Raw genomic sequence first — 288,358 nt, forward strand, 5'->3', positions numbered from 1 at the left:
ATGTGTCTCACCCATCGGTCTTTTACCTGTGGCAGCCAGGTGTCGCAGAAGAGGGAGAGCCTGCCACCGACCGAGGATGCGGTGTGAGGCTGCCGTATGTCATGAGGAAGCCGCCTTGGTAGCGGCACCTCCGGCGGTTCCCGTAGCCACAAGGCCCTGCGTAATGCCACCGAATTGTCGGCTGCAACCGCCGTACGGCTCGCAGAGTCCAGGATAGCATTAATAGCGTAGGACGCAAATGCCGACGTTTGAGAGGTTATGGAAGCCACTAACGGCGCAGACGTACGTGTGAGTGCGTCAATTTGGGCTTGACCCGCTGAGATAGCTTGGAGTGCCCATACTGCTGCGAATGCTGGAGCGAAAGACGCGCCGATAGCCTCATAGATGGATCTGAACCAGAGCTCCATCTGTCTGGCAGTGGCATCCTTGAGTGAGGCCCCATCTCCAACTGCAACTATGGATCTAGCCGCCAGTCTGGAGATTGGAGGATCCACCTTGGGACCCTGAGTCCGGCCCTTGACCACGTCAGGGGGGAAGGTATAACCTGTATCCTTAAGGCGCTTGGAAAAAAAAAAACGCTTATCTGGACAAACTCGGTGTTTCTGGACTGCCTCTCTGAAGTCGGAGTGATCCAGAAACATACTCGCTGTACGCTTGGGGAACCTGAAACGGAACTTCTCCTGCTGAGAAGGTGACTCCTCTGCTGGTGGAGCTGAGGGAGAAATATCAAGCATCATATTTATGGACGCAATAAGATCATTCACTATGGCGTCCCCATCAGGGGTATCAAGGTTGAGAGCGACCTCAGGATCAGAATCCTGATCAGCTACCTCCGCTTCATCATACAGAGAGTCATTTCTCTGAGACCGTGAACAATGTGATGAGGTCGAGGGGATTTCCAAGCGAGCTCGCTTAGGCGGTCTGGGACTGCGGTCCGTGTCAGAGACCTCACCCTGGGATCTATGAGACACCCCGGGGGAACATTGTTGTTCCAACTGAGGGGAACTAGGGGGCAGTGATTCCACAGTGCCCATGGTTTGAGATACCGGTCTGGACTGCAAAGCTTCTAGTATTTTAGCCAGTCTCAGAAAGTCTGTCAGTAAAAACTGCAAACTCCGTCCCTGTCACCTGGACAGTGTTAGCTGGTTGTTCCCCCTGGGCCCCCCTTAGCAGAGGCTCCGGCTGAGTAAGTGCCACAGGGGCCCACAATGAGGGTCAGTGGAACCTGCCGTAGCGAGGTTGTACATGCGGCACAGGCAGCATAGTAAGCCTGTGTTCTGGCACCCTTGTCCTTTGAGCAACACAACAGGGTATATAACCAGGAATCAACTGTGCACTATACAGTGTAAAGTATAGCCTGCAAACATATTAAACTATAATCACACTTCTACACAAGTGGGGTCAGCACCTCAGGTGCTGCTTACCGCCCGCTTAAAGCGGTTGTGTGGCCACCAGCATCCCTGCCTGGGTCCCCCAGAGTTTGTCTCCCCTCTGCAGCGTCCTAGGAGCTGACAGGAATGGCTGCCGGCGTCCTGAGGAGAGAAGGGAGCCGTGGGCGTGACCCAGAAAGTGCGGGAGCTGGTGCCTCACTGTGCACAGTGAGGGGGGTGGAGTATGCAAAGCATGCTCCAGCCCTCAGTGCTGCCGTGCTGTACAGCGTCCCGCCCTTCCCCTGACTGGCAGGGCTGGGGGCGGGAAGAGAAAGAGACTAGGCCCAAAAGCCGGGGACTCGAGTTATAAGCGCGGCCGCCGTATAAGCGCGGCCGACGCAGAGTCCCCGGCGCACTAACAGTCCCAGCCGCGCCTCAGTAAAAACAATGGCAGCGGCGGTTAGCGCGGTAGTCCCCATACACAAACACACTCAGCGACGCTGCAGTGTATAATGGCACAAACGCGGTCAGCGCCGCGGTCCCCGGTGCAGTAGCACACCCAGCAATGCTGGAGTGTTGCTGTGCGCGGTCCCCACGGGGACACAGAGTACCTTAAAGTAGCAGGGTCATGTCCCTGAACGATACCCGGCTCCTATCCAGCAGGCTCCTCAGGAGTTGTGGATGAAGCACGGTCTCAGTGCCTGGAGACCGATGGGATCCCACTTCACCCAGAGCCCTAAGGGGGATGGGGAAGGAAAACAGCATGTGGGCTCCAGCCTCCGTACCCGCAATGGATACCTCAACCTTAACAACACCGCCGACAAGAGTGGGGTGAGAAGGGAGCATATGCTGGGGGCCCTATATGGGCCCACTTTTCTTCCATCCGACATAGTCAGCAGCTGCTGCTGACTAATCTGTGGAGCTGTGCGTGCATGTCTGCCTCCTTCGCACAAAGCATAAAAACTGAGGAGCCGGTGGGAGCACGGGGGGTGTATAGGCAGAAGGGGAGGGGCTTTACACTTTTAGTGTAATACTTTGTGCGGCCTCCGGAGGCATAGCCTATACACCCAATTGTCTGGGTCTCCCAATGGAGCGACAAAGAAATATAATTTTCCCTGCAAAATTAATTTAATTATTTAGATATTAGTAGAATACTATTGATCATTTTAAGTAACATTTTGAATTCTAAGGATTAAATAAAATCCACTTTACCAGCCGGAAAAAGCACATATCAGTAAGGAATGAAGCACATGCAGTCCTGCAAATCTGTGCAGAAGGCATTTTTTCTACTTCGTCTTTTTTTTTCCTCTTTATAATTTGTGATAAGCATCAGGTTATAATGAGTACACTCTCCCACATATCTCTGCGGGCTTATGGCCCCCACCTGTCCTTCAGGGTGCGCAATGTTAGAATGGCTGGTGGGAAAAACAGATACAAGAGGGGCCATGGACAGAACTTTTATTACAATCACAGTAAATAACTTTCACTACAGACATTTATCCTGAAAGGCATCATTAGAACGGGTGGCTTGGGACTGGAAATCACTGCAGCAAAAGGGCAAGCAGTCTGGGGCTCCCCTATGTCATTAGGGAAGGTTGGGGCAGACTCGTGGGTGCAGCCCGGACTGTGGGCGGTATTTTAAAAAAAAAAAAAAAATCTCCTGGGGCTGATTTAAAGGGATACTGTGATACTCTGGTAAAAGGCACACCTGGCTTAAGGTAGATCATTACTGGATCAGCAGGGAACACCTTAAGGCTATGTGCGCACTAGACCGTTTTACCCGCGGATTTGCTGCGGAAATTTCTTGAAAAAGATTAGAAATCTTTCTGCAGACATTTCCCAGCAAAACCTATGGGAACAAAAAATAGCTGTGCGCACGCTGCAGATTTTTCTCAAGAAAATTTCTTGAGAAAATGAGCATGTCCATTCATTTCCGCAGGTACCTGCGGAATACCCCCGGAATTTCAATACTTGCATGTGTCAGGAACAACCTGCGGAAAATCCGCGGTGAAATCACGGTTAAATCGCGGCAAATCTGCGGTAAAAACACATGCGTTTTTTCCGCAGGTGCGGGACTCTTCAACTACCAGAATTTCTCTCAAGAAAGTTTCTTGAGAAAAAGGACATTTCTAGGGCGCACATAGCCTTATTGTGAATTTGTGTGCTGCAAGTTTTGGTTACGGTTTTGAGGGTACAAGGCCAAATACTGGGATTGGGGGGCACAACACTCTCTCTGGAGGTGACCAGGCTGGCCACAACGCCAACAGATCAGATATTGGCTTCGTTGGGTTTGTTGATAGTTGCCACAACGCTTATTGGATCTATTGTTGGATCGGTACAGATTCACAATAGGGTTTGGTTGCTGTTGGATACGCTGTGGCTGAAAAAACTGTGGCTGCTGCTGCATAGGGCAGTATTCTTGTTGCCACTGTTGATTGGGAGCTACGTATACGGGGTTTGGGCTTTGTTGGAGCATGGTCTGTGGTAAGGGCTGCACTGGTGTGTTAGTATACACCAATTGATCTTGAGCCCATCTTTTTAAAGCGGCACAATACTGTTGTCCACTTTGAAAAGTGGTGTCATCAGTGCCTGGGGGCATTGTGAGATGGGACTCCATTAAGGGCCAAAAACGGTCTCCTGCTTTTATCTTGGTGAGAGTAACCAGGTCCTTCTGAGCAGCTGAATACAACTGGTGGACCTTTAGCATCTCTGGTGGACCTTTAGCATCTTCCTATAAAATTGCATAGGGTTAATTTCGGGATCTGGCAGGCAGGGGATTAATGCCGCTGACTGGGTGGGGATGAAGGGGACATATTTAAATGAGGGCTGTTCCTCTAGAGGTTTGGGGTAAGGTTTACTGGAGCGTGGCGTCAGACTGGCCGGTGGGGGGAGAGACAGCATTGCAGGTACAGGAGGGGCCAGGGGAATGGGCGTGGATAACAGCTCCTGAGTCTGCTCGGTTGTTCTCTGGTGTACAGGAGGCACATAGTAACCTCCTCCGGGAGTTAAAACAGGGAGGATTGGGACAGGCTTATGGCCGTGACTCAGATGTGGGCGGTGATCTGAACAATTACAACAACCATCTCTGCAGTCTGTGTTTTGGTAGCCACACTGATAACGTGCAGCTGGCTGGGTCGTATGGGGGCGGTTTTCTCAATTGGTACTTCTGGATAGACAGAGGCAGGAGTGGACAGAGTCAATGTGGGGGATGCCTCTACTGTGAGGTGGATGCTGGCAGAGGGAACTAATGCCGGTGTGGGCAGTACAGGAAGAGTTAAAGAATTCTGGTCAGTGGGTGGGGCTGCAGCATCTGTGAATAACTCTGGAGCTTGTCCAGAATCAGGCTGCGAAAAAGCAACAAAACAACCTTCCTGAGTGCCCCTAAAGCCATCCTCAGACGTGGGTAACCTATAGGAAAACACGTCTCCTCGCTCATCCTCTTCTTTGACCTCAATATATCCGTCTGATAGCAATATCTGCATTATTCTTTTAAATAATTCAGCATCAATTAACAATCTCTTGTTACCTTCAGTCCTCTCAGCTTTCTGTCTGAACATTTTTGCTATCTTGGTGGTGTCCGGATTACACTAATTTATGACTAGGCGGTGTGCGTTAGAGTCTGGCCGGCACCTAAGGCTCCACCTCTATATTAGCCGCTTCCTCAGCTATATAGTAATAAGGGTATCCCGCGCTTGAAGGAGGGGAACAAAATGTATTCCCTCCGGACTTGATCAGCTGCACCAATATTTTTATTGTCCTAATCCCTATCTTCTTTCACTGAGGATCTGTCTCATGAAAGGAGGACGTACAAAAATGTACATGCATATACAAGAATGTCCCGACCTTCGGACTTGGTCAACTGTATCAAATTTAATGTCCCAATCCCTATCTTCAGTCACGGGAACCCCCGCGTCTTTAATTACAGACCGGGTCTGTCTAACTAGCTGTATCCGGCCACCACCGTCTTTCCTGCCCTAACAACCGTCCTCTGGATCCCGTGTGACACTCTCGATCCACACCTCAGGGCTAGGATAGTGCTCTGAGCCCCAGCGGGCATCACCCCCGAGTCACAATCAGATACCTTTTAACACCGATAAGGACACACAGCCTGTCACTCCCTCCTCTCCACAGCAACCACAACGGTAGTGAATACACAGTATGTAACACTCACCTGTGGGATGGAGATGATCAGTCTACTTTGGAGGAGAGGGAGATCTCAGTCCGCGACATCCAAAGCATCGGTATTTCCAGGTCGGCAATGCATCCGTGGGGCCCCACGCTGATGGGCGCCAAACTGTCAAGGGAGGAATTTGGGTGAAGACTGCTAATGGAGTCTTCGTTTGAGATGTCCAGAGACGGTGCCGTATTAGCTGTATGTCAGGGCCGATATATCAATGTATAAGACAAAGAACACAGACATGTTCTCTCTTTCAGCCAGCGTCATCCACTGAACTTGTGTATTTGAAGAAACCCAATTATACAGTTTGCATCATTAACCTTGAAAATACAACACAGAGTTTAAGGGAGTGTTTCACGCCTTATTTTCTCCCAGCATGCTGTAAAACACATCTTTGTTCCTTGTACATTCTTTGTGCGAACCTTACTGATAAGACTTTGCAGCTTCACATTCTGGCTTCATTATCTTTGGTTAACTCCTTCATGACTATACAGCTTAGAATTATATTATGGGTCTATGCGATGGCTACATAGACAGACCGATTATTATGCTACTACATCTATATTTTGATTATTTACATACACATAAATACTTATTACGTTTAAACAAACAAGCTATAGCTCAGACCACCTTCACAGAGCTATCTAGATTGGAGCTCCTGATAGGCACGCATGTGAAGCGCTGCTTGATAGGCTCACTGGCACACACCCTGCATGATCCCGGATGTGACGCACACACCGGATATGTATGCTTGTTTGGAACGCACGCTACATCCAGCTACCATGTGCTTGTATACAGCGCAGCTTATAACATCTATGGAGAGTAATAATGCTAACTGAATATGAACACGTGGGGATGAAACTGACCATTGGTAAGTTCTCTAATTGAGTGCATTCTATGATTGGTTCTACAATGCTTATTTACCCTCTGCTATGTGTGCCTCGGCTCCTTTGTGTATCTATGTGAGCTTGGGTATAGGACCTCTGACCTCTAATGTGTTACCGGAGTCCCCTGATGATGATTCTAAAGTGATAAAACGCGTCGGGACGAGGGCCAGGAACATTATAGGGGCACTAAGAGAGGGTTAGATGTAGTCTGCCCTTGTAAGGTCAGGAGCTATTGGGGCATCAGGCGTTATTAAGATTCCTTAGGGTCATTGTACGGCCAGCTGGATGCTGTGTGGACCCGTGCGGAGGAAACCCTGTATGCCCCAAGCTGCAAGGAATGGGTGAGATCGTTTCTAACTCATTCTAGAATCCTGAATCGAGTGATTTCCTCTTTGAGAATCACTGTGTACTATATGTTTGTTATATTGAGTTATTTTTGATAATTTTTTTTAGGTACTTATGTAATGGACCCACTGTCCCCCTTGGAGTAATAATTATCACACTCAATTTTTTGTTATGCATGTTGTGTTTTTTTTGTTAATTTTGTTATATATCATTGGCTCCCTGGATTTGGGTTTGTTGGCCGTCTTGTCAATAATCCAGAGAGCTTTGGGTTACTTTTGTGTCTTAATCTAAGCTTTTATTGTGAATAGGTTAAAAGTTATATTTTAGCCTCTTAACAATTGCTTTTTCACATAAAATAAAAAATACAGTACATCTGAAGGGCAATACCAGGAAAGCATAGCAAAAGATCAAAGCAATACAACTAAAGTTTAAAAGAGTGGGAATGTTGACAGACGCAAACAAGAAGTAACTGAGCCAGAACAGATCAAGGAAAGAATACACGGAGCAGCACAAGAATAACTCAGCGATGCAGGAAGACTGGAAATGATAGCGAAACTAGAAGCTTCGGTCAGAAAACAAAGCACCTGGATGTGACAAAATTCCAATAGAGCTAATAAGACATCTTAAGCAGTAGTTGATGTGTTCACAAGGCTGTGTCAACAGATATGAACAACTGGTAATTGACCAAAGGATTGTACAAGATCAGAGTTAATTCCTATTCCAAAAAAGGGAGATGCTACCGACTGTGGAAACTACCAGACTATTAGGGTGCTCATTGTTCAGAGTTCCCATCAGGGCTCCCTTGCGAACCCCCCTCCCCCCGCAAAACAGGATTCAGACGTATGCGCCGACTGGGCCACTGATATAATGGTGCAAACTGTGTAATTGTGTGCTCTGTCATACACCATTTTTGGGGGTATACACTCACTGGAGGCGGACACCTAGACACAGTCTACTACGTCTGGGTGTCCACCTTTGATAGGCGAATACACCCGAAAATGGTGCATGACAGGGCACACGATGGTACCGTTTGCATCATTATAGTCAGTGTACAGAAGCTCCGACGGGACCAGTGAACGTAGGTAATAATGCAATGTGAAAGCAGCCTTAGGCTATGTGCGCACGCTGCGGATTTACTGCAGAAAATGTGTCTAACATTTCTGCAGTCATTCCCCAGCAAAACCTATGGGTATAAAAAAAATGCTGTGCGCACACTGCGTTTTTTTTATACCTGTGGATTTACCTGTGGAATTTCCGCTGTGGAATTAATGTGCATGTCACTTCTTTTCTCCAGGTACCTGCGGTTTTTGCCGTAGATAATGGTAAAAAACCGCAGAGGCCAACCCGCGGCAAAAACGCGGGTGCGGTATTCTGCCAGAGGGTGCAGATTATTCTTAACCCTTTCACGACCGGCCGATTTTTCGCTTTCCGTTTTTTTTTTTCGCCATTCTTTTTCTGAGAGACGTAACTTTTTTATTTTTTAGTCAATATGGTCATGTGAGGGCTCATTTTTTGCGGAACGAGCTGTACTTTTAAATGAAACCATCAGTTTTACCATATTGTGTACTAGAAAATGGCAAAAAAATTCCAAATGCTGAAAAATTGCAAAAAAAGTGCGATAGCACTATGGTTTTTGAGATATTTTATTCACTGTGCTCACTATATGGTAAAACTGATGTGTGGGTGTGATGCCTCAGGTCAGTGCGAGTTCGTAGACACCAAACATGTATAGGTTTACTTTTATATAAGGGGTTAAAAAAAAATCGAAAGTTTGTCCGAAAAAAGTGGCGCACGTTTTACGCCATATTCCGTGACCCGTAGCGTTCTCATTTTTCGGGATCTTAGGCTCAATGACGGCTTATTTTTTGCGTCTCGAGCTGACGTTTTTAACGGTACCATTTTTGCGCAGATGCTACGTTTTGATCGCCTCTTATTGCATTTTGCGCAAAAGTTGTGGCGACAAAAAAACGTCGTTTTGGCGTTTGGAATTTTTTTGCCGCTACGCCGTTTACTGATCAGATTAATTGATTTTATATTTTGATAGATCGGGCGTTTCTGAACGCGGCGATACCAAATGTGTGTATATTTTTTATTTTTTAACCCTTTAATTTTCAATGGGGCGAATGGGGGGTGATTTGAACTTTTAGGTTTTTTTTTAATTTTTTAAAACTTATTTTTTTACTTTTTTTTTTATTTTACTAGTCCCCCTAGGGGGCTATTGCGATCAGCATTCCGATCGCTCTGCAGTATCTGCTGATCACAGCTGGAAGGCTGTAAACAGCAGATACACTGTCTTTCACTTTTGCTGTGCCACGGGCACAGCGAAAGTGAAACCAATTCATGTGTAGTACAGGAGTCATCACATGACCCTGTACTACCATGACAACTATCGGGAGTCACGTGATCGCGTCACGTGACTTCCGGTTTCGGCGGTAAGTAAAACTTTACCGCGATCGCGCTTATAATGGCGCTGTCATGTATTGACAGCGCCATATAAGGGGTTAATCGGCACGAGCAGATAACGATTCTGCTCGTGCCTAGCAGGCACACATCTCAGCTGTGAAAATCAGCTGAGATGTGTGCCGATCGCGGCATGCTGCCGCCGGAGGACCGCGGGCAGTAAGATTATGTCATTTAGGACGTAATTTTACGGCCCGCGGTCGTTAAGGGGTTAAGAAAAGTCTATTTTCTAGTGCACACAGCCTTAGATTGCACGGTTCTTGGGAGTGCCTCTCTAATCCACATTTTCTCTGTATAGATTTCTATACGTTGCAGCTGTAACCTGATCCCTGCAGCTGAATCTTCATCATGGCTTTACTGAATATAGATTCTACCAGGGAATTGAGAGTAAATTCAGTGTAGGAGGGAAAAAAGTGGCTTGTAAGAGAGAAAGTGGGTGTCAATAATAAGATATATTGTTTCTCATCTTGTATTTTTGAATTACTTTTAGGAATGAGAATCACAGCTTGCAGAGGGGATAAAGGTTTATTGCAGCAGCAGATCAACAATTTTATACCATTTCTCTTATACTGTTGTTCAATTTGTAAAGAGTAATAATTTGTTTAAAAAAAAAAAAAAAACAAAAACACACAAATGTAAATCATGAAGGCTGTGCATAGTGTGATCCAACAATGAAGACCGGTACAACTCTACTCAAACCTGTTTATTTAAAACTTCAAAAAAAGTCGGGGTACAAATTCACACTGCAAATGCAAAATCCATCCACCTCTCACCGAAGGAAGCAAGTTTGTTAAGCAGGGTCTAAAGTCTGCATGAATACAGGCTGTGAGCAGTGTATACTAGAGGTCTTAAAAGGGTTTCTAAACTTTAAGGTGTACAACGCACCCATATCTCAGCTTAAGAGATTCGGAGGGGTTCTTAATGACAGTTCAGACCAGCAGCTTAGTTGAGCTGCAAATCTAAACTGTGCGCTCCTCTGCATCACGAAGAAAGTGTTAGCTCTGCAGCATCAGAGAAGCGCAGGGGCACTGAAGGTGAAGAGATGTGGCAAGATGAAGAGAAGTGCATGAAAGCTGTAAAATCAAAGCGCTTGTAAGGCCCTGTGCCCATGGGAGAAGATACGTGCGGACTTTTCAGCAGGTATTTCCGCAGGTTAACGCAGCAGCTCCTCGGAATCTGCAGCTATCCATTATTGCGGATTTCAGGTGGAATTGTTGGGGAAAACGTGCGGTATTCGAGTGTTATTTCTGCAGATGTCCCCCCCTGTATCTACATAGTAGAAAAGCAGGAAATCCGCAGGATAATCCGCATAAATAAGTGACATGCAGTTCTTTGCGGCTGCGGGAGATCCGCAGCATTTTCCGCAGGTGCAAATTCCGCAGCATGGACACAGCACTCCCCAAATCCCCTAGGATAACATGGGGAGTGTCTGTACTTGCGCAAACCTGCAGATTTATTTGGAAAATCTAGAAAATCCGCAGGTTTTCCACTGCAAAATCCTCAGGTATTTTCTCCCGTGGGCACAGGGCCTAAAAAATTGCAGTGTAATTTAGACAACGAGCAATACACTAAACAATTAAAAATCCCTTCATTATTCAGAACACTTAGGATTTTTAATAAAAAAGCAAATTGCAAAGTTGCTTGTCATTATAGGCACTTTCATATTCTAACCACTGATGAAGATGTGATAACCCTTTAAAAGGGAACCGGTCACCGTTTTTTCGGCCTATAAGCTGCGGCAACCACCACTGGGTCTTATATACAGCATTCTAACATGCTGTATATAAGAGCCCAGGCCGCTGTGTACAACATAAAAAACACTTTATAATACTCACCTAAACCGGTCGCTGCGGTGGATGTGGCTCAGATGGGTGTCTTTGTCCTCTGGTGCCTCCTTTGGCCATCTTTGTCGCCGCCTCAGTCGTCCTTCTGAAGCCGCGGTGCATGACGTGTCCGACGTCATCCACACTCGCCGGCATTCAGGTCCTGAGAAGGCGCACTTGGATCTGCCCTGAGATCAAAGTATTGTAGTGCGCATGCGCGGGACCGGCGACTGTGTATGATGTAGACGCGTCATGCACACAGGCTTTAGAAGGAGGATGAAGATGGCCAAAGGAGGCCGCGCAGGCACCGGAGGACAATGACGCCCATCTGAGTCACATTTACCGCAGCGACTGGTTTAGGTGAGTATTATAAAGTGTTTTTTATGTTGTACACAGCGGCCTGGGCTCTTCTATACAGCATGTTAGAATGCTGTATATAAAGAGCCCACTGGTGGTTGCCGCAGTCTATAGGCCGAAAAACCAGTGACAGGTTCCCTTTAAAAAAGTGCCTTCTAAAAGAAGAGAACGCAGCTCTACATACCCTATTATGGCATAGAAATGTTACAGAGGGGTTCCCCCAGACCTTTTTTATGCGCCAGTACAGAGAACTGATCTTAACGACTGGCTAACATGCATTTCTTTGCCTGAAAAAAACATGACCGTCAATCAGCAAGTTATTGACAGGGGGACTCGGGCAGACTTATTGCCCCAGAGGCCTCATTCGTAAAGGAGTTGTCCCTGATAGTTCTTGCAGTTACGTTTTATCCTTAGACCTTTCCACCCCCATGTCAGATCTCCAGTCCAGCATATCAGTTTTCCCAAAGCCAGTCCACAAACCATGGGTTTATATTAATATACTGTAGACAACTGCATGGTGCCAAGAATCACGAGGGCACAAACTTTACATGTTGTTGGGCTCTCATTCACATATTTGAGAAAAACAAAAATAAACAAAATCTTTAGAACTTTAACCAAATGGATTTATGTGAATGTAGAAACCTCAGAACAAAAACATTGAAACCAGCAACAGTCATTAACCAAGGAAAACATGGTTTTATTTTGCGGCCGACCTTTGAAACATGTCCAGTATGGTCTGCTGTTTATTACTTGGCCTTAAGACTTCAGACGGTTGGGTTTTTGATGAGGCGTGCCTTCCTCTAGTTCGAGTTTGTTGTGTCTGTTTTTTGGGAACGGGTTGTTTATTTTCATCAGATGTGTCCCCACTTCCGGTGCTCTCAGACAGCAAATTTTTTTTCATGGAGGTAACCTCGGACGATTCTTGTGTAGTTGTCCTCTTCGGTCGCAGCTTGTATTCATCAGGGGATCCTTTCGATCTGTTCATGTTTTTCTCTTCTTTATCTAGAAGCTTCTGCAGCTTCAATGCCAGCAGCCGGTCCTGCTCTTCTTGAATTTTCCTTTCAGTGAGAGACTTTTCCAACTCCATTAATCTTTCCGTATGTAAGCCTTCAGCCAAACTGTCCTCTAGGCAAAAAACTTTCTGCCGCTTTTCTGTTGCATGGCAGTCTAGAGCGAGAGGGAATTCTAGGGTTCTTTTTGCCACTGTTTTTGCACTGGCAACATTACTGGATTCTGAATAGCTCCTCTGCCCACAGTCACCTTGATCAACGGAAGACGACGGCAGAGAAAAGTCTTTAGCAGCCATGTTTGATGGTATCTTCTGTGTAGCCTTGATTTCAGCATCTGAACTCCCCGAAGAGCTCACTGCCTTAAAGTCAGTACAGTCAACATCAATAGGTGAGCAAGCATCTAGACAAGGTATCCGCAGCTCTGTATCAAAAACACCCATTTCTCTGCCATTTACATGAAAATTGAACTGAGGAGAGAGAGATGGCATGGAGTCTTCATCAGAGTCTGACACACATGCAGGACTTCCCAAGCTGGTATTAATACTCTGAGAAAAGAAAAAGGAAAATATCACTAGGGAGCAAACACACTACAAACATGATCACATCAAACGAACATTCATGTGATTTGAAGACCCACAGAACACAAACATCAGGATTTTGACAAGCGCTACACCACCACAGGTCCTGCTGTCTCCTGAGCTCAGCATTGGAGAAGTGGTGGTGCAGGACCTGTGGTGGTGTCGTCATGTCCATGTAACTGAAATCGGCTGAGTTCAGCAAAGTAGTGATGGTGAAGGACCTGTGGTGTAATCAGTTACAATGTAAGGGGCGTGAGCAAGCAAGATAAAAAATAATCATACCTAAACTTAAGTGACCGTGACTGATCCCAGCAAATCTCCGAACCCATGACCGAAACCTAAGGTCTGTACTGCATTCACTTAAGCATTTAAAGCCTTTAAGATGGAGATATGTGTGGGTATGTGTAATTATATATATACACTAGAAGGTGGCCCGATTCTACGCATCGGGTATTCTAGAATTTACGTATTGTGTAGTTCATGTATGATTTTTGTTATATATATATATATATATATATATATATATATATATATATATATATATATATATATATATATATATATATATATATATATATATATATATTGTTGTGTGTAGTTACCAAGTGTTTGTGTAGGGCGCTGTACATGTTCTGGGTGTTGTCTGGGTGGGACGGGGGGTGAGAGCGGTGTTGTATGTGTGTTGCGTTGTTTGTGGAGCGCTGTGTGTCTGTAGCGTTTGTGTGTGTTGCGCGGTTTGTGTGTGTGTGGTGTGTTTTGGGGGGGAGGTATGTTTTGTGCAATGTGTGTGTTGTGCGGTATGTGCGTATATTTGTGTGTGCCGTGGTGTTTGTGTGTTGGGTGTTGTGTGTGTGCAGCGTTGTCTGTGTGTGTGGGTGTCTGTGTAGGGCAGTTGTTTGTGGTTCCCAGTGTGTGTGTGTGTGTGTGTGGTGTGTGTGTGTGTGGTGTGTTGTGCAGTGCGCGCACGCGTGCGTGCGTGTGTGTGTTGGGGGGAGGTGTGCACTTCCCATCGTGCTCCAACCCCCATGCTGCGCACTCCCAAACGTGCTCCATCCGCCATGCTGCGCACTCCCAAAGGTGCTCCATCCGCCCATGCTGCATCAGCCTCTCTCCTCCCAGCCTCAGCCTCTCTCCTCCCAGCCTCAGCCTCTCTCCTCCCAGCCTCAGCCTCTCTCCTCCCAGCCTCAGCCTCTCTCCTCCCAGCCTCAGCCTCTCTCCTCCCAGCCTCAGCCTCTCTCCTCCCAGCATCAGCCTCTCTCCTCCCAGCATCAGCCTCTCTCCTCCCAGCATCAGCCTCAGCCTCTCTCCTCCCAGCATCAGCCTCTCTTCTCTCTGCCTCCCCATCCCAGCCTTCCCCAGGATCAGCCTCTCTCCTCCCAGCCTCCTCCAGCACGCCGTGCTCCTCTGCCGACACTCACAGATCCGATCGCATACACTCACACACACACACACCCGATCGCATACACACACACACACACACACACACACACACACGATATTGCACATACGCGCTCACACTCACAACATCCGGAGATACCACATGCTTCTGGCCATGTGATCCTCCGGCAGGTCCTGGAAGCTCACAGCACAGTATCGCCGCCGAGAAGCAAGCGATATCTCTGGATGCTGTGTGTGGATGCGATGTGAGGTGTGTGTGAGTGAGTGTGATCTGATGTGTGTGTGTGCGCGTGTGTGTGTGTGCGTGCGTGTGTGTGTGTGCGTGCGTGTGTGTGTGTGCTGTTATGTGTGTGCATGTTCCGCCGCTGCAGGACCTTGATGCGCTGGTAACTATGCTACCATGGTTACCAGCGTATCTCGTCCCCCGCTCGCACGGGAGCCCACACCAGTATACGCCGGCCAGCCCCAGCAATGCGAGGGTATGTGTCGGCTGGTTTGGCGGCGTACTCTGATGTGGGCTCCCGGGGGTACAGTACTCACCTGTGAGTCGTGGCTCCATGACCGTGTCGGTTCGGGGAATGCGTGGGGGGCGGGGGGCGGGGCCAGAGCTAGCGTGCATTGCGTGAGGGGGGCGGGGCGTGGCCGAGTTGCCAATGCCTGCAGGGTGCCGGGGCGAGAGGCCAATCTGTGGGGGGGCGGAGCCTGGGCGAGCGGCCGGCCAATCCGTGTGGGGGCGCAGCCTGGGCGAGCGGCCAATCCGTGCGGGGGGGCGGGGCCATGGCGAGCCCAGCGGCCAATCAGCTTTGTGTCACCGTAAGGACACAATTTTGGAGCAAGACAGACAGACAGACAGAATAAGGCAAATATATATATATATTATATATATATATATATATATATATATATATATATATATATATATATATATATATATATATATATATTATTTAAAACACATTGCGGCAGTTTAATATATACTGTATTTTCTGGCGTATAAGACGACCCCTAACTTTTGCAGTTAAAATATAACGTTTGGGATATACTCACCATGTAAGACTACGATTATGTATGTGGTACCGAGTATACAACAACCAATCACGGCAAGCGATGTATGGTACTTTACCAGCGATTGGCTGGTTGTATATAAATCCTGCTTGATTGGTCAGCTCTCCCTTCCTGCCCAGCCCTCCCTGTCTTCAAGACTATCAGAGCAGTAGCGCATCCCTCTGTCCCACCATTGTATCCTATTACCTCCTCCTCTGCCTCTCAGATCTCGCACATAGACGCCTGCTCCGCGCTTCACTGCAGTCCTCAGGAGCAAGATCTGAGAGGCCGAGGAGGAGGTAATAGAATACAAGAGTGGGCAAGAGATGCGCTACTGCTCTCATAGTCAGAGACAGGGAGGGCTTATAACTTACCGTATTTTTCGTTTTATAAGAAGCACCCCAAATTTGGAGGAGAAAAAAAAAAAAAAAAAAAAAAAGAAGGAGGTCCATATAATCTGGAGGAGTCTTACCAGGAAAGGGGTCCGGCAGCGGAGCAGGGGGGTGGTCATAGGAGGCAGGGGCGGTACTGGAGTACGGCAATGCTGGGAGTGGTACAGAGGGTGGGCCGTTCTGAAGATGTCGGCAATGAGGGCTTCTTCAAATAATGGTGGCTGGAGTCAGCGCATGTGCAGATGAGAGCTTCAGCCGAGTGCGCCATCTGTGCCTTCACCGCCATCATCTTCAGAATAGTCTATAACTCATAGCACACTGCACAAACAGCACACAGAGCAGAGCCGCGGCACACAAAGCAGTCCTGCGCTGAGGCCCGCCACACCGTGCAGAGCCGCGAAGCACAGAGCAGCCCCGCGCAGAGCAGAGTGAGCCACACTGAGCAGAGCAGCACCGCCAGCACACCGTAAAGCATTGCCCATGCCTTCTTTGACCCCTCTTCACGACCCCCCGGTAAGCTACATTTGGATTTTAAGATGCACCCCCATTTGCCTTCCAAATTTTTGGGAGGACAAGCGCATCTTATAATCCGAAAAATACGGTACCCAATTATACGCCCTATAAGACAACCCCAGACTTTAGAGAAGATTTTCAGGGGTTAAAAAGTCATGCTATACGCCGGATAATATGGTGTATATATATATATATATATATATATATATATATATATATATATATATATATATATATATATATATATATAATATGGTATAGAAATATATGACATGACAGGTTCAGTTTAACTTTTTTTCTAGCAGTTATTTTAGTAATTTTTTTCTTAAGTGCTTTTAACATTTCAATCAGATTGTGTGATTAATAGATTCCAAAACCAGAAAAAATGCCAACAAGAAACACAGTCACATTAACACATGGGGAGACGAGCATCCGTGTAACAATTCAGCCACTTAACTTAAAAATGTTTGGGTTTTTTTTGCGATCGCACCCTTATAGCTGGAGCAGCATTAATAAATGTTACACTTTGGTACAGAACTTTTCCCTTTTGGAAGATGATCATAGGTATACAGGAGATGTATGCATTAGAAAGATACAGCCCCACTCTGTTTCTTTGTGATGTGAAACGTAACTGCCTCACTGTTTGTTTTTTTTAATGTCATATCTAGCATATAAGCTGCTATATCTAGAATACAAACACATGCGGTACCTCTTATTTTGCTACACAGCTAAGATAAGCACACGGCTGCAGCCTGTAGCTATAGGCTTTACCTGTGCTATGAATCAATATGAGGGACCCAACGCTATTTTTTTTTTTTTATACCACAGCGCTGGAGCCTTGCCAAGTACAGCGCGCCTGCTCCTATCCCTTCTACCACCATTTTTAATCGCTGGATTCTGTTCATCATAGACTTATATGAAGACAGTCGTCCGGCCAGGTATCTGGGATCAATTTCGGGGCCAGAACCAAATTTTTTTTAACCCCTTCACGACCATGGACAGATCTATCCGTCATGGATCGTGTGCTGTTAAGCCCCGCCCCCTGCCACGGGCAGGTTGCGGCGATCGGCGCACATATCAGCTGTTTTCAACAGCTGACGTGTGCCTGCATGTTACGAGTGGAATCGCAATCCACCCGTAACATTAACGCCTTACATCTAGCTGCCAAAGTCTGGCAGCGAGATGTATATATGCGCGGTGAAGATTTTCACTTACCGCCGCCCCCATCGGTGGTTGCCATGGTAGCACAGGGTCATGTGATGACGTCTGCAGCTATGACAATTCACTTTCGTTTTCACTCGGCCCGGAGGCCAGTGAAGTAGGAAGTGACCGTATCTGCTGTTTACAGCTGTGATCAGCAGATAGATCAGAGCGATCTCTATAGATCCCTATGGTCCCTAGGGGGACCAGTAAAATAAAAATAAAAAAAAGTTTTAAAAAATTAAAAAAAAACAAAAAACCCTAAAAGTTCAAATTACCCCCCTTTCACACCATTGAAAATGAAAGGGTTAAAAAAATAAACAACAAAATACACATTTGGTATCGCCGTGTTCAGAAATGTCCAATCTATCAAAATATAAAATCAATTAATCTGATCAGTAAACTGCGTAGTGGCAAAAAGATTCCAAACGCCAAAATTACATTTTTTGGTCGCCGCAAGTTTTACGCAAAATGCAATAACAGGCGATCAAAACGTAGCATCTGCGCAAAAATGGTACCATTAGAAACGTTAGCTCGAGACGCAAAAAATAATTCATCACTGAGCCATAGATCTCAAAAAATAAAAACGCTACGGGTTTCGGAAAATGGCGCAAAACGTACGCCACTTTTATTGGACAAGGTTGTGAATTTTTTTTTAACCCCTTAGATACAAGTAAACCTATACATGTTTGGTGTCTACAAACTCGCACCGACCTCAGGCATCACACGCACATATCAGTTTTACCATATAGTGAACACCGTGAATAAAACATCCCAAAAACTATTGTGCCATCACACTTTTTTTTTTTGCAGTTTTTCCACACTTGGAATTTTTTTGCTGTTTTCCAGTACACTATATGGTAAAACTTATGGTTTCATTTAAAAGTACAACTTGTCCCGCAAAAAACAAGCTCTCATGTGGCAAAGAGTGATGGAAAAATAAAAAAGGTAACGGCTCTCGGAAGAAGGGGAGCAAAAAACAAAAAACGGAAAGTGTTCTGGGGCTGAAGGGGTTAAATCAGTTTGAGTTCACTGGTCACGGTTATCTGCGAGTCAGGCCATGACTGTTATAGTCTCGGTGACTTTTCCCAATATACAAAAGGCTCCAGTACACATGTTCTGATACCATTACATACAGACTTTCTGGCCATCACTTTCTTCTTCAGGTTATATGCTTTCCTTACTGATATCAGAAGAATCATACCAAATAGAACCAGTCTGATCCTCTAAATCCAGCTTCTTTAGTCTCTGCATTGCCAGAAATCTAGCAGCATTTGATCTATTACACTGCAACATTAATAAAAATCACAATTACCTTTAAATGTTCGTTCTGGATTTCAGTAGAACTTGCAATGTGAAATCTTCCATTTGCTTTCGGGGACAGAAACCTGCATGACATGAAGGCAAAGCAACAAAGGTTATAGAGGTCAGTGCAGAATGCAAGCAAAGCAGATGCATTACCCTAAAGCCCAACAGTCAGGGCAGTCACAGGCCTAACGTGATTTGCTTATAGGGAATTTCTTCCTTTACAAATGGAGAAAAAATTAAAGTGTAACCTTCTTTTCAATTTTTGTTCCAAATTTAGTACAGCAGTAAGGGTATGTGCACACGTTGCTTTTTTTTCCGCGCGGAAAAAAATGCACCCTCTGGCAGAGGGGAGAATTGTAAACAATGCTTTTTGAGAAACAACGCATCGAAAACGCATGCGTTTTTCATGCGTTTTTTTAGGTGCGTTTTTTAAGACTTGTCAGTGTTAATAAAGTTGGTTGAACACAGACCTTTGGAAAAAAAAACCTGTGATGTCATTTCCTTCTCCACATTCTGTTTGGATAAATAGGAGGGCTTGGAATGGAAGGAGCACCATTTGAATTTTGGAAAAGTTGAAATAAACTTCGTGCACCAAGCCCCTTAGGTACCTATACGTCAGAAAACCCCCACAAGTGACCCCATTTTGGAATCTGCACCCATCAAGGATTTTATTCAGGAGTATATTAAGCATTTTGAATCCACAGCTGCTTCACCCAAAATGTTGCTGTAGCAACAATATTCTCACTTTTAGGCCCGTTTCACACGTCAGTGAAAAACACTGACGTTTTTCACTGGCGTGTAAAACACGCACATGTCCCTCCGTGTGCCGTGAATCACGGCACACGTGGGTTGTCTAAGTGCAATCCGGGCTCCGTTCTCCGTGGCCCGTGATTGCACTTAGAGATTAACTCACCTGCACCCACTCCCGCTCTCCATGGTGCTGATCGCTCCCGCGGTGCAGCATCCGGCCGGCGCTGACCCCCGCAGCAGCTGCTTCCGGGTCGGCTGTGTCGTGCATCATGAATATGCGCGACAATAATGAGCCGGCTCAGAAGCAGCAAGCTGCACGGGCTGCAGAGGACATCGCTGGACGTCGGGTGAGTTAAAATGATTTTTATTTTAAAAGCACGTTTTTTTCTGGCACGTGTTTCACGGACCACACCACTGCGTGGTCCGTGGGACATCAGTGATGCCAGAAAAAAATGGACATGTCTCCGTGCGGCAATCACGCACACGCGGGTACGCTGCACGGAGACACGTGCAGTGAAAAATCACTGACGTGTGAGCATACCCATTCATTATAATGGGTCTGCGTATGTCAGTGATCCTGGTACGTTTAAAAAAAAGCACAAACGTACCAGAATCACTGACGTGTGAAAGGGGCCTAAGGCTATGTGGCCATGATCCAGCGACATGGCGTATAGTACACAGTGCCAGCCTTCCTGCAGCTGCCCATGCCCACGATTTGGGTTCAGGCTGCTGTGGAGCTCTATGCTACCTGCAGAGAACACTCTCGTCTCCGCAGCATAAATTGACATGCTGAGGCTCGGGAAGCCACGCTACCGGTCAGTTTATGCTGCGGAGAAAAGAAGCACAGTGGGCATGGGATCTCCAAAAATCCTTCCACTGTGCTTCTACTGCACAACGCAGCGTTATGGACGCAGGGAAAACACTCAGCGCCCATAACGCTGCAAACCCTGATTGTGGACACACAGCCTAAAAAGCGTCAATGGATGAAGGGATGTCAAATATATAGAACGTCCCACCCCCGCCTGCATATTCTTTTTTTTTTTTAAATTCTTTATTTTAAAGACCGACTCGAGAACATACAAAATAACCACTGTTCCACAAAGAGCAGAAAAACAGATTTCAAATATTTAACATTGACATGTAGCCCACCCTTCCGCTCCCCTATACATATCTAGTAGCTGCAACTGCTCGAGTCAGGCCCATTTTAATCCTTTTATGAACCAACCCAACATGGGTAGAATACAGAACATAGAAAGAGAGAGCAAAGCCCGAAAAGAATTTAGAACAGGATAAGAGAAAGAGGTAGAAAGAGAATAAAGGGGAGGGGAGAGTAGGAGAAGATAGGGGGCGAAGAGGTGAGAGAAAGGGAAAGCGAGAGAAAAAAAAAAAAAAAAAAAAAAAAAAAAAAAAAGGGGGGGGGGGAGGGAATGCTCCACCAGAGCCTCACAGCAGACGTGGAGGAGCGAGTAATCTGGCGTAATCCGCCGAGTAAGTGAACTCCAACCATGGGAGCCAGGTCCTACGAAAACCTTCCTGACTGTCATTGAGAGAGGATGTCAGGTCCTCCATGTGCCTTAGGTCGTTAACCCTTGAAACCCACTGTGCCAGTGTGGGGGGGGTAGTAGACTTCCAGCCAAGCGGGATACAAGACCTGGCGGCCATTACCAGAAATCTAAGCAAAGAGCGCTTGTATCTATGAGCCGGGAGTTCCGAAAGCTGTAAGATATACAGTTCCGGACCCAATGTCTCAGCCGTGCCGGTCACCAGTCTAGTTACCTCCCTCACTCCTGACCAAAACCGTTGCAAAGAAGGGCAAGACCAAAAGATGTGCACGTAGTCACCCTCCCCCGAACCACATCTCCAGCAAACGGGATCGACTGAGGGGAATATCCTATGAAGTCTGGTCGGGACTCTATACCACCTGGTCAGTAGTTTGAAGTTGGCCTCCAACATTCTGGAACTGATCGAGGTTTTATGTGCCATCATTAGGACGTTGTTTCGCTGCGTGTCTGATAAGGCCGTCCCAAGGTCCCTTTCCCACTGCCGCAAATAAACCGGGGTGGGCAAATCTCCCGGGTCTGATAGCAGATTGTATGCCAGGGAAAGTGAGTGCCGCAGGGCCCCCTCTCCCAAGCACAATTTTTCGAATCTAGTGAGAGGTCCAGCATACCGGGCGAAGCAGGGAAGGGAGCTCAAGAAGTGTCTCAACTGCATGGCCCTCCATCTCCCCAAGGGGTCCGGCGGCAGGAGACCACAAATATCCGAAAGAGATAGCCAGTCACCCTCTCCTCCCATCTGGTAAGCTCTGAATCTGCCCCCCTGTACCCAGCTCCGAAAAACTGGGTCCGAGAGGCCGGGACGGAAATCCGGATCTCCTATAATTGGTGACATGGGAGAAGGCAACGGCAGGAGGAGGCGCCGAACCTCTCCCCTCGAACAGCATTCCAGAGTAGCGCCAATGGTGGGATGAGATCTCACAGAGGCCGGGAATAAGCTCCCGACCCAAGGCATGGCCGGTAAATGTACCTCCGAGAAGCTCTGTTCCAGGGCAACCCATGGTTTCATCCTAGAGTGACGGCACCAATCCAGAACCCTGACCATATGTGTGGCCCAGTAATATTTTTTCATATCAGGTATTCCCAGCCCCCCCCTACGCTTAGGTCTGCACAGTAGGGAACGGGAAAGCCTCGCCGGCTTATTTGCCCAGATAAATTTAGTATATAGTGAGGCCAATTCCTTGAAAAAAGAGCTCGGGATCTTAATTGGCAGGGCCTGGAAGAGATAAAGAAGCCGTGGTAATATGTTCATCTTCAATATTGCACACCTCCCAAACCATGTGAAAAGACCCCTCGCCCAGTTTGCGCAGTCTGTTCTAATGGACTGCAGGAGAGGGAGATAGTTCAGCTTATAAAGTTGGCTATTTTCCGCTGCCAGCTGGACCCCCAGATACCTCAGAGAGTGATTAGCCCACTTAAACCCGATCGCAGATTGAAGCGCAATAACAAGATCTTGGGGGAGAGATACATTCATAGCCTCTGATTTTGACATGTTAATTCTAAAATTAGAAAGAGAGGAGTATGTTTCCAGCTCTCTCAGTAAATTGGGCAGGGAGACCCGAGGGTTAGTAATAAAGAAAAGTAAATCATCCGCGTACGCCGCGATTTTGTAGGTGGAACCCGCAACTATAGGGCCGGAAATGTCAATGTTACCTCTAATTCGGCAAATCAGGGGTTCCAGGGTCAGGATAAAGATCAGGGGTGAGAGGGGACATCCCTGCCTTGTGCCGTTAAGAATGGAAAATCTATCTGAAAGGAGACCGTTCACCCTGACCACAGCAGAGGGATTGCTATACAGAGAGCAAATCCACCTGAGCATCATCCTCCCCAACCCCACCTCCCGCAGAACCTCCTCCATGAATATCCAATTGACTCTGTCGAATGCTTTTTCTGCGTCGGTCGACAAGAGCATCAGTGGCAACCCTTCCGAATTAGCCCTGTGGATTAAGTTCACCGCCTTAGTGGTGTTGTCCCTCGCTTCCCTTCCCATCATGAACCCAGCCTGGTCAGGGTGGACAATCTCCCCCAGCAATGGAGAGAGTCTCTCTGATAATATTCTGGTGAAGAGCTTCAAATCTGTGTTGAGGAGGGAGATGGGTCGGTAACTAGAACAAGAGGTAGGGTCTTTACCCTCTTTAGGGATGACTACTATATTAGCGGCCAGAGAGTCTCTCGGCAAGTGGACTTTTTCAGAGAGTGAGATATTGTTAAAGGCCGAGAGAAATGGGGGAAGCAGCATGGAGCCCATCTTTTTGTAGTAAAGCAGGGGGAAGCCATCCGGACCAGGGGCCTTACCAGTGGGGGAATTTTTAATTGCAGCCCAGTACTCCTCCTCTGAGATGGGTCTTTCCAGGGCGACCGCATCCTCCGGTTTAAGGTGTTTCAACCCGGAGTTAGAAATGTACTTCTGGATACGCTGCCATAGTTCCGTCCTGGCCCTCTCCGACCGCCCCCCATCTATTGAGTAGAGAGAGGCGTAAAAGTCTTTAAAGGCGGAGGCAATGTCTTTCGGAAGAGTGGCCCACCTGTCGCCAGACACGTGCACTCTAGGAACATAGCCCCTCGCCCTCTGGATCCGGAGGGCTCTAGCCAGGGTCCTGCCACTTTTATTGCCATATTCATAGAAATGCCGCCTGCATTTAGCTAGCACTCCCTTGGCCTTTTGATATAGCAAGGACCTGAGTTCCTCCCTCTTCCTGGCCAGATTGGCGCCCACGTTCCCTCCCAGAGACCCCTTATGTACTGCTTCCAACTCCCTTATGTCTGCTAGTAGAGATGTAACCTCAGCTTCCCGTTCCCTTTTCAGACGGGCCCCATGTTTAATGAATAATCCCCTCACGACACATTTGTGAGCTTCCCACACAATGTTGGGGGACATCCCCTCCCCCCCACTACAATCAAAGTATTCCTTCAGGGCCTCCCTTATTTCTTGCATTGTCACCGGCTCATTGAGTAGCGAGGTGTTCAATAGCCACTGACCCTGCCTCCCGATGGGACATTCAAGGGACAGAGTGACCGTGATCAGTGCGTGATCAGAAAAAGATATGCACTCAATTGACGCATCCACCAGAGAGTGTAGGTCCCCATGTTTAATAAAAAAGAGGTCCAACCTAGAATAGCAGTCGTGCGCTGCAGAATAAAATGAAAAGTCTTTGTCTGATGGGTACAGCAATCGCCAAGTGTCTATCAGTTGGTGGTCATGTAATCCCCGTCTCATCCGGCGCAGCGTCATGTGTGGCATACCGGACACCCCTTTTGAACTGTCTCTCAACGGTTCCAAAACTACGTTAAAGTCACCCCCGAGAACCAGAGTGCCCTCCGAGAATTCCTCTATCTTCTCAAGGTACCGCAACAAGGTGGGACATTGGCCCACATTAGGCAAGTATACTGCCACAAATGTGAATATCTGAGTAGCTATGCGTCCCTTGAGCATCATAAGTCTACCCAGGTCGTCTGTCTGAGAGTCTAACAATTCCCACGGGAGCGTGCTGGACATGAGGATGCTCGTTCCCCTAGATCTAGGATCAGGGGAGGGTGAGTGGTGCACAATGGGGTACCTTCTGTCCGAGAGTCTGTAAGGCTTAGCTTCACAGTAATGTGTCTCCTGGAGGAAGGCTACCTGGATTCGGTTTCTCCAAAGAAGGTTCCCGCCTGCATATTCTAAGCTGGCACCTTTAGTACCTTTCATGTGGCACTAAAGGGTGCCTAGCTTAGTATTTATCCAATAAAAAAAAAAAATAAAAAAATGAAAAAAATGGCGTGGGGTCCCCCCTATTTTTGATAGCCAGTCAGGGTAAAGCAGACAGCTGTAGCCTGCAAACCACAGCTGGCAGCTTCATCTTGGCTGGTGATCAATTTGGAGGGCTCCCCAGGCTTTTTTTTTTTATTTATAAATAAAGAATAAAAAAAAAAAAATAACATGGGGTCCCCCCAAATTAGATCACCAGCCAAGGTGAAGCTGACAGCTGGGGTTTGGTATTCTCAGGGTGGGAAGAGCCATGGTTATTGGACTCTTTCCAGCCTAAAAATAGCAGGCCGCAGCCGCCCCAGAAGTGGCGCATCCATTAGATGCGCCAATCCTGGCGCTTCGCCCCAACTCATCCCGCGCCCTGGTGCGTTGGCTAACGGGGTAATAAATGGGGTTGATACCAGATGTGTAATGTCACCTGGCATCAAGCCCAGCAATTAGTGATGTCACGGCGTCTATCAGACACCCGACATAACTAATTGACAGTAAACAAAAGCAAAAAAAGACAACAAAAAAATTTTTATTAGAAAAAACACTCCCCAAATCATTCCCTTGTTCTCCAATTTAATAAAAAAAAAATGGGTCAGCAGAAATCCATATGGATGTCCCACGTCGCCTCTGGACCTTCTAGAATATGGGGGGCACGTTCAGGGAACGTATCCCCCATTTTCTAGGAGGGCAGACCCTCCATTTGAGGAGAGTGGGTGCAAAAATCTGCACCCACTCTCCCCGGGTCACAGGTGCAGAGTGCCGAGCAGCAGCACAGCTCTCTGAACACAGTGCTGGCTGTCAGCTGCTCTGCTCATGTGACCGGCCGGCGTCTGCTGTGAAGGAGGAGGGGGCCGCGGGGGATCAGCGCTGCGACCGGACAGGTATGTATGACACCGGGGGAATAGGGGGTGACTGGGCAGGGCCTGGGGAACAGTTTTCTGTCGCATGTGTTATTACACATGCGACAGAAATCATAGGAGCAGGGCGGCCGGTGCGCTACTGTGCGCGCGGCCATGTTGGATTTTCGGGAGGGGGGGGGGGGGGTCGGGGGTCGGGGCGGGCACTTTGGTGACACCGGGGGCTTTGCCAGGAAGTGAGGTCAACAGGAAGCCTCTTGACCTCACTTCCAGGTAAATGCCTGCGTTCTGTATGCCGACAAAGGCCGCGGACCGCAACAAAAAAGCAGGTCCATGCGGTGTAGCTGCGTTCTGACCCCACATCATTGATTTCAATGGGGGAGAGAATGCAGCCACAACGCACAAAAGAAGTGACATGCTGCTTTTCTTTCCGCACCGATTTTTGGCATCCAAAACGCTGCGGAAAGAAACGCAGCATGTGCACTGATTTTTCAGCTTTCCCATACACTTTGCTGGGAAAGCTGAACGCATGCAATTTGCCACTGAAACGCTGCGGTTCAAAACGCAGCGTTTCCGCGGTAAAAAACGCAACGTGTGCACATAGCCTAACCCCCGCGCGTCTCATGACAATAGTCTAACAACAAGCAGACTTGTCTGCAAAAGGACACACGATGCAAATACGGAATGTAGATTTTGCAGACATCCTGCTGCAATTGGCATTATAAGTATCAGAGAATGGTAATCTCACCCAATAGATGCCATGATCATTAGTGACCATTGTATCTAAGAGGTGCTCACGAATTGCTATGCCAACAAGTGTCTTCGCAATGGCCACTATGTGACTTTATCCATTGTGCTTTGCTGAAGGCTGGGCGTCCAACGTTGTGCTCACAAGATGCATTTTTTTTTTTTTAACCGCGCTTTTACAAAACACAAGCAAGATCGTAATATTTTGACAGCACTTTTGAAACGTTGCAACAAAAACACGTCCGGAACGCATCAGGTCAGCACGGGCTAATAAGAGGTCACTAGGTAAAATCCTGGAACCCAAATAAATAGTTGTATAACAAAGTTAAAATGTCATCTACACGGCAAGAAAAATTCCTCAAAGATGTCTGAAATGCTATTTGCCTGACGACAAATTCCACTTATCTCATTTAATTTAGCTTTTATTCAGAATGTTTGTGTGTACACCAAAATAAACAACTCATTGCCGCCCCCCCCCCCAAAATATATATATATATATATATATATATATATATATATATATATATATATATATATATATATATATATATATATATATATATATATATATATATATATATATATATATATATATATATATATATATATATATATATATATATATATTGCAGCATTCTTGATACTGAGCAAGCGCAGTTATAAAAAAAAAAAACAACACACGCATCCGGCGGCCATAGGCTTGCATTGCAAATCGCGCCGCATCGCGCTGGATCCGGCACGATGCGGTTTTTTTCGCCGCAGACAAAAACGTTCACTTTAACGTTTCATCCGGCCGCCGCATCAGCTAAATATGCCGCCTCCGGCAAAAAACAGACGCAACGCAAGGCCATGTGGCACAATCCAGCGCTAATAAAAGTGTATGTGGAAAAACCGCACTCGGCGGCAAAAAAAACCAAACGATCCGGTTTTCCCGCAAAGCGCCGTATTGTGCCGCACAGCAAAAACCGGATGTGTGAAAGCAGTCTTAGTAAATACTTGTACTCTCCATAAAATATCAAGGCTGCAGTAATTTTCCGTATCATTCTGGGTTGTAGCTTTCCTCTGTTATTCATTTTACAAAAATGTGAATAAATTGACAACTGGGCAGCACGGGGGCTCGGTGGTTAGCACTGCTGCTTTGCAGGGCCGGGGTCCTGGGTTTCCTCCCACATCCCAAAGCCAAACTGATTGGGAATGGACCTTATGAGCTCCAATAGGGACAGTGATGAAGTCTGAAGAGTGCTATGAAATTTATGGCACAATAATACAGGGTGGATTGATTTAAATCACGCCGATTTAAATCATGATTTAAATCACGATTTAAATCAAAAGATTTTTTTCTATTTAAATCGGATCGATTTAAATCATGATTTTAATCATGATTTAAATCACTGATTTAAATCAAAAGGTTTTTTTTTAATATAAATCACGATTAAAATGAGAAGTGAGAGCAGTGTGCATGTGTGCCCATAGTTACACGGACGAAACTAGGGGCAACGATCTAACGCCAGGGTGAGGGGGAGACCCCAAAGTAAGTAAAAATCTTTTTTGTTTTACTATATGGCAATAGGTAGGTGTTTAAAAAATTATCTGAGGCGGAAATCAACTCTGCAATGGAGTGGCTCGCCAATACTAACCATGACATTGTGGCAACGGTGCTGAAATTGAAGTGTGAATCTGCACCATTTCAAAAATACATGTTTGCAGATAACGTCGTTAATGAACTAAAACCACTGGACTGGTGGAAGTCGCAATCACTTGTTCTTCCAGCAAAGATAATAAATCTAGCTACTCAGCTACTGACTGCATCGGCTTCATCCGCAGGAGTAGAGAGATTGTTTTCTTCATTTGGTTTTGTGCACACAACAGTCCGAAACCGCTTAGGAACTGCTAAAGCAGGACAACTGGTTTTCCTATTAAAAGTCCTAAATAAACAGTAGGCTTAAAGGACTGATGTATTCACTGAAGATGTTTGCTTACTTCAAACGTTAGAGATAGGCTATTGTTAAAAAGTACTTACTCTCTGTAGTTCAATTCTGAGTGTTTAATAGTGCAAATAAAAATTATTAGGTTTCATAATCAACTGTTTTAATATTTTTATTTGTGTAAAACAATTAGATTTGCAAAAAGACAAAGTTTTGCTTGTGTACAACTTGATTAAAAAATCTGATTTAAATCAAATAATTTAAATCAAAAAAATCTGATTTAAATCAAAAAAATCTGATTTTTTTGATTTTTTTAAAAAAATCAAGATTTTTATCCACCCTGCAATAATATAACAATGCGAATATTATAAATTAAAAAACTGAGTGTGAGGAAAGCCAAACTGAATATGAGCCAACCTCTTTGACAAAAGGAAATGAGAACACCCAATTATCAATTTATTCAAGGACAATAGAAGGGACATCACAAATAGTTATACGAGAAGATGTTCGATTTGTATTTCTATTTCATGGAGAAAACAATTATTAACGCCTTCACCCCCTGGTGATTTTTTTTTTTCTTTTTTTGCTCCCCTTCTTCAGAGAGTCGTAACTTTATTTTTTTATCAATCTTCCCATATGAGGTCTTTTGTTTATTGAATGGACTTTAATTTGGGCGACCACGCATCATATGGGTTTCGCTATATGGATGAAACCATTATATATGGATGCGACGAAGCCAGTATGTGTCACTGGCAAATTACATCCCTGACTCATGTCCACTATTCCAGGGCTAAAGGCGCAAAAGGCCCCTTAGTCTCAATGCTGTATGCCATTACAATTGGCAGCCCTTCTCTATTCTACCCCAGATTGCTGTTCCTAAGAGACCATGATTTTTACTATACACAGCAGTACTGTAGTTTTGCTGTGTGTAGTTCAAGTGATCAGATGATCACAGGATCAAGTCTCCTAACGGGACTAAAATACAAGTGAAAAAAACAAAACAATTCATGTTTTTAAAAAGGTCATAAAATAAAATGTAAAATATATTTCTACATCACCCCACTTTTCCAGCACATTAAAAATAGATAAAATTACACAATATCACACACACAGTATTTTTTTATTTATAAGACACACCGGATTATAAGACGCACTCCAAATTTAGAGCCAAGATAAAAAACGGATTTTTGGGTACTCACCGTAAAATCGTTTTCTCTTAGCCATCATTGGGGGACACGGGACCATGGGTGTTATGCTGCCTATCCATAGGAGGACACTAAGTAGATGCAAAAGCATAGCTCCTCCTCTGCAGTATACACCCCCTGGCCGGGCCAGGCAACCTCAGTTTTAGTGCACAAGCAGTAGGCGGAAAAAAAACAGTAAAAACTTCTCAACAGAGGAACATTAGAAAAGAAGAGTCATAACCAAATAAGGTACTAAGAGAACCAAGGCCCAACAGGGCAACAGGGTGGGTGCTGTGTCCCCCAATGATGGCTAAGAGAAAACGATTTTACGGCGAGTACACAAAAATCCGTTTTTCTCTGACGCCTCATTGGGGGACACAGGACCATGGGACGTCCTAAAGCAGTCCATGGGTGGGAAACATAAAAGAAGCAACACAACCCAAGGACTAGGAACCAGTTCCGGACAGCCTGGAGCACCTACTGAGAGAAGGTGCTCTACTGCCGTTTGCAGAATTTTCCTACCCAGATTTGCCTCAGTTGAAACCTGGGTATGGACTCTGTGATGCTTTGAAAAAGTATGTAGGCTAGACCAGGTCGCAGCCTTACACACCTGTTCCACTGAAGCCTGATGCCGAATGGCCCACGAAGCGCCAACTGCTGGCGTGGAATGAGCCCGCAGCCCACTAGGAATGGGCTTGAGTTGCAGGCGGTAGACTTCCTGGATCGCAAGGCAAATCCAGCGAGCCAGAGTCGCCTTTGAAGCTGCCTGTCCCTTCTTAGGCCCCTCAGGAATGACAAACAGAGTCCGTTTTCCTAAAAGGGGGCTGTCCTGGATATGTAATATCTGAGAGCTCTGACGAGGTCTAACTAATGCATAGACCTTTCCACCCTATGAACTGGGTGTGGACAAAATGAAGTCCTCGTTCAAATGAAACACGGTAAGAACCTTTGGAAGGAAATCCGGAAGGGGGCGCAGAACCACCTTGTCCTGGTGAAAGATCAGGAAAGGCTCGCAGCAAGAGAGTGCTGCTACCTCCAAAACCCATCTGATGGACGTAATTGCCACCAGGCATGTTCCCTTCCAGGACAGAAGAGCAAGGGAGGATTCCTTGAGGGGTTCAAAGGGAGACCTCTGGAGACAGTCCAGAATGAGGTTGAGGTCCCATGGGTCCAGCGGCCGTTTGTACAGGGGAACTAGATGGGAAACGCCCTGGAGGAAGGTCTTGACTTGCGGTTTTTGAGCCAGGCGGCATTGGTAGAAGATTGAGAGCACCGAGACCTGCCCTTTAAAGGGAACTGAGAGGCAACCCCGCTTGCAAGCCAGACTGTAGAAAGTCGAGAATTCTGGGGATGGCCAGAGGCATAGGCTGGACGTTAGTTTCCCTGCACCATGAAAGGAAGATTTTCCACGTACGGTGGCAAATGCGGGAAGAAGCAGGCTTTCGGGCGCTGATCATGGTGGAAATAACCGCGGGGGAGAATCCCGCTCTTGTTAATACCCAGGTCTCAATGGCCATGCCGTCAGCTTCAGGGCTCTGGAGTTCTGATGGGAAATGGGCCCTTGGGTCAGCAAGTCTGGAAGACGCCACGGTGCGTCTGTGAGCATTTGTACTAATTCGGCGTACCAGGCATGCCTAGGCCAGTCCGGTGCTATCAGTATCACCGGGACTCCCTCTGCCTTAATCTTCCTGATCACCCGCAGCAGCAGGGGTAGAGCTGGAAATATGTAAGGCAGGCAGAAGTGGTGCCAGGAGCAGACTAGAGCATCCGCGCCGATGGACTGCGGGTCGCGTGACCTGGCTATGAACGCGGGTACCTTTGCATTCAACCTTGAGGCCATTAGGTCCACGTCTGGTGTGCCCCAGTGAGTGCAGATGTGTAGAAACACATCTGGGTGGAGAGACCATTCTCCGGCGGCCAGGCCTTGGCGACTCAAAAAGTCTGCTGCCCAGTTCTCTACCCCCGGTATGTGTACCGCTGATATCACCGATCCCGTCAATTCAGCCCAGCTGAGGATCTTGTGGGCCTCGAGATAAGCCGCTTTCCTGCGGGTGCCCCCCTGCCGATCGATATAGGCTACAGCTGTTGCATTGTCCGATTGGACTCGAATCTGACGACCCGCTAGCAGAGGGCAAAACGCTGAGCGCGAGGAAGATCGCGCTGAGTTCCAGGGTGTTTATGGGTAGGGAAGACTCCTGGGGCATCCAACGTCCTTGAGCAGTGTGGTGCAGGTACACTGCTCCCCAGCCTAGGAGCCTAGGAGGCTGGCGTCCGTGGTCAGGACCAGCCAGTTCACTGGGAGAAAGGATCTCCCCTTCGATAGGGATGAGGACCGAAGCCACCAGCGGAGTGCGTACCTGACTGAAGGCGTCAGGTGAAGATGTCTGTCCAGGGAGAAGGGGCTCTTGTCCCAGGCCGCTCGAAGGGCTAGCTGCAGTGGGCGGAGGCGCAGTTGAGCAAAGGGTACTGCTTCCATAGCCGCCACCATCCTGCCGAGCACTTTCATGCTGAACCGAATGGAGCGAGACGGAGGACGTAGAAGGCAATGTACCGCTCGTTGAAGAGCGATCGCCTTGTCCTGAGGGAGAAGGATCAAGCCCCGACGGGAGTCCAGGGACATGCCCAGGAAGGTGATGGATTGTGATGGGACCGGGGATGATTTATCCAGATTCACTAGCCACCCTAAGCGGGATAGGGTGTCCACAGTGATCTGAACGCTGGTTGAGCAGTCGCGGAAGGAGGGGGCCTTGAGGAGGTCGTCCAAGTAAGGGAGAATGACCACTCCCCTGGCGTGAAGGACGCTCATGGCAGCCGCCATGACTTTCGTGAAGACCCTTGGTGCGGTGGCAAGGCCGAAGGGTAGAGCTACGAATGGAAAGTGGGAGTCCTGAATTGCAAAGCGGGATCTGGGGCGATGGGTATGTGCAGGTACGCATCCTTGATGTCTATGGAGGCGAGGAATTCCCCTTCGACCATGGATGCAATAATGGACCTTAGGGACTCCATTCTGAATCTCCGTACGTGCACATGTTTGTTTAGGTGTTTGAGGTCCAGGATGGGTCGAACTGACCCATCCTTTTTGGGGACCACAAAGAGGTTGGAATAAAAACCCCCGAACTTCTCGTCGTCTGGGACAGGCATCACTCCTGCTGTTAGAACCCACTCGGGGGTCAGGTCCGAAATTCTATGTGGTAACCGGAAGACACAAGGTCTCGCACCCATTTGTCGTCTGAGGCAGCAGCCCAGATGTGTTGAAAGAGCCGCAGTCGACCTCCTACAATGAGTGTGTCTTCCGGGGCGCCGACGGAGTCATGAGGGGGGAAAACGTCGTGGCAGAGTCTCCCTAGTCCTGGACTGTTTCGGTCTAGGCTGCCATGACGAAGTAGGTTTCGGGGAGAGCTGAGAAGGTCGGTCCCTGCGTAGTCCGCGGCTGGTGGCGTGGACAGCACGGGGTGTCGACCAACCAAATGAGTTCCGAAAGGAGAGGAACGAGGACTGTGGACGTCTGGTGAAGGACTTCTTGGACTTCAGCTGGGGGAGGGAGGTACTCTTTCCTCCCGTGGCGTGAGAAATGAGCTTGTCCAGACGTTCGCCAAACAATCGGTCTGGAAAAAAAGGAAGTCCCGTGAGAGACTTCTTGGAGGCAGAGTCCGCTCGCCATTGTCGGAGCCAGAGAGCTCTACGGATGGCTATGGTATTTGAGGCGGCAAACGCTGCGCAGGTAGCAGCGTCCATGGAGGCCTGCATGAGGTACTCCGCCGCAGCGGCAATTTGAGCTGTTACCTCTGAGTGAACTGGGATTCCTCAAGCGAAGTGTTAAGGGATTCTGCCCAGACCGAGATCGCCTTTGCGACCCACACAGAGGCAAAGGAGGGCGAGAGGGAGGAACCCGCAGCCTCAAAAGCAGAGCGGGCGAGGTGCTCCACCTGAAATCGACCGAGGGCGGATCGGATCGGCCCAGCCCTCAGGGGCAGGTGAGGCAAAGGGGTACTGGGACTCGTTAAGTTTTCGGTTACCGAAGCGCCTGTCAGGCTTCTCCCTTTGCTTTGTGAGGATATCCTGAAACTCAGGGTGATCAGCGAAAACCTTTTGGGGTTTCCTTGCCCTCTTAAAAGGAGACCGCATGTAGTGGTAGTGGATGGGGGATCCTCCACATGCAGAGTTTGGTTGATTGCTGCTATAAGGGAGTCTATTGCAGTTTGATCATCTGGGGAGGCTGAAACCAAGGAATCCTCCTGGTACAAACAGCATTCTCCCTCCTCCGGCTCATCAGAAGCCGTGGAGCGTGTGGGAGAGCCTGCCCTGTGTGCTCCCGAGGGAGAGCCCGCTGGAGACACCCGGCCGTGTGCTCTTTTCCTGATCCCTGCAACCAGTGAAGCATGTGCCCGGATTACCTCAGAAGGATCCTCCATAGGGGTATCCTCAGGCTGCGTTCCGTCCAGGGACCCAGAAGGGTGTGGAGGACGACATTGCATAGCCAGCACCAGGTTCTGTGACAGTTTTTCCATGGATTGGGACAGAAACTGTGCCCATTCCGGTGGGGTGGGAGCCCTAGGCTCTGGGCTGACGGTTGCGGCGGTGGTAGCAGGGGGGTCTTGGGGGGCTATAGGGGCACAGGACTCACAGAGAGAAGAGGTGTGTTTACGTGGTGGCTCAGCGTGGTAGGCAGTGCAGGCTGAATAATAAACTGTGAGCCTTAGCCCTCTTAGTGCCTTTTGAATTCTGCATGTTCCTGATAGGAGTATGCTAGGAGGGGGAGCAATGCTCAGCAGAGCCACAGTGAGCAACACCTTACCCGAATCAGCTGATGGCTGGAGATCTTCCCACGCTTTCCTGGGGGTGGGGGGGGGGGGGATTATCGCGTCTGCGGGGCTTAGCGCTACAAGAGCACGAAGAAGTAGTCCTCGGCCAGTCTGGAGCGACGAGGATGGCGCGGTGGCAGTCGGATCTGATCCTGCGTAACACTCTGGGCAGCAGTGCCAGAGGAGGAATACGTGAGGCAGTGGAAACTGCGACCAATCCTGAACTAATGCGTCTGCCGCCAGAGCTCTGTGATCTTGAGAACGTGCCATGAATGCCGGGACTTTGTTGTTGTGCCGGGACGCCAATAGGTCGACGTCCGGCTTCCCCCAGCGGCAACAAATCTCTTGAAACACGTCCGGTCGAAGAGACCATTCCCCTGCGTCCATGCCCTGGCGACTGAGAAAGTCTGCTTCCCAGTTTTCTACGCCCGGGATGTGAACTGCGGAGATGGTGGAGGCTGTGGCTTCCACCCACAGCAGAATCCGCCGGACTTGCTGGAAGGCTTGCCGACTGCTTGTGCCGCCTTGGTGGTTGATGTATGCCACCGCCGTGGCGTTGTCCGACTGAATTCGGATCTGCCTGCCTTCCAGCCATGGCTGGAACGCTTTTAGGGCTAGAACACTGCCCTTATCTCCAGAACATTGATCTGGAGGGAGGACTCTGCTGAGTCCATGTACCCTGAGCCCTGTGGCGGAGGAAGACTCCCTGACAGACTCGCGTCCGCCGTGACCACAGCCCAGGATGGGGGCAGGAATGATTTTTCCTTCGACAAGAGTGGGAAGAAGCCACCACTGAAGGGAGGCCATGGCTGCCCGAGAAGGAGCAACGTTCTTGTCGAGGGACGTCGATTTGCTGTCCCATTTGCGGAGAAAGTCCCATTAAAGTGGGCGCAGATGAATCTGCGCAAACGGAGCTGCCTCTATTGCTGCCACCAACTTCTCTAGGAAGTGCATGAGGCGCCTCAAAGGGTGTGACTGGGCTCGAAGGAACGAATGCACCCCTGTCTGTAGTGAACGCTGTTTGTCCAGCGGAAGCTTCACTATCGCTGAGAGAGTATGAAACTCCATTGTCAGTGATTGGGCCGGTGTCAATTTTGACTTTAGGAAAAACTGATGAACCACCCGAATCTCTGGAGAGTCTCTAGAGCAATGTTCAGGCTGTGTTGGCATGCCACCCGAGAGGGGGCCTTGACCAGCAGATTGCCTGAGAGAGTAGGACCGCTAGCACCGTTGTCATGACCTTGGTGAAGGCCCGTAGGGCTGTCACCAGGCCGAAAGTTAGTGCCACGAACTGAAGGTGTTCGCCTATGGCGAAGCGCAGGAAGCGCTGATATTCTGGTACAATCGGCACGTGGAGATAAGCATCCCTGATGTCGATTGATGCTAGGAAGCCTCCTTGGGCCATCAAAGGCGATGGCAAGCGGAGAGATTCCATCCGGAACCGTCAGGTTCTCTGTCCGTTGAGCCGTGTGAAGTCCAGAACGGGGCGGAGTGATCCGTCCTATCTGGTACCACGAACAAGCTGGAGTAAAAAGCCGCGACTACGTTCTTGAAGGGGAACGAGGATCGCAACTCCTCCTGCCTTCGGAGTGTTCACCGACTGGAAACGTGCATCGGCTCGCTCGGGGGACGGAGATGCTGTGAAGCAACGAGTCGGAGGACGAGAACTGAGCTCTATCCTGTGACCGTAAGACAGAATGTCTCCTACATCGGTCTTGGACATGTGGGGACCACTCCCCTGACCTGGACCGCCATGCAGAAAAGGTTCTCTGTGCACGGCGGAGGATGAAAATACCACCGCCTGAGACGTCAAAGATGCTAATTACGGAGCACAGGATGACCGCATTGATCTGAGACAGAGCAGCTGAGATAGCCTGGAGTGCCCACCCCTGCAAAGGCTGGGGCAACGGACGCGCCTATGGCTTCATAGATGGATCCCATTAGGAGTTCTATCTGTCTGTCCGTGGCATTCTTGAGCGTGGACCCGCCAGCCACTGCTACTACTGATCTAGCCGCCAGTCCGAGACTGGAGGGCACCTTATGACACTGAGCCGAAACCTTAACAACGTCAGAGGGGAAGGGACAACGTGTGTTATAAGGCGTTCAGTAAAACGCTTGTCCGGGAAGGTGTGCTTCTGGACAGAATCTGTGAAGCCTTGAGAGCCACGTCCGGACAGAGTCCTGGGTTGCGACCTCCGCCCCATCCTCTAGAGGGTCCTCAAGCTGAGACCCTTGAAGAAGTCGGGGAAGATTCCAAGCAAAGCTGCTTAGCCGGACTGGGACTGCGGTTCGTGCTGGAGTTTACCACGTAATAACTAGAGGCCACCCCAGGAACACGCTTCGCCGCAGACCGATAGAGGCCTGGGGCGATCCCGAAGTGCCCGGGGCCTGTGTAAGGGGCCGGTCTGGACTGCAAACTCCTAGTCTCTTAGCCGACCATTTGTCCATAGCCTGAGACATGGATAGTGAAAATGACCCAGAGAGTTTCTCAGCAAAGCTGTAACTCTGTCCCTGCCGCCTGGACAGGGAACGCCGGCGAAGCTCAACCAGTGCCCCCGTCACCGGCTGAGCGAGTATGTTCACAGTGATCACTGAGGATACATATGTACAGCCGAACTGTGAAACTGCATACAAACATTATATAGCCATATATACAGTGTATCACATATACAGTTCCTCACTCTAGGGGGCCCAGCATCGAGAAGAAGCCCCCTGGTGTACCGACCCTGAAGCAGTATGTGCTGCTGAAAACATGGCTGTCGGCGTGTACAGTGGAGGGGGGAGCCGTGGGCGTAACCCCAAAAGTGCGGGAATCTGGTGCCCTGAGTGAAACGTGAGGGAGGCGGAGGACAGCCAAGTGTGCTCCAGCCGTCACTGCTAGCCTCCGACTGACCGTCCCGCCCTTCCCCCTGACTGGCAGGGCCAGGGGCGGGAGTTTAAGGCGCTAGGCCGCAAAAGCCGGGAGCTAAAGTTACAGACCGCGGCCGGCAAGCAGGCGCGGTCGGCGCGGTAGTCGCCAAGTCTGAGGCGAAGCTGCTCTCTGCACCGTCCCCAAGGGGACACTGAGTACCTTGAGGGGATCAGTTCCGTAGCGTGATTAGTGAGGGGGGCGGAGGACAGCGAAGTGTGCTCCGGCCCTCACTGTCGGCGTCAGCCCGACTGTCCCGCCCTTCCCCCTGACTGGCAGGTCCGGGGGTGGTATAATGATTGAACAGTGCCCGGGGCTGGACTGTAAGGCTTCTCCAGGAGTAGCCAAAAATCAACAGTGCGACCATACAAACAAGTATATATTATATATATTATATATATTATATATAATATATATATATATATATATATATATATATATATATATATAATATATATATATAATATATATATATATATATATATATATATATATATATATATATATATATATATATATATATATATATATATATATATATATATATATATATACACTTCTGCACTCAGTGGGGCCAGCACCTCAGGTGCTGCTTACCGACCGCTCACAGCGGTTGTGTGATCACCAGAATCCGTGCCCGGGCCTCCCTGATGTTGTCTCTCCTCTCCAGCGTCAGAAGTGCTGACAGGAATGGCTGCCGGCGTTCTGTGGGGAGGAGGGGGCCGTGGGCGTGCCCTAGAAAGTGCGGGAATCTAGTGCCCCACTGTGCTGAGTGAGGGGGGAGGAGGATACAGAGTATGCTCCAGCCCTCAGTGCTGCCGTCCTGTGCAGCGTCCCGCCCTTCCCCTGACTGGCAGGCCTGTGGGCGGGAATAAGCGAAACTAGGCCGCAAAAGCCGGGGACTAAAGTTATAAGCACGGCCGGCAAATAAGCACGGCCGGCGCGGTAGTCCCCGGCGCACTAACACACCCAGCAGTGCTGCAGTGTGTATGGCACAAGCGCTCTATGCGCGGTCCCCACGGGGACACAGAGTACCTCACAGTAGCAGGGCCTTGTCCCTGACGATACTCGGCTCCTATCCGGCAGATTCCCCAGGGGCTGCGGAGGGAGCACGGTCCCAGTGCCTGGAGACCGATTAGGATCCCACTTCACCCAGAGCCCTAAAGGGATGGGGAAGGAAAACAGCATGTGGCTCCTGCCTATGTACCCGCAATGGGTACCTCAACCTTAACAACACCGCCGACCAGAGTGGGGTGAGAAGGGAGCATGCTGGGGGCCCTGATATGGGCCCTCTTTTCTTCCATGCGACCTAGTCAGCAGCTGCTGCTGACTAAGATGTGGAGCTATGCGTGGATGTCAGCCTCCTTCGCACAAAGCATGAAAACTGAGGAGCCCGTGATGCACGGGAGGGTGTATAGCAGAGGGGAGGGGTTTACACTTTTAAGTGTAATACTTTGTGTGGCCTCCGGAGGCAGTAGCTATACACCCAATTGTCTGGGTCTCCCAATGGAGCGACAAAGAAATTATCTGTGCAGGAGTTTGCAAACAGGAGGGACTCTTCCCTTCCCCCCCCATGTTCCCGCCCGTTGATGGTAGTGGGAGATCGGTCCCAAAAGGAAACAGTCGCCCTCAAAAAATAACAAACCTTGAAAGGAAGTGCCTCCTACAGACACTAAGCTAAAACTGAGACTGCCTGGCCCGGCCAGGGGGTGTATACTGCAGAGGAGGAGCTATGCTTTTGCATCTATTTAGTGTCCTCCTATGGATAGGCAGCATAACACCCATGGTCCTGTGTCCCCCAATGAGGCGTCAGAGAAATGGGGTCCGTCTTATAATAATTCGGTGTTGTCTTACTGGAGGGGGGCAGCAGTGGTGGTGAAGTGGGGGTCACAGGAGGCAGAGGTGGTGCTGGCAGCCGTGGCGGGTCAGTAGCGTCAGCCGCATCGGGCCCGTGACGTCAGCAGTCAGTGGCGGCAGGCGCGGTGGCGTCCGTGGTGGGAGACGCAGCGGTTGACATGTGAAGCAGGCCCGCTTCAAATGATGGCGTCTGGAGTGGCGCATGCACAGATGGAGCGCTCATCCGAGGGCTCCATTTGCGCACGCGCTGACTCCTGGAGCGGCGCGTGCACAGATGGAGCTCTCATCCAAGAGCTACATCTGCGTACGCGCTGACTTCCGTTGCCATCATTTGAAACTGGGACCGCGGGCACACTGGGACACCTGCCGCAGAGCCGCCCGCTCGAAGTACACACGCACAGAGTGACAGCGAGCAGGCCTCCCGCCCGCACAAAGAGGCAGGCGGCACCAACAGGCACCCGCCTGTCCGCCGCACACACGCACGCACAGAGGCACCCGGCTGCCCGCCAGCACGCACACAGAGGCAGCCGGCACCCGACTGCCCGCCCACACAGAGAGGCAGTCGACACCGACAGCCACCCGGCCGCCAGAACACACCCGGTCGCCGCACAAACAGCACCCCGGTAAGCTGTATTCGTATTTTAAGACGCACCACTCATTTTCCTCCCAAATTTTTGGGAGGAAAAGTGCGTCTTATAATCCGAAAAATACGGTATATATAGAATTGAAAAGAACCCACCAGAATTAGTTATTCGTCTGCTGCAACACTGCAATAAAATGCAGTAAGAGGCGAGCGAAACATCTTAGGCTGGTTTCACACTACGTCTTTTTAACATCCGCTGAAAACGTTTTTTTTAGCGGAAGTACGGATCCTGCTTTTACAGCAAATAACGTATGCAAACGCATCTGTTATTTTGCAGGATCCTGCACTGGATGTTTAGGGGCGGGCATTGGAGTCATGTGATCGGGAGTGAGGGGAACTAGACTGGGAGCCGGCTTCTGACAGCTGCAGACGCTGGTAACCAAGGTAAACATCGGCCTTGGATACCCGATATTTATCTTGGTTACGAGTGTCTGCAGCTGCTAGGAGCAGGGCTGCCTGCACGGGTAACCGACGTAAACATCGGGTAACTAAGAGAAGTGGTTACCCGATATTTACCTTGGTTACGAGTGTCCGCAGCTCTCAGGTGGGAGAGAGAGGAAGGGGAGGAAGGGGGAAAGAGAGATAGAGAGAGAGAGGGTGAGGGAGGGAGTAGAGAGAAAGACAGATCACGCGAGACTGGTTCTGGGCATGCTCAGTACTTTCTGGGCATGCTCAGTACAAAAGCAGGATCCTGTCTATCAGCACGCCAGCGTTCACCTGCGTTCGCGTGCTGTTTAGTCAGGATCCGGTGACTTGCAGTATTTTGACGCAGCTCAAAAACGCTACAAGTAGCGTTTTTGAAACATGTTAAAAAACTGCAAGTCACCGGATCCGCACTATAACGCACGCAAACGCAGGTGAACGGATGTTAACGCGAGTCCATTGCAAATGCATTAAAATGAAAACGCATTTGCACTGGATCCGTACTTCCGCTAAAATAACGTTTTCAACGGATGTTAAAAAGACGTAGTGTGAAACCAGCCTTATGTGTCTCTCAATGGTATCAATAAAACGAGCAGCTCAAGGGGCAAGAACAAGCACTCACACAACCCCATCAAAAAACTAACAGTTAACTGTCTCAGGAAATTGCAACAAGTGACTTTTTTTAAAAGAAAATTAATTATATATTTTATACACACACCATTTTTGATTTGCTTTTCACCACCAAAATCAAACAAAAAAAAAAAAACTATGCATGTTTGGTATCTGTGTAATCAGATTGACCTGGAGAATTATATATCTACGGAATTGCGTAATTCAAAAGTACAGCAAGAACGATAAGCCCTTCTGACAAGCGGCAGGTGTCTATTGCAAAGCCCCTGAGATACAAGAAAAGCAGAAAATCCCCCCAAAGTAACCCCATTTTGGAAACTAAACCCTTAAGGAATTTACGGGTAATTATAGTGTATATTAAATATTATATAAAGATATTTCTATCACTGATTTTTCAATAATTTCTTTCCCATTGGGTTGCGTGAAGAGCGGCGCCGAAAAGGGGAAAAAAGCGCAAAAATCAAATGGCTGAGGGGGGCTGAGACGGCCCACATCAGCCTCCTACGACACTAAGCTAAAACTGAATTGAGCCCGCCTCCGGCTCGGGGTGTATACTGCTGGGGAGGAGCTAACGTTTTCTGTCTACTTAGTGTCAGCCTCCTAGTGACAGCAGCATAACCCATGGTCCTGTGTCCCCCAATGAAACGATAGAGAAATTACCTTTATTACAATAAAAAAACATTTTGAGCTAAACAAAAAAAAAAAAAACCTTTCCATGGCTGACATTAAAAAATTATTGCGCTACTTCTCAAGTACAGCAAAACCCTACATATTGTCATATATGACTTTATGGGCACATGGCAGTAAACAGAAGAGAAGGAGCACAATTTGACTTTTGAGGTGCAGTTTCCTGGAGCACTTTTCAAGCGAAGAAAAAAAAAAAAAAAAAAAACAAAACAGAAATTCACCAAAAATGTGCCCCATTTTACAAATTACACTAACAGAAATCTATAAGTTTACGGATTATTGTGATCCCAGTGTCGTTTTCCAGACGTTACTGCGCAGTGGATGCTGCAGAGTGAAAGAAGGGAATTTTGTTTACTTACCGTAAATTCCTTTTCTTCTAGCTCCTATTGGGAGACCCAGACAATTGGGTGTATAGCTTCTGCCTCCGGAGGCCACACAAAGTATTACACTTTAAAAAGTGTAACCCCTCCCCTCTGCCTATACACCCTCCCGTGCATCACGGGCTCCTCAGTTTTGGTGCAAAAGCAGGAAGGAGGAAACTTATAAATTGGTCTAAGGTAAATTCAATCCGAAGGATGTTCGGAGAACTGAAACTATGAACCAAAGGAACAATTCAACATGAACAACATGTGTACACAAAAGAACAACAGCCCGAAGGGAACAGGGGCGGGTGCTGGGTCTCCCAATAGGAGCTAGAAGAAAAGGAATTTACGGTAAGTAAACAAAATTCCCTTCTTCTTTGTCGCTCCATTGGGAGACCCAGACAATTGGGACGTCCAAAAGCAGTCCCTGGGCGGGTAAAAGAATACCTCGATAAAAAGAGCCGAAAACGGCCTCCTCTTACAGGTGGGCAACCGCCGCCTGAAGGACTCGCCTACCTAGGCTGGCATCTGCCGAAGCATAGGTATGCACCTGATAGTGTTTCGTGAAAGTGTGCAGACTAGACCAGGTAGCCACCTGACACACCTGCTGAGCCGTAGCCTGGTGCCGCAATGCCCAGGACGCACCCACGGCTCTGGTAGAATGGGCTTTCAGCCCTGAAGGAACCGGAAGCCCAGAAGAACGGTAGGCTTCAAGAATCGGTTCCTTGATCCACCGAGCCAAGGTTGACTTGGACGCCTGCGACCCTTTACGCTGGCCAGCGACAAGGACAAAGAGCGCATCTGAACGGCGCAGGGGCGCCGTGCGAGACACGTAGAGCCGGAGTGCTCTCACTAGATCTAACAAGTGCAAATCCTTTTCACATTGGTGAACTGGATGAGGGCAAAATGAAGGTAAGGAGATATCCTGATTGAGATGAAAAGGGGATACCACCTTAGGGAGGAATTCCGGGACCGGACGCAGAACCACCTTATCCTGGTGAAAAACCAGGAAGGGGGCTTTGCATGACAACGCTGCTAGCTCCGACACTCTACGGAGCGATGTAACTGCCACTAGAAAAGCCACCTTCTGCGAAAGACGTGATAGAGAGACATCCCGCAGCGGCTCGAAAGGTGGTTTCTGAAGAGCCCTTAGCACTCTGTTAAGATCCCAAGGTTCCAGCGGCCGCTTGTAAGGTGGGACTATGTGGCAAACTCCCTGCAGGAACGTGCGGACCTGCGGAAGTCTGGCTAGACGCTTTTGAAAAAACACGGAAAGCGCCGAAACTTGTCCCTTGAGAGAGCCGAGAGACAAACCCTTGTCTATTCCGGATTGAAGGAAGGAAAGAAAAGTGGGTAAGGCAAAGGGCCAGGGGGTAAAACCCTTATCAGAGCACCAGGATAAGAAGATCCTCCAAGCCCTGTGATAGATCTTGGCGGACGTTTGTTTCCTGGCCTGTCTCATAGTGGCAATGACATCTTGAGATAACCCTGAGGACGCTAGGAGCCAGGACTCAATGGCCACACAGTCAGGTTGAGGGCCGCAGAATTCAGATGGAAAAATGGCCCTTGAGACAGCAAGTCTGGTCGGTCTGGGAGTGCCCACGGTTGACCCACCGTGAGGTGCCACAGATCCGGGTACCACGACCTCCTCGGCCAGTCTGGAGCGACGAGGATGGCGCGGCGGCAGTCGGACCTGATCTTGCGTAACACTCTGGGCAGCATTGCCAGAGGAGGAAACACATAAGGTAGTCGAAACTGCGACCAATCCTGAACTAATGCGTCCGCCGCCAGAGCTCTGTGATCTTGAGACCGTGCCATGAATGCCGGGACTTTGTTGTTGTGCCGAGACGCCATGAGATCGACGTCCGGCGTTCCCCAGCGGCAACAGATCTCTTGAAACACGTCCGGGTGAAGAGACCATTCCCCTGCGTCCATGCCCTGGCGACTGAGAAAGTCTGCTTCCCAGTTTTCTACGCCCGGGATGTGAACCGCGGAGATGGTGGAGGCTGTGGCCTCCGCCCACAGCAGAATCCGCCGAACTTCTTGGAAGGCTTGACGGCTGCGCGTGCCGCCCTGGTGGTTGATGTATGCAACCGCCGTGGCGTTGTCCGACTGTATGCGGATCTGCCTTCCCTCCAGCCACCGATGAAACGCCTTCAGGGCTAGATACACTGCCCTTATCTCCAGAACATTGATCTGAAGGGAGGACTCTGTCGGAGTCCAGGTTCCCTGAGCCCTGTGGTGGAGAAAAAACGCTCCCCACCCTGACAGACTCGCATCAGTCGTGCCACAGCCCAGGATGGGGGCAGGAAGGATTTTCCCTTCGACAGAGAAGTGGGAAGAAGCCACCACTGAAGAGAGGTTTTGGCTGCCAGGGAAAGAGAGACGTTCCTGTCCAGGGACGTCGACCTCCTGTCCCATTTGCGGAGAATGTCCCATTGGAGTGGACGCAGATGAAACTGCGCAAAGGGGACTGCCTCCATTGCTGCCACCATCTTCCCCAGGAAGTGCATGTTGACATGCCACCCGGGAGGGTGCTTTGACTAGGAGATCGTCCAAGTAAGGGATCACCGAGTGGCCTTGAGAGTGTAGGACCGCCACAACGGATGCCATGACCTTGGTGAAGACCCGTGGGGCTGTCGCCAGGCCGAACGGCGGTGCCACAAATTGAAGATGTTCGTCCCCGATGGCGAAACGCAGGAAGCGTTGACGCTCTGATGCGATCGGCACATGGAGATAAGCATCCCTGATGTCGATTGATGCTAGGAAGTCTCCTTGGGACATCGAAGCGATGACAGAGCGGAGAGATTCCATGCGAAACCGTCTGGTTCTCACATGTCTGTTGAGCAGTTTGAGGTCCAGAACGGGACGGAATGATCCGTCCTTTTTTGGCACCACGAACAAGTTGGAGTAAAAACCGCGACCACGTTCCTGAAGGGGAACGGGGATCACAACTCCTTCTGTCTTCAGAGTGTTCACCGCCTGAAAAAGTGCATCGGCTCGCTCGGGGGGGTGAAGATGTTCTGAAGAAACGAGTCGGGGGACGAGAGCTGAACTCTATCCTGTAACCGTGAGACAGAATGTCTCACCCATCGGTCTTGGACCAGCGGGAGAGCCTGCCACCGACCGAGGATGCGGTTTGGGGAGGCCGAAAGTCATGAGGAGGCCGCCTTGGAGACGGTGCCTCCGGCGGCCTTTGGAGGACGTGACTTAGACCGCCATGAATAAGAGTTCCTCTGGCCCTTCTGTGGCCTGTTGGACGAGGAAGGTTGGGACCTGGCTGAGGGCCGAAAGGACCGAAACCTCGATTGAATTTTTCGTTGCTGAGGTCTGTTTGGCTTGGACTGGGGTAAGGACGAGTCCTTTCCCTTGGATTGCTTAATAATTTCATCCAATCGCTCGCCAAACAATCGGTCGCCGGAAAATGGCAAACCGGTTAAGAACTTCTTGGAAGCAGAGTCTGCCTTCCATTCGCGTAGCCACATGGCCCTGCGGCCTGCCACCGAATTGGTGGACGCTACAGCTGTACGGCTGGCAGAGTCCAGGATGGCATTCATGGCGTAGGATGAAAATACCGACGCCTGAGAAGTCAAAGACGCAACTTGCGGAGCAGAGGTACGTGTGACCGCATTAATCTCAGACAGACAAGCTGAGATAGCTTGGAGTGCCCACACGGCTGCGAAGGCCGGGGCAAAAGACGCGCCTGTGGCTTCATAGATGGATTTCATCAGGAGCTCTATCTGCCTGTCAGTGGCATCCTTGAGCGATGAACCATCTGCCACTGATACTACGGATCTAGCCGCCAGTCTAGAGACTGGAGGATCCACCATGGGACATTGAGCCCAACCCTTAACTACGTCAGAGGGGAAGGGGTAACGTGTGTCATTAAGGCGCTTAGTAAAGCGCTTGTCCGGAAATGCTCTGTGCTTCTGGACAGCCTCTCTGAAGTTAGAGTGATCGAAAAACGCACTCCGTGTACGTTTGGGAAACCTAAACTGGTGCTTTTCCTGCTGCGAATCAGACTCCTCTATAAGTGAAGTTGGGGGAGAGAGATCTAGCACCTGGTTGATGGACGCTATAAGGTCATTTACTATGGCGTCCCCTTTAGGTGTATCAAGATTGAGAGCAACGTCAGGTTCAGAGCCCTGAGCTGCGACATCCGCTTCATCCTCCAGAGAGTCATCAAGCTGAGACCCCGCATAGCGTGATGAAGTCGGAGAAGATTCCCAGCGAGCCCGCTTAGCCGGTCTGGGACTGCGGTCCGTGCTGGAGTCCTCCCCGTGAGACCTAGGTGGCACCCCAGGAGCACGCTGCGGCGCAGCCCAAGAGGGGCCTGGGGGCGATGATCCTACAGTGCCCGGGGCCTGTGTAAGGACCGGTCTGGACTGCAAGGCTTCTAGTATCTTAGCAGACCATCTGTCCATAGACTGAGCCATGGATTGTGAAAGCGACTCAGAGAGTTTCTCAGCCAAAGATGCAAAATCTGTGCCTGCCACCTGGATAGGGGCAGCCGGCGGTTCTACCTGAGCCGAGGGTCCCACCAGTGCCCGAGGCTCCGGCTGAGCGAGTGCAACAGGGACCGAGCATTGCTCACAGTGAGGGTAGGTGGAACCTGCAGGTAACATAGCCGCACAAGAGGTACAGGTTGCAAAATAACCCTGTGTCTTGGCACCCTTGCTCCTTGTGAACGACATGCTGTTGTCTCCTAGGAGAGTGATCACTGAGGGTATATAGCCAAAAGCAAAAACAATGCGGCCGAACCGAGAAAGAAGGGAATTTTGTTTACTTACCGTAAATTCCTTTTCTTCTAGCTCCTATTGGGAGACCCAGACAATTGGGTGTATAGCTTCTGCCTCCGGAGGCCACACAAAGTATTACACTTTAAAAAGTGTAACCCCTCCCCTCTGCCTATACACCCTCCCGTGCATCACGGGCTCCTCAGTTTTATGCCTTGTGTTTTGGTGCAAAAGCAGGAAGGAGGAAACTTATAAATTGGTCTAAGGTAAATTCAATCCGAAGGATGTTCGGAGAACTGAAAACCATGAACCAAAAGGAACAATTCAACATGAACAACATGTGTACACAAAAGAACAAACAGCCCGAAGGAAAACAGGGGCGGGTGCTGGGTCTCCCAATAGGAGCTAGAAGAAAAGGAATTTACGGTAAGTAAACAAAATTCCCTTCTTTGTCGCTCCATTGGGAGACCCAGACAATTGGGACGTCCAAAAGCAGTCCCTGGGTGGGTAAAAGAATACCTCAATAACAGAGAGCCGAAAAACGACCCCTTCCTACAGGTGGGCAACCGCCGCCTGAAGGACTCGCCTACCTAGACTGGCATCTGCCGAAGCATAGGTATGCACCTGATAGTGTTTTGTGAAGGTGTGCAGACTAGACCAGGTAGCTGCCTGACACACCTGCTGAGCCGTAGCCCGATGTCACAATGCCCAGGACGCACCCACGGCTCTGGTAGAATGGGCTTTCAGCCCCGAAGGACGAGGAAGCCCCGAAGAACGGTAGGCTTTAAGAATCGGTTCTTTGACCCACCGAGCCAAAGTTGACTTGGAAGCCTGCGAACCCTTACGCTGGCCAGCGAACAGGACAAGAGCGCATCTGAACGGCACAGGGGCGCCGTGCGAGACACGTAGAGCCGGAGTGCTCTCACTAGATCTAATGAATGCAAATCCTTTTCACACTGGTGAACTGGATGAGGGCAAAATGACGGTAAGGAGATATCCTGATTGAGATGAAAAGGAGATACCACCTTAGGAAGAAACTCCGGGATAGGACGCAGAACCACCTTATCCTGGTGAAAAACCAGGAAAGGGGATTTGCATGACAGCGCTGCAAGCTCCGACACTCTTCGGAGTGAGGTAATTGCCACAAGAAAAGCCACCTTCTGCGAAAGACGTGATAAAGAAACATCCCTCAGCGGCTCGAAAGGTGGTTTTTGAAGAGCCATTAACACCCTGTTAAGGTCCCAGGGTTCCAGCGGACGCTTGTAGGGTGGAACTATGTGGCAAACTCCCTGCAGGAACGTGCGGACCTGCGGAAGCCTTGCCAGGCGCTTTTGAAAAAATACTGAGAGCGCCGAAACTTGTCCCTTGAGAGAGCCGAGTGACAAACCCTTGTCCATTCCGGATTGAAGGAATGAAAGAAAAATGGGTAAGGCAAAAGGCCAGGGAGTAAAACCCTTATCAGAGCACCAGGACAAGAAGATCCGCCACGACCTGTAATAGATCTTGGCGGACGTTGGTTTCCTGGCCTGTCTCATAGTGGCAATGACATCCTGCGATAAACCAGACGACGCTAGGAGCCAGGACTCAATGGCCATACAGTCAGGTTGAGGGCCGCAGAATTCAGATGGAAAAACGGGCCTTGTGACAGCAGGTCTGTGCGGTCTGGAAGCGCCCACGGCTGACCCACCGTGAGATGCCACAGATCCGGGTACTACGACCGCCTCGGCCAATCTGGAGCGACGAGAACGGCGCGACGACAGTCGGATCTGATCTTGCGTAACACTCTGGGCAACATCGCCAGAGGAGGAAACACATAAGGGAGTCGAAATTGCGACCAATCATGAACTAACGCGTCCGCCGCCAACGCTCTGTGATCTTGAGACCGTGCCATGAAGGCCGGGACCTTGTTGTTCTGCCGTGACGCCATGAGATCGACGTCCGGCGTTCCCCAGCGGCGACAGATCTCTCGAAACACGTCTGGGTGAAGAGACCATTCCCCCGCATCCATGCCCTGACGACTGAGAAAGTCTGCTTCCCAGTTTTCTACGCCCGGGATGTGAACTGCGGAGATGGTGGAGGCTGTGGCCTCCGCCGACCGCAGAATCCGCCGGACTTCCTGGAAGGCTTGACGGCTGCGCGTGCCGCCCTGGTGGTTGATGTACGCGACCGCCGTGGCGTTGTCCGACTGTATGCGGATCTGCCTGCCCTCCAGCCACCGATGGAATGCCTTTAGGGCTAGATACACTGCCCTTATCTCCAGAACATTGATCTGAAGGTAAGACTATCGGAGTCCAGGTTCCCTGAGTCCTGTGGTGGAGAAAAACTGCTCCCCACCCTGACAGGCTCGCGTCCGTCGTGACCACAGCCCAGGATGGGGGCAGGAAGGATTTTCCCTGTGATAGAGAAGTGGGAAGAAGCCACCACTGAAGAGAGGTTTTGGCTGCCAGGGAAAGAGAGACGTTCCTGTCTAGGGACGTCGACCTCCTGTCCCATTTGCGGAGAATGTCCCATTGGAGTGGGCGCAGATGAAACTGCGCGAAGGGCACTGCCTCCATTGCTGCCACCATCGTCCCCAGGAAGTGCATGAGGCGCCTCAAGGGGTGTGACTGGCCCCGAAGAAGAGATTGCACCCCTGTCTGCAGCGAAAGCTGTTTGTCCAGCGGTAGCTTGACTACCGCTGAGTGAGTATGAAACTCCATCCCGAGGTAAGTCAGTGACCGTGAGACAGAATGTCTCTCACCCATCGGTCTTGGACATGTGGCCACCAGGCGTCGCAAAAGCGGGAGAGCCTGCCACCGACCGAGGATGCGGTTCGAGGAGGCCGCAAGTCATGAGGAGACCGCCTTGGAGGCAGTGCCTCCGGCGGTTTTTTTGGGGGCGTGACTTAGACCGCCACGCATAAGAGTTCCTCTGACCCTTCTCTGGCCTGTTGGATGAGGAGGATTGGGACTTGGCTGAGGGCCGAAAGGACCGAAACCTCGGTTGTATTTTCCGTTGCTGAGGTCTCTTCGGTTTGGACTGGGGTAAGGACGAGTCCTTTCCCTTGGATTCCTTAATAATTTCATCCAATCGTTCGCCAAACAATCGGTCGCCAGAAAACGGCAAACCGGTTAAGAACTTCTTGGAAGCAGAGTCTACCTTCCATTCGCGTAGCCACATGGTCCTGCGGACTGCCACCGAATTAGCGGATGCTACCGCTGTACGGCTAGCAGAGTCCAGGACTGCGTTCATGGCGTAGGACGAAAAAACCCACGCCTGAGAAGTCAAAGACGCAACTTGCGGAGCAGAGGTACGTGTGACCGCATTAATCTCAGACAGACAAGCTAAGATAGCTTGGAGTGCCCACACGGCTGCAAAGGCCGGGGCAAAAGACGCGCCTGTGGCTTCATAGATGGATTTCACCAGGAGCTCTATCTGCCTGTCAGTGGCATCCTTGAGCGATGAGCCATCTGCAACTGATACTACAGATCTAGCCGCCAGTCTAGAGACTGGAGGATCCACCTTGGGACATTGAGCCCAACCCTTAACTACGTCAGAGGGGAAGGGGTAACGTGTATCATTAAGGCGCTTAGTAAAGCGCTTGTCCGGAAATGCTCTGTGCTTCTGGACAGCATCTCTGAAGTTAGAGTGATCGAAAAAGGCACTCCGTGTACGCTTGGGAAACCTAAACTGGTGTTTCTCCTGCTGCGAAGCCGACTCCTCTATAGGTGGAGTTGGGGGAGAAAGATCTAGCACCTGGTTGATGGACGCTATAAGGTCATTTTACTATGGCGTCCCCTTCAGGTGTATCAAGATTGAGAGCAACGTCAGGGTCAGAGCCCTGAGCTGTGACGTCTGCCTCATCCTCCAGAGAGTCCTCAAGCTGAGACCCCGAGCAGCGTGAGGAAGTCGGGGAAGATTCCCAGCGAGCCCGCTTAGCTGGTCTGGGACTGTGGTCCGTGCCGGAGTCCTCCACGTGAGACTTAGTGGCAACCCCGGGAGCACGTTGCGGCGCAGACCGAGAGGGGCCTGGAGGCGATGATCCAACAGTGCCCGGGGCCTGTGTAAGGACCGGTCTGGACTGCAAGGCTTCCAGTAGCTTGGCAGACCATTTGTCCATAGACTGAGCCATGGATTGTGAAAGCGACTCAGAGAGTTTCTCAGCAAAAACTGCAAACTCTGTCCCTGCCGCCTGGACAGGGAAAGCAGGAGGGTCTGCCTGAGCCGAGGGGCCCACTAGTGCCCGAGGCTCCGGCTGAGCAAGTGCAACAGGGGTCGAGCATTGCTCACAGTGAGGGTAGGTGGAACCTGCAGGTAACATTGCCGCACAAGAGGTACAGGTTGCAAAAAAACCCTTTGCCTTAGCGCCCTTGCTCCCTGTGGACGACATGCTGTTGTCTCCTAGGAGAGTGATCACTGAGGGTATATAGCCAAAAGCAAAACAACCCGGCCGAACAGAGAAAATATATACATACACATACACATATACATATACATATACATATACATATACATATACATATACATATACATATACATATACATATACATATACATATACATATACATATACATATATATATATATATATATATATATATATATATATATATATATATATATATATATACATATACATATACATATACATATACATATACATATACATATATATATATATATATATATATATATATATATATATATATATATATATATATATATATATATATATATATACACACACACACACACACACACACACACATACATATACACTCACACTCCGGCACCCTAGGGGGACCAGCACCGGGTGACCGGTGTGGCTTACCGACCGCCCAAAGCGGTGTGTGTCCACCAGATTCCCTGCCTTAGGTCTCCCAGAGCTCGTTCCTGAAATCCTCCACCGGCAGAATGTGTAAAAATGGCTGCCGGAGCTCTCAGGGGAGGAGGGAGCCGTGGGCGGCGACTAGAAAAGTGCGGTAATCTGGTGCCCAACAGTGATCAGTGAGGGGGGAGGAGGACACCTAAGTATGCTCCAGCCCTCACTGCCGACGTCCAGTCGACCGTCCCGCCCTTACCCCTGACTGGCAGGCCCGGGGGCGGGAGTTATGGTACTAGGCCGCATGAAGCCGGGGACTAAATTTAATACCGCGGCCGGCAAACAGGCGCTGTCGTCACAAAAATACAGCAGGTGCTGCAGCGTCTGTGACCCAAGCGCTCCATGCGCCGTCCCCAAGGGGACACAGAGTACCTTTAGATGCAGGGCCCTGTCCCTGAGGATAGAAAGTCTCCTGTCCGGCAGATTCCCACAGGGGCTGCGGAAGGAGCCCGGTCCCAGTGAATGGATGACCGGTTAGGATCCCACTTCTCCCAGAGCCTCTAAGGGATGGTGAAGGAAAATGGCATGTGGCTCCAGCCTCTGTACCCGCAATGGGTACCTCAACCTTAACAGCACCGCCGACTTAGTGAGGTGAGAAGGGAGCATGCCGGGAGCCCTGGGGCCCTCTTTTCTTCCAACCGATACAATGAGCAGCTGCTGCTGACTAAAATGGGAGCATGAGTGAATGTGTGCCTCCTTCATCACAAAGCATAAAACTGAGGAGCCCGTGATGCACGGGAGGGTGTATAGGCAGAGGGGAGGGGTTACACTTTTTAAAGTGTAATACTTTGTGTGGCCTCCGGAGGCAGAAACTATACACCCAATTGTCTGGGTCTCCCAATGGAGCGACAAAGAAATTGCAAATATACCATCTAAGTGCCCAACACATGGAGCTTATTTTGTGCTTCTGAGTCCATGAACTTAATTGATGGCTTTCAATGCGACATGATTTGGGGTCCTACTGCTGCACTCATCAGCGGCATGAACCAAGCCCTGTACAGGGGCAATACAGCAGCACTAAGCTTGGAGGACGCTGCCGATGCTGCACTACATTTACTTTGACCCCTTCACACTATTGCAATTTTCTATTTTGTTTTTTTGCACTCTTTTTTTACCTTTCCCTACTGCCAAGAGCCAACATTTTTTTCATTATTTTTTGCGTGACGAGTTGTATTTCTGAAAGACAGTACTCGCTTTACCATACAGTATACTGGAAAAAAAATCCAAGTGCTGTAAAAGTGTAAAAAAAAAACCATGCAATGGCACATTTTTCTTTTTTCTTCAATGAACCACATTCATTATATTGTAAAACTGAGCTGGCATTATGATTCTCCCAGGTCAGTACAAGTGCGTCAATACCAAACAAGTATAATTTTATTTTTATTTTATTAGTAAAAAAAAAAAAAAAAAAAAAAAAAAAAATCGCTTCTGTTGCCATTTTCCGAGAGCCGTACATAACACTCATTTTGGGAATCTGGGGCTGTGTAAGGACTTATTTTTTGCACCCGGAGCTGACATTTTTACTGACCTCAGTTTTGGGATAGATGCAGTGTTTTAATTGCTTCTTATTGCACTTTATTGCAATGTGGCGGTGACCCAAAAAAAAAAATAAAAATACAAATTGATACAATTGATTAATTTTATATTTTGATAAACTGGACCCTACGGAACGCAAAGACACCAAATGAAGGGAATTTTGTTTACTTACCGTAAATTCCTTTTCTTCTAGCTCCAATTGGGAGACCCAGACAATTGGGGTGTATAGGCTATGCCTCCGGAGGCCGCACAAAGTATTACACTAAAAGTGTAAAGCCCCTCCCCTTCTGCCTATACACCCCCCGTGCTCCCACGGGCTCCTCAGTTTTGGTGCAAAAGCAAGAAGGAGGAAAAGAATTATAAACTGGTTTAAAGTAAATTCAATCCGAAGGAATATCGGAGAACTGAAACCATTCAACATGAACAACATGTGTACACACAAAAAAACAGGGGCGGGTGCTGGGTCTCCCAATTGGAGCTAGAAGAAAAGGAATTTACGGTAAGTAAACAAAATTCCCATCTTCTTTGTCGCTCCATTGGGAGACCCAGACAATTGGGACGTCCAAAAGCAGTCCCTGGGTGGGTAAAATAATACCTCGTGATAGAGCCGTAAAACTGCCCCTTCCTACAGGTGGGCAACCGCCGCCTGAAGGACTCGTCTACCTAGGCTGGCATCCGCCGAAGCATAGGTATGCACCTGATAGTGTTTCGTGAAAGTGTGCAGGCTCGACCAGGTAGCTGCCTGACACACCTGCTGAGCCGTAGCCTGGTGCCTCAAAGCCCAGGACGCACCCACGGCTCTGGTAGAATGGGCCTTCAGCCCTGAGGGAACCGGAAGCCCAGCAGAACGGTAAGCTTCGAGAATTGGTTCCTTGATCCACCGAGCCAGGGTTGATTTGGAAGCCTGTGACCCTTTACGCTGGCCAGCGACAAGGACAAAGAGTGCATCTGAGCGGCGCAGGGGCGCCGTCCGAGAAATGTAGAGCCTGAGTGCTCTCACCAGATCTAACAAGTGCAAATCCTTTTCACATTGGTGAACCGGATGAGGACAAAAAGAAGGTAAGGAGATATCCTGATTGAGATGAAAGGGGGATACCACTTTAGGGAGAAATTCCGGAACCGGACGCAGAACCACCTTGTCCTGGTGAAACACCAGGAAAGGGGCTTTGCATGACAGCGCTGCTAGCTCAGACACTCTCCGAAGTGAAGTGACTGCTACTAGAAAAACCACTTTCTGCGAAAGGCGTGAGAGAGAAATATCTCTCATTGGCTCGAATGGTGGTTTCTGAAGAACCAGCAGCACCCTGTTCAGATCCCAGGGTTCTAACGGCCGCTTGTAAGGAGGAACGATGTGACAAACCCCCTGCAGGAACGTGCGTACCTGTGGAAGTCTGGCTAGGCGCTTCTGGAAAAACACAGAAAGCGCTGAGACTTGTCCCTTAAGGGAGCCGAGCGACAAACCCTTTTCCAGTCCAGATTGAAGGAAGGACAGAAAAGTGGGCAAGGCAAAAGGCCAGGGAGAAAAACCCTGAGCAGAGCACCACGACAGGAAAATTTTCCACGTCCTGTGGTAGATCTTGGCGGACGTTGGTTTCCTAGCCTGTCTCATAGTGGCAATGACGTCTTGAGATAACCCTGAAGACGCTAGGATCCAGGACTCAATGGCCACACAGTGAGGTTGAGGGCCGCAGAATTCAGATGGAAAAACGGCCCTTGAGATAGCAAGTCTGGTCGGTCTGGTAGTGCCCACGGTTGGCCGACCGTGAGATGCCACAGATCCGGGTACCACGACCGCCTCGGCCAGTCTGGAGCGACGAGGATGACGCGGCGGCAGTCGGCCCTGATCTTGCGTAACACTCTGGGCAACAGTGCCAGAGGAGGAAACACATAAGGGAGCTGAAACTGCGACCAATCCTGAACTAAGGCGTCTGCCGCCAGAGCTCTGGGATCTTGAGACCGTGCCATGAACACCGGTACCTTGTTGTTGTGCCGGGACGCCATGAGGTCGACGTCCGGCACCCCCCAGCGGCAACAGATCTCCTGAAACACGTCCGGGTGAAGGGACCATTCCCCTGCGTCCATGCCCTGGCGACTGAGATAATCTGCTTCCCAGTTTTCCACGCCTGGGATGTGAACTGCAGAGATGGTGGAGGCCGTGGCTTCCACCCACATCAAAATCCGCCGGACTTCCTGGAAGGCTTGCCGACTGCGTGTGCCGCCTTGGTGGTTGATGTATGCCACCGCTGTGGAATTGTCCGACTGAATTCGGATCTGCTTGCCTTCCAGCCACTGCTGGAACGCTTTCAGGGCAAGATACACTGCCCGTATTTCCAGAACATTGATCTGAAGCGAGGACTCTTGCTGGGTCCACGTACCCTGAGCCCTGTGGTGGAGAAAAACCGCTCCCCACCCTGACAGACTCGCGTCCGTCGTGACCACCTCCCAGGATGGGGGTAGGAAGGATTTCCCCTTCGATAATGAAGTGGGAAGAAGCCACCACCGAAGGGAAGCTTTGGTCGCCTGAGAGAGGGAGACGTTCCTGTCGAGGGACGTCGGCTTCCTGTCCCATTTGCGTAGGATGTCCCATTGAAGAGGACGCAGGTGAAACTGCGCGAAAGGGACTGCCTCCATTGCTGCCACCATCTTCCCCAGGAAGTGCATGAGGCGCCTCAAGGGGTGTGACTGGCCTTGAAGGAGAGATTGTACCCCTTTCTGTAGTGACCGCTGCTTGATCAGCGGAAGCTTCACTATCGCTGAGAGGGTATGAAACTCCATGCCAAGGTATGTCAGCGATTGGGCCGGTGTCAGATTTGACTTTGGAAAATTGATGATCCACCCGAAACTCTGGAGAGTCTCCAGGGTAGCGTTGAGGCTGTGTTGGCATGCCTCTAGAGAGGGTGCCTTGATCAACAGATCGTCCAAGTACGGGATCACCGAGTGACACTGAGAGTGGAGGACCGCTACTACAGTAGCCATAACCTTGGTGAAAACCCGTGGGGCTGTTGCCAGGCCGAACGGCAGTGCCACGAACTGCAGGTGTTCGTTTTCTATGGCGAAGCGCAAGAAGCGCTGGTGCTCTGGAGCAATCGGTACGTGGAGATAAGCATCTTTGATATCGATCGATGCAAGGAAATCTCCTTGGGACATTGAGGCGATGACGGAGCGGAGGGATTCCATCCGGAACCGCCTGGTCTTTACGTGTTTGTTGAGAAGTTTCAGGTCCAGGACAGGACGGAAAGACCCGTCCTTCTTTGGGACCACAAACAAGTTGGAGTAAAAACCGTGGCCCTGTTGCTGAAGAGGAACAGGGACCACCACTCCTTCTGCCTTCAGAGTGCCCAGCGCCTGCAGAAGAGCCTCGGCTCGCTCGGGAGGCGGGGATGACCTGAAGAATCGAGTCGGGGGACGAGAGGTGAACTCTATCTTGTAACCGTGAGACAGAATGTCTCTCACCCAACGGTCTTTTACCCGTGGCAGCCAGGTGTCGCAAAAGCGGGAGAGCCTGCCACCGACCGAGGATGCGGAGTGAGGAGGCCGAAAGTCATGAGGAAGCCGCTTTGGTAGCGGCACCTCCGGTGGTCTTTTTAGGACGTGACTTAGACCGCCATGCATCAGAGTTCCTTTGATCTTTCTGAGGCCTTTTGGACGAGGAGAATTGGGACCTGCCCGCGCCCCGAAAGGACCGAAACCTCGACTACCCCCTCCTCTGTTGGGGTATGTTCGGTTTGGGCTGGGGTAAGGATGTATCCTTTCCCTTGGATTGTTTGATGATTTCATCCAAACGCTCGCCAAACAATCGGTCGCCAGAAATTGGCAAACTGGTTAAGCGCTTTTTGGAAGCAGAATCTGCCTTCCATTCCCGTAGCCACAAGGCCCTGCGTAGTACCACCGAATTGGCGGCTGCAACCGCCGTACGGCTCGCAGAGTCCAGGACAGCATTAATAGCGTAAGACGCAAATGCCGAAGTCTGTGTGGTTATGGACGCCACCTGTGGCGCGGACGTGCGTGTGGCTGCGTCAATTTGCGCTTGACCTGCTGAGATAGCTTGTAGCGCCCATACGGCTGCGAATGCTGGGGCAAAAGAAGCGCCGATCGCTTCATAGATGGATTTCAACCAGAGCTCCATCTGCCTGTCAGTGGCATCTTTGAGTGAAGCCCCATCTTCCACTGCAAGTATGGATCTAGCTGCCAGTCTGGAGATTGGAGGATCCACTTTGGGACACTGAGCCCAACTTTTGACCACGTCAGGGGGAAAGGGATAACGTGTATCCTTAAGGCGCTTAGAAAAACGCTTATCTGGACAAGCATGGTGATTCTGGACTGCCTCTCTGAAATCAGAGTGGTCCAGAAACATACTCGGTGTACGCTTGGGAAACCTGAAACGGAATTTCTCCTGCTGAGAAGCCGACTCCTCCGCCGGAGGAGCTGAGGGAGAAATATCCAGCATTAGATTGATGGACGCAATAAGATCGTTCACTATGGCGTCCCCGTCAGGAGTATCAAGATTGAGAGCGGCCTCAGGATCAGAATCCTGATCAACTGTCTCCGCTTCATCAACCAGAGATTCCCCCCTCTGAGACCCTGCACAATATGATGATGTCGAGGGAAATTCTAAGCGAGCTCGCTTAGTCAGTCTGGGGCTGGGTTCTGTGTCAGAACCCTCAGCCTGGGACCCATGAGATACCCCGGGAGGACATTGTTGGTCCAACTGAGGTGGGCCAGGGAACAAAGATTCAACAGAGTCCCTGTGCTGAGATACCGGCCTGGACTGCAAGGCTTCTAGTATCTTAGCCATAGTCTCAGAGAGTTTTGCAAACTCCGTCCCCGTCACCTGGACAGTGTCAGCAGGTGGCTCCCCCTGGGCCCCTCTTAGCAGAGGCTCTGGCTGAGTAAGTGCCACAGGGGCCGAACAGTGCACACAATGAGGGACAGTGGAACCTGCCGGTAGCGGGGTCGTACATGCGGCGCAGGCAGCATAAAAAGCCTGTGTTTTGGCACCCCTGCCTTTCGTGGGCGCCATGCTATTATCTTCCCTGAGCAACACAATAGGGTATATAGCCAGAAATCAACTGTGCACCATACAGTGTAAAATATATATACCATAAACATATAATGTTACACTACTGCACAATGGGGCTAGCACTACAGGTGCTGCGTACCACCCGCTTAAAGCGGTTGTGAGGCCACCAGAGTCCCTGCCTGGGTCTCCCAGACTTTGTCCCCCTCTGCAGCGTCCGAGGAGCTGACAGGAATGGCTGCCGGCGTCCTGAGGAGAGGAGGGAGCCGTGGGCGTGACCCAGAAAGTGCGGGAACTGGTGCCCGCACTGTGCACAGTGAGGGGGGTGGAGTATGCAAAGCATGCTCCAGCCCTCAGTGCTGCTCGTTCTGTGCAGCGTCCCGCCCTTCCCCTGCCTGTCAGGGCTGGGGGTGGGAAGAAAAGAAACTAGGCCGCAAAAAGCCGGGGACTCTAGTAATAAACGCGGCCGCCGTAAAAGCGCGGCCGGCGTGGAAGTCCCCGGCGCACTACAAGTCCCAGCCGCGCCGCGGTGTTTCCATGGCAGCGGCGGTCAGTGCGGCAGTCCCTATACATAAACACACTCAGCAACGCTGAGTGTGTAATGGCACATATTAACCCGGTCAGCGCCGCGGTCCCCGGTGCACTAGCACACCCAGCAAAGCTGGAGTGTTGCTGTGCGCTGTCCCCACAGGGATACAGAGTACCTCCAAGTAGCAGGGCCATGTCCCTGAACGATACCCGGCTCCTATCCAGCAGGCTCCACAGGAGTTGTGGATGAAGCACGGTCTCAGTGCCTGGAGACCGATAGGATCCCACTTCACCCAGAGCCCTAAGGGGGATGGGGAAGGAAAACAGCATGTGGGCTCCAGCCTCCGTACCCGCAATGGATACCTCAACCTTAACCACACCGCCGACAAGAGTGGGGTGAGAAGGGAGCATGCTGGGGGCCCTATATGGGCCCACTTTTCTTCCATCCGATATAGTCAGCAGCTACTGCTGACCAATCTGTGGAGCTTTGCGTGCATGTCTGCCTCCTTCGCACAAAGCAAAAAACTGAGGAGCCCGTGAGAGCACGGGGGGTGTATAGGCAGAAGGGGAGGGGCTTTACACTTTTAGTGTAATACTTTGTGCGGCCTCCGGAGGCATAGCCTATACACCCCAATTGTCTGGGTCTCCCAATGGAGCGACAAAGAAATAAAAAAAAATTGCACGATTTTTTGTTTCAAATGGGGGGGGGGGGTGGGGGTTGATTTGAGTGTTTGTGGGGGGGTTTTTGTTAACATAAACCCCCCCTACACATACACACTTTTTATTGTAGTTACTAGCTGCGACTGTTCGTTTGCTTGTGCTGTGCAGAGCAGTGTATCCGCATCTGTCCTGCTCTGTATAGCAGACAGCCGGTGTCACAGGAGGAGCGCTCCTCTCCAGCTCAGATACTCTGCATAATACAGCACTGACCCCATGTAATCCCTTAACTTTTTCCCTTTGCTGCATACCGCAGAATTGTCCTGCTAAAAACTGCACGCTGCTTGCCACACGTTTTCTAACAGCGATTGTTTCTGATGAATGCCAATGGGCCGAAACATCAAAATATATTTGAATCAAGTGGAGGCTATAACAAAAATTCTTTTTTCCCCTCTCTGGAGTGCCAAGAATCTACTTAGCATAAGATACTATCTCGCTTGAGCACCCGCGTCTTCATCTCATAGGAGTGCCACAATGATTTTCTGGTGATAAAGCTGTCATATATGTATGGCGGCTTACAGGAACACCTCCAACTGTGACATACATGTACTGCAGATATTGGAGAGGGTGTAAAGAAAACTTTCACATTGTTTTTTTTAACCTTACCTTTCTATGTCTCCAGACTGTTTCGCTTTGGTCTTTAGATTCTTGGATGGCTTTGAGATGGGAGTCTTCCTAGAAACCATAGGCACCTCGATAACGGACGACTGGTCAGATGTGGCAAACTCGTTCTATTAAAAGGTGGGGGAAATAAATAAAAAAAAATAAAATAAAAACCAAACCATAACTCCCTCTACTTCAGTTTCCTTATTGGTTTTAATACTATAAAAGGTACCAACATCTCATGTAACCTTCAATTTTACATTCTAGACTACACTTTACAGTCTAGACTAAACCTCCTTAAGGTCTGCCTCTACTCCTTAGGGCAGAAGTTCCCAACTCCAGTCCTCAAGGCACAGCACCAGTGCATGTTTTCAGTTGGATTCAGCACCTTTGCAGGTGATTAAATTATCACCTGTGCAATACTAAGGAAATCCTGAATACATGCACTGTTGGTGTGCCTTGAGGACTGGAGTTGGGATCCACTGCCTTAGGGTATGTGCACACGATCAGGACCTGCTGCATCTTGGACGGCGGGCCTGACCTGCGGGGCTGCGAGTCTCCTCCGCAGGAGACCGCAGCTGCTCGTGCCCAAGATCAGGGTTCATGGTGTTGCGGTCTCTCGCTGTGTTCTCCCTGCGGAGGATGCTTGTGACTCCACAGCAAAGAATTGACATGCTTGTGGTTCGGAATGCCGCCCCGCAAGTCAATCTTCGCTACAGGCGCCACACACACACACACACACACACACACACACACACACAATAAGATTTCTATAAATCCCATCCACTGTGCATCGCAGCGTTTTGGACGCAACAAAAACACACTGCAAACACAGACCATTGGCACGCAGCCTTAGAGGGCACAGTTTACTACTTAAAACTAATGATGAGCTCTGCAGAAGTCGCTTTTGGCATCGTGTTTCCTGCCTCAGCAACTACCCTGGCTGATTTAGATCTCCGGAAACGCATTTGGTGAGGAAGAGACACTAGAGCATAAAGAAAAGTGAAAGGTAGAATTACATTTAAAACTAACTGCCATTCTAAAGAAGGGAATTTTGTTTACTTACCGTAAATTCCTTTTCTTCTAGCTCCAATTGGGAGACCCAGACAATTGACAATTGGGTGTATAGCTATGCCTCCGGAGGCCACACAAAGTATTACACTAAAAGTGTAAAGCCCCTCCCCTTCTGCCTATACACCCCCCGTGCTCACGGGCTCCTCAGTTTTGGTGCAAAAGCAAGAAGGAGGAAAAGAAGGGAATTTTGTTTACTTACCGTAAATTCCTTTTCTTCTAGCTCCAATTGGGAGACCCAGACAATTGGGTGTATAGCTACTGCCTCCGGAGGCCACACAAAGTATTACACTTAAAAGTGTAAGGCCCCTCCCCTTCTGGCTATACACCCCCCCGTGGGATCACGGGCTCCTCAGTTTTAGTGCAAAAGCAAGAAGGAGGAAAGCCAATAACTGTTTTAAATACAAATTCAACCCGAGAAACAGCCTCGGAGAACTGAACTGTTCAACATGAACAACATGTGCACCCGAAAAAAACAAACTTCCTAAGAAAACAGGGCGGGTGCTGGGTCTCCCAATTGGAGCTAGAAGAAAAGGAATTTACGGTAAGTAAACAAAATTCCCTTCTTCTTTGTCGCTCCTAATTGGGAGACCCAGAAAATTGGGACGTCCAAAAGCAGTCCCTGGGTGGGTAAAAGAATACCTCGTGATAGGGCCGTCAAACAGCCCTTTCCTACAGGTGAGCCACCGCCGCCTGAAGGACTTGTCTACCTAGGCCGGCATCCGCCGAAGCGTAGGTATGCACCTGATAATGCTTGGTAAAAGTGTGCAGACTCGACCAGGTAGCCGCCTGGCACACCTGCTGAGCCGTAGCCTGGTCCCGTAATGCCCAGGACGCACCCACGGCTCTGGTAGAATGGGCCTTCAGCCCTGATGGAATCGGAAGCCCAGCCGAACGGTAGGTGTGAAGAATTGGTTCCTTGATCCACCGCGCAAGGGTGGATTTGGAAGCTTGCGACCCTTTACGCTGACCAGCGACAAGGACAAAGAGTGCATCCGAGCGGCGCAGAGACGCCGTGCGGGAAATGTAGATCCTGAGTGCTCTCACCAGATCCAATAAATGCAAACCCTTTTCAAATTGGTGAACTGGATGCGGACACAAAGACGGTAAAGTGATATCTTGATTGAGATGAAAGGAAGATACCACCTTGGGAAGAAATTCTGGAATTGGACGCAGAACTACCTTGTCCTGGTGAAACACCAGGAATGGAGATCTGCATGATAACGCCGCCAGCTCGGACACTCTCCGAAGAGACGTGACCGCCACTAGAAAGGCCACTTTCTGTGAAAGACGAGAAAGGGAAACCTCCTTCATAGGCTCGAAAGGCGGCTTCTGGAGAGCAATTAGAACCTTGTTCAGGTCCCAGGGCTCCAACGGCCGCTTGTAAGGGGGGACGATATGACAAACCCCTTGCAGGAACGTGCGTACCTGAGGAAGTCGCGCCAGGCGTTTCTGAAAAAATACGGATAGCGCGGAGACTTGACCTTTAAGGGAGCCAAGCGACAAACCTTTTTCCAACCCAGACTGCAGGAAGGAAAGAAAAGTAGGCAATGCAAAAGGCCAGGGAGAAACTCCCTGAGCAGAGCACCAAGATAGGAATATCCTCCACGTCCTGTGGTAGATCTTGGCGGAGGATGGCTTCCTAGCCTGTCTCATGGTGGCAACCACTTCATGAGATAAACCTGAGGCCGCTAGGATCCAGGACTCAATGGCCACACAGTCAGGTTCAGGGCCGCAGAATTCAGATGGAAAAACGGCCCTTGAGACAGCAAGTCTGGACGGTCTGGTAGTGCCCACGGATGGCCTACCGTGAGGTGCCACAGATCCGGGTACCACGACCTCCTTGGCCAGTCTGGAGCGACGAGAATGGCGCGGCGGCAGTCGGACCTGATTTTGCGGAGCACTCTGGGCAACAATGCCAGAGGTGGGAACACATACGGTAGCCGGAACTGCGACCAATCTTGAACTAAGGCGTCTGCCGCCAGAGCTCGGTGATCGTGAGACCGTGCCATGAAAACCGGGACTTTGTTGTTGTGCCGTGACGCCATCAGGTCGACGTCCGGCATCCCCCAGCGGCGACAGATCTCCTGAAACACGTCCGGGTGAAGGGACCATTCCCCTGCGTCCATGCCCTGGCAACTGAGAAAGTCTGCTTCCCAGTTTTCTACGCCTGGGATGTGGACTGCGGATATGGTGGATGCCGTGTCTTCCACCCACGTCAGAATCCGCCGGACTTCCTGGAAGGCTTGCCGACTGCGTGTTCCCCCTTGGTGGTTGATGTATGCCACCGCTGTGGAGTTGTCCAACTGAATTCGGATCTGCTTGCCTTCCAGCCACTGTTGGAAGGCTTGTAGGGCAAGATAGACTGCTCTGATTTCCAGAACATTGATCTGAAGGGTGGACTCTTTCCGAGTCCACGTACCTTGAGCCCTGTGGTGGAGAAACACTGCTCCCCACCCTGATAGACTCGCATCTGTCGTGACCACCGCCCAGGATGGGGGTAGGAACGACTTTCCTTTTGACAATGAGGTGGGAAGAAGCCACCACCGGAGAGATTCCTTGGCTGCCTGAGAGAGGGAGACCTCCCTGTCGAGGGACGTCGACTTCCCGTCCCATTGGCGGAGACTGTCCCATTGTAGTGGACGCAGATGAAACTGCGCAAAAGGAACTGCTTCCATTGCTGCTACCATCTTCCCTAGGAAGTGCATGAGGCGCCTCAAGGGGTGCGACTGGCCCTGCAGGAGAGATTGCACCCCTGTCTGTAGCAAGCACTGTTTGTCCAGTGGAAGTTTCACTATCGCTGAGAGAGTATGAAACTCCATGCCAAGATATATTAGTGATTGGGTCGGGGTTAGATTTGACTTTGAAAAGTTGATGATCCACCCGAAACTCTGGAGAGTCTTCAGTGCCACGTTCAGGCTGTGTTGGCATGCCTCTTGAGAGGGTGCCTTGATAAGTAGATCGTCTAAATACGGGATCACAGAGTGACCTTGCGAGTGCAGGACTGCTACTACTGCTGCCATGACCTTGGTGAAGACCCGAGGGGCTGTCGCCAGCCCGAAAGGTAGAGCTACGAACTGCAGGTGTTCGCTTCCTATAACGAAGCGTAGAAAACGCTGATGCTCTGGTGCAATCGGCACGTGGAGATAACCATCCTTGATGTCTATTGATGCTAGGAAATCTCCTTGAGACATTGAGGCGATAACGGAGCGGAGAGATTCCATCCGGAACCTCCTGGTTTTTACGTGTTTGTTGAGCAGCTTTAGATCCAGGACTGGACGGAACGACCCGTCTTTCTTTGGCACCACAAACAAATTGGAGTAAAAACCGTGGCCTTGTTCCTGAAGAGGAACGGAAGTCACCACTCCTTCCGCCTTTAGAGCGGACACCGCTTGCAGCAGAGCATTGGCTCGGTCGGGCGGTGGAGAAGTTCTGAAGAAACGAGTTGGAGGACGAGAGCTGAACTCTATCCTGTACCCGTGAGACAGAATGTCTCTCACCCAACGGTCTTTGACCTGTGACAGCCAAATGTCGCCAAAGCGGGAGAGCCTGCCACCGACCGAGGATGCGGAGAGAGGAGACTGAAAGTCATGAGGAAGCCGTCTTGGTAACGGTTCTTCCGGCTGGCTTTTTTGGGCGTGATTGAGTCCGCCAAGAATCTGAGCTCCTCTGATCCTTTTGAGTCCTTTTGGACGAGTAGAATTGGGACCTGCCTGAGCCTCGAAAGGACCGAAAACAAGACTGTCCCCTCCTCTGTTGGGGTTTGTTTTGTCTGGGTTGCGGTAAGGCTGAATCCTTACCCTTGGAGTGTTTAATGATTTCATCCAAACGCTCACCAAACAATCGGTCACGAGAAAAAGGCAAACTGGTTAAGCACTTCTTGGAAGAAGAATCTGCCTTCCATTCTCTCAACCACAGGGCTCTGCGTAAAACCACGGAGTTGGCTGACGCCACCGCCGTACGGCTCGTAGAGTCTAGGACAGCAATAATCGCGTAAGACGCGAATGCAGACATTTGAGAGGTCAATGGTGCCACCTGCGGAGCAGATGTACGTGTGACCGTGTCGACCTGTGTAAGGCCAGCTGAAATAGCTTGGAGTGCCCATACGGCTGCGAATGCTGGCGCCAACGACGCTCAAATAGCTTCATAGATGGATTTTAACCAGAGCTCCATCTGTCTGTCAGTGGCATCTTTAAGTGCCGCCCCATCTTCCACTGCAACTAGAGATCTGGCTGCAAGCCTGGAGATTGGAGGGTCCACCTTGGGACACTGTGTCCAGCCCTTGACCACGTCAGGGGGAAAAGGATAGCGCGTATCTTTAAGCCGTTTGGAGAAACGCTTATCTGGATAAGCGTGGTGTTTCTGGATTGCGTCTCTAAAGTCAGAGTGGTCCAGAAAAGTGCTTAATTTACGCTTGGGATACCTGAAATGGAATTTCTCCTGCTGTGAAGCTGCCTCCTCCGCAGGAGGAGCTTGTGGAGAAATATCTAACATCTTATTGATGGACGCTATAAGATCATTCACTATGGCGTCACCATCCGGGGTATCTAGATTGAGAGCGGCCCCAGTATCAGAATCCTGATCAGTTACATCCGCCTCATCACACAGAGAGTCGTCCCGCTGGGACCCTGACCAGTGTGATGAAGTTGAGGGTCGCTCATAGCGAGCCCGCTTAGGTTGTCTGGGACTGTCGTCCGAGTCAGAGCCGTCACCCTGGGGTGCATGTGACACCCCCGGAGCTAGGAAGTGTTCCAGCTGAGGGGGACCAGGGGGCAATGAACCAACAGTGCCCATGGTCTGAGTTACTGGTCTAGACTGCAATGTTTCAAGAATTTTAGACATAGTCATAGACAATCTGTCAGCAAAAGCTGCAAACTCCGTCCCTGTCACCTGGACAGCATTCACAGGTGGTTCTCCCTGGGTCACCTCTAGCAGAGGCCCCGGCTGAGCAATTGCCACAGGGGCCGAGCACTGCACACAATGGGGGTCAGTGGAACCTGCCGGTAGAGCAGCCCCACATGCGGTACAGGCAGCACATAAAGTCCGTGCCTTGGCACTTTTGCTTTTTGCGGACGACATGCTGTTGTCTCCTTGAGAAATCTAAGGAGGGTATATAGCAGAAAATCACCAGCGACCGTACAGTGTAAAGTATTGCCAGCACAAAATACAAAGTACACTATGGCACAAGTGGGGGAGAGCCCTTGAGGGCTGCTTACCGCCCGCTGAAAAGCGGGTGTGAGGTCGTAGAATCCCTTGTCTGGGTCTCCCAGCCTCCCCTCTGCAGCTCAGCGTGCAGGCAGGAATGGCTGCCGGCGTCCTGTGAAGAGGGGCGGACCGTGGGCGTGCCACAAACAAAAGTGCGGGAAACTGCGTCCCACTGTGCCTAGTGTGAGGGCTGGAGTATGTAAAACAGACTCCAGCTCTTAGCGCTGCTGGTCTGTACAGCGTCCCGCCCTCCTCCTGACTGGCAGGTCTGGGGGCGGGAACGATACGAACTAGGCCGCAAAAGCCGGGGACTGTAGTAATCTAGCGCGGCCGTCATATATGCACGGCCAGCGCGGAAGTCCCCGGCGCACCACAAATCCCAGCCGCGACGCAGTAAACACTGACCCCAGCGGCCGGATCGGCCGATCGTACTAAGTCTCCTCACTCAGCAGAGCTGTAGTGAGTAACGGCACAAGCGCAGCAGCGCTGTTTACCCCGGCGCACTAACACACCCAGCAATGCTGCAGTGTGCGTGCGGTAAGCACGGGGACACGGAGTACCTTAATGAAGCAGGGTCCTGTCCCTGAGGAAACTCCGCTCCGTATCCAGCAGATCCTCCAGGGGCTGTGGATGGAGCACGGTCTCAGTGCCCGGAGACCGGTCAAGTCCCACTTTACCCAGAGCCCTAATGGGGATGGGGAAGGAATCAGCATGTGGGCTCCAGCCTCCGTACCCGCAATGGGTACCTCAACCTTAAACACCGCCGACCGCAAGTGGGGTGAGAAGGGAGCATGCTGGGGGCCCCCGTATGGGCCCTCTTTTCTTCCATCCGACATAGTCAGCAGCTGCTGCTGACTAAACAGTGGAGCTATGCGTGCATGTCTGACCTCCTTCGCACAAAGCATAAAACTGGGGAGCCCGTGATCCCACGGGGGGTGTATAGCCAGAAGGGGAGGGGCCTTACACTTTTAAGTGTAATACTTTGTGTGGCCTCCGGAGGCAGTAGCTATACACCCAATTGTCTGGGTCTCCCAATTAGGAGCGACAAAGAAAATTATAATTGGTTTAAAGTAAATTCAATCCGAAGGAATATCGGAGAACTGAAACCATTCAACATGAACAACATGTGTACACAAAAAACAGGGGCGGGTGCTGGGTCTCCCAATTTGAGCTAGAAGAAAAGGAATTTACGGTAAGTAAACAAAATTCCCTTCTTCTTTGTCGCTCCATTGGGAGACCCAGACAATTGGGACGTCCAAAAGCAGTCCCTGGGTGGGTAAATAATACCTCATAATAGAGCCGCAACCGGCTCCGTCCTACAGGTGGGCAACCGCCGCCTGAAGGACTCGCCTACCTAGGCTGGCATCTGCCGAAGCATAGGTATGCACCTGATAGTGTTTCGTGAAAGTGTGCAGGCTCGACCAGGTAGCCGCCTGACACACCTGCTGAGCCGTAGCCTGGTGCCGCAAAGCCCAGGACGCTCCCACGGCCCTGGTAGAATGGGCCTTCAGCCCTGAGGGAACCGGAAGCCCGGAGGAATGATAAGCCTCGAGAATTGGTTCCTTGATCCACCGAGCCAGGGTTGATTTGGAAGCTTGTGTCCCTTTACGCTGGCCAGCGACAAGGACAAAGAGTGCATCCGAGCGGCGCAGGGGCGCCGTACGAGAAATGTAGAATCTGAGTGCTCTCACCAGATCTAACAAGTGCAAATCCTTTTCACATTGGTGAACTGGATGAGGACAAAAAGAGGGTAAGGAGATATCCTGATTGAGATGAAAGGGGATACCACCTTAGGGAGAAATTCCGGAACCGGACGCAGAACCACCTTGTCCTGGTGAAACACCAGGAAGGGGGCTTTGCATGACAGCGCTGCTAGCTCAGACACTCTCCGAAGCGAAGTGACTGCTACTAGGAAAACCACCTTCTGCGAAAGGCGTGAGAGAGAGATATCCCTCATTGGCTCGAACGGTGGTTTCTGAAGAGCCATCAGCACCCTGTTCAGATCCCAGGGTTCTAACGGACGCTTGTAAGGAGGTACGATGTGACAAACCCCCTGCAGGAACGTGCGTACCTGTGGAAGTCTGGCTAGGCGCTTCTGAAAAAAGACAGAGAGCGCAGAGACTTGTCCCTTAAGGGAGCCTAGTGACAAACCCTTTTCTAATCCGGATTGAAGGAAGGACAGAAAAGTGGGCAAGGTAAACGGCCAGGGAGAAACACCCTGAGCAGAGCACCACGACAGGAATATTTTCCACGTCCTGTGGTAGATCTTGGCGGACGTTGGTTTCCTAGCCTGTCTCATGGTGGCAATGACCTCTTGGGATAATCCTGAAGACGCTAGGATCCAGGACTCAATGGCCACACAGTCAGGTTCAGGGCCGCAGAATTCAGATGGAAAAACGGCCCTTGAGACAGCAAGTCTGGTCGGTCTGGTAGTGCCCACGGTTGGCCGACCGTGAGATGCCACAGATCCGGGTACCACGACCTCCTCGGCCAGTCTGGAGCGACGAGGATGGCGCGGCGGCAGTCGGCCCTGATCTTGCGTAACACTCTGGGCAACAGTGCCAGAGGAGGAAACACATAAGGGAGTTGAAACTGCGACCAATCCTGAACTAAGGCGTCTGCCGCCAGAGCTCTGTGATCTCGAGACCGTGCCATGAACGTCGGGACCTTGTTGTTGTGCCGGGACGCCATTAGGTCGACGTCCGGCATGCCCCAGCGGCGACAGATCTCCTGAAACAAGTCCGGGTGAAGGGACCATTCCCCTGTGTCCATGCCCTGGCGACTGAGAAAGTCTGCTTCCCAGTTTTCTACGCCCGGGATGTGAACTGCGGATATGGTGGAGGCTGTGGCTTCCACCCACAGCAGAATCCGCCGAACTTCCTGGAAGGCTTGCCGACTGCGTGTCCCGCCTTGGTGGTTGATGTATGCCACCGCTGTGGAGTTGTCCGACTGAATTCGGATCTGTTTGCCTTCCAGCCACGGCTCGAACGCCTTTAGGGCAAGATACACTGCCCTTATCTCCAGAACATTGATCTGAAGGGAGGACTCTGTCTGAGTCCAAGTCCCCTGAGCCATGTGGTGGAGAAAGACCACTCCCCACCCTGACAGGCTCGCGTCCGTCGTGACCACAGCCCAGGATGGGGGCAGGAAGGATTTCCCCTTCGACAGAGAAGTGGGAAGAAGCCACCACTGAAGGGAAGCTTTGGCTGCCCGAGAAAGGGAGACGTTCTTGTCGAGGGACGTCGACTTCCTGTCCCATTTGCGGAGAATGTCCCATTGAAGTGGGCGCAGATGAAACTGCGCAAAAGGAACTGCCTCCATTGCTGCCACCATCTTCCCTAGGAAGTGCATGAGGCGCCTCAGGGGGTGTGACTGACCATGAAGGAGAGACTGCACCCCTGTCTGTAGTGAACGCTGTTTGTTCAGCGGAAGCTTCACTATCGCTGAGAGAGTATGAAACTCCATGCCAAGATATGTCAGTGATTGGGCCGGTGTCAGATTTGACTTTGGAAAATTGATGATCCACCTGAAACTCTGGAGAGTTTCCAGAGCAATGTTCAGGCTGTGTTGGCATGCCCCTTGAGAGGGTGCCTTGACAAGAAGATCGTCTAAGTAAGGGATCACCGAGTGTCCCTGAGAGTGTAGGATTGCCACCACTGTTGCCATGACCTTGGTGAAGACCCGTGGGGCTGTCGCCAGGCCAAAAGGTAGTGCCACGAACTGAAGGTGTTCGTCCCCTATGGCGAAGCGCAGGAAGCGCTGATGCTCTGGCGCAATCGGTACGTGGAGATAAGCATCTTTGATGTCTATTGATGCCAGGAAATCTCCTTGGGACATTGAGGCGATGACGGAGCGGAGCGATTCCATCCGGAACCGCCTGGTTTTCACATGCTTGTTGAGCAGCTTTAGGTCCAGAACGGGACGGAAGGATCCGTCCTTTTTTGGCACCACGAACAAGTTGGAGTAAAAACCGTGACCCCGTTGCTGAAGAGGAACCGGGATCACCACTCCTTCCGCCTTCAGGGTGCCCACCGCCTGCATAAGAGCCTCGGCTCTGTCGGGGGGTGGAGATGTTCTGAAGAAACGAGTCGGAGGACGAGAGTTGAACACTATCCTGTAACCGTGAGATAGAATGTCTCTCACCCAACGGTCTTGTACCTGTGGCAGCCAGGCGTCGCAAAAGCGGGAGAGCCTGCCACCGACCGAGGATGCGGTTTGAGGAGGCCGAAAGTCATGAGGAGGCCGCTTTGGGAGCGGTTCCTCCGGCGGTCTTTTTGGACGTGACTTAGACCGCCATGCATCGGAGTTCCTCTGATCTTTCTGAGGCCTTTTGGACGAGGAAAATTGAGATCTGCCCGCGGTCCGAAAGGACCGAAACCTCGATTGTACTTTCCGTGGTTGAGGTCTGTTTGGTTTGGACTGGGGTAAGGATGAATCCTTTCCCTTGGATTGTTTAATGATTTCATCCAATCGCTCACCAAACAAGCGGTCGCCAGCTAATGGCAAACCGGTTAAGAACTTTTTGGAAGCAGAGTCTGCCTTCCATTCACGTAGCCACATGGCCCTGCGGAGTACCACCGAGTTGGCGGATGCCACCGCCGTACGGCTCGCAGAGTCCAGGATATCATTAATGGCGTAGGACGCGAACGCCGACGCCTGATTGGTTAAGGACACCACTTGCGGGGCAGATGTACGTGTTACTGCATGAATCTGCGCCTGACAAGCTGAGATAGCTTGGAGTGCCCATACGGCAGCGAATGCTGGGGCAAAAGACGCGCCTATAGCTTCATAGATGGATTTCAACCATAGTTCCATCTGTCTGTCAGTGGCATCTTTGAGTGAAGCCCCATCTTCCACTGCAACTATGGATCTAGCCGCCAGTCTGGAGATTGGAGGATCCACCTTAGGACACTGAGTCCAGCCCTTGACAACCTCGGGGGGGAAGGGATAACGTGTGTCCTTAAGGCGCTTGGAAAAACGCTTGTCTGGACAGTCTCGGTTTTTCTGGATTGCCTCTCTGAAGTCAGAGTGATCCAGAAACATATTTAATGTACGCTTTGGAAACCTGAAACGGAATTTCTCCTGAGAAGCAGACTCCTCAATTGGAGGAGCTGGTGGAGAAATATCCAACACCTGATTGATGGTCGCTATAAGGTCATTCACTACTGCGTCACCTTCAGGTGTATCTAGGTTGAGAGCGGCTTCAGGATCAGAATCCTGATCTGATACCTCCGCTTCATCCTCCAGAGAGTCCCCCTGCTGGGACCCTGAACAGTGTGATGAAGTGGAGGGAATTTCCCAGCGACCCCGCTTGGGCGGCCTGGGACTGCGGTCCGTGTCAGAGACCTCACCCTGGGACCTATGGTTTACCCCCGGGGCACTTTGCTGTTCCAATTGAGGGGGACCAGGGGTCAAGGATTGGATAGAGCCCGGGGCCTGAATCACCGGTCTGGACTGCAATGCTTCCAGTATTTTAGCAGACCATTTATCCATAGTCTCAGACAGTTTGTCAGCAAAGGCTGCAAACTCCGTCCCTGTCACCTGGACAGTGGTAGCAGGTGGATCCACCTGGGCCACCTGTAGCAGAGGCTCCGGCTGAGTAAGTGCCACAGGGGCCGAGCATTGCACACAATGAGGGTCAGTGGAACCTGCCGGTAGTACAGCTGTACATGAGGTACAGGTTGCAAAGTACGCCTGTGCTTTGGCACCCTTGCTTTTTGCAGATGACATGTTGTCTCCTCTGAGAACAACCAGGAGGGTATATAGCCAAGAATCAACAGAGCGACCGTACAGTGCAATGTATAGCCTATAAGCCTATATATATATATATATATATATACACACACACACTTCGGTACTCAGTGGGGCCAGCACCACAGGTGCTGCTTACCGACCGCTCAGAGCGGTTGTGTGGTCACCAGATTCCCTGCCTGGGTCTCCCTGTGTTGTCTCTCCTCTCCAGCGTCTGAATCGCTGACAAGAATGGCTGCCGGCGTTCTGTGGGGAGGAGGAGACCGTGGGCATGCCCAAGAAAAGTGCGGGAACCCAGTGCCCCACTGTACTGAGTGAGGAGGGAGGAGGATACTAATGTATGCTCCAGCCCTCCGTTGACGATCCGTGCAGCGTCCCGCCCCTCCCCTGACTGGCAGGCCTGTGGGCGGGAATAAACGACACTAGGCCGCAGAAGCCGGGGACTAAAGTTATAAGCGCGGCCGGCAATAAGCGCGGCCGCGCGTAGTCCCCCGGCGCACTAACACCTCCAGCAGTGCTGGAAAGTGTCTGGCACAAGCGCTCCATGTCCGGCGCACTAACACACCCAGCAGTGCTGGAAAGTGACTGGCACAAGCGCTCCATGTCCGGCGCACTAACACACCCAGCAGAGCTGGAAAGTGTCTGGCACAAGCGCTCCATGCCCGGCGCACTAACACACCCAGCAGTGCTGTAATATGTATGGCACCAGCGCTCCATGCGCGGTCCCCACGGGGACACAGAGTACCTCATAGTAGCAGGGCCTTGTCCCTGACGATACCCAGCTCCTATCCTGCAGATTCCCAGGGGCTGCGGAGGGAGCACGGTCCCAGTGCCTGGAGACCGATCCGGATCCCACTTCACCCAGAGCCCATTAAGGGATGGGGAAGGAAAACAGCATGTGGCTCCTGCCTGTGTACCCGCAATGGGTACCTCAACCTTAACAACACCGCCGACAAAGTGGCGTGAGAAGGGAGCATGCTGGGGGCCCTGTTATGGGCCCTCTTTTCTTCCATCCGACCTAGTCAGCAGCTGCTGCTGACCAAGCTGTGGAGCTATGCGTGGATGTCTGCCTCCTTCGCACAAAGCATAAAAACTGAGGAGCCCGTGAGCACGGGGGGTGTATAGGCAGAAGGGGAGGGGCTTTACACTTTTAGTGTAATACTTTGTGTGGCCTCCGGAGGCATAGCTATACACCCAATTGTCAATTGTCTGGGTCTCCCAATGGAGCGACAAAGAAATATCTTTTGATATGGTTAGCACTGCAGTCTTGCAGCGCTGGGTCCTGGGTTCAAATCCCACCAAGGACACCATCTGCAAGGAGTTTGTATGTTCTCCCCGTGTTTGCGTGGGTATCCTCCGGGTACTCCGGTTTCCTCCCACACTCCAAAGACATACAGATAGGGACTCTAGATTGTGAGCCCCAATGGGGACAGTGTTGCCAATGCATGTAAAGCGCTGTGGAATTAATAGCGCTATATAAATGAATAAAATTATTATTATCATTATTATATGTCCTAGACACAATAGAGGCTTGGTGGATTAGCCCCACAATCATTAAAACAAAGGGCAGAAGCACTTAGTCGAGCACTGCTCATGTCACCTCCTTCATTTTATCCTTCAGTGGGGATTTGCGTTAGGTCTAGTTTTCTAAAGGTGCAGAGAAACGCTAACTTACCAAATCACTACTAATCATCCATGCTAACTCTTCATCCCGCTTGAGCTGCTGATCCAACTGCTCCTGTGCGTTTTCCAGATGTAATCGCTGCTCCTCCTCTTCCTCAGCCAGCAGTTTCCGTATATACTCCTCACTTGCCCTATGTTCTTCCGCTTCTCTATCAAGTCGCTCAGCTTCAATCTGTGGAGACATGATACAGAAAGAAGAGGTCATCACCACTAACCTCTTACCATTATGGGAGAGCCCCATTAGTTTTAGTTCTGATCTGTCACTTTATGAAGTAACAATTCGGTGATGCTTTGGAAAATATTTTTTCATCACACTTAGTATCACTATTATCACCTACATTCAGGTTAATAAAATTCCCACTTATTGATGAAGAAGGGAATTTTGTTTACTTACCGTAAATTCCTTTTCTTCTAGCTCCTATTGGGAGACCCAGACAATTGGGTGTATAGCTACTGCCTCCGGAGGCCACACAAAGTATTACACTTTAAAAAGTGTAACCCCTCCCCTCTGCCTATACACCCTCCCGTGCATCACGGGCCCATCAGTTTTGGTGCCAAAGCAGGAAGGAGGAAACTTATAAATTGGTCTAAGGTAAATTCAATCCGAAGGATGTTCGGAGAACTGAAACCATGAACCAAAAGAACAATTCAACATGAACAACATGTGTACACAAAAGAACAAACAGCCCGAAGGGAACAGGGGCGGGTGCTGGGTCTCCCAATAGGAGCTAGAAGAAAAGGAATTTACGGTAAGTAAACAAAATTCCCTTCTTTGTCGCTCCATTGGGAGACCCAGACAATTGGGACGTCCAAAAGCAGTCCCTGGGTGGGTAAAAGAATACCCCGATAAAAAGAGCCGAAACAACAGCCCCCTCTTACAGGTGGGCAACCGCCGCCTGAAGGGCTCGCCTACCTACGCTGGCATCTGCCGAAGCATAGGCATGCACCTGATAGTGTTTCGTGAAAGTGTGCAGACTCGACCAGGTAGCTGCCTGACACACATGCTGAGCCGTAGCCTGGTGCCGCAATGCCCAGGACGCACCCACGGCTCTGGTAGAATGGGCTTTCAGCCCTGAAGGAATCGGAAGCCCAGAAGAACGGTAGGCTTCAAAAATCGGTTCCTTGATCCACCGAGCCAAGGTTGACTTGGAAGCCTGCGACCCCTTACGCTGGCCAGCGACAAGGACAAAGAGCGCATCAGAGCGGCGCAGTGGCGCCGTGCGAGACACGTAGATCCGGAGTGCTCTCACTAGATCTAACAAATGCAAATCCTTTTCATATTGGTGAATTGGATGAGGGCAAAATGAAGGTAAGGAGATATCCTGATTGAGATGAAAAGTGGACACCACCTTAGGGAGAAAGTCCGGGACCGGACGCAGAACCACCTTATCCTGGTGAAATACCAGGAAAGGGCCTTTGCATGACAGCGCTGCAAGCTCTGACACTCTACGGCGTGAAGTAACCGCCACTAGAAATGCCACCTTCTGCGAAAGATGTGATAGAGAGACATCCCGCAGCGGCTCAAAAGGCGGTTTTTGAAGAGCCCGTAGAACCATGTTGAGATCCCAGGGTTCCAGCGGACGCTTGTAAGGTGGGACTATGTGGCAAACTCCCTGCAGGAACGTGCGGACCTGCGGAAGCCTGGCTAGACACTTTTGAAAAAAACACGGAAAGCGCCGAGACTTGACCTTTGAGAGAGCCGAGAGACAAACCCTTGTCCAATCCCGATTGAAGGAAGGAAAGAAACCTGGGTAAGGCAAACGGCCAGGGGGTAAACCCCCTCTCAGAGCACCAGGCTAAGAAGATCCTCCAAGTTCTGTGATAGATCTTGGCTGACGTTGGTTTCCTGGCCTGTCTCATAGTGGCAATGACCTCTTGAGACAACCCTGAGGACGCTAAGAGCCAGGACTCAATGGCCACACAGTCAGGTTGAGGGCCGCAGAATTCAGATGGAAAAATGGCCCTTGAGATAGCAAGTCTGGTCGGTCTGGGAGCGCCCACGGTTGCCCCACCGTGAGATGCCACAGATCCGGGTACCACGACCGCCTCGGCCAATCTGGAGCGACGAGGATGGCGCGGCGGCAGTCGGACCTGATCTTGCGCAACACTCTAGGCAGCATTGCCAGAGGAGGGAATACATAAGGCAGTTGAAACTGCGACCCATCCTGAACTAAGGCGTCCGCCGCCAGAGCTCTGTGGTCCTGAGACCGTGCCATGAATGCCGGGACCTTGTTGTTGCGCCGAGACGCCATGAGATCGACGTCCGGCGTTCCCCAGCGGCAACAGATCTCTTGAAACATGTCCGGGTGGAGAGACCATTCCCCCGCGTCCATGCCCTGGCGACTGAGGAAGTCTGCTTCCCAGTTTTCTACGCCCGGAATGTGAACCGCGGAGATGGTGGAGGCTGTGGCCTCCGCCCACAGCAGAATCCGCCGGACTTCTTGGAAGGCTTGACGACTGCGAGTGCCGCCCTGGTGGTTGATGTACGCAACCGCCGTGGCGTTGTCCGACTGTATGCGGATCTGCCTGCCCTCGAGCCACCGATGGAACGCCTTGAGGGCTAGATACACTGCCCTTATCTCCAGAACACTGATCTGAAGGGAGGACTCTGTCGGAGTCCAGGTTCCCTGAGCCTTGTGGTGGAGAAAAACCGCTCCTCATCCTGACAGGCTCGCGTCCGTCGTGACCACAGCCCAGGATGGGGGCAGAAAGGATTTTTCTTTTGACAGAGAAGTGGGGAGAAGCCACCACTGAAGTGAGGTCTTGGCTTCCAGAGACAGAGAGACGTTCCTGTCTAAGGACGTCGGCCTCTTGTCCCATTTGCGGAGAATGTCCCATTGGAGAGGACGCAGATGAAATTGCGCAAATGGAACTGCCTCCATTGCTGCCACCATCTTCCCCAGGAAGTGCATGAGGCGCCTCAAGGGGTGCGACTGGGCCCGAAGAAGGGATTGCACCCCTGTCTGCAGCGACCGCTGTTTGTCCAGCGGTAGCTTGACCATCGTTGAGAGAGTATGAAACTCCATCCCGAGGTACGTCAGTGACTGGGTCGGAGACAATTTTGAATTTGGAAAATTGATGATCCACCCGAACCTCTGGAGAGTCTCCAGAGCAACGGTCAGACTGTGTTAACAAGCCACCCGTGAGGGTGCCTTGACTAGGAGAACGTCTGGGTAAGGGATCACCGAGTGGCCCTGAGAGTGTAGGATCGCTACGACAGATGCCATGACCTTGGTGAAGCCCCGTGGGGCTGTCGCCAGGCCGAAAGGCAGTGCCACAAACTGAAGGTGTTCGTCCCTGATGGCGAAACGCAGGAAGCGTTGATGCTCTTGAGCGATCGGCACATGGAGATATGCATCTTTGATGTCGATTGATGCTAGGAAGTCTCCTTGGGACATCGAAGCGATGACAGATCGGAGGGATTCCATGCGAAACCGCCTGGTTGTCACATGTCTGTTGAGCAATTTGAGGTCCAAAACGGGACGGAATGAGCCGTCCTTCTTTGGCACCACGAACAGATTGGAGTAAAAACCGCGACCGCGTTCCTGAAGGGGAACGGGGATCACCACCCCTTCTGTTTTCAGAGTGTCCACCGCCTGAAAAAGCGCAACGGTCCGTTCGGGGGGCGGAGATGTTCTGAAAAAAACGAGTCGGAGGACGAGAGCTGAACTCTATCCTGTTGGACGAGGAGGGTTGGGACGCTTGAGAAGCCAAGGACACAACCTGCGGGGCAGAGGTACGTGTGACCGCATTAATCTCAGCCAGAGAAGCTGAGATAGCTTGGAGAGCCCTCACGGCTGCGAAGGCCGGAGCAAAAGATGCGCCTATGGCTTCATAGATGGATTTCATCATAAGCTTTATTTGCCTGTCAGTGGCATCCATGAGAGATGAACCAACTGCCACTAATACTACGGATCTAGCCGCCAGTATGGAGACTGGAGGATCCACCTTGTGACACTGAGCCCAGCCCTTAACAACGTCAGGGGGGGAAAGGGTAACGTGTGTCATTAAGGCGCTTAGTAAAGCGCTTGTCCGGAAAGTTCTGTGCTTCTGGACAGCCTCTCTGGAGTTAGAGTGATCGAAAAAAAACGCACTCCGTGTACATTTAGGAAACCTAAACTGGTGTTTCTCCCGCTGTGAAGCCGACTCCTCCATAGGAGAAGATGGGGAAGAGAGGTCTAGCACCTGGTTGATGGACGCTATAAGGTCATTTACTATGGCGTCCCCTTCAGGTGTATCCAGATTGAGAGCAACGTCAGGGTCAGAGCCCTGAGCTGCGACCTCCGCTTCATTCTCCCGAGAGTCCTCAAGCTGAGACCCCGAACAGCGTGATGAAGTCGTGGAAGGTTCCCAGCGAGCCCGGTTAGCCTGTCTGAGGCCGTGGTCCGTGTCGGAGTTCTCACCGTGGGATCTGGGTGTTACCCCAGGAGCCCCTTGTTGTACCGACCCAGAGGGGCCTGGGAGCGATGAACTCACAGCGCCCTGGCCCTGTGTTACCGGTCTGGACTGCAAAGCTTCCAGTATCTTAGCAGCCCCTCTGTTCATAGACTGGGCCATGGAATGTGAAAGCGACTCAGAGAGTTGCTCAGTCAAACGTGCAAACTCTGTCCCTGCCATCTGTGCAGTGGAAACCGGTGGTACCACCTGAGCCGAGGGTCCCACCAGTGCCGGAGGCTCCGGCTGAGTGAGAGCCCCAGGGGCCAAGCATTTTGATAGGTGGAACCTGCCGGCAATATAGCCGCACAAGAGGTACAGGTTGCAAAGAAAGCCTGTTTGCGGACGACCTGCTGTTGTCACCTCTTAGTAATCAGCGAGGGTATATAGCCAAAAGCAAATAGTGCTGCCGAACAGTGAAATATTATATATATATATATATATATATATATATATATATATATATATATATATATATATATATATATATATATATATACATATACATACACACTTCGGCACCCAAGGCGGGCCAGCACCCGATTGGGAAACTGGTGCCCCACAGTGCACAGTGAGGGGGGAGGAGGATACCAAGTATGCTCCAGCCCTCACTGCAGACGTCCAGTCGGCCGTCCCATCGTTACCCCTGACTGGCAGGCCCGGGAACGGGGGTATATGGTACTAGGCCGCAAGAGCCGGGGACTAAAGTTAAAAACGCGGCCGGCAAACAGGCGCGGTCGGCGCGGGAGTCCCGGTCTCGCAAACCACACAGCAACCGCTGCGGCGTTTGTAACCCAGGTGCTGCATGCAGCGTGCCCAAAAGGGGATACAGAGTACCTTATGGATGCAGGGCTCTGTCCCTGATGATGTCCAGTCTCCTGTCCGTCAGAATCCCCCAGGGGCTGCGGATGGAGCCCGGTCACAGTGCATGGCGACCGGTTAGGAACCCCCTCTCCCAGAGCTGCAGAGCATTCTGAGATCCTCCACCGGCAGAAACATACTGAGACCCATATAACAATGGCTGCCGGCGTTCCGAGGGGAGGAGGGAGCCGAGGGCGGAACCACAAAAGTGCGGGAATCTGTGCCCCATAGTGATCAGTGAGGGGGGAGGAGGACAGCGAAGTGTGCTCCAGCCCTCACTGTCGGCGTCATACCGACCGTCCCGCCCTTCCCCCTGACTGGCAGGCCCAGGGGCGGGAGTTTAATACACTAGGCCGCAAAAGCCGGGGACTAAAGTAAAAACCGCGGCCGGCAAACAGGCACGGTCGGCGCGGTAGTCCCGGTCAAAAAAACCACACCGCAGTCGCTGCAGCGTCTGAGGCCAAGGTGCTTCATGCACCGTCCCAAAGGGGACACAGTACCTGTAGATGCAGGGCCATGTCCCTGACGATACTCAGTCTCCTGTCCGGCAGATACCACCAGGGGCTGCGGAGGGAGCCCGGTCCCAGTGTCTGGATGACCGGTTAGGATCCCACTTCACCCAGAGCCCCTAAGGGATGGGGAAGGAAAACGGCATGTGGCTCCAGCCTGTGTACCCGCAATGTGTACCTCAACCTTAACAGCACCGCCGACTCAGTGGGGTGAGAAGGAAGCATGCCGGGAGCCCTGTTAGGGGCCCTCTTTTCTTCCATCCGATATAATCAGCAGCTGCTGCTGACTAAAATGTGGAGCATTGTGTGAATGTCAGCCTCCTTCAACACAAAGCATAAAACTGATGGGCCCGTGATGCACGGGAGGGTGTATAGGCAGAGGGGAGGGGTTACACTTTTTAAAGTGTAATACTTTGTGTGGCCTCCGGAGGCAGTAGCTATACACCCAATTGTCTGGGTCTCCCAATGGAGCGACAAAGAAAAGAAAATTTGATAAATTTTCCAAATTTGCAATTTCAAAACTACAATTTTTTTTATGTATATATACATTGAAGACTTATGAAATGCCCGCATGGCTAGCCACATATCGTAATTATTGCCATACTATATTATATATAAAACACATGCGGATCAAGGTATAACCAAGAGAAACAAAAGAAAAAACGATCAAACATTCCAATAGGTGCAAATATATTTTATTAATCAAGTGAGGGGTTAAAACACCATGTAAAAGAGGTACATAAATACCCAGGTGCATTCAAACAGATATTAGATTACCATAATTACACTATATAATTCTCAATATAGTAAAAAAAAAAAAAAAAAAAAAAAAAAAAAACCAGACTAAAGCCTGCTTTACACCTTACGATATCACATACGAAACCGTATGCGATCGTAACCGCCCCCATCATATGTGCGGCACGTTCAATATGTTGACCGTGCGCACAAACGATTATTTCCCATCACACGTACTTACCCTTCCATACGACCTCGCTGTGGGCGGCGAACATCCACTTCCTGGAGTGGGAGGAACGTTCAGCGTCACATCGCCGTCACGCGGCAGCCGGCCAATAGAAGTGGAGGGGCGGAGATAAGCGGGACGTAAACATCCCGCCCACCTCCTTCCTTCCGCATTGCCGGCAGGAGCCGCGGGACGCAGGTAACATCTGTTCACTGTTCCCGGGCTGTCACACACTGCGATGTGTGGTACCTCGGAAACATTGAACAACCCGACGTGCAATTTTAAGGAAATGAACGTCGTGTATGCGATGAACGGTTTTACGTTCAATCGCACGTACCTGTCACACGCTACAACAACACTAACAATGCCAGATGTGCGTCACTTACGACGTGACCCTGCCGACACATTGTAAGATTTGTTATAGCGTGTAAAGCCCGGATATCAAATACAAAGTACTATATAGCGCTCCCAAAATATATCCAATCAGGTGCTTAATTGAGATAGATTATGATAAAAAAAACTCCCATACATTTTTTATGTCCATATAGTCATATCACAGCAAATTGTTACATTTTGTAAAGGTTTAGATCAGCAATTTTTTAAATAGCCCAATATATGGGCTAGGATGATAGACGAGTGGAACATTTAAGCAGAAGATTTAACCAATTTTTTTTTTTTTTTTACACGGCTTTATTACATTATGAGGGGCTTATTCCAGAAAACTGCCAAAGGTTATAACATATTAAAAACTGCAAAGCAGAATTAAATGAAAAGAAGGGAATTTTGTTACTTACCGTAAATTCCTTTTCTTCTAGCTCCTATTGGGAGACCCAGACGATTGGGTGTATAGCACTGCCCTCCGGAGGCCACACAAAGCAATTACACTAAAAAGTGTAAGGCCCCTCCCCTTCTGGCTATACACCCCCAGTGGGATCACTGGCTCACCAGTTTTAGTGCAAAAGCAAGAAGGAGGAAAGCCAATAACTGGTTTAAACAAATTCACTCCGAAGATACGTCGGAGAACTGAAAACCATTCAACATGAACAACATGTGTACCCGAAAAACAACCAAAAATCCCGAAGGACAACAGGGCGGGTGCTGGGTCTCCCAATAGGAGCTAGAAGAAAAGGAATTTACGGTAAGTAACAAAATTCCCTTCTTCTTCGGCGCTCCATTGGGAGACCCAGACGATTGGGACGTCCAAAAGCTGTCCCTGGGTGGGTAAAGAAATACCTCATGTTAGAGCTGCAAAGACAGCCCTCCCCTACGGGGAGGCAACTGCCGCCTGCAGGACTCTTCTACCTAGGCTGGCGTCCGCCGAAGCATAGGTATGCACCTGATAATGTTTGGTGAAAGTGTGCAGACTCGACCAGGTGGCTGCCTGGCACACCTGTTGAGCCGTAGCCTGGTGTCGTAATGCCCAGGACGCACCCACGGCTCTGGTAGAATGGGCCTTCAGCCCTGATGGAACCGGAAGCCCAGCAGAACGGTAGGCTTCAAGAATTGGTTCTTTGATCCATCGAGCCAGGGTGGCTTTGGAAGCCTGCGACCCTTTGCGCTTACCAGCGACAAGGACAAAGAGTGCATCCGAGCGGCGCAGGGGCGCCGTGCGGGAAATGTAGATTCTGAGTGCTCTCACCAGATCCAACAAATGTAAATCCTTTTCATACCGATGAACTGCATGCGGATAAAAGGAAGGCAAGGAGATATCCTGATTAAGATGAAAAGAGGATACCACCTTAGGGAGAAACTCCTGAATGGGGCGCAGCACTACCTTGTCCTGGTGGAACACCAGGAAAGGAGCCTTGGATGACAGCGCTGCTAGTTCGGACACTCTCCGAAGAGACGTGACCGCTACCAGAAAGGCCACTTTCTGTGAGAGTCGAGAAAGTGACACATCCCTCAGAGGCTCGAAGGGCGGCTTCTGGAGAGCAACAAGGACCTTGTTTAGATCCCACGGATCTAACGGCCGCCTGTATGGAGGTACGATATGACAAACCCCCTGCAGGAACGTGCGCACCTGAGAAAGTCGTGCTAGACGCTTCTGAAAAAACACGGATAGTGCCGAGACTTGCCCTTTAAGGGAGCCGAGCGACAAGCCCTTTTCCAACCCAGATTGCAGGAAGGAAAGAAAGACAGGTAACGCGAATGGCCAGGGAGATACTCCTTGTGCAGAGCACCAGGATAAGAAAATCTTCCACGTTCTGTGGTAGATCTTAGCAGAAGTGGACTTCCTAGCCTGTCTCATGGTGGCCACGACCCCTTGGGATAATCCTGAAGACGCTAGGATCCAGGACTCAATGGCCACACAGTCAGGTTCAGGGCCGCAGAATTCCGATGGAAAAACGGCCCTTGGGACAGTAAGTCTGGACGGTCTGGTAGTGCCCACGGTTGGCCGACCGTGAGATGCCACAGATCCGGGTACCACGACCTCCTCGGCCAGTCTGGGGCGACGAGTATGACGCGGCCGCAATCGGATCTGATCTTGCGTAACACTCTGGGCAAGAGTGCCAGAGGTGGGAACACATAAGGGAGCCGGAACTGCGACCAATCTTGCACTAAGGCGTCTGCCGCCAGAGCTCTTTGATCGCGAGACCGCGCTATGAAGGTCGGGACCTTGTTGTTGTGCCGAGACGCCATTAGGTCGACGTCCGGCACACCCCAGCGGCGGCAGATTTCCTGAAACACGTCCGGGTGAAGGGACCATTCCCCTGCGTCCATGCCCTGGCGACTGAGGAAGTCTGCTTCCCAGTTTTCTACGCCCGGGATGTGAACTGCTGATATGGTGGATGCTCTTTCCTCTACCCACATCAGAATCCGCCTGACTTCCTGGAAGGCTTGCCGACTGCGTGTCCCTCCTTGGTGGTTGATGTATGCCACCGCTGTGGAGTTGTCCGACTGAATTCGGATCTGTTTTCCTTCCAGCCACTGCTGGAAGGCTAATAGGGCAAGATACACTGCCCTGATCTCCAGAACATTGATCTGAAGGGTGGATTCCTGCTGAGTCCACGTCCCTTGAGCCCTGTGGTGGAGAAAAACTGCTCCCCACCCTGACAGACTCGCGTCTGTCGTGACCACTGCCCAGGATGGGGGCAGGAATGATCTTCCCTGCGATAATGAGGTGGGAAGAAGCCACCATAGCAGAGAATCCTTGGCCGTCTGAGAAAGGGAGACTTTCCTGTCTAGGGAAGTTGTCTTCCCGTCCCATTGGCGGAGAATGTCCCATTGAAGTGGACGCAGATGAAACTGCGCGAACGGGACTGCCTCCATTGCTGCCACCATCTTCCCTAGGAAGTGCATGAGGCGCCTTAAGGGGTGCGACTGACACTGAAGGAGAGACTGCACCCCTGTCTGTAGTGACCGCTGCTTGTCCAGCGGAAGCTTCACTATCGCTGAGAGAGTATGAAACTCCATGCCAAGATACGTTAGTGATTGAGTCGGTGCCAGGTTTGACTTTGAAAAGTTGATGATCCACCCGAAAGTCTGGAGAGTCTCCAGCGCAACATTCAGGCTGTGTTGGCATGCCTCTTGAGAGGGTGCTTTGACAAGTAGATCGTCCAAGTAAGGGATCACCGAGTGTCCCTGAGAATGCAAGACTGCTACCATTGCCGCCATGACCTTGGTGAAAACCCGTGGGGCTGTCGCCAGACCAAATGGCAGAGCTACGAACTGGAGATGGTCGTCTCCTATCACGAAACGTAGAAAACGTTGGTGCTCTGTAGCAATCGGCACGTGGAGATAAGCATCTTTGATGTCTATTGATGCAAGGAAATCTCCTTGAGACATTGAGGCAATGACAGAGCGGAGGGATTCCATCCGGAACCGCCTGGCGTTCACATGCTTGTTGAGCAGCTTTAGGTCCAGAACAGGACGGAACGAGCCGTCCTTTTTTTGGAACCACGAAGAGATTGGAGTAAAAACCTTGCCCTTGTTCCTGCAGAGGAACAGGGATCACCACTCCTTCTGCTCTTAGTGAGCACACCGCCTGCAGAAGGGCATTTGCTCGGTCGGGATGTGGGGAGGTTCTGAAGAACCGAGGCGGAGGATGAGAACTGAATTCTATCCTGTACCCGTGAGACAAAATGTCTGCTACCCACCGGTCTTTGACCTGTGGCAGCCAAATGTCGCAAAAGCGGGAGAGCCTGCCACCGACCGAGGATGCGGAGGGATGAGGCCGAAAGTCATGAGGCAGCCGCCTTGGAAGCGGTTCCTCCGGTTGTTTTCTTGGGGCGTGAATGAGCCCGCCAGGAATCTGAGCTCCTTTGCTCCTTCTGAGTCCCTTTGGACGAGGAGAATTGGGTCTTGCTGGAGCCTCGAAAGGACCGAAACCTCGACTGCCACTTCCTCTGTTGAGGTTTGCTCGATCTGGGCTGGGGTAAGGAGGAGTCCTTACCCTTGGACTGTTTAATGATCTCAGCCAATTGCTCACCAAACAGTCTGTCTCCAGATAGTGGCAAGCTGGTTAAACATTTCTTGGAAGCAGAATCTGCTTTCCATTCCTTTAACCACAAGGCTCTGCGCAAAACCACAGAGTTGGCAGACGCCATTGAGGTACGGCTCGTAGAGTCCAGGACAGCGTTGATAGCGTAAGTCGCAAACGCAGACATTTGCGAGGTTAGGGACGCTACTCGCGGCACTGCTGGACGTATGATAGAGTCCACTTGTGCCAGGCCAGCTGAAATAGCTTGGAGTGCCCACACGGCCGCGAATGCTGGAGCAAACGACGCGCCGATAGCTTCATAGACAGACTTTAACCAAAGGTCCATCTGTCTGTCATTGGCATCTTTAAGTGAAGCCCCATCTTCCACTGCAACTAAGGATCTAGCCGCAAGCCTGGAGATTGGGGGGTCCACCTTTGGACACTGGGTCCAGCGTTTGACCACGTCAGGGGGAAAGGGATAACGTGTATCCTTAAGACGTTTGGAGAAACGCTTATCTGGATAAGCATGATGTTTCTGGACTGATTCTCTGAAGTCAGAGTGGTCCAGAAAAGTACTCAATTTACGCCTAGGATACCGGAACTGGAACTTCTCCTGCTGTGCAGCTGCCTCCTCTGCAGAAGGGGCTGGGGGAGAAATATCCAACAGTCTATTGATGGCCGCTATAAGGTCATTTACCATAGCGTCACCATCAGGGGTATCTAGATTGAGAGCGGTGTCAGGAGTAGATTCCTGATCACCCACCTCTGTCTCCTCATACAGAGCCTCGTCTCGCTGAGACCCTGACCAGTGTGATGACGGCGAGGGTCTTTCCCAGCGCGCCCGCTTAGGCTGCCTGGGACTGTCATCCGAGTCAGAGTCTTCAGCCTGTGATGCCTGGGACCCCCTTGAAGTACGGATTAGTTCCAACTGAGGGGGACCGGGGAGCATAGACACAGCAGTGTCCATGGTCTGAGAAACTGGCCTGGACTGCAAGGTTTCCAGGATTTTTGTCATAGTCACAGACATCTTATCAGCAAAAACTGCAAATTCTGTCCCCGTCACCGGGGCAGGGTTCACAGGCGTCTCTGCCTGGGCCACTACTACCATAGACTCTGGCTGACGAAGTGGCACAGGGACCGAACATTGCACACAATGGGGGTCATTGGAACCTGCCGGTAGATTAGCCCCACATGCGGCACAAGCAGTGCATACCGCCTGTGCCTTGGCACCCTTGCGTTTTGCGGATGACATGTTGTTGTCTCCTCAGAGCAATGAGGGTATAAGCCAAGAAGCGACTGTACAGTGCAATATAAATATATATGGTACAGAGAAAAAAATGCACCAAATAACACTGTGGCACTAGTGGGGCCAGCACTTATGTGCAGCTTACCGCCCGCATAAACGCGGGTGTGTGGTCGCCAGAGTCCCTTGTCTGAGTCCCCCAGAGCCTGTGTCCTTTCTCCAGCCAGACTGCATGCAGGAATGGCTGCCGGCGTCCTGTGGAGAGGGGCGGGCCCTGGGCGTGTTGAGACCAAGAGCGGGAAACTTGCGTCCCCACTGTGCCCAGTGAGAGGGCTGGAGCATGTAAATAAGACTCCAGCCCTCGGCGCTGACTATCGTACAGCGTCTCTCCCTTGCCCTGATTGACAGGGTGGGGGCGGGAACGAAGCAGAGCTAGGCCGCAAAAGCCGGGGACTAGATTTATGAGCGCTGCCGCCGTAAAAGCGCGGGCAGCGCGAGTCCCCGGCGCACTACAAGTCCCAGCGGCGCCGCCGCTCCCGGAGCGGCCGGCGCGGTAGTTCCCAAGACAAAAAATCACTCAGCTAAGCTGCAGTGACTCTAACCCGAGCGCGCAGCGCTAGTGCCCCCGGCGCACTAGCACACCCAGCAAGCCTGGAGTGTGCGTGGCCTGTCTGTGCGGGGACACAGAGTACCTGAACGTTGCAGGGCCTTGTCCCTGACTGTACTCAGCTCCTCCAGCAGGGTCTCTGGGTCTGTGGATGGAGCTCGGCCTCAGGGTTCGGGGGCCGGTAAGATCCCACTTCCACAGAGCCCCTCAGGGGGATGGGGAAGGAAAGCAGCATGTGGGCTCCAGCCTCCGTACCCGCAATGGGTACCTCAACCTTACAAACCGCAAGTGGGGTGAGAAGGGAGCATGCTGGGGGCCCTATATGGGCTCTCTTTTCTTCCATCCGATAGAGTCAGCAGCTACTGCTGACTAAACAGTGGAGCTATGCGTGGATGTCTGACCTCCTTCGCACAAAGCAGAAAACTGGTGAGCCAGTGATCCCACTGGGGGTGTATAGCCACAAGGGGAGGGGCCTTACACTTTTTAGTGTAATTGCTTTGTGTGGCCTCCGGAGGGCAGTGCTATACACCCAATCGTCTGGGTCTCCCAATGGAGCGCCGAAGAAAAGAATAATAATTGGAAAATAAATACATTTCCAATAACATGATGCTTCAGCCTCAAAGTTTCCATGTTCACAAGCTGTAATAAGAGAAGATGTACCCAAGAATTTTTTTATACAATTTCTCATGAATCCAGCAATAACCCAAATGTGATTGGAAATTATTGTTTGGTCACACAGCAAGGCTCTGAAGGGAAGACGAGATATTTGACTTTTGGAGCAGAATTTTGGCTGGATGCCATGAGGCTTTCAGAAGTCCTCAAAAGGTGCTGAACGGAGGAAACACCCAACAAGTGACCCCATTTTGGAAGCTATACGCCTTAAAGACTTCATCTAGGGGTGTAGTGACCTTATTAGACTCACAGGTGCTTCTCAAACGTTTTTAAGATTGGAATGCGGAAATGAAAAAAGAGAATTTTGTTTACTTACCGTAAATTCTTTTTCTTATAGTTCCGTATTGGGAGACCCAGACATTGGGTGTATAGCTTCGGCCTCCGGAGGACACACAAAAGTACTACACTCAAACGTGTAGCTCCTCCCTCTGAGCATATACACCTCCTGGAGAACCAGATCTAGCCAGTTTAGTGCAAAAGCTGAAGGAGAATAGCCACCCACAAGTAAAAACAGAGCAAGAACCGGAACAACCGGAGACTCTGTCCACGACAACAGCCGGTGAAAACACGCGGAACAAGAAACTGCCAACAGGCAACAGGGAGGGAGCTGGGTCTCCCAATACGGAACTATAAGAAAAAGAATTTACGGTAAGTAAACAAAATTCTCTTTTTCTTTATCGTTCCTATGGGAGACCCAGACATTGGGACGTCTCAAAGCAGTCCATGGGTGGGAATAAACAGAAACCGAGAAGTAGGCAGAGCCCAACTTCACAAATGGGCGACAGCCGCCTGAAGGATGCGTCTGCCCAAGCTCGCATCTGCCGAAGCATGAGCATGCACTTGGTAGTGCTTTGAAAAGGTATGCAGACTAGTCCAAGTGGCAGCCTGACAGACCTGCTGAGCCGTAGCCTGGTGCCTAAAAGCCCAAGAGGCACCGACAGCTCTGGTCGAGTGTGCCTTGATCCCCGGCGGGAGAGGCACCTGAGAACACTGGTAGGCATCCGAAATGGTCGACCTAATCCAACGGGCTAAGGTCGGCTTAGAAGCAGAGAGGCCTTTACGCCGACCTGTGGTTAGCACAAAAAGAGAGGTGCCCCGCCTAAGAGCAGCGGTGCGAGACACATAGATCCGGAGCACCCGCACCAGATCCAGAGTATGCAACGCTTTTTCAAAGCGATGAACAGGAGCCGGACAAAAGGAAGGCAGGGTAATGTCCTGGTTAAGGTGGAAATGAGACGCGCCCTGCATGAAGGTGCGGACCTGAGCCAGCCGGGCGATACGCCGCTGGAACAGCACTGACAGAGCCGAGACCTGTCCCTTGAGAGAATTGAGGGACAGTCCTAGCTGCAGACCGGACTGTAAAAAGGACAGAAGGGTCGGTAAGGAAAAAAAGCCAAGGAGCATGGCCGGAAGAGCGACACCAGGACAGGAAAGTTTTCCAAGTCCTATGATAGATCTTGGCTGAGGAAGACTTCCGGGCCCGAGTCATAGTGGAGATGACTTCAGGAGGGATACCAGAAGCCGTCAAAATCCAGGACTCAAGAACCACGCCGTCAATCTGAGAGCCGCAGAATTCTGGCGGAAAAACGGACCTTGTGAGAGAAGGTCTGGACGGTCCGGAAGATGCCACGGCACCTCTACGGACAGATGGAGCAGGTCTGGGTACCAAGCTCGCCTGGGCCAGTCCGGAGCAATGAGGATGACCCGACGGCCCTCCATTCTGATCTTGCGCAGGACTCTGGGCAAGAGAGCTAGAGGGGGAAACACGTAGGACAGACGAAACTGGGACCAGTCTTGAACCAGAGCGTCCGCTGCGAAGGCCTGAGGATCATGGGAGCGAGCCACGTAAATCGGAACCTTGTTGTTGTGACGGGATGCCATTAGGTCCACATCCGGAGTGCCCCACTTGCGGCAGATTGACTGAAACACTGCCGGGTGCAGGGACCACTCGCCACTGTCCACGGTTTGACGGCTGAGATAATCTGCCTCCCAGTTTTCCACGCCTGGGATGTGGACTGCGGATATGGTGGACTTAGAGTCCTCCGCCCATTGAAGGATACGTTGTACCTCCAACATTGTCAGGCGGCTGCGTGTCCCGCCTTGGTGATTGATGTAGGCAACCGCTGTCGCGTTGTCTGACTGGACTCAGATGTGCTTGCCCGCCAATAGGTGGTGAAAAGCTAGGAAAGCCAGGAGCACGGCTCTGGTTTCCAGCACATTGATTGAGAGGGCTGACTCGGACGGAGTCCAAGTGCCCTGTGCTCGGTGGTGTAGACATACCGGTCCCCAGCCGGATAGACTGGCATCCGTGGTGAGGATCACCCAGGACGGAGCCAGGAAGGAGCGTCCCTGAGACAGAGAGAGGGGCCGAAGCCACCACTGAAGAGAGCTCCTGGTCTGTGGCGACAGAGCCACTAACCTGTGCAAGGAGGAAGGCCGCTTGTCCCAACAGCGGAGAATGTCCAGCTGCAGAGGACGCAGATGGAACTGGGCAAAGGGAACAGCCTCCATTGACGCCACCATCTGACCCAGCACCTGCATCAGGTGCCTGATGGAATAACGGCGGGGCCTCAGCAGAGAGCGCACCGCCAGTTGGAGGGACTGCTGTTTGATCAAGGGCAACTTCACAAGTGCCGGCAGAGTCTCGAACTGCATCCCTAGGTACGTGAGACTCTGGGTCGGAGTCAGAGAGGATTTGGGCAGATTGACAAGCCACCCGAATTGGGCTAGAGTGGCGAGAGTGAGCGAGACACTCTGCTGACAGTCTGCGCTGGATGAAGCCTTGACTAGAAGGTCTTCCAGGTAAGGAAGCACTGCTAACCCCTGGAGGTGCAGGACCGCAATCACTGCCGCCATGACCTTGGTGAATACCCGAGGGGCCGTGGCTAACCCGAAGGGGAGAGCCACGAATTGGAAATGTTCCTCTCAGATTGCAAAACGTAGCCAACGCTGGCGAGAAACTGCAATTGGCACATGCAGATAGGCATCTCTGATGTCGATGGATGCCAGGAAATCCCCTTGGGTCATTGAGGCAATGACTAATCGCAGAGACTCCATGCGAAAATGCCGCACCTGAACATGCTTGTTGAGAAGCTTGAGATCCAGGATTGGCCAGAAGGAACCGTCCTTTTTGGGGACTAGGAAGAGATTTGAGTAGAAACCTCTGAACCGTTCCCGGGCGGGAACCGGTACAATTACTCCGTTGGCCTGCAAGGATGCCACGGCCTGAGAGAAGGCGGCGGCCTTGGAACAGGGGGGAGTTGACAGAAAAAATCTGTTTGGCGGGCTGGAAGAGAATTCTATCCTGTAGCCGTGGGAGATGATATCCCGCACCCACTGGTCGGAGACGTGTTGAAACCACGCGTCGCCAAAGTGGGAGAGCCTGCCACCGACTAAGGACGTTGCTGGCGCGGACAGATAGTCATGAGGAGGCTGCCTTAGTGGCAGCAGCTCCTGCGGTCTTCTGTGGACGCGCCTTTGTGCGCCAGTTGGATTTTTGGTCCTTGACTGAGTTAGTGGACGAAGCCGAGGGCTTAGAGGACGACCAGTTGGAGGAACGAAAGGAACGAAACCTCGACTGATTCCTACCCTGGACAGGTTTCCTGGTTTTGGTTTGTGGCATGGAAGTACTCTTCCCACCAGTAGCTTCCTTAATAATTTCATCCAGTTGTTCACCGAATAGCCTGGATCCAGCAAAAGGGAGCCCAGCAAGGTACTTCTTTGAAGAAGCATCTGCCTTCCACTCTCGAAGCCACAAGATCCTGCGGATAGCGAGGGAATTAGCCGAAGCCACCGCAGTGCGGTGAGAAGCCTCCAGCATGGCAGACATGGCATAGGATGAAAAAGCGGAAGCTTGGGAAGTTAAGGCAACCATTTCGGGCATAGATTCCCTAGCGAGGGAATGCATCTCCTCTAGAGAAGCAGAGATGGCTTTAAGAGCCCACACTGCTGCAAAAGATGGGGAGAACGAGGCCCCTGCCGCCTCATATACAGATTTGGCCAAAAGGTCAACCTGGCGGTCAGTGGAATCCTTAAGAGAGGTGCCATCAGCCACTGATACCACAGTCCGGGCTGAGAGTCTAGACACCGGGGGGGTCTACCTTTGGTGAATGAGCCCACTCCTTGACCACCTCAGGTGGAAAGGGAAAACGGTCATCAGAACCACGCTTTGGGAAGCGTTTGTCAGGACAGGCCCTAGGCTTGGTCACAGCGGCCTGAAAACTGGAGTGGTTAAAGTACACACTCTTTGTCCTCTTAGGCAAGGAAAACTGGTGCTTTTCTGCCAGAGAGGGTTGCTCCTCTGATACTGGCGGATTGAGGTCCAGTACAGAATTAATGGACGCAATCAAATCACTAACATCTGAGTCACTTTCGGACAGATCATGGGGCATATGGAGGTAGCCTCCGAGCCCCCTGTAAAGGCATCCTCCTCGTCCCGCGAGTCAGCCTCTGAAACAGAGCCGCGGGACGAGGAAGGAGAGGGAGCCCTGCGTCTCCTCTTAGGAGGACGGGGCCTGGGACCAGATGAAGAATCCTCTGTGAGCTCCGCTGAGAGAGCCCTAGCAGCAGAGGCACCCTGTGAAGGGGGCTGATGCATGTTCAGCAAAGTCCGGGACAGCTGTCCCATGGAGTCGGCAAAAGACTGGGAGATAGACCTAGATAAGGATTCTACCCAAGTCGGGGGTTCAGCCACAGGAGCCGGAGCAGCCTGAGAGACCACTGTGGGTGCGATTCCAGGCTGAGGCATCGTCAGGTTAGAGCAGGCATCACAATGTGGATATGTGCTCGGATCAGGCAGCACGAGCTTACATGCAGTGCATACTGAATATAGCTTTGGAGCCTTGCTCCTCGTGTGAGACATGCTGCTGAAGTGGGGGCTCTGCCAGAGTGACCCCCAGAGAGTATATACAGAGGCCCACAACCAGAGGTTGTGGCTCACCAGACCGCTGGAGCGGTGTTGTGTGCCCTACAGATCCCGAAGCCCGGACCCCCAAGCACCTCAGCAGGGATGCTGCAGCCAGTGATAATCGCAGAGAAAACGCTGAAAAAATGGCGCCGGAGCGAGGAGAGGGGGCGGCACCAACTCTGAGAGCGGGATCTGGAGGGCCAAAGAGACTTACAGGGGAGGAGACATGTACTCAGTGAGGAGTGTCTCTCCCCTGTGCAGAGCGGCCGCTGGGCGGAGCCGCACTGTCCCTCTGCATGAATGACATGCGAGGGCAGTGAAACTGAAAGTAGGCCTCCGGCGAAGCCGGGGCCTAAATTTGAGCGGTGCGGCCGGCGCGCAGGCACCATTGGCGCGGTTCTCAGGCGACAGCCATAGAACCGTCCGGAAATGTCAGAAGACTCACTCAGCACACTCTCCCACCATAATAAAGTACAGGGACCCCCAGAATATAAACGTCTCAGGTACTTAGCTTGCTGAGACGCAGGGTTCCAAGTCTCTGGGGATGAGTGCTCCGGTCCAGCAGGATCCTGAAGGGCTGCGGATGGAGACCGGTCTCCTGCAAAGCATGGAGAACCGTGCTGGCTCCCACTTCAAGCCAGAGCCCGAGGGATGGTGAAGGAGCGCGGCATGTAAGGCTCCAGCCTTGAAATCAACCTTAACAGCACCGCCGACACAGTGGGGTGAGAAGGGACATGCCGGGGGTCCAGACTTGGACCCGCTTTTCTTCAAACTCTTTCCAAAAATGAAAAATCAGATGAGAATGCATGTGTGGATGTATGCCTCCTGAACACAAAGCAATGAACTGGCTAGATCTGGTTCTCCAGGGGGTGTATAGGCTCAGAGGGAGGAGCTACACTTTTGAGTGTAGTACTTTGTGTGTCCTCCGGAGGCAGAAGCTATACACCCAATGTCTGGGTCTCCCATAGGAACGATAAAGAAAGTTATTTTTTTTCAATTAAAAATATTCTTTACCCTCAATATTTTAAAGTTGTCAGAACAGGTAATAGGAGAAATTTCTAAAGCAATTTCTCCCAAATACAGCAATACCCCATTTGTGGTAAAAAACTACTACAGTGGAACCTTGGTTAACGAGAACAATCCGTTCTGGGACTGTGCTTGTTATCCAAGTTACTCGTTCAGCAGAGCAAGATTCCCATAGGAAATCTTTGCAATGCAGACAATTCCTTTCACAACTAGTTAAATGTCCCATCCTGGTCCCCTATTCTGTCATTCCACACATGCACAAACTCACACAAACTCACCAGCACGCACGCAAACGCAGATATTATATGCTCACCTTACCTTCCGTTCCATCGCCGGTCTCCTGGGACTTGCTGTTCTCCGGTGTGGGCCGTGTATCGGGTTACCATAACGACGAGGGAGGAACTTCCTGCCAAAGCACTGATGTCAAAGGCAGAGCCGGTTGCCTCTGATGAGTAGCGGTGACAGGAACCAGGAAGTTCCTGCTTCGTTGCTATGGATGCTGATGCACAGCCTGGAGTGGAGAGGAGCGGCGAACTACAGGACCCAGGAGGCCGGCGATGAAACGGAAGGTACACATATTATATGCTCACCATACCTTCCGTTCCACCACCGGCCTCATAATACTTGTAGTTCGCCGCAAGCACGTCGCGATGTATTTGGGAACTACAAGAACCATGAGGTTGGCGGTGGAACGGAAGGTAAGGTGAGCATAATACTGTATGTATGTATCTGTGTGTGTTTGTGCGTACATGTGTGTGTTTGTATGGACTGCAAGTGCGGATCAGAGCGCGGTGGATGGACAAAACCGGAAGTGTCTGAGGTGAGGATTTTGCTTGTGCAGCAAAGCTTTCTCGTAAACCGGGTTACAAATTTACAGAAAGCTTTGCTTGTTAAGCGAAATTCTCTTTAAGTTGGTTACTCGTTAAGCAAGGTTCCACTGAATTTGGACACATGGCAGGTATTTCTAAAGTTCCTTAATGATATGCTAATGACTGCAGGGACTAGTTGCAAGGGTGTCATTTCCCCTGACTAATCTGCCCTATAAACATGTTAGCACTTCCCTGAGGGCGTGCTAACATGTTAGTCAATCACCAGCATCATCGACATGGACGCTCGTACCTGTGTCCTTTGTCACCGCCTCAGACGCCACGTTTAGGCTCAGTGCGTATGATCAGAAGTCCTGGCACTTCCGGTTATGCGCACTATTAAGCGGTAGCAAAATCTTGTTTTCGCCTCTATATACCGCATAGCCTCCTGTATACATTTTAAGCCCCAACATAGCCTCCCTCACAAAAAACACCACATACTCCCCTCGCTCTCGTTCACCTGCTGCTCTGCTCCGGTGAACTTACGCTCCGCACAGCGCACTCGATGTGATGTCATCGCGCCTGCTGTGCCTCCCGCTGATTGATGGAAGACTGAGGCAGCAGCCCCTCCTTCACCAACGTATACATTGTGATCTGCATCCTAAGGCCTAAGCCACACGGCATGAAAATCGGAGCGAGTGGAATGCGATAAAACATCGCATTCCACTCGGACCAATATTAGCCTGTGTGTCAACAACCATGAGCGATTATTTTCTCAGCTCTAATTGGACCGAGAAAACAATCGCAGCATGCTGCAACTGTAATGCGACCCTGGTTTCTCTCGCACCCATTCAACTCTATGGGGCGAGAGAAAAAAATAAATAAAAATCGCACTGCGCTCGCAGAACACCGGTGTACCGCGAGTGCAGGGCGAGAATGGCAATAGCTGGCTACGGAGGAGAGAGGGAGATAAATCCTTCCCTCTCCTCCTCAGTGCCGGCCCGCCCCCTGCAGCTGTTGTCCGATCGCACGATTGGACCTCAGTCGCAGTGACACTTGAATGACATGACACTCTGCACCTGCTGTGCTGCCAGCGTGAGCCGAGTGTCATGCGAAAATCGCATTAGTCCCCAGTGTGGCTCCGGCCTAAGGATGCAGATAGCGGTGACATCAAAATGCAAACAGTGGCAGGGCACAGTGCAGCCCGCTGATTTCACCCTTTGGCTGTCTTCGTTTGCGAGCCACACTTTGCCCAGATCTGGTCTAAAGGATCCTGTATTCTAGGATGGGTTATATTTACAAAGAATCTATGTTAGGTTACATACAGATTAGACGCAGTTTGAGCATTGCTGGAATCACAATTCTATAACGATTGTTTCATTTAGTAAGACGTGTGCATGACACTTTTTAGCTCGAGAATCAGACAATTCTAACCTTGCTAATTTCAGCCTCATATTCTTTTCGGATTTCTCCAGGTTTGCAGAGAAGACGTGCGGGATAAGAGGCTAAATGTAAAGTAGGAAAACAGGTTGTTATTAATGTGAACATATTAAATATGGATAGACATTATTTCCTAATCTGAATCTCTTACCATCTTCAATGTCATCCTCTGCGGTGTCCTGACCTCGGGCACGCCGCTCGCACTCCGCTGGGTATTGCTTCTGGATGATTTCCCACAGTTCCTTATTCACCAGAGTATTGGCGCGTGCATTTTTACGTGCCCAGTTAGACACTCGCAGTCTACAATAAGGACAACACAAACTTGCTTTTTCGACTGTTGACTGGAAGCACGGGTGACACAATATGTGACTACATGGCAGAGTCACAGGTTCCAGAAGGATTTCCCGACAAATGCCGCAGAAGCATTCAGAACGAGGCAGAGGTCGCTTTATTTTCTTCGACATACTGGTCCTAGACGGCGATCATCTTCTGCAGACCAAAGACGGCAGCAATCTGGAAATGCATCACACCTACAAACAACAAGGGCATCAGTTTAGAGTTAAAGGTGTTTCCAGACTTCTAATAAATTGACGGTTTCATAACAGTTTTTATTTGGGAGGAGGACAAGTATGGATAATGCACAGATCGGCCTCGGCTCTCCTGACCATGAGGCTGTTAGGTTCAGGTCAAGAGACCAGCAGCTGATCTGTACTCAGACCAAAGACAAGTGTTTGGAACAGGCCTTGGCATGGGTCATCAATATCCGATCACTACGGGCGGACACCGAGCACCGCTCAGCTATTGTTAGCTCCAATAGTGGATGAATGTGAACAGTGCACAGAGCAGGAACAGCACAGCTCCATACACTAAGCAGTGAATGTAATCAGCTCAGCGTCAACTCAAGTGATTAGAAAAAAGAAGGGGACATCACCTTACTGCTACACTGCAAGGAGAGCCAGGAGTAGCCACAAGGAATCCTATGAATAAGGACTTCATCCTTTCAAACGTAGAAGATTCACTTCCATTCTCCCCTCTTTACCGGTTTTTAAAACTTTTTTTTACATTTTAATGAAGTAAGCTTCACCCATAATAGTGATTTCTTAATCAGTATATTTTCAGTGCTGGTAATTGTCCCCCTTCTCCCTATGATTACTTGCTGCAGTGACTGCTGAGTTGCAGTACCTAATAACCTCCACTACACATTGTTTGGCGCTGTGCTGTCAGTGCTCTGCACACTGTCTACACTCGGCTGTCACAGCAGCTGATATCAGCCTATTTCTGCGGGTGCAACCCCAAGTTCATCAGTATTGGATGACTGGAAAATACTATAAATACTTGGAAGACTTTAAGGCCTTGTGCGCACTAGAAAAAGGATTTTTCTCAAGAAATTTCGAGAGTCTGAAATATTAGTGTACTTGCATTAAAAAAAACGCACCAATAACGCATGCGTTTTTTTTCCGCAGGTTAGTACCTGCGTTTTTTACCATTATCTATGGCAAAAACCGCAGGTACCTTCAGAAAAGTGACATGTTCATTCTTTTTCTCAAGAAATTCTGCAGAAAGAATGTTTTTGAGAAAAAAAAAAACGCAGTGTGCGCACAGCTATTTTTTTCCCATAGGTTTTGCTGGGGAATATCTGCAGAAAGGTTACAACCATTTACTCAAGAAATTTCTGCAGCAAAAACGCGGGTAAACACGCAGTGTGTGCACAGGGCCTTAATGCTTGGAAAAGAGGCCTAAGGGACAATTCCATATCTTGTAGGCACAATAAACTAAATGATAAAAACAATTCAACCCCAGTGACTGGGTCCTACTTTCTACACTGGAAGCATTTCAATGGGACATATCACTTGGCTGGCTTCTCCCACGCACAGCTCCTGGTGATTGACAGGTCTCTCCTGATGTACACACATGCTAAAGAACTGTCAATCACTTCAAGAAGTATTGGATGGAGAGCTGCAGGCGGTGCCAGATTATTCCTATAGCCCATGGCCAGACTTCAAACTAGGTTTTGCTGAAGAGTGTCAGAGAAGAATATACCTTGCTCCAATTGTGCAGCCGGGCTGATTGCACCTGCAGATTGATATACGGTGACAGCTCTATAGGTGACAGCAGAGGCGGCCCTCCAAAGAGAACAGCGCACAATGGCCGGCATATAGCCGTGTGCCCTAACATCCAGCTCTGGGCACAACTGATCCCCGGGAGGCAGATTTTGTTTTCTTTCCTTCAATGTGAGCGACATCTGCCTCACACTAAAGCGGGCTTTACACACTAGCGATATCGGTCCCGATATCGCTAGTGTGGGTACCCGCCCCCATCTGTTGCGCGACACGGGCAAATCGCTGCCCGTGCCGCACAACATCGCCCAGACCCGTCACACATACTTACCTGCCCGGCGACGTCGCTGTGACCGGCGAACTGCCTCCTTTCTAAGGGGGCGGTCCGTGCGGCGTCACAGCGACGTCACTGAGCGGCCGCCCAATAGCAGCGGAGGGGCGGAGCTGAGAGGGACGCAACATCCCGCCCACCTCCTTCCTTCCGCATAGCGGCCGCAGGTAAGGAGAGCTTCCTCGTTCCTGCGGTGTCACACGGAGCGGTGTGTGCTGCCGCAGGAACGAGGAACTACTTCGTTACTGCTGCAGTAACGATTTTTGAGAATGGACCCCCATGTCACCGATGAGCGATTTTGCACGTTTTTGAAATGATGCAAAATCGCTCATCGGTGTCACACACAACGGCATCGCTAATGCGGCCGGATGTGCGTCACCAAATCCGTGACCCCAACGAGATCGCATTAGCGATGTCATAGCGTGTAAAGCCCCCTTCAGGCTATGTTCACACAGTGCATCTTTGGTGCATTTTTTGAGGTCACAAAGATGCACCCAAATACAGGCATTTCCTTCCCCCAGCAAAGTCTATTCGATTTCTATTTTGCTGTCCACACAGAGCACTTTTTTTTGGTGCGTTATTGAAGATGCAGTATGGCAATTCTTTTTGCCAGTGTTTTTGAGCCCTTCCAGTTAATAAATTTGACTTAAAAAAAAAACCCGCTTTGGGCAAAATGCAGTAAAAACGTTACAAAAACACGTGTTTTTGATGCGGGTGGGATTTTTGGGGCCAAAAACGCTGCATCTTTATGGTTAAGAAAAGATGCAGTGTGTGAACATAGCCTGAAGCCTCAGAATAAATTTGCTTCCGTATACTGACTAAAACCATCATCCATTCTGGGTCTGCCCGTCTGTTATTTCCCATCAATATGACATTTATTTTTTGTATTCAGAAAAGGAAAATTATTCGAATCTTTTATAAATGAGAACCTGACAGTAATAGGTGCTGCCCGTGATCTGGGTGGCAGGGATCAGACACGGCTGTATTGACCTAACCTGGTAGATTTCCATCTGAAACGCACAGGTGTATCGGAGAAAGACTTCCCTCAGTAGCCGGGGTCCCTGACAGCTTCATACCGTATCTGTTCACATAGGCACAGAGCTGGGCATACTTTCAGTATCGGGCGTGATGACCTTAGATGGGGGCATGATGCCCACCTTGGTTGATGTGGTCTAGCACTTCCTTCCGCATGCTATATTGCGGACCTAGCACCCCTATCATTGGTTGTCATATACATCACCTGCATGCCACCGTTGCCTGCAGTACACCTCATGGGGTTTGATGTCGGTGTGTGCACTTTTCTTGCAGTGTCCACAGTGAGTGGGCATGACCGACTTAATGGGCACGGCACGGCGTCTCCCACAGGCTACAGCGGAACGGCCACTTATCAGGGAACACTCGCTCGCAGTGTTGACAGTCAGTGGGAGTGTGGTGGTGACCGGGCTTCGACGGTCAGTGGAAAAGCAATGGCCAAAGGGGACTCACTAGGTAGAGCGCAAGGAAGGAAAATTCCGGGCCACACTCACCAAGGCGGGAATCACACGCTCCAACATCCAGTCTCCGATACTGCAAGTATGCCCAGAGCTGTCGGTCCAGGGAGGCGGGCGGAGGACCGCGGGGGACTATAGTGCAGTCAGCAGTAGAGAGGCTCTTTAGTGTAACAGGACTCATACATCTGAATGGGCGAGCGCCATCAAAACACAGACAGGTCTCTTTCTTAAAGGGAACCTGTCACCAGTTTTTTGCCCTATAAGCTGCGGCCACCACCAGTGGGCTCTTATATACAGCATTCTAACATTCTGTCTAGAAGAGCCCAGGACGCCGTGTAGAACGTAAAAAGCACTTAATACTCACCTAAACCGGTCGCTGCGGTGGATGTGGCTCAGATGGGCGTCTTCGTCCTCCGGTGCTGTCTCTTTTGGCCATCCGTCACCGCCTCTGTTGTCCTTCTGAAGCCACGGTGCATTACGAGTCCTACGTCATCCACACTCACCGGCATTGAGGTCCTGAGCAGGGCAGATCAAAGTATTGTAGTGCTCCTGCGCGGGACCGACGAGTGTGGATGACATAGACGCGTCATGCACTCAGGCTTCAGGAAGAAGAAGATGGCCGAAAGAGGCAGCGCCGGCACCGGAGGACGAAGACACCCATCTGAGCCACATCCACCGCAGTGACCGGTTTAGGTGAGTATTATAAAGTGTTTTTTACGTTCTACACAGCGGCCTGGGCTCTTATATACGGCAGGTTAGAATGTTGTATATAAGAGGTCACTGGTGGTGGCCGCAGCTTATAGGGAAAAAAACTGGTGACAGGTTCCCTTTAAAAGGGAAAAAAAAATACTTTAATAGAAGCAGGAGTTCTCTCTCTATCTATAATATATATATATATATATTTCCTGCTTTTATTGTATACAGAGCCCTGGCTGTCGCCATTACAGGACACAGGCTCTGCGGTGCCACAGTGGGTGATACGGTTATAAAACAAGGGCTGTGGATAGGAGTCCCATACACTGTGTGGCTTTATCCGTACTAGTCTGGGACAGAACTGACCCCGGTTATGACAGCAGCAGCCGGCCCCGCGCACAGGAGCATCGTCCAGACATGTCCGCCCGCATCCCCCTCTGCCCCTCTCCCACACACACAGCCCTGTACTCACCGTCACCAACAGCCAGACACCCTGACACATTCCCTGCGCGACCACCGATGTGGCGCCAATCTCCTCAACACACGCCCGCCAAATCCCAGCGCTTCACACTTCCGCTGGAAGACAAGCCGCAACACAAGACGCCATTTTCCCGTAGACCGATAACCTCATTTCTCAACTATGGTCGCGCTTACCTTGTATTACTCCTATTGTCCCCCAAACTCCTTGGGGATATGACCCCCGCCTCCTCTCCCCCTATTATACATTTAGGTTTACCGCCTATCACTAGATTGCACAGAGTGACACCCCGAGCACTGCCGCTACCTGCCAGTAGTTAATATGGCCGCTGTCTCCATAGTAATCACATGATCACAGCGCTCCGCAAGCCCCTCCCCCAGTAAACATGGCACCTCCTGTGCTGGCCCCGCCCTGGAGAACTCAGCAGTTGCCTCCGCTCTGCTGAATGAGCGGCGGGGCCCGTGACCATGGGGTCTGTGCGGAACGGATACCGGGAGCGCCTGCTGCTGGCCGTGGATGTCGGGAGTACGGTGCTGCGGTGTCACGTGTACAACTCCGCCGCGGAGACTTGTGGGAGCGCGGAGGACAAGGTAGAGGGGAAGCAATGACAGCGGCGGGGGCTGAGATGTGCAGTGCAAGGTGACGGCGGCAGCGCGTGGGCCGGGTGGAGCGCCCCCTGTCGGCGGCAGCGCGTGGGCCGGGTGGAGCGCCCCCTGTCGGCGGCAGCGCGTGGGCCGGGTGGAGCGCCCCCTGTCGGCGGCAGCGCGTGGGCCGGGTGGAGCGCCCCCTGTCGGCGGCAGCGCGTGGGCCGGGTGGAGCGCCCCCTGTCGTCGGCAGCGCGTGGGCCGGGTGGAGCGCCCCCTGTCGTCGGCAGCGCGTGGGCCGGGTGGAGCGCCCCCTGTCGTCGGCAGCGCGTGGGCCGGGTGGAGCGCCCCCTGTCGGCGGCAGCGCGTGGGCCGGGTGGAGCGCCCCCTGTCGGCGGCAGCGCGTGGGCCGGGTGGAGCGCCCCCTGTCGGCGGCAGCGCGTGGGCCGGGTGGAGCGCCCCCTGTCGGCGGCAGCGCGTGGGCCGGGTGGAGCGCCCCCTGTCGGCGGCAGCGCGTGGGCCGGGTGGAGCGCCCCCTGTCGGCGGCAGCGCGTGGGCCGGGTGGAGCGCCCCCTGTCGGCCTCAGCGCGTGGCCGGGTGGAGCGCCCCCTGTCGGCCTCAGCGCGTGGCCGGGTGGAGCGCCCCCTGTCGGCCTCAGCGCGTGGCCGGGTGGAGCGCCCCCTGTCGGCCTCAGCGCGTGGCCGGGTGGAGCGCCCCCTGTCGGCCTCAGCGCGTGGCCGGGTGGAGCGCCCCCTGTCGGCCTCAGCGCGTGGCCGGGTGGAGCGCCCCCTGTCGGCCTCAGCGCGTGGCCGGGTGGAGCACATGGAACAGTTTTTAGAAAAGTTTAATTTAACAATTAAAACCCTTTTCCCTCAGAGTGAGTGTATACCAGTCAGATCTTCCATGTGGGGTCCCGGGGGGCACTCGGCCCCGTCCCTGATACTGCCGGCAGTGATCAGCCTATGATCACACACAATGAGGGGCTTCTTTGGTCGGTGTACAGTATTTGCTCCTCTTCTTTTTATTCCTAAAGGGAATCCACTTTGCTTTTCATTCAAGAGCTTTTTCTTTTTTAACCCTTTTTTTTCCTGACAAGGCTTTGAACACCTCCTGGTAGCAGTAATCAGTGCAGGTTTCTAGATCTGATGGAATCTACTCAGCATTGTCCAATCAAAAGAGCACTTGGGGAAAAAATCTGGACAACCATTTTTTTTCTTAATGAATAGGCTCGCTGGGAGACCCCTAATTTTATTATGAGGCGCACCCCTAAACTGGCGGGGGCCACTGCCAGAAATGCTCTGCAGTGAGGGAACGGCGGACATTAGTGGAGTAGGTTACACCACTAAGGTTAAGTTCACATTTCCGCTAAAATGTATCAGTCGAAATCCGCCGCTATGGTAAACAACGGAATCCGTTTAGCGGATTCCGTTGTGTCCCATAGACTTCCATTAGTGGCGGATTGCGACTGATGACCCTGCGTTGCGTCCGCTGCGTCGCGGTCCGTCGTTTCTTGACTGACCGCCGGGCGGGGAGCAACGCAGAATGTAACGTTTTTGGGGCCGTCGAAAACAACACACCGCGCAGGAATCCGTCGCCATCCGTCACACTTGCAATGTTTGTCTATGGTGCTGGATTCCGTCGTAATCCGTCTTACGACGGAATCCAGCGCTGGATTCCGTCATGCTCTACTGAGCATGCCCAGCATGTTTGGCACGCCCACTGGGCTGTACCAAACACAAACGGATCATGACTGATCCGTCAAAAAACAGAGGCACAGCGGATGTAAGGGTACTTTCACACTTGCGTTTATTTCCTTCCGTTATAATCCGCCCTTTTGGAAAACAGCGGAATCCGTTAACGGATTCCGCTGTTTCCCATAGACTTGTATGGGTGACGGATTGTACCAAAAGGACCTGCGTTGCTTCCGCTGGGCGACGCTCTGTTGCTTCCGCCCAGCGGGAGGAACGCAGCATGTAACGTTGTTTTGAGCAGCGGAATCCTTTGGATTTCACTGCGCATGCTCTTTTTTTTTTTTATAATTCAAACTTTATTTTGGCTCGCGGTGGCCGAACGTTCAGCTGAGCGCCCGGCCGTCGGCAAGCAACAGCACTCAGCTGAGCGACCGGCCGCCAGCATGCCCGGTCGCCGGCAAGTCACAGCGCTCAGCTAAGCGCCCGCCGGCATGCCAGGGCGCCGGCAAGTGACAGCGCTCAGCTGATCACCCGGCGGTCGGCTACTGGGAGCGATCAGCTGATCACCCGGCGGCCGGCTACTGGGAGCGATCAGCTGATCACCCGGCGGCCGGCTACTGGGAGCGATCAGCTGATCACCCGGCGGCCGGCTGCAGGGAGCAATCAGCTGATCGTTCACAATAGTCTGCCGCTGGTAAAACTGTAAAAAAAATAAAAAAAAAATAAAAACGAATTGCGTTGTTTTGCAGCATCCGTTGTGCCACTATATGAAACACATCCGTTGCATCCGTTACACAATGCAATGCTACGGATACCGTTCAACGCAAGTGTGAAACTAGCCTAACGGACGCAACTGATCCGTTTTTTCACAGGATTCCTGTGAAAGGAATCCTGTGAAAAACACATCAGTTGCATCAGTTGACATCTAAAAAACAACTGATCCGTTGTTTTCAATCCGTCAGCAACGGAAGTGTGAACTTAGCCTACAGTGACGTAACGTTTCATGAATTTGATAGGTGGGTGTATCTGTGCCCCATCCCATAATGGACTGGTGTGAAAATGCCAGAACTCACTATACTTATGGGGCAAAATATTGCGACTTATTATGGTTCTTTACTCCAGAATTATTTTTTTTTTGGGTGATGATGAGCACTGGCTGCAGCATATTCATGTGTCGATGTGGCCTGAGATGGAATTTTTTTATTTTTTACACTGACTAACGACCTGTCATCTAGTTGAGGAATGATGATTTGTCAACACATTTTTTTTTTTTTTTTTTGTTCCAATGTTTATGGAGGCTTTTAGGGGATGTGCGCACGTGTGCGTATTACATGCAGTTACGCTGCGTTCTGCACCGCAGCGTAACTGCATGCGTCCTGCGTCCTTTGCACAATCTATGGAGATTGTGCAGGAGCCGTGCGCACGTGGCATGTTAGAACGCAGCGATTTTGGCTGCATGCCGAATCGCTGCGTTCTAAGGAGTGACATGTCACTTCTTCCGTGCGCTCTGCATGCTGTCTATAGGGAGAGGCAGCATGCAGAGCGCACGAATCTGCCGGCACCATGCGCTTCAGAACACAGCTTTTCAGCTGCGCTCTGAAGCGCACATTTTCGGTGCGGTGCAGAGCGCACACGTGCGCACAAAGCCTTACTCTGTAAAGTTTAGTGTCCACGTCAACCTCTCGAGGGACTAATTAACCGGATGAAACATCAACAGATGAAAAAACGAGTATTGGGAGGTCCTGGGACTTCTTCACTCCTGTAACAATCCATGATCCATCGCTGTGGACTGGCAGTGGTGGCGGCCCCCATATGTAATGAAACAACTCATGATCCATTAGGCTGTGTGCGCACGTGTGCATTTTTCATGTGTTTCAGCAGCATTTTAAACTGCAGCGTAAACGCGTGCGTTCTGCGTCCCCAGCAAAGACTGAGAATTTTGCAAAACCCATGCGTACGTTGCGTTTTAGAACGCAGCGTTTTGCATGCTGAAATTTTTTGCCACAACGCTGCGTGCTAAAAAGCAACATGTCACTTCTTTTGTGCATTTTGGATGTTTTTCCACTGTCTATGGCAGAGCAAGCATCCAGAACGCATGAATTCTGCATCCATTCTGCAATCCTTTTCAGCTGCGTTTTGAAATGCTCATGCAGTGACAAAACGCTGCGGAATATTTGTCACGGCAGAAGGCAGACATGCGCACATAGCCTTAGGCTGGTTTTACAAATCAGTTTTTTGCCATCAGGCACAATCCGGCAAAAACCTAAAAAAACAGATCCGGCTTCTGTTGCCGCCGGATCTGTTTTTTCCCCCATAGACTTCTATTAGTGCCGGATTGTGCCGGATGGCCTTGTGTTCCATCTGGCTTTTCACAAGGCCACTTTGCCACGCAAAATTCGTTTTTTTTTACCGCATTACGCCGGATTCGGTGTCTATAGGCTTCCATTGTAAAACACGCCGTACGAATGTTGAGGGAAACGTTTTTGTCTCCGCCGTACGGCGTGTTTTACAATGGAAGCCTATAGACACCGAATCCGGCGTAATGCGGTAAAAAAAAACGAATACGGCCGCTGGATCCGTTTTTTGAACTGAACATGCTCAGTATCACAATGGATCCGTCAAAAAACTGAGGGAACTGATGGAAAACACGTTTTTTCGTCGCATCAGTTTTTTTCGCCGGATCGTGCCTGATGTAAAAAAACTTGTGTGATAGCAGCCTTAGTGTAGACTGGCAGTGGCGGCGGCCTCCATCACCACTGAAACAATTCATGATCAATCAGTGCGGATGGCAGTGGTGGTGACTTCCATTAGTAATGAAACCACTCATGGTCCATCAGCGTGGACTGGCAGTGGTGGCGGCCCCCATAAATAATGAACATATGGCGCTATCATTGCGTGAAAAAAAATTGTGATATTGAGAAAAGATTGCCAAGGTACAGTATAACCGTGCAGTAAACGAGCTGTCAGAATCCATCAGCATCGCTGTATCCTCAGTGAGCCTCATTATTCCGAATAAGCGGCCGCTCGTCATGATAGTAGTAGACACCGATGTTATCTGATACTTTTACATTTATGTGCATGACAGTCAGACATCTGATCTGTGTGTGTCTGGATATTGTATTGCAGACAATGGGAAATTCCCAATTTTTTTTTTTTCTACCGAGGGGAGATAAACTAAAAATTCTGGCATAAATTGTTACAAAAAATGTTTACAGGCATAATGCAAGACTGGAGCCCTTTGTTTCTCCCCATATCTCTGCTCTTTGCAACCGATGACTTGTTAGGTGTTTAGGGACTACAAGTCTCAGCATAGCATACATACAGGTTCTCGACCTGCTGGCTCCATCTTGTAACAGGAATGACACTGCTCTGCTGGCGATACATATATGTTCTGCCTATCAGCGCAAGTCCCAGCTGTTGGACCCCCACCGATCAGTGGCTTATCACCTGTCCTGATCAGTGGGAGTCCACCTTTTGAAGTGGGTAACTGATGTCTGTCCTCAGTACTGTATATAATAGATATTGTAGTGAACTGAAAACTCCTGCCTTTCCAGCATTGTGGGCCAATAAGTGACATCATTATTTGAAAAAAAAATTTTTTTAGAGGGCACTAAGGCAATATAAATGGGAACCTCCAAATGCACACCTGAAAGCAGCAACAATGAAAAGGAGAAAAGGGTGGTGTGCTAATGAGGAGATCACCAAAACAATAATGGCAATAAATATTCAAAAGTTTATTGTAGGAAAAACACCAACAGTTTAAAAACATCTAAAAACATGAAGTACAATAAACATCAGAGGTTTGCTATAATAAAGCATAAGCCTCTGAGAAGTGTCCACCTCAGAGATTTTAGACCATGTACTGCAACCAACACCAATGAAGCATAATCATATAGCATGCAAAAAAACCCAAAATCAGCAAAGATATAAGTGTGAGTCCTAAAGACAAATGGCTAATACATTAATATGTAAAAATCAATATGCAAAAATGCCCAAATACATATATTAGTCCAATCAACCATAGGATAGGGCATGGAAAAGCTTGTAAGATGGAATAAAGCAGGTTTACATATAAGTAAATATATACAACGCCATAATCTTTACCAGAATCACAGTGATGGAAAAAGAAGCATGCAAAATAATTCCCATTAAGGCAAACCGAGCAATGGTGAAAAAGCAGTCCTGGAGGAGGTGGAGACCTAAAGCAACCCCCCCCCCCACTTATATCTCTGCTGTCTTTTTTGTTTTTTTTTGCATGCTATATGATTATGCTTCATTGGTGTTATTGGTTGCAGTACATGGTCTAAAATCTCTGAGGTGGACACTTCTCAGAGGCTTATGCTTTATTATAGCAAACCTCTGATGTTTATTGTACTTCATGTTTTTAGATGTTTTTAAACTATGTTGGTGTTTTTCCTACAATAAACTTTTGAATATTTATTGCCATTATTGTTTTGGTGATCTCCTCATTAGCACACCACCCTTTTCTCCTTTTCATTGTTAATAAGTGACATCATGCCTCGTTGGTAGTGATGAGTGAGCGCTACCATGCTTGGGACTTGTTACGACCAGGTCGGATGGGCACGACTCAAGTACACGAGTATAATGGAAGTCAATGGGGAACCAGAGCATTTTTCCAGAAAGATTGCCACGAAAAATGCTCAAGTTCCCCATTGACTTCTATTATACTTGGTACATGAGTCACACCCACCGAGCGTCCAACTACTCGTTATGAGCCCCAAGCATTGTAGCAATAGCTCCTCAGTAGTTGTTACGAGACCCAAGCATGGTAGTGCTCTCTCATCACTAGTCCCGAGCATGGTAGCGGTCGCTCATCACTAGATGTTACGAGGCCCAAGTGTGGTACTGCTTGCTCATCACTACGGTAGTTGTTACGAGACCAGAGCGTGGTAGTGCTCGCTCATCACTACCATCGTAATGAGCACCCGAGCATGGAAGCACTCGCTCTTCACTAGTTGTTACGAGGCCCGACTGTGGTAGCGTTCGCTCATCACTAGTTACAAGTCCCGAGTATGGTAGTGCTCGCTCATCACTAGTTACGAGTCCAGAGCACCTGAGTATGGTATCACTCATTCATCACCAGTTACGACTCCCGAGCATGGTAGGGGTTGCTAATCACTACGGGCGGCACGGTGGCTCAGTGGTTAGCACTGCAGTCTTGCAGCGCTGGGGTCCTGGGTTCAAATCCCACCAAGGACACCATCTGCAAGGAGTTTGTATGTTCTCCCCGTGTTTGCGTGGGTTTCCTCCGGGTTCTCCGGTTTCCTCCCACACTCCAAAAACATACAGATAGGGACTCTAGATTGTGAGCCCCAATGGGGACAGTATTGCCAATGTATGTAAAGCGCTATGGAATTAATAGCGCTATATAAATGAATAAAATTATTATTATTATTATTATTACCATAATTATGAGCACCCAAGCATGGAAGTGCTCGCTGATCACTAGTTAGGAGGCCTGACCATGGTAGCGCTCGTTCATCACTAATAATGAACACCTGAGCTTGGAAGTCCTCGCTCATCACTAGTCGTTACGAGGCCTGAGCATTGTGGCACTCGCTCATCACTAGTTACGAGTCCTGAGCTTGGTAGCGCTCGCCCATCACTACTCGTTGGCTCTCCAGCACAGGTTACGTCTGTATAGATTACACTATAATATGAAGTTTAATTTTCTAGGTGCGTTACACAATGAAACAAAATCCTCAAAAACCACCCTGACAGGTGTGAGCTTGTCAGACAAGTTCCAAACGCCCTCGCTGAGGATTTTTATACTAAAGAATGTTGTACCTACTGTATTGAGCCACATTTAGTATTTGGTGAGTTTTTTTACCTCAAGATCTGAAACCCAAAACCAGGAGTGGGTGATAAATCCAGATGTGGTGATGTGTTTCTATTCTACTTTTCCTCTGATCACTCCTTGTTTTAGCTACAAATACTGAGGTAAAAACTTCACCAAATACTCAGCGTGTGCACGTGGCCTTAGAGTGAGATAGAATATCCATAACAAGAGCTTAGTCCCAGTGTCCTCTGCATCTTAAAGATCATCAGTCACTTGCAATAATATGTAATTTTCCCTACCTCGTTCCTTTGAATCAGGCGTCTTTCTTTTGCCCCTGCACCTCTCCATTCCTAATGTATGGCCCCCTCGTCTTTTTGTAAATCTCGTCTTTTAAGCCAATTGGGAGTGGTTCTCAATAAGACTGCCATAGAGAAGAGCTGATGTGCACGCCACTTGGCTAATAGGACAGGATTTGTATACAGGGGAAAAAGAGGTCCATATTTCCAGGAAAAGAGAGGCATGGGAAGAAAAGAAAAGCAATGTCAGATTCAGGAGAACAGCGGCATTTACACCAGGAAAAACAATTAGATATTTATGGCAAGTGTTCGGTTCTTCTTAAAGGGAACCTGTCAGGTGCAATATGCACCCAGAACCACGAGCAGTTCTGTGTATATTACTAATCCCTGCCTAACCGTCCCTGTATACACTAGCATAGATAAAGGGATCTTTAGAAAAAGTATTTCTAAAGCTCCATTACCGTATGCTAATGAGCGAGGGAACTAGTCCCATGGGCGTTAGTTCCCCGGCCAATCGCCCCTCATTAGCCTGTTAGTACACCCTTGTGGGCGTGTTATCATGCTAATAAATATGCGGCGTCACAGGATGATCGCACTCATCTCTCCGCCACCATCGTGTCCGACAGGGGATTTTGACTCAGTGCGCATGACCCCAGAGTTTGGGTCATGCGCACTATGAAGCCGGGTGTACGTGTCCTGGCTTCAAACTGAAGTAGTGCATGACCGAATGTCCAGGGTCATGCGCACTGAGCCAAAATCCAGCAATGGCGGCAGAAAGGTGAGTGAGATCATCCTGTGATGCTGCTTATTCATTAGCATTATAGGACGCCCACAGGGACGTAATAATATGCTAATGAGGGGTGACTGGCCGGGGAACTAACGCCCAGGGGACTAGACCCCTCGCTCATTAGCATACGATAATAGATCCTTATAAATACTTTTTCTATAGATCCCTTTATCTATGCTAGTGTATAGAGGGATGGTTAGGCAGGGATTAGCAGTATGCACCCAGAGCTGCTCGTGTTTCTGGGTGCATATTGCACCTGACAGGTTTCCTTAAGGGTCATCATCTTATGAGTAAATCCTCAGCATTGAATTGTTTCTGGGAATTTTTACCACAGATTTTTCCTTTTTTCCAGGCCTCAATTCATTTTTGAGGGTTTTTTCGCCTTTTTTCGTCTAGTTTTGTGTGTTTCGGGCCTTTTTTAGTTTGCGCTTAATTCATTACTCTATTTGCCACTTTTTTTTTTCTTCGTCGCTCTATTGGGAGACCCAGACGATTGGGTGTATAGCACTGCCTCCGGAGGTCACACAAAGCAATTACACTAAAAAGTGTAAGGCCCCTCCCCTTCTGGCTATACACCCCCAGTGGGATCACTGGCTCACCAGTTTTCTGCTTTGTGCGAAGGAGGTCAGACATCCACGCATAGCTCCACTGTTTGTAGTCAGCAGTAGCTGCTGGCTATATTGGATGGAAGAAAAGAGGGCCCATATGGGGCCCCCAGCATGCTCCCTTCTCACCCACGGTGGTGCTTGTAAGGTTGAGGTACCTATTGCTGGTACAGAGGCTGGAGCCCACATGCTGTTTTCCTTCCACATCCCCGGGAGGGCTCTGTGGAAGTGGGATCTTGCCGGCCCCCAAGCCCTGGGGCCGGGCTCCATCCACAGACCCATAGAACCTGCTGGATTTGGAGCGGGAGTGCCGTTCAGGGACAAGGCCCTGCAACTTTCAGGTACTCTGTGTCCCCGGCAGGCACGGACACTCTCAGGCTTGCTGAGCGTTATAGTGCGCCGGGGACAGTAGCGCTGTGCGCCGGGGTTAGGTCACTGCAGCTTTGCTGAGTGACGTTTCATGTTGGGAACTACTGCGCCGACCGCTCCTGGAGCGGCGGCGCAGCTGCGACTTGTAGTGCGCCGGGGACTTTGCGCCGACCGCGCTTTTACGGCGGCGGCGCTTCTAACTTTAGCCCCCGGCTTCTGCGGCCTAGTGCCGCTTCGTTCCCGCCCCCACCCTGTCAATCAGGGTAGGGGAGAGACGCTGCTCAATTAACAGTGCCGAGGGCTGGAGCTTTATTTACATGCTCCAGCCCTCTCACTAGGCACAGGGGGAAGCAGACTTCCCGCTCTTCGTCGGTGTACGCCCAGGGCCCGCCCCTCCTCTCCACAAGGACGCCGGCAGCCATTACACATGCGGCTGGCTGGGGAAAGGCAGCAGGCTCTGGGAGACCCAGACTAGAGGGATTTCTGGCGTCCACACACCGCTCCTAAGCGGGTGGTAAGCAGCACAGTAGTGCTGGCCCCTCTAGTGCCTCAGTGTTATATTAGTGTACTTTGTTCTTGGTACCATATACATATATATATTTATATAGTGCACTGTAAGGTCGCTTCTTGGCTGGACACCCTGTACTGCTCTGAGGAGGCAGCAACATGTCATCCGCAAAACGCAAGGGTGCCAAGGCACAGGCTGTGTACACTGTTTGTACTGCATGTGGGGCTGATCTACCGGCAGGCTCCAAAGACTCACATTGTATGCAATGTTCAGTCCCAGTGGCACTCCGTCAGCCAGAGCCTAATGTGGTGGTAGCCCAGGCAGAGACGCCTGTGAACCCTGCCCCGGTGACGGGGACAGACTTTGCAGTTTTTGCTGACAAAATGTCTGTGACTATGTTAAAAATACTGGAGACCTTGCAGTCCAGGCCAGTTACTCAGACCATGGACACTGCTGTGTCTATGCTCTCCGGTCCCCCTCAGTTGGAACTAATCCGTACTTCAAGGGGGTCTCAAGCATCACAGGCTGAAGTCTCTGACTCAGATGACAGTCCCAGGCAGCCTAAGCGAGCTCGCTGGGAAAGACCCTCCACATCTTCACACTGTTCAGGGTCTCAGCGACAAGAGTCTCTCTGTGATGACACTGAGGACGGTGACCAGGAGTCTAATCCTGAGGCCCCTCTCAATCTGGATGCCCCTGATGGTGACGCCATGGTTAATGACCTTATATCGGCAATTAATAGGCTGTTGGATATTTCTCCCCCAGCCCCTTCTGCAGAGGAGGCAGCTGCACAGCAGGAGAAGTTCCATTTCCTATATCCCAAGCGTAAATTAAGTGCTTTTTTGGACCACTCTGACTTCAGAGAATCGATCCAGAAACACGACGCTCATCCAGACAAGCGTTTCTCTAAACGTTCTAAGGATACCCGTTATCCTTTTCCCTCTGAGGTGGCCAAACGCTGGACCCAGTGTCCAAAGGTGGATCCCCCAATTTCCAAGCTTGCGGCTAGATCCATAGTCGCAGTAGAGGATGGCACTTCACTTAAAGATGCCAACGACAGACAGATGGACCTTTGGTTGAAATCTGTCTATGAATCTATCGGCGCGTCGTTTGCTCCAGCATTCGCGGCCGTGTGGGCACTCCAAGCTATTTCAGCTGGTTTAGCACAGGTGGATGCTTTCATACATCCAGCAGTGCCGCAAGTGGCGTCCCTAACTTCGCAAATGTCTGCGTTTGCGACCTATGCTATCAATGCTGTCCTAGAATCTACGAGCCGTACCGCTATGGCGTCCGCCAATTCTGTGGTTTTGCGCAGAGCCTTGTGGTTAAAGGACTGGAAAGCAGATGCTGGTTCCAAAAAATGCTTAACCAGCTTGCCATTATCTAGAGACAGACTGTTTGGTGAGCCATTGGCTGAAATCATAAAACAGTCCAAGGGTAAGGACTCTTCCTTACCACAGCCCAGAGCAAGTAAACCTCAACAGAAAAAGTGGCAGTCGAGGTTTCGGTCCTTTCGAGGCTCGGGCAAGGCCCAATTCTCCTCGTCCAAAAGGACTCAGAAAGAACAAGGGAGCTCAGATTCCTGGCGGGCTCACTCACGCCCCAGGAAAACAAATGGAGGAACCGCTTCCAAAGCGGCTACCTCATGACTTTCGGCCTCCTCCCTCCGCATCCTCGGTCGGTGGCAGGCTCTCCCGCCTTTGCGACATTTGGCTGTCACAGGTCAAAGACCGGTGGGTAACAGACATTCTGTCTCGCGGGTACAGAATCGAGTTCAGTTCTCGGTTTCCACTTCGGTTCTTCAGAACCTCCCCACACCCCAACCGAGCAGATGCCCTGCTGCAGGCGGTGGACTCTCTAAGAGCAGAAGAAGTCGTGATCCCTGTCCCCCCTCACGAACGGGGGCGAGGATTTTACTCCAATCTCTTTGTGGTTCCAAAAAAGGACGGCTCCTTCCGTCCTGTTCTGGACCAAAAACTGCTCAACAAGCATGTGAACGCCAGGCGGTTCCGGATGGAATCCCTCCGCTTCGTGATAGGAGACGACCATCTTCAGTTCGTAGCTCTGCCATTTGGTCTGGCGACAGCCCCTCGGGTGTTCACCAAGATCATGGCGGCAGTGGTAGCAGTCTTGCACTCTCACGGACACTCTGTGATCCCTTACTTGGACGATCTACTGGTCAAGGCACCCTCTCAAGAGGCATGCCAACTCAGCCTGAATGTTGCACTGGAGACTCTCCAGGCGTTCGGGTGGATCATCCACTTCCCAAAGTCAGATCTGTCACCGACCCAATCACTAACGTATCTTGGCATGGAGTTTCATACTCTATCAGCGATAGTGAAGCTTCCGCTGGACAAGCAGCGGTCTCTACAGACTGGGGTGCAGGCTCTCCTTCAAAGTCAGCCGCACTCCTTAAGACGCCTCATGCACTTCCTCGGGAAGATGGTGGCGGCAATAGAGGCGGTTCCGTTTGCGCAGTTTCATCTGCATCCACTTCAATGGGACATTCTCCGCCAATGGGACGGGAAGTCAACATCCCTGGACAGGAAAGTCTCCCTTTCCCAGACGGCCAAGGACTCTCTGCAGTGGTGGCTTCTTCCCACCTCATTATCACAGGGAAGATCCTTCCTGCCACCGTCTTGGGCGGTGGTCACGACAGAGGCGAGTCTGTCAGGGTGGGGAGCAGTCTTTCTCCACCACAGGGCTCAGGGTATGTGGTCTCAGCAGGAGTCCACCCTTCAGATCAATGTTCTGGAAATCAGAGCAGTGTATCTTGCCCTACTAGCCTTCCAGCAGTGGCTGGAAGGAAGGCAGATCCGAATTCAGTCGGACAACTCCACAGCGGTGGCATACATCAACCACCAAGGGGGGACACGCAGTCGGCAAGCCTTCCAGGAAGTCCGGCGGATTCTGATGTGGGTGGAAGCCACGGCCTCCACCATATCCGCGGTTCACATCCCCGGCGTAGAAAACTGGGAAGCAGACTTCCTCAGTCGCCAGGGCAGGGACGCAGGGGAATGGTCCCTTCACCCAGACGTGTTTCAGGAAGTCTGTCGCCGCTGGGGGGTGCCGGACGTCGACCTAATGGCGTCACGGCACAACAACATCTCGCGATCAAAGAGCGCTGGCGGCAGACGCCCTAGTGCAAGATTGGTCGCAGTTCCGGCTCCCTTATGTGTTTCCACCTCTGGCACTCTTGCCCAGAGTGCTACGCAAGATCAGATCCGATTGCAGCCGCGTCATACTTGTCGCCCCAGACTGGCCGAGGAGGGCGTGGTATCCGGATCTGTGGCAGCGCACGGTTGGCCAACCGTGGGCACTCCCACACCGACCAGACTTACTGTCCCAAGGGCCGTTTTTCCATCGGAATTCTGCGGCCCTGAACCTGACTGTGTGGCCATTGAGCCCTGGATCCTAACGTCTTCAGGATTGTCCCAAGGTGTCGTTGCCACCATGAGACAGGCTAGGAAGCCCACGTCCGCTAAGATCTACCACAGAACGTGGAGGATATTTTTATCCTGGTGCTCTGCTCAGGGAGTGTCTCCCTGGCCATTTGCATTGCCTACCTTTCTTTCTTTCCTGCAATCTGGGTTAGAAAAAGGTTTGTCGCTCGGCTCCCTTAAAGGTCAGGTCTCGGCGCTATCCGTCTTTTTTCAGAGGCGTTTGGCACGCCTTCCTAAGGTGCGCACGTTCCTACAGGGGGTTTGCCATATCGTACCCCCGTACAAGCGGCCGTTAGATCCATGGGATCTGAACAGGGTACTAGTTGCCCTCCAGAAGCCGCCCTTCGAGCCTCTGAAGGAGGTTTCACTTTCTAGACTATCACAGAAAGTGGCTTTTCTGGTAGCGATCACATCTCTTCGGAGAGTGTCTGAGCTGGCAGCACTATCATCCAAGGCTCCCTTCCTGGTCTTCCACCAGGACAAGGTTGTGCTGCCTCTTTTCATCTTAATCAGGATATCTCTTTGCCTTCGTTTTGTCCTCATGCAGTTCATCGGTATGAGAAGGATTTACATTTGTTAGATCTGGTGAGAGCACTCAGAATCTACATTTCCCGCACGGCGCCCTTGCGCCGTTCGGATGCACTCTTTGTCCTTGTCGCTGGTAAGCGCAAAGGGTCGCAGGCTTCTAAAGCCACCCTGGCTCGATGGATCAAAGAACCAATTCTTGAAGCCTACCGTTCTGCTGGGCTTCCAGTTCCATCAGGGCTGAAGGCCCATTCTACCAGAGCCGTGGGTGCGTCCTGGACATTACGGCACCAGGCTACGGCTCAACAGGTGTGCCAGGCAGCTACCTGGTCGAGTCTGCACACTTTCACCAAACATTATCAGGTGCATACCTATGCTTCGGCGGACGCCAGCCTAGGTAGAAGAGTCCTGCAGGCGGCAGTTGCCTCCCCGTAGGGGAGGGCTGTCTTGCAGCTCTAACATGAGGTATTTCTTTACCCACCCAGGGACAGCTTTTGGACGTCCCAATCGTCTGGGTCTCCCAATAGAGCGACGAAGAAGAAGGGAATTTTGTTACTTACCGTAAATTCCTTTTCTTCTAGCTCTTATTGGGAGACCCAGCACCCGCCCTGTTGTCCTTCGGGATTGTTGGTTTGTTTGCGGGTACACATGTTGTTCATGTTGAACGGTTTTCAGTTCTCCGATGTTACTCGGAGAGAATTTGTTTAAACCAGTTATTGGCTTTCCTCCTTCTTGCTTTTGCACTAAAACTGGTGAGCCAGTGATCCCACTGGGGGTGTATAGCCAGAAGGGGAGGGGCCTTACACTTTTTAGTGTAATTGCTTTGTGTGACCTCCGGAGGCAGTGCTATACACCCAATCGTCTGGGTCTCCCAATAAGAGCTAGAAGAAAAGGAATTTACGGTAAGTAACAAAATTCCCTTCTTTTTAACCGTTTTCAATATGCTTGCCTTTTTTCTTTATTATTATTATTATTTTTTTTTGCTTTGTGGATGTTTTGACAGATTCATCAATTGCATATATAAAAAAGTCACAACATTTAGCGCAGCTCCAGTCTCTCCCCTGGTGCATTCTTTTTTATCCACCAGTATATTGGCACAATTTTTGCAATAGTTTGTTAAAAAGTCACACAAACAGTTCAAGACCAAAAAAAAAAAATAAAATTGCGCCAAATTCATGCACCATTTTGAAGAATTTGCTGCTAGGAAAGCGACTTGGGGGGACTGAACTATTGTTTGGTCGACGGCCATCTAATATGGAGGGTTATCACTTATCAGACGGATAAATTAGAACATGCTCATATCAAATCAAAAGGGATTTTTGATGGCCTTTCCCTAGGATTGGCCATCAATATGTAATTGGTGGTGGTCCACAACCCACTCTCCGGGATGAAGGGACCACAAGAATTAAATTATCCTCCTCCTGGTACACCGGCCGGGTTCTAATGTTATAGATCCCTTTCTGCTATAATTTACCACAGGAGTCTAGAAAATATGTAGTAATAGGTTGGAAGTGCGAATAGTAATCACTTTTCCAACCACTTTCCACATGCATTGTGATGCCCTGAAGTAGTCCCTATACCGGTAGTAATACAAAGCTGATTGACTCCACACCCTTCTTTTGGTCACCCCATGGTCCAAGGAATAGTGCTGAGGAACAAGAGGGCAGGGTAATAAAATCACAGATAAGATACAGACTGGACTCTGCTCCTATCTTACTATTCTCCCAGCAGCGATAATGGGACCAGCGCAGTCACTGGCTACAGATAATATATTCGCTTTGATTTGATGTCGCTGAACCTCGCTGAAGACAGAACCGCTTTCCTCATACCTGATATTTCTGATTAAAAAAAGCAATGTGTATGTGTATGTGTGTGTGTGTGTATGTATGTATGTGTGTATACATATATATATATATATATATATATATATATATATATATATATATTAATTATGCACACATTCGTTTTTTTCATGGTTCTGGGTTCATATTGGACCAGACAGGTTCCCTATAAATTTAATGTATTATATATATATATAATACATTAAATTTATAGGGAACCTGTCTGGTCCAATATGAACCCAGAACCGTGAACAGTTCTGGGTGTATATTACTATTCCCTGTCTAACCGTCCCTGTATACACTAGTATAGATAAAGGGATCTTTAGATAAAGTATTTCTAAAGATCGTTTATTATATGGTAATGAGCGAGGGGACCCGTCCCAAGTGCGTTGCTTCCCTTTCTAGTTGGTTCCATTAGCATGTTAGTACACCCCTGTGGGCATGCTATCATGCTAATGAATACGCAGCGTCACAGTATGATCTCATTCACCTCTCTGCCGCCATCATGTCAGACGGGATTTCGGCTCAGTGCGCATGACCCCGGAGTTTTAGTCCTGTGCACTATGAAGCCGGGTGTACGCATCCTGACTTAAAACTGAAGTAGTGCGCATGACCGAAGGACCGGGATCATACGCACTAAGCCGAAATCCAGCGGCAGAGAGAGGAGTGAGATCGTCCTGTGACGCTGCACATTTATTTGCATGTTAGTACGTCCCTGTGGATGTGCTAACATGCTAATGGAGCCAACCAGCAAGGGAAGCAACGCACTTGGGACTAGTCCCTGCACTCATTAGCATACGATAAAAGATCTTTAGAAATACTTTTTCTAAAGATCCCTTTATCTACACTACTAGATACAGGGACAGTTAGGCAGGGATTAGCAATATACATCTAGAGCTGCTGGTGGTTCTGGGTGCATATTGGACCTGACAGGTTCCCTTTAAGTGGCACACAGACCAAACACTGATGAATCTCTGATCTAAAACACTGGTGAAAATTGGTATCCACATGTCTTGGGGGGGGGGGAAAGAGACCCCCGAGTGAGGCAGAGTATATTGCCCCAAAATTTAGTTTTAGGCCTCATTTCTGTTTCTGGCTGTGGGTGGTTTTGGCTGTAGCCTTTAATCAACTCTGCTATTGTTATGCTTTCCATTCTTGACAGATAAAAGTTTTGTATCCTGGCCGTGGACGTGTGGAGATCGACCCTGAGGAGCTATGGGAGCAGTTTGTGACTGTGGTGAAGGAGGCCGTGAAAGGTAATTTCTTTAAAGGAGATCTATAAGTAGCATCCACCCTCCTAAGCCATCTAGGTCAAAATTGGCATGTAGGTCGTAGGAAGCTGAATAAAATGATACATTGGTATATGCGATCCGATGTCTTATTGTAGAGAAATCCAAATTTTTCTTAAATGAGCTGTTCCAGGCTATGTGCCGGACACTGATCCCCAGAGATTATTTTTAATATAAGAGGCATTACCAGTGTGCAATGCAACTAACACAGAACAGCAGAACTGAAACTGTCTCCTTACAAACACAGTTGTTGCAGCTCTCACAGCTCTGCTGTATTGCACCAATATTATTGCTGTGTCTGGCTGTGAGGTGGAAGCTGAAGCTGAGAGGAACCTGAGATGTGTCAGTTAGGCTGGGGACACGTTGGCTTTTTTGCGAGTCAATCGCATAACACTCGGCTCCCGCTCTGCTGAAGTGTAAGCTGAGTGTTATGCGACTGTCATGCCACTGTGATGCGATCCTGTGATCACAACACAGCTGCGGAGGACAGAGCGGGCACTTCGGAGGAGAGGGAAGGATTAATCTCTCCATCTCTTCCGTTATCAGCTGATGCGATTCTCGCGCTACACAGGTGTAATAGAGTAAAATTGGTCCAAGTGGAATGCAACTTTTTTTTTTTTTTTTTTAAATTGCATTCCACTTGCTTTGTTTTACTCGCTGTGTGTGCTTAGCCCTAGAATCACACAGACCTCTGCAGAGAGATCAGAGAGCAGCCATCACTCATCATTTTGAGTTAATCCTATTATTGGTTCAGTTGCACTTTTTCTTATCTGCTCTGCTATTCTCGTGATGCAGAACTAGTCCTATAGCGGTGGGTACATACCATATTTACAAAGGTTTAAATTTATTATTCTCTATGTACTGCCAATTTACCCCCAAAAGAAGGCAGACGCCCCTTAAAAGAATCACACTTGCCAAACCTTAAACAATTAGTGTTGGCAAGTGAATGGACTCTCACATACAAGACTGCGTCGCTGTCACGTCCCCCTGCGTTTTACAACAGTTGGCTTCCCCAGGTGATTGGAAGCAGGATCACTCACGCGGCGTTATACTGGTACCCGACCTGTTTGTGAGAGCCCATCCACCATTGACACTTTTCAACTGTAATTGTTTGGATTCTGATGAGTATAATTTTTATTTTCTCTAGTCCCTTCCACGACAGCATAGAAGGTTGTCTCTCCACGCCCTAATAGGGACAGGAAGCACAAGAGAGGTTAAAAGGACTTTCCCACCTCCAATTAGCCAGTGTCTTTCCTGAGCCCATGGGGCATGGAGAGGTTTTTTCTTTTTCCTATGCTGTGGTAGCCAGCGAGCTGCAGCATACATTTTTTATTTTTACCTTACAGCCGGGCAGCGTTGGTCGGGCTCTGCTCCTCCTCCTGCTGCTTCCCTCACCTGGTGGGGGACTGCCGCTCCAGCCTTCCAGACGCCCTCTGGGGCGATGCGGGCTGTGAGCTCCCCGGCTAGCGAAGTCCATGAGCCCGCCGGCCGCCTCCCGTATGCGCGCTGCCCTGTGTGACCCGGAAGTGCTGACGCGGGCGGGACTTCCGGGTCATGTGCTCCCCTGTAGGGGAGCGTTTCCGGTGGCAGGGACAGCGTGTCTTACACTCCAACGATTCCGGCGGCCTGTCCAGGGACCGAGACGGGGAACATTTCCTATCACTGGGGGGCAGGCCTTTCCCTATAAAAGGCTGTCCTGAAGGCTTCTGAACCACTGCAAGGAATTCTGCTGTGCTGCCCTGTCATGTTTTCCCCTGCATCTGCAGAGCCCAATGTTCCCCCTGCTGCAGTAAGTCTGGGAGGGAGTGGGTCCCTTATGCCTGATATGCAGCCTGGTACTGATTGCTCCTTATACTGTGGGGGTTTTTTTTCCCAAGGAGGACAAACCGGCCCCTAGGAAGTCTGAAAAGACCTGAGAAAATTAAAAAATACCCGGTCTGTGCTAAAAAAAAACTCCTTATGGTCTGGGACGAAAAACTCTGCCAGCAGTGTACAGACCAGATTGTTAGGGCTGAACAGCCATACCTGGTAGACGAGCTGCTGTCCATTGTGAAGCAGGAGATTCAAGCCTCACTAGCCTCCCTCCCTGCTGCTGGTCCTTCCTCCCCTAAGAAGAGGAAGCTCCAAACAGCCCCTACAGATTAGGAAGATGCCCTTGATTCCGTGTCGGATGAAGCCGATGAAGCTTCTTCCTCCAGGAGAACTGGCCAATCTTTCCTATTCTCCTCGGATGATTTGGGAGATCTTATTGCGGCAGTTCAGAGCACTATGGGGTTGGGAGATGAGCAGGTCCTTTCTTCTGTCTAGGACAAAACGTTTGCTGGCCTGAAATCGACTAAACAGGTCGGGTTTCCGGTCCATGCCAATATATTGGATCTTATCACACAGGAATGGGAGTTGCCTGAAAAATGATTCGAAAAAAGAGAGAGAGGGCGCTCCTGTGTGGGATCTTAATGTACCGAGGTATGTACAATGTGAGGTGCACACTCCCCTGATAGTGTTGTACGTCAGGTACAACACTGATAGTGGTATTGAAGGGGGTTCGCAAGTTCACCGCTCCTTGTCAGCAGGGATCCAGTCCTCCTGACTCCGCAGGACTCTGCTCACACGATCGGGGTTTCCACGTGCAGTGTGCAGCCGCCGGACCGGCGTCTGATAGCAGCTCCTCCTCCGGGTCGGATGGTCCCGTGATCACAGATGCGGTGATTCCCCAGCCCCTGGTGTTAGATTCAAACGGATAGTACGATCCTGGTTCTGGCTGCAGCCCCGTGAGCTCCCATAGGGAGATAAAGATGCAAGGAAAAAAAAAAATGCACGGTTTCGCTGCGCTGCTCAGAAAGGTAGTGATAAGGTTATTTGGGATGTAGATTTATTAATTATTTACATGCCACTACGCGTTTCGGGGGTACAACCTCCCCCTTCCTCAGGTAGCAGTAAAATGCAGGAAAATCAAATCTTAAATACACAAACTGGATGAAGAGAAAAAAAAAAAAAAAAGAGAATCCTTATTCCCTTAATCAGATTGAATCCCCATCGGGGTGGGATCATTCAGACAATTAGTTGATTAGGAAGGCTCTCCCCTAGAAGATACCGATCTTTTGCATTCATAAAAAAACAATGGTATATACGGCTTTACAAAAAACACCAATACATAATGAAATAAAATGTGCATTAAAAACATTGATAAAAGACAATAAATGTGCATTTTGCCTCCATTTGGTGCAATGCATGTGTGATGCCATATTGGCAATATGGGGAGTGACTAAAAAACAGGAAGGTTACTGTTAGTTAAAAAGCGATGATATAAAATCAATATAGAGACCCAACTGATTTTCCATGTGAATTTTCATAAAAAAGACTGTTTTGGATAAAAAATTATTTCGGAAAGATTAAAAAGCTATATATGTAAAAATAAATTGGAAAGGAACTTTTGATAAAAATGTTGTTCCCCATCGGAGACTAAATTAAATTATTTGACTGGAGCTGACATACAAATATACGTTAAAAATAGGGTAAATTCATATGGAGAAAATTATATGGAGAAAATTCTAATTAGTTAGTATAAGAATATAAAAGGGGGAAAATGGAGGATTGGAAAAGGAAGGAAAGATGAATCCAAAAGATGGAAAGAGGAAAAAAAAAAAAAATAAATAAATAAATATGAAACCAAAAAAGGGATGGAAAATGAAAAAAAAAATGAGAGAAAAGAAAAGGTCCAAGAGAGAGTAAAAAAAAAAAAAAAAAAAAGAGGAAAATGAAAAAACAGTTTGAAACCAAAATAGGTAAAAAAAAAAAAAGGGGGAAAAAAAAGAGGAAAATGAAACCAAAAGAGGGAGATAAAAAAAAAAAAGAAGAAAATGAAACAAAAAAAAAAAAAGAAGAAAATGAAACCAAAATAGGGAATTAAAAAAAAAGAGGTATAATAAATAGTTCATTCCCTATGCAACAATGTGGGGATTGGGTGGTTAAACTAACAGTAACCTTCCTGTTTTTTAGTCACTCCCCATATTGCCAATATGGCATCACACATGCATTGCACCAAATGGAGGCAAAATGCACATTTATTGTCTTTTATCAATGTTTTTAATGCACATTTTATTTCATTATGTATTGGTGTTTTTTGTAAACCCGTATATACCATTGTTTTTTTATGAATGCAAAAGATCGGTATCTTCTAGGGGAGAGCCTTCCTAATCAACTAATTGTCTGAATGATCCCACCCCGATGGGGATTCAATCTGATTAAGGGAATAAGGATTCTCTTTTTTTTCTTTTCTTTTTTTTTTTCTCTTCATCCAGTTTGTGTATTTAAGATTTGATTTTCCTGCATTTACTGCTACCTGAGGAAGGGGGAGGTTGTACCCCCGAAACGCGTAGTGGCATGTAAATAATTAATAAATCTACATCCCAAATAACCTTATCACTACCTTTCTGAGCAGCGCAGCGAAACCGTGCATTTTTTTTTTTTTCCTTGCATCTTTATCTCCCTATGAGAGCTCACGGGGCTGCTGCAGCCAGAACCAGGATCGTACTATCCGTTTGAATCTAACACCAGGGGCTGGGGAATCACCGCATCTGTGATCACGGGACCATCCGACCCGGAGGAGGAGCTGCTATCAGACGCCGGTCCGGCGGCTGCACACTGCACGTGGAAACCCCGATCGTGTGAGCAGAGTCCTGCGGAGTCAGGAGGACTGGATCCCTGCTGACAAGGAGCGGTGAACTTGCGAACCCCCTTCAATACCACTATCAGTGTTGTACCTGACGTACAACACTATCAGGTGAGTGTGCACCTCACATTGTACATACCTCGGTACATTAAGATCCCACACAGGAGCGCCCTCTCTCTCTTTTTTCATTTCAGTTACAGGCTCTGCCTGAGGATCTGGGTATCCAAATTTTTGGAGGAGCAGCAAACTGTGTGGAAGTGCACTATTATCCTAGTTTTCCAAGTGTGTGCACTGTGGAGGAGAATTACTGACTATTAAAGCGGACAGAGAACTACTATTCAGAATGGAATTCTGTAATAACAGGGATTCCATCAGGCATGTTCTCATTTCCAAATTTATCGGGTCCTGCGATCCTGAGCCACAGGATAGACTCATTTCAACGGACTCTTGTCTCTCTAAAGTATCTTTGAATATTATGACTGATCTCTTTCTCAAATTTGAGGACCAATCCAAAATTGAGATAATCCAAAAAATAGACACGTTATTCCTTAAACAGTATTTAAAGGAAAAAATTATACCCAGGGGTCTTAGAATGCCATTCACTTCATCATTTCCCCATGATGACAGCTTCACCAAGGAATGGGATGGATATATGTTGGATTGTTCTAGTGGCATGTTAAAACTCCTGATCTCCAAAAGGGATAAATTAGCTGGGACCGCAATCATCAATATTTTAAAAACCAAGGAGGAACTCATAGAATACTCTAACACACCTGAGTACAAGGGAATGAACTTAGCCTTAACAGAGAGACTAACCAAATTTGAAGGGGACCTGATATCTAGAAAGGCAAAAAAACTAAGTAGGGATAGGCAGGACTATAAATCCCCTCAGGCACCTCCCTGGGACCACAGTAGAAAGTACATCAAAACTAATCCTAAGGTGGGACAGGGGGTCAAGGTCCCCAATGATCCACCCCAAAACAAAATTCCCTGGGTTCCACAGGTGGGGACAAGGAGGGGTAATTTTAGTAATTTTAGTAATTCTAATAATTTTAATAATCACCCGAGACACAGTGGTCCTCGTCACCCACCAAGGTTTAGGCTAAGTTCACATTTCCGTTGATTTGTATCAGTCACATGCGTCGCTTGACGCATGTGACTGATGCGCTGTTCAACGCTGTACAACGGATGACAAAGAACAGAATTCTTTGTCGGATTCCGTTGTGTGCGGGGGGCGGAGTTCGGGGGCAGAGCCGAGCGGGGGGCGGGGCCAGGCGCTGAGGATGTCAGTGGAAGTGCTGCGGTCTGCATGGCTGGGGACAGGTGAGTGTATCTGTGAGTGAGTGTGTGTATGTGCATGTATGTATGTATGTATGTGTGTGTGTGCACATGCAAAGTGCGGGAGGGGGCGGAGCCGAGCAGGGGGCGGGGCCAGACGAGGGTGTCAGTGGCAGTGCTTGTCTGCATGGCTGGGGACAGGTGTGTGTGTGTGTGTGTGCATACATGTGCGGAGTGCGGGAGGGGGCGGGGCCGAGCGGGGAAGTGTCGGCCTCCCTGCACACGTAACCAGCCTAAATATCGGGTAACAGCAAAGCACCCGATGTTTACCTTGGTTACCCGATATTTACCTTGGTTACGGGCCTACACCGCTTAGCGCTGGCTCCTTGCACCGTAACCAGGGTAAATATCGGGTAACCAACCAAAGCTGGTGACGTGTGCAGGGAGCCAGAGAGCATGCGCAGCGAAATCCGACGGATCTCGCTGCTCAAAAAACGTTACATGCTGCGTTCCCCCCGCCCGGCGGTCAGTCGTTCCACGACTGATCAGTCGGGCGGAGGGTGCAACGCAGCATCATCAGTCACAATCCGCTGCTCATACAAGTCTATGGGAGCAGCGGAATCCGCTAAACGGATTCCGCTGTTTACAAGAGCAGCGGATTGTGACTGATAGATTTTAGCGGAAATGTGAACTTAGCCTAAATTTTCGAAACTACAATAACTCAGAAACTCTTATACTAACTAATTAGAATTTTCTCCATATAATTTTCTCCATATGAATTTACCCTATTTTTAACGTATATTTGTATGTCAGCTCCAGTCAAATAATTTAATTTAGTCTCCGATGGGGAACAACATTTTTATCAAAAGTTCCTTTCCAATTTATTTTTACATATACAGCTTTTTAATCTTTCCGAAAGAATTTTTTATCCAAAACAATCTTTTTTATGAAAATTCACATGGAAAATCAGTTGGGTCTCTATATTGATTTTATATCATCGCTTTTTTAACTAACAGTAACCTTCCTGTTTTTTAGTCACTCCCCATATTGCCAATATGGCATCACACATGCATTGCACCAAATGGAGGCAAAATGCACATTTATTGTCTTTTATCAATGTTTTTAATGCACATTTTATTTCATTATGTATTGGTGTTTTCTTTTTCGCTCTATTGGGAGACCCAGACAATTGGGTGTATAGGCTATGCCTCCGGAGGCCGCACAAAGTACTACACTTAAAAGTGTTAGGCCCCTCCCCTTCTGCCAATACACCCCCCGTGCTCCCACGGGCTGCTCAGTTTTTTGCTTTGTGCGAAGGAGGTCAGACACACACAGCACAGCTCCACAGATTAGTCAGCAGCAGCTGCTGACTAGGTCGGATGGAAGAAAAGTGGGCCCATATAGGGCCCCCAGCATGCTCCCTTCTCACCCCACTTTTGTCGGCGGTGTTGTTAAGGTTGAGGTATCCATTGCGGGTACGGCGGCTGGAGCCCACATGCTGTTTTTCCTTCCCCATCCCCCTTAGGGCTCTGGGTGAAGTGGGATCTTATCGGTCTCCAGGCACTGAGACCGGGCTTCATCCACAACTCCTGTGGAGCCTGATGGATAGGAGCCGATACCGTTCATGGACATGGCCCTGCATCTTAAAGGTACTCTGTATCCCTATGGGGACCGCGCACGGCATCACCTCAGCTTTGCTGGGTGTGCTAGTGCACCGGGGACCGCGGCGCTGACCGGGTCTATATGTGCCATTACACACTCAGCGTCGCTGAGTGTGTTTATATGTAAGGGCTACCGCACTGACCGCCGTTGCCACGGGACACTGCGGCGCGGCTGGGACTTGTAGTTCGCCGGGGACTTTCACGCGACCGCGCTTTTACGGCGGCCACGTTTATTACTACAGTCCCCGGCTTCATTGCGGCCTAGTTTCCCTTTTTTTCTCCCGCCCTCAGCCCTGACAGGCAGGGGAAGGGCGGGACGCTGCACGGAGCGAGCAGCAATGAGGGCTGGAGTATGATTTACATGCTCCACTCCCCTCACTGTACACAGTATGAGCGCCCGTTTCGCGCTCTTTCTAGGCCACGCCCACAGCTTCCTCAGCTCGTCAGGACGCCGCAGCCATTCCTGTCAGCTCCACCGACGCTGCAGAGAGGGACATATTCATGGGAGACCCAGACACGGTCTCTGGTGGCCTCACAACCGCTTAGGCGGCTGGTAAACAGCACATGTGGTGCTAGCCCCATGGTGCTGTATTGTATGGGTACATTATTTGTGTACTGTATATAATTTACACTGTATGAGCACAGTTCTTTCTGGCTATATACCCTATTGTGTTACTCAGGGAAAACTATAGCATGGCGCCCATAAAAGGCAGGGGTGCCAAAACACAGGCTTATTATACTGCCTGCGCCGCATGTAAGACCCAGCTACAGGCAGGTTCCACAGACCCTCACTGTGTACAGTGTTTGACCCCTGTGACACTTCCTCAGCCGGATCCTCTGCTAAGAGGGGCCCAGGGGGAGCCACCTGTTGACACTGTCCAGGTGACGGGGACTGAGTTTGCAGCCTTTAAGGATCAACTCTCTGAGACTATGGCTAAGATACTAGAAGCCTTGCAGTCCAGACCGGTATCTCAGCAAAGGGACTCTGTTGAATCATTGTTCCCTGACCCCCCTCAGTTGGACCAACAATGTCCTCACGGGGTATCTCATACATCCCAGACGGAGGGTTCGGACTTAGAACCTAGCCCCAGATCGTCTAAGCGAGCCCGCTTAGAATTTCCCTCGACATCATATTGTTTAGGGTCTCAGCGGGGGGATTCTCTGGTTGATGATGCGGAAACAGCTGATCAGGATTCTGATCCTGGGGAGCGCTCTCAATCTTAATTCTCCAGACGGGGACGCCATAGTGAATGATCTTATTGCATCCATTCATCAGTTGCTGGATATTCTTCCCTCAGCCCCTCCGGCGGAGGAGTCTGATTCTCAGCAGGAGAAATTTCGCTTCAGGTTCCCCAAGCGTACACAGAGTATGTTTCTAGACCACTCTGATTTCAGAGAGGCAATCCAGAATCACCATGCTTGTCCGGATAAGCGTTTTTCTAAGCGCCTTAAGGATACACGTTATCCTTTTCCCCCCGGAAGTGGTTAAAGGTTGGATTCAATGTCCCAAAGTGGATCCTCCAATCTCCAGACTGGCGGCTAGATCCATACTTGCAGTGGAAGATGGGGCCTCGCTTAAAGATGCCACTGACAGGCAGATGGAGCTCTGGATGAAATCCATCTATAAAGCTATCGGAGCTTCTTTTGCCCCAGCATTCGCAGCCGTATGGGCGCTACAAGCTATATCAGCAATTACCTCCCAGACCTCGGCAATTGCGTCTTACGCTATGAATGCTGTCCTGGACTCTGTGAGCTGTACGGCAGTTGCGACCGCCAATTCGGTAGTAGTCCGCAGGGCCTTGTGGCTACGGGAGTGGAAGGCAGATTCCGCTTCCAAAAAAGCGTTTAACCGGTTTGCCAATTTCTGGCGACAGGCTCTTTGGCGAGCGCCTGGATGAAATCATCAAACAATCCAAGGGAAAGGATACATCCTTACCCCAGCCCAAGCAGAACCTCTCCCAACAGAGGAGAGGGCAGTCGAGGTTTCGGTCTTTTCGGGGCGCGGGCAGGTCCCAATTCTCCTCGTCCAAAAGGTCTCAGAAAGAACAAAGGAACTCTGATGCATGGCGGTCTAAGTCACGTCCTAAAAAGGCCATTGGGAGCACCGCTAACAAAGCGGCTGCCTCATGACTTCTACCTCCTCTAGTAGCATCCTCGGTCGGTGGCAGGCTCTCCCGCTTTTGCGACACCTGGCTGCTACAAATAAAAGACCGCTGGGTGAGAGACATTCTGTCTCACGGTTACAAGATAGAGTTCATCTCTCGTCCCCCGACTCGATTCTTCAGGTCTTCTCCGCCTCCCGAGAGAGCCGAGGCTCTTCTGCAGGCGCTGGGCACTCTGAAGGCAGAAGGAGTGGTGGTCCCTGTTCCTCTTCATCAACAGGGCCACGGTTTTTACTCCAACTTGTTTGTGGTCCCAAAGAAGGACGGGTCTTTCCGTCCTGTCCTAGACCTGAAACTTCTCAACAAACACGTAAAGACCAGGCGGTTCCGGATGGAATCCCTTCGCTCCGTCATCGCCTCAATGTCCCAAGGAGATTTCCTTGCATCGATCGATATCAAAGATGCTTATCTCCACGTTCCGATTGCCCCAGAGCACCAGCGCTTCTTGCGCTTCGCCATAGGAAACTAACACCTGCAGTTCGTGGCACTGCCATTCGGCCTGGCAACAGCCCCACGGGTTTTCACCAAGGTTATGGCTACTGTAGTAGCGGTCCTCCATTCTCAGGGTCACTCGGTGATCCCGTACTTGGACGATCTGTTGATCAAGGCACCCTCTCCAGAGGCATGCCAACACAGCCTCGACGCTACCCTGGAGACTCTCCAGAGTTTCGGGTGGATCATCAATTTTCCAAAGTCAAATCTGACACCGGCCCAATCGCTCACATACCTTGGCATGGAGTTTCATACCCTCTCAGCGATAGTGAAGCTTCCGCTGATCAAGCAGCGGTCACTACAGACAGGGGTACAATCTCTCCTTCAAGGCCAGTCACACCCCTTGAGGCGCCTCATGCACTTCCTGGGGAAGATGGTGGCAGCAATGGAAGCAGTCCCTTTCGCGCAGTTTCACCTGCGTCCTCTTCAATGGGACATCCTACGCAAATGGGACAGGAAGCCGACGTCCCTCGACAGGACCGTCTCCCTCTCTCAGGCGACCAAAGCTTCCCTTCGGTGGTGGCTTCTTCCCACTTCATTGTCGAAGGGGAAATCCTTCCTACCCCCATCCTGGGAAGTAGTCACGACGGACGCAAGTCTGTCAGGGTGGGGAGCGGGTTTTTCTCCACCACAGGACTCAGGGTACGTGGACCCGGCAAGAGTCCTCGCTTCAGATCAATGTTCTGGAAATTCGGGCAGTGTATCTTGCCCTGAAAGCGTTCCAGCAGTGGCTGGAAGGCAAGCAGATCCGAATTCAGTCGGACAATTCTACAGCGGTGGCATACATCAACCACCAAGGCGGCACATGCAGTCGACAAGCCTTCCAGGAAGTCCGGCGGATTTTGATGTGGGTGGAAGCCACGGCCTCCACCATATCCGCAGTTCACATCCCAGGCGTGGAAAACTGGGAAGCAGATTATCTCAGTCGCCAGGGCATGGACGCAGGGGAATGGTCCCTTCACCCGGACGTGTTTCAGGAGATCTGTTGCCGCTGGGGGGTGCCGGACGTCGACCTCATGGCGTCCCGGCACAACAACAAGGTACCAACGTTCATGGCACGGTCTCAAGATCCCAGAGCTCTGGCGGCAGACGCCTTAGTTCAGGATTGGTCGTAGTTTCAGCTCCCTTATGTGTTTCCTCCGCTGGCACTGTTGCCCAGAGTGTTACGCAAGTTCAGGGCCGACTGCCGCCGCTCCATCCTCGTCGCTCCAGACTGGCCGAGGAGGTCGTGGTACCCGGATCTGTGGCATCTCACGGTCGGCCAACCGTGGGCACTACCAGACCGACCAGACTTGCTGTCTCAAGGGCCGTTTTTCCATCTGAATTCTGCGGCCCTCAACCTGACTGTGTGGCCATTGAGTCCTGGATCCTAGCGTCTTCAGGGTTATCTCAAGAAGTCATTGCCACTATGAGACAGGCTAGGAAACCAACGTCCGCCAAGATTTATCACAGGACGTGGAAAATTTTCCTGTCGTGGTGCTCTGCTCAGGGTTTTTCTCCCTGGCCATTTGCATTACCTACTTTTCTGTCCTTCCTTCAATCTGGACGGGAAAAGGGTTTGTCGCTCGGTTCCCTTAAGGGACAAGTTTCAGCGCTCTCTGTGTTTTTCCAGAAGCGCCTAGCTAGACTTCCACAGGTACGCACGTTCCTGCAGGGTGTTTGTCACATCGTTCCACCTTACAAGCGGCCGTTAGAACCCTGGGATCTAAACAGGGTGCTGATGGTTCTTCAGAAACCACCATTCGAGCCAATGAGAGATATTTCTCTCTCACGCCTTTCGCAGAAAGTGGTTTTTCTAGTAGCAGTCACTTCACTTCGGAGAGTGTCTGAGCTAGCAGCGTTGTCGTGTAAAGCCCCTTTTCTGGTTTTTCACCAGGACAAGGTGGTTCTACGTCCGGTTCCGGAGTTTCTCCCTAAGGTGGTATCCCCCTTTCATCTCAATCAGGATATTTCCTTACCCTCTATTTATCCTCATCCAGTTCACCAATGTGAAAAGGATTTGCACTTGTTAGATCTGGTGAGAGCACTCAGACTCTACATTTCTCGTACGGCGCCCCTGCGCCGCTCGGATGCACTCTTTGTCCTTGTCGCTGGCCAGCGTAAAGGGTCACAGGCTTCCAAATCAACCCTGGCTCGGTGGATCAAGGAGCCAATTATCGAAGCTTACCGTTCGGCTGGGCTTCCGGTTCCCTCAGGGCTGAAGGCCCATTCTACCAGAGCCGTGGGAGCGTCCTGGGCTTTGAGACACCAGGCTGCGGCTCAACAGGTGTGTCAGGCGGCTACCTGGTCGAGCCTGCACACTTTCACGAAGCACTATCAGGTGCATACCTATGCTGCGGCGGATGCCAGCCTAGGTGGACGAGTCCTTCAGGCGGCGGTTGCCCACCTGTAGGAAAGGGCCGTTTTACGGCTCTCTTACGAGGTATTATTTTACCCACCCAGGGACTGCTTTTGGACGTCCCAATTGTCTGGGTCTCCCAATAGAGCGAAAAAGAAGGGAATTTTGTTTACTTACCGTAAATTCCTTTTCTTCTAGCTCTAATTGGGAGACCCAGCACCCGCCCCTGTTTTTTTGTGTACACATGTTGTTCATGTTGAATGGTTTCAGTTCTCCGAGTTTCCTTCGGATTGAAGTTAAACCAGTTTATAATTATTTTTTCCTCCTTCTTGCTTTTGCACCAAAACTGAGCAGCCCGTGGGAGCACGGGGGGTGTATTGGCAGAAGGGGAGGGGCCTAACACTTTTAAGTGTAGTACTTTGTGCGGCCTCCGGAGGCATAGCCTATACACCCAATTGTCTGGGTCTCCCAATTAGAGCTAGAAGAAAAGGAATTTACGGTAAGTAAACAAAATTCCCTTCTTTTGTAAACCCGTATATACCATTGTTTTTTTATGAATGCAAAAGATCGGTATCTTCTAGGGGAGAGCCTTCCTAATCAACTAATTGTCTGAATGATCCCACCCCGATGGGGATTCAATCTGATTAAGGGAATAAGGATTCTCTTCTTTTTTTTTTTTTTTTTTTTTCTCTTCATCCAGTTTGTGTATTTAAGATTTGATTTTCCTGCATTTTACTGCTACCTGAGGAAGGGGGAGGTTGTACCCCCGAAACGCGTAGTGGCATGTAAATAATTAATAAATCTACATCCCAAATAACCTTATCACTACCTTTCTGAGCAGCGCAGCGAAACCGTGCATTTTTTTTTTTTCCTTGCTGAAAAATGATTCAGGAGTGACCTCAGATGGAGGTTCCTCTAGAGACCAATGAAATGCAGTGGGAGGTCCCAAAGGGTGATGTGCAGGTAGCCCGGGTCGCTAAGAAGACAGCACTCCCCTTTGAGTATACTTCCCAGCTTAGGCACCAAATGGATCGGAAAATCGAGAGCCTTATGAAAAAATCTTCGGAGGCTTCCTCTTCCATCATGCAGGCAAACATTGCCTCCACTTGTGTCTCCCGGTCCCTACTTAAGTGGCTTGACTAGTTGAAAACTCATGTTTCCCAGGGTACCCCTAGGATGATCTACTGGATTCCCTTCCCTTACTCAGGAAGGCTAACAATTTCCTGGCAGATGCTTCTGTAGAGTCAGTCCGCCTGGCGGCCAGGACTTCAGTATTATCCAACTCTGCCAGATGGGCATTGTGGCTTAAGGCCTGGAGTGGGGACCACTTCCAAAATGAGGCTCTGCTCTCTTCCCTTTAAAGGGGACTTAGTTTTTGGTCCAGCTCTGGATGACATTCTGGATAAAGCAACTGATCGAAAGGCCCTTCCGGATCAAAAACCCACCAGGAAACGGTCCTTTTGTTCCTCGGTGCCTCAGACCTCCCAGCCCAAAGGGAAGTCAGGTCGGTGGAGCTACCCGAAAGGTAGAGGGAAGAATATTTTCATCCCTTCTCATCAGCAGCATGACAAGCAGTGACTGGGTTCTGGTGGGAGGACGACTCTCGGAATTTCTTCACGAGTGGCGAACTGTCACCAACTGCCAGTGGGTGCTGAAGATCATATCGGAGGGTCTACACATAGAATTCCTCTCTCCCCCCTCCACCAGGTCTCCGAATCATGGCCCTGTCCTCACAGGGTACCCAGGATCTCCTGTACTTAAAGTTGCAGGAATTAATGCATTCAAAGGTAATTTCCCGGGTTCCAAGTCAGGAAGAAGGGATAGGCCACCACTCCCGCCTCTTCCTGATCAGAAAGCCATCTGGAGACGTCCGGGTTATCATAAATCTGAAATGTCTCAACCAACGGGTTCGGTACCTGCGGTTCAAGGTGGAGTCAGTAAAATCAACGATTCCATTGAGAGGGCCTCACCACCAGATGGCCACAATCGACCTGAAAGACTCCTACTTCCATGCGCCCATTCATCCTTGACACAGGAAGTACTTCATATTTGCAATTCTTCACAAGGGGGAAGTTCTTTACTTTCAGTTCAATTTACTTCTCTTTGGGATCTCCTTTGCCCCAAGGGTTTTCTCAAAAATCATGGCAGAGATAGTTGCCTTCCTCAGGGTTCAAGGTGCCTGTCTAGTGCCATATTTGGATGACTTCCTTCTCATTGCTCCCTCCACTCAGACCCTCAGGCGCCATGTGGAGAAGTCCTAGGGCTTTCTTCAATCCTTGGGCTGGATCCCCAATCTCAAGAAGTCTCAGCTGCAACCCTCCTCCACACGACGGTTTCTCGGGGTTCTGTTGGACTCCGACAGGCAGGTGTCCTTCCTCCCAGAAAACCACAGGTCGACCCTCCTATCCAAAATATCGTCTCTTCATCGGCAGGCATCTCCCACCCTTCGGGCAGCTATGTCTGCTCTGGGTTCAATGACGTCCTGCATTCCATCAGTCATGTGGGCCCAGGCCCACTCTCGTCATCTTCAGGATCATATCCTGTCTCATTGGGACAGACTCCCTTCCTTCCTCACTGAACAAAAGGTTTTGCCTGTCAGGGAGTGTCACTTCTTCTCTTCGGTGGTGGTTGAATCCCAGCAACCTGCTAGTAGGGGTTGCATGGACCAAGGCACCTCTTGTCACTGTAACGACAGATGCCAGCCAGAGGGGTTGGGGGGCCTTGGTTGCCAACACCCCATTTCAAGGTGTCTGGAGTCATTATGTCAGCTCCCATTCCTCCAACTACCGGGAACTAAGGGCAGTCAAGGAAGCCCTCCTGGAAGCTCAGGATATCGTCAAGAATGCTCACGTTCTAATCTACTCCAACATTGTCACCACGGTGGCGCATCGTCGCCATCAGGGCAGTACAAGGTCCAGCACCCTGAGGTCTGTGTCCTCTCAGATTTTCCTCTGGGCAGAAAAATTCCTGCTGTCCCTCTCTGCTGTTCACCTATAAGGATCACTGAACCTCCAAGCGGACTTTCTAAGTCGTCAGGATGTTCACCCAGGAGAATGGAGCCTGGCCAAGCAGTGTTTTGGTCTCTGGTGGCAAGGTGGGGGACTCCGGAGATCAACCTGTTGGCGTCGGACGAAAATCGAAAGGTCGCAACATATTTCTCCCTGAACCCCCCAGGACAACACGATGGGGGTGGACGCCTTCTGCCACCCTTGGTCCTATCATCTCACCTACGCCTTCCCGCCTATTCTTCTTCTGGCAAGAACCCTGCGAAAGATCAGGGAAGATGGAGTCCCAACTATTCTAGTAGCTCCACTGTGGCCAAAGAGGAGTTGATACAGCCTTATCATGGCTCTCAAAGTCGATGGGCTGAGCCTCCTGAGTCCGGACCCCAGTTTGTTATCTCAAGGTTCGCTATTCCACCCGGATCCTCAAAAGCTCAAGTTGGCTGCCTGTCTTCTGAAGCCCGGGCCTCTAAGGCCCAGGGCCTTTCAGAAAAAGTCGTGGTTACTCTGCAAAAGAACTGTAAACCAGTCTAAACTGTATTTACAATAAAATCTGGATGAGATTCTCCTCCTGGTGTGGTTCTCATCCTCCTGAACCACTCTTGCCTAACATAGCGCAAATACTAAACTTTCTCCAGAGTGGATTAGACTCGGGCCTCAAGCCCAACACATTGAAGATGCAGGTTTCTGCTCTCTGTGCAGTTTTCGATACGGATCTGGCCTCTCATCCATGGATCCGCCGATGTTATAGTGTCCGCTAGTAGGATTTGCTCACAGCAGAAGATCCTCACGCTATCCTGGGACCTCAATATGGTTCTTACTTGTCTTTCTCAGTCTCCTTATGTACCTCTGTCATCCTGTAGCATCCGTTCTCTCTCTCATAAGACTGCATTTCTCATTGCAATTACCTCTGCTCGGAGAGTCGGGTAGCTTCAAGCACTATCCATCCAGGAACCATACTTGACCATCAGAGATGACAGCATAGTCTTTCGGCTGGACCCTTCCCTCCTTGGTATTCCTCCTATGCTGTCGTGGAAGGGATTAGAGAAATAAGAAATATTCTTACCGTTCAGTTTCTAAGAACCTTCCACTACAGCACTTAATTCCCTCCCTATTCCTCGATATTCCTGGATTGTTGTGGTTTTTTTTTTTTTTTTATATACTTCGCATATGCAATGTATTCTCTGTAAGACACTGGCTAATGAGAGGTGGGAGCGTCCTTTTAACCTCTCTTGTGCTTCCTGTCCCTATTAGGACGTGGAGGGACAGCCTCCTATGCTGTCGTGGAAGGTTCCTAGAAAACAGAATTAACGGTAAGAAGAACTCTTGTTTTGGAGGATAAGGGGGTGTCTTACTTTGATGAATGGTCCTGTTGTATCCTTTTAACTTTTTTAGCTGCTTAGACACTTCGTCATTGAACCGAAACTAGGGCTTATTTTTGGAGTAGGGCTTATATTTTAAGCATACTCCAAAAAGCCCAAAAAAATCTTTCTAGGGCTTATTTTCGGAGTAGGTCTTATTTTTGTCGAAATAGGGTATTGAAAATAATCCCTGAAGGCAGATTCCTATAGAGATCTATGTCCGGGACATATCCTGAAGCAGCCCATTTACTGATAATGGAATAAGACATTGGATCGCAAATATCAAGGTGTCATTTTATTCAGTTTCCTATTACCTACATGTACATATAGCCGGCTTGGTGGGGTTGATTTTACTGATGAATCATCATATGAAAAGGCTGGCTATATTTGTGCTGCATTTAAGGGTATGAGAACTCAACATCTTTTTCAGGCAGATTCCTCCTGAATCCCACCTGAACAAAACGCTCTATAGATGTTAAAAATAATGAGCATATGCATTCAAAGTGTAAACTGCTTGCTGTGCATATGAGATATGTATATTTTAAAAATACTTCACCTAAGGCCTAAGCCACACGGCGAGAAAATCTGTGCGAGTGGAGTGCGATAAAACATCGCATTCCCCTCGGACCAATTCTAGCCTGTGTGTCAGCACCCATGAGCGATTATTTTCTCAGCCCTAATCGGACCGAGAAAACAATCGCAGCATGCTGCGATTGTAAGCTGAGACTCTTTCTCTCGCACCCATTCAAGTGAATGGGGCGAGAGAAAAATCGCACTGCACTCGCGGTACACCGGTGTACTGCTAGTGCAGTGCGAGAATGGCTATAGCCGGCTATGCAGGAGAGAGGGGGAGAAATCCCTCCCTCCCCTCCTGAGTGCCGGCCCGCCCCCCGCAGCTGAGGTCCGCTCGCACGAACGGACCTCAGTTGCAAGGACACACGCATGACACTCGGCTCTGCTGTACTGCCAGCACGAGCCGAGTCTCATGCAAGGGGATCGCAGTAGTCCCCGTGTGGCCCCAGCCTTAAGCAGCTTCTGCTTAAAACAGTGCAGTTACACCGACATCTTAAAACCCTTATTCATAGAGTAAGTTTGCGAGAATTCTGTTATAAATTACTCTGAAAAGTCACAACCAACAAGTTGCAACATTTGCTATTTTCAAGTCAGTATCTCCTGCAAAATAAGAAGACCTCACACTGCTGCATCCACCAGAAAATTAAAATGTTACAAGTCTTGGAAAATGGCAACACAATCGCCCCAAAACTATTAAAAAAAAAAAAAAAAAAAAAAAAAAGTAAAAATCCTCGACAAGTTTGGCCTCGCCTTAATCATACTGATGGGGAGAATCACAGTGCAAAGTCATTTTTACCATGCCGCGTGCGCCATAAAAACAATTCCTAAAAAACAATGTCAAAATTTGTTTTTTTCCACAATTTCAAGACACTTGGAATTTTTTTTTCCCATTTTCCAGTACCCTGGTAATATGAATTGTCATTTAAAAGTACAATTTTTCTCACAAAAAGCAAGCCCTTGTATAACTTATGGATTTTCGAACAAGTGGATATTACTGTAGCTTTTGGTGACTGGGTAAAAGGGGAGCAATTTAATAGGAGATTACAGTGCAGATGGAAAACAGCAAAAAGGGGAACAAAAAAATATGCAACTGCAATATCTGGCCCTTCATATGCCCTTCATATGTCTCTGCAGATTCGAGGATTCATTTGAGTCAAGTCGCCAGTCTTGGAATCTCCACACAAAGGGCGACTTTTATTACCTGGAACAAGTAAGTTGTGAGAGGCGCGGTGTGATATCGATGGCCGATGGAGCAGGTTACTGACATGGGAAGATCTAATGTATGGGGTGTCTGCAGCCGCTGGCTGTATGGAGTGTATGTGATGTATCTCATTACTATACCCAGGGAAGAGGATCTGATAGATCACCAAGCCGTTACTTTATAGCAGTGTTTCTCAACTCCAGTCCTCAAGACCCACCAACAGATCATGTTTTCAGGATTTCATTAATTTAGCACAGGGATATTTAATATTGAGGAAACCTGAAAACATAACCTGTTGGTGGGTCTTGAAGACGAGTGAAGAAACACCGCTATAAAGGGTTTGGGTCATCAGAAAATGACTTACTGTTTAAAATAGGTTTTTATGTATTGAAATGTTTAGTTGGGGTTTTTTTCCTTCCCATATCACTCTCGATCAATTTACATCTTTCAAATTTTCACACTGGAAAATTAACCTAACACTAGACTTAAAATTCCTGTTTTGTATGGACACTTTTCATCAGTCTCATTATCATATGCTAAAAGGAGAGAGAGAGAGGTTTTCTACGAATGGGAAGGAGAACATTAAACAGCTAACTTCTTGGAGTTTTACTAAAACATAGGCACTACAGTATAGACCAGTGATGGGCAACCTTTTGAGCTTGGTGTGTCAAAATTCGCCAAAAAAACGAACATAACTTGGGTGGTGTGTCACCTTGAGAAAAAAAACATAATTTTGCGACATGTACAGTTTAAATAACAAATATGTATAATTATTTAACTTGCCTGCTTAGTGACTTCTTTGTTTATCTGTCAGTTGGTTTCTTTTGTTGGTCTTGCTATTATTTAACTTGTGTGGGGTGCCGTGAACTAAGATAAGTGAGGGGGAGGGGGAATTCTTCCAGTGATGGCGAACCTGTGGCACTCCAGCTGATGCAAAACTACAATTCCCATCATGTCTTCACAGCCAAAGCTTTTGCTTTGAATGGCCAGGCATGATGGGAATTGTAGTTTTGCAACAGCTGGACTGCCACAGGTTCGCCATCACTGAATTTTTAGTGACTTTTTTGTTGCTGAATTTCATTGGCTAAATGTTCAATTGAAGGTTGGTATTTTGTACACTTCAAGCCCAAGCAAGCGCTACTAAGTTCATCTGTCAGTCTGTTTCTTTTGTTGGTTTTGATATTATTTAATTCTGAGAATAAGGTCTTACAAAAGTAGGTAAAGGGAAAAATAGTGAGTAAAGCCATTGCTATATTTTTCAGGGTGCTAAGTGTCTGGTAACCTATTCCAGGCACTCCAAATTTCCTGTTCATAGTGGCACTCCTCTTGATTCTCCAAGCGGCACCTTTCTAGATTCTCAAGCTTTGACCTCAAGTCAACAAACACCTGAGCCCAGATGCTGTCCTGAAATTCTGCAAGTTGCATCTCCAAATCATCAATTTGTATGCACTGGAAACCATTTAAGGCTGCTTTCACACCTCCGGTTTCTGCAATGCGGCACAATACGGCACTTTGCAGGAAAATCGCAACCGTTTTTTTTTTTTTGCTGCCGGTTGCGTTTTTTCTGCATAGACTTTAATTAGTGCCGCATTGTGCTGCATGGGCTCGCGTTCGGTCCGGTTTTTGCCGCATGCGGCAGATTTAGCCGATGCGGCGGCCGGATGGAATGTTGCCTGGCACGTTTTTTCGTGTGGCAAAAAAACCTGCATCGCGCCGCATTCGGCCTATGCGGCGCATTTTTCAATGCATTTCTATGGCGGCTGGATGCGGCGCGATGCGGCAAAAACCGCATCTGGCCGCCGCATGCTGTTTTTGCCACTGCGCATGCTCAGTAGCATGCCGCAAGCGGCAAAAACCGGACGGGCCGCATGGGAAAAAAGGATACGGTGTTTTCACCGCATCCGTTGCATAGCTTGCACAGCCGGATTGAGCCGCACAGCTCCAGCCGGATGTGTGAAAGCAGCCTAATTCCAAACTACTGTAGACTACTACATCAGGATACTTAATTATTTTCATGGTCTATTCTAGGCTTCTAAATTGATTAAATCTATCACTGAACTGGTCAAGTAACGATTCTAAAACATGCTGGTACTTTATATGCAAGGGTTCCATTTCATTTTGTACAGCTGCACTGGCCTTCTCAAAATACTTTGTTACTCGAGGAAAATACTTATAAGTTTTAGTTTCTACATCTCGCTTGAAAATTTTAAGTTTACTTTCAAAAGCTTTTATGTATCCAAACATAACGTCAATACTTTTGCCAAAACCTTGTAGCTTTAAGTTCAGTTCATTAATATGAACAGAGAGATCTGTAAAAAAAAAATCAGGTTGTTGACCCACTTGGAATCCATAGAGCTGAGGAAAGTTTCACAGATCCTTATCCTCAAGAAATACCTTAATTTCTTCAAAGCACTCCACAAAGCGCTCAAGAACTTTGCCTCGGCTCATCCATCTTACATTATTGTACATCAGCAGTCCACTGTAGGTGGAATCAACCTCCAGTGAAAGTGCAGAAAATTCTCGCTTGTGAAGGGGGCGAGCAGCTATTAAATTAACTATTTTTGTAACAACTGACATTAAGTCGTTTAAGTCAGTGAATCCTGCTTTGGCACATAAAGCCTCCTGATGGATAATACAATGAAAAGGCACAATCGGATGTCCAATACCTTCCGTAAACAATTTAACAAATCCGACTTTTTTTTCCCCACCATGTTTGGTGCCCCATCTGTCGTCACTGACACAACTTTAGAGATATCAATGCTTAGGTCACAGAATGTTTGCATAACAACCTTACATATTTCACTTCCTGATGTACTTGTTGGCACTGATACTAACTTTATCAACTCTTCTCTCATTGTGAGACCATCAAAATATCGACCAATAATGGCCAACCGAGCATGTGATGTGACATCAGTAGTTTCATCAAGAGAGATCGAACAATATTTACAACTAGAAGGTGGCCCGATTCTACGCATCGGGTATTCTAGAATTTACGTATTATGTAGTTAATGTATGATTTTTGTTATAATATATATATAGATGTTGTTGTGTGTAGTTACCAAGTGTTTGTGTAGGGCGCTGTACATGTTCTGGGTGTTGTCTGGGTGTGGCGGGGGGTGAGAGCGGTGTTGTATGTGTGTTGCGTGTGTTGCGTTGTTTGTGGAGCGCTGTGTGTCTGTAGCGTTGTGTGTGTGTGTGTATGTTGCGCGGTTTGTGTGGGTGTGGTGTGTTTTGGGGGGAGGTATGTTTTGTGCAATGTGTGTGTTGCGTGGTATGTGCGTATATTTATGTATGCCGCGGTGTTTGTGTGTTGGGTGTTGTGTGTGTGTGTGTGCAGCGTTGTCTGTGTGTGTGGGTGTCTGTGTAGGGCGGTATTTGTGGTTCCCAGTGTGTGTGTGGTGTGTTGTGTGTGTGTGTGTGTGTGTGTGTGTGTGTGTGTGTTGGGGGGAGGTGTGCACCCCCCATCGTGCTCAATCCGCCATGCTGCGCACTCCCAAACGTGCTCCATCCGCCATGCTGCGCACTCCCAAACGTGCTCCATCCGCCATGCTGCGCACTCCCCATCGTGCTCCATCCCCCATGCTGCGCACCCCCCATCGTGCTCCATCCCCCATGCTGCGCACCCCCCATCGTGCTCCATCCCCCATGCTGCACCAGCATCAGCCTCTCTCCTCCCAGCATCAGCCTCTCTCCTCCCAGCATCAGCCTCTCTCCTCCCAGCATCAGCCTCTCTCCTCCCAGCATCAGCCTCTCTCCTCCCAGCATCAGCCTCTCTCCTCCCAGCATCAGCCTCTCTCCTCCCAGCATCAGCCTGCCTCCTCCAGCACGCCGTGCTCCTCTGCCGACACTCACAGATCCGATCGCATACACTCACGCGCACACCCGATCGCATACACTCACGCGCACACCCGATCGCATACACTCACGCGCACACCCGATCGCATACACTCACGCGCACACCCGATCGCATACACTCACGCGCACACCCGATCGCATACACTCACGCACACACACATTGACGATATTGCACATACGCGCTCATACTCACAACATCCGGAGATACCACATGCTTCTGGCCATGTGATCCTCCGGCGGGTCCTGGAAGCTCACAGCACAGTATCGCGGCCGAGAAGCAAGCGATATCTCCGGATGCTGTGAGTGTGTGGATGCGATGTGAGGTGTGTGTGAGAGTGAGTGTGATCTGATGTGTGTGTGTGTATGTGTGTGTTGTTATGTGTGTGCGTGTGTGTATTTTCCGCCGCTGCAGGACCTTGATGCGCTGGTAACTATGCTACCATGGTTACCAGCGCATCACGTCCCCCACTCGCACGGGAGCCCACACCAGCATACGGCGGCAAACCCCAGCAATGCGAGGGTTTGTGTCGGCTGGGATGGCGGAGTATGCTGGTGTGGGCTCCCGGGGGTACAGTACTCACCTGGTAGTCGTGTCTGTGTCAGTTCGGGGGATGCGTGCGGGGCCAGAGCGAGCGTGCATTGCGTGAGGGGGGCGGGGCGTGGCCGAGTTGCCAATACGTGCAGGGTGCCGGGGCGAGAGAACAATCCGTGTGGGGGGGAGCCAGGGCGAGCGACCAATCCGTGCGGGGGGGCGGGGCCATGGCGAGGCCAGTGGCCAATCCGCTTTGTGTCACCGTAAGGACACAATTTTGGAGCAAGACAGACAGACAGACAGAATAAGGCAATTATATATATACTAGAAGGTGGCCCGATTCTACGCATCGGGTATTCTAGAATTTACGTATTGTGTAGTTCATGTATGATTTTTGTTATATATATATATATATATATATATATATGTTGTGTGTAGTTACCAAGTGTTTGTGTAGGCGCTGTACATGTTCTGGGTGTTGTCTGGGTGTGACGGGGGTGAGAGCGGTGTTGTATGTGTGTTGCGTTGTTTGTGGAGCGCTGTGTGTCTGTAGCGTTGTGTGTTGCGCGGTTTGTGTGTGTGTGGTGTGTTTTGGGGGGAGGTATGTTTTGTGCAATGTGTGTGTTGTGCGGTATGTGCGTATATTTGTGTGTGCCGCGGTGTTTGTGTGTTGGGTGTTGTGTGTGTGCAGCGTTGTCTGTGTGTGTAGGTGTCTGTGTAGGGCAGTTGTTTGTGGTTCCCAGTGTGTGTGTGTGTGTGTGTGGTGTGTTGTGCAGTGCGCGCGTGTGTGTTGGGGGGGAGGTGTGCACTTCCCATTGTGCTCCATCCCCCATGCAGCGCACTCCCCATCGTGCTCCATCCGCCATGCTGCGCACTCCCAAACGTGCACCATCCGCCATGCTGCGCACTCCCAAACGTGCTCCATCCGCAATGCTGCGCACTCCCAAACGTGCTCCATCCGCCATGCTGCGCACTCCCAAACGTGCTCCATCCGCCATGCTGCGCACTCCCAAACGTGCTCCATCCGCCATGCTGCGCACTCCCAAACGTGCTCCATCCGCCATGCTGCGCACTCCCAAACGTGCTCCATCCGCCATGCTGCGCACTCCCAAACGTGCTCCATCCGCCATGCTGCGTACTCCCAAACGTGCTCCATCCGCCATGCTGCGCACTCCCAAACGTGCTCCATCCGCCATGCTGCGCACTCCCAAACGTGCTCCATCCGCCATGCTGCGCACTCCCAAACGTGCTCCATCCGCCATGCTGCGCACTCCCAAACGTGCTCCATCCGCCATGCTGCGCACTCCCAAACGTGCTCCATCCGCCATGCTGCGCACTCCCAAACGTGCTCCATCCGCCATGCTGCGCACTCCCAAACGTGCTCCATCCGCCATGCTGCGCACTCCCAAACGTGCTCCATCCGCCATGCTGCGCACTCCCAAACGTGCTCCATCCGCCATGCTGCGCACTCCCAAACGTGCTCCATCCGCCATGCTGCGCACTCCCAAACGTGCTCCATCCGCCATGCTGCGCACTCCCAAACGTGCTCCATCCCCCATGCTGCGCACCCCCCATTGTGCTCCATCCCCCATGCTGCACCAGCATCAGCCTCTCTACCCGCAGCATCAGCCTCTCTGTCCCCAGCCTCAGCCCCTCTCTGTCCCCAGCCTCAGCCCCTCTCTGTCCCCAGCCCCTCTCTGTCCCCAGCCTCAGCCCCTCTCTGTCCCCAGCCTCAGCCCCTCTCTGTCCCCAGCCTCAGCCCCTCTCTGTCCCCAGCCTCAGCCCCTCTCTGTCCCCAGCCTCAGCCCCTCTCTGTCCCCAGCCTCAGCCCCTCTCTGTCCCCAGCCTCAGCCGATCGCATCCACTCACACACACCCGATCGCATCCACTCACACACACCCGATCGCATCCACTCACACACACCCGATCGCATCCACTCACACACACCCGATCGCATCCACTCACACACACCCGATCGCATCCACTCACACACACCCGATCGCATCCACTCACAGACACTGACGATATCGCACATACGCGCTGATACTCACAACATCCGGACATACCACATGCCTCTGGCCATGTGATCCTCCGTCAGGTCCTGGAAGATCACAACAGCACAGTATCGAGGCCGAGAAGCAAGCGATATCTCCAGATGCTGTGAGTGTGTGGATGCGATGTGTGTGTGAGGTGTGTGTGAGGTGTGTGTGAGGTGTGTGTGAGAGTGAGTGCGATCTGATGTGTGTGTGTATGCGTGTGTGTGTGCTGTTATGTTTGTGCGTGTGGAAGTCGCGCCGCTGCAGGACCTTGATTTACTGGTAACTATGCAAGCATGGTTACCAGCGCAACACGTCCCCCGCTCGCACGGGAGCCAACACCAGCATACGGCGGCGGCGTACGCTGATGTGGGCTCCCGTTGGTGAGGGGGAAAGGGGGGGGGGGTACAGTACTCACCTGGGATTCGTGGCTCCGTGACCGTGTCAGTTCGGGCAATGCGGGGGGGGGCGAGAGCTAACGTCTATTGCGTGAGGGGGGGCGGGGCGTGGCGTGGGCGAGTTGCCAATGCCTGCAGGGTGCCGGGGCGAGAGGCCAATCTGTGGGGGGGGGCAGAGCCTGGGCGAGCGGCTGGCCAATCCGTGTGGGGGCGCAGCCGGGGCGAGAGGCCAATCCGTGTGGGGGCGGGGCCATGGCGAACCCAGCGGCCAATCAGCTTTGTGTCACCGTAAGGACATGTCACGGTGACACAATGTCACCGTGACACAATTTTGGAGCATGACAGACAGACAGACAGAATAAGGCAATTATATATATAGATATATAGATTGCTTATGTCTCTCTTTAATTGATGTTGTACGTTTTTGTTCAGTCTCATTATTCGGTCTTTTATGATATTTCTACTGAGTGGTAACTCAGATATTCTCTTAATAATTGCATCTTTATTCTGCATATCATGAAATAGAACTGGTGCACATCTTAAGAGAGTTTCTTTAATAAATTCTCCCTCACTGAGTGCTTTTCCATGCTGAGCTATGGAGTGAGCAATGCTCAGACTTGCAGATGTTAAATTTGTAGAGCTTTTGACAAATTTAAGGATGGAATTAGATTGGCTCTCATCCAGGTGTAGCTGCCTGGAAATGTATTCCTTCCTTTCATCCTCACTTTTTTTCAAGAGCTGGGAATGATTAGTTTCAAAATGTCTTTATATTCCACGTTCAGCTTACTACCGTTTCACTACATAGAACGCAAAATGATCTGCCATTTTTTTCTATAATGCCATACATCTCAGTCCATGTCTCTTGAAAGGGTCGGCTTCTGCTACTACCACTCCCTTTACTTAACTTTGTTTTTTTTTATTTTGTGGCTTCTCCATGAGAGGGGCAGTGAGAGAAGATTTATAGTTAGCCCTGCAGGCAATTAGGGGTTAACTAACCTAACTGACAATGTGATGGCACATGTAACTGTCTTTTAGGAAAGGGCAGAGTTAATAAGCAGAAATAGGGGTTAATAAGGATGCACAACAGTAATGGTGGTGAAATGGAGTCTGTACTATGCTGCAAGATGGCGTTCTTTATGTAAATTAATGGCGTGAAATGGCACCCATAGCACAGGCCTCTTCCAGCCTCCCCCTCACTTATCTCAGTAATGGCCAATGATGACACCCCACAGTTCACTGGATGATGGTTGCTGTAGTAATCACAGGGCCTCCAGACAGCGATCACCTCAGGCCTCAGAAGTGCGTCCCTCGCAGAATTGCGCTGCTCCCTGCTGCGCCTGCCGGAAGTTGGGGCCTACCGGAAGTACCAGGCCTAGATGCTCTGCGCCGGAGCTCTGTTGTTTGGGCGGCATTGCGCTGCTCCCTGCTGCGCCAGCCGGAAGTTCGGGCCTACCGGAAGTACCAGGCCTAGATGCTCTGCGCCGGAGCTCTGTTGTTTGAGCCTACAGACCTCCGGCACAGACCTCCTGCATGGCATCCGATCCGATAAAAAATCGGAACGGATTGCCATGCTATTTAAAGGATGCTTAATTTCTATGGGGCCGCGTGCCACTGAAAATGACTACGCGGGTCAGCACTGACACGCGTGTCATAGGTTCGCCATCACTGGTATAGACAGTGGGGCCAAGCCTAAATCGCCTCCGGCGGACTGCTGCGCCATGTGGTTGTGTGGATATGAGGTAGACAATCAAGTATAATAGCTGGGATTATGCCACTTTATACCGGGAGTTACTTTAGAGACATACCAAAAAAGTGAGTTTAATATAAAAAGTGTATATAAAATAAAGTCGTTTCACTGCAGGATTTGCAGCTTCTTCAGGTACATCTCTTTATTAGACATGACAGTATAGATTATAGACTCCGGCCTAAGAGGAACGGCATGCAGCCTTTTTTTTTTTTTTTTTTAAATTTATTTAAATAAATAATTAAAAAAAAAAAAAAACGACGTGCAGTTCCCTGCAATTTTGATACTCACCCAAGATAAAGCCCGACACCTGGGGGCTGGTGTTCTCAGGCTGGAGATACCCAGCCTAAAAATATCAGCCTCCTGTCGCCTGGAATTGTAGCATAATTAGATGCGACAATGCCGGCCCTTTACCCCGCTTTTTCAGATTGCCCTGGTGCGGTGGCATTCGGGGTAATGAGGGGTTAATAACAGCGCACAGCTGCTACTAAACCCTAGATTAGTGATGGCACAGGCGTCTATGAGAACTGCATCACAAGTCTGTAAGTGAAAGTAAATAAACACAAACACTGAAAAAAATCCTTTGACATAAAATGCAAAAAAGCCCTCTTTCACCACTTTATTAACCCCAAAACACCCAGGTCTGATATAATCTACATGAGGTCCCACGGTGATTCCAGCTGTTCTACATCTGTCACAGCGAGCAGCCATAGAACGTGACTGCTGGCTGTGAGCTCCAGAGAATGAATGAGCCGCGATGAGAGATGACTGCAGGCAGACGCCGTCATACAGGCTGAGGGCATGTCTGACTGCAACCAATCACAGAGGCCAGGCCGGCTGTTGGGCATGGAAAGCGGTGCATATGAATTGATCAATAATGAGCGACCCAGGGAGGCAGCAGGAGCAGTGTAGAGCAGCGTACAACCTCACGGGTGCCTCGGTAAGTATGAAGCGCTTGCTTAAGTCTTATATTCTTTTTCTCCTTTTATTTATTTTTTTTATTTTTTGAGTGCCAGATTCGGATCAAACACCCGGGAACTTTGAAACCGCATGGATCCGGACTTTTACAGTCTGGGTATGCCCATCCTTAGTCCCTATATATCGACAAAAATGTTGGTACTTTCTGTTTATAGTAAGCAAAATCCACACTGGTTACTGGAATAACGAGAAACGAACAAGTGATTTTCAATTTGATTTCCATTAAATAATGATCAGTAAATTTAGACATTGCTTTTGGATTGTGGTTCAACAGTAAAATAAAATAAATTAAACCCAACAAACTGGACATGAAGAAAAGACGACCTCCGCTAGACGGACGAGTGGTGCACAACATGACCAAAAGCATGGGAACGCCAGAGCTATTAATACAATTTTTAGAATAAAAGGGCTACAACAATCTTGGATACGGTGCATTTAAAGGGAATCTGTCACCAGGCACTAACAGATAAATTCAGAGTTATGTGTTATTTTTATATATGGATTTTGAAGCAGATCCACATTAAAAAAAAATCCTTGGGAACATATTTTATGCCTTATTTTAAAGGGAATCTGTCACCAGGTTTTTGCTTCCCCATCTGACAGCAGCATAACGTAGAGACAGAGACCCTGATTCCAGCGATGTGTCACTTACTAAGCTGTTTGCTGTCATTTTGATAAAATCAATGTTTTCTCTGCTGCAGATCTATCAGTTATACACAGCTCATGAATATGCTGGACTACCTGCAGCACACTAAGTAGTCTTTAATGATGATCTACTGCTGATTAAACAGTGATTTTATCAAAACCACACTAAGCAGCCCAGTAAGTGATACATCGCTGGAATCAGGGTCTCTGTCTCTACACTATGCTGCTCTCAGATTAGGTGGCAAAAACCTGGTGACAGATTCCCTTTAATCGTTAGATTTGAATGATTCCAATGATGGCACTTCAGGATTAAAGGGAACCAGTAATGTAATAATGATATCTGATGTGCAGGCTAGATATCATAGACCAGAGCGAGGTGATCAGATTTTTGTGGGAAAAGGTATATTATTGATTTTTCTATAGGTTGTATGATTGAGGCCAGTGGGCAGCCTAGTCAGTGATTGACAACTATCTCTTTATAGATGGAAGACTGTCAATCACTGAATCTTCCAACAAACCTGTATATCCTTGTGCTCAGCTTCTTCTCTATATCATACTGTCCACAGATCGGACCACATGTACAATGTGACAGATGCCCTTTAAAAGGAACCTATCAGCATAGAATGACTGATCAAACCAAGTACAGGCGCTTGGTGCATCACGGTGGGGCCAAACTTTTAAATAGATTTTTCTTTTCTGTCTTCACATTTCCTCGTGTTTTCCAGGAAGACTGGAGAGCCTTTTCATAATTTCATCAGCTGGCAGGACCTGCGGGCGGCAGATTTGGTCAGTTCCTGGAACAGCTCCTTTATGTTAAAGGTAATAAAGCCATCTGCTACTATATATATATATATACACCGTATTTTTCGCTTTATAAGATGCACTTTTGTTCCCCCAAATTTTGGGGGAAAGTAGGGGGTGCGTCTTATAAGCCGAATATACGGGGGGGGGGGGGGGGTATATATATATGTACACTGCAGCGTCCAGGGGAGGTGGGGGCAGCAGCTCTGGAGCACAGGGGAACGCAGCCTTTGATCTCCTGCACCCGCTCATATAATATGCACAGCCGCTGTCCATCTCCAATGGTGCTGAAATCGCACCGCAGTGAGGGGCTGGTGAGCGGTGCATATTATATGAGCCTGCGTCCCAGTGTGATGGCACATGCCCACCCCTGTGTTAGATTTGGCCCCCAGGCTGCTGCTCATTCTAAAATAAAAAAGCTTTACTTACCCCTGCAGCGTTTCTCCCCGTGTCCCTGCTTCCACTGTGATCAGGCAGCAGAGATCTCAGGCTGCTGGGCCGATCACATGACCGCACTGAGAACCAGGAAGTGGAAGAACAGAAGCACGGAGCCAGACAGGAGGGAGCTCAGCGCTGCAGGAGATAAGGAAAGAGGGTTTTATTTTACTTTGGGCAGCAGCCTAGGGGCCATAATCTGACACAGGGGGACTTGTGCGATCTATAGGGGCCATGGGCAGCACTATGGGGGCGATATCTGACACAGGGGGACTTGTGCGATCTATAGGGGCCATGGGCAGCACTATGGGGGCGATATCTGACACAGGGGGACTTGTGCGATCTATAGGGGCCATGGGCAGCACTATGGGGGCGATATCTGACACAGGGGGACTTGTGCGATCTATAGGGGCCATGGGTAGCACTATGGGGGCGATATCTGACACAGGGGGACTTGTGCGATCTATAGGGGCCATGGGCAGCACTATGGGGGCTATATCTGACACAGGGGGACTTGTGCGATCTATATAGGGGCCATGGGCAGCACTATGGGGGCGATATCTGACACAGGGGGACTTGTGCGATCTATAGGGGCCATGGGCAGCACTATGGGGGCGATATCTGACACAGGGGGACTTGTGCGATCTATATAGGGGCCATGGGCAGCACTATGGGGGCGATATCTGACACAGGGGGACTTGTGCGATCTATATAGGGGCCATGGGCAGCACTATGGGGGCGATATCTGACACAGGGGTACTTGTGCGATCTATAGGGGCCATGGGCAGCACTATGGGGGCGATATCTGACACAGGGGGACTTGTGCGATCTATAGGGGCCATGGGCAGCACTATGGGGGCGATATCTGACACGGGGACTTGTGCGATCTATATAGGGGCCATGGGCAGCACTATGGGGGCGATATCTGACACAGGGGGACTTGTGCGATCTATATAGGGGCCATGGGCAGCACTATGGGGGCGATATCTGACACAGGGGGACTTGTGCGATCTATATAGGGGCCATGGGCAGCACTATGGGGGCGATATCTGACACAGGGGGACTTGTGCGATCTATAGGGGCCATGGGCAGCACTATGGGGGCGATATCTGACACAGGGGGACTTGTGCGATCTATAGGGGCCATGGGCAGCACTATGGGGGCGATATCTGACACGGGGACTTGTGCGATCTATATAGGGGCCATGGGCAGCACTATGGGGGCGATATCTGACACAGGGGGACTTGTGCGATCTATAGGGGCCATGGGCAGCACTATGGGGGCGATATCTGACACAGGGGGACTTGTGCGATCTATAGGGGCCATGGGCAGCACTATGGGGGCGATATCTGACACGGGGACTTGTGCGATCTATATAGGGGCCATGGGCAGCACTATGGGGGCGATATCTGACACAGGGGGACTTGTGCGATCTATATAGGGGCCATGGGCAGCACTATGGGGGCGATATCTGACACAGGGGGACTTGTGCGATCTATATAGGGGCCATGGGCAGCACTATGGGGGCGATATCTAACACAGGGGGACTTGTGCGATCTATAGGGGCCATGGGCAGCAGCATGGGGGCGTTATCTAACACGGGAACGTGTGCAATCCATAGGGGAACGTGTGCCATCACAAGGGGGCTATATTCAATATAAGGGGGCCATATCCAGATTAAGGGGGCTAATTTTAGGATGGGGGGCTATGAGGGACATATACCCTATATGATTTGTTAGAGGGACACTGGCATTATAAGATGGACCCCATTTAACATTAAAAAAAAAAAATCTCTCTTCCTTCACCAAATTTGGGGGTGCGTCTTATAATCAGGTGCGTCTTATAAAGCGAAAAATACGGTATACAGTTAGGTCCAGAAATATTTGGACAGTGACACAATTTTCGCGAGTTGGGCTCTGCATGCCACCACATTGGATTTGAAATGAAACCTCTACAACAGAATTCAAGTGCAGATTGTAACGTTTAATTTGAAGGTTTGAACAAAAATATCTGATAGAAATTGTAGGAATTGTACACATTTCTTTACAAACACTCCACATTTTAGGAGGTCAAAAATAATTGGACAAATAAACCAAACCCAAACAAAATATTTTTATTTTCAATATTTTGTTGCGAATCCTTTGGAGGCAATCACTGCCTTAAGTCTGGAACCCATGGACATCACCAAACGCTGGGTTTCCTCCTTCTTAATGCTTTGCCAGGCCTTTACAGCCGCAGCCTTCAGGTCTTGCTTGTTTGTGGGTCTTTCCGTCTTAAGTCTGGATTTGAGCAAGTGAAATGCATGCTCAATTGGGTTAAGATCTGGTGATTGACTTGGCCATTGCAGAATGTTCCACTTTTTTGCACTCATGAACTCCTGTGTAGCTTTGGCTGTATTCTTGGGGTCATTGTCCATTTGTACTATGAAGCGCCGTCCGATCAACTTTGCGACATTTGGCTGAATCTGGGCTGAAAGTATATCCCGGTACACTTCAGAATTCATCCGGCTACTCTTGTCTGCTGTTATGTCATCAATAAACACAAGTGACCCAGTGCCATTGAAAGCCATGCATGCCCATGCCATCACGTTGCCTCCACCATGTTTTACAGAGGATGTGGTGTGCCTTGGATCATGTGCCGTTCCCTTTCTTCTCCAAACTTTTTTCTTCCCATCATTCTGGTACAGGTTGATCTTTGTCTCATCTGTCCATAGAATACTTTTCCAGAACTGAGCTGGCTTCATGAGGTGTTTTTCAGCAAATTTAACTCTGGCCTGTCTATTTTTGGAATTGATGAATGGTTTGCATCTAGATGTGAACCCTTTGTATTTACTTTCATGGAGTCTTCTCTTTACTATTGACGTAGAGACAGATACACCTACTTCACTGAGAGTGTTCTGGACTTCAGTTGATGTTGTGAACGGGTTCTTCTTCACCAAAGAAAGTATGCGGTGATCATCCACCACTGTTGTCATCCGTGGACGCCCAGGCCTTTTCTTTATCGTTCCTATGGGAGACCCAGACCTTGGGGTGTTTAGCTTCTGCCTCCGGAGGACACACAAAGTACTACACTTAAAAGTGTAGCTCCTCCCTCTGAGCTTATACACCCCCTGGTAGCCAGTCCTAGCCAGTTTATTGCTTTGTGTCAGGAGGCATACATCCACACATGCATTCTCATCTGATTTGTTTGACTTTTGGAAAGAGTTTGAAGAAAAGCGGGTCCATGTCTGGACTCCCGGCATGTCCCTTCTCACCCCACTGTGTCGGCGGTGTTGTTAAGGTTGATTTACACGGCTGCAGCCTTACATGCCGCGCTCCTTCACCATCCCTTCTGGGCTCTGGCTTGAAGTGGGAGCCAGCACGGTCTTCATGCCTGGCAGGAGTCCGGTCTCCATCCACAGCCCCTTGAGGATTCTGTTGGACCGGAGCACTCATCCCCAGGGACATGGCCCTGCGTCTCAGCAGCTAAGTACCTGAGACGTTTATTTTGGGGTCCCGGTTCTTTATTGTAAGGGGAGAGTATGCTGTATCTGATTGTTTTAACTTTTCCGGCGGGTTCTCTAGCTTTTGCCTGAGAACCGCGCCGACGGTGCCTGCTTGTCGGCCTCGCCGCTTAAATTTAGGCCCCGGCTTCGCCGGAGGCCTAGTTTCATTTTCCTGCCCTCGCATGTCACTCATGCAGAGGGACAGGTTCGGCTCCTCCCGGCGGCCGTTCTACACTGAAGAGGGACACTCCCCACTGCTGGGGCGTCCCTCCTTCCCTGCAGGTCTCTATAGCCCTCCAGTTCCCGCTCTTTTATAGGAACGCCCCCTAGTTTCTCAGGCAGAGTTCACTCTGCTCTGGGACATCCTGCATTCTGCATCTCTGCTGAGGTGGTGCGACTGGAGGACCGGGCTTCGGGATCTGGAGGGCACACAACACCGCGCTCAGCGGTCTGGTAAGCCACAGCCGGTCTCCGGTTGTGGACCTCTGTATATTCTCCCTGGGGTTCATTCTCTGCAAAGCCCCCACTCCAGCAGCATGTCTCACACACACAAGGAGCAAGGCTCCAAAGCTTTATTCTGTATGCTCTGCATGTAAGCTCCTGCTGCCTGAGCCGAGCATTTATCCACACTGTGATGGTTGCTCTAACTTGGCGGTGCCACAGCCTGGAGTCTCACCCCCAGTGGTCTCTCAGGCTGCTGCTGCTGCTCCTGTGACTGAACCGCCAGCCTGGGTAGAGTCCTTTTCTAGGTCCATATCCCAGTCATTTGCTGAGTCCATGGGACTTTTGTCCAGGACTTTGATGAATATGCATCAGCCCCCCTCACAGGGTGCCTCTAATACTCTTGACAGAGGATTCCTATCCTCTGACCTCCGTCCATCGGAGCTCACGGAGGATTCATCATCTGATCCCAGACCCCATCTTTCTAAGAGAAGGCGCAGGGTTTCCTCCCCCTCCCCATCCCACGGCTCTGTCTCAGGAGCTGCCTCTCAAGATGAGGAGGATGCCCTCACGGGGGGCTCGGAGGCTATGTATCCCTTCGATTTCTCTGAGGGTGACTCAGAACTTGGTGACTTGATTGCTTCTATTAATTCTGTGCTGGATCTCAATCCGCCAGTCTCAGAGGAGCAACCCTCTCTGGCAGAAAAACATCAGTTTACCTCGCCTGAGAGTGAAGAGTGTGTTCTTTAACCACTCCAGTTTTCAGACCGCTGTGACCAAGCCCAGGGCCTGTCCTGACAAATGCTTTCCAAAGCGTGGTTCTGATGACCGGTTTCCATTTCCACCTGAGGTGGTCAAGGAGTGGTCTCACTCCCCAAAGGTAGACCCTCCGGTATCTAGGCTCTCAGCCCGGACCGTTGTCGGTGGCTGATGGCACTTCCCTTAGGGATGCCACTGACCGTCAGATTGACCTTCTGGCCAAATCTGTGTATGAAGCTGCGGGGGCCGCGTTTTCCCCGACTTTTGCAGCAATGTGGGCTCTCAAAGCCATCTCTGCTTCTCTAGAGGAGATGCATTCCCTCACCAAGGAATCTATGCCTGAGATGGTTACCTTAACTGCTCAGGCTTCAGCTTTTTCATCTTATGCCATGTCTGCCATGCTAGAGGCTGCTCACCGCACTGCGGTGGCTTCAGCTAATTCTCTTGTTATCCGCAGGATTTTGTGGCTTCGAGAGTGGAAGGCAGATGCTTCTTCCAAGAAGTTTCTTGCTGGGCTCCCTTTTGCTGGTTCACGGCTGTTTGGTGAACAGCTGGATGAAATCATTAAAGAAGCTACTGGCGGGAAGAGTACTTCCATGCCACAAACCAAGACCAGGAAACCCGCCCAGGGTAGGAATCAATCGAGGTTTCGTTCCTCCAACTGGTCATCCTCTAAGCCTTCCGCCTCGTCCGCTAACTCAGCCAAGGATCAGAAATCCAACTGGTACCCAAAAGCGCGTCCGCAGAAGACCGCAAGAGGTTCTGCCACTAAGGCAGCTTCCTCATGACTCTCGGCCTGCTCCAGCCACGTCCTTAGTCGGTGGCAGGCTCTCCCACTTTGGCGACGCTTGGTTAAAGCAAGTCTCCGATCAGTGGGTGAGAGACATCATATCTCATGGCTACAGGATAGAATTCTCTTCCAGCCCGCCAAACAGATTTTTTCTCTCAACTCCCCCCTGCTCCAAGGCCGCCGCCTTCTCGCAGGCCGTGGCATCCTTGCAGGCAAACGGAGTGATTTGTCCTAGTTCCCGCTCAGGAACGGTTCAGAGGTTTTTACTCCTGGCGTCCATCGACATCAGAGATGCCTATCTACATGTGCCAATCGCAGTGTCACATCAGCGTTGGTTACGTTTTGCGATAGGAGAGGATCATTTCCAATTCGTGGCTCTCCCCTTCGGGTTAGCCACGGCCCCTCGTGTATTCACCAAGGTCATGGCGGCAGTGATTGCGGTCCTGCACCTCCAGGGGTTAGCAGTGCTTCCTTATCTGGACGACCTTCTGGACAAGGGTCCATCCAGCGCAGACTGTCAGCGGAGTGTTTCGCTCACTCTCGCCATCCTAGCCAAATTCGGGGGGATTGTCAATCTTCCCAAATCCACTCTGACTCCGACCCAGAGTCTCACGTTCCTAGGGATGCAGTTCGAGACTTTGCCGGCACTTGTGAAGTTGCCCTTAATCAAACAGCAGTCTCTCTGGCTAGCGGTGCGCTCTCTCCTGAGGCCCCGCCGTTATTCCCTCAGGCGCCTGATGCAGGTGCTGGGTCAAATGGTGGCCTCCATGGAGGCGGTTCCCTTTGCCCAGTTCCATCTGCGTCCTCTGCAGCTGGACATTCTCCGCTGTTGGGACAAGCGGCCTTCCTCCTTACAGAGGTTAGTGGCTCTGTCGCCACGGACCAGGAGCTCTTTTCAGTGGTGGCTTCGACCCCTCTCCCTGTCCCAAGGGCGCTCCTTCCTGGCTCCGTCCTGGGTGATTCTCACCACGGATGCCAGCCTATCCGGCTGGGGAGCGGTACATCTCCAGCACAGAGCACAGGGCACTTGGACTCCGTCCGAGTCAGCCCTTTCAATCAATGTGCTGGAAACCAGAGCTGTGCTTCTAGCTCTCCTAGCCTTTCACCACCTGTTGGCGGGCAGGCACATTCAAGTCCAGTCAGACAACGCGACAGCGGTTGCCTACATCAATCACCAAGGCGGGACACGCAGCCGCCTGGCAATGTTGGAGGTCCAACGCATTCTTCAGTGGGCGGAGGACTCAAAGTCCACCATATCCGCAGTCCACATCCCTGGCATAGAAAACTGGGAGGCAGATTATCTCAGCCGTCAATCCGTGGACGGTGGCGAGTGGTCCCTGCACCCGGCAGTGTTTCAGTCAATCTGCCGCAAGTGGGGCACTCCGGACGTGGACCTAATGGCATCCCGTCACAACAACAAGGTTCCGGTTTACGTGGCTTGCTCCCACGATCCTCAGGCCTTCGCCGCGGACGCTCTGGTTCAAGACTGGTCCCAGTTTCGTCTGCCCTACGTGTTTCCCTCTCTAGCTCTCTTGCCCAGAGTCCTGCGCAAGATCAGAATGGAGGGCCGTCGAGTCATCCTCATTGAACTGGACTGGCCCAGGCGAGCTTGGTATCCAGACCTGCTCCAACTGTCCGTGGAGATGCCGTGGCATCTTCCGGACCGTCCAGACCTGCTCTCGCAAGGTCCGTTTTTCCGCCTGAATTCTGCGGCACTCAAATTGACGGCGTGGCTCTTGAGTCCTGGATTTTGACGGCTTCTGGTATTCCTCCTGAAGTCATCTCCACTATGACTCGGGCCCGTAAGTCTTCCTCCATCAAGATCTATCACAGGACTTGGAAAATTTTCCTGTCCTGGTGTCGCTCTTCCGGCCATTCTCCTTGGCCATTCTCGTTGCCGACCCTTCTGTCTTTTTTACAGTCCGGTCTGCAGCTAGGACTGTCCCTCAACTCTCTCAAGGGACAAGTGTCAGCTCTATCAGTGCTGTTCCAGCGGCGTCTCGCCCGGCTGGCTCAGGTCCGCACTTTCATGCAAGGTGCGTCTCACATCATTCCGCCTTATCGGCGGCCCTTGGATCCCTGGGACCTTAACTTGGTCCTCACGGTATTACAGAAACCCCCTTTCTTTGTCGCTCTATTGGGAGACCCAGACAATTGGGTGTATAGGCTATGCCTCCGGAGGCCGCACAAAGTATTACACTCAAAAGTGTTAAGCCCCTCCCCTTCTGCCTATACACCCCCCGTGCTCCCACGGGCTCCCCAGTTTTTTGCTTTGTGCGAAGGAGGGCAGACACGCACAGCACAGCTCCACAGATTGGTCAGCAGCAGCTGCTGACCAGGTCGGATGGAAGAAAAGTGGGCCCATATAGGGCCCCCAGCATGCTCCCTTCTCACCCCACTCTTGTCGGCGGTGTTGTTAAGGTTGAGGTATCCATTGCGGGTACGGAGGCTGGAGCCCACATGCTGCTTTCCTTCCCCATCCCCCTCAGGGCTCTGGGTGAAGTGGGATCCTATCGGTCTCCAGGCACTGAGACCGTGCTTCATCCACAACTCCTGGGAGACTGCTGGATAGGAGCCGAGTACCGTTCAGGGACATGGCCCTGCTACGTGAAGGTACTCTGTAGCCCTGTGGGGACCGCGCACGGCAACACCTCAGCTTTGCTGGGTGTGCTAGTGCACCGGGGGACCGGGTTAAACTGTGCCATTACACACTCAGCGTCGCTGAGTGTGTTTATATGTAGGGGCTACCGCGCTAACCGCCTCTGCCATGGGAAACTGCGGCGCGGCTGGGACTTGTAGTTCGCCGGGGACTTCGGCGTTAGCCGCGCTTTTACGGCGGCCACGCTTATACTCGAGTCCCCGGCTTGGCTTGCGGCCTAGTTTCCCTTTTCTCCCGCCCTCAGCCCTGACAGGCAGGGGAAGGGCGGGACGCTGCACGGAAGAGCAGCACTGAGGGCTGGAGTATGATTTCCATACTCCACTCCCCTCACTGTGCACAGTGTGAGCACCTCGGCTACGCCCACGGCTCCCTCCTCTCGTCAGGACGCCGCAGCCATTTCCTGTCAGCTCCTACGACGCTGCAGAGAGGGACAAACCCTGAGAGACCCAGACACGGTCTCTGGTGGCCTCATAACCGCTTTAGGCGGCTGGTAAGCAGCACCTGTTGGTGCTAGCCTCATGGTGCTGTAGTGTACTGATACATTATTTGTTTTTAGTATATATTTTACACTGTATGAGCACAGTTCATTCTGGCTATATACCCTATTGTGTTACTCAGGGAAAACAATAGCATGGCGCCCACAAAGGGCAGGGGTGCCAAAAAACACAGGCTTATTATGCTGCCTGCGTCGCTTGTACGACCCAGCTGCCGGCAGGTTCCATTGACCCTCATTGTGTGCAATGTTCGGCCCCTGTGACACTTCTTCAGCCAGGGCCTCTGCTAAGAGGGGCCCAGGGGGAGCCACCTGTTGACACTGTCCTAGTGACTGGGACGGAGTTTGCAAAACTCTCTGAGACTATGGCTAAGATACTAGAAGCCTTGCAGTCCAGGCCGGTATCTCAGCAAAGGGACTCTGTTGAATCATTGTTCCCTGGCCCCCCTCAGTTGGACCAACAATGTCCTCCCGGGGTATCTCATACATCCCAGGCTGAGGGTTCTGACTTAGACCCCAGCCCCAGACCGACTAAGCGGGCTCGCTTAGAATTTCCCTCGACATCATATTGTTCAGGGTCTCAGCGGGGGGAATCTCTGGTTGATACTGCGGAGACAGCTGATCAGGATTCTGATCCTGAGGGCGCTCTCAATCTTAATACTCCAGACGGGGACGCCATACTGAACGTTCTTATTGCGTCCATCGATCAAATGCTGGATATTTCTCCCTCAGCTCCTCCGGCGGAGGAGTCAGCTTCTCTTACACCGAGTATGTTTCTAGACCACTCTGATTTCAGAGAGGCAGTCCAGAATCATCATGCTTGTCCAGATAAGCGTTTTTTCTAAGCGCCTTAAGGATACACGTTATCCTTTTCCCCCTGACGTGGTTAAAGGTTGGACTCAGTGTCCCAAAGTGGATCCTCTAATCTCCAGACTGGCGGCTAGATCCATACTTGCAGTGGACGAGGGGGCCTCGTTCAAGGATGCCACTGACAGGCAGATGGAGCTCTGGTTGAAATCCATCTATGAAGCTATCGGAGCTTCTTTTGCCCCAGCATTCGCAGCTGTATGGGCGCTACAAGCTATCTCAGCAGGTCGAGCACAAATTGAAGCAGCCACATGCACGGCCGCGCCACAAGTGGCATCCATTACCACCCAGACCTCGGCAATTGCGTCTTACGCTATTATTGCTGTCCTGGACTCTGCGAGCCGTACGGCGGTCGCGGCCGCCAATTCGGTGGTACTCCGCAGGGCCTTGTGGCTACGGGAATGGAAGGCAGATTCTGCTTCCAAAAAGCGCTTAACCAGTTTGCCAATTTCTGGCGACAGGCTGTTTGGCGAGCGTCTGGATGACATCATCACACAATCCAAGGGAAAGGATATATCCTTACCCCAGTCCAAACAGGACATACCCCAACGGAGGAGAGGGCAGTCGAGGTTTCGGTCCTTTCAGGGCGCGGGCAGGTCCCAATTCTCCTCGTCCAAAAGGTCTCAGAAAGAACAAAGGAACTCTGATGCATGGCGGTCTAAGTCACGTCCTTAAAAGGCCACCGGAGGCGCCGCTAACAAAGCGGCTTCCTCATGACTTTCGACCTCCTCTAGTAGCATCCTCGGTCGGTGGCAGGCTTTCCCGCTTTTGCGACACCTGGCTGCCACAAATAAAAGACCGCTGGGTGAGAGACATTCTGTCTCACGGTTACAAGATAGAGTTCACCTCTCGTCCCCCGACTCGATTCTTCAGGTCATCCCCGCCTCACTAGCGAGCCGAGGCTCTTCTGCAGGCGCTGCGCACTCTGAAGGCAGAAGGAGTGGTGATCCCGGTTCCTCTTCAGCAACTGAGCCACGGTTTTTACTCCAACTTGTTTGTGGTCCCAAAAGAGGACGGGTCTTTCCGCCCGGTCCTGGACCTGAAACTGCTCAACAAACATGTAAAAACCAGACGGTTCAGGATGGAATCCCCCCGCTCCGTCATCGCCTCAATGTCCCAAGGAGATTTCCTTGCATCGATCGTTATCAAAGATGCTTATCTCCACGTACCGATTTGCTCCAGAGCACCAGAGCTTCTTGCGCTTCGCCATAGGAAATGAACACCTGCAATTCGTGGCACGGCCGTTCGGCCTGGCAACAGCCCCACGGGTTTTTACCAAGGTTATGGCTACTGTAGTAGCGGTCCTCCACTCTCAGGGTCACTCGGTGATTCCGTACTTGGATACTGATCAAGGCACCCTCTCAAGAGGCATGCCAACACAGCCTCGACGCTACCCTGGAGACTCTCCAGGGTGTCGGGTGGATCATCAATTTTACAAAGTCAAATCTGACACCGGCCCAATCGCTGACATATCTTGGCATGGAGTTTCATACCCTCTCAGCGATAGTGAAGCTTCCGCTGATCAAGAGGTAGTCACTACAGAAAGGGGTACAATCTCTCCTTCAAGGCCAGTCACACCCCTTGAGGCGCCTCATGCACTTCCTGGGGAAGATGGTGGCAGCAACGGAGGCAGTCTTTTTTCACGCAGTTTCACCTGCGTCCCCTTCAATGGGACATCCTACGCAAATGGGACAGAAAGCCGACGTCCCTCGACAGGACAGTCTCCCTCTCTCAGGCGACCAAAGCTTCCCTTCGGTGGTGGCTTCTTCCCACTTCATTATCGAAGGGGATATCCTTCCTACCCCCATCCTGGGAAGTAGTCACGACAGACGCGAGTCTGTCAGGGTGGGGAGCGGTTTTTTCTCCACCACAGGGCTCAGGGTACGTGGACCCAGCAAGAGTCCTCGCTTCAGATCAACGTTCTGGACATACGGGCAGTGTATCTTGCCCAGAAAGCGTTTCAGCAGTGGCTGGAGGGCAAGCAGATCCGAATTCAGTCGGACAATTCCACAGCGGTGGCATACTTCAACCACCAAGGCGACACACGCAGTCGGCAAGCCTTCCAGGAAGTCCGGCGGATTTTGATGTGGGTGGAAGCCACGGCATCCACCATATCCGCAGTTCACATCCCAGGCGTGGAAAACTGGGAAGCAGATTATTTCAGTTGCCAGGGCATGGACGCAGGGGAATGGTCCCTTCACCCGGACGTGTTTCAGGAGATCTGTTGCTGCTGGGGGGTGCCGGACGTCGACCTCATGGCGTCCCGGCACAACAACAAGGTACCAATGTTCATGGCACGGTCTCAAGATCCCAGAGCTCAGGCGGCAGACGCCTTAGTTCAGGATTGGTCGCAGTTTCAGCTCCCTTATGTGTTTCCTCCGCTGGCACTGTTGCCCAGAGTGTTACGCAAGATCAGGACCGACTGCCGCCGCGCCATCCTCGTCGCTCCAGACTGGCCAAGGTGGTCGTGGTACCCGGATCTGTGGCATCTCACGGTCGGCCGACCGTGGACACTACCAGACCAAACAAACTTGCTATCTCGAGGGCCGTTTTTTCCATCTGAATTCTGCGGCCCTCAACCTGACTGTGTGGCCAGTGAGTCCTGGACCCTAGCGTCTTCAGGGTTATCTCAAGATGTCATTGCCACTATGAGACAGGCTAGGAAACCAACGTCCGCCAAGATCTATCACAGGACGTGGAAAATTTTTCTGTCGTGGTGCTCTGTTCAGGGTTTTTCTCCCTGGCCATTTGCATTACCCACTTTTCAGTCCTTCCTTCAATCTGGACTGGAAAAGGGTTTGTCGCTCGGCTCCCTTAAGGGACAAGTCTCAGCGCTCTCTGTGTTTTTCCAGAAGCGCCTAGCCAGGCTTCCACAGGTACGCACGTTCCTGCAGGGGGTTTGTCACATCGTTCCACCTTACAAGCGGCCGTTAGAACCCTGGGATCTAAACAGGGTTCTGATGGTTCTTCAGAAACCACCATTCGAGCCAATGAGAGATATTTCCCTCTCACAACTTTCGCAGAAAGTGGTTTTTTTCTAGTAGCAGTCACTTCTCTTCGGCGAGTGTCTGAGCTAGCAGCATTGTCGTGCAAAGCCCCTTTCCTGGTGTTTCACCAGGACAAGGTGGTTCTACGTCCGGTTCCGGATTTTCTCCCTAAGGGGGTATCCTCCTTTCATCTCAATCAGGATATCTCCTTACCTTTTTTTTATCCTCATCCAGTTCACCAATGTGAAAAGGATTTGCACTTGTTAGATCTGGTGAGAGCACTCAGGCTCTACATTTCTCGTACGGCGCCCCTGCGCCGCTCGGATGCACTCTTTGTCCTTGTCGCTGGCCAGCGTAAAGGGTCACAGGTTTCCAAATCAACCCTGGCTCGGTGGATCAAGGAGCCAATTCTCGAAGCTTACCGTTCGGCTGGGCTTTCGGTTCCATCAGGGCTGAGGGCCCATTCTACCAGAGCCGTGGGCGCGTCCTGGGCTTTGAGGCACCAGGCTGCGGCTCAGCAGGTGTGTCAGGCGGCTACCTGGTCGAGCCTGCACACTTTCACGAAACACTATCAGGTGCATACCTATGCTTCGGCGGATGCCAGCCTAGGTAGACGAGTCCTTCAGGCGGCGGTTGCCCACCTGTAGGAAAGGGCCGTTTTACGGCTCTCTTACGAGGTATTATTTTACCCACCCAGGGACTGCTTTTGGACGTCCCAATTGTCTGGGTCTCCCAATAGAGCGACAAAGAAGAAGGGAATTTTGTTTACTTACCGTAAATTCCTTTTCTTCTAGCTCTAATTGGGAGACCCAGCACCCGCCCTGTTTTTTTGTGTACACATGTTGTTCATGTTGAATGGTTTCAGTTCTCCGATATTCCTTCGGATTGAAGTTACTTTAAACCAGTTTATAATTCTTTTTCCTCCTTCTTGCTTTTGCACCAAAACTGAGGAGCCCGTGGGAGCACGGGGGGTGTATAGGCAGAAGGGGAGGGGCTTAACACTTTTGAGTGTAATACTTTGTGCGGCCTCCGGAGGCATAGCCTATACACCCAATTGTCTGGGTCTCCCAATTAGAGCTAGAAGAAAAGGAATTTACGGTAAGTAAACAAAATTCCCTTCTTCGAGCCCCTTAGGGAGGTTTCTTTGTATCGTCTTTCTCAAAAGGTGGCCTTTCTAGTTGCTATAACTTCTCTCAGGAGAGTCTCTGATTTGGCTGCGCTCTCCTCGGAGTCACCTTTTTGGTTTTTTCACCAAGACAAGGTAGTTCTCCGTCCGACCCCGGACTTTCTTCCTAAGGTGGTCTCTCCCTTCCACCTTAACCAGGATATTTCCTTGCCTTCCTTCTGTCCGGCCCCTGTTCATCGCTTTGAGAAAGCGCTGCATACTCTAGATCTGGTGCGTGCTCTCCGGATTTGTGTGTCTCGCACCGCTGCGCTTAGGCGGTGCACCTCTCTTTTTGTGCTAACCACAGGGCGGCGCAAGGGTCTCTCTGCTTCTAAGCCGACCTTGGCCCGTTGGATTAGATCGACCATTTCGGACGCCTACCAGAGTACTCAGGTGCCTCCCCCGCCGGGGATCAAAGCACACTCGACCAGAGCTGTCGGTGCCTCTTGGGCTTTTAGGCACCAGGCTACGGCTCAACAAGTCTGTCAGGCTGCCACTTGGACTATTCTGCATACCTTTTCGAAGCACTACCAAGTGCATGCTCATGCTTCGGCAGATGCGAGCTTGGGCAGACGCATCCTTCAGGCGGCTGTCGCCCACTTGTGAAGTTAGGCTTCGCCTACTTCTTAGTTTTTTCTGTTTATTCCCACCCAGGGACAGCTTTGGAACGTCCCATGGTCTGGGTCTCCCAAAGAAACGATAAAGAAAAAGAGAATTTTGTTACTTACCATAAATTCTTTTTCTTATAGTTCTGTTTTGGGAGACCCAGCTCCCTCCCTGTTGCCTGTTGGCAATTTTCTTGTTCCGTGTGTTATCACCGGCTGTTGTCGTGGACAGAGTCTCCGGTTGTTCCGGTTCTTACTCGGTTCTACTTGTGGGTGGCTATTCTCCTTCAGCTTTTGCACTAAACTGGCTAGGACTGGCTACCAGGGGGTGTATAAGCTCAGAGGGAGGAGCTACACTTTTAAGTGTAGTACTTTGTGTGTCCTCCGGAGGCAGAAGCTAAACACCCCATGGTCTGGGTCTCCCAATACGGAACTATAAGAAAAAGAATTTACGGTAAGTAACAAAATTCTCTTTTTTGAGTTCCCAAGCTCACCAGTCAATTCCTTTTTTCTCAGAATGTACCCGACTGTTGATTTTGCTACTCCAAGCATGTCTGCTATCTCTGATGGATTTTTTCTTTTTTTTCAGCCTCAGGATGTTCTGCTTCACCTCAATTGAGAGTTCCTTAGACCGCATGTTGTCTGGTCACAGCAACAACTTCCAAATGCAAAACCACACACCTGTAATCAACCCCAGACCTTTTAACTACTTCATTGATTACAGGTTAACGAGGGAGACACCTTCAGAGTTAATTGCAGCCCTTAGAGTCCCTTGTACGATTACTTTTGGTCCCTTAGAAAAGAGGAGGCTGTGCATTACAGAGCTATGATTCCTAAACCCTTTCTCCGATTTGGATGTGAAAACTCTCATATTGAAGCTGGGAGTGTGCACTTTCAGCCCATATTATATATAATTGTATTTCTGAACATGTTTTGGTAAACAGCTAAAATAACTAAAATAACAAAACTTGTGTCACTGTCCAAATATTTCTGGCCCTGACTGAATATATATATATATATATATATATATATATATATATATATATATATATATATATATATATATATATATATATAGGAAATGAAGAGTTAATTATGGAAGCTCTCACATGGAAAAAGTACAGGATGGTATCATGCTGTCAGTAGTCCCCATTAAGTAGTTTTCTGTACCCGCCAAGTGCTCTCCGATCCCCCAGATTCCATAGTCCAGGTCTTCTGGCATGTGCATGTGTCAGCCTGAGTCAGAGTTGTATCAGTGTAATCCCTTAATCCAAAGGTCTCCAATCTTTCTTGGGGAGATGGCTACAAGCCACATCCTATTAGAAGAAGACCTAGAAGCCTCCTGTGTGCTCCTTTGCCATTTCTAATTCCCCGAGTTCCCCTTTGTACAATAATACTACCCTGAGTGCCCCTTATAAAGTAGTAATAGTGGCCCCTCATAAAGTAATAAACCCACTCCACAAGTGCCCTCATTTAATTTTAGTTAAACCCTTCATACCATCTTATAAAGTAATAGTAGCACTAAGGCGGGCTTTACACACTGCGACATCGCTAGCATCGGCTAGCGATGTCGCGTGCGATAGCACTCGCCCCCGTCGGTGGCACGTGATCGCTGCCGTAGCGAACATTATTGCTACGGCAGCGTCACACGCACATACCTGCTCTGCGACGTCGCTGTGACCGGCGAACCACCTCCTTTCTAAGGGGGCGGTTCGTTCAGCATCACAGCAGCGTCACTGAACCGCCGCCCAATAGAAAAGGAGGGGAGGAGATGAGCGGCCGTAACATGCCGCCCACCTCTTTCCTTCCTCCTTTTCCGATGGACGCAGGTAAGGAGATGTTTGTCGTTGCAGCGGCGTCACAGATATCGATGTGTGCTGCCGCTGGAACAACAAACAAGATCGTTACTGCAGCAGCAATGATAATTGGGAATTGGGGGTGATGTCACCGATAAGCGATTTTTAACATTTTTGCGACGATTCAAAATCGCTCATAGGTGTCACACACAAAGACATCGCTGAAGCCGCCGGATGTGCGTCACAAATTCCATGACCCCAACGAGTATGTCACCGCAGCTTCCGGGCATGAACTGCGCATGCGCAAGTAGCAGTGACGTCACCGCTTTTCCCACGCTGGTGCAGTACCAGCCGCAGCTTCTACTGCGTGTGTGTGGAAAGAGCAGTGACATCACCACTACTTGCGCATGCGCAGTTCGAGCCCGGAAGCTGCGGTGACGTGTATGTCACTTGCACAAGCGCAGTTCGAACTGTGCCGGTGCAACTGGCAGTGTTGCGGTGCATGCTGGAATAGGGTTACAGAAACTGGCAATTATGTATGTAGGTATTGCTCCTTAAATGCTGTATCAAATAGTAATGCCCACACGGCAAGTACTAATGCCCCTATCAGTTAGGAGTCTGACCCCACGTCTACATTATAAACACTCTGATTATTTGCTCCTGCAGATGACGATGTGTCCTGGTCTGTGCCGGTAGCAGGGCTGTATCTCCACGTAACACCGATACATTTTCAACCTCTGGAAGTAAACAATAAAGGTTACTGTTCACTGATTAGCAGCGGAGATCTCCAGCACCATAAAGCAGTGCTAGAGACCGTGCGCTCCATGTTTGTATACCTTACAGGAGCAGTAATCTTCAGCTGCTCTCTCCACAAAGCTTTATGCCTCCGTTAGTAACCATGATCTGCAGATTACACTTGGATCTTTATGTCCTGTTATTTTTTGTTTTTAAGGCTGTCCATGGTTCATGTAAATTCCTGCACTTCTTCACGCGAAGAAAACGGTTTTTGGCGGCCAGCCTGATCAACTTCACCACTCAGCACGTGTCCCTGCGGCTGGTCTGGGTCTTACAAAACATTCCCGAGGTAAAGATGAGATGGGGGAATAGGGTTTAGAGCCGGTATGGTTAGGTCTCATGAAAGTACCCGCTGTTCTTTGCAGAGTCTGAACCGGCCGCAGCTCTACTGACCCAAACTCCACAACCTCCTATATATGCCTATAAAGCGGTCTCAGTCAGCAGCCCATAGGCAGTCCATACATTGTGATCTGTGCTCGGATCGGGAATGTTGGACATGTGAAACCACCTAAAGACCTCCATACACAGACTAATATTGGCTGAACCTGCCAATATTGGCGAGGTCGGCCGACTGTCTGTGTATGGGGGCTCTGATATGTTTGTTCTAGTCACAGCGAGCGCTCCTGTGTTTTTGAGAAGTCTGTAGAAATAAGTGTATCTCAATAAATTATTCTATCATCAAAAAGTTAATTTATTTCAGTAATTCAATACAAAAAGTAAAATGCATATATTATATATAAAGTCATTAGAGAGTGATCTATTTCAAGTGTTTATTTCTGGTAATGTTGATTATGGTTTACAGCCAATAAAAACAAAAGTCATTATCTCAGAAAATTAGAATAATTACCACAAAACAGCTGCAAAGGCTTCGTAAGCATACAAAATGGTCCCTTAGTCTGGTTCAGTAGGCTACACAATCATGGGGAAGACTGCTGACTTGACAGTTATTCACACATTCCACAAGGAGGGTAAGCCACAAAACGTCATTGCTAAAGAAGCTGGCTGTTCACAGAGTGCTGTATCCAAGCATATTAACCCCTTCACGACCGGCCGATTTTTTTTCGCTTTCCGTTTTTTTTTCGCCATTTTTTTTCTGAGACGTAACTTTTTTATTTTTCAGTCAATATGGTCATGTGAGGGCTCATTTTTTGCGGAACGAGCTGTACTTTTAAAAGAAAGCATCAGTTTTACCATATAGTGTACTAGAAAACGGCAAAAAAATTCCAAATGCTGAAAAATTGCAAAAAAGTGCGATAGCACTATGGTTTTTGAGATATTTTATTCACTGTGTTCACTATATGGTAAAACTGATGTGTGGGTGTGATGCCTCAGGTCAGTGCGAGTTCGTAGACACCAAACATGTATAGGTTTACTTTTATATAAAGGGTTAAAACAAAAACGGAAGTTTGTCCGAAAAAAGTGGCGCACATTTTACGCCATATTCCGTGATCCGTAGCGGTCTCATTTTTCAGGATCTATGGCTCAATGACGGCTTATTTTTTGCGTCTCGAGCTGACGTTTTTAACGGTACCATTTTTGCGCAGATGCTACATTTTGATCGCCTCTTATTGCATTTTGCGCAAAAGTTGTGGCGACAAAAAAACATCGTTTTGGTGTTTGGAATTTTTTTGCTGCCAAAAACTGAACGCAGCGATACCAAATGTGTGTATATTTTTTATTTTTTTAACCCTTTAATTTTCAATGGGGCGAATGGGGGGTGATTTGAACTTTTAGGTTTTTTTTTTTTTTTTTAATTTTTTAACCTTTTTTTTTTTTTATTTTACTAGTCCCCTTAGGGGGCTATTGCGATCAGCATTCCGATCGCTCTGCAGTATCTGCTGATCACAGCTACAAGGCTGTAAACAGCAGATACGCTCTTTCTCTTTTGCTGTGCCGCTGGCACAGCGAAAGTGAAACCAAGTCAGGTGTAGTACAGGAGTCATCACATGACCCTGTGCTACCATGACCACTATCGGGAGTCACGTGATCGCGTCACGTGACTTCTGGTATCGGGCGGTAAGTAAAACATTACCACAATCGCGCTTATAATGGCGCTGTCACGTATTGACAGCGCCATATAAGGGGTTAATCGGCACGAGCAGATAATGATTCTGCTCGTGCCTAGCAGGCACACATCTCAGCTGTGAAAATCAGCTGAGATGTGCGCCGATCGCGGCATGCTGCCGCCGGAGGACCGCGGGCAGTAACATTATGACATTTAGGACGTAATTTTACTGCCCGCGGTCGTTAAGGGGTTAATGGAAAGTTGAGTGGAAGGAAAAAGTGTGGTAGAAAAAGGTGCACAAGCAACCAGGCTAACCGCAGCCTTCATTGGATTAAAAAAAAGGCCATTCAAAACTTTGGTGGGAGATTCACAAGGAGTGGACTGCTGCTGGAGTCAGTGCTTCAAGATCCACCACACACAGATGTATCCAGGACATGGGCCATAACTCGCATTCCTTGTGTCAAGCCACTCATGACCAATAGACAACGCCAGAAGTGTCTTACCTGGGCCAAGGAGAAAAAGAACCGGACTGTTGCTCAGTGGTTCAAGGTGTTATTTATTTGAAATTCAATGTCTCAGAGTCTGGAGGAAGATTGGAGAGGCCACAATCCAAGCTGCTTGAGGTCTAGTGTGAAGTTTCCACAATCAGTGATGGTTTGGGTGGCCATGTCATCTGCTGGTGTAGGTCCACTGTGTTTTATCAAGACCAAAGTCAGCGCAGCCGTCTACCAGGAAATTTTAGAGCACTTCATGTTTCCCTCTGCCGACAAGCTTTTTGCAGATGGAAATTTCATTTTCCAGCAGAACTTGGCACCTGTCCACACTGCCAAAAGTAACAATACCTGGTTTACTAACATCAGTATCACTGTGCTTGATTGGCCAGCAAACTCGCCTGACCTAAACCCCATAGATAGTCTACGGGGTATTGTCAAAAGGAAGATGAGAGACACCAAACCCAACAATGCAGACGAGCTGAAGGCTGCTATCAAAGCAACATGGGCTTCCATAACACCTCAGCAGGGCCACAGGCTGATCACCTCCATGCCACGCCGCAGGACGTATGTGTGTATGTGGTATATATATAATATACCCCTCACCATCACGACCTCTACTATTCAGTGGATTTATTGTCTTTGATCTCCACTAGGGGGGGTTTAGAGCCCTGCTGTATACTTGATTGATGAGGTCAGTGAGAGATGTATAATTCTCTATGCGATGTGCTCCCCCTAGTGGTGGCTGCTTGTATAATATAATGGTGAGATTATTTTTTGTTGCGGTTTAGCACTGTTTAATTGATTTGTGTCTTCTTTCAACTTCTTTTAGGTTCGCCAAGCAGCAGAAGAGGACAATTGTTGTTTTGGTACCATTGACACATGGCTCCTGTATAAACTAACTAATGGTAAGTGCTGTCTAAATCTAACGTATGTGGGGCTCAACCTGTGGTGACCGAAACACCAAATAGTCTCTTTACAATAGTAACTTGTTTAAAAGCTTTTTTTACACAACTACTGCTAAGATTTCAATCGCATTTTATGAATTATTGAAGGGGTTTTCCACTACCTGATACTGGTCACCATTTCTAAGGGGTACTGCAGATCGGCTATAATGCAAAAGTGCAAGAACTGATCTGCAGTACTCTGAGCCGCAAAGAGTGTAACAGAGGGAGCGTTCTGCCCCCTATACTGCCTACATCCATGTGCTGTCACCGGCTAATCACTGGTGATGTAGAGTGTCAGCCCCCTATGGTCTGATATTGCTGATCTATCACAAGTATAGGTCCTCACTATTGGTCTCGTGGAAAACCCCCTTAAACCTATAAACCAGTGGGATTAGATGGTTGCTGTGAATGGTGGGTCCTGTGTTATCTCTCTGTTATATAGGTAAAATAAGGTTTATGGCACACTTAGAATTCTGGGTGCTCAAGAAAGGTTCAAACCCGTCATTAGATACAAGAGAACCTGGCACAGGAGGGGGCCTTCCTGCGTGTAAGACGCTCTACTATACCATCACATTTATACAGGCCATCAATCTGATTTATCTATAGATCTCACGGTTATTGTGACAGTATCATCATCTTAAAGGCATATCCCTACACAAGAATCTATTGTGGCTGATGAAGACCCAAATATAGGGGTCGAAACGTTACATTTTACTGTTTGTTTTTTTGCTGTCTGTATAATTAACTTGTCATATTCAATTTTGGTGTGCCAAGTTCTCTTGTATGTTATATAGGTGTTGCTTATATCCTCATAATCCTGCCTGTCACGATAATGTAATGACTGCTTGAAAGTCATCTTTGTAAAATTGGACGTTTCAGTAATTGAGAGGATCAATGTCCAAAGTGAAAGCTGCAAGATTGCTGGATTATTTTAAAATATAGAAAGTGATGTCGGAAAGTTAATTGAAAAAAAAAAAAGTTTACCCCCCACAAAAACATTTTTTGATGATACATTCCCCTTTAAATGTAATCTGTAACCAGGTTTTTGCTATTTAACCTGTGAGTAGTTTAATTTAGAGCCAGAGACCCTGATTTCAGCGATGTGTCACTTATTGGTCTGCTTGCTGTGGTTTAAATAAACACACAGGAGATTACCACTAGAGGCCTAGTGAACTTGCTGTAATGTAGTTGTTCATATTCATGATCTTTGTATAATCTCTCCCCCACGAATGATTGGCAGTTTTCTGCCTATGCACAGTGTACACAGAAAGCTGCCAATCAGCAGTGGGCACAGGGTTATACGGAGCTCAGCATTCAGAAAGCTGGTAAATCTGCAGCAGAAAGATGTAATTTAATCAAAACTACAGCAAGTAGCCCAGTAAGTGACGCCACTAGAATCAGGGTCTCTGTCTTGATGCTGCTTACAGACCCTTTTAAGCCAATACTATTAAAGAAACCTCTGGTGAGGTGACGTTTTGTGTCTGCTATAGATGAGTGAGCCTTGCAAAGACGGGCACAAAAAGTACAATTTTACAAAAAAAAGCCATGCTATTCATTGTGTTATTACATTGTTTTTATGCAGATTTATATAAAAGTTAAATTTTAGAGCATTCTGCCATTTTCTCTAGTTCTGTGATATTTGGACTGATCTATTGAGCGTCTGATCATATTATTAAGCCTATTTTTCTGTTACTTTCGTAACTTTATAGCTTACAAATTTGTGTCTACAATAAAGATAGTGCCTTTTTCTCCAGAAAACACAAGGCCTCACCCAACGGTCATAGTCCTAAAAGGGGACGGAGTCCTAAAGGCCAAAACGGTTTGTGGTGAAATGCGCTTTTCTTCTATTTCAGGCTCTGTACATGCAACAGACTTCTCAAATGCCAGTGGCACTGGAGTTTTTGATCCTTACCTGGTAAGTAACCACAAAACATGGATGTATTACGTGAAAGAAACAGACGCGCTAGCACATAGGGCACCGCCTGGAGCTATGTGGGGGTTGCAGGTCACAGTGATGCACTAACCTGGTGTAGTTGTGCGGAGTCTATAACGATCTTGACTTGCTCTGATAATTTGGACAGCTTCAGCTGCCGGCTCCATCCCAAAACTGCTATAAGCGCATCCAGTAGTTTTTATATGGACCGCTTCCTCAGTACAAATACCATCAGGTTGAATTGGAAGACGAGATGGTGGCTGTCAGGCGGTACCAGGTTCTGTATGGACACACTTGCTAAATCGATAAAATACAAATTTGTTTAGTGAAATGTACAACCACAAAGCATTTCAGAACCAAGCCTACTGCTTCAATAGGTGACACATGAAAATGCTGTTTGACTGTTGTAGGGGGACATGGTTAGTGCTCAACAAAAGCCCACTTAAATCAAAATGTATGAATCACCTGATGCAGTAGGGCCACCTCTGAAAGGCGTTGTGGTTGTACATATTGGTGAACGACTTTGTACCATATCGACTGAGCAAGTGTTTGTACAACATCCGGTATCACCTTACTTCCACCATCCCATCTTCCTGTACAGACACACAACATGGCTGAAGAGCTCACTTTGCAATGTTTAGGAAATGTGGGAGATATATAGAAACTGGCACAAAGGAAAGTTGTCCATGGCAATCGGGTCACTGCTTTGATTTATTAAAGGACCTCTGAAAAGTAAATGCTGGAATCTAGTTGCCATACGTAATTACTGTGTGGATAATTCCAGCGTGTGCTGAAAGACTGACTGCTGCCCACACCAGTGACCTCTGTGCTGCCTCTTCTGGAAGTCATGGAGGATAAAGACTTAGAGGGTTAGGAACCTTAAAGGGAACCTGTCAGCAGAAATTTCGCCCAAAACCAAAAAGATTCCCCCTCGTCAGCTCCTGGGCTGCATTCTAGAAAGGTCCCTGTTATTATTGTGCCCCATGTGAGACCAAAATAAAGACTTTATAAAGTGGTACCTTTTTGTATTCAGATACTGTAAATGTGACACGGGGGCGGGCTCTCTGGCGTCCGTTATGCTGCCTCCTGGTCCTGTATGCCGCCCCCATCACTCCTTTCCATAGCTGATGCACCGCCCACTGCTCCAACCATCCCCGCGCATGCCCAGTGCCAGTCTCACGGGACTGAGCAGTGTGACCGCTGGTGACATGTGCGCAGGCAAGTGATTATGGGTGGGGCTGTGATTGTTATCAGCAAGTACCCGCCCATAATCTCGTGAGCGCGCAAACCTCACCAGCGGTCAGACTGTGCTCAGGGTAGTGCTAGACTGTATGGGCTGCTTCCAGGGATGACGTCCCTTTTGTCACGTGATAGGGGTGTGTTCAAAATACTATCACGCGACAAAAGGGACGTCATCCCTGGAAGCAGCCCATACAGTCTAGCATCTACCCTGAGCACAGTGTGACCGCTGGTGAGGTTTGCACGCTCACGAGATTATGGGCGGGTACTTGCTGATAACAATCACAGCCCCGCCCATAATCACTTGCCTGCGCACACGTCACCAGCGGTCACACTACTCCGTCCCGTGAGACTGGCACTGGGCATGCGCGGGGATGGCTGGAGCAGTGGGCGGTGCATCAGCTATGGAAAGGAGCGATGGGGGCGGCATACAGGACCAGGAGGCAGAATAACGGACGGCAGAAAGCCCGCCCCCGTGTCACATTTATAGTATCTGAATACAAAAAGGTACCACTTTATAACGTCTTTATTTTGGTCTCACAGGGGGCACAATAATAACAGGGACCTTTCTAGAATGCAGCCCAGGAGCTGCAGAGGGGGAATCTTTTGGGTTTTGGGCGAAATTTCTGCTGACAGGTTCCCTTTAAAGGTTAAAGATTTGTTCACTATAAGCTGCAGCCGCCACCAGTGAGCCCTTATATAATGAGGAGGTTGCCCACGAGTCCTCCAGGAGCTCGACGCCAGAAAACAGCTCCGCAGAGGACATTGCACAACCGGGCACTGCTGGACAAGAGGAGGAGCAGCTCACCCAAGGGTCCTCAACGAGCCAGATGCCAGCCCTCCGCTCTGCAATGGACAGTGAATCACCAGGCTCCGCAGCGGGCCGCAGATCACCACGTGCCATTCCACCGAGCCTGGGAGGCTCGGATAGCCTTCTTCAAATGGCTATGGCCCTTCTCCAGGCTGGAGACCAGGAGGGCTACAAGGGACTCCTGGCAGAGCACAGGGCAGAGCGGCAGGCAGCGCGTGATGCTGAGGCTGCGGAGCGGCAAGCAGTGCGTGAGGCTGCGGAGCGGCAAGCAGCGCGTGAAGAGCGAGAGCGACAGGCAGAGCGTGACTACCAGCTGCAGCTAGCTCAGCTCCGGCCCTCATCAGCCACACGTGACCTTCAAGACACCAAACTTCCAAAGGTCCGTGTTGAGGACTTCCCAGTGCTGGAGAAGGATGGAGACTTGGACTCTTTCTTGACTGCTTTTGAACGGACTTGCTTGCAGCACCATCTGGACAAGGACCAGTGGGCCAAATACCTGACCCCCCGTTTAAGGGGTAAGGCCCTGGATGTCCTTGGGGACTTGCCTGCTGAGGCAGATCAGGGCTACGACACCATCAAGCGGGCCCTGATCCAACAGTACAACCTCACTCCAGAGTCCTACCGCAAGAAGTTCCGGAGCCTACAGAAGGGACCAAAGGACTCCTGGGCTGACCACAGGCGGGCACTTGCCCGAGCTGCCGACCACTGGACCCAAGGCCTGCAGCTTTCCACCGGACCGGAGATCCTGGACTTGTTCATCACGGAGCAACTCTTGTGGAACTGCCCTGAGGATCTCCGCCAGTTCATCCGAGACCAGAAGCCAAAGGGGTCCACGGCTACAGCTGCCCTTGCCGATGACTACACCAACAACCGGGCCCCTGAGGCCAGGAGAGCGGCCACCAGCAGCACCTGGAGAGGGGGTAAGATGAATTCTGCGACTGCCCCACCTGCCCCTAGACTGCAGGGGGTGTCCCCCTCAACTCCCCTCTCCAGGCCCGTGGCGGAACCCAGACGGTGCCACCAGTGCAACCTACCTGGACACTTCAAGGCCATGTGCCCTCAGCGTCCCAAGGCCCCGGCTCCGTCCCCGTCCCAAGGGCCGCCCAAGGTGTATTGTGTGGGTGGGGGTGGTGGTAGGTCCCTGGACAGCTTCCAACCTGTCACCGTCGGCCAGTCTGTGACCATAGGACTGCGAGACAGCGCCTCGGAGGTGACTCTGGTGCGGCCTGAGATGGTGTCCCCCCAAGACTTGATCCCTGGAAAAACCCTCGCTGTCTCCGGGATTGGAGGCATTGACCCGGCGCTGCCTGTTGCTGACATTTATGTGGACTGGGGCGCAGGGCGAGGGGTGAGGGAGGTGGGGGTAACTGATCGGATCCCTGCAAACGTGCTACTTGGGACAGATTTGGGGCAAATAACCTCCCAGTTTGGCCCCGCCCCAAAGGCTGAACCTTCAGCCAGTGCTGACGTGCCTCCGGACAATGTTAATGTGTTATCTATGAATGATGTAAGGGAGGAGGGAGTGAACTCTGATATTTCTGCTTGCATAGACACCATAGACACACACTCAGCTGCAGCTGTGACAGGGGAGGGGGTCAGAGAAAGGTGTGACCATGCCTCTACAAGTAAGCAGCCAGTGAGCTGGGATCTGTTGCCCTCTGCAGGGATAAGCAGAGAGCAGGGTGCTGCAGGGGGAGGACCAGTGTGTGGGGTGGGGGCTACCACAGCAAATGTGGGGTCCCCAGAGATTTCACAGCGGGGTTCTGTTGCTGCAGAGGGGGAACAGGCAGGTGAGATTGGGGCCGGTCCAGGAGCGGAAGTGCTCCCAGGTAAGATCTCGGTGCAGGGTTCCCCCACAACCGGGGTGTCAGGAAGCCAGGTAGGTCTGCCTGAACCGGCGACTTGGTCAGGAACGGAGGAGGAGCAGGCACGACCCACGGTCGCAGCGGCTGTGGCCGCTGTCACCCGCAGTGGGAGTGCTGGAAGCCAAGGGGCCTCCCGGAGGTCCGATAGCTCTTCCCCTTCTGACCAAGTGGCAGCCGAGTCAGGTGGAGGCCAGGACACAGGTCCCGGGGTACTGACCGAAGATGTGACAGTCTCGTCGATTCTGGCCACATCTGGTCAGGGGTTTCAGGCAGCGTTAGAAGCTGACGACAGCCTGAAAGCTCTAAAGGAGCAGGCGGCACAGCCTCCCTCGGACTCGGACCCGGAGCGAGTGGTCTGGGACCAAGGACGGCTGTACCGGGCCACGGTCCAGCAGGGTTCACCGGAGGCGTGGCCCAGGGACCGACAGTTGGTGGTACCCTATCCGTTCCGGACGGAGTTGTTGCGGATCGCACATGAGATTCCGATGGCCGGACACCTAGGGATCGCTAAGACCAAGGCCAGGTTAAACCAGCATTTCTACTGGCCAAAAATGGGGGCCGATGTGGCTGCCTACTGCCGTTCGTGTGAAACCTGTCAGAGAGTGGGGAAGGCGGGGCCACACCCCAAAGCCCCACTAGTATCTCTGCCAATCATCGATGAGCCTTTCAGGAGGGTGGCTGTGGATCTGGTCGGCCCGCTGGCCATCCCCAGCAGCTCCGGGAAACGCTTCATACTGACGGTAGTTGACTATGCCACCCGGTACCCAGAAGCAGTGGCCTTGTCGTCCATTCGGGCTGACAAGGTGGCCACCGCATTGCTGGAGATTTTCTCCCGAGTGGGTTTTCCCCAGGAAATGCTCACTGACCGGGGGACCCAATTCATGTCCCAGCTGATGGAGACCCTCTGTAAGCAAGTCCAGGTGCGACATCTGGTGGCCAGCCCGTACCATCCACAGACTAATGGCCTGTGCGAGCGGTTCAATGGCACCTTAAAGCAGATGCTTAAGATGTTGGTCGACTCCCATGGGCGTGACTGGGAGCGGTATCTCCCACACCTGTTATTTGCTTACCGGGAGGTTCCACAGGCCTCAACAGGATTCTCACCGTTTGAGCTCCTGTACGGGCGACGTGTGCGGGGCCCCCTGGCTCTGGTGAAAGAGGCTTGGGAAGGGGATTTGGCCACCCCTGGAGTGTCGGTCATCGAGTATGTCATGCGCTTCCGGGACAAAATGCAGGCCTTGACGCAACTGGTACACGACAATATGGCTCAAGCCCAGGCCGATCAGAAGCGTTGGTACGACCAGAACGCTTGTGAGAGGACCTACCAAGTGGGTCAAAAGGTGTGGGTACTGGTCCCCGTACCACAGGACAAGCTTCAGGCAGCCTGGGAAGGCCCATACCTCGTGTACCAGCAGCTCAACCCTGTAACGTACCTGGTCACCCTGGACCCCGCCCGTGGAAGGCGAAAGCCCTTCCATGTGAACATGATGAAGGCACATCATGAGCGGGAGGCATGTGCGCTCCCCGTGTGCAACCTGCCCGAGGAGGGAGAAGCGGAAACCCTCTTGGATATGCTAGCCCAGGTTAGGGCAGGCGGATCCATTGAGGATGTGGAGGTTGGCCACCAGCTCTTGGAGGACCAACGGTCCCAGCTGTGGGCCACCCTCCTCCCCTTCCGGGGGTTGTTTACCAACCAGCCCGGAAGGACTGACTTGGCTGTCCATCACGTGGACACTGGGGATCATCCCCCGATCCGGCGTTCAGCATATCGGGTCTCCCTGGAGGTGCAGCAACACATGCGCCAGGAGATTGACGAGATGCTGAAGCTGGGGGTGATCCAGGCATCCAACAGCGCTTGGGCCTCGCCTGTAGTCCTCGTCCCTAAGAAGGACCGAACCACTCGGTTCTGCGTGGACTACAGGGGGCTCAATGCTGTCACGGTCGCCGATGCGTACCCAATGCCACGCATCGATGACCTGCTCGATCAGTTGGCCGGGGCTCAGTACCTGACCATCATGGATCTGAGCCGGGGATATTGGCAGATCCCCCTGACTCGCAAGGCCAGGGAACGCTCTGCCTTTATTACCCCATTTGGACTGTACGAGTCCACGGTGATGCCATTCGGGATGAGGAATGCCCCTGCCACTTTCCAGCGGATGGTCAACACCCTGCTCAAGGGACTTGAAGGGTACGCGGCCGCGTACCTGGATGACATTGCCGTCTTCAGTCCCACCTGGGAGGACCACCTAGAGCATCTAGCACAGGTGCTCAGGCGGATCCACCGGGCAGGTTTGACCATCAAGCCGGGAAAGTGTCAGCTGGCCATGAGCGAGGTCCAGTACCTCGGTCACCGGGTAGGTGGGGGAACGCTGAAGCCCGAGCCTGAGAAAGTGGAGGCCATCGCATCCTGGCCCACCCCCAGGACCAAGAAGCAGGTGATGTCCTTCTTGGGGACCGCTGGGTACTATAGGAGGTTTGTTCCATGCTATAGTAGCCTGGCAAAGCCCTTGACGGACCTCACCAAGAAGAAGCTGCCCTCTGCAGTCGATTGGACAGTGGACTGCGAGACAGCCTTCCGGGCCCTAAAGGACGCCCTGTCCAGCCCGCCCGTGCTACAGGCAGCCGACTTCACGCGGCCGTTTGTAGTACAGACCGACGCCAGTGACTTCGGCCTCGGTGCGGTGCTCAGCCAGGTGGACTCTGCGAGCCAAGAGCACCCAGTCTTGTACCTGAGCAGGAAGCTGTTACCAAGGGAAGTGGCCTATTCTACAATGGAGAAGGAGTGCCTGGCCATAGTGTGGGCCCTGCAGCGTCTGCAACCCTATCTATACGGGCGCCACTTCATCGTGGAGACGGACCACAATCCCCTCAGCTGGTTGCACACCGTCTCTGGGACGAATGGGCGATTGTTGCGATGGAGCCTTGCGCTCCAGCAATACGACTTCACCATTCGCCACAAAAGGGGCCGTGACCACGGTAACGCAGACGGGCTGTCCCGACAAGGAGAGGTCGCGGACGGGCGCACGGGGGAACACCGGAGTGTGCTGCCCCCTAGCGCCCTCAAAAGGGGGGAGGTGTGAGGTAAATCCTGGGATATGCAGAGGAATTATGACTAGAAGTCATAATTGCTCTCATCACTCCCTGGCAGTGCCCCCCCCCTCCCTTCTTGTTCTCAAATGTCCAGCATCTGTGAAGGTGTCACATCCCACTTACACCTCCAACAGCCATCTCCTCTGATATGGAGATGAGATGATGTGAGGACAATGGACCCAGGATGACTCCCTGCCGTCACCCTGTAACAAGAGTTGTATCTCATTAGCAAGGCTTGGAAGTAGCCAGACAGAACGACTCCAGTAAAAAATGGTTCATATCTCGCAAGCCATATTTCCGATAAATATGGCAACCATAAAAATGGTGTTTGCGCAGGCGGACGATGCTGGCACACCTTTTTTATGGAAGGGGGAGCTTGGGAAATACCCCAGGCGTGATATCAGCCATATGGGAACTCGTAGACAGGTCATGAGTCCCCTCGTTCTGTAGCTAAATTCATAACTGTCACAATGAGAGCATTGGCGTCTGCCTACGACGCTCCCAGGCAAAGTTATGGCCAATATCCCCTTTGCTGGATAATTCTGATCCATGCAGGGGGAGTGGCAGTGCTTCCCTGTGAGGTCACTAAGGTAGGAGGGGACCTGGATTTGGCCAGGTTGATAACCCTACTTCGGCCATTTTCCAGTGTTCTTCTGCTCGGGGGCCTGGTTGGGAAACATCTGTGGGAAGAATCCTAGAAACCTGGTCTACAGCGCCCCCCTGTGGCCAGACACACAAGGTAACTGATGTAATTGTATACCTGTTTGTAACCCATGCTTTATCTGTAACTGTACTCTGACATATGTATATTCTGTAGATTCCCTATTGTATATATTGTAGTTCTAGTGTGCTTTAGGCTGATTAAATTATATAATTAATCTTGGGCTGTTCTGTTATCTCGATCTTGAATCCCACGTCTGTGTGTTCGGCTAATAGTTACCGTGAAGCGGTTGGTGGCAGCGAATTGTGCCAAGGATTATTGTGGGGAGGCCAGTGAGATTCGGGGGATTTTATATATTCCGCCCGCGGAGGTCGGGGGAATATATACCTTACTCTCACCGGGGACCCTTCAATAATCGGCATAAGTAGTATAGCGGCCTCCTTGCTTATGGTCGGGCAATTCCATAATTGGCCTGACTATAAGAGGGGCGCTAGAGAGCGCGTCACGTGCTCTGTCTGTCGGTCGGGAGGTATAAAGGAGGGGTGACCCCCACTTGTTACCCCCCGATTGTGACGTACTGGTAGCCAGCGCGGGGGATTTCTGAGTGACCCCCCCGGTGGTTCGTGACAACATCATTCTAGGACATTGTATATAAGAGCCCAGGCAGCTCTGTATAACATAAAAATCACTTTTAAAATACTCACTTGAGGGGCGGTCTGGTCCGATGGGTGTCGCTGCTCTCCGGTCGGGCGCCTCCTCTCTGCTGCAATCTTCGTACGCCCAGTATGGATGATGTGTGCTACATCATCCACACAGGACGGCATTGCGGTCCTGCGCAGGGACACTTTGATCTGCCCTGAGCAAAGTACTGTAACACACAGGCACGAGGAAAGGTTAAAGACCGCCTGCACATGCGCACTACAGTACTCTGATCTGCCCGCAGCAGGACAGATCAAAGTGCGCCTGTGCAGGACCTCAATGCTGGCCAGTGTGGATGACGTAGGACGTGTGATGCACACTGACCTAAGAAGGACGGCAATCGACACAGGGAGGAGGCACCAGACCATAGCACAGCGACACCCATCGGACTGGACCGCCCCTTAGGTGAGTATTATAAAAGTGTCTTTTACGTTGTACAGAGTAGCCTGGACCCTTATATAAAAGAATGCTGTATATAAGAGCCCGCTAGTGGTGTCCGTGGCTTATAGGGGCAAATCTGGTGATAGGTTCCCTTTTAAGAGTAAATGGGAATGAAAACATTGTAGCACATAACACTCATCTTTTTCCGTAATGCTGTAAGTCATTGTACCACATCAGCCATTCATGACGGAAATTGAAATACCCATGTACATAAACCATATGCTATATCAGCAGCCATTGATTGGCAATTATTTTGTGTGCACACACAGATACTTGCATTTTTGTGACGTCTTTTTTTGGAAAAGTGGTCACATGAAGTGCAGCCACATTGGTTATCCTTCTTTCCTCAGGCGGTCTCGTACATTTGTTAAGAGTTCATTGGGAATGTTGACTGCCAGATCTGTAGCATCAAGGGCGCAGCTTTCACCGTTCTGGCGCTATTAACCCAATGGATTCTGTTGGGTTCCAGTGAGATTTTAGCCAATTTGACAGACAAAAAAAAAATGCAGGGAGTATTATTTTATTTTTTTTTTTCTGTCATTTTGTTACAAAATCTGTCACAAATTTGTCACAAATTCTGCCATTCCATGAAATACACCCAAAACAGAAACCCGATTAACAACATAGGTGAGCGGGGTCAGTCTGGAGGCCATAGTGCACATTGTGTGGCAGATCCGTCCTTAGCATTGAATCCATTATTTTTTCCAATATGGATAGCAGACCCCATAATGTGGATGTAAGCCCCGACTAATCATACTCGCCAATGATAGAGACCTCTTCTGACGTACACTGCGTTGTGTACACAACCTACACCTTATGCCTGGAGAACGTGCTATATACCAGTATTGTTCAGTCTGCGCTTTGGGCACATAAAAGGAATTTGTTTTGGGTTTTTTTGCCTCCAGTAGGATCATCCTGGACGTTAGACACAATTTATCAGACTGATAAGATGGTGCTGCAATATTTCTCTGTTTTCTGTTCTAGATGAGCTGGAGCTCGTTCCTGTGCTCGCTGCTTTCTATTCCTCTGTCTATATTTCCTCCTGTGGAGAATACCAGGTAGGGTTCCTCAGGTTTCCTCCAGTTACTCCTCCTCCATTGTGTATATGAAGTATGGCCCTAACTCTCTTTTCTCACCTCTTTAGTCACAACTTTGGAGAAGTAGATCCCAGCATTTTCGGAGCTCCAATACCAATTCGTGCATTGGTGAGGGAACCCAAACGTATTGACACAAAAGCAACAAATTCCAAGAGATAAAACCATGTTCCTGTGGATGGATAACTTTACCACTCACATTTATCATCACTTAGAGGACCAACCACTAGGATTTTCATTTATAAACTAAAGCCAGTGCTATACTGGTGCCATGATGCTGATTCTATTCATACCTCTACTTGTGAGATTGGGTATATACCGTATTTTTCGCTTTATAAGACGCACCGGAATATAAGACGCACCCCAAACTTAGACATAAAAAAAGGTAAAAAAAAAGAAAAATGGGGTCCGTCTTATACTCCGGTGTTCTCTTACCGGAGGGGGGCAGCAGTGGTGGTGAAGCGGGGTCACAGGAGGCACGTCACAGGAGGCACAGGTTGTGCTGGCAGGCGCGGCAGGTCAGTGGCAGCGGGGTCCGTGGTTGCAGGTGCCGTGGCGTCCGTGGTTGCAGGCGCGGTGGCGTCCGCGGTGGCAGGGTCCGTGGTGGCGGCAGCAGCCGTGGCGGGTGAGCCGTGCAGCAGGCCGGTGCAGTGAGTGTCCGCGGTCCCGGTTCAGTGGTGGCAGCGGCGGCGGCGACTGCTCAGTGGTGGCAGGGACTGCTCAGTGGTGGAGTGTGTCCGCAGTCCCGGTTCAGTGGTGGGAGTGGCGGCGACGGCTCAGTGGTGGGAGTGGCGGCGACGGCTCAGTGGTGGGAGTGGCGGAGACGGCTCAGTGGTGGGAGCGGCGGCGACTGCTCAGTGGTGGCAGCGGCAGGGACTGCTCAGTGGTGGAGTGTGTCCGCGGTCCCGATTCAAGTAATGGCGCCCGGAGCGACGCATGTGCAGATGGAGCTCTCATCCAAGGGCTCCACCTGCGCATGCGCTGACTCCCGGAGCAGCGCGTGCGCAGATGGAGCTCTCATCCAAGAGCTCCACCGGCGCCATCATTTGAAAGTGGGACCGCGGACAACTGGTAAGCTGCACAGCCGCCCGCCCCGCATGCACAGAGTGGCAGCCAGCAGGCTGCCCGCCCACCCTGCGTACAAGCCGCCGGGTACCTGTGCTTGCGTGCGGTGGCAGCCATGGGTACCCGTCTGCCACCGCATGCAAGCACAGGTACCCGGCTGCTGACCCCACACAGCACCCGCTGCCGCCCGCACACAGCCACGGGTACCGGGCTGCCGCTGCACGCAAGTACAGGTACCCGGCCGCTTGCATGCAGCCACAGGCACCCGGCCGCCAGATTGCCTCAGACAGGACCCCCCCCCCCCGGTACCGCTTTATAAGACGCACCCCCCATTTTCCTCCCAAAATTTGGGGAGGAAAAGTGCGTCTTATAAAGCGAAAAATACGGTACTTTCTGAAATACAGGCAAGTAAAGTTTTTGAAGTGCACTGTTATTTGATGATACTTGCATCAGAATATGTAATGGGTGGGTTGGCTTTTGCTAGTTATTCCCGCCCCTGAGTGCCTGCCTGTCCTTCCTCCCCTGTCTCTGTTATTACAGGGGAGGAAGGACAGGTAGCAGACTGGGGCGGGAATAACTAGCAAAACCCAACCCACCTATTACATATTCCATTGCACCTGTCATGAAATACCAGTGCATTTCGCAAACTTTACTTGCCTGTGTTTGAGGCCCCCTTCACACGTCCGTGATACACGTGCGTGTTTGGTCCGTTTCCGTATATACCGGAGACACGGCCAAACGTGCACCAATGTTAATCTATGATTGTGGTCACACGTCCGTTATTTCATTATGTCCGTGTGTGCGTGTCCGTGATCCGTATGTGTTTGCGTTTGGCACGGATGCATGTCCGTTATCTGCACGGAGCACGCACACGTGGACACAATGAAAGTCTATGGGTATGTGCACACACGTTAGTAAACACGTATGCATCTACCTATAGTCCGTGTCCGTTTGGTGTTTTTATTTCTAGTGATGTCGGCTATTCTTTCTATTTCTGTGTATGTCGGTCAATCTCCCTGAGTCCGTCGGTCAGTCTCTCTGTCTCTCTGTCGGTTTCTCTGTCTGTCTGTCCCTCTCTCACAGTCTGTCGGTCAGTTTCCCCCCCTCTCTCATACTTACCGTTCCCCGATCTCCGGCGCAGCGCTGCACGGCATTCACACTGCTGCGGCGGCTTTTACTATTTTGAAAAAGCCGGCCGCCCATTAAACAATCTCGTATTCCCTGCTTTCCCCGCCCACCGGCGCCTATGATTGGTTACAGTGAGACACGCCCCCACGCTGAGTGACAGGTGTCACACTGCACCCAATCACAGCAGCCGGTGGGCGTGTCTATACTGTGCAGTAAAATAAATAAATAATTAAAAAAAAACGGCGTGCGGTTCCCCCCAATTTAAAAGCCAGCCAGATAAAGCCATACGGCTGAAGGCTGGTATTCTCAGGATGGGGAGCTCCACGTTATGGGGAGCCCCCCACCCTAACAATATCAGTCAGCAGCCGCCCAGAATTGCCGCATACATTATATGCGACAGTTCTGGGGCTGTACCCGGCTCTTCCCGATTTGCCCTGGTGCCGTTGGCAAATCGGGGTAATAAGGAGTTATTGGCAGCCCATAGCTGCCAATAAGTCCTAGATTAATCATGTCAGGCGTCTATGAGACACCTTCCATGATTAATCTGTAAGTTACAGTAAAAAAACACACACACCCGAAAAAATCCTTTATTTGAAATAAAAAACACACACAAATTCCCTCATTACCAATTTATTAACCCCGACAAACCCTCCATGTCCGGCGTACTCCACGGACCTCCAGCGTCGCATCCAGCGCTGCTGCATGGAGGTGACAGGAGCAGCAGAAGACACCGCCGCTCCGGTCACCTCCACACAGCAAATGAGATGAGTAGCGCGATCAGCTGCTGTCACTGAGGTTACCCGCGGCCACCACCGCTGGATCCAGCGGTGGCCGCGAGTTACCTGACTGACAGCAGCTGATCGCGCTACTCATCTCATTTGCTGTGTGGAGGTGACCGGAGCGGCGGTGTCTTCTGCTGCTCCTGTCACCTCCATGCAGCAGAGCTGGACGCGACGCTGGAGGTCCGTGGAGTACGCCGGACATGGAGGGTTTGTCGGGGTTAATAAATTGGTAATGAGGGAATTTGTGTGTGTTTTTTATTTCAAATAAAGGATTTTTTCGGGTGTGTGTGTTTTTTTACTGTAACTTACAGATTAATCATGGAAGGTGTCTCATAGACGCCTGACATGATTAATCTAGGACTTATTGGCAGCTATGGGCTGCCAATAACTCCTTATTACCCCGATTTGCCAACGGCACCAGGGCAAATCGGGAAGAGCCGGGTACAGCCCCAGAACTGTCGCATATAATGTATGCGGCAATTCTGGGCGGCTGCTGACTGATATTGTTAGGGTGGGGGGCTCCCCATAACGTGGAGCTCCCCATCCTGAGAATACCAGCCTTCAGCCGTATGGCTTTATCTGGCTGGCTTTTAAATTGGGGGGAACCGCACGCCGTTTTTTTTTAATTATTTATTTATTTATTTTACTGCACCGTATAGACACGCCCACCGGCTGCTGTGATTGGGTGCAGTGTGACACCTGTCACTCAGCGTGGGGGCGTGTCTCACTGTAACCAATCATAGGCGCCGGTGGGCGGGGAAAGCAGGGAATAGGAGATTGTTTAATGAGCGGCCGGCTTTTTCAAAATAGTAAAAGCCGCCGCAGCCGTGTGAATGCCGTGCAGGGCCGGTGATCGGGGATCGGTGAGTATGAGAGAGGGGGGGACACTTCAGTCAATCGGGGGATTAGCGGTCACCGGTGAATCCTTCACAGGTGACCGCTAATCAGTACTCGACACAGACAGAGCCGCGGTATGAGGATGAAGTCGGGTGAAGTTCACCCGAGTTCATTCTCATCGCGCAACTCTGTGCTGTCAGCCGACATTTATAAACGACATTGTGCATCACACACACGGACATTACACACGGACATTACACGTACACATACACGTTAATTCCACACGCACACACGGACGTTCTGCACACAAACACGGCTAGCATACGCAATTCACACAGGTGCCACACGGACCATAAAAACGGACACAAAAACGGGACACGGACCCGAAAAACGGCCCGTAACACACGTGCGTGTTTTTCACGGACGTGTGAAGGGGGCCTTAGAGAGTATACATCCAATCTCACAACTACAGGTATGTATAGAATCAGCATGATGATGCCAGTATAGCACTGGCTGTAGTGTATATAGGAAAATCCTGGTGGTTGGTCCTCTTTAAGGCTGTGCACACACGCTGCGGATTTTACCGCGGTTTGCTGCAGAAAATCTGTCTTAACGTTTCTGCAGACATTCCCCAGCAAAACCTATGGCTATAAAAAAAAATGCTGTGCGCACAGTGCGTTTTTTTTTATACCTGCGGATTTACCCGCTGAATTTCCACTGCGGAATTAATGTGCACGTCACTTCTTTTCCGCAGGTACCTGCGGTTTTTCCCATAGACAATGGTAAAAATCCGCAGGGAGCAACCTGCGAAAAACCGCGGCAAATCCGCACCAAACCACGGCAAAACCGCATGCGTCTTTCGTTGCGATTTTGGAGGATCTGAATTTTCCTTGAGAAAAGTCAATATTTAGTGCGCACATGGCCTAAAGTTGTTTTTCATTAAAAAAAAACCCCAAAACTTTGCTTTAAAATGAAATTACAAACCAGAGCTGGGAGGGACAATGGTTCTGTGAAAAAGGAAGACCCCTTTAAATTATTTCTACCGTAGTTTTGTATTTTTACAGGTCGCAGACCAGCAGGCTGCTATGTTTGGTCAGTGCTGTTTCGATGTGGGGGACGTAAAATTGACGATGGGAACTGGAACATTTATGACCATAAACACCGGGGTTAATCTGCACACTTCTATAGCAGGTATGGGGACATTGAGTAAGACTGGACAAGTTGCAATCTATAACCTGAGATAAGAAATAAAGTAATAATCTTCTATGGAAAAGATGATAATTGTATATTTTTCTGTAAGGTCTGTACCCTCTGATTGGATGGAAGATTGGCAATGAGCTGGTGTGTTTAGCAGAGGGTAATGCCTCCGACACGGGGACCGCTATCAAGTGGGCACAAGAGCTGAGTAAGTGCTAAGTAAGTCTTCAGAATTGGTATCAACCCGAATGACTTACATCTGGGGAACACTTTACATTTATAGAAATATGTGAAACAGTATAAAGTCATTTCTTCATCGTTCCTTATGGGAGACCCAGACCATGGGTGTATAGCTTCTGCCTCCGGAGGACACACAAAGTACTACACTCAAACGTGTAGCTCCTCCCTCCTAGCATATACACCCCCTGGTAGCCAGTCCTAGCCAGTTTCAATGCTTTGTGTTCAGGAGGTCACACACACATGCATTCTCTGATTTTTGAATTTTTGGGTTTCAAAGATTTGGAAGAAAAGCTGGTCCAGTCTGGACTCCCGGCATGTCCCTTCTCACCCCACTGTGTCGACGGTGCTGTTAAGGTTGATTTTACAAGGCTGGAGCCTTCACATGCCGTGCTCCTTCACCATCCCCTGGGGCTCTGGCTTGAAGTGGGAGCCATCACGGTTCTCACTGCTTTGCAGGAGACCGGTCTCCATCCGCAGCCCTTTCAGGATCCTGCCGGACGGAGCGCTCACCTCCCAGGGACCTGGCACCTGCGTCTCACAAGCTAAGTACTGAGACGTTTTTACCACAGAAAGTGGTCTTTCCAGGGGTCCCTTGTACTTTATTTATTGGGGAGAGTGTGTTATATGACTGTGTTAACATTTCCGGCCGGTTCTCCAGTTTTCACTGGAGAACCGCGCCGATGGTGCCTGCACGCTGGCCGCATGTTTAAATCTAGGCCCCGGCTTCGCCTGAGGCCTAGTTTCGGTTTCACTGCCCCTGCATGTCAGTCATGCAGAGGGACAGTGCGGCTCCGCCCAGCGGCTGTTCAGCACAGGGAACGGACACTCCTCACTGAGGAAAGATTCCCTCCCCTGTATACCTCATTTGCCCGCTCTCAGAGTAGGCCCCGCCCCCTGTCCTCGCTCCGGTCGCCATTTTCTCAGCGTTCTCAATGTCTGCATAGGCACAGAGATACCACATTGTGACAAATGGGGGCCTGGGCTGGGGGACTGGAGGGCACAGAAATGTATGTTAAACGGTCTGGCAAGCCACAACCTCCGGTTGTGCAGCTGCTTATATTCTCTGTTTATATACTCTGCTGGGGGTCATTCTGGACAGAGCCCCCACTTCTGCAGCATGTCTCACATCAGAGCAAGGCTGCAAGGCTGTTCTTAATATGCACTGCATGTAGACTCGTACTGCCTGTACCGAGCACATAAACACAGTGGTCCCTCAGCCTGGAGGCTCATCAGTGGTCCCTCCAGCTGCTCCAGCTCCGGTGGTGCTGAGCATGCATTAGCCCCCTTCTCAGGGCGCTTCTGCTGCTACGGCTCGCTCAGCAAAGCTCACAGAGGACTCTTCATCTGGTCTCAGACCCCGTCCTCCTAAAATGGAGATGCAGGTTCCCCTGTCCTTCCCCGTCCCGCAGCTCTGATTCACGAGCTGACTCACTGGACGAGGAGGATGTCTTCACTAGGGGCTCGGACGCTACTTCATGTACCATTGATCTGTCCGAAGGTGATGCAGATGCTAATGATTTGATTGCGTCCATTATATTTGTACTGGACCTCAATCCGCCTGTATCAGGGGAGCATCCCCCTCTGGCAGAAAGGCATCAGTATACCTTAAAGAGAACAAAGAGTGTGTCCCTTAACCACTCCAGTTTTCAGCCCACTGTGACCAAGCCCAGAGTCTGTCCTGACAGACGCTCCCAAAGCGTGGTTCTGATGACTGTTTCCCCCTTCCACCAGAGGTGGTCAAGGAGTGGGCTCATTCACCAAGGGTGGTCCCTTCGGTGTCTAGACTTTCAGCCCGGATAGTTGTATCAGTGGCTGACGGCACCTCTCTAAGGATCCCACTGTACATTAATTCTGTACTGGACCTCAATCCGCCAGTATCAGAGGAGCAACCCACTCTGGCAAAAAGGCACCAGTTTACCTTGCCTAAGAGAACAAGGAGTGTGTTCCTTAACCACTCCAGTTTTCAGGCCACTGTGACCAAGCCCAGGGTCTGCTCTGTCAAACGCTTCCCAAAGCGTGGTTCTGATGACAGTTTTCCCTTTCCACCAGAGGTGGTCAAGGAGTGGGCTCATTCACCAAAGGTGGTCCCTCCGGTGTTTAGACTCTCAGCCCGGACCGTTGTATCAGTGGCTGATGGCTCCTCACTTAAGGTTTTGCTGTCCGCCAGGTTGTCCTTCTGGCCAAATCTGTATATGAGGCGGCAGGGGCCTCGTTCTCCCCAGCTTTTGCAGCAGTGCGGGCTTTCAAAGCCATCTCTGCTTCTCTAGAGGAAATGCATTCCCTCACAGGGACTCTATGCCCGAAATGGTTGCCTTAACTTCCAGACTTCAGTCTTTTCATCCTATGCTATGTCTGCCATGCTGGAGACTCTCACCGCACTGCGGTGGCCTCGGCTAATTTGCTCGCTATCCGCAGGCTCCTGTGGCTTCGGAAGTGGAAGGCAGATGCTTCTAAAGAAGTTCCTTGCTGGGCTCCCTTTTGCTGGGACCAGACTATTCGGGAACAACTGGATGAAATTATTAAGGAAGCTCTTGGCGGGAAGAGTTCTTCCATGCCACAAACCTAAACCAGGAAACCTGTCCAGGGCAGGAATCAGTCGAGGTTTCGTTTTTTTCGTTCCTCCATCTGATCGTTCTCTAAGCCCTCGGCCTCGTCCATTAGCTCAGCCAAGGATCGTAAACCCAAATGACGCACGAAGCCGCGTCCTCAGAAGACCGCAGGAGATGCTGCCACTAAGTCAGCCTCCTCCTGGCTATCTGGCCACGCCAGCAACGTCCTTGGTCGGTGGCAGGCTCTCCCACTTTGGCGACGTATGGTTTTAACACGTCTCCGATCAGTGGGTGCGGGATACCATCTCCCACGGCTACAGGATAGAATTCTATCCAGCCCGCCAAACAGATTTTTCTGTCAACTCCCCCCTGCTCCAAGGCCGCCGCCTTCTCACAGGCTGTGGCATTCTTGCAGGCCAATGGAGTAATTGTACCGGTTCCCGACTGGGAACGGTTCTGAGATTTCTGCTTAAATCTTTTCCTAGTCCCCGAAGAGGGCGGTGCCTTCCGACCTGGATCTCAAGCTTCTCAAGCATGTTCAGGTGCGGCATTTTCGCATGGAGTCTCTGCGATCAATCAATGACCCAAGGAGATTCCCTAGCATCTATCGACATCAGAGATGCCTATCTGCATGTGCCAATCGCAGTTTCACACCAGCGTTGGCTACGTTTTGCAATCGGAGTGGTCCAATTCGTGGCTCTTCCCTTGGGGTCAGCCACGGCCCCTCGAGTATTCTCAAGGTCGGGGCAGCTGTGATTGCGGTCCTGCACCTCTAGGGGTTGGCAGTGATCCTTTTGTCCTGGACGGCCTTCTAGTCTGGACTTCATCCAGTGCAGACTGTTAGCGGAGTGCCTCGCTCACTCTCGCCACTCTAACCAATTCGGGTGGCTTGTCATTCTGTCCAAGTCCACTCTGACTTCGACCCAGAAGTCCACTCTGACTTCGACCCAGAAGTTCACGTAGCCAGGGACGCAATTCGAGACTCTGTCAGCACTTGTGAAGCTGCCCTTAGTCAAACAGCAGTCCCTCCGCTGGCGGTCGACGTCGTTCCATCAGGCACCTAATACAGGTGCTGGATCAGATGGTGGCGTCAATGGAAGCGATTCCCTTGCCCAGTTCCATCTGCGTCCTCTGCGGCTGGATATTTTCCGCTGTTGGAACAAGCGGACTTCCTCTGGCTTCGCCACAGACCAGGGGCTCGTTTCAGTGGTGGCTTCGGCCCCTCTGTCTCAGGGACGCTCCTTCCTGGCCCCGTCCCGGGTGATCCTCACCAGGATGCTAGTCTATCCGGCTGGGGAGCAGTATATCTCCACCATGGAGCGCAGGGCACTTGGACTCTGTCCGAATCAGCCCTCTGGATCAATGTGCTGGAAATCAGAGCTGTGTTTCTAGCTCTCTAAGCCTTTCACCATCTGTTGGCGGCCAGGCACATTCGAGTCCAGTCAGACAACGCTACAGCGTTTGCCTACATCAACCTCCAGGGCGGGACACTCAGCCGCCTGGCAATGTTGGAGGTTCAACGCATTCTTCAGTGGACGGAGGACTCCCAGTCCACCATATCCGCAGCCCACATCCCAGACGTGGAAAACTGGGAGGCAGATTATCTCAGCCGTCAAACCGTGGCTCCACGATCCTCAGGTTTTTGCGGCAGACGCACTGGTTCAAGTTTGGTCCCAGCTCCGTCTGTCTTACGTGTTTCACCCTCTAGCTCTTGCCCAGAGTCCTGCGCAAGATCAGAAAGGAGGGCCGTCGGGTCATTCTCATTACTTCAGACTGACCCAGGCAAGCTTGGTACCCTGACCTGCTCCATCTGTCCGTAGAGGTGCCATGGCATCTCCCGGACTGTCCAGACCTTCTCTCACGAGGTCCGTCTTTCCGCCAGAATCCTGCGGCTCTCAGATTGACGGCGTGGCTTTTGAGTCCTGGATCTTGACTACTTCTGGTATCCCTCCTGAAGTCATCTCCACTATGACTCGAGCTCGGAAGTATCCTTTGGCCTTTTGGCCTTGCCGACCCTCCTGTCTAACTACAGTCCGGTCTGCAGCTAGGACTATCCCTCAATTCCCTTAAGGGACAGGTCTCGGCTCTGTCAGTGTTGTGCCAGCGGCGTATCGCCCGGCTGGCTCAGGTGCGCTCCTTCATGCAGGGCGCATCTCACATCATTCTGCCTTACCGGCGGCCTTTGGAGCCCTGGGACCTTAATCCGGTCCTCACGGCTTCCGGAAACCCCCCTTTGAGCCTCTTAGGGAGGTTTCTTTGTTTCGTCTTTCACAGAAAGTGGTCTTTCTAGTGGCCATAACTTCCCTCAAGAGAGTCTCTGTTTTGGCTGCACTCTCTTCGGAGTCACCCCTTTTTTTTTGGTTTTTCATCAAGACAAGGTGGTTCTCCGTCCGACTCCGGACTTTCTCCCTAAGGTGGTTTCTGCTTCCACCTTAACTGGGGCATTTTCCCTGCCTTCCTTTTGTCCGGCTCCTGTTCATCGCTTTGAAAAGGCGTTGCATACTCTGGATCTGGCGCGTGCTCTCCGGATCTATGTGTCTCGCACCGCTGTTCTTAGGCGGTGCACCTCTCTTTTGTGCTGACCACTGGTCAGCGTAAGGGCCTCTCGGCATCTAAGCCGACCCTGGCTCGTTGGATTAGGTCGGCCATTTCCGATACCTACCAGTGTACTCAAGTGCCTCTCCCGCCGGGGATCAAGGCACACTTGACCAGAGCTGTCGATGCCTCTTAGGCTTTCAGGCACAGGCTACGGCTCAGCAGGTCTGTCAGACTGCCACTTGGATTAGTCTGCATACCTTTTCGAAGCACTACCAAGTGCATGCTCATGCTTCGGCAGATGCGAGCTTGGGCAGACGCATCCTTCAGGCGGCTGTCGCCCATTTGTGAAGTTAGGTTTCGCCTACTTCTCAGTTTTTCTGTTTATTCCCACCCATGGACTGCTTTGGAACGTCCCATGGTCTGGGTCTCCCATAAGGAACGATGAAGAAAAAGAGAATTTTGTTACCGTAAATTCTTTTTCTTATAGTTCCGACATGGGAGACCCAGCACCCTCCCTGTTGCCTGTTGGCAGTTTTCTTGTTCCGTGTGTTTTCACCGGCTGTTGTTGTAGTCAGAGGTTCCGGTTGTTCCGGGTTTTGCTCTGTCTCTACTTGTCGGTGGATGTCCTCCTTCAGCTTTTGCACTAAACTGGCTAGGACTGGCTACCAGGGGGTGTATATGCTCGGAGGGAGGAGCTACACTTTTAGTGTAGTACTTTGTGTGTCCTCCGGAGGCAGAAGCTATACACCCATGGTCTGGGTCTCCCATGTCGGAACTATAAGAAAAAGAATTTACGGTAAGTAACAAAATTCTCTTTTTTGCCATAAACTCTTCATAGCTTTGGATACTCTGGAAAATACTTTACATTAACACCCTAATGCAAAATTATATTCACATACTTCCAAATAGGAGACAACATTGGGACATACAGTGGCATGTAAAAGTTTAGGCACTCATGGACAAAATTACTGGTATTGTGGACAGTTAAGCAAGCTGAAGATGAAATATCTAAAAGGCATAGTTAAAGATTACACGTTTCCTATGTTTTAGGAAAAAAATAATTTTTTATTTTTATCTTTTACATTTTAAAATTAACAAAAAAAGGAAAAACAGGCCTATCCAAAAGTTTGGGCACCCTGCATGATTAGTACTTAGTAGCACCCCCTTTGGCAAGTATCATCGTTTTTGGAGCCAGCAAAGAGTCTTTCATTTCTTGTTTGAGAGATTTTCACCCATTTGTCCTTGGAAAAGTGTAGCACCAGCGTCCCTGTACTGCTCACCACCCTCCCTGCAGAGACACCGATTGACTCAATGCCGAGGCCAGCCCGCACCACGCTGCCTGGCGACTCTTCGGTCCTTCACATGTGTTTCCCCTGCTTCATCCTCCCGGGGCCTGTCCACGCCTCACAGGTGTTCTGGGAGTGCTCCTATGGCGTGCACGCGCACCACTGCTAAGCTCTTAAAGGGCCAGCACATAGGCACTTCCAGGAAATTATCGCTGAAAGGCACTATGTACTTAAGGCACTCTCCCACTAGGGGTGGTGTCTGATCAACATTATTAGTGTTTCATATCCTAGCCCGTGTCAGTGTACCTTGTGCCATTCCGGTTTCCCTGCCTCATCGGTACCCCAGTGTCTATCCATCCAGACCATGCTATTAGCCTCTGCTGTGCCAGAGGTTGCTGTCTACAGTAGTGACCCGCTGTCCCGATGGTCCCTGGTGCACTAGTGATTTTGTCCATCCATCCTGGCTGTGTTATCTACCTCAGCCGTCCCGGCTGAACCTGCTAAACTAGTGACTCTGCATGTCTGCACCAGAGTCCGCCCTAACCCTGGGGGTCAGCTGCCATAGTTCCGGTCACTGCCCTGAGAGTGGCATCTTGCGTCCTTCTCGCAATAGGCATTTAGTCAATCTCCTTCCACTAAGGGGTAAGCCCGAGTCCCCTCTGTGGTCCAGTGGGTCCACAGATACTTGCCACTTTGCCAACGTCAGGGGTGAGCGTTACAAAAAGTCTTCTAGTTCTGTGAGATTCCTGGGTCGTTTTGAATGCACTGCTCTTTTGAGGTCTAGCCACAGATATTCAATGATGTTCAGATCAGGGGACTGTGAGGGCCATTGTAAAACCTTCAGCTTGTGCCTTTTGAGGTAGTCTATGGTGCATTTTGTGTATTTTAGGATCATTATTTGTAGAAGCCATCTTCTTTTCAACTTCTGATTTATTTTGGTTTACAGATGGTTTTATGTTTGCATCAAGAATTTGTTGAAATTTCATTGAATCCTTTCTTCCCTCTATCCGTGAAATGTCCCTTGTGCCATTGGCCGCAACAAACCCCCAAAGCATGATTGATCCACCCCCATGCTTAATGTTTGGTGATATGTTCTTTTCTTGAAATTCTGTGCCTTTATTTCTCTACACATACCTTTGATCATTATGGCCAGAGACTTCTATATTAACCTAATTGGTCCAAAGGACAGAACTTGTTTACAAAATATTTCAGGCTTGTTTAGATGTTCTTTTGTATACTCCTAAATTTTATGGTGAGGATGTAGGAGGTTTTCGTCTGATGACTCTTCCATGAAGGTCATATTTTTCAGGTGTTTCTGAACAGTAGAACAATGTACCACAACTCCAGAGTCTGCTAACTCTTCCTGAAGGTCTTTTGGAGTCAGGCAGGGGTTCTTATTTGCGTCTCTAGTAACTGTACGAGCAGCTATCACAGAGATTTGCTTGGTCTTCCAGACCTTATCTTGACCTCCACTGTTCCTGTTAACTACCATTTCTAAATAAAGCTGGGTTCACACTAAGCGACAGCGACAACGACGTCGCTGTTTCGTCACCATTTTCTGTGACGTAACAGCGACCTTGTAAGTCGCTGTTATGATCGCTGCTTAGCTGTCAAACACAGCGACGCAGCAGCGATCATAACGTCGCTGTGCTACATGTGCAGAGAGCAGGGAGCCGCGCTTAGCGCTGGCTCCTTGCTCTCCTAGGTACAGTACACATCGGGTTAATTAACCCGATGTGTACTGCAGCTACATGTCACAGTGCAGGGAGCCGCGCACACTGCTTAGCGCTGGCTCCTTGCTCTCCTTGCTACAGTATACATCGGGTTAATTACCCGATGTGTACTGCAGCCACATGTGCACAGAGCAGGAGCCGGCACTGGCAGCAAGGGCGGAGGCTGGTAACGAAGGTAAATATCGGGTAACCAGGGAAAGGTCTTCCCTTGGTTACCCGATGTTTACGCTGGTTACAGGTTACCGCAGCTGCCAGACGCCGGCTCCTGCTCCCTGCTCGCTTCATTTCGTCGCTCTCTCGCTGTCACACACAGCGATGTGTGTGTCACAGCGGGAGAGTGACGACCAAAAAATGAAGCTGGACATTCAGCAACGACCGGCGACCTCACAGCAGGGGCCAGGTCGTTGCTGTATGTCACACACAGCGACGGGACGTCGCTGCAACGTCACAGAAAATGGTGACGTAGCAGCGACGTCGTTGTCGCTGTGTGTGACACCAGCTTTACATCTCAAATTGAGGAAAGGGCAACTTTAAAACACTTTGCTATCTCTTATAGCCTACTCCTGCTTTGTAGGCCTCCACTATTTTCATTTGCAGAGTGCTAGGCAGCTGCTTAGAAGAACCCATGGCTGCTGTTTTTTGGCACAAGGTTAAAGGAGGCTGGGTTTTCATAAAGCTTTGACATTTGCATCACATGGCCTTTCATAACAATGATCGTGAACAAGCCATGACCTTAAGAGGCTAATTAAGGTCTGAAACCTTTGTCGAAGTTACCAGAGCCCACTAATCTCCAAGGGTGCCTAAACGTTTGCATCTGCCCCTTTTTCGTTTTTTAATTTTTAATATATTAGATACTTTATGCCTTTTTAGAGATCATTTCATCTCCAACCCCACCCACCCCCTTCCCCCCGATAAATTAGATATCTTTGTAATTGTATCAGTTCATACAAAAAACTATATAACACAGTGGAAAAAAAATCCAAAAATATATGCAGAATATAACATTCAAAGCTGTTTTCTTTGTTTAACAAAATTAATAAAACTATATATGAATTTATCTCCTTAATCGTATTGAGGCACATAATAAAGTTAATATTTTTTGTGTGCAGCCTGTGAATATTCTGAGATGTAAAAAGCAAAAAAACAGCATTTATTTATTTTTTTAATTCTATTTCTTCTCATAAAGAATTAAAGGGGTTATCCAGTTACAGCATATCGATGACCTATCCACAAGTCTATCCTATAAAGAGAATAGCAGCTGTTCTGCAGGATCCAGGAGTGGCTGCTACTCCTTGAATGGAGCTTGTATACCAGCTGACTGGTGGGGGTGCCGAGTATTTCCCCCCACCCCACAAATCTCATATTCATGGTCTATCTTATTAAAAGGGCATCAATATAGTTTGACTGTGTGACCCTGTACGCCAAAATGGTACCACTGCCAAATACAAGGCATCTATGAAAAAACAAGATCTCATACAGCTGAGTCAGAGAATAATAATAAAATGATGCTTCCTGGAAAGTTCTAATTAAATACGAAATTTAGCTTTAAAGTTAAGGCTAAATTAGGTCATGTCCTTGCGGATGATATTGATATGATAATGATATTGTTAGACCTCCTTATTAGAGATCACCTATTGAATATTATTCTCCTTTCCTAAGATCTTTTCACAGATTTTGCTGACACGGAGTTAATGGCCAGAGATGTCCCAGACTGTGATGGGATTTACTTTGTGCCCTCCTTTACAGGCCTGCAGGTGAGTATGGGGCAGTAGGACACATCTGGGGCATGGACCTGTCATTCCAGTGTTAAATTCCGGCATAATCTGCTAACCTGCCACCAGCAGCGCATGGAATTTTTTAGGCCCTATTCACACACTGTGGATACTGTTTGTAGGTATATGTTTATTGCTGCAGATTCTGTGTAGAAAAGGTGGAGATTAGCTCTATTGAATACAATGGGACAGATCTGCTGGCTATTCCACTGCAGATTTCAACTGCAGAATTTGTATGCCAATTATTTACAGGGAACCTGTCAGGGCGGATAACGCTATTAACCTGCAGATTGACCCCCCTCCTGCAGGTTAATAGCTACTCAGACAACTCCTTCTCAATCTGCATATTTTCCCCATTAAAAGAAAAACAATATTCACCTCTGGTGGTGTTGACGTTCCAGTAGTGTTGGCACTTGCACTACTACCTTGAGGTTGTGACGTCACGTGAACCCTTCTCCCAGTCAGCACCGGCTTCTCTCTCCTGCCTTCAGATGAACCAAACATGAAGAGAAAGGCCAGAGCTGTGACTGCCACAGGACTGAAAATGTGGCACCCGGCAAACCATGAACTACCATAAAGGGAGCCGGTCAGGTCCAATAACCTACAGATATAGGGTTAATCTGCGCGGCACCCAGGAGAAAATAAACTATTTCTCCTATGAGCCACCGGCTTTCAGTCATGCAGGTGTGCCCAAAGCAATTAGTGCCACCAAGCTCACCCCGTTGATTCTGTTTTTTGTCCTGAAGCAAGGGGACTGGATCCCTGAAACCTATAGACCTACTGTATAAAATAAAATAATTTATTAGTAATCAACAATTTCTTCATTTGGCAGCATCGCGGCATTAAGCCCACTTCTCTCTTCCAGTAGCCAATAGTATTCCACGTGGGGCTGCAGCAGCCACCATTATTTTACAAGCCATCATAGGAGTTGTGACTCTCACAACCCTGATAGGTGAGTGTAATATCTTGTACACCAAATTGTAAATCTGGTAAGACCCTATTTTTGCTCTTTCCTCAGCTTACCAAGCTCACCCCTGGCGCACTGATGAGCTGGCTGACAGTTAGTGCCGGGCCGTGCCGTGCCTACAGCCGCTGCCCTCAGTGCTGTGAGCAGTGCCTGCAGTTACATCAGGCATGTCTGAGTGACTGAAAGCTGCTGGCTTCTGGGAGAAAAGGTTCATTTTCTCCTGGGTGCCAGACTTTCAGTACAATGACCGTACACCTTCAGAATGCTATTGGCCTGCAGATTAACCCTATATCTGCAGGTTATCAGACCAGACAGATTTCCTTTACAGGAAAAACCCATGGCGGATTAGTTTACAGTAAACCATTGCTGTGTCAAGATGTCAGCAGTCAGCCTATGACGACTAGTTTCTTTTTAATTATACTGTTGAACTTGTTCCCTGTGTATTGCATGATCATAAGAAGTTTTCTATGCCGTAAATGTTCAGATGGGCAGAGAGAGCTCACATTTCCTAAAATACAGTGAGGAAAATACGTATTTGATAGTCAGTTTTAAAAATTTTCCTACCTACAAAGAATGGAGAGGGCTATAATTTTTATTGTAGGTATACTTCAACTGTGACAGACAATAAAAAAAAAAAAGTCCAGAAAATCACATTGTATGATTTTTAAATAATTATTTTACATTTTGTTACATGAATTATTTGATACAATAGAAAAACAGAACTTAATATTTGGTAGAGAAATGTTTCCTCTAGTTCTTGACCAAGTTTGCACACATTGCATCCGGGATTTTGGCCCACTCCTCCATACAGAGCTTCTCCAGATCTTTCAGGTTTCGGGGCTGTTACTAGGCAACATTGAGTTTCAGCGCCCTCCAGATATTATTGGTTTCAGGTCTGAAGACTGGCTAGATAACTCCAGGACCTTGAAATGCTTCTTATGGAGCCACTCCTTAGTTGCCCTGAATTGTGTGTTTAGGGTCATTGTCATGCTGGAAGACCCAGCCACGACCCATCTTCATTACTCTTACTGAGGGAAGTTGGTTGTTGGCCAAAATTCCACTATACATGACCGCATCTATCCTCCCTTCAATACGGTGCATATGTCTGGTGCACTGTAGAAAAGCACCCCCAAAGAATGATGTTTCCACTCTCATGCTTCTCAGTTGGGACGGTGTTCTTGAGGTTGTACTCATCCTTCTTCTTCCTCAAAACACAAGTGGATTTGATACCAAATAGTTCTATTTTGGCCTCATATGACCACATACCTCCTCTGGATCATCCAGATGGTCATTGGTGAACTTCAGACAGGCCTGGACAAGTGCTGGCGTGAGCAGGGGGGACTTTGCGTGCCCTGCAGGATTTTAATCCATGATGGCATAGTGTGTTACTAATAGTAATTTTTGAGACTTTGGTCTATTAATATCATTAACCAGGTCCTCCTGTGTAGTTCTGGCCTGATTCCTGACCTTTGTTTGAAGCCTTTTTACCCCCGAGACGAGATCTTACATGGAACCCCAGACCGAGTAAGATTGACAGTCATTGTGTTTCTTCCTTTTCTGACAATTGTGCCAACAGTTGTTGCCTTCTCACCAAGCTGCTGGCCTATTGACCTGTAGCCCATCCAAGCCTGTTGCAGGTCTACAATTTTTTTCCCTAGTGTCCTTTAAGCAAATCATAGATCTTGGCTGTGGTGGAAAGGTTGCAGTATGATTTGAGTGTGTGGACAGGTGTTTTTTTTATACAGGTAACGAGTTTAAACAGGTGAAATTAATACAGTTTATGAGTGCAGACTAGGAGGGCTTCTTAAAGAAAAAAATAACAGGTCTGTGAGAGCCAGAATTCTTGCTGGTTGGTCAGTGATCAAATACAGATTTAATGCAACAAAATGCTAATTAATTACCGTATTTTTCGGACTATAAGATGCACCTGACCATAAGACGCACCCTGGTTTTAGAGGAGGAAAATGGGAAAATAAAATTTTAACCAAAAAATGTGGTCATGACACACTGTTATGGGGCGAGAATCTGCTGCTGACACTGTTATGGGGGGTAATGTCCTCAAATTCTCTACTAAGGTACCTCATTCTGGTAACGATCCTCCTGCCTTGTATATGATCCTGCTCATATACCCTCATCCTGCTCATATACCCCCATTTTGCTCATATACACCCATTCATCCTGCTCATAATATACCCCCATTCATCCTGCTCATAATATACCCCCATTCATCCTGCTCATAATATACCCCTATTCATCCTGCTCATAATATACCCCCATTCATCCTGCTCATAATATACCCCCATTCATCCTGCTCATAATATACCTCCATTCATCCTGCTCATAATATACCCCCATCCATCCTGCTTATAATATACCCCCATCCTGCTCATCTACCCCCATCTTGCTCATGTAACCCCATCCATCCTGCTCATATACCCCCATCCTGCTATATACCCCCCATCCTGCTCATATACCCCCATCCTGCTATATACCCCCCATCCTGCTCATATACCCCCCATCCTGCTCATATACCCCATCCTGCTCATAGTATACCCCATCCATTCTGCTTATATACCCCCATACTGCTCATAATATACCCCCATCCATACTGCTCATAATATACCCCCATCCATACTGCTCATACTATACCCCCATCCATACTGCTCATAATATACCCCCATCCATACTGCTCATAATATACCCCCGTCCTGCTCATAACATACCCCCATCCTGGTATATGACCTGTATCCTTTGGCACAGAAAAAAAAATAAGCGTTTATACTGACCTTTCCTCACTCCCTGCAGCACCGATCAGCTTCCTCTCTGTCTCAGCTGCAGCGCCGCTGTGTGGAGCCGTCACCGTTGTCTGCAGCATCGCGATGTCTTCCTGTCTGCCGGTCAGCTGATCTGTGTGGACACTAGCGGCACGCACAGCGATGACGTCATCGCTGTGCTCACCGCTCTACACAGATCAGCTGACCGGCACAGACAGGAAGACATTGCGATGCTGCAGGGGGACGGCTCCACGCACGGTGATGGGTGAGTACACTGATTCACTGCACCCCGCGCTGATAATGATGCACGGAGGGCAGTGAATACAGCCGCACATGATCACTCCAGGCTGTAGTTGCCAGGGGTGATCATGTGGGTCGGCTGTTAATTATGCGCCCACCTGTCAGCGCTGGCTTTAGCGCTGAGAGATGATGGGCGGGAGGATGGGCGTGCATATGAAATGAGGGGGCCCACGTGGTCATGGCAGGTTGCTACAGCCTGCTCATGCCACCGATGACCCGTTCCACCGCAGCACCCTCATTCCCCGCAGCCACATTCAGACCATAAGACGCACCCCGCACTTTCCCCCAACATTTGGGGGGTGGGGGGGGAGTGCGTCTTATAGTCCGAAAAATACGGTATTTAAAAATCAGACAATGTGATTTTCTAGATTTTTGGGGGGGATTCTGACTTTCACAGTTGAAGTGTACCTATGATAAACATTACAGACCTCTCCGTTCTTTGCAGGTGGGAAAATTTGCAAAATGGCCAGTGTATCAAATACTTATTTTCCTCACTGTGCATGGTTTTACAATTAAGTCACATATGGTGATAGAGAGGGGTTATATACTTACATATACAGTATATACACAGGTCACTATGAACTTGCCTGGTGTTTTTGGGCAGCTATGTGCTCAATAGCTGTACAGTACCAATTTGGGGTGGCTGCTTTGTTAGTAGAGTAATATTTTAGTTTAGAACTTCTCTAAAGATGCTTTCACACACAGCATTTTTGGGGAAAATAACATTGTGGGGACGGAAAAGGGTGCATGTATACTTTTTTTTAATTTTTTTTTAACAGCCATAAGTAGTTTCAAACGTAATGGCCCTTATTATAAAAGAAGGATTTATACTTCTTTATCCAGCTGGATCACATACTAGCTTAACTTAAAAGTTGTCCCCTTTTAGATTTCCAGTTCCTGGGGAAAAAAAGAAAAAGTTGTGCTTTGCCCAAGGTCCCCTAGTCCACCGCTGTTCCACTGCCGCAGCTCTCGTTGTCTGATTTTGGCGTAGGGCTCTTCCCATGTAGATGGAACACTCCGCTCATTAGCCGCTGACTCACTGATTGGATACCATGCTGTCAATGGGATGTCAATGCGGTTGGCAATATCAGACACCAGGAGGAACAGCAGAGACTTAGCACTGGACCTGGGGAAGGGGAGTACAGCATAGTATGTTTATAACAAACTGCACCATAGGACCAACATTTTCTGAAAAGGAATAAGCCCTTTAAGTGGAACCTGCCATGTTGAACATGGTGTGTAATATGCAGGACATGGTCTATAGAACAGGAGGAGCAGAGTAGATTGATATATAGTTTTGTGGGATAGGATTCAATCTAACTTTTTTTTTTTTTTTTCCTGCTCTTTAAAGAGCCCAGTGGGTGTTTCTATTTAATCATTGACAACAATGGCTATGACTGAGAGACCGCCCACTGGACTACTAGAGGAGAGATTTCAATGAACGAATGAATCAACATTATACAGAATTTAATTCTACAGACCGGTATATCAATCTGCGCCTCTACTGAATAACATTCTGCCCTCTGATGGGTCATCATGTAGAACATAATAAAAGACAAAAAACAATTAAGTGGCAATCCACCGTGTGTGGTTTTCATCGGCTTGTTTCCCATTTTTTTCTTCCTTTTTTTTTTTATATTCTATGTCTATTGTAGATCAATGGCGATGCTATGACTGAAGCATGATCACTTTTTAGTTTACCATAGTCATGAATACGGGCTTAATATATTTCTTCCATATGGCATTCCATACAATGCTCTGTGGTTTAGGTCACATTGTTCATCAGCCCTGGTCTCCATCATTTTCTCCATGTTGTGCGTTGCAGCTCTGTGTCCATCATACGTCTGTATTATATGCATATACATCTCTAGACACAGAGATAATGCATATAGTCTGTACTGTCTGCTTGTAACGTGTCTGTTTTCTCCCTCCCTGCTGCCGGTACATGTATGTAAGTGCCTCTCTATTACTATATTATGGAAGGCAGTGGCGGGGAGCGTGATCTTTATGCTAAATTCTGTCTGTGTATTTAGGCTCCAGTGAATGATCCATATGCGTGTGCCTCTTTCATGGGATTGAAGCCTTCCACCACAAAGTGCCATCTAGTACGAGCCATACTGGAGTCCGTAGCTTTTAGGTAAAGATTGTAATTTCTTTTTAAAACTTAATAATGTGTATTAACTAGATTAGAACATCCAACCAAGGAATGTAGCAGAAATTTACGATAATTAACTCTGCTAAATGTGCCTAAAAGAGACAACTTGTGACCATTAATTTGAATTCCAACTTTAGAGGTATTCTTGAGTTGTCTCTTGAGCAGCTCAAAGCTCTACAGTCTCCTCACTTCCTGGTTTCTGGCAGGGCGGGCTCTCCTCCTTGAGTGACAGCTCTGGGGAATAGTAGAGCTGTAGTATTAGTAGAACTATAAAACTCGGCATAAGTTCTGTTGTAACATACTAAGCTTTTAGTAGTTTGTTCTGGAGTGTGTGCACTGCTTTCACTGTATTTAAACATTGAGATAACCGCATTTGAACAAGCACACCTCTCAGGATAGTGAGAGCCATGATTAGGGACTTGCTCTGGGAAAAGCCAGTGCTGAGGGCTGGTGATCTTGCAAGATTTATAATAGCAGCTTGTCAGGAGCAGAGGGGGAAGGTGAGGAGCATATAACTACTGTATAGAAAGAAATCAGTGGTCTAAAGAGAACTGACTCGGACGTTAAAGGGAACCTGTCACCGTTTTTTCGCCCTATAAGCTGCGGCCACCATAGTGGGCGCTTGTAAACAGCATTCTAACATGCTGTATATAAGAGCCCAGGCCTCTGTGTAGCACATAAACACTTTATAATACTTACCTAACAGTCGCGCTGCAGTGGAGTTGGGCCATATGGGCGTCTCCGTTGTCCAGTGCCGGCGCTGCCTGTTTCGGCCCTCTTCACCCTCCTTCTGTAGCCGGGATGTATGACGCGTCTACGTCATCCACACTCGCCGGCATTGAAGTCCTGTGCAGGCGCACTTTGATCTTCCCTGATCAGGGAAGATCAATGTATTGTAATGCGCCTGCGCAGGACCAGCAAGTGCGTATGATGTAGACGTGACATGCACACAGGCTTCAGAGGGAGGACGAAGATGGCCGAAAGAGGAGGGGCTGATACCGGACAACGGAGACGCCCATATGGCCCAACTCCACTGCAGCGCGACCGTTAGGTGAGTATTATAAAGTGTTTATGTTGTACACTGCGGCCTGGGCTCTTATATACAGCATGTTAGAATACTATATATAAGCGCCCGCTGGTAGTGGACGCAGCTTATATGCCGAAAAAACGGTGACAGGTTCCCTTTAAAAGTTAACCCCTTTCATGGAATGTAGCTGCTGCTCATACTGGGCCAGTGTCTGGACAAGCAATAGTGGCTGAGCTCCATGGAAAGGAGCTGTACATTATGTAAGATAAAACTCTTACAGCAGGAGCATGACAGTAGATGGAAAAAGAAAGTCGAGCGCAAACTTGCTTTTCAGGATTAAACTTTGTTTTTCTATGTTCTAAATTGCCTGTAGAGCCAAGTTCTAGGAGTATGGTTGCCTCCTGCCACCACTAGGGGCGCTTAAGGTGCAGCCTGATGTGGTTACTATATTTAGTATAAAGCCACCTCCTATTTTTCTTATATTTTTTTCTAGTAATTATGTTATCATATTTTTTAAAGGAATAGGCAGCTCTATGACACCATGCAGAGGGAGACATCTATTAGAATCTCAAGGATAAGGTATGTGTTCAGCCAGTGTATAGCTACGTCGTGGCACATGTCTCCGTTCTTCTGATGGGCTGTTCTTGCACACGGCAGGGCTGATGGCGGAGTCAGTAACAATGCTTTTGTGATGCAGATGACCTCAGATTTATTTGGCCAAGCCATTGATAAACCAAAGCACACAGACATGTCCGCCCTGGGAGCTGCTTTTTTAGCCGGCCTGGCAGTAGGTAAGTCCTTATATATAAGGGGAGTACAGTGGAACCTTGGTTAACGAGAACAATCCGTTCTGGGAGTATGCTTGTTAACCAAGTTACTCGTTCAGCAAAGCAAGATTTCCCATAGGAAATCATTGCAATGCAGACAATTCGTTCCACAACTTGTTAAATGTCCCATCCTGGTCCCCTATTGTGCCATTCCATATTGTGCCATTCCACACACGCACAAACACACACAAACTCACACGCACATATGATATGCTCACCTTACCTTCCGTTCCATCGCCGGTCTGCTGGGACTTGCTATTCTCTAGCACGGGTTGTGTATTGGGTAACCATGACGAAGAGGGAGGAACTTCCGCACCCAGAGCGCTGACGTCAAAGGCAGGAGCCTCTGATTGGTCAGTGAGCTGCCTTTGAGTAGCGTCTGACAGCGGAAGTTCCTGCCTCGTCGCCGATGGTTACCGATACACAGCCTGGAGCGGCGAACTACAAGACCCAGGAGACCGGCGATGGAACGGAAGGTACACATATGCTCACCTTACCTTACGTTCCATCGCCGGCCTCCTGGGTCTTGTAGTTCGCCGCGAGGATTTCTCCCTCGTTGCGATGCACCGGCGAACTACAAGACCCAGGAGGCCGGCAATGGAATGGAAGGTAAGGTGAGCATAATACTGTATGTGCGTGCGTGTTTGTTTGTGTGTGTGTTTTGTGTGTTTGTGTGGACTGCAAGAGCTGGTTAGAGTGTTGTGGATGTACAGGACCGGAAGTGTGTGCGGTGAGGATTTTGCTCGTACAGCAAAGCTTTCTCGTAAACCGTTACAAAATTACAGAAAGCTTTGCTTGTTAAGCGAAATTCTTGTTAACTGGGTTACTCGTTAAGCGAGGTTCCACTGTACTTCTTGCATAACAAAAAGAAATGTACCAAGAGGCTGAAATATAGGTATGTTCTTGCATTTATGTGTGAGTAAAGGGCCCCACACTGAAGGGATTTAGTACTGATTGGCAATTTGTTGGTGATTTTAGTAATTGTAGTAAGATCTGCACACATGTCCGAAGATTAAAGTGACCCTCCGGATAAAAATAAAAATGTCACAATAAATGCATAGGTAACATAATCCTGTTTAATCTTCCTGCTATGATTTCTCTAATTTTCAACAGTACTCTACAAAAGAAAATGTCAAGCTAGTACAAAGTAGTGAAAAAGACCCGAGGATGTGCCTGCATGCACGGGAAAAAAGACCAGATCCCTTTAACTAGAAATAATCAACAAGAAATGTAAAAAAAAAAAAAAAAGGGGGGGTTCACACCAGCATCCTTACAAATATGGAAGGGTTTACTGCACCTCCATTACACTCCCATGTGGTGATTTTATGTTGGAGGTTCTATAAATCTTTTCAAATCTTCTTTTTTTTTTTTTTTTTTTTTACTTTGTGTATTGGAACAGTCCAGTGTAATGTCAGCCTACAGGACCCTTTGTACCTTAGAAGACCGTACGCCCAGCCTGCCTACAATATAGTGTGTGGGGACCTTCCAACTCACACTCAACAGATGATGTCTGGAGACAACAGGATCAGGCATGTTAAAGAGATTGTCCACTACTTTAACATTGATGGCCTTTCCTTAGGATAGGTCATCAATGTCTGATTGTTCGGGATCTGACACCCTGCACCCCCACCGATCCGCTGTTCTCGGTGTTGCCGGAGCTGGAAATGGTCAATTCTGGAGCTGCTGCTTCAACTGTTAGTGGCCGCAGCCAGGTACTGCATATCCACCTCCAATTTAATAAATCAATAGGAGGTGAATGTGCAGTACACGGCCACTATCAGAAGACGGGCAGCTCAGAGACTGGGCATTTCCTGCCTCCGGCTACACCAAAAACATGATCACTGGGGTGCTAAGGATAGGCCATCAATATAAAAGTAGTGTACACCTATTTCAATTTAAAAGCTCAGCTCTCTTGTTCTTTCGGGAGATAAGGTCCCTTTTGCTTACGCCAGTGAACATATATTGCTGCAGTTAGGCTGTATGTGACTGATATAATACAGACAACAACATAAGCCCTTTACATAACATTTCCTACATATTTAAAGGGAATCTGGCACCAGGCTTTTGCCACCTAATCTGAGAGCAGCATAATGTAGAGACAGAGACCCTGATTATAGCAGTGTGTGGCTTAGTGTAGTTTTGATTAAAATCACTGTTTAATCAGCAGTAGATTATCATTAGAGGACTGCTTAACGTGCTGCAGGTAGTCCAGCATATTGTAAAAATGTCACAGTGCGCTGTACATGCCGACTACGGAAAGCATTCATTTACCCAGCGCCATCGGAAGTCACATGATGTGATCACGTGGATCCGATGGTTGTCCTTGTACCTTGTAGCACAGGGTCATGTGATGACTCCTGTAGCTATCATGAGTAAGTTCCTCTCACAGCCGGTAGAGGGCAGTGTGTGGGCGAAGAGCAGCTTTTCTGCAAATCAGAGAAATGCTGCTCTGATCTACAGAAATGAACAAGCGATCAGACTGCTGATCCTTATAGTCCCCTAGGGGGACTAGTAAAAAAAAAAAAAGTTAAACTTAAGTTAAAATCGCCCCTTTAAAAAAAGATAAAAAAATATATATATATTTGTTATTGCTGCGTTTAGAAACACCCAATCTATCAAAATGTAAATTCAAGTAATCTGATCGGTAAACGGCGTAGCAGCAAAAAAAAATCCAAACTCCAAAATTACGTTTTTTGGTCGCCGCATATTTCGCAAGATGCAATAACGGGATCAAAACGTAGCATCTGCGCAAAAATGGTACAGTTAAAAATGCCAGCTCGAGACGCAACAAATAAGCCGTCACTGACCCATAGATCCCAAAAATGAGAACGCTATGGATTGCGGAATATGGCGCAAAAAGTGCACCATTTTTTGGGACAAACTTGTGAATTTTTTTAATCCCTTAAATAAAGGTAAACCTATACATGTTTGGTGTCTACGAATTTATTTGTACCGACCGGTGGCATCATACAAAGACATCAGTTTTACTAAATAGTTGGTGAATAAAATATCCCAAAAACAATCAGGTAGTCACACTTTTTTTTTTTTTTTGCAATTTTTATGCATTTAGAATTTTTTTGCCGTTTTCCGGTACACTATATGGTGAAACTAATGGTTTTATTCAAAAGTACAACTTGTCTCCAAAAAAATAAGCTCTCATATGGCAAGGTTGATAGAAAAATAAAAAAGTTATGGCTCTCGGAAGAAAGGGCAGAACCCCCCCCCTTCCAAAAAATACAAACAAAAACAAAACAAAAAAAAAAACTAAACAAAATTGCCCGTGAGTGAAGGGGTTAAAGGGACTCTGGCAGCACAGATTGACTGTTCAAACCAAATACATGTACTCGGTGCATCATGGCGGACTAAATATTAAGTGCAGCTTGTTGTTTTCCACCTATCTCCAACCTTCTCTGGCTCTATGAAGCCAGAGCTGTCAATCAAAGGCGGGCGGAGAGGGAAACAACTAGGTGTGAAGTTGTGTTTCAATGATTGGCCCCACCATGATGCACTGGGCGTCTGTACTTGGTTTGAACAGTCATTCTGTGCTGACAGTCCTTTTTAATGTACAATCTGATCTTTGTTACCATGTATATTACTAGTTGTTATAATAATAATTTTATTTATATAGCGCCAACATATTCCGCAGAACTATACACTTAAGCGGGGGCATATACAAGCAATAAAAACAAAACTGGAAACATATATGGTTCAACAGTTACAGGAGGGGTGAGGGTCCTGCTCACAAGCTTACACTCTATAAGGTATATATTGGAAAAACTAAGCCTAAATCAAGGTGCTTAATTACAATATTTTATGTCATTTGCTCACTTGTGTTAGGTGTCTGGTCCACCAAAGAGGAACTGAAGAAGCTTAGACACCGAGACGTTCTGTATGAACCACAGCGCAAGATCAAAGAATACGAGGCCTGCATGGCTGGTTGGGAACTGGCTCTACAGCGATGCTCCAACTGGTATAATGACTCTTAGCAAATAAGTAGTCAGACGTTTCCTCGTCGTTCTCCTGCAGCAGAGAGGAGGTTTGTCCCGTCTGATCTCTAGGCTGCCCACCTAGCACCGAATAATAGATCTCATGTCATTTATTAAATATCAAAGTATCAGCCAGGCAACCCAAAGAATGTGTGTTGTGCCTTCTCCTTGTTACAGGTGGTGCACCTGCGATCGTCTACCTAGTGTGACGTATTACATGACTTGTTCACTTTGAGTTGCTTGACGTAATCTGAAGCTGGTGGTGTCCGTGGCCTTTTCTGTGAGGATTACGTGACAAGAAGGAATTAACCCTCTGACTATTTACCTGTGACAGGTGTCCATGGCTAAAAACCAAGGGGGTCAGTTGAGGTATCAATGGCCAAATCCTACATGTGCCACATGCCCATGGCTGAATCCTTCGGGGTTTGTTCCCAAGGTTCAACCTCTGGAGAATTAAATGCAGTCTATATATATCTCTATCTTTACACACACGCACACAACTACACAGTATATCACAAAGGTGAGTATACCACTCGCATTTTTGTGAATATTTTATGATACAATGTAAAGTAGTCAGGATACCAAAGTTTCCACATCTGCTCCCCATTCACGCCTGAGACCTTGTAACTAGTGTTGAGTGAGTAGTTGACTATTGGTACTCGCTATGCTGTTAGCGAGTACTGTCTGCTACTCGCATATTCGTTACGAGTAGCGGGCGCAAATGTAAGTCAATGGGAAATACTTGCTAAGTAGTGAGTAACCTGAAAGCCGTACTATTCGCTACTCGCACGAAAAGTACGGCTTTCGGGTTACTCACTACTTGGTGAGTATTTCCCATTGACTTACACTGCGCCCGCTACTCGTAATGAATATGTGAGTAGCGGACTGTACTCGCCAACAGCATAGTGAATATGAATAGTTAATTACTCGCTTAACACTACTTGTAATACTAATGAGTCACATGACACCGGGGAGGGAAAATTACTAATTGGGCACAGTTTGGCCGTTTTCACTTAGGGGTGTACATACTTTTGTTGGCAGTGGGTTTAGACATTAATGGCTGTGTGTTTAGTTATTTAGAGGGCACACCAAAAGGGTGTATATACACGCACATATACACAGTTAACTTAAACCTTTTTGGTGTACTTCTTTACACGTTCTTTGGGTTGTCCAGTTGGTACATACAGTAAATCATGTAATTGATTATTCGTCAATTTATTCTAATTTGGCGCTGGGTGGGCAACCCCCGGGCAGAGGCTTGGCCACGAATATCCCTTCTGTGTTGCCTTCAGCAAAGAAAAATGACAGGTAAGGCAGATCTGTATCCCCTGAGGACACTGGAGCGAGGGCACTTAACACTATGGACATAGGTGGATTTGCGCAGTGGCCTTTGAAGGAGACTACAGTGTTATAAGGGATATGGCTGAGACAATGCGTTATCCTACCTGAAAAAGGAAAGAAGTTTGAAAATCTAAATGTTTACTCTTTTTTATGTTTTGTGTATTTGTCTATGGTTATTTTATTTTTATAACTGCATTGACTTTAAAAAGAAAAATATTAAACTTTCAGTGCTGCTAGTAAATTAATTTCTGTGCCTTGATGTAATAGGCAATGTCTTAGCCTTAAGAGAACAAAGATTCGAAAGTGCAAAATAACAGCTACATTGATCATCATGCAGAATCTGCCCAGTAGATGGATCTGTTGTAGGCAGTATGTGCCGCAATGGAATATGTCAGCGATAATTACATAGTCATACCATGACGGATCCAGTGCACTCTGTAAGTCATGGTGGTGACCTTACATAGTCTAAAGAGCTGAGCGGCAGACTTAGATTTTGTACAATACTAAAGCGCCCATGGGAAGTCATTATTTAAACAAAAAAAACATTTTTTTCTTTTTTTTTTTTTGTTTTCATTTTATGATGCCTTAAATTGTACCTCATCTTACACATTTCTTAACCTATTATTAGTTGCAAAAACGTTTTATCTTAGAAGCAGAGAGATGAACATGAAGGATGGAAGCCATGGGGAAAACCCGTTTTTATACAGTCATCATCATCTAACGTAAAAAAAAAAAACTTTAAAGGGACTTTCCAGTCAGATTCTGGAAGATTATATGTAGGTTGATGATGCTCGGGGATGATGGCCTGGTAATTTATTTTTCTTAGATCTTGCTCACTGGTTGCTTTTTTTTTTTAGCTTATCTGTAATAAAAGAAAGCTGCGATCTGCGACTACTGTTTAGCTGCAGGAGCTGTAGGAGGTCTGTGGTAGTCTAAGACACACCCCTATGTTATCATTGGCTCAGACTGCAGCTCTCTCCCGCCCTTGCTGTTTTTCTCTTTGGCTGCTCTGCATAAACCTAAACCTAATCTATCACAGGCCGACAGGGAGGTAAGTTCATTGAGAGCAGACTTCCAGTAAAGGAAAGCCTGGATGATTACCAAGACTGTTTACAGTTCCTACAATGGAGGCTGTACATGAGTCTGCAGTCAGTTTACCCATCACAATCTATACACCTGAGTTATAGATAAAGGGGTGACCCCATAAACAACATTTATCACCTAGGATGATCACTGGCAGTCTAGCTCCTTAGCACTTCACTGATTTTAAAAACAGGGGTCCTTAAAGGGGTTGTCCGGTCTAAAATGATACATCCACAGTCACTCTGTAACTACAGACTTATGAATCCTCCCAGATCACGCTTTGTGTGCTGCGAGGGTTTGCCGGTTTCTGGTCTGGGAATGGTGGTGACATGACTTCAATTGAGTGATATACCTAGCCAGAACCCGACTAGTGAGCATGACCTTGCTCTATACAAATGTATGTAATAAGTCCATGCCCACTCTACAAGCACAATAGAGCCCTTAGTTTCATACTCTGTCCTGAATATGGTTTTTCTATATGCCCGTTCCTGTGTAGTATTTATTTATCCACTGAACCTCTGCGCCTACTAGTCGGATGCGTTAGTTCCATACATTTATATTGGGCAAGGCTGTGCCCACTACTCTGTTCCTTTCTGGGAATATAGGAATATGCCTATTGCACAATTGCAGTCACATGAGCGCCATTCCCGGCTTAGAAACAGTCAAATCATTGCAGCACACAGTGCGTGATTTGGGAGTATTCATGTCACATAGTGACTCCTGACTTAGCATTTTAGACAGGACAACCCCTTTAAGTTCTGTGGCCAAATAATGTGTAAGTGAGCATGTGCGACCGCTGCTCCTATACACAGTGAGTGGAGCAAATGCTCATGGCTGTCATTGTCCCACGTTTATTAATAATGGTCCATTTTGCAACAGTGAAGTTGGAGAAGGCAGTTGGTAATAAATGCTCCTAACATAGAAGATGCCCTCCTCTTCATCTATGATGTAATTGCTCTGAGCAGTCATGTATTTCACACTAATTTGCATCTTGCATGTCTTTGATAAAATATGAGGCTAGAGGAACTTTCGCAGCCGTTTCACAACATTTTTTATTTTTGGAGTGAGAAGGCACAACATTTTGCACACTTTTTTTTAGTAGCATTCGCACGCCCTTGTTTGCATTCTGTGTTATGGCCAAAATTCCCGACCCGTCTGTGGATCTCCTGAGCAGAACTGGCAGCATCTTAGGCTGACGTGAGACGGTTCGTTCCGATTAGGAGACTCGCAGGGGCGACCCGGGCCTCACGCTGTGAATCGCTCTTTTCACTCATTACTTAACAATGGCTGTTCTTTTTAGCGTCCTATCCTTTTAAAAAACAGAATGAAGGCAAAATTAGAAATATGTATGAATTGTTTTGTAAAATTACCACAGTGTCTTTAAGATTTGTCGATGTACAGGATATTGGTAAATTTACTGTTTAACTGGATGTATGTTGTAAATAATTAACTGGAATAAAATGTGACCTGTATTATAAGCCTTTGTCCATGTTGTGTATGGTCTGTACAGTGGGAGGATGTGTGGCAGATGAGGGGATGGTGTTGGGTCTATGGGAGGGAACGGGCATTACCACTGCAGCCAATCACTGAGCTCAGCAGCTCATGCCATCTGCCTCAACACCATCACTCAGCTCAGTGATTGGTGGTAACCAGTGATGGGCAAATACTAAATATTGGGGTTCGGATTATTTGTACCGAATAGCTAGTACTATTCCAGTATTCGTCACAAACAACGAACCTAATGCAAGTCAATTGGGAACCACCGCGTGTGAGTATAACATCGCATTCCACTCGGACCAATATTAGCCTGTGTCAGCGCACATAAGCGATTATTTTCTCAGCCCTAATAGGACCGAGAAAACAATCGCAGCATGCTACCACTGTAATGCGAGACTCTTTCTCTCACACCCATTCTAGTCTACGGGGCGAGAGAAAGATCCCACTGCACCTGCAGAACACCAGTGTACCGCAAGTGCAGTGCGAGAGTGGCAATAGCCGGCTACGGAGGAGAGAGGGAGAGAAATCCCTTCCTCTCCTCCTCAGTGCCGGCCGGCACCCCACAGCTGAGGTCCGCTCGCACGATCGGACCTCAGTCGCAGGGACACTCGCATGACACTCTGCTCTACTGTACTGCCAGCGTGAGCCGAGTGTCATGCGAGGGGATCGCAGTAATCCCCATGTGGCCCCAGCCTAAATCAGAGGGCCCTAGAACTAGTGGAGGGAATATGGACACCTGCTCCACCTCCTGCTGTACCCTGCACTCCTAGCCAGTCCCTATACAGGTTGCTCACTCGTTGCAGAGCAGGAACCTGAAGCCCTGACAAGACCCTACAATAGTCCCTGGTTAAGGAGTGGGTATATGAAGGATGCTAGCCTCACCGCTGCACTCAAACACAGCGGGAAAGGAAGACAGACTGGAAAAAGACTACAACAGACTTCTGCAGTGGAGAATAACCTGCACCCTCTGCTGGTAGAAGAAAGTATAAAAAGGGACTGGAAGTGGTCCCAAACCAGAAACACCTGAGCTGGTAAGTAGCCTGCTTGCTGGCAAGGAATACTGACATTACCCCTACAACTGCCACAGGAAAGGAAAAGACATTTAATATTGAGAGTCAAGAATGGAAATTACACTCAAGTCTTGAATCTGTCACTAGTTTCATAATACAGAGAGATAACTGGGACAGGAATACTGGAATAGTACTAGCTATTCGGTACCAATCACCTGAACACGAATTTTTTAATATTCGCCCCTCACTGGTGGTAACACGCACAGTCGAAGTGACGTCATCATTGCAGCCAAACACTGACTCCAGAGCGGGTGCTGTACTCGGGGAGGGTGAGTACCCGCTCTGTTTTTTATTTATTTAAGGAATTTTACAGTATTTTGAGTCAATTTATTTCTGAAAGTGGACTATTTAACTTTGTGTTTTAAAGTATTTTTATTAAAGGGTTTACAAAATAAAGAGGGAATTCAATGCATCGAGAAGAAAGTAGTTTACAAATTGTGATATCAAATGTATTTGTTTAAAAAAGAAATATTGTGAGGATTGGTGAAAACGAGGGGAGGGTAGAAGGAATGAGGGAGAAGGGAGGAGGAAAGTGTTGCAATTTTATTAGGAAATAAGGGATAGTGAGAGGGAAAAAGAAGGGAAAGAGGGAAAGGGAGAACATCCATGTAAAATTCTGTCTTAAAAACACACAACGAAACTTATATACAAGCAAACTATAACTAGTTTGAGATGCGATAGAAACGTTGCTAAATAATAGATGACCTTAAATTAAAATTTATTTTGTTAGAGAAATTTTGTTATTTTTAAGAAATAATCAAAAGGCAGTGATCTCACGTGAGACATTCTTGGAATCTGTCCCAGGGATTCCATTGTTTGAAATATAACGGAAATCGATTGTTGACAATGGCGTAATGTTTTTCAAAATTTCTATGTATTGCTACTGATTCTATAATTTGAGTGATTGCAGGGGAAGAGGTTTTTTGCCAATTTGCTGCTATAAGGTTTTCTTTATGGTTCCTTTGGGAGACCCAGACCATGGGTGTTTAGCTTCTGCCTCCGGAGGACACACAAAGTACTACACTTAAGTGTAGCTCCTCCCTCTGAGCTTATACACCCCCTGGTAGCCAGTCCTAGCCAGTTTATTGCTTTGTGTCAGGAGGCATACATCCACACATGCATTCTCATCTGATTTGTTTGACTTTTGGAAAGAGTTTGAAGAAAAGCGGGTTCATGTCTAGACTCCCGGCATGTCCCTTCTCACCCCACTGTGTCGGCGGTGTTGTTAAGGTTGATTTACAAGGCTGCAGCCTTACATGCCGCGCTCCTTCACCATCCCTTCTGGGCTCTGGCTTGAAGTGGGAGCCAGCACGGTCTCCATGCCTGGCAGGAGTCATGTCTCCATCCACAGCCCCTTGAGGATTCTGTTGGACCGGAGCACTCATCCCCAGGGACATGGCCCTGCGTCTCAGCAGCTAAGTACCTGAGACGTTTATGTTGGGGGTCCCGGTTCTTTATTGTAAGGGGAGAGTATGCTGTATGTGATTGTTTTAACTTTTCCAGCGGGTTCTCTAGCTTTTGCCTGAGAACCGCGCCGATGGTGCCTGCTTGTCGGCCTCGCCGCTTAAATTTAGGCCCCGGCTTCGCCGGAGGCCTAGTTTCATTTTCCTGCCCTCACATGTCACTCATGCAGAGGGACAGGTTTGGCTCCTCCCGGCGGCAGTTCTACACCGGGGAGGGACACTCCCCACTGCTGAGGCGTCCCTCCTTCCCTGCAGGTCTCTATAGCCCTCCAGTTCCCGCTCATTTATAGGAACGCCCCTAGTCCCGCCCCCTCTCTTCGCTCCGGGGGCCATTTCTCAGGCAGAGTTCACTCTGCTCTGGGACATCCTGCATTCTGCATCTCTGCTGAGGTGCTGCGCACTGGGGGACCGGGCTTCAGTATCTGGAGGGCACACAACACCGCGCTCAGCGGTCTGGTAAGCCACAGCCGGTCTCCGGTTGTGGACCTCTGTATATTCTCCTTGGGGTTCATTCTCTGCAAAGCCCCCACTCTAGCAGCATGTCTCACACAAGGAGCAAGGCTCCAAAGCTTTATGCTGCATGCACTGCATGTAAGCTCCTGCTGCCTGAGCCGAGCATTTATCCACACTGTGATGGTTGCTCTAACTTGGCGGTGCCACAGCCTGGAGTCTCACCCCCAGTGGTGTCTCAGGCTGCTGCTGCACCTGTGACTGAACCTCCGGCCTGGGTAGAGTCCTTTTCTAGGTCCATATCCCAGTCATTTGCTGAGTCCATGGGACTTTTGTCCAGGACTTTGAATATGCATCAGCCTCCCTCACAGGGTGCCTCTAATACTCTTGACAGAGGACTCCTATCCTCTGACCTCCGTCCATCGGAGCTCACGGAGGATTCATCATCTGATCCCAGACCCCGTCCTTCTAAGATAAGGCGCAGGGTTTCCCCCCCCCTCCTCATCCCACGGCTCTGTCTCAAGAGCTGACTCTCAAGATGAGGAGGATGCCCTCACTGGGGGCTCGGAGGCTATGTATCCCATCGATTTCTCAAAGGGTGACTCAGATCTTAGTGATTTGATTGCTTCTATTAATTCTGTTCTGAATCTCAATCCGCCAGTGTCAGAGGAGCAACTCTCTTTGGCAGAAAAACATCAGTTTACCTCGCCTAAGAGAGTGAAGAGTGTGTTCTTTAACCACTCCAGTTTTCAGACCGCTGTGACCAAACCCAGGGCCTGCCCTGACAAACGCTTTCCAAAGCGTGGTTCTGATGACCGTTTTCCCTTTCCACCTGAGGTGGTCAAGGAGTGGTCTCACTCCCCAAAGGTAGACCCTCCGGTGTCTAGGCTCTCAGCCCAGACCGTTGTGTCGGTGGCTGACGGCACCTCACTTAAGGATTCTACTGACCGTCAGATTGACCTTCTGGCCAAATCTGTGTATGAAGCTGCGGGGGCCGCGTTTTCCCTGACTTTTGCAGCAGTGTGGGCTCTTAAAGCCATCTCTGCTTCTCTAGAGGAGATGCATTCCCTCACCAAGGAATCTATGCCTGAGATGGTTGCCTTAACTGCTCAGGCTTCAGCTTTTTCATCTTATGCCATGTCTGCCATGCTAGAGGCTGCTCACCGCACTGCGGTGGCTTCAGCTAATTCTCTTGTTATCCGCAGGATTTTGTGGCTTCGAGAGTGGAAGGCAGATGCTTCTTCCAAGAAGCTTCTTGCTGGGGCTCCCTTTTGCTGGTTCACGGCTGTTTGGTGAACAGCTGGATGAAATCATTAAAGAAGCTACTGGCGGGAAGAGTACTTCCATGCCACAAACCAAGACCAGGAAACCCGCCCAGGGTAGGAATCAATCGAGGTTTCGTTCCTTTCGTTCCTCCAACTGGTCATCCTCTAAGCCTTCCGCCTCGTCTGCCAAGGATCAGAAATCCAACTGGCGCCCAAAAGCGCGTCCGCAGAAGACCGCAGGAGGTTCTGCCACTAAGGCAGCTTCCTCATGACTCTCGGCCCGCTCCAGCCACGTCCTTAGTCGGTGGCAGGCTCTCCCACTTTGGCGACGCTTGGTTAAAGCAAGTCTCCGATCAGTGGGTGAGAGACATCATATCTCACGGCTACAGGATAGAATTTTCTTCCAGCCCTCCAAACAGATTTTTTCTCTCAACTCCCCCCTGCTCCAAAGCCGCCACCTTCTCGCAGGCCGTGGCGTCCTTGCAGGCAAACTGAGTGATTGTCCCAGTTCCCGCTCAGGAACGGTTCAGAGGTTTTTACTCAAATCTCTTCCTAGTTCCAAAAAAGGACGGTACCTTCCGGCCCATCCTGGATCTCAAGCTTCTCAACAAGCATGTCCGGGTTCGGCATTTTCGCATGGAATCTCTGCGATCAGTCATTGCCTCTATGACCCAAGGGGAGTTCCTGGCGTCCATCGACATCAGAGATGCCTATCTACATGTGCCAATCGCAGTGTCACATCAGCGTTGGTTACGTTTTGCGATAGGAGAGGATCATTTCCAATTCGTGGCTCTCCCCTTCGGGTTAGCCACGGCCCCTCGGGTATTCACCAAGGTCATGGCGGCAGTGATTGCGGTCCTGCACCTCCAGGGGTTAGCAGTGCTTCCTTATCTGGACGACCTTCTGGTCAAGGGTACATCCAGCGCAGACTGTCAGCGGAGTGTTTCGCTCACTCTCGCCACCCTAGCCCAATTCGGGTGGATTGTCAATCTTCCCAAATCCACTCTGACTCCGACCCAGAGTCTCACGTACCTAGGGATGCAGTTCGAGACTTTGCCGGCACTTGTGAAGTTGCCCTTAATCAAACAGCAGTCTCTCCGGCTAGCGGTGCGCTCTCTCCTGAGGCCCCGCCGTTATTCCCTCAGGCGCCTGATGCAGGTGCTGGGTCAAATGGTGGCCTCTATGGAGGCGGTTCCCTTTGCCCAGTTCCATCTGCGTCCTCTGCAGCTGGACATTCTCCACTGTTGGGACAAGCGGCCTTCCTCCTTACAGAGGTTAGTGGCTCTGTCGCCACGGACCAGGAGCTCTCTTCAGTGGTGGCTTCGACCCCTCTCCCTGTCCCAAGGGCGCTCCTTCCTGACTCCGTCCTGGGTGATTCTCACCACGGATGCCAGCTTATCCGGCTGGGGAGCGGTACATCTCCACCACAGAGCACAGGGCACTTGGACTCCGTCCGAGTCAGCCCTTTCAATCAATGTGCTGGAAACCAGAGCTGTGCTTCTAGCTCTCCTAGCCTTTCACCACCTGTTGGCGGGCAGGCACATTCGAGTCCAGTCAGACAACGCGACAGCGGTTGCCTACATCAATCACCAAGGCGGGACACGCAGCCGCCTGGCAATGTTGGAGGTCCAACGCATTCTTCAATGGGCGGAGGACTCAAAGTCCACCATATCCGCAGTCCACATCCCTGGCGTAGAAAACTGGGAGGCAGATTATCTCAGCCGTCAATCCGTGGACGGTGGCGAGTGGTCCCTGCACCCGGCAGTGTTTCAGTCAATCTGCCGCAAGTGGGGCACTCCGGACGTGGACCTAATGGCATCCCGTCACAACAACAAGGTTCCGGTTTACGTGGCTCGCTCCCACGATCCTCAGGCCTTCGCCGCGGACGCTCTGGTTCAAGACTGGTCCCAGTTTCGTCTGTCCTACGTGTTTCCCTCTCTAGCTCTCTTGCCCAGAGTCCTGCGCAAGATCAGAATGGAGGGCCGTCGAGTCATCCTCATTGCACCGGACTGGCCCAGGCGAGCTTGGTATCCGGACCTGCTCCAACTGTCCGTGGAGATGCCGTGGCATCTTCCGGACCGTCCAGACCTGCTCTCGCAAGGTCCGTTTTTTCGCCCGAATTCTGCGGCACTCAAATTGACGGCGTGGCTCTTGAGTCCTGGATTTTGACGGCTTCTGGTATTCCTCCTGAAGTCATCTCCACTATGACTCTGGCCCGTAAGTCTTCCTCCGTCAAGATCTATCACAGGACTTGGAAAATTTTCCTGTCCTGGTGTCGCTCTTCCGGCCATTCTCCTTGGCCATTCTCGTTGCCGACCCTTCTGTCTTTTTTACAGTCCGGTCTGCAGCTAGGACTGTCCCTCAACTCTCTCAAGGGACAAGTCTCAGCTCTATCAGTGCTGTTCCAGCGGCGTCTCGCCCGGCTGGCTCAGGTCCGCACCTTCATGCAAGGTGTGTCTCACATCATTCCGCCTTATCGGCGGCCCTTGGATCCCTGGGACCTTAACTTGGTCCTCACGGTATTGCAGAAACCCCCCTTTCGAGCCCCTTATGGAGGTTTCTTTGTATCGTCTTTCTCAAAAGGTGGCCTTTCTAGTTGCCATAACTTCTCTCAGGAGAGTCTCTGATTTGGCTGCGCTCTCCTCGGAGTCACCTTTTTTGGTTTTTCACCAAGACAAGGTAGTTCTCCGTCCGACCCCGGACTTTCTTCCTAAGGTGGTCTCTCCCTTCCACCTTAACCAGGATATTTCCTTGCCTTCCTTCTGTCTGGCCCCTGTTCATCGCTTTGAGAAAGCGTTGCATACTCTAGATCTGGTGCGTGCTCTCCGGATTTATGTGTCTCGCACCGCTGCGCTTAGGCGGTGCACCTCTCTTTTTGTGCTAACCACACGGCGGCGCAAGGGTCTCTCTGCTTCTAAGCCGACCTTGGCCCATTGGATTAGATCGACCATTTTGGACGCCTACCAGAGTACTCAGGTGCCTCCCCCGCCGGGGATCAAAGCACACTCGACCAGAGCTGTCTGTGCCTCTTGGGCTTTTAGGCACCAGGCTACGGCTCAACAAGTCTGTCAGGCTGCCACTTGGACTAGCCTGCATACCTTTTCGAAGCACTACCAAGTGCATGCTCATGTTTCGGCAGATGCGAGCTTGGGCAGACGCATCCTTCAGGCGGCTGTCGCCCACTTGTGAAGTTAGGCTCCGCCTACTTCTTAGTTTTTTCTGTTTATTCCCACCCAGGGACAGCTTTGGAACGTCCCATGGTCTGGGTCTCCCAAAGGAACGATAAAGAAAAAGAGAATTTTGTTACTTACCGTAAATTCTTTTTCTTATAGTTCCGTATTGGGAGACCCAGCTCCCTCCCTGTTGCCTGTTGGCAATTTTCTTGTTCCGTGTGTTATCACCGGCTGTTGTCGTGGACAGAGTCTCCGGTTGTTCCGGTTCTTACTCGGTTCTACTTGTGGGTGGCTATTCTCCTTCAGCTTTTGCACTAAAATGGCTAGGACTGGCTACCAGGGGGTGTATAAGCTCAGAGGGAGGAGCTACACTTTTAAGTGTAGTACTTTGTGTGTCCTCCGGAGGCAGAAGCTAAACACCCATGGTCTGGGTCTCCCAATATGGAACTATAAGAAAAAGAATTTACGGTAAGTAACAAAATTCTCTTTTTTTGTTCTTAGGAAAATGTGAAGTATTAAAGGTCTGTAGATTGGATCAATTAATTTTGTATTTAAAGAAAGGAGGGCTAAAGATGGAGTAATAGGTATTTCTCGATCGCCTTCATTGGGGGACACAGGACCATGGGTGTATGCTGCTGTGACTAGGAGGCTGACACTAATTGAACATAAAAAGAGTTAGCTCCTCTCTGGCAGTGTACACCCTGAGCCGGAGGCGGTACTATGCCAGTTTTTTGCTTAGTGTCGTAGGAGGCTGATGTGGGCCCATATCTCTGTGGGCCAACCTCAGCCTAGGCTATTTATTTTTTTCCGTTTTTTTCAACTATACGGCGCCGCTCAGCGTTCTCATCCTTTTTACGCTTTTTATCTCTTCTGCAGGATTAAAGATCCCACATCAGAGAGTATCCTCGCCTGCTCTGTCCATACAGAGCCTGGAATGCCAGGGTATCGTCCCCACTCGAGACACAGCCCTTATCCCCCTCCGGCCCCATGGTACCAACCCAGGGGCTGATTTGGGTCCCACGCATCTACGTTTTTTATGGGCTCACTCCCCGTCGACCCCTATGGTACCGTCCCAAGGGGTGTTTCGGATGGAGACGGCGAGGAAACATCGCAAGCGCAGGAGCGCTCACAGCACCAGGCCTCCCCCAGTGTTCTCCCCTGTTTCACTGGGCCCAGGCAAATGAGCACACACTGCAGCGCAGGAGCGCTCTGCAGTCTTCCACACAGCCCCCCAGCAGCCTCCCCTGGCACTTGCCAGCACAAGCCTGCACTCACCGGGGGCCTTCAGCAGCCAGGATGGGACCCAGGGACCTGGACACCGCGCAGGGACGCAGGTAAGCCCTGCTCCGCGCGCAGCGCTGCGCTCCCGGCGGCCGCCGCTCTCAAATTTAGTCCCCGGCTTCGGGCCTACATTAGGCCGGAGCTCTCCGCCCCCCTGTTTGCGCGCGCGTCTTTCGGGCCCGCCCCCCGCTTTTTCTGCCCAGCAACAGCAGATATCATCCCTAGCACGCCCCCTCAGTGTAAAAAAAAAAAAAAAAAACAAGAGGCAAAAGCCCGCGTTTTCTTGCAAACGGCCCACCACAGCACAGGCAGACCACTGAGCAGCAGCATCTCTTTTCCGGTGGCTGCCCCCAGCTACTCTGAGCCTCCTGCTGACCCGGGGAGGACACAGGCCTGGGTGAGTGCTAGTTCTGATTAGGACCAGCAACTTTTCTTACATTTTTTTTTTTTTTTTCTTCTCACTTTTTTCCTCCTATCTCCTGTCTCCTCCCTAGTGTCCCTAGTAGGAGCCCCCTGAGCAGCCATGCCTAACTCTAAGTCCTCCCGATCTAAACAGGTCCCGTTCATAATGCATTTTGCGTGCTCGTCCTGCAACGAAAAATTCTCCCAAGGCCAGGCTACCCCCCTCTGCGCAGCTTGCGTCCCTGACCCACAGCCCACGCAGATTGCCCCAGACGCCGCCGACACCCCCATCCCACTCGCTACTGCAGCAGTACAGGATGCACCGAGCCCCAATGCGCTCCCTCCCCCGGAGTGGCTGACTTCTCTCTCCCAGTCGGTGGATTCCCTGTCGAGGGCGTCTCAGACCATCGCGCAGGCTTTGCAGTCACTCCCTACGCTCAGCCATGCCCCCGCAGGTCCAGCCGTCAGTCGGTCTGACCCAGAACCGACTACGGGAGCGCGGAAGCGGACCCGCACGGTCTCGTCTTCCGATTCCTCCCAGAGGTCTCTCTCCGCTCCAAGGCCCGAGAGCCACTCGTCTCCGAGACCGTGTGATGATTCAGGGGAAGAGTCGGATGCAGCCTCCCTTATGGACTCTGATCAGGCAGCCGTCGTCAGGCGTATGGTGGACAGCCTGGTCGACGCGGTGAATACGACGCTGAAGCTACAGCCTGACTCTGCCACCACCCAGAGCTCACAGGTATCTTTCAAACGACTTAAGCGTGTTCACAGGTATTTCTGCGATCATCCGGAGTTCGCTGAGATCTTACGCAAGCACAGACAGCAACCGGACAAGACGTTCAACAACGGTAAGTCGATTGATTTACACTATCCCTTCCCCGAAGATCTCAGGAAGGAATGGGCGGGCTCACCGGTGGTCCACCCTCCGGTCTCCCGTCTGGCCTTGCATACAGTTCTATCTCTGCCGCAGGGAACATCGCTCCGTGATGCCACGGACCGTAACATCGAGAGATTCGCCCGTTCGGCTTTTGAGGCGGCAGGCGCGGCACTGTCTCCGGCCTTCGCCGCCGTCTGGGTAGCTAAGGCCATGGTGACCTGGGCCGACACCCTCCGCAGAGGGCTTCGCTCGCAGTCGGGCGATCCCGAGCTTGTCAACATGGCTGCACAGATTGCCCTGGCGGGTGAGTACATCATTAATGCATCTCTGTCTACAGCCAATTGCGCAGCACAAGCGGCCAGCAACACGGTGGCAATCCGCCGGGCAGTCTGGGTCAGAGCCTGGAATGCAGATGCGGCTTCAAAGAAATCACTTACCGCCCTCCCGTTTGCAGGAGGCCGACTGTTTGGGGACAGGCTCGATCAGATTATCGCCGAGGCTACGGGAGGAAAGAGCACCTCCCTTCCACAGCTGAGACCAAGGCGTTTCCCACGCCGCCAGCCGACCTCAGGTTTTCGCCCCTTTCGCAGCTTCAGTTCCCCGGCACAGCCTAGGAGGAACAGATCCCCCCAGAGAAGCAGGAAGAACCCGTCTTTCAAAAAAAATCCCTCCTGGCGTTCCAGACCACGCCAGCCTGCCAAACCAGCATCTAGATCTCAGCGATACTCCTCGAAATGACTCCTGGTCTTCGCGCGTCAGCGCAGACTAGGTGGGGGGGGCGCCTTTCTCTGTTCCAACATGTCTGGCTCCCTTTGATCACAGACGCTTGGGTCAGAGAAATCCTAGTCTCGGGTTACAAGATAGAATTTACGTCAATTCCTCCAAGCCGCTTCTTTCTTTCCCATCCTCCCGAGTCGGACGCGCGAGCTCGCCCCTTTTTTCGCGCCATCAAATCTCTGCACCGCTCAGGGGTCGTGATTCCGGTTCCAGATTCGGAGCGGTTCAGAGGAGTTTACTCCAACCTCTTCGTTGTCCCCAAGAAGGATGGCACTGTGCGCCCTGTTCTCGACCTCAAGATCCTCAACAGGTACGTCAGAACCCGAAGATTTCGCATGGAGTCCCTCCGATCGGTGATTGCCTCCATGGAGGTCGGCGAATTCCTCGCCTCTCTGGACATACAGGACGCATATCTGCATATCCCAATTGCACACCAGCACCAAAGATTCCTACGCTTTGCCGTAGCACACGATCATTATCAGTTCACTGCCCTACCGTTTGGTCTTGCTTCCGCGCCTCGAGTGTTCAAAAGTCATGGCCGCTGCCATGTCGATCCTGCACTCCAGAGGTGTTTTGGTAATTCCATACCTGGACGACTTACTGATCAAAGGGTCCTCTTTCAACGACTGTCGTCTAAGTGTCCAGATCACCATCGACACTCTATCCCGTCTCGGTTGGCTCATCAATCGGAAGAAGTCCTCGTTGACCCCGGCTCACCGGATTACCTTCCTAGGCATGAAGGACCATCCAAGGACGCGTGTTCCTTCCACAGGAAAAGATTGTCTCCCTCCGGAAAGACGTCCAGACCCTCCTCCACTCCAGGGCGGTGTCCATACGATTTGGTATGAGGGCACTAGGTCGGATGGTGGCGGCAATAGAGGCGGTTCCGTTTGCCCGCTTCCACCTTCGCCCTCTTCAGCTATTCCTGCTGCACAATTGGGACAAGTCTCTATTCACCTTGGATCGCAAGATACGTTTGTCCCCGAAAGTCCGCCACTCGCTGCGCTGGTGGACCAACAGGCAGAATCTCGCCAAAGGAACGTCGTTCTTACCAGTGCACTGGAAGACGGTCACCACCGATGCCAGCCTTCTGGGCTGGGGAGCGGTCTTCCAGCACCACACGGCTCACGGTCAGTGGTCCTACCAGGAAAGCCGGCTCCCGATCAATGTTTTGCAGATCATAGCAGTCCTACGAGCCCTGCAAGCTTTTCAACACCTTCTCCAAGGGTCTCCAATCAGGATACAATCGGACAACGCCACGGCGGTGGCATACATCAATCATCAGGGCGGCACGAGGAGCGTCATGGCGATGAGAGAGGTGAAGAGGATCATACAGTGGACAGAGTCTCACAACGCCAGGATCTCCGCGGTACATATCGCCGGCGTGGAAAATTGGGCGGCCGACTACCTCAGCAGACAGGGTCTGGCGTCGGGCGAATGGTCTCTAAACAGAGAGGTTTTCGAGCAGATTTGCCACAGGTGGGGGACTCCGGATGTGGACCTGATGGCCTCGTGGTTCAACAATCAAGTTCCACAGTTCATATCCCGCTACCACGACCAGCAGGCGCTAGGAGTCAACGCCCTCATTCTTCCGTGGAAACAGTTCAGACTACCGTTCATCTTTCCGCCGCTGCCACTGATCCCAAGAGTCCTCAAGAAAATCAAGGCAGAGGGCATTCCGGTGATTCTCATCGCTCCAGAATGGCCCAGGCGAGCATGGTTCGCAGAACTCGCACAGCTCATCGCAGACACCCCATGGTGGCTTCCACATCAGCCGGACCTGCTGTCTCAGGGTCCGCTCTTCCATCAAAATTCAGGGGTTCTTAATTTGACGGCATGGCTCTTGAATCCTGGCTGTTAGCCCAGTCAGGGTTTGCTCCAGAAGTGATTCAGACTATGATTAGGGCTCGAAAGCCCTCATCGTCGAAGATCTACTACCGGACCTGGAAGGCATTTTTTCAGTGGTGCGAGGTCAACGGCAATCTCTCCCCGCTAGTTTTTTCACTACCGACGCTTCTAGCGTTTCTTCAGGCAGGGTTGCAAGCGGGTCTCTCGCTGGCAACCATCAAGGGGCAGGTTTCGGCTTTGTCTGTTCTTTTCCAAAGAAACCTAGCATCACGTCCGCAGGTCAAGACGTTCATCCAAGGAGTCGCTCATCTGAATCCGCCCTATCGGGCTCCGCTAGAACCATGGTATCTTAATCTGGTTTTAGGATCCCTCCAACTGGCTCCATTTGAACCACTCAGAGAATCTTCATTCTCACACTTATCCTGGAAAGTGGTCTTTTTGGTGGCGGTCACTTCAATCAGGAGAACATCCGAACTGGCAGCTCTGTTGTGCCGCTCACCTTTTATGGTTTTTCACCAGGACAAGGTTGTCCTGCGCCCGTCTCCGGAGTTCCTGCCGAAGGTGGTGTCTCCTTTTCACCTGAATGAGGAGATCGTGCTTCCATCTTTTTGTCCGGCACCCACTCACTCCTTGGAAAGGTCACTACACACTCTGGACTTAGTACGAGCGCTCAGGACTTACGTCTCGAGAACTGCGCTTTTCCGCAAATCAGACAACCTGTTCGTCCTGCCTGCTGGTTCCAAGAAAGGCATGCCGGCGTCCAAGGCTACCATTGCCAGATGGATCAGATCAGCCATTGAGGAGTCCTACCGAGTCAGGGACAAGTCCCCTCCGAGGGGAGTAAGAGCCCATTCCACCCGGGCAGTTGGGGCGTCTTGGGCAATCAGACACCAGGCTTCAGCCGAGCAAGTCTGCAAAGCCGCAACGTGGTCCAGTCTTCATACCTTCACCAGGTTTTACTGGGTCCACACCCAGGCATCAGTAGATGCCTGCCTTGGGAGAAAGGTGTTGCAGACGGCCGTCGCACACCTCTAAAAAGGTAGTAAACATTTGTACAGAGCGTTCCCACAGAATTTGATGTTTGCTTTGGTTCTGCAGGACGGCTTATGTACCCACCCAGGGACTGCTTTTGGACGTCCCATGGTCCTGTGTCCCCCAATGAAAGCGATAGAAGGATTTTTGTGTACTCACCGTAAAATCTTTCTCTGAGTCTTCAATGGGGGACACAGCACCCACCCTGTTTGGATTGTGAGGTCTTCCTTTACCGGATGTTTCCCGATGTTGTTTGCGGGTCACCTTTGTTTCCATCCGGCTACTGTATATTTACGTGCCCATAAGGCACTGTTTTTTTTTCAACACACATTTTTCTCTTGTATTACATTGTTTAGTTATGGTTGTTCAAGGCTCTCCTACTACTGCTTTTACACAAAACTGGCATAGTACCGCCTCCGGCTGAGGGTGTACACTGCCAGGGAGGAGCTAACTCTTTTTATGTTCACTTAGTGTCAGCCTCCTAGTCACAGCAGCATACACCCATGGTCCTGTGTCCCCCAATGAAGACTCAGAGAAAGAGATTTTACGGTGAGTACACAAAAATCCTTCTATTTACTTGAGTAATTTGATAAACCAGTCTTGAAATATCTAGCCATAAATTTTTCAAAACTGGACACCTCCAGAAGAGATGCAAAAGATCACCTCTCATGCCACAATTCCTCCAACACATGGGTGAAATGTTTTTATTAAATTGGTAAATTCTCGCTGGGGAAAGATACAATCTTGTTAATAACTTAGTATGAGTTTCCAAAAGAAGAGCACTAGTGCTTGCTGAGTGATTTGCTTTTAGTGCTGTTTGCCAGTCCTCCTCTGGAAAATTTTGTTTAAGATCCCTTTCCCAGTTGAGAATGAACCTCGATTTCTCGAGACTATGGTCTCCAATGAGGTATTGGTATATTAGTTTACTACTCCAGACTGTTTTATTATTAGGATTGCAAAATAGTGGGTCAATTATTAATGGAAGGGGATACTTATTAGAAATTAGTTTCCGAATGGATTCTCTAAAGGTCAACAAGGTTTTAAAATCAGTGTCAGGGATTTTGTGGTTGATTTTTAAGTCTAAAAAGGAAATATAGTTGGAGCCATCATGCAAGTCGCTTAATACTTTCAGTTTACAGTTATGCCATGAGGCTGGGACTTTTGAATTTGAAGGAATTGCAAGGAAAATTGTTTGATCATTTCATATTTTGATTGTTTGGTTGTTTTAGTTGCTAAACGTTTCCACACATGTAATGTGGCTGCAATGGTAGGAAAATCAGGAAGTTTTAAGAATGGGGAGGAGAGGTGAAGAAGAATTAGTTGTTTAAGTGGGCTATAATTATTGAAGAACAACTCTAGATCTACCCAAGGAAGATTATAAGATTCCTTAATCCAATGCTGGCTCTGTTTGACGAGATTTGTGATGTAGTAGCTGTGTAAATCCGGGAGCCCAATACCTCCTCTACTCCTACTATTTAACTTTGTCTATTGCCACTCATGTTGAACGCACTAGAGCTGGCCATACACGAGAGAGCTGTTGACCGATTGCTCATTCTGCAGAAAGTTAATAGTCCTGTCTCCCCCATACACCGGAGCACTCAGCTCAACCAAGCGTTAATTCATTTTCAAAGGGGAGAAAGGCGTTATCTGCTGCCGACCACCTCTGAAAACAAAGGATCAGCTTTGAAATCCCAATTGCCCCATTCTTCTGTTCTCCAACATCATCTGTCGGGAAAGAGCTAAGAGACCCCCATAAATATCTGACAGACTTTATAATAATGTGTAGAGGCCTATTAGAAATTGCTAGCAAATAATGTGAATAACCCGCATATTCTCCCTTCACGGTATTTGTCTGTCATTTCCCCATTTGATTAGTCCCCACTGGTGCCCCTACTTGCCTCATACACCTCTTTACCCTTTTGTGTTAGTGTCTATTGGGCCATTGCATGTGGTGGCAGCATCAAACCCTCCAGTGGACTGAAGGCAGAGGCTGAGAGAATTTGGAGGACATTCACCTGGTCATTCGTTTTTAGGTTTGCATTGCCAAGCAGGCCGAGACTGGCTGCTATACTCCTGCTGAGTAATGGTCAAAGGAGGGCGATTTCTAGTCATATGTTATTTGGGGTCAAGTGAACTATTCCTCTTCTTGTGTAGTAGTCTGGAAGCTCAAGATATATTTTATTCTCCAAACTGCAACTATCCAACTGTAACATTCCAGTTGTAATGTTGTTGAAGGCTTAAAAGGGAACCTGTCACCAGATTTTGAGTTATAAACTACAGTAAAACTAGCACCTACAGCAGCGCCTGTGCTGCATTCTCTAATGGCGCATGTTATCCCCTAACTCGACCCGTACACCACACAAATACCTTTTGAAAATCTCCTGTGCTATATGGTAATCCTTAGGTCCAGTCCAATGGGCCTCCTTGGTTGTGGCTCCTGTCCCTCCTCTCCACGCTGATAACCATCCTCTGCTGATGATTCACATGACTAAGGTGCTAGTTTTAGCTTAGAACTCAAACTGGTGACAGGTTGCCTTTAAGTGGTCTTTTACAAAGCCAATGCTGCCTTGCAAAGTGGACTGAGCCTGGAACTGTTAGCCATGTCCTGGGGACGTACTCGTATCTGTGATCACTGCTATATGGCTAAAGCACTGGTACCAGAACATATCTACTTAAGGGAATCTGTCACCAGGCTTTTCACACCTAATCTGAGGGCAGAGACCCTGATTCCAGCAATGTGTCACTTACTGGGTTGTTTAGTGTAGTTTTGATAAAATCACGGGTTAATCAGCAGAAGATTATCATTACAGGACTACTTGGCGTCCTGCAAGTAGTCCAGCATATGCATGACCTCTGTATAACTGCTGGATCTGCAGCAGAAAACAATGATTTTATAAAAAATGACAGCAAACAGCTCAGTAAGTGGCACATCGCTGGAATCAGGGTCTCTATTATGCTGTTCTCAGATGGGGAGAAAAACCTGGTGACAGATTCCCTATAAATAGCATTTTTCCTGCAGAGTATGGTCTCGTACAGCTGAGGCTGGATTCACATCACTATTGACCCTATATAAAGTGGCTCTGTTGTGGCTTGTGTCCAAACCCTCACAAAACAGCTGTCGGGGCCATTGACTATAATGATGTAGCTGGAGTCAGTTTTCTGCAAAATGGCACTTTCGGCTGTATACGCCTAGTTGACTCACATGGCAAGCCTTAATCTCATACCTGCTAATTTACCTGTGAAATGGTTCACTAGGTGGCGCTATACATCATATAGCATTGGGGATTTTTTGCACTTTGTCTCATCTTTAACAATGAGCACATCATGGGGTTTGGACGCTAAGCATTACTTTATTTATTTTATTGATTTTAACTATTGTGTTGAATGGCCTTTTTGTATCATCTAATAAATTAATTACATTACATCGGTATTCATTTTTTCCTTCTTTACAAGTTTGTAGTTAATACATGATGTAGCACCCTAATATTATTGCACTTTTATTTTGTCCATCCGTCTCGCTGGACGCATACAATAAGTACCGTATTTTTCGCTTTATAAGACGCACCTGATTATAAGACGCACCCCCAAATTTGGTGAAGGAAAAGAGAATTTTTTTTTTTTTAATGTTAAATGGGGTCCATCTTATAATGCCAGTGTCCCTCTAACAAATCATATAGGGTATATGTCCGTCATAGCCCCCCATCCTAAAATTAGCCCCCTTAATCTGGATATGGCCCCCTTATATTGGATATAGCCCCCTTGTGATGGCACACGTTCCCCTGTGCTGCCTATGGTCCCCTATGAATTGCACAAGTCCCCCTGTGTTAGATATCGCCCCCCCATAGTGCTGCCCATGGCCCCTATAGATCGCACAAGTCCCCCTGTGTTAGATATCACCCCCCTGCTGCTGCCAAAAGTAAAATAAAACCCTCTTTCCTTACCTCCTCCAGCGTTTATCTCCCTCCTGTCTCCCTCCGTGCTTCTGTTCCTTACTTCCTGGTTCTCAGTGCGGTCATGTGATCGGCACAGCAGACTGAGATCTCTGCCTGCCTGATCACAGTGGAAGCAGGGACACAGGGAGAAACGCTGGAGGGGGTAAGTAAAGCTTTTTTATTTTAGAATGAGCAGCAGCCTGGGGGCCAAATCTAACACAGGGGGGGCATGTGCCATCACAGGGGGACGCAGAGACATATAATATGCACCGCTCCCCAGCCCATCACTGCGTGCGATTTCAGCACCACCACGTATATTCGGCTTATAAGACGCACCCCCTACTTTCCCCCAAAATTTGGGGGAACAAAAGTGCGTCTTATAAAGCGAAAAATACGGTATGTACGGCTGAGAATAACATATGGCAGCGCGTTGGGACGCCGTCTATCACATACTGCCACTTCCGCACGTCATAGAGCTTTCTTTGCAAACTATAGTTGATGGAAATTACTTCAGGAAAGATTAAAAAGCGACAATCAATGTCTACTCTTCTTGTAGTCATCTTTGTACACAGAAAACCACCATTGTGTCTGTACCAGAAGATTTCAATCATTTATAAACTTTGCCAACTCCTCCAACTTTTGATTCACAATAATATTAAAAGGGATATTCTAAAATGTTGCTGTCTTCTTTCACTTTGATTGGTGCTTTGTATGTAATCATTTATATGTTTTCTGCAACCATACTGTTCATTTGCTGCCATCATGAATGTCGGATATACTGAGCATGGATGAATGAGTTGTGACTGGAGCTCCCTCTTCTGGAACTTGTTGTCATTGCACACAAGTAATACAGAGCAAGTACTATACAGTGTGTCCTCCCATATCCTGTCCACCGCCATTAACTTGAGAACGGCGGCAGCTATAGGCATAGAATTGGTGTCTAGGTATAGAAAAGGAGCCATGCGCTACGCAATGAAACCACCTATAGCGCCACCTGGTGGAAAATAGCGGAATTAGCATTTTTATCTTGAAAACGGAACGAGAGAGAGAGAAAAAAAGTGATTACATAGTTGTAGGGCATCATCAATTCAATACGTATCGACACCTTGCATACAGAAATGCTATGATTAGAACGTGTAAAACTCACAAGGCTGCGGACGTGAAGCGATACCTCATGGAGATCTTCCTACAAGTCATTGGGTATGGTCACTGCGTGGAGTGGCCTCCACACTGACCTGACCCCATTGGACTTCTTTCTGTGAGGTCACATCAAACAGCAGGTGTATGTGACCCCTCCACCAACATTGCAGGATCAATGACGACGTATCACAGATGCGTGTGCAAATGTGTCACCTACCATATTGCACAACGTGCAGCAAGATACAGTATGCTGTCCAGAGTCCAGATGTGCATTGCAGCTGACGGGGGCCACTTAAAGTGTTATAGTTAAATTAGCGCCATATGTGTGAACAGCATTCAATGTTTTTTTGTGTGGGGGAGGGGGGGGTCATGGGTTTCATATCAGAGTATTTCTGTATGCAAGGTGTCGATTCATATTGATTTGATGATGCCCTACAATTTTTAAATTCACTTTTTTTTTTCGCTATCTTGTTCAGTTTTCAAAATAAAAATGCTAACTCCGTTGTTTTCCACCAGGTGGCGCTATAGGTGGTTTCATTGCATAGCGCATGGCTATTTTACTATACCTAGACACCACTTCTATGCCTATAGCTGCTGCCGTTCTCAAGTTAATGGCGCTGGACAGGATATGGGTGGATACACTGTATAATTGCAGTAATCCAAGCACAGCTTTAGGCCTCATACACACATCTGTGAAAAATGGTACTGGGGTCATCAGTGTGTCCGTCCTTACCATCAGTGAGTGATCAGTGGTTTTCACGGATGGATAGATAAATTACAAAGCTTCTCCCATACTTTTCAAGCTTAATAACATGTAAATAGCACCATAGATTATAATAAATATCTATTGTATCCATGATACTATGCGTACGTGCAACACAGACATGTGGATGAGGCCCTAGTGCACTGACTAATGGGGAAAACGGACACATGGGTCAAACACTGATGAAAGTCGGTATGAGAATAAGTATTAAATAATCCTGTTTGTAGATTGACGTCAAAAGCTCTTAGTCTAAATGGTTATACTTTGTATTGCCAAAGCAACTAATTGCCTGATTACAGAGGCTAAAAGCAGGATTGGGATTCTCTTGAGTGTTCCTACTCGGATCGCCAAAAGATCAATGTGTATATGAAGGGTGAAGTTTGGGGGGTCTTTAGGCTTTTCTGACTCTTGGTTTTGGTTTTTTTTTGCTAGGATGTTTATATAGAGGACTAACACCCATATTTTCTTGCCTATTCGCTTAAGAAATTCTGGCAAGTAATGGGTTACTAATGAATTACTTTTGGGCAAAGACCAAGGGGGATAATCTCTTTTTGTGAGGGTCTTCTGGGAGGGGAAGGGAGGAGGATTCCCACATTCAGCGCTGCTACAGAAGGGCTTGGGGAACAGACATAAGGCTGATTATCCCCTCGGTTGCTGGCTTCTGAAAGTTGAGATGTACAGACGGCATATGGGTGACAGGTGGTCTAATCCCGTTAGTCAGGGAGCCTGAACTGGGGGGGGGGGGATGTATAAAATGCAGCCTGTTCTTTCTGGTGATAATGCTGCTAAACTCTGCAGTTTTTTATGATGCTGATGTGTGAAAAATGTTATTTTATATCTGAATATTCACATCTGTTGCAATAATGGTTTTCCTCATAGCTAGGAATATGACTCTTTAATATTTCTCAAACGCCCATTGAGCAGATTTCATAGATGAGGTGTCGTTCACTCCAGGTTCGTATCTACCGTGTTTTTTCCAAAGTAAGCTCTAGCAGGGATTTTCAGCATTTTCAGAGCAAGGCTTAAATATAGGCCCTACCCCGAAAATAAGCCTTAGTCGCGGTTCAATAATGAAGTGTCCGTGCAGATAAAGTTAAAGATACTGCATGACATTTCATTATAGACAGCGGACACCCCGCAATCATTCTCACCAGATGCCGAGCAGGAGGCCCTTGAGTGATCTCACACCCGCACACATCAGATCTCACACCCGCACACATCAGATCTCACACCCGCACACATCAGATCTCACACCCGCACACATCAGATCAAGCAATACTGATTTCTTCTGTCCAACAGAATCCTGAGACGTAGTGCGTTGCAACGCATTAACCTGCGGCTGCGGATGGAATGCTTACAGGACCTGCGCTGCGTAACTTCCTCCCATCTTTCCCTGCGTCCAGAGGCATTCTGTACCGCCGCGTGTGATCTGACGTATGTTAGTGTGTCGGCCAGAAGCAGGGGAGGATGGTATGCAGCATACCTGCCGTGACCGCCCACCGGAGATCACAGGGAGAATCTGAGAACCATGCAGACATCTGGGCCCTGGTAATTAGGAGTCTCCTGGGAAGGAAGGGGGATCTGCTTCTTTTTTAATTTTTTTTTTTTGGGGGGGGGTGTAAACTTAAGGTCCAGTCACACTAAGCAACTTACCAGCGATCCCAACAACGATAGGGATCGCTGGTAAGTTGCTAGGAGGTTGCTGGTGAGATGTCACACTGCGACGCTCCAGCGATCCCACCAGCAACCTGACCTGGCAGGGATCGCTGGAGCGTGGCTACACGAGTTGCTGGTGAGCTCACCAGCAACCAGTGACCAGCCCCCAGTCTCCTAGTTACAGCACACATCAGGTTAATTAACCCGATGTGTGCTGCAGCTAAATGTGCACAGAGCAGGGAGCAGCGCACACTGAGCGCTGGCTCCCTGCTCTCCTAGTTACAGCACACATCGGGTTAATTGCCTGATGTGTGCTGCAGCTACATGTGCACAGAGCAGGAGCCGGCAGCACAGGCAGTGAGAGCGGAGGAGGCTGGTATCAAAGGTAAATATCGGGTAACCAAGGACAGGGCTTCTTGGTTACCCGATGTTTACATTAGTTACCAGCCTCTGCAGAAGCTGGCTCCCTGCTCACTGCACATTAGTTGTTGCTGTCTCGCTGTCACACACAGCGATCTGTGCTTCACAGCAGGACAGCAACAACTAAAAAATGGCCCAGGACATTCAGCAACAACCAACGACCTCACAGCAGGGGCCAGGTTGTTGCTGGATGTCACACACAGCAACATCGCTAGCAACGTCACAAAAGTTGTTCGTTACCAGCGATGTTGCTAGCGATGTTGCTTAGTGTGACGGGGCCTTTACCCCCAACCATATTTCTGCGAGAATAAGACCAACTCCAAAAATACGCCCTAGCACATTTTTGGGGGCAAAAAAAAAGTATGGCCTTGTCTTATTTTTGGAAAAACATGGTACATAATAATCCGCTTGTTTTTCAGCTGATGATATTTTTTCTTTTGATCCAGTTATGTATTTGATAGTGAAAGGGGATGTCCAGCTGTATCCATGTTTTTGAAATGAAAATTTATTAAAGGCAAATAATCAAAATCTGACTTGAATGATACAAAAATGGATCTAAAAAGAGAAATAGCGCTTATGAGTAGTACCTGCGGGTCTAATATTAAGTTTAGAGGTATAAGGGTTTGCTCACCTGGTGAGGTTGTGCGCCCTCGCACAACCCCGGTGTTAGTTGTATAGATCCTCCGATCTTATCTGGATTGGGAGTTTGAAGCCTTGGTATCGATCCTATTAGATCGTGATCTTTGTTGGAGATGTCCGGATACAGGACCGCTGGTTTTCTCCTAGGATCCCCGGCACTCTGGGTTCTGGAGTGTTGCAGTGATCCACCGTTCTCCAGCTATGGGTTTCACTTCTAAATGGAGTGCCTATGTCTTGCTGCAGCTCTGACCGAATCCCTCAGAAGGGAGTGTGCATATAGTGGGTAATTAGATTATCGGTCTGGCGAGCGCTGACAATGCACAGGTTCCATTAAGGTTAAAGTTGCTTTATTATTAAAATATTTCAGAATGCTCCTGTTATTCAGATACAACGCGTTTCAGCATTACAACAATGCTTTCCTCAGGTATCAGCATTCTGAAATATTTTAATAATAAAGCAACTTTAACCTTAATGGAACCTGCACAAAAATGGATCTAGCTCACACACCAGGGTGTTAATAAAAAATCTTTCAGCTTTATTTTGAAAAATTCCTTTTAAAATAACTTAACAATAGTTAGGACGTCTCAGACAATATTGCAAATATAAAGTAGAGGGTGATGTAAAAAGAGAACCATATGCGTTTTGAATCCAAAAGTTCTTGAATACTGGTCACACTTCAACACTGGTTTGCTGTGCAGCAGCAGGATTCCTGTGCTCCTATCCTGGATTGGAACTACGCCATAGGGGTGAGCTGACTTTCCTTTTCTTGATACTCCTCAAAATTTGACCGCCATAATGTTAATACACTCTACAGACCAGACATATCGGGTAGTGTGGCATGAAGTGGTGTAAAGGCCGTGGATGCTGAAATTGTGTTCTGTGGAGAGCAGATACAATGCTGTCTTGAAATCTGAGGAACAGGCCTGGATTTGGTGAATGCCAGGAGAACATTACCCCCTGACTCCATTGTGCCAGCTGTAAGGTTTGGTGGAGGAGGGATCACGCTGTGGGTCTGTTTTTCAAGGGTCTTCCTCATCCCCTAAGTTCTTGTGAAAGGAAATAATGCATGGGTATACCAAGATATATTGGACAATTGAGTCTTCCAACTTTGTAGGAACACTTGGGGAACACCCTTTTCTGTTCCATATGACTTTGCCCCAGGGCACAAAGCAAAGTCCATAAAAGTATGGTTGGGAAAACTTGGTGTGGATGAACATGACCGGCCGCACAGAGCCCCGACCTAAACCCCGCTAGAATGGAGATTACCTACCTGGCTCATTTCAACATCAGTGATGCTCTTCTGGATGAATTGCCAAAATTCCCACAGACATCTCCAAAATCTCCAAAGGCCACGTTTACAAATTCAGTATTTGGACAGTATTTTACCTCAGAATTTGTAATGCAAAACCAGTAGTGGGTGATAAATCCAGAAGTGGTGACTTGTTTATATTATACTTTCTTTGTCGCTCCATTGGGGAGACCCAGACAATTGGGGTGTATAGCTTCTGCCTCTGGAGGCCACACAAAGTATTACACTTTTAAAAAAGTGTAACCCCTCCCCTCTGCCTATACACCCTCCCGTGGTTCACGGGCTCCTCAGTTTTATGCTTTGTGTGGAAGGAGGCACACATCCACTCATGCATTCTCATACATAGTTATGTCGGATGGAAGAAAAGAGGACCCCGATGGGGTCCCCGGCATGTTCCCTTCTCACCCCACTATGTCGGCGGTGTTGTTAAGGTTGAGGTACCCATTGCGGGTACGGAGGCTGGAGCCTCATGCCGTCTCCTTCACCATCCCTTATGCGGCTCTGGGAGAAGTGGGATCCTAAGCGGTCATCCATGAGCTGGGACCGTGCTCCATCCGCAGCCCCTGGTGGAACCTGCCGGACCGGAGCTTCTTCACCCCCAGGGACCGGGCCCTGCAACTGGAGGACACACTCCGCTCGTTAGCGGTTGGTAAGCCACACCGGTCACCCGGTGCTGGTCCCCCTAGGGTGCCGGGATATATATATATATAATAGATATATATATCTGTTCGGAAAGGCTGTATACCCTTTTCCTATATACCCTCAGTGGTCACTCTCCTAAGAGACAACAGCATGTCGTCCACAAGGAGCAAAGCTACTAAGGCACAGATTTTTTTCGCTGCCTGTACCTCTTGTGGGGCTATGTTGCCTGCGGGATCCACCTACCCTCACTGTGATCAATGCTCGACTCCTGCCACGCTTGCTCAGCCGGAGCCTAGGGCACTTGTGGGCCCCTCGGCTCATGTAGATCCCCCTGCTCCCACTGAACAGGCTGCAGGGACAGAGTCACCGTCGTTGGCCTCTTTCGCTGAGAAACTCTGTCACTTTCTCAATCCATTGCACAGTCTATGGACAAATGGTCATCTAAGCTCCTTGAGGCTTTGCAGTCCAGACCGGGCCCTTCACAGGCCCCGGCACCTGTTAGTTTGTCTCCTCCAGGCCCTTCTCGGTCCGCGCCGCAGCGCGCTCCCAGGATAGCCCATAGGCCCCAGGCGGGAGGACTCCTGCCCGGACCGCAGCCCCAGACCGGCTAAGCGGCCTCACTGGGACTCTTCCCCGGCCTCCTCACGCTGCTCTGGATCTTAGCTTGAGGACTCTCAGGACGACGAGGCGGATGTGGGAGCTCAGGGCTCTGACCCTGACTTCGCCCTTAACCTTGATACCCCTGAGGGGGGACGCCTTAGGGTACCTTCACACTTAGCGATGCAGCAGCGATCCGACCAGCGATCTGACCTGGTCAGGATCGCTGCTGCATCGCTACATGGTCGCTGGTGAGCTGTCAAACAGGCAGATCTCACCAGCGACCAGTGAACAGCCCCCAGCCAGCAGCGACGTGCAAGCGACGCTGCGCTTGCACGGAGCCGCCGTCTGGAAGCTGCGGAGACTGGTAACTAAGGTAAACATCGGGTATGGTTACCCGATGTTTACATTAGTTACCAGCGCACACCGCTTAGCTGTGTGAGCAGGGAGCAGGGAGCCGCGCACACTGAGCGCTGGCTCCTTGCTCTCCTAGCTACAGTACACATCGGGTTAATTAACCCGATGTGTAATGCAGCTACATGTGCAGAGAGCAGGGAGCCGCGCACACTGCTTAGCGCTGGCTCCTTGCTCTCCTAGCTGCTGTACACATCGGGTTAATTAACCCGATGTGTACAGCAGCTACATGTGCAGAGAGCCGGAGCCGGCAGCACAGGCAGCGTGAGAGCTGCAGAGGCTGGTAACTAAGGTAAATATCGGGTAACCACCTTGGTTACCCGATGTTTACCTTGGTTACAGCTTACCTCAGCTGTCAGACGCCGGCTCCTGCTCCCTGCTCGCTTCATTTGTCGCTCTCTCGCTGTCACACACAGCGATCTGTGTGTCACAGTGGGAGAGCGGCTTTGAAGAAAACGAACCAGGGCTGTGTGTAACGAGCAGCGATCTCGCAGCAGGAGCCAGATCGCTGCTCATTGTCACACACAGCGAGATCGCTAATGAGGTCACTGCTGCGTCACAAAAAGCGTGACTCGGCAGCGAGCTCGCTGTGTGTGAAGCACCCCTTAGTAAATGATCTTATCTCGTCCATCAACCAGGTGTTTGATCTCTCACCACCGCCTCCTCCTGCAGAGGAGTCGGCTTCTCAGCAGGAGAAACACCAATTTCGATTCCCCAAACGTACGCGCAATACGTTTTTTGATCACTCTAACTTCAGGGACGCTGTCCAGAAGCCCAGAGCGGTTCCGGACAAGCGCTTTGCTAAACGGCTCACTGACACGCGTTATCCCTTTCCACCTGAAGTCGTTAAGGGCTGGGCACACTCTCCCAAGGTGGATCCTCCAGTCTCTAGATTGGCTGCTAGGTCCGTTGTGTCTGTTGCCGATGGCTCATCCCTGAAGGATGCCACTGACAGACAGATAGAGCTCTTGGTGAAGTCTATTTATGAGGCCACGGGCGCGTCTTTCGCCCCCGGCCTTTGCGGCCGTGTATTCTCTCCAAGCAATCTCGGCATGTCTGACTGAGATTAATGCTGTCACGCGGAACTCTGCTCCACATGTTTCGTCCTTGACCTCTCAGGCATCAGCATTTTCGTCCTACGCCATGAACGCCATCCTGGACTCCGCTAGCCGTACGGCTGTAGCATCCGCTAACTCCGTGGCAGTCCGCAGGGCCATGTGGCTGCGCGAATGGAAAGCAGACTCTGCTTCCAAAAGGTTCTTAACTGGTTTGCCTTTTTCTGGCGACCGTTTGTTTGGCGAACGGTTGGATGAGATTATTAAGGAATCCTCGGGAAAGGACTCCTCCTTACCCCAGTCCAAACCTAAGAGACCTCAGCAGAGAAAAATCCAATCAAGGTTTCGGTCCTTTCGTCCCTCCGCCAAGCCCCAATCCTCTTCGTCCAACCGGCCGGAGAAAGGCCAGAGGAATTCCTATGCGTGGCGGTCCAAGTCACGCCCACAAAAGGCCGCAGGAGGCACTGCCTCAAAGACGGCCTCCTCATGACTCTCGGCCTCATCTAGCCACATCCTCGGTCGGTGGCAGGCTCTCCCGCTTTGGCGACGCCTGGTGGCCACACGTTCAAGACCGATGGGTGAGAGACATTCTGTCTCATGGTTACAGGATAGAGTTCAGCTCTCGACCTACGGCTCGTTTCTTCAGAACCTCCCCACCCCCCGCACAGGCTGACGCACTTTTTCAGGCAGTGGACGCTCTAAAGATAGGAGTTGTGATTCCCGTTCCCCTTCAGGAACGTGGTCGCGGTTTTTACTCCAACTTGTTCGTGGTGCCAAAAAAGGACGGGTCATTCCGTCCCGTTCTGGACCTCAAGCTGCTCAACAGACATGTGAGAACCAGACGATTTCCGATGGAATCTCTCCGCTCGGTCATCGCCTCGATGTCACAAGGAGACTTCCTAGCATCGATCGACATCAAGGATGCTTATCTCCATGTGCCGATCGCACCCGAACATAAACGTTTCCTGCGTTTCGCCATCGGGGACGAACACCTCCAGTTCGTCGCATTGCCCTTCGGCCTGGCGACAGCCCCACGGGTTTTCACCAAAGTCATGGCATCCGTCGTGGCGGTCCTGCACTCTCAGGGCCACTCGGTGATCCCCTACTTGGACGATCTCCTAGTCAGGGCTCCTTCTCGGGTGGCGTGTCAACGAAGTCTTTCCGTCACTCTGGAGACTCTCCAGCAGTTCGGGTGGATCATCAATTTCCCGAAATCCAAGTTGACGCCGACCCAATCACTGACTTACCTCGGGATGGAGTTTCATACCCAGCCAGCGTTAGTCAAGCTACCGCGGGACAAACAGCTTTCTCTGCAAGCGGGGGTGCAATCACTTCTTCGGAGTCAGTCACACCCCTTAAGGCGCCTCATGCACTTCCTGGGGAAGATGGTTGCAGCTATGGAAGCAGTGCCGTTCGCGCAATTCCATCTACGGCCAATCCAATGGGACATTCTTCGCAAATGGGACAAAATTTCGGCTTCCCTCGACAAGAACATATCTCTTTCCCTTGCAACCAAAACATCACTTCAGTGGTGGCTCCTACCCACATCTCTGTCTCGGGGAAAATCCTTCCTACCTCCAACCTGGGCCGTTTTTTCTCCACCACAGGGCTCAGGGAACCTTGAATCCAATAGAATCGTCCCTTCAGATCAATATCCTGGAGATAAGGGCAGTATATCTAGCCCTATTGGCTTTCCATCGGTGGCTGGAGGGCAGGCAGATCCGAATCCAGTCGGACAACGCCACTGCCGTCGCCTACATCAACCACCAAGGCGGCACTCGCAGTCGTCAAGCCTTCCAGGAAGTCCGGCGAATTCTGCAGTGGGTGGAAGTCACAGGCTCCACCATCTCCGCAGTTCACATCCCAGGCGTAGAAAACTGGGAAGCAGATTTTCTCAGTCGTCAGGGCATGGACGCGGAGGAATGGTCCCTTCACCCAGACGTGTTTCGAGAGATCTGTCGCCGCTGGGGAACGCCGGACGTCGACCTCATGGCGTCACGACACAACAACAAGGTCCTGGCCTTCATGGCTCGGTCTCAGGATCACAGAGCTCTGGCAGCGGACGCCTTGGTCCAGGATTGGTCGCAGTTTCGACTGCCATACGTGTTTCCCCCTCTGGCGATGCTGCCCAGGGTACTACGCAAGATCCGGTCCGAATGCCGTCGCGCCATTCTCGTCGCTCCAGACTGGCCGAGGTGGTCGTGGTATCCGGATCTGTGGCATCTCACGGTGGGTCAACCGTGGGCACTTCCAGACCGCCCAGACTTGCTGTCACAAGGCCCGTTTTTCCATCTGAATTCTGTGGCCCTCAACCTGACTGTGTGGCCATTGAGTCCTGGCTCCTAGCGTCTTCAGGGTTATCTTAGGATGTCATTGCCACCATGAGACAAGCCAGGAAGCCTACGTCCGCCAAGATCTATTACAGGTCTTGGCAAATCTTCTTATCCTGGTGCTCTGATAACGGTTTTCCTCCATGGCCGTTTGCCTTACCCACATTCCTTTCATTCCTACAATCTGGAATGGACAAGGGTTGGCTCTCTCAAGGGCCAAGTTTCGGCGCTCTCCGTGTTTTTTCAAAAGCGTCTAGCCAGGCTTCCGCAGGTCCGCACGTTCCTGCAGGGGGTTTGCCACATGGTTCCACCTTACAAACGTCCGTTGGAACCTTGGGATCTTAACAGGGTCCTGACGGCTCTTCAAAAGCCGCCTTTTGAGCCGCTGCGGGATGTCTCTCTCTCCCGTCTTTCTCAGAAGGTGGCCTTCCTGGTGGCAGTCACATCACTTCGGAGAGTGTCTGAGCTTGCAGCGCTGTCATGCAAAGCTCCCTTCCTGGTTTTTCACCAGGATAAGGTGGTTCTGCGTCCTGTCCCGGAATTTCTCCCTAAGGTGGTATCCCCTTTTCATCTAAATCAGGATATCTCCTTGCCTTCCTTTTGCCCTAATCCAATTCACCAGTGTGAAAAGGATTTGCACTCTTTGGATCTAGTGAGAGCACTCCGGCTCTACGTGTCTCGCACGGCGCCCCTGCGCCGTTCAGACGCGCTCTTTGTCCTTGTCGCCGGCCAGCGCAAGGGCTCTCAGGCCTCCAAGTCAACCTTGGCTCGGTGGATCAAGGAACCGATTCTCGAGGCCTACCGTACTTCTGGGCTTCCGCTCCCTTCAGGGTTGAAAGCCCATTCTACCAGAGCCGTAGGTGCGTCCTGGGCATTGCGGCACCGGGCGACGGCTCAGCAGGTGTGTCAGGCAGCTACGTGGTCTAGTCTGCACACTTTCACGAAGCACTATCAAGTGCATACCTATGCTTCGGCAGACGCCAGTCTAGGTAGGCGAGTCCTCCAGGCAGCGGTTGCCCACCTGTAAGAGGGGGCCGTTTTCGGCTCTTTCTATTGAGGTATTGTTTTATCCACCCAGGGACTGCTCTTGGACATCCCAATTGTCTGGGTCTCCCAATGGAGCGACAAAGAAGAAGGGAATTTTGTTACTTACCGTAAATTCCTTTTCTTCTAGCTCCTATTGGGAGACCCAGCACCCACCCCTGTGCCCTTCGGGCTGGTTTTTCTTTTGTGTACACATGTTGTTGATGTTGAATTGTTCTTTTGGTTCATGGTCTTCAGTTCTCCGAACATCCTTCGGATTGAATTTACCCTAGACCAATTTATAAGTTTTCTCCTTCCTGCTTTTGCACCAAAACTGAGGAGCCCGTGATCCACGGGAGGGTGTATAGGCAGAGGGGAGGGGTTACACTTTTTTAAAAGTGTAATACTTTGTGTGGCCTCCAGAGGCAGAAGCTATACACCCCAATTGTCTGGGTCTCCCAATAGGAGCTAGAAGAAAAGGAATTTACGGTAAGTAAACAAAATTCCCTTTTTTCCTCTGATTGTTCCACTCACGTTTTTGTCTTCAAATACTGCGGTAAAAAACTCATACAATACTGAATGTGTGATTTTGGCGTAGGAGTGTACACTGTTACAGCTATAAGAGGGAACCATCTGCATAATATAATTAACGAATTTTTCAATTGGAGGTCATACAAGCTCCTGGAGGTCTAATGTGTAGGTGTCCAAATATTTGTATCCATACAGTAAGCTTATCTGTGCCAGAGAACTGTAAAGCTAGAGCTCAGATTTACCAGAAAAAAATCCATTAATGCATAGAGCAATAACTGGGGATTAATGATTTTATGCAGAATTAGAGGTTTATGGTCTTTCCTTGAGATGGTGGAGAGGGATCATCATGGGATGAAGGGTTTGGTGCAATCACTGCTCATATTACTGATCTGCACAAATAGCCAAATATATATTTTCCTGCTCCCCATATAGATTAGTGCAAGCATACGGTAGATCTCTTTAACTGAGATGAATTATTTGTGCTTTTTAGAATGGCCCCCTCTGACAAATAAGTAGAATGCTATGGCGTGTGCACACAGTGCAGTTTTATTGCTTTTTTTGTGTGTTTTTGAGTGCGGTTTTGTCACAATGCCAGCAAAGTCAATGAGAACCCTGAAGTGTAGTGCACATGTTGAGTATTTTTCCCTTCCAGATTTGGTGCAGAAAATAATCTGCAGCATATCAATTCTTTCAGCGTTTTTGCCCTCGTATTTCAACCATTGAAATCAATTTAAAAAGGCGGCACACAGACATGCTGCAGAAATTTCTACAACCAAACACTCAACGTGCGCACATACCCTAAATGATTATAGGGGTTGTTCAGGTTTGGGGCACAAGTCTGCAGCCACTGCCACCCGCTGTCTGGATCCTCCGGTGCCTGCACTAGGAGCAAAAGTATACCATTGGCACACATGCGATCACAGGCCAACCAGGGTTGCCAAATGGACTTTTTATTTTTTTCTGGACAACTGATCAAACAAATCATGGTCACACAATGTTTTTTACAGACACATTTTAAAAACGTAAAAATATACTAAATCCTTGTGATTATAAGTGATCTATGTCTACAGCCAATAATTATTTAACGAGTTTTATAAAATTATAAGGTTTAATTTATATAACAGTAATATTTTTTTTGATCATAAGACATCAGCTGCATAAGTTGTAAACAAGGGGAGGGCCGGGCAGGGGGTCAAATGCCTTATGGGCCCCTCCTCTAGCAGCTGTGCAGGGCCACCATGTGACTGTGGCTATACAGACCGCGATGCTTGATGCTGTCACTTTAACAGACATGGCCGCACACCGTGCACAGTGCCGCCATGTCTGCTAGCAGTGACTTGACTGGACCAGCACATAAGAAAAATGAAAGGTTCAGTGCCGGCCTTGCTGCATCACAACTAACAGACACTGCAGCATAGTGCACTGTACGCGGCCATGTCTTAGGCCTCCTTCACACATTCGTGTCTCCGATACATGTGACGTCCGTTTTCACACGTACCGGAGACACTGGCACACGTAGACCCATTAAAATCAATGGGTTTGCGCACAAGTGCGTGTTTTGTCATGGACCGTGTGTCTGTGTAGAGCATACGTGTGCCCGTGTGCTCCACAAGTAGACATGTCCGTTTTTGTCCGGCAGCACGGGTGTCACACGAACCACACGGATGGGATCAGTGTGACAAGTACCAGAGAAAACGTGTCTGTGAAATTAAATGAATTTCTATACTCCCCTTCTCCAGCGCTGCTCTCTCTGCCACTGCTGTCACTTGCTTCCGACCCCTGCTCATTATGCTCATCGCATATGCACGGCACAGAGGACAGGTAAGCAGAAAGTTCCTGTTCGTGTGTTATCACGGATAGCACATGGAGAACACACATGTGCCAAAATCAGGTCACATGGAGGGCAATACGCACCTTTTACACGTCTGAGCAAAACGTGCGTGGTTTTCATGGACGTGTGAAAGAGACCATAAAGTTAGGAGGAGCTGGATGGCATACAAGCCAGGGTCTGGTAAGTGGGGCTTGTTGGCGGCTTCCCAATATTAAAAATGTCTCTAATATTTGTATGTATATGACTGTGTATATATTTGTCTGTTTCTATGTTGTGATGGTGAAATATGGGGGGTTGTGTATCATGTTGTTTAGGTTCGTATTTTAGGCGTGGTTCACTGTCCATTCTGTGTATTGCTTGTGTGTACATTGTATTGTCTGTAGGTAATCACCCCCTGTAGTGTTTCTGTCCCTAAGTCTGGGGGAGGGGGCCTGGGATCCACCTAAACTTTCTGCTTACCTGAAGAATTAGTCAGTCAGGTTGGGAATGACAAGAGAGTAGATTGATCCTCTGAGGGAAAAGCTGAGGCTGCGGCCAGCATCCCAGAGAGACTGTGAGAAACCAATTTCCCTTGAAAAGGACTGATCCCCGGGATATTTATGCCATTGCTGGACTATTTCTTCCTTTCTGTGGAAGATTATTTGATGGACATTCTGAATTGTATGGAATAAATATTCTTTGGATGGTTCAATCATCTCTCGCTCTGTTGATTGTGTGATATGGGAGAAGGATCCCGCCACATTTGTATTTTGAATTTGTATTCAAATATGTATGTATGTATGTATATATGTGTGCATGTCTGTACCGTGTGTGCATATCTGCATGTCTGCTAGTGTGGGTGTACATATCTGCGTATGGTTTGTGTGCATGTCTGTTTATGTATGTACATGTATCTGTGCATGTCTACTTACTGTATGTATGTGTACATGTCTGCATATGTGTCTGTGTATCTGGAATTATATGTATTTTTGTAATAGTGTAATCAAGTGTATAACAACACTTGTATGTTTGGGGCACATTTACTAAACCTATAAGCGCTAGTTCACATGTGTATTACAGATTTCCATTTGTCTTTCCAAGTTTAGAAACAGACAAGTGAAATTAATGCCTTTGTGCACCTCAAGGTATCTGTCACCATAGGGATGTGCTTGTTTGGAGTCTGTCCAGGAGCTGAACCTGCTCCATACCAGGCAGATGTCGACTGTAATACCTAGTCTGCATCTTCCTTTGACAGCAGTGATCAGAGCTTGCCTAAATGCTGCTGTTTTAATTATCTGAAAGCCCTTGTCAATCACTGAAAGCTGCATTTAGATAGTAGATTGGCCGTTTCACAGACTCATCCGCATTCATCAGCCCCCTGTGTTATGAGTTGCCATGTGTTGCTGCGATATTGATCGTTCTATGAAGTCAGGCTGAAGTTGGGATCCTCAGAAGATCTCACAAAATCCCGGGCTGTTAGTACAGCACACTCACTTTGTAGTGAGCGGTGAATGTACCGACTTTTTACCAACCCTATGGCAGGAAGCGAATGGCAGCAGGTGGAATAAGGCTATGTGCACACGTTGCGTTTTTTTCAGTGCAGAAAAAAACGCACCCTCTGGCAGAGGTGACAATTGTAAACAATGTGTTTTGGGGAAAAACGCATGCGTTTTTCCTGCGTTTTCCATGCGTTTTCTTCAGGTGCGTTTTTTACCACATGATCCAGTGACAGTGCCCACAGTACATCCAGTACACAGTGTCAGCCTTCCTGCAGAGATGTGAGTGTTGTCCACGGGAGAACGCAGCTGCCTATGCCCACGATTTGGGTTCAGGCTGCTGTGGACTTGCTCTATTCTACCTGCAGAGAACACTCTTGTCTCCGCAGCATAAATTGAGATGCTGAGGGCTCGGGAAGCCGCTCCACAGGTCAGTTTATGCTGCGGAGAAAAGAAGCCCAGTGGGCACGGGATTTCTAAAAATCCTTCGACTGTGCTTCTACTGCACAACGCAGCATTATGGACGCAGGGAAAACACTCTGCACCCATAACGCTGCAAACCCTGATTGTGGGCACACAGCCAAAAATGTGTCAATGGATGTCAAACATATATATAACGTCCCACCCCCCCCCTGCATATTCTAAGCTGGCGCCCTTTAATGCCTTTCATGTTGTGGCACTAAAGGGTGCCTAGCCTTGTATTTAGCCCGAAAAAAAAAAAAATTAAAATAAATGACGTGGGGTCCCCCCTATTTTTGATAGCCAGTCAGGGTAAAGCAGACAGCTGCAGCCTGCAAACCACAGCTGACAGCTTCATCTTGTCTGGTGATCAATTTGGAGGGCTCCCCAAGCTGTTTTTTTTTTTTTATTTATAAATAATTAAAAGAAAAAAAAACGTGGGGTCCCCCCAAATTAGATCACCAGCCAAGGTGAAGCTGACAGCTGGGGTCTGGTATTCTCAGGATGGGAAGAGCCATGGTTATTGGACTCTTCCCAGCCTAAAAATAGAAGGCCGCAGCCGCCCCAGAAGTGGCGCATCCATTAGATGCGCCAATCCTGGCGCTTCACCCCAACTCATCCCGTTGCCCTGGTGCGGTGACAAACAGGGTAATATATGGGGTTAATACCAGATGTGTAATGTCACCTGGCATCAAGCCTAGCAATTAGTGATGTCACGGCGTCTATTTGATACCAGACATAACTAATTGACAGTAATAGCAAAAAAAATTGACAACAAAAAAAAAATTATTTGAAAAAACACTCCCCAAAAACATATCCTCTTTCACCAATTTATTGAAAAGAAAAGAAAAAAAATTGGGTCCGCAGTATCCATTTTTGACGTCCCACGTCGCCTCTGGACCTTCTAGAATATGGGGGCACGCTCAGGGAACGTGCCCCCCATTTTCTAGTAGTGCAGACCCTCCATTTGAGGAGAGTGGGTGCAAAGAATCTGCACCCACTCTCCCCGGGTCACAGCTGCACAGTGCCGAGCAGCAGCAGCCAGCGCAGCTCACACTGAACACAGGAAGCCGTCAGCTGCTCGGCACATGTGACCGGCGCGCAGTGTGAAGGAGGAGGGGGCCGCGGGGGATCAGCGCTGTGACAGGTACGGGGGTTACCGGGGGACACCGGGGGGAATAGGGGGTGACCTGGCAGGGCCTGGGGAGCAGTTTTCTGTCGCATGTGTTATTGCACATGCGACAGAAACAGAGGAGTAGGGCGGCCGGTGCACTGCTGTGCGCGCGGCCATGTTGGATTTTCGGGAGGGGGGTCGGGGCGGGCACTTTGGCGACACCGGGGGCTTTCCTGAACTTTGCCAGGAAGTGAGGTCAACAGGAAACCTCTTGACCTAACTTCCAGGTAAATGCCTGCGTTCTGTATGCCGATAAAGCATGCGGACCGCAACAAAAATGCAGCGAACAGCGGTGTAGCTGCGTTCTGACCCACATCATTGATTTCAATGGGAAGAGAATGCAGCTACAACGCACAAAAGAAGTGACATGCTGCTTCTTTTTCCGCACCGATTTTTGGCATCCAGAACGCTGCGTTTAGATACGCAGCGTGTGCATTGATTTTTCGGCTTTCTCATAGACTTTGCTGACGAAGCTGAACGCATGCTATTTGGCACTGAAATGCTGCAGTTCTAAACGCAGTGTTTCTGCGGGAAAAAACGCAACGTGTGCACATAGCCTAAAACTTAATTTTCTCCCTGTAGCCAAAGCTTTTCCAGCACATTGGTTAAGCAGGCTATAACGCTATTTACCTGCAGATTAACCCTATAGTTGCAGATAAATATAATTTCTCATGGTGATAGGTTACTTTTATAGAGGTGACCAGAACAATTGGAGGATTTCACTCTGACTCCTAACATTGTGTAATGTACTATGAGGAATCAGCATTTTCACACTCTCTGTGCTCCTCAAATTACTATTCCTCATGCAATGTGCATAAAACCAATCATGTGCCACCCTCTTACTTTGCTGCTTCTCTCATTGTTTCAATTAAAAAAAAAAAGTAGAAAAGTAGGCCCGTGATTTTAAGTAGGCAACCTGCATAAGGAGCGGTGATGTGACGAGTGTAGAGAGTGTGAAAACAGCTGAATCCTAAAACAAAATCAGAATATATTTTTTGAAGATGAAAATACTTTTCAGTCGTTTGGGTTTGTTTTTTTTCTTTAAGGTGATGTGCAAAAGGCCTCACTATTTAAGTATAGTATAGTGTTCAGTGTTTGTCAACGCAATTTCCTGTTTGATGAATTAGACAAAACTATGATACGTTTTATTCTGACATCATATGGTTCCCACATTTCTGTAGTAAGCTTAGTTATGTTCCTGTATTTATGTAGTAAGCTCTGTTCTGTTCCTCTATCTATGCAGTAAGCTCCGTTCTGTTCCTGTATCTATAGATTAAGCTCTGTTCTGTTCCTGTATCTATGCTGTAAGCGCCATTCTGTTCCTGTATCTATTTAGTAAGCTTGGTTCTGTTCCTGCATTTATGTAGTAAACTCTGTTCTTTTCCTCTATCTAGGCAGTAAGCTCCATTCTGTTACTCTATATAGACAGTAAGCACCGTTCTGTTACGCTATCTAGGCAGTAAGCACCTTTCTGTTTGTATAGCTATGCAGTAAGCTCCATTATGTTCCTGTATCTATGTAGTAAGCTTGGTTCTGTTCCTGTATCTATAGGCCGCCCTAAAGAGATGCGTTTTTAGGGTGCATCTGAAGCTGAGTAACTTGTGATTCGTCCTAACTTCTTGGGGTAGAGTGTTCCAGAGGTTTGGTGCAGCTCGGAAGAAGTCTTGGATTCGGGAGTGGGAGGTCCGAATTAGTGTGGATGTTAGTAGACAGTCATTTGCAGAGCGTAGAGAACGGGTGGGATGATAGACAGAGAGGAGGGTGGAGATGTAGGGGGTGCTGCACTGTGGAGAGCTTTGTGGGTGAGAACAAGCAGTTTGAATTGGATCCTGTGATATATGGGCAGCCAGTGCAATGACTGGCACAGAGCAGAGGCATCTGAGTAGCGGTTAGCCAGATAGGTGACCCTGGCTGCTGCATTAAGGATGGACTGTAGAGGAGAGAGTCTAGTTAGGGGGAGACCAATTAATAGAGAGTTACCTCTCCCAGAACACAACTGCACCACTGCCATGCTTCACTGTAGCATTACTGAGCCACTGACATGCTTCACTGTTATAAATGTTTCATTGTAGTAATCACTAATCCACTGCTATGCTTCACTGCATGCAGGGTGTTTTATTTAGCATATGCTTCATTGTTCCCCTACTTAACTTGTTTTTTTTTCATCGGTTTATTGCAAATAGCAAAACATTTTTGCATTTTGCTAATAAACCTAATTTGCAGTGGGGGTTGAATTTAGAATTTTGACAGCAACTGTGTATGTGTGAAAATATTGAATATATTAATGAGTATTTGTGTGTGTGTGTGTGTGTGTGTGTGTGTGTGTGTATACACTACAGTTCAAACGTTTGTGGTCACCCAGACAATTTTGTCTTTTCTATGACAAATCATACTTTTACAGTGCCTTGCGAAAGTATTCGGCCCCCTTGAATTTTTTAACCTTTTCCCGCATTTCAGGCTTCAAACATAAAGATAAAAATGTTAATGTTATGGTAAAGAATCAACAAGTGAGACACAATTGTGAAGTTGAACGAAATTATTGCTTATTTTAAACTTTTGTAAAAAAAATACCTGAAAATTGGGGTGTGCAATATTATTCGGCCCCTTTACTTTCAGTGCAGCAAACTCACTCCAGAAGGTAATTGAGGATCTCTGAATGATCCAATGTTGTCCTAAATGACTGATGATGATGATAAATATAAGCCACCTGTGTGTAATCAAGTCTCCGTATAAATGCATCGGTTCTGTGATATTCTCAGTGTTCTGTTTAAACCACAGAGAGCATCATGAAGACCAAGGAACACAACCGGCAGGTCCATGATACTGTTGTGGAGACGTTTAAAGTCGGATTTGGTTACAAAAAGATTTCCACAACTTTAAACATTCCAAGAAGCACTGTGCAAGCGATCATATTGAAATGGAAGGAGTATCATACCACTACAAATCTACCAAGACCCGGCCGTCCCTCAAAAATTTCATCTCAAACAAGGAGAAGACTGATCAGAAATGCAGCCAGCCTACAGAATGCTGATGGACTGTCCCAGCAAGAAGAACCATAGACTATCCACAGCTGAGCAACATGGACTTAAGTGAGATGGCCGGAGGTCTGTGTAGACCTCATGGCATTCTCACTTATTCAGAAGGAGGGAGAGGTTGTGATGGTGGGATATGGTGTACTGTGTATCATGCTGTGTAGGTTCGTATTTTACGCTTGGTTCACTGTCAATTATTTGTATTGCTTGTGTGTACATTGTATTGTCTGTAGGTAATTACCCCCTTTAGTGTTCCTGTCTCTAAGTATGGGGGAGGGGGCCGGGGATCCACCTACTGTAAACTCTCTGCTTACCTGGGGGATTTGTCAGTCTGTTGGAGAACTTGAAGCGAGAAGGAAGAAGATTGAACCTCTGAAGGAAGCGGTGGTTTCTCAGATAGACCTGGACATTTATCGCTTTCTGGACTATATTCTTGTTTCATTACTAATTTTATCCTCGGTTTTCTGGATTATGTTATGGACAGTTTGATTTGCATGGAATAAATGCTTATTGGATTGCTCACTCATCTCTCGCTTTGTTGATTGTTTGATATGGGAGAAGGACCCCGTCACAACACCTATGTAGATATTGCTCTAAAAACCAGCCGTTTGCAGCTAGAATAGTCATTTACCACATTAACAATGTATAGAGTGCACTTCTGTTTAAATTAATGTTAGCTTCATTGAAAAAAAAAAAGTGCTTTTCTTTAAAAAATAAGGAGACATCTAAGTGACAAACTTTTGAACTGTAGTGTATGTATGTACAGTATGTGTATGTATATGTGTGTGTGTGTGTATGTATGTATGTATATATGTATATAATATATATATATATATATATATATATATATATATATATATATATATAATAGTGAATATAAAAGTCTTCTCAACCCAGTTACAATGCCAGTTAGATTTTAGAAAAACAAAACAAAAAACTAAGATAAAATGTTTACATAGGTGTGAACACCCTCTTATAACTGGGGATATGGTTGTGTTCAGAATTAACCAATCACATTTAAACGCCTCTTAATAGTGAGTACACAGCTGCAATAATTTACATTGATTCTGTTTAACCCCATATAATGTTTCCTCACATTTCTATTTTATTTTTTTCTTCAAAGATTGTCAATTTCAGATGTGCCATACCAATAGATTCCTACCCAAAAAGACTTAGGCCTTGTGCACTCATTGAGTATTTGGTGAGTTTTCAGGCTCCGTTTTTGTAGCCAAAATCAGGAGTCTGTAAAAGAAATAAAGATATGGTGGTGTTTCTATTATACAGTTGAAACCAGCAGTTTACATACATTATCTAAAAAGACACGTGCATGTTTTTCTCACTATCTGACATGAAATCAGAATAGCATTAACTCATATGTTACCAAAAAACCTATCAGAAGCTTCCAAAGACATGACATCATCGTATGGGCTATCCCATATTGGTGTATGTAAACCTCTGACTTTGCAGAAAGTAATACAAATGCCTTAAAACATTCTTTCTTTCTCTCTCTCTCTCTCTCATTATTCTGGCATTTGGCAAATATAAATAATTTTGGTTCCTAATTGACCTAAAACAGGAAAGGTTTATTCTGATTTCATGTCAGATAGTGAGAAAAACATGCAGCTGTGTCTTTTTTTTATGTGTATGTGTGTATCCACTCCTTATTTTGGCTTAAAAATACTAAGGTAAAAAAACCCTCACCAAATACTCAATGTGCTCATGACCTAAGTGTCCAATTCATCAAAGCTTTTATAAGCGTACTAGCTGTAGTACCCGGGCGTTGCCCGGGATAGTAACGGTCACTCTGCCGCTCTCCCAGTCGCTGTCTGTCTGTCTCTTTCCTTGTTTATCTGTGTCTATGTCTCTGTGTCTGTTTCTATCTCTCTGTCTTTGTATCAGTCTATCTCTGTGTCTCTGTCTTTCTATCTCTGTGTCTGTCTGTCTCTTGCCCCGGTCTGTCTCTTGCCCAAGTCTGTCTCTTGCCCAAGTCTGTCTCTTGCCCAGGTCTGTCTCCCTGTCTCTTTCCCTGTCTGAATTTGTTTATCTCTTTGTCTGTCTCTTTCATTGTCTGTCTCTATTTCTCTGTCAAGGTCTGTCTATTTCCCCCATCTATCTGTCTCTCTGGCTGTCTCCTCTTTCCCTGTCTGCCTGTCTCTGTCTCTTTCCCCGTCTGTCTCTTTCCCCGTCTGTCTGTATCTGTCTCCCCACCGACATCATATTACCTCACACATAAGCTTCTTATACTAACAATGTCTTTTGTTTCTATAACAACAAATCACAGCTGCTATTAAAACCAGTAGTACCAGGCTTCATTTACTTTAATGGAGGCATTTTTTTGGAGAGTAACTGTAAAGCACGGGGTTAAATTTTCCTGTCAAAATATAGTCTACGACGTTCCCTGGGTCACACGAGGCGTCTGTGCAAAATTTCGTGATTGTAAATGCGATGGTGCAGATTCCTTCAGCGGACACACACACACACACACACACACACACCTTTATATATTAGATACTGGTAGAAGTTGTGAGGGGGGCAAAATAACACCAGGGGGCGCTATAACAAGTGTGATACAGTAACATCTGGAACTGAGAGAGGGTTTTTTTTTAATTAGTTGACATAAAATATTTGCATGTTTTTGTGTTATCGACTATAAATTAAAGTTTGTCTTGGGATGACTGTATACAAGAAAAATTGTAGAACTTTCTCATATTTTGTTTTAATTCTTCACCATTTTCAAGATGCTTGTTTGCTGTTGGTGAACATTCTTTACATTTTAGAAGCTGCAAGCCCATACATAGCTAGTCCTGCTGCCAGCGGAGAAGTGGCTGTAGCTGTATCCAGTATAGACAATGCAATGCGATATAAATATATTAGCAACAGTCTACTATTACGTTGGGTCCCAGTCTTTGATGCGAACTCAGAAACTGTACTTATTTCAAAGCCATTAAATAATGTCTATGGTACATAGCCAAGCTCTGCCTGCTGCTGTTAACCACTTAAATGCTGCTGACAACTTCTGATAGATTCATTTAAAAGGGTTTTCCTGTATGGAAGTGGACTGGTTGTTGCATTCCTTCCCCTAGAGACACCAATCGCATTGCTATATTGTCATGTGAATTGTGTCCTGCGTCTTTGTAAACAATGTGATTTGTAAATTGTGATGTAGTGTAGTGCAAGACTATATGTAGTAAAGTAACATGTTAATGTTTTCATGTATGATGTTGTGCACTGTCCTGTTAGGGGGTTGAATTCTGCCCAGCAACAGACAGTGAACAGGGTCATAGGTAGTTAAGTGTTGGGACCAGCCCACAATAGGAAGGCTCAGCTCATAGGGAAAGAGATGGTTTTCTTCTAGAAAGTTAATGGACACTCTGTGTGTGATAGAAACAGATGTATTGTCTGTAGATCGTGAAGGTGGTATGCAGTGGGTGACCTGTGCCAGCAAAAGGAGAAAAAAGCCTGGATTGAGATAGTGAAATACGGAAGTGTTCACCGAGATACAGAACGTGTGAGGATGCTGAGGCTAGAAACCAACCTTATGAAGTAGCCCCAGCTAAAAGGGTCTAGTCGACAGGACTTTAGCGACAAGGCCCCAAGCCAAAAAGTAACCGGTTGAGATGGGCTGGTACATAGACGGAGTCTAGTTTCACTGGCAGAGTCTCTAAAAGCGTCTGAGAGCACAAGGCTCTTTTCTAGTGTAGCACCCAGGGGGCAAGGGGTCCAAGTTGTGTCTCGTACCTGTTTTATTCATTACCGGGCCGTTGTGGAGGTCTGGGATGTCGTGATGGCCTGCTCGGTTTCGTGCCCCGAGGTGTACACCAATGGAAGGCGATAGGAGATGGAAGTTTGTCGTGACGCTACCTGTGTTATGCGGCCAGGGAATTAGCCGCCGTTGCTGTCCTCCGGGGCGGATGGAAAAGCACCCAAGATGGTGTCGTTCCCCACAGGCAGACCGGGCCCCGGAGAGGATGATGAGGGGAGTAGTGGTGGCGGTGGCCGTTTGTGCCGAGGTGCGGGGGTAATAATAGTCAGAGTTGGCTGCTGCGGTTCCAGGTGTTTTTACTCTGTTGTTTAAGAAGCCCGGTTAATACCGCTGTAGCACTGATCACCGCTGTGATGGGCCCCGTCGACCTCGGATAAGTTGGAAGAAGCCACCGGTGTTTGGAAATTGTTCTTTGTAAGAGTTGCCCCTCCAGCAGTGAGGAACCTGGGCTGAGCGTTCCGCTCCAAGCCTAGGCCCCGTGAAAGAAAAAGATGAAGAGAAGATGGTTGTGTTGTGTCACCAGAACTGATGTCCTGGGAAGGCTGACTAGTGATTTGTGTGAGTTTGCTCCTACTTCTACCCCATGTGCAACCTGCCCCCAGGTTGTTGTCCTAGTGACCATGAAATTCCCATGCTTCGTGATGACCCTTGCCTACCCTAGTCAAGCTCCCCAGTGAGAAGGCTCCTAAGCTGTATGTAAAGTGTGAATGTGGAACACCGGTGATTAACCCCCCCCTTACCCGAGGCGAATACCACACCTTTATTGAGGTGCAATACTCTGTGGCGACTGGAGCCGCAGGGGCGCCACACTAGCACTACTGGCAAAACCCGTATCCCCCTCCTCTACGAGGAGAAGAGATGTGGCAACAGAAGTGTCTGGGAACATAAGGCTGTCCTCTGGCCATATTGATCAAAACCCCTTACTACTCCTCTATGAGGAGAATAGACATGCAGCTGCGAAAAGGGAAAGTGACTGCCATGGATTGGACTGTTGTGCTTGCCTGGGTTATGTAGGGACTCACAGGACCAGCAAGATTGGAAACAACCCAGAGGCAGCTGAGAATGTGTCTGAAGATGTGTTGTAACACTGGAATGACCTGGAAGTTATGTACTCACTATCTTGTGTGTAAAGTTGTTATGGAAGAACCGTTAAGTGAATAGTTCTTGCTGAAAATGAACTGGTGGACTCCTTGTGAAATTTAAAAAGCATTACAAATTCATTCAGTCACGCAAGGGTTCTTCTTGTTTAAGCACATCCATGAAGCTCAACATGCAGACCCTGAAGTGTTAACTTTTGCAGTTATTGAGATAGTTAATCGGCCTCCACAAGGTGATGATTTCTATAAGATCTTACTAAGAAGAGAAGTTAGACAAAATAATACATCAGCACTCTATAAGCATTAAGATATATGCAAACATAGAATATATGAAATTTAAACTGGAATAATGCTATATGGAATATACTTGACAAAATGAAGGTGCTTAGTTCATAAATTGGCCAATTCATGTGAGCCCATCCACCACGGCAAGGTGACCTTTCTTTGATGGGACCCTATCCAAATTTTATGCCTCTCCTGGACTAAAAGTCTTCAAATATACAGTATGGGCAGGCAGGATCCAGCACTATTTAAAAACAAACCCTGGAGCTGATATTTGGAGAGTAGTGTCAAAATATCGGGCTGTCTATACTTCCAATATGTAATGCAAAACAAACCTGTCCTGTCCCAAATAAAAAATACCAAGTGTGAACGGGTGCAACATTCTGTAAGCGCTAAGATATATGCAAACATAGAATATTTAACATTTACACTGCATTAACACGTTATGGAATATAACTGTTGCCACACCGCGTGCGCTAAATAGCCTGCCACTAACGGCTCAGCTAACTGAACAGCCCAAACTACGGGCCGACAGGACGATGCCCGACACTTTTCCCCGCACCCACACGGAGCCCCGACTCCCCGGTGAGTGCTGCACTCCAGGGAGCCCACACCGGCAACCCAGCCGACACATACCCACTGCTCGCCTCCGCCCCCCGCACACATTACCCCACTCGGCTCACCCCCCCGCACTCCACCTTCCGCATGTATACACTGAACACACACACCTGGATAGTCACCTGTCCCCAGCCATGCAGTCCCCGGCACTGACGTCCCCAGCACCATGGCCACGCTCGGCTCCTCCCCCCTGCACACATGGCCCCGCTTGGCTCTGCCCCACCCGCAAACATGGCCCCGTTTGTGTACAAAAATATTTTTACTTAAGTTCACACTGTTCATGGCCTTCTTTCATTACAAGCCATGGACATCATTAAACATTAGACTCATCTATTAAAACTGTTTCTTCTGTTGTTTGTCATTTTAAAACCAATAAACAATTATTGTTTCAATAGATTTTTATTAAGATTTTGCAAAATACAGGTTATACAACCGCAACAAACATGCGGACAATTGAAAAATGTATCCTAAAACAGCAGGACAATAAAGGTAAAGTAAAAACAGATAACAGATGAGAATTCTGCATAGTAGGGTTAGAGCATATAAAATTACACCATGGGAACCAAGGATAGGGATGGCAAGTAATAAAATAGCAGGTCAATCAGGCTTGGAAGGACGAAAATGTGGACACCACCCAGGGGGACCAACGATTCCTAATTTTATTTTTGGTAGACAGGTCAGAGGTCAGAAGGAGCTCATATTGGTAATATTTATTAATTTTTTTTGGATGATTTTCAATTTTGAGGGAATAGTTTTCTCTCTCCAATGGTCTGCCAGACACATACTGTACGTGCTGCTATTAGAATGTGAGATACAATAGGTCTCAAATCACCAGGGAACACATGTAAACCAATCCCCAAGACCGCCAGCGGACCGCTCAGATTCCCAGCCAGGCCAGAAACAGAGGTAATAATGTTAGACGCTTCTTCCCAAAAAGGCTGGATAAGCGGGCAATCCCACCATACATGTCCTAGGGAACCAACACCCGAGCAGCCCAACCAATAAACAATTACAAGAATTATAATTATAAATATAACCTAACCCATCCAGTCCATTCATTATCTTATTGTTCAATCTACTAACCTACATACACATTCTAGACTACCCGATACGTTAGAATCGGGCCACCTTCTAGTATGTGTATATATACATGTGTGTGTGTGTGTGTGTGTGTATATATATATAATATATAACATATATATATATATATATATATATATATACATACACACAGTATATATATAGAGCGAGAGAGAATATACCATGAATTTCTAAATTATTTTTTCACCACTTAAAAAAACAACTATAAAAGTTTGGTATCTCAGTAATCGTACTAACCTAGAGAATCATGTTTACAAGTCAATTTTACCAAATAATGAATACTGTAAAAACAAAACCCAAAAACATTTTTTTTTAAATTTCACCACTTTTTTTTTCCATTTTCCAATATATCAAATGGTAAAATAAATGGTGCTATTCAAAACTATATTTCATCCAACAAAATAAAAAGCCCTAGTACATCTATTTCGATAGTAAATAAAAAAGCTCAAGTGTATTCATTCAGTCAAAGCAAACACGTCTTAAACTGGTGAAGAATTGACATACAAAGGATTTTGGAAAGTTGTGAAACTTCTCTTGTATACCGAGATTAAGTTTTATTTACATAAAACCGGAAAAACTCTTTATTGTTATTCATGATATTTACATTGTACACATTCCCATCTCCCTGCGCTGTATATGGAGAGCCAGAGCAATTATCCTACAGATTAAAGGATGTAGAACAGGGATTTTATGGTAACAGAATTGTCTACTATTTTTTCTTTACATTTTTTTGTTTCTTCTACATGACCTCGTTTCCATAAAGATTTTTTTTTTAATGGACATCGATGTCATTGTTTTCCCCTAACCCCCATTAACCAGGGCCACTCCCCTGACCTAATTTCTTAAAAGCGTACATGCTAGCCCCCCTCTTAATGAGGCACATAACGAATGTGTCTTGATGGATCTAATCCATGTGAACCTTTCTATGTATGTAGCTCTCATTTTCTGTTACTGACCATCAAAAACCCTAACGACACATATCTTGTAATTTTCCATGTCAAGAATCATTTTAAATTAAAAGTAAAAGAAAGAGAGCGTAAAATAGTGTCTTACCAGATATTAAAATAAAAGTATGTTACTGAACACTCACCCAGTGTGGTTATAAAAGTCACAACCAACACAAAAAGCACACACATAATGGCGGCTGCCGCAGCCCCACGTGTGGATATCTTCAATGCTGGAGAATAGAAGGGGTTAACGCCACACTATCGCCAAAGGATGATAAAAAAAGTTGTTTATTTAATGAAAGATTATTTTATTCCATAGGTCTACGTGTTTCGAGGTGAGGACTTCTTCAGGACCACAAAAATCAGCAAAATCAACAAACTTGATATTGAATAAAATAAACTTTCATTAAATCAACAACTTTTTTATCCTTTAGCGACAGTGCGGCGTTAACCCCTTCTACTCTCCAGCATTGAAGAATCATTTTAAAGTTGCCCATAGTCATGAACATGTGGCCACCGTGCTATGAATTTTATGTGTGTCAACAATCCCATTGGGAATTTCTTATGATGGTCAGGGCAAATAATGCAATTGTTAGGATTCTCGATACATAATTCTGAAGAATTTCAAGGAAAATGTATTATAAAAGAAGTGATGTGTTACTGCAACGCCATATGCACACATTGAGTGTTTGGTGAGGTTTTACCTCAGTATTTTTAATGCTACGTGCACATGTTGAGTATTTGGTAAGGTTTTGTATTTTGGGTTTTTTTTTACTTCAGTACTTATAAGCTAAATTCAGATTGGGTTAAAAAATGCAGAAATGGTGATGTGTTCAGGGCCAAGATAAGGAGTTGGCTGGGTAGGCACCCTTCTCTTTGCATGCGCCCCACGGCCGTTGCACTCTCCCTGCAATTAATTGTATTCGCATCTACAACCCCTGGCAAAAATTATGGAATCACCTGGCTCTGAGGATGTTCATTCAGCTCTTTACTTTTGTTTAAAAAAAAAGCAGATCGCAGACACGGCACAAAACTAAAGTCATTTAAAATGTCAACTTTCTGGCTTTAAGAAACACTAAAAAAAATCATGAAAACATAATGTGCTAGCCAGTAACAGTTACTTGTCAAGACCAAACGGGGGAAAATTATGGAATCACTCAATTATGAGGAAAATATTATGGAATCACCCTGTAAATTTTCATTCCCAAAACCTGCATCAAATAAGATCCGTTCGTTAGTCTGCATCTAAAAAGGAGTGATCACACCTTGGAGAGCTGTTGCACCAAGTGGACTGACATGAATCATGGCTCCAACACGAGAGATGTCAATTGAAACAAAGGAGAGGATTATCAAACTCTTAAAAAAGGGTAAATCATCACGCAATGTTGAAAAAGATGTTGGTTGTTCACAGTCAGCTGTGTCTAAAATCTGGACCAAATACAAACAACATGGGAAGGTTGTTAAATGCAAACATACTGGTAAACCAAGGGAGACATCAAAGCGACAAGACAGGAAACTTAAAGCAATATGTCTCCAAAACAGGAAATGCACAACAAAACAAATGAGGAACAAATGGGAGGAAACTTGAGTCAATGTCTCTGACCGAACTGTAAGAAACCGCCTAAAGGAAATGGGTTTTACATACAGAAAAGCTAAACAATAAAAAGATGACTGCCTGAAGAGAACATGTACATTTTCACAGTCATTGATGATATGCGACTGCATGTCAGGTAAAGGCACTAGGGAGATGGATGTCATTACATCTTCAATAAATATCCAAGTTTACATTGAAATTTTGGACACTTTTCTTATCCCATCAAGTGAAAGGATGTTTGGGGATGATGAAATTATTCATGATATCTAGTCCATCAATCACATGATCCTCCAACCAATTAAAATGCCTTCTCACCCTGGTGGAGACAGTGGGAGTGGGGGTGTTTGGAGTGGTAAGTACTTATTTCTTTTTTTTTTTTTTTTAATGCTCAAAATCCCTCTGTTAGATTTTGAGAAGTCCTGGAAACCATTTTCAAGGGAATGAATGACTTCTTTTCTCCAGAAATAGTATCCCCCTTATTCAAATGTGTAGTTGTTGTTATTGTTTTCTTATATATATATATATATATATATATATATATATATATATATATATATATATATATATAAAAAAAAGTTACTAATATCTAGGCGTATCCGCTTTCTGCAGCAACTTTTACTATTCTCTGCATGAGAGAATTTTACTTGCAAATCAGCAACAGTCAAGCAACAGTCAAGAAATATGTGGTGTAAATACTTTGGAAGGGGTCTTGTAGTGCTAAACTTACATATTTTAATATATTTATCCCTTCACAATAAAGATCCAATTCTAAGAATAAGAGTGTGCTCACACAAAGGTATGACTCGCACAATTATCGGATCACTTCACCCGGCGCGGCCACACTCTCTCCTGCCAGGAGCGGGTTGGCTGCATGCATTTCTATGCAGCTGACACACTCTTATCCGAAGAGTGTGCGGCCGCGCCGGGTGATGTGATCCGATAATTGTGCGAGTCATACGTTCGTGTGAGTGAACCCTTAGGAGAATGGTGAAGGTGAGAGACAAGATTTTGTATGTACATGTGATAATACATCTTCTGGGATTAATCCACACTTTACTCCATTTATCCAAAACATTAACACTGTCATCAGCATTAAGTGGTAATTTTCCTGTTAAACCTCCTGGTACCATTTGTCCTACCAAATATCTCTCATGGGAAATTATATTCAAAATAATAGATATCTTTTTCAAAAGCAAACGTTTAAAATGTCCAGTTTCGTTATAAGTCATCCTGGTTTTGATTAGTTATATAATCTCCTAAAATTATATCTGAGGTAAAATAAGCCCAAGCCTAAAAACATATCCATTTCTTACTTGCACCTAATAAACACACAAGTTATAAAATACCAATAAGTTAAAAGGCTGATCCAGTACCTAAAATGTCTTTCCTAATATTTATCTTTACACCCTATCCACTTTTTATAATTCACTTTATTATACTATTCCCTCCCTATCATGCTATTCCCTATATATTTTTTTTTACTGTACTTCCTGTGAGGTTTCATTTGACAGGAGTTTCACAGGAGGCTGGTGCTGCACTCACCACAAAATCTATTTTCCCTTCTGGAACAGAAAGTTATCAAGGAGCAGTGCTGCAGTTACTTACTACAGTTTCTTGAATCACCACCCCCTGAAGATGTCTTGGATCCACAATGATGGAAGCTGTGGGAGATGTGAGTGCAGCGCCGGCACTTTGCTTCAGTCTTGTTGCATCTTCTTTGAAAGAAGAGGTCATCAAGGAGTAGAGATAGAATCAGTGATTGACACCAGCACTGCCCTGCAGCTTCTAACACCGCCCTCAAATAAATTGTCATAAGGAGATTGCGCTGGTGTTACTCACTGCTTCTAGCTCTGCCCCTGAAGACATTTTCTTTCATTTATAAGCATGGTGGCAGAGATAGAAGCAGAGTGCTGGTGCTGCACTCACGTCTCCCACAGCTTCTATCACCAGGGCAGCAATGCATTAAACTGTATTAAGTAACTGCAGTGCTGCCCCCTGGTGACGTCCTGTTCCAGGAAATAAATGAGTACAGCCCCAACCTCGTGTTTTGTCATATTTGAGATTCCTCTCTAATGAAATGTCACAGGAAGTTCATAAAAAACACATTTTGGGATTAGAAAGATAGGGACAAAAGAAGGCCAATGTATACTAAAGCTATTTACAAAAGTGGTTAGGATGTAAAGATAGATATTTAGAAAGGACATTTTAGATGTCCAGCCCTTTAAGCAAGAGTTGGATAACCACGCTCACATAAACGCAATCAATGGGCTAAAAATGTCCACACAGTCCTTCATGCAGCAACAAGATAAAGGTTAATCAGGCTTAGGAAGCTTGCCTGGACAACTCCTTAATTAGTAAAATGTCCCATATAAAATCAATAGAACACATATTCACCTTATTGACCAATGCCGCTTATTACGGGGCCAGATTGGCAGGCCAAAGGAGGTCAGAAAATTCGCATCATTTCAGGAAATATGGAAGTAGGAAAAATCGTCAGGCAAAAGGATGATCAAAAGCAAAGCAGGGGTCACGAGCAGGATAATCACAAAAACAGACAGAAAAAGCAACCAGCAGAAAGGCAAAAGCAAAGCTATATTTGGCAGCCAAGGACAGATGTCTGAGGCTTTAAATAACAAGAACCCTGCCCATGGCTACAGCAGAAACTAATACCCCTGAAATACCTACCTATAGAAATGAAGGGCAGGTCTGGCCGATCTAGATTTTAGCTGAGCAACGTTTAAGCTGTCCAGCTGCAACTGTGGCCATAAAGCCACGCCGCCTGGTTTACCTGGCCAGTGTAACAGGACCATGTTCAGACACGGATGTTACACCGCTCCTGTGATGTCAACACTATGGCTCTTGGTAGTGTGGCGCCCCTGAGGCTTCAGTCGCCACAGGGCACTGCAGCTCAATTAAGCTGCTATATTCATCTTGGGTAAGGATGGGGTTAATCACCAGTGTTTACACATTTTCACATTACATACAGCTTAGATGCCTTCACACTGGGGAACTGGACTAGGGTAGGCTGGAGGGTGGCCATCATGAGGCATGGGACTTTCTTGGTCACTAGGACAACCACCTGGGGGGCGGGTACCACTTGGGGGTAGAAGTAAGAGAAACCTGGATACTAAGCCAGTCACGTTGGGACTACAGTTCTGGCAACACGACACCACTTTCTTCTCTTCTTCTTTCACAAGGCCTGAGGCTTGGAGTGGAAAGCTCAGCCCGGGTTCCTCACTCCTGAAGGACAACTCTTAGAAAAGGACACTCTCACATACCGGTGGCTACCTCTAACTTAACCGGGATAGACTGGAGCCCACCACGGCGGTGACCGGTACTTCCCGGGCAATCTAAAGACAGTGAGTAAAAGACCTGGAACCGCAGCAGATGACTTGGCCTTTTGATTGCCGGCGCCGTTGCCCCACACTTCGGCGCCAACGGCCACTATTCCCCTCATAATCCTACCCGGAGTCTGCTTCACCTGTGGGGAGCAGAACCATCTTTGCTGCTACAACAATCCACCCCGGAGGACAGCGACAGCAGCGGTGGCTAATCCCTGGCCTCGTACCGCAGGTGGTGTCACGAGACAATCCTCCTCATCCATTAGTACCCTCATCCTCTCCATCCCATCATCCCTCCCTTCCGTGGACACCTCAGGGTCACGAAACCGGGCAGACCACCCTTGACATCCCCCAACCCTTCACCGGCCTGGCGACGAGTAACCCCTCAGGCCCCGTGGGGTGCTCCAGTAGTCATGTGATATTTTTATGTCAGGTGATTGGTTCACCCAATCAGAACTGCGTACTAAAATGCTGCAGCCAATTAGCAGCAGCTATTTGGCTACAGTGGTCATTTGACATAAAAATGTCCCTTGACCATCAGGACTGTCGCATCTGTGATGCCAGCGCTGATCTTGGAAGCATTCTTTTTTCTTTTATATGGAGAATTTTAGCAGTTAAGACAGAATTGTCCAGTAGTGGATAACCCCTTTAATTAGTGACTTGTATATGCAGCCATTCACACCATGTAAAGCCACACTCAACTCGTGTAGGATATTTATGTAACAAATACATTGGCCCTAAATGTTTTCATTGCTTAATGAGTAAGTAAACTTTAGTATTACTTTATTCATCTTTTTAGGATGTATATTACCTGGATGGTCCTGAGACTCCTGCCGATCACGCAAAACTCTAAGTGCACAGCTTGACAAGCCGGAGCACACAATTAATTCCTTAATTTATATTTATAGCCATTGTATCTGTATTTTCTGAGCTCCAAATAGATCGTGTATCTATTAAGCTATAGACGCACAAACGTTTTTGCTCCGAGGCCCACATTATCAGACTGAACCAATCTCAAACACAGCCATAAAACTTTAACGTGTTTTAGCACCTGAGGCCTTTATAGCAAATCAGAAGTATGGGCCATAAATGTAACTTTCGACACTCTTTATTTCTCAGACGCCCACCTGTCAAGTGAATTCCCTGTTTTCACTCCAGAAATATAAAAATCATGCATGCAACTCTCTCCACTGTAATTTATGTAAGTTGATACAGCTAAGTGTTTCACTACGCTCATAAATCAGTAAAGATAAAGATAACTTTGTGCATGGCCATCCCATTTACTCCTTTCTGCACTCGGGTCAGGAGATCCCCAGATTCTACATATAGGTGTCCCAGTGATGGTCACACAGTGAATTATTAGTATACAGGGTGGTCCAAACGTAGGTCGACGGTATGTGTAATAGGGTTATGAAGGGGGAGATTTATCAAACATGGTGTAAAGTGAAACTGACTCAGTTGCCCTTAGCAACCAATCAGATTCCACGTTTCATTCTTCACAGACTCTTTGGAAAATGAAAGGTGGAATCTGATTGGTTGCTAAGGTCAGTTTCATAGATCCAGTTATCACAGATAAATCTCCCCCAAATCTGTTTTCTTTTCAGATAATTCAGATAACCCATAATGGCAAATAATTTAAATACAAATCAAAGAAAATGGATTTTAAGAGTTTTGGATATCTCAAAATGCTGAAACCGTTAGAGCAAATTGGGTTGAAACATTTGGTACTCAAGCCCCAAAGAGACAAACCATTTACTGCATTTGTGACAAATTCGATTCCACTGGCTCAATCCTTAATGCTCCAAAAACTGGTCGACCCAAAACAGCCTGTACAGAAAATAATAAACAACTTGTTGCTGAAACATTTGTTCAGAGTCCAAAAAATCCACCAGAAGAGTCTCTTTAGAATTGGGAATTTCACGAGCTTCTATCATGCGAATCCTGAAATGTATTGGGTGGAAAGCTTATCGTCCACATCTAATTCATGGTTTATTGGAGGATGATCCAGACAGGCGGCTGCAATTTAGTGAGATTATGCTTAACGAAATTGAAGAAAATCCAGTAATTTTAGATAACATTATGTGCAGCGATGAAGCTTTTTCAAATTATCCGGCCATATTATCAGACATAATTGTATTTACTGGTATAATGAGAACATGCATTTAACATTAGAGCAACAAGTACATGAGCCTGGTGTCAATCTTTGGGGTGGCATTTCAAGTTTTGGTGTTTTAGGACCAATATTTTTTGATGGAACAGTCACAGGAGATAAGTATCTCAAACTTCTAATGAATCAAGTTGTTCCCCAGTTACAGCAACAGCCTAATTCAAATGACCTTTATTTCCAACAAGATGGGGCCCCTCCACATTATTCAAGAGTAGTCCGCGAGTATCTTGCTGAAACATTTCCTAATAACTGGATTGGCTGAAGAGGCCCACTTGATTGGCCGGCACGTTCACCAGACTTGACCCCAATGGATTTTTTCTTTTGGGGAGTACTCAAGGACAAAGTTTATAGTCGAAAACCAAAAAGTGTCAGTGATTTGAAAAATTACATAAGAGATGCATTTCAAGAAATTAATACCCAAAGAGACTTGTGCAAAAATGTTTGTCGAAGCGTAAGAGGCCGATTTCAAAGATGTGCAAATTGTAACGGAAAACAGTTTTTCCCAGATATACATATATATTTTCATGTTGGGGTTTTATCATTCCTACTATACACCTTCCCATGCACTCCATATCTCTTTCCTATCCATAGTTCAATACATGGTCTAATCACTACATTAAATACAAGTGGCTATAGGAGTAGCAACAAACGCTATGCACTAATTATATCAAATCAGCTGTACTTCATCTAACATATAAATATCCCCTGAAATAGGCTTCGTTCATTCCCTGAGGAAGGAGGTACGTTTCCCTCCGAAACGCGTTGGATAGATTCTGTCCCATTTGAGCCTCCATAGCTCACTGCTTTCAGCCAGCGTGTGATGTCACTCGGTCAGTCTGATCGCGCTTGAAGCTAGTGTCCGGGCTTACATCCGGCCGGTGTGCCCGAGCAAAGCCAGCGCACTCCCTCTCCCAGCAGCCTAGCTATACCAATCCTATTGGGGGGTTTTATTTGACGGAGCAACTGTCCGCCCGCATACTACAGCGGACATCCTGACCTCCGCTCTCCCAGCCACAAGCAACAGTGAGTTGTATATACCTATAATCACTCATATAAAAACGTTTTTCCACCAACATCCGGCTATTCACAGTAAACTGGGTCACCCCCATATTCTCAGTGTACCTGGGTTTTGTTTTCAGGATGCACATATAGGTATAGGTAGAAGGGGTTAATACAGTGTCAATATAGTGTGACTATCTTCCACCTAGACACTAGCAAGCCGACTTTAGTAGTGGCGTGTGAACGTCATCTCCACCCATTAACTCTAGTACACTAAATTGTTTGTTAAGTAACCCTTTGGGTTCCACCTAATCTTCACTCACCATTCCTTTTAGGGCTGGTTCACACTAAGCGACAGCGACAACGAGGTCGCTGTTACGTCACCATTTTCTGTGACGTAGCAGCGACCTTGTAAGTCGCTGTTATGATCGCTGCTTAGCTGTCAAACACAGCAGCCAAAGCAGCGATCATAACCGCGAGAGCAGGGAGCCGCGCACAATGCTTAGCGCTGGCTCCTTGCTCTCCTAGCTACAGTACACATCGGGTTAATTAACCCGATGTGTACTGCAGCTACATGTGCAGAGAGCAGGGAGCCGCGCACACTGCTTAGGGCTGGCTCCTTGCTCTCCTAGCTACAGTACACATCGGGTTAATTAACCCGATGTGTACTGCAGCTACATGTGCAGAGAGCCGGCAGCACAGGCAGCGTGAGAGCTGCGGAGGCTGGTAACTAAGGTAAATATCGGGTAACCACCTTGGTTACCCGATGTTTACCCTGGTTACAGCTTACCGCAGCTGCCAGATGCCACCTCCTGCTCCCTGCTCACTTCATTTCGTCGCTCTCTCGCTGTCACACACAGCGATCTGTGTGTCACAGCGGGAGAGCGCCTTTGAAGAAAACGAACCAGGGCTGTGTGTAACGAGCAGCGATCTCGCAGCAGGGGCCAGATCGCTGCTCAGTGTCACACACAGCGAGATCGCTAATGAGGTCACTGTTGCGTCACCAAAACCGTGCCGTAGCAGCGATTTCGGTAGCGATCTCGCTATGTGTGAAGCACCCCTTAGGTGTACATCTTCAGCAATACACATTGGTGCTGAAAAACCTATTTGTGCAACCCACTAAACAAGTGACTATCAGTAGAATTCTTTCTGTTCATGACCATCAGCAAATATTTATATGGTTCCTGATTCAGACACATGCATTTTGTATCCTTTTAACCAGATAGCATTTACCATTTACAGATATTTATCTTTCACTGCTCTCAGTTCCATATTCCTGATAAATATATCAGACATCAATCTGCTCACCGACCAGCCCATTACGGCCCACCACCAAGGTGTCTGCAGATCCACTTAACATCTCAGGTAAGATAAGGATCCATTGATTTATCAACCATTAATTTCATAACAAACACGCTTTTAATCAGCTTTTTTTAATCAGTATTTGTTTTCAAGTAGCCCTACGGTTCATTTTCAATATCTGCACGTATGGGTAGCGCAGTGGTCTTGCCCCTTTTCTGTTAAGTTTGAGCACCTTTAAGGGCTTTTGTATTATTGTTCAGAATAAAATTTAATTGTCAATGTTATGCTTGTGTTAGTAAATATAATTTTTGTATATAAATCAAAATAAATGTTATTTTCTGTCCACCTACTTTTGGACCACCCTGTATAACCATCTCTTCTCCGGTGCTACGTATACTTCTCTCTAGCATGGAAAATACATGTCAGCAATAAGACCAGAATAGCACATGGGCCTCATCTAAAGCCTGCTTTACACGGTACGACCGATTGTGTGATTTCACAATCGATCGTACCCGCCCCCGTCCTTTTTGCGTCACGGGCAAATCGCTGCCCGTGTCGCCCAAAGTTAGTAACCCCCGTCACACATACTTACCTCTCGTGCGACCTCGCTGTGGGCGGCGAATGTCCACTTCCTGGAGTGGGAGGGACGTTCGGCGTCACAGCGACGTCACACGGCCGCCGGCCAATAGAAGCGGAGGGGCGGAGATGAGCTGGACGTAAACATCCCGCCCACCTCCTTCCTTCCACATAGAGACGGCGGCGGCCGCGGGAGGCAGGTGAGCTGCTCATCGTTCCCGTGGTGTCACACGGAGCGACGTGTGCTACCACGGAAACGATGGTCAACTAAAGTAACCGATATTATGGAACCTAACGAGCAGTACCCGACTCACGATTTGTGAGCGATACTGCGTCGCTAGGAGGTGTCACACAGGCCGGCATCGCCAGCGATGCCGTATGTGCGTCACAAAAACCGTGACCCCGACGATCTATCGCACGATAGATTGCCTGGTGTAAAGCAGCCTTTAGGCCTCAGATTGTGAACAACCCATTAAACTCAAAAAAACGATTTTTGGTAAGCCCCTAAGCTCCCTCTACTGGTGGCTGTAGGGGTCAGAATATTATTGCTGGGCAAAGTGACTTGTCCACAGTGAAGCTGTGGCTATACTCTTAAAGCTGTGCATAGCTCCAGCTGGATTGACACCTGATACCCAAATCCAGGTGATAAGATTTTTGGCATATTTCCTACTTTGCGTTTGTGGATTTTCTGTGCTTTCCATCGCTTGTATGACCCTGATCTCACCTCTTCTCCCCATCATCAGCTACTGATTCTGGATCTGGCACTTCTTGCCCATTATTAACCATGAATATGTCTATCTTTAATCTCTGACCCAATAAATGTGACCTGACCATGTACTGGGGACTGTGTTCTGCCTAGTCAACTGGAAAAGTCTACACACTCTTTCGTTAAAGATGAAGAATAGAGCACATTGGACTCCACATTGCAATAACTATTTCTAGAAGCTGTAGCTTTTGAGGTCAAATTTCTTACAATATCATCAAGCCCAAGTTGGTGACGGTTCTTGCGGTGAAACTCAGTGTTCCAATACATCCAACCAGAGGGGTAATCAGGTATTTGTAACAGGTGCTGAGTTTCTCAATCTCAATTGGATGACCAACAGGCCAGTTTAGGTCATGGTATTTAGACACAGGGTGAGAGTAATTTTATAATTGAACATTCAGTTGTTGCCTTCATTATTGCATTCGTTCATATAGATAAAGAATTATCCACCTAAGAATTTCTTCTCACAATTAACTGAGGACATCAAATTGACAACACATCAGCAAAAAAAGATTGCCTCAAGACAACGAGCATCCACGGCACGGGTTCTGAGCTTGGATATTTTGGCCTAAAAAATGAATTAATATCACATGCGCTTTTTCATCTTGGCTGGATGTTGCCAGACTCTATTATGTTTGTAGGAGAATAAAATGGTGTTTGTGGGGTGTAAAATGCCCAATAATTGAAATAGTTGCCACAGCCTATTTAAGGGGTTGTCAACTACTTTTACATTGATGGCCTATCCTTACGATAGGTCATCAAAGTCTGATCTGCCGGGGTCCGACATCTGGCACCCCACCAATCAGCAATTCTCGGTATCACCAGCTGCCCAGTCTTCTGATAGTGTCCGCAGCTGGATACTGCTCATCTACTTCTCGTTTAAATAAACTGGAGGTGTATCTGCAGAAACCAGCCACGGCCACAGTGAGTTGACTGGGCAGCTCCGGAACTGAGCACTTTCGGTTGACCGCTGCCGGCACCAAGAACAGCTGATCGGCAGGGTGCCGTGTGTCAGACCCCGGTCGATCAGGCATTGATGACCTAAGGTTAAGCCATCAATGTAAATGTAGTGGAAAACCTCTTTAAACGCATTTCTAAATACATTTTTAACTGTATAATCACTGGGACTCCAATCCATTATGAGAAAGAAGATCCCAAAATGCATGAATTAAGTGGTCGTAAGCAAGAAATGAAGAGAGAGAAAGTGGTGTGTAAAGCCCGCTTTACACACTACAATATATCTTACGATGTGTCGGTGGGGTCACGTCGTAAGTGACGCACATCCGGCATCGTAAGGTATATTGTAGCATGTAACAGCTACGTACGATTGCGAATGAATGGTAAAACATTCATCACACACACGTCGTTCATTCTTCATGAATTGAATGTCAGGTTGTTCATCGTACCCGGGGTAGCACACATTGCACTGTGTGACACCCCGGGAACGATGAACAGATCTTACCTGCGGCTCCCGGCCAGCAATGCGGAAGGAAGGAGGTGGGCGGGATGTTTACGTCTCGCTCTTCTCCGCCCCTCCGCTTCTATTGGCCGGCTGCCGCGTGACGTCGATGTGCCCCCGATCTTCCCTCCCACTCCAGGAAGTGGACGTTCGCCGCCCACATCGAGGTCATATGGACGGGTAAGTACTTCCAAGTACGTGGGGTTAATCGTTTGTGCGGCACATTCAACAAAATTGAACGTGCCGCACATACGATGGGGGCGGTTACGATCGCATATGATATCGTATGCAGAATCGTAACATGGAAATTAGGCTTAAAGTAATTGGAATCACAAAAAAATTATGAAAAAAAATACATATTTTATTGAAAATACTAAAAAAAAAACACTAACAAATTAAAAACATTTAAAAACCCACAATGGGTACATGGTTAAGGTGTGTGTCCCAAAAAGAAACACATCATCCCCCTATATATAAACAATTTTATGCAACAGATGAATTTATTGGGGAAAAAGCCCTCATATATGGTTATATAATGTAAATTTACATAACATTGGTGCAGGAGGTTTATGGTGAGGACTCAAGACCTGAGGAGCCCTATATCTGGCCAGTGATATATAGTTGACCTCTAAGATCCCTGAATGAAACTGGCTCAGATCATTACTATCTAATTTTTTAAATGCTCCTGTCAATCACAAGTTTTGTGTCTGGGAAAATGGGAGACACAAACCAATTTTTTTTTTATTACTAAAATGTAGAAAAATAAACCTTAAAATAATTTTTAATAATTTTATTTATGCAGCGACATCATATTATGCAGTTCTTTACAATTACCTGGGGAACCTTATGTTTTTTATCACTTTAATCATAGTGACCTGGAAAATCATATCACCCCAAAATGACCACCGTGAAGACAGCAGCAGTAGGCTCAACCAAGAGGCAGTGAAGATAGTCCCTCTAGCATGAGCGCTGGCAGGACTAACCAGAGATCCAGAGAGTCCCGGATGGATCAACCCTGAGAGCTCAACCAGCCGCCAGATAAAGTATCTCCAGATTCCATAGGTGGTAAGTGATCTTTGATGTATTCCTTCTAATAAGGGTCCCCTTGTCTTGTGCTTCCCTTAGAAGAGACCTAGGAAATGGACGGAAAAATTAAGGAATAGGGGTTGTGCCATATGTAAGAACCCACTACCCCCTGAGGTACAGAAGGATTTGTTTATGGTATGTATACAGAAGACCAGTAGTAGAAAGGCCAGAACTTCACTTCAAGTTTAAAATCTATTATAAGAACAGAAGTTAAGGAATTCTTTAATCAGTTAGGCAATTTGAAGAAGGATAAGAGAAGGCGATCCTGAAGTCCGGAGGATAGTTCCAGCTCAGGATCAAGTTCCTTCTCTCCCTCATCTTCCTCCTACTCCTCATCTTTGGATGAAAGGGTTAGTGACAGGCCATGCTTCTCTTTTACAGAGACCAGCGGTCTGATCAAAGTGGTAAGATCCACTATGGGGTTGGTGGAGGCTAAAGGGCCGGAGTCGGTAGAGGACATAATGTTTGGGGGATTGGAGCAGAGAAAGAGACGTTCAATTCTGGTGAACGGAAAAATAAAGAAACTGGTAAAGAAGCAGTGGAGGAGACCAGACAAAAGAGCTACCTTGTCTTCTTCATTGAAAAGGAAGTACCCCTTTGAGGAGGAAGACTCTAAAGGGTACTTTACATGCTGCGATATCGGTACTGATATCGCTAGCGAGCGTACGCGCCCCCATCGGTTGTGCGTCACGGGCACATCGCTGCCCGTGGCGCACAACATCGCTAGGAACAGTCACACATACTTACCTGCCTAGCGACGTCACTGTGACCGGCGAACCGCCTCCTTTCTAAGGGGGCGGTTCGTTCGGCGTCATAGCGACGTCACTAAGCGGCCGCCCAATAGAAGCGGAGGGGCGGAAATAAGTGGGCCGAACATCCCGCCCACCTTTTTCCTTCCTCATTGCCGTAAGATAAGCAGACCTGCCAACAGGCAGGGAGATGCAGCCAAAATCCTAAATATGATATATTGTATAGCAAGGATTTAAAATTTAACTTTTAATAAATATAATAATAAAATAGATCAAAGTGCAAAGTGAAGTACAATAAAAGGAAGGATCTCACCCAGTTCTTCTCCTGAGGGATCCACACCACTGTATAGACCAAGGCGGGCGGGCATCAGACCAATGACGTAAAGCCGGGGATAAACAGTATAGTTACATTACCCCTGTCGTGCCCCTGTAATAGCTTCCGCCCTTACAAGGGCAGCACCCAAGTCAGGATAACTACCCCAGTAAATACACAATAACCCTCCCAACGCGTTTCCCTCTCCGTGTAACAGGAGAGTTCCTCAGGGGAGAAAAAGAAAGTAAAGCCTGCAGTGGCAGGTCAATACATTACATTACACTACTTGCTTTCAGTAAGTGTGTTCACACACCGCTTTCAGTGTATGTGCTAATGGCCAGTGGGACGCTGTATACTGCCAGAGCCCGACCCTATATACCTCTCAGTACTCCTGTATCACCTGCAATCAGTGGGAGCACATATTTCAGCAGCCTTACTAATCGATCACCAAAAACAAACATAGAAAGATCTGCCCAGATTCTTATCAAGCTGAGCAGGTATACACATCCTCATATTCATGCAGGGCGGATCGGAATAATTTCACCCATCCTGCCCAACAAACTTACAGTTCAGGTGGACTCAAATGACTGTGCCCGTGCGATCCGCACTCAATCCATCAGGTCTAGGTTGTCCCAGAGGCCAAAGAAAGTAAAGCCTGCAGTGGCAGGTCAATACATTACATTACACTACTTGCTTTCAGTAAGTGTGTTCACACACCGCTTTCAGTGTATGTGCTAATGGCCAGTGGGACGCTGTATACTGCCAGAGCCCGACCCTATATACCTCTCAGTACTCCTGTATCACCTGCAATCAGTGGGAGCACATATTTCAGCAGCCTTACTAATCGATCACCAAAAACAAACATAGAAAGATCTGCCCAGATTCTTATCAAGCTGAGCAGGTATACACATCCTCATATTCATGCAGGGCGGATCGGAATAATTTCACCCATCCTGCCCAACAAACTTACAGTTCAGGTGGACTCAAATGACTGTGCCCGTGCGATCCGCACTCAATCCATCAGGTCTAGGTTGTCCCAGAGGCCACTAGTGCGCACGCGCGGCTGAGTGATAGTTCTTACGCGCTCCAGAGTGGAACGCACACACCGCGCATGCGCGAGATCACGCTCTCCATCTATCGCGTGTATGCTGCCCGGGCGGTCACCAGAGCACACGCGCGGCTGGTTCAAAGTTCGTCCGCGTTCCACAGTGGAACGCACACACAGCGCATGCGTGGGTCACATTCTAATATTATTAATTGACAGGCGGTACTTCCGCGTACCACTCTGGAACGCACCAGCCACACAGCGCAAAACATAATGGACAACCAAGAGATTCTTACAGCACAAAAAATTAGTGTAATACATTAAATCGGTTAGCCATCACTGCCACCACTGGTACCTCCTAAAATGTAGGGGTACATAAGTAATGGCTTCTATAGAGCATAGCACATTCATCAGTCTCTTAGTCATGAATCAGTAATATTGTTAGATTCTCTGGAGCCACTTGAACAATGTACACGTTAATGAGGGAATAAGGGATCGAAATATATATAGGGTCGACATGGACCAAACTAACACTGCACAATAATGGGAGAACATAAATCATGGGATAACCCAACAAGGTATCAAATACTGGAAGAACTGTAGGGGCAAATTCACTGCACCCCACAACCACCATAATAGCTCCCACAAGCCTACTATCTCAAAAACCACGGTCCGGTGTAGGCTAACAGAAAGGCTTTATATAACTGATCATTGGCGCGGTTAAAAAGACGAAACCACCATCAACCACCACAACGTACACCTCAGCCCAAGATTTTAGATAAAGCTGCCATAATTAATCTGGTCATTAAGAAGGTCGCTTGTACGTGTCACACGCTGCTATTACAGGGGCACGACAGGGGTAATGTAACTATACTGTTTATCCCCGGCTTTACGTCATTGGTCTGATGCCCGCCCGCCTTGGTCTATACAGTGGTGTGGATCCCTCAGGAGAAGAACTGGGTGAGATCCTTCCTTTTATTGTACTTCACTTTGCACTTTGATCTATTTTATTATTATATTTATTAAAAGTTAAATTTTAAATCCTTGCTATACAATACTTCCTCATTGCCGGCAGTCGCAGGTAAGGAGATGTTCCTCTTTCCTGCGATGTCACACATAGCGATGTGTGCTGCCGCAGGAACGACAAACAACCTCGTTACTGCACATACAACGATTTTTGGTAAATGAGCGAACTCTCCAAAACCAACGATTTTTACCTCTTTTATGATCGTTGAAGGTCGCTTGTACGTGTCACACGCTGCGATGTCTCTAACGACGCCAGATGTGCGTCACAAACACCGTGACCCTGACGATAAATCGTTAGCGATGTCGCAGCGTGTAAATGGCCCTTTAGTTGTGGGATAAGAGCCCCAAAATTGATGTGGCCATTGCAAAATCTGCCAGTAAATCAACCCTGACCTTGGAAGATCTGGGGAGCCTGAAAGATCAATTAGACAGGAGAGCAGTTAGCTACCTAAAGGGCTCCTTGGAGACAGCAGCGTCATTGTAGGGACTTGTGTGGCCAGGTCACTGATGGTTTGGCTCCAACAATTGGAGCAACAAGTAAAGGGCAGAAATTCAGGAGAAGTTCTACACACTCTACCCCTAGTGCAAGGAGCGTCTGCCATCCTAGGGCATGCATCAGCAGGCACTGTGTGACTTTGTGCCAATATGGCTGCCCAGTCTAACTTCGGTAGGAGGCCCTTGTGGCTGAAGTGTTGGCCGAGGGATGCCCAGTCTAAAGCTAGGCTATTGTCATTCCCCTGCCTGTGAAGAAGATTTTTTATTTGGCAGAGCTCTGGATGACATAGTGGAGAAAGCAGTAAACAAGAACAAAGGGTTTCCCAGTTTCCCGGTCACCGCCTTCAAAAACCAATCCTTTCGTAAAAAAACAATACATCAGGAGGAAGCCTTCTAAAAATCAAGGAAACTTGGGAGATAGGAAAAAGAAAGGCTCTGTTTTTATGTTCAGAGGTTCCTCCTCAGAAGGTAAAAAACCCTCCCAATGATGCCATCGTTCAGGTGGGGGGGAAGGCTATCATAATTTCTCCCGGCCTGGCAGAACATATCGTCCAGCAGATGGATTCTAGAAATAATAAGGGATGGCTTAAAACTAGAATTTCTCTTGCCCCCTTGAGGGTCTCAAATTATAACATCCGTCAGGAAGTCACAAGATAGTCGTCTCACACTGGAGAAGGAAGTCATGTCGCTGGTGTGGAAGAATGTCTTGACTGTGGTTCCCAAAGAACAATAGGGGATAGGATTCTATTCCCCTCTTTTTCTAATAAAAAAAAAACCAGATGGATCCTACTGAGTCATCATCAACTTGAAGGGACTAAACAGATTCCTGGTTCACCATCCATTCAAGATAGAATCTATAAGGACTGCAATAAATCTTCTGTTTCCACGTTGCTTCATGGCGGTGTTGGATCTAAAAGATGCCTACTATCACATCTCGATCCATAATGATCACCATAGGTATCTCAGAATAGCAGTGCCCGTAGGTCAGAAATTGATGCATTTTCAATTCAGAGCCTTGCCCTTGTCTTTCTATGGCACCAAGGGTGTTTACAAAGGTTATAGCAGAGATGATGGCCCATATCCGGGTGCTGGCAACTCTTATAGCACCATATCTGGACGACTTTCTTTTGGTAGGATTGCTAAAAGACCATTGTCATACCCAGATCCTAAGGGTCGGATCCATCCTAACTCAGTTAGGTTGGATATTAAATCTGGAGAAATTGAGACTGCAGCCAGCTCAAAGGCAATCTTTCTGGGTCTGCTTCTGCACTCTGTATTCCAAATGTGTCTCCTTCCAGAGGAGAAGAAATATAAAGTTACAATGTTGGTGGCTGCAGCCATAGACAATCCACATATGTCCCTCAGGAAGCCTATGTCCCTGTTAGAGTCACTCATCTTGGTGTGACACCACAGCAGGCACATGAGAAGAGGAGGGATGCTTCATTTCCTTTGAACAGATTTAACCCTTGGTGAGACATCACATGAAAGCCTTATATGTCTAATATATGTTTTCAAATTTTTGTGTTTGTTGCTTATGACAACAAACAAACAAAAAACAGGAGAACAAAAGTGGCTAATATGCAAAGAATTACAAGTATTTATTCAAAAGTATACAATACATTACAAAAATAACATGGAGAAGAGATACAGGACATGACAGAAAACTGGCATAATAGGTGGTAGAACAATTAGTACAAAAAGCTGCACTGAAGGCTGAAAAGGTACAATACTATGCATACACAATGTAAGTATATAATCAATCACAAAGACATACCCAGAGCAGCCAAAATGAAAAGGTATTAAAGTGCCAGTTGTGCAGAGGATGGAGGTCTGGATACCCCCCTTTGAACAGATTTAACCCTTGGTGAGACATCACATGAAAGCCTTATATGTCTAATATATGTTTTCAAATTTTTGTGTTTGTTGCTTATGACAACAGTGTTCTGCGCACACGGGAAAACAAAATGCCAGAGTCTAATACGATATTCACAGCAACTAAGAGCAGAGGAGTGATAAAATTCTTGTTTCTGCAAGGAAAGTCCATGAAGGATATTCATGGTGATATGTCGCAGACATTGGGGGATCAATGCCCTTCATTTTCCACAGTTAAGAACTGGGTTGCCAAATTTAAAATGGGCCACTTCAGCACCAATGATGAGGAACGTCCTGGACGACCGAGAGTGGTTGTTGTTCTGGAGATCATCGATGTTGTGCACAACCTCATACTGGAGAATCGACAAATTTCAGCTAAAGCAATAGCAGACATCATGGGGATTTCGCGTGAACGTGTTTGTGTCATTAATTATCCATGAACATTTGGACATAAGGAAGGTATCTGCAAAGTGGGTCGCCAAATGTTTGACAACAGATCAGAGAAGCATGCAAAGGAAAACTTCCCAGCCAATTGTCAGCGTTTCCAGACTGAGAAAAACTTCCTGGATCGACTGGTCACTATGGATGAGACCTGGATTTACACTGTATGCAGACTTATTAGGCAAATGAGTATTTTGATCACATTAATTTTTATACATGTTGTCCTACTACAAGCTGTATAGGCTTGAGAGCCAACTACCAATTAAGTAAATAAGGTGATGTGCCTCTCTGTAATGAGGGGGGGGGTGTTGTAATGACATCAACACCCTATATAAGGGGTGAATACTTATTAGGCAACTTCCTTTCCTTTGGCAAAATGGGTCAGAAGAGAGATTTGACGGGCTCTGAAAAGTCCAAAATTGTGAGATGTCTTGCAGAGGGATGCAACAGTCTTGAAATTGCCAAACTTTTGAAGCGTGATCACCGAACAATCAAGCGTTTCATGGCAAATAGCCAACAGGGCCGCAAGAAGCATGTTGGGCAAAAAAGGCGCAAAATTGCCCCTGAATTGAGGAAAATCAAGCATGAAGCTGACAAGATGCCATTTGCCATCAGTTTGGCCAGATTTCAGAGCTGCAATGTTACTGGAGTCTCAAAAAGCACAAGGTGTTCCATACTCAGGGACATGACCAAGGTAAGGAAGGCTGAAAAACGACCACCTTTGAACAAGAAACATAAGATAAAACATCAAGACTGGGCCAAGAAATATCTTAAAACTGATTTTTCAACGGTTTTATGGACTGATGAAATGAGAGTGACTCTTGATGAGCCAGATTGATGGTCCAGAGCCTGATCAGTAAAGGGCAGAGAGCTCCACTCCGATGGTAGGCTGCTGAGTGTCATCATAAAGAAAAGTGGCTATATTGGTCACTAATTTTTTGGGGTTTTGTTTTTGCATGTCAGAAATGTTTATTTCTAAATTTTGTGCAGTTATATTGGTTTACCTTGTGAAAATAAACAAGTGAGATGGGAATATATTTGGCTTTTATTAAGCTGCTTAATAAGTCTGCACAGTAATAGTTACCTGCACAAACAGATATTCTCCTAAGATAGACAAATCTAAAAAAAAAAACACTCCAACTTCCAAAAATATTAAGCTTTGATATTTATGAGTCTTTTGGGTTGATTGAGAACATAGTTGTTGATCAATAATAAAAAAAATATGCTAAAATACAACTTGCCTAATAAGTCTGTACCCAGTGTATTTGTATGATCCTGAAAACAAGGATCAGTCAAAAGAGTGGAGGCACAGTGGTTCTTCTCATCCAAAGACGTTCAAGGTGCAAATATCAGCCACTAAAGTCATGGCGTCTGTGTTCTAGGATAAGGAGGATGTGCTGCTAGTGGACTACCTTCAAAAGGGTTCCACCATCAATGCAAGGTATTACATTGAACTTTTGGACCAATTGAATGCAGCTCTGAAGGCCAAAAGGCATAACAAGCTGTCCAAAGGACTCTTGTTTTTGCAAGACAACGCCTCCGCTCACACTGCACAAGGGACCACACTAAAATTGGCAGAGCTAGGCTTCCAGCTGGTTGACCACCAACCTTATTCACCAGATCTAGCTCACTCCGACTATCATCTGTTTCCAAACCTGAAGAAACACCTCAAGAGTACCAAATTTCACACCATTTCTGATGCCATCGCAATCTGAGGTGCAGAATTTCTGAGCATTTATATGATGTCAACAATAACAGTAGTAAGAATCCATAAGGTGCATCCCAACATTTTATCTCCATTCATGGAGGTAATACAAACAGGTTTAAAGTGAACGCTGTAGAAAAAAATCTCATTATCCAACAGGGGTGGGGATATAATGAAACTAATGCACAGGAGAGAATCAAAACGGATTTTTCTATTAGAAACTAGATTGCCTCTAGGAATTAACCTGAAAATTGAACTTAAAAATATTTATTTATATTTATTGATATGTTTTCAAGCATTAGAAATGTCTCATTTATATGTTGAATTTCACTATATTGAAACTTGCCGTTCTAACCTTGCGTGATGTCATATCCTGCAAGTCTTTTTAAATCTCCACCCTACCTTGCAATTGTATTGATTAGGATTAAGAGTGCAAGACGCTCAAAACACGTACCATCTTCCACTATCCCATATAACCAGGGGGATTTTACCATTCAGGATTAAACCTTTTTAATGCATACCTAATAAACAGGAGTTTTATCTTACTACTGGACGTGGATGCTGGAATTTTCCCCCTTTTTTTCCCCTGGATATTGTTGCTTGGCCAGCTTTCATCTGTGCACCTGTCCCTCATTGCACTCTCCATGTGAATCGGGTGAGCTTAATTTCTTTCCTTTTTTATCCAGGTACAAGGGGGTAGGTCCTGCATCCCCAAGAGGATGCAGTTCCTTGTAGTGCCCTGAGGGTCTCAGGGGCACTACACCTGCACAAAATATGACTCAAACACTGTAACTCTTATGGCACATGCCCTCACACTGCCCTCTCCTTTCCAAATTGAGCCCCCTCTTCCCAGTGTTCTCTCACACTGTGTCCCCCCTATACTGCCCAGTATCTATATTGTGCCCAGTTATCACACTTCCCCTCCTCAACATACTGTCCCATCCTTGCTGTGCCCTCACATTAACCCCTTGACACTACTAACTCTCTATTTTTTGACCCCTCAAAATTTTCTCCCCCCCATATTGTCTACTAACATTATTCTCCTCAATAGTCTCCTTACAAATTCCCCCCCACTCACTATAATGTCCCTTCATGCATCCTCCTTGCTCAACATCCTGTCTCTTTACATATATACCCCCTTCGCTCTCCATACTAACTCCTCACACATAACCCCTGCTCCCCATACTGTTTCCACACCCATTCCCCTCCCTAGCTCTTCATTGTTTCCTCACACATTTCCCCCCTCACTTTGCATGCTACCTCTTCATACCTTACCCCACTCCATACTGATTGTGCACCCATTTCCCTTCCATCTCCCTGCTCCCCATATTGTTTTCTTACACATTCTCCTCATACTGTCTCCTCAAATCCCCCACACCCTCAATTAAAATAAATCTTTGGTTTCTTTATCTATATTGGAGCGTTTTCTGCACCAATGTTCTTCACACCTATGTGGCACCAGAGAATGACATCAGCAGAATGATCAGATGATCTGATCATGTTGCTGACATCGCCCTAACCCAGAAGTGCCGGTGGTCTATAGAACTCGCACCTGAAAGACACAAGAACAGTTATTTGCAGTGAGTCGGTGTGTTACACCTTCTCTGAGCCAGCTGTCAGTTTGCCATCAGGCTCAAAGAACAGTGGAATCCCACTAATGGGAGGCAAAATGCAGCCACGGGAAGACACCTCAGACTGTCACATCAGGCGGCCTAACTACGCCCCCCGCTGTCTGCGCCTAGGGCAAAATGCCCTGCCTGCCCTCCCGAATCTGTCCCTCTTTTACACTAAGTTCAGTTTTGACTGAGCTTCGAAGCCACAGTGCTAATGCACCGCCCCGGGGCTCGGCTGGCTGCCGAGCCGCTCGGATCCGTGCTCGTCGGTGGGTGGCTCGAGCTCCTCACGGACCTGGGGGTCACGTCTCTCTGAAAGGGAGTTGCTGGCGCTACGTGAGGTGTGGTGTTCGGTGAAAGGTCCACGGCCGGGACCGGGGTTGTTTGGGGATTAAGTTTGTGACGCCACCCACGGGTTGTGGTGAATGGATGGACACCACCGCCGCCGTTGACTAGGCTCCAGGGAACGGTGTTGCGCAGCTTGGTGTTGACCCCTCCGTGGGTAGGGGGGTGATGGTCCCGGGGGCCAGAGAGAGGTGCTGAGGCGGGGGAATGGATGCGTGCTGGCGTGGCGGTGCGGCGCGGTGCGTGGCCCGAAGGCACTGTTGTACTCACTATTACAAACACGCTGGAGTCTCTGGTAAACCAAACAAGATGGACGGTGCCCGCAGCCGGTTGCGCTTTTCCCCTTTTCAGGTTGGTGGTTTACGCCTTTCTCCTGCACCTCACTTTTGTAGAAATGATGACTCCTATGCCTGAGCAACGGTAATCTGCTCCCCAGCCTGAGGTATGCCAGTAGAGCCCGTGTGCCCGCAGACGCTGGCCCGTGGGGTCTCGATGCCTGGGTGGTGGCTTTCTACCCCTATCGTTGGGCTGTTGTCTTCAGTCGGGTCTTATGTGGGAAAGGGCCTAAAGTCCAGTCCTCAATCAGTTGATTGGACTCGGTCCAGTTGTTTCTGGGCCTTGTACTGGGTCTGAGTACCCCTCCTGGTGCTCCGATTTCCAATCGGTTCCCCGGTTCGGTACCGGCGGGCCATTACCCGGTCCCGGTCCCTTACGGTTCCACCGGCTGTAATCCCAGCTCCTGCAGGCGGCCACTACCGTCTGCCTCCTTGCCACGGTACCAGGGCTACGACCCCGGCACCGGTCAGTGTTAACGCTGCAAGCCTGGCACCTCAGGCCTGCTGCACTTGAACTTGACTCTCCACTTCACAGTCCAAACTACTCTGTTCACACTCTGCTCCCCACGGGGAACTATCTGATTTTCTTGCCTCAGGGCCTGTGCACTCCTTGGTGGGTGGGGCCAACCGCCAGGCTCCGCCCCCTGGTGTGTACATCAAACCCTGTTGGAGGTGACAAGGGTTTTGTAGGTTGGCTGCTGTCACCTTATTAAGGTGGGGTGGTGTTTGTGTAAGGGCCTACCTGTGACTACGTGGCTAGTCCAGGGCGTCACATTCCCCTTTGATTTAATGCAGACCGTCCGCGGGCTGCCCGTCCACCACCGGTTTATTTTTCTTAACTGAAAAAGATAAAAATAACACATTACAAGTATAATAACATATTTACAATCACTAAGGTTTCGGTTTCTTCCCTTGACGGGAGGCATAATCTTAAACGTTGCAAACTTATAACTTTTTTATTAACAACGGGAACGGGTCCTTCTGTTACCCACCCAGACAAACCTACCTGGGTGACCCATTAGAAGGTGGGGGTAGACATCCCTCCTGGAGACAAAGATCTCGGCCTCCAGGCCGGGCTCGGAAATGAACCCCCATCCACGGCGAGGGTCAAACTGGCGTACCTGGCCCTCGTACTTCGGGCTCCGCACTCGGTAGGTGGCGCTGCGGAGGTTCTCCTTCTCCTTGATGGTCCGGGCCAGCACTTCCGCCTTCTGCCTCTCACGGGCTGCTATCTCCCGGCCCAAAGGGTTTTGCTGCCGCTCCCAGTATGGAACGTCTTCGTGCTCCCTCTGCGCAGGGGTCGGGCCCATCTGGAGTTCTCCTGTGCCGGCTACGACCGGAACCTTCTGTGCTGGGGAACTCCGCTGTGTCGTGGCCTGCTGTGCTGCCTTGCAGCGGCAACCCCGCGACGCCTCAGCCGAGCCCTGGGATCTGGGAACGGCCAGCGCTGCCCACCGGGCCTCCTTCTGGCAGGGATCCACCTCCATCTTGGCCGGGCGGACTGCTGGGGCCTTGGGCAGCTGGGGCGCGGTCACTTCCGGAACCGGTGGGACCACATCGGGAGTGGGCATCCTCTGGGCACTAAGCTTCCAGGGAAGCGTGATTGATGCGAGCCGAACAAGCGGCCATGCGCGGGCTGCCTCCCCAGGTGGGTCCTCACAGGCGGACGGGACGGAGTCCGCTTCCGGTGTCGGGGGTAGCGGACCGAGCGGGGGAGCAGCGGCAACCGGCACGGGCGGTGAGGGAAGCAACATGGAGGGCAGGGGCAGACCGGGTCCCTCAGCCGCAGCGGCCGGTCCCTCGGGGACATATGGGTGTGGGTCGCTTACCCGCTCTCCAAAATTTGCCTCCACTTCTCGCACCCGCACGGCCGCGGCTATCTCCTCCATCTCGGCCACCCATCGTTCCATCAGGAACCGCACCTGGGCTTGCAAGCGGCAACACATCAGGGTCGTCCGGGCTTCCACCCACACCGCTGTTCCGGGCGTGAGATCCGGGAGTCTGGCTTGCCTGACGGGGTGGACATGATGCACTGTCGGGGTCCAGGAACCAGACGGGTGGCAGAGTCCTGGAGACCCTGCCCTTTATCTCTTCGGTCACATAGGACAGGGTCTTCACCCACACCCCTTGGTCTTTTCGGGGCACTCTGCTTTCTTTCTGCACCGCTCTGTTCTCAGGGGGCGGGACTTCACTTTCGCGCCCATTTGCTTGGAGAAGACGGCTTGGGCAGGAAACTTCGCGCCACAGGACAGTGACAAGATGGCGGATTCTAAAATTTTTCAACGGGACTTTGCTGACGATAACTTCAAGGCGCACTTCCACAGGTAAATTGATGGGTCCAATCCTGTTTGTGACGCCAGAAGAGTCGATGTGTACCGCCCCAGGGCTCGGCCGGCTGCCAAGCCGCTCGGATCCGTGCTCGTCGGTGGGTGGCTCGAACTCCTCACGGACCCGGGGGTCACGTCACTCTGAAAGGCAGTTGCTGGAACAACGCGAGGGGTGGTGTTGTGAATGTCAGTTATGCTTTGGCTGCTGGGAGGCTCCCTCTTGTGGCCAGGAATGGTTTGGACATAGACCAGGTGTGTTGAGCAGTGGGCGTTTCCATTGCTAACTCTCTGCTTACTTAAATCCTGGTCTGATAGCAGGCTATGCCGGATGTCAGTTGTTCTTTGTTCACCAGCCTGCTTCATTCTGCTCCACACCACATCTACCCCAGATAAGTGCTTTGCTCTTTATTTGTTGTTTGGTTCTTTTACTCTTATCTGAGTTTGTCATTTGCTGTGGTTGTTTTCAGTTATTTGTATGCAGGGATCTTCCCTCTCAGTTGCTTAGCTGGGAAACTCCCTGCAGTTGTGTTTGGAGTATAGCTCCTATAAGTCCATGTGTTTGTGGCTTTTTGAATTTGTAAAGATTTTTGTTTTCTGTTCATTGGTATGACAAGAGCGCCTGGTATAGGACGGAGTGCAGATCGTGCGATCTTAGGGCCTTTTTGTACTATCAGGAATTTGGAATTTTGCAGGGTTTTTCTCTGGCCACCATCAGCCCCTTTCCTGTCCTTTCCTATTTTAAGGTCCAGTCACACTAAGCAACTTACCAGCGATCCCAACAACGATAGGGATCGCTGGTAAGTTGCTAGGAGGTTGCTGGTGAGCTGTCACACTGCGACGCTCCAGCGATCCCACCAGCAACCTGACCTGGCCGGGATCGCTGGAGCGTGGCTACACGAGTTGCTGGTGAGCTCACCAGCAACCAGTGACCAGCCCCCAGTCTCCTAGTTACAGCACACATCAGGTTAATTAACCCGATGTGTGCTGCAGCTAAATGTGCACAGAGCAGGGAGCAGCGCACACTGCTTAGTGCTGGCTCCTTGCTCTCCTAGTTACAGCACACATGAGGTTAATTGCCTGATGTGTGCTGCAGCTAAATGTGCACAGAGCAGGGAGCAGCGCACACTGCTTAGTGCTGGCTCCTTGCTCTCCTAGTTACAGCAGACATCGGGTTAATTACCTGATGTGTGCTGCAGCTACATGTGCACAGAGCAGGAGCCGGCAGCACAGGCAGTGAGAGCGGCGGAGGCTGGTATCAAAGGTAAATATCGGGTAACCAAGGACAGGGCTTCTTGGTTACCCGATGTTTACATTAGTTACCAGCCTCAGCAGAAGCTGGCTCCCTGCTCACTGCACATTAGTTGTTGCTGTCTCGCTGTCACACACAGCGATCTGTGCTTCACAGCGGGACAGCAACAACTAAATAATGGCCCAGGACATTCAGCAACAACCAACGACCTCACAGCAGGGGCCAGGTTGTTGCTGGATGTCACACACAGCAACATCGCTAGCAACGTCACAAAAGTTGTTCGTTACCAGCGATGTTGCTAGCGATGTTGCTTAGTGTGACGGGGCCTTCTGTCAGTGGGGGCCTCACCTTTTGCTAATCTTATCATCTATCTGTGTATTGTGTTTTCCTATATCACCGCAGTCTTTGAATGTGGGGGGCTTGCTATTCTTTATCTATTTTCTGAGGCAGAGAGTTATTCATCTTTCCTTCCTTTAGGATAGCTAGTTCTCCGGCTGGGTTTGCGGTGCACAGGATATTAGTTCACCCCTCGGCTACTTCTAGTGTTGATGGTTAGTAAGGGGATGGCGGCCAGATTAGTTGCCAATGCTCTTGTCACCTTTTACCAATGATTTATGGTGGTCTTCCATGGTTCCGGATCATAACAGTACATCCGGCCAACAAATTTAAAGGGTACTCTTAAGAAGAAAAAAAAAAAATAAGAAAAAAAAAAGGTCTGCTGAAATTTATTTTTTTTTTGGTGTTTTTCCTCTTCTTTTTTGGGTTCCGTGGAAGATTTCTTTTTTTCTAGCATGGATGAATTGGGTATCACCCAAGGTTCCTCTCAGGGCAGCTTGAGGCGTCTGACTGTCCAGGGGTGGATTCGGTGGTAAACAGAATGCAGCAGATTTGGGGGCAGGTAGTGGATAAATTGTTTCAGTCCCAAGAAACTGCCCAAAAGTTTGCCAACCGGCGTCGGACTGTTGGTCCCCGGTTTAAAGTGGGGGACATGGTGTGGTTGTCCTCTAAAAATATTCCTATGAAAGTTCCATCTCCTAAATTTAAGCCCAGATTTATTGGACCTTATAAGATTTTGGAGATTATCAACCCTGCATCTTTCCGTTTGACTCTGCCTGTGTCATTTAAGATTCAAAATGTCTTCCATAAGTCCTTGTTGAAGAAACATGTGGAGCCAACAGTATCTGCAGGAGCGCCTCCTGACCCTGTTTTGGTACAAGGGGATCTGGAGTATGAGGTTGAAAAAATTCTGGATTCCCGTCGCAGTAGGCGTCAGCTTCAGTACCTTGTGAAATGGAAGGGTTATGGGCAGGAGGATAATTCTTGGGTTGTGGCTTCTGACATTCATGCGGACATGTTGGTTCGCGCCTTCCATCATTCTCATCCCGAGTGACCCGGTGGTGTTGGTGAGGGTTCGGTGACCCTTCCTCAAGGGGGGTACTGTTGTGAATGTCAGTTACGCTTTGGCTGCTAAGAGGCTCCCTCTTGTGGCCAGGAATGGTTTGGACATAGACCAGGTGTGTTGAGCAATGGGCGTTTCCATTGCTAACTCTCTGCTTATTTAAATCCTGGTCTGATAGCAGGCTATGCCAGATGTCAGTTGTTCTTTGTTCACCAGCCTGCTTCATTCTGCTCCACACCACATCTACCCCAGATAAGTGCTTTGCTCTTTATTTGTTGTTTGGTTCTTTTACTCTTATCTGAGTTTGTCATTTGCTGTGGTTGTTTTCAGTTATTTTTATGCAGGGATCTTCCCTCTCAGTTGCTTAACTGGGAAACTCCCTGCAGTTATGTTTGGAGTATAGCTCCTATAAGTCCATGTGTTTGTGGCTTTTTGAATTTGTAATGATTCTCGTTTTCTGTTCATTGGTATGACAAGAGCGCCTGGTATAGGACGGAGTGCAGATCGTGCGATCTGAGGGCCTTTTTGTACTATCAGGAATTTGGAATTTTGCAGGGCTTTTCTCTGGCCACCATCAGCCCCTTTCCTGTCCTTTCCTATTTTAGTCAGTGGGGGCCTCACCTTTTGCTAATCCTATCATCTATCTGTGTATTGTGTTTTCCTATATCACCGCAGTCTTTGAATGTGGGGGGCTTGCTATTCTTTATCTATTTTCTGAGGCAGAGAGTTATTCATCTTTCCTTCCTTTAGGATAGCTAGTTCTGCGGCTGGGTTCGCGAGGCACAGGATGTTAGTTCACCCCTCGGCTACTTCTAGTGTTGATGGTTAGTAAGGGGATGGCGGCCAGATTAGTTGCCAATGCTCTTGTCACCTTTTACCAATGATTTATGGTGGTCTTCCATGGTTCCAGATCATAAGAGGGTGGTGTTCGGTGGAGAGGTCCACGGCCGGGGCCGCGGTTGTTTGGGGATTAAGTTCGTGACGCCACCCACGGGTTGTGGTGAATGGATGGACACCACCGCTGCCGTTGAGTAGGCTCCCGGGGACGATGTTGCGCAGCTTGGTGTTGACCCCTCCGTGGGTAGGGGGGTGATGGTCCCCGGGGCCCGAGGGAGGTGCTGAAGCGGGGGAATGGATGCGTGCTGGCGTGTCGGTGCGGCGCGGTGCACGGCACAAAGGCACTGTTGTACTCACTATTACAAACACGCTGGAGTCTCTGGTAAACCAAACATGATGGACGGTGCCCGCAGCCGGCTGCGCTTTTCCCCTTTTTAGGTTGGTGCTTTCCGCCTTTCTCCTGCACCTCATTTTTGTAGAAATGATGACTCCTATGCCTGAGCAACGGTAGTCCGCTCCCCAGCCTGATGTATGCCAGTAGAGCCCGTGTGCCCGCAGACGCGTGCCCGTGGGGTCTCGATGCCTGGGCGGTGGCTTTATACCCCTATCGTTGGGCTGTTGTCTTCAATCGGGTCTTAGGTGGGAAAGGGCCTAAAGTCCAGTCCTCAATCAGTTGATTGGATTCGATCCAGTTGTTTCTGGGCCTCGTACTGGGTCTGAGTACCCCTCCTGGTGCTCCGGTTTCCAATCGGTTCCCCGGTTCGGTACCCGGTCCCGGTCCCTTACGGTTCCACCGGCTGTAATCCCAGCTCCTGCAGGCGGCCACTACTGTCTGCCTCCTTGCCACAGTACCAGGGCTACGACCCCGGCACCGGTCAGTGTTAACGCTGCAAGCCTGACACCTCAGGCCTGCTGCACTTGAACTTGACTCTCCACTTCACAGTCCAGACTCACTACTCTGTTCACACTCTGCTCCCCACGAGGAACTACCTGTTTTTCCTGCCTCAAGGCCTGTGCACTCCTCGGTGGGCGGGGCCAGCCGCCTGGCTCCGCCCCCTGATGTGTACATCAAACCCTGAGGGAGGTGACAAGGGTTTTGTAGGTTGGCTGCTGTCACCTTATTAAGGGGGGGTGTTTGTGTAAGGGCCTAACTGTGACTACCTGGCTAGTCCAGGGCGTCATACTAACATTTGAGCTCCTGTGCTGTCATTGTTTTGTCTGTAGCCCATTAAGGCTGGGGCTACGATGTGACATTAGCCACAATAGCTAAACAGGGATAAACCACATGGGGATTACTGCAATCCCCTCGCATGACACTCGGCTCACGCTGGCTGTACAGCAGAGCCAAGTGTCATGCGAGTGGCCCTGCGACTGAGGTCCGATCATGCTAGTGGACCTTAGCTGCGCGGGGCGGGCTAGGACTAAGGAGGGGAGGGCCAGTGCTGAGGAGGGTACACCGGTGTACCGCAAGTGCAGTGCGATCTTTCTCTCGCCCCATAGACTTGAATGGGTACGAGAGAAAGAGTCTCGCATTACAATCGCAGAATGCTGCGATTGTTTTCTCAGTCCGATTAGGGCTGAGAAAATAATCGCTCATGGGTGCTGACACAGGCTAATATTAGTCCAAGTGGAATGCGATTTGTTATCGTACTCCACTCGCACCGATTTTCATGCCGTGTGTCTTAGGCCTAATCTGGAATCAGTTAATGTGTTTGGGAAGGTAACATAAAACCTTCACCATCCAACACTGCATACATGGTGGTTCTATGTAAATGGAA

General features: G+C 49.0%; 2 protein-coding genes across 6 annotated transcripts; one reads left to right on the top strand and one right to left on the bottom strand.

Annotated features, from left to right (window-relative positions):
* Positions 1 to 11,436: 11,436 nt before the first annotated feature.
* On the bottom strand, positions 11,437 to 234,185 carry RNF168 (ring finger protein 168). 4 transcript variants are annotated; one of them, XM_075340965.1, is made up of 7 exons: positions 233,855 to 234,185; positions 95,677 to 96,055; positions 95,520 to 95,590; positions 73,633 to 73,812; positions 59,934 to 60,058; positions 18,870 to 18,942; positions 11,437 to 12,974 (listed from the first exon to the last, which is right to left on the bottom strand). In XM_075340965.1, exons 2-7 carry the CDS (start codon positions 95,987 to 95,989, stop codon positions 12,117 to 12,119), a joined length of 1,620 nt encoding a protein of 539 aa, XP_075197080.1. In that variant the 5' UTR covers positions 95,990 to 96,055; positions 233,855 to 234,185; the 3' UTR covers positions 11,437 to 12,116. The 4 variants fall into 4 exon arrangements, with proteins under 4 accessions (XP_075197080.1, XP_075197079.1, XP_075197077.1 ...); XM_075340964.1 differs by lacking the exon at positions 233,855 to 234,185 and adding an exon at positions 100,881 to 101,111; XM_075340962.1 differs by lacking the exon at positions 233,855 to 234,185 and adding an exon at positions 100,751 to 100,874.
* On the top strand, positions 100,952 to 208,423 carry GK5 (glycerol kinase 5). Of its 2 annotated transcripts, XM_075340966.1 has the most exons (16): positions 100,952 to 101,164; positions 118,186 to 118,279; positions 136,983 to 137,058; positions 147,963 to 148,056; positions 165,472 to 165,603; positions 168,643 to 168,718; positions 170,611 to 170,672; positions 180,481 to 180,554; positions 180,641 to 180,701; positions 185,467 to 185,593; positions 185,703 to 185,807; positions 195,605 to 195,699; positions 201,792 to 201,895; positions 203,460 to 203,519; positions 203,598 to 203,731; positions 207,605 to 208,423. In XM_075340966.1, the coding sequence occupies exons 1-16, from the start codon at positions 101,042 to 101,044 to the stop codon at positions 207,751 to 207,753; spliced, it is 1,566 nt and encodes a 521-aa protein (XP_075197081.1). In that variant the 5' UTR covers positions 100,952 to 101,041; the 3' UTR covers positions 207,754 to 208,423. The 2 variants fall into 2 exon arrangements, with proteins under 2 accessions (XP_075197081.1, XP_075197082.1); XM_075340967.1 differs by lacking the exon at positions 207,605 to 208,423 and having other exon boundaries at positions 203,638 to 203,718.
* Positions 234,186 to 288,358: the final 54,173 nt, after the last annotated feature.

Source organism: Anomaloglossus baeobatrachus, chromosome 3 (assembly GCF_048569485.1).
Source record: "Anomaloglossus baeobatrachus isolate aAnoBae1 chromosome 3, aAnoBae1.hap1, whole genome shotgun sequence".
NCBI classification, from domain to species: domain Eukaryota; kingdom Metazoa; phylum Chordata; class Amphibia; order Anura; family Aromobatidae; genus Anomaloglossus; species Anomaloglossus baeobatrachus.

Coding starts and splice junctions, on each gene's coding strand:
- RNF168 (XM_075340965.1), bottom strand. CDS start 95,989: ATGTCGAAGAAAATAAAGCGACCTCTGCCTCGTTCTGAATGCTTCTGC. Junction 95,591..95,676: donor AGAGGATGACATTGAAGATG/GTAAGAGATTCA, acceptor CTTTACATTTAG/CCTCTTATCCCGCACGTCTT. Junction 12,975..18,869: donor TCCAGAACGAACATTTAAAG/GTAATTGTGATT, acceptor TTCTTTTCTCAG/AGTATTAATACCAGCTTGGG.
- GK5 (XM_075340966.1), top strand. CDS start 101,042: ATGGGGTCTGTGCGGAACGGATACCGGGAGCGCCTGCTGCTGGCCGTG. Junction 101,165..118,185: donor GTGGGAGCGCGGAGGACAAG/GTAGAGGGGAAG, acceptor CATTCTTGACAG/ATAAAAGTTTTGTATCCTGG. Junction 185,808..195,604: donor CAAGTGGGCACAAGAGCTGA/GTAAGTGCTAAG, acceptor TCCTTTCCTAAG/ATCTTTTCACAGATTTTGCT.